The sequence below is a fragment of the Meles meles genome, chromosome 11, assembly GCF_922984935.1.
Source record: "Meles meles chromosome 11, mMelMel3.1 paternal haplotype, whole genome shotgun sequence".
NCBI classification, from domain to species: domain Eukaryota; kingdom Metazoa; phylum Chordata; class Mammalia; order Carnivora; family Mustelidae; genus Meles; species Meles meles.
The window spans coordinates 94918385-95200587 of NC_060076.1; the positions used below are offsets into that span (position 1 = coordinate 94918385).

General features: G+C 51.0%; 5 protein-coding genes across 34 annotated transcripts; 3 read left to right on the forward strand and 2 right to left on the reverse strand.

Moving 5' to 3' along the window:
* Nucleotides 1-16777: 16777 nt before the first annotated feature.
* LOC123953163 (60S ribosomal protein L21-like) lies at nt 16778-17326 on the forward strand. The gene has a single exon (XM_046023164.1). The coding sequence runs from the start codon at nt 16809-16811 to the stop codon at nt 17289-17291; it is 483 nt and encodes a 160-aa protein (XP_045879120.1). The 5' UTR covers nt 16778-16808; the 3' UTR covers nt 17292-17326.
* Nucleotides 17327-46476: 29150 nt separating this feature from the next.
* Nucleotides 46477-56421, reverse strand: LOC123952625 (proteoglycan 4-like). Its single transcript, XM_046021872.1, has 4 exons — nt 56178-56421; nt 55347-56012; nt 54569-54670; nt 46477-47407 (listed from the first exon to the last, which is right to left on the reverse strand). Exons 1-3 carry the CDS (start codon nt 56419-56421, stop codon nt 54573-54575), a joined length of 1008 nt encoding a protein of 335 aa, XP_045877828.1. The 3' UTR covers nt 46477-47407; nt 54569-54572.
* On the forward strand, nt 56011-151912 carry FAM120A (family with sequence similarity 120A). Of its 3 annotated transcripts, none has more exons than XM_046023147.1 (18): nt 56011-57029; nt 73036-73282; nt 76457-76539; nt 92504-92632; nt 93487-93583; nt 105097-105194; nt 105415-105695; nt 114615-114702; nt 116334-116561; nt 118924-119098; nt 127910-128159; nt 134595-134709; nt 139633-139842; nt 141209-141392; nt 141885-142022; nt 144048-144189; nt 144814-144910; nt 151409-151912. In XM_046023147.1, the coding sequence occupies exons 1-18, from the start codon at nt 56556-56558 to the stop codon at nt 151718-151720; spliced, it is 3348 nt and encodes a 1115-aa protein (XP_045879103.1). In that variant the 5' UTR covers nt 56011-56555; the 3' UTR covers nt 151721-151912. The 3 variants fall into 3 exon arrangements, with proteins under 3 accessions (XP_045879103.1, XP_045879104.1, XP_045879105.1); XM_046023148.1 differs by having other exon boundaries at nt 141885-142019; XM_046023149.1 differs by lacking the exon at nt 141885-142022.
* A 1364-nt stretch (nt 151913-153276) lies between these two features.
* On the reverse strand, nt 153277-162355 carry LOC123953162 (collagen alpha-1(I) chain-like). Of its 26 annotated transcripts, none has more exons than XR_006820825.1 (6): nt 161724-162201; nt 160339-160480; nt 159605-159919; nt 158553-158689; nt 156397-156442; nt 154172-156054 (listed from the first exon to the last, which is right to left on the reverse strand). XR_006820825.1 is itself a non-coding variant. In XM_046023162.1 (6 exons), exons 1-6 carry the CDS (start codon nt 162256-162258, stop codon nt 154400-154402), a joined length of 906 nt encoding a protein of 301 aa, XP_045879118.1. In that variant the 5' UTR covers nt 162259-162355; the 3' UTR covers nt 154172-154399. The 26 variants fall into 26 exon arrangements, 8 of the variants coding, with proteins under 8 accessions (XP_045879114.1, XP_045879118.1, XP_045879111.1 ...); XR_006820823.1 differs by lacking the exon at nt 156397-156442 and adding an exon at nt 159107-159252; XR_006820820.1 differs by lacking the exon at nt 156397-156442 and having other exon boundaries at nt 154172-154222; nt 154525-154602; nt 158553-159252.
* Nucleotides 162194-229338, forward strand: PHF2 (PHD finger protein 2). 3 transcript variants are annotated; one of them, XM_046023150.1, is made up of 22 exons: nt 162194-162297; nt 193004-193089; nt 198156-198270; nt 206421-206581; nt 208052-208193; nt 210509-210695; nt 211424-211586; nt 212035-212122; nt 212451-212557; nt 213670-213761; nt 214871-214960; nt 215565-215933; nt 217049-217168; nt 217586-217701; nt 218378-218556; nt 218633-218703; nt 219387-219550; nt 224035-224309; nt 225478-225573; nt 225956-226065; nt 226423-226822; nt 227445-229338. In XM_046023150.1, the coding sequence occupies exons 1-22, from the start codon at nt 162200-162202 to the stop codon at nt 227531-227533; spliced, it is 3318 nt and encodes a 1105-aa protein (XP_045879106.1). In that variant the 5' UTR covers nt 162194-162199; the 3' UTR covers nt 227534-229338. The 3 variants fall into 3 exon arrangements, with proteins under 3 accessions (XP_045879106.1, XP_045879108.1, XP_045879109.1); XM_046023152.1 differs by having other exon boundaries at nt 219390-219550; XM_046023153.1 differs by lacking the exons at nt 225478-225573; nt 225956-226065; nt 226423-226822; nt 227445-229338 and adding an exon at nt 224416-225469.
* The last annotated feature ends 52865 nt before the right edge of the window (nt 229339-282203 follow it).

Here is a 282203-nt window from a genome sequence, read left to right on the forward strand (position 1 = left end):
TGTGCTGTTGGTAGAGATGCAAACTGGTACAGCCACAGTGGAAAACAGGATAAAGGTTCCTCAAAAAACTGCAAGTAGAATTGCCCTATGACCCAGCAGGGGTATTTACTACTGGGTATTTACCCAAAGAATATGAAAATACTAATTCAAAAACATAAATGCATCCCTGTGTTTACCACAGCATTATTTACAGGAGACAAATTGTGGAAACATTCCTAATGTCCACTGATAGACAAATGGATAAAGAAGATGTGGTATATACACAAAATGGAATATCACTCAGCCTAAAAATGAATGAAATCTTGCCTTTTGCAACAACATGGGATCTAGAATTTTTTTTTTTTAAAGATTTTATTTCTTTATTGGATCTAAAGAGTATAATGCTAAGTGAAACAAGTCAGAGAAGAACTGATACCATATGACTTCAGTTCACGGTATTTAAAAAACAAAGCAAAGGAAAAAAGAGCAACAAACCAAAAAACAGACTCTTAACTATGAAGAACTGATGTTGCCAGAGTGGAGATGGTTGGGGGCAGGGGAAATGGGTGAAACAGGTAAAGGCAATAAAGAGTATACTTATCATTATAAGTCCTGCATAATATAAAGAATTACTGAATCACTATACTGTATTGCTGAAAACAGTAACACTATATGTTAACTATACTTGAATTAAAAAAAAAACACAAAAAACCCTAATCCAGTCCTCCTTCGATGCTCTCTCAATCTATTTTGGACCTGAAAGCCTCATTATGTGAGTAACAAGCTTTTCATCTTCTCCTAATGTGTAGATTGTGTATGTCTGTGTGGGTGTGCACACGCTTGTGCACACAGGCACGTATGCATCATCTGTTTCAACACCTGAACCAAATTTGGGGTGGAGGTGCCTCCTGTTTCTGCAGAGTGACCGTAATAATCAGCAAAAACATCGAAGACATGAACACCCTTCGCAACCACTTGGTCTGACGGACATTCCTAAAACACTCCACCCACAGGAGAACACACACATTTTTCTTATGCATACACAATCTATGTTATGAAGATGGGCCATATGCTATGCAATAAAAATAAGTGACAATAAATCCTAAAGTATTCAAGTCATACAAATGATGTTCTCTAACTACAACTGAATTAAAATTAGAAATCAAGAACATATCTCTGGAAAATACCCACATATTAGGAAATGAGAGAACATACTTCTAAATAACCCATGGATAGATGAAGCAATCAGAAAGAAAGTCAGAAAAAAAATTTTACTTCATGAAAATGAAAATACAACATAACAAAATTGGTGGGATTCTGCTAAACCAGGACTTGGAAGGAAACTGAGAGCATAAGCCTTTATTAGGAAAAAAAAAAAGACAAGATCAAGTGATTTATCTTCTACCTAACAGAAGAAAAAATTTAATCAAAAGTAAGCATAAGACTGTAATAAAAATCAATAAAATAGAAAACAGGGAAACAATAAAGAATATCAAAGTAACTAAAGCCTGATACGTGAGAAACACTGAAAAACCACTAGCTAGTCTGATCAGGAAAAAAGACATAAATTACCACTATCAGAAATGGAAGGTGACAACAAGACTAGTTATAGATATTAAAAGCATTATAAAAGACTATTATAAATACCTTTATGCCAATAAATTTGACAATTTAGATGAAATGGACAAATTACTTGAAAGACACATATCACCAAAGCTTACTTAAGAAGAAATAGATAGGGGCGCCTGGGTGGCTCAGTGGATTAAGCCGCTGCCTTCGGCTCAGGTCATGATCTCAGGGTCCTGGGATCGAGCCCCGCATCAGGCTCTCTGCTCCGCAGGGAGCCTGCCTCCTCCTCTCTCTCTGCCTGCCTCTCTGCCTACTTGTGATCTCTCTCTCTGTCAAATAAATAAATAAAATCTTTAAAAAAAAAAAAAAAGAAGAAATAGATAACCTGAATAGTCCTATATCTGTGAAACAAATCCACTTCATGGTTGAAAACCTTCCCATAAACAAAAAAACAATAAGCACCACCAATTCTGGGCACAGATGGCATCCCTGGTGAACTCTCCTAGATAATAATGCTAATTCTACACAAATTCTTCCCGATAATTCTGCTGCTCACATTCTATGACAAAGGCATATTAAAACTGTACAAAAACCTAGAGTGAATATCCCTCCTGAACAAAGACATATCTAAATAAGATATTATTAATCTAAATAAGATATTAGCAAAGTGAATGCAGCACTATATGACTAAGTAGAATTTGTCCCAGTAATTCATGGACAGTTCAACTTTCAAAAATTAACCAGTATTAAATTACCAGTAATAATAACACCAAAAACTATGAAATATTTAGGGATAAATCTGACAAAAGATGTGAAAGCCCTATATAACTAACATTAAGTTGAAAGATAAAGCCACAACAAAAACTCTAATGAGAAACATCCTGAGTTCATAGTTGGAAGACTCAATGTTGTTAAAATGCTAATTCTTTCCAAATTGATCTACGAATTCTATGCAATTCCAATCAAATTCCCATTAGGCTTTTATGTAGAAATTAAAAAGCTGATTCTAAAATTCATGTAGGAATGTGCAAAGGACCTACAACAGCCAGAGCAACTCTGAAGCAGAGCAAAGCTGGAGGATTAACACTACTGGATTTTAAAACATATCATGAATCTACAACACTAATGGCAGCAAGAGAATAAACCAATGGAGCAAAGCAAGGAATTCAGAAACAGACCTGCACATGGATGACATAAATCACAAAGGCAATTCAGTGAAGAAAGGATAATTTTTCAATAAACAGTACTGGATTAGTTGGATACCCACATGTAAAAAAATAAAACTTTGATCCATACTTGACCAATTATAAAAATCAAGTCAGAATGGATCAGTTCCAAATATAAAATCTGAAAGTGTCAGACTTTAAAAGAAATGAGAAGCCAGGCAAAGATCTATTAAATACGGCAAATTAAAAAAAAAACAACTGATGAACTGGAACTTATCAAAGTTAAACATTTCAAAGACATTTCAAAGTAAAAGACTGAAAGACAAGACACAGACTGACATGTGAATTCTAAAAATGCAACAAGTAGAACATAAACCAACTTATTTATTTATTTATTAAATTTATTTTTATTAGAGAGACAGAGATCACAAGTAGGCAGAGAGGCAGGCAGAGAGAGAGGGAGATAAGCAGGCTCCCTGCTGAGCTGGGGCTCGATCCCAGGACCCTGAGATCATGACCTGAGCGGAAGGCAGAGGCTTAACCCACTGAGCCACCCAGGCGCCCCATAAACCAACTTTTTTAAATGAGAAAAGAATTTAAAGTGATACTTCACCAAAGATACAAATGGCAAACAAGCACAGAAAAATGTTTCTCAATCAATACTCATCACGGAAATGCACATAAAAACCCGGTAAGATACCACCGCACACCACTGCAATGGCTTAAAAGCAGAACACTGGCCACACCAAGTTTGGAAGCACGTAAAGGAGGTGGGGCTCTCACACCCCAGGTGGCAGAGCAGAGCCGAGCAGCTAGGAAATGATCTGCCGCTAATGAAAGAGCTATTTACCGTATGACCCACCCAGTCAATGCCTGAGCAGTCCCCCTAGGAGAAATGCAAACATCAATCTGCATGGCGACGTGATTACCACTGTTCACACCAGCTTTCTCTCGGTTAGGCAGAACCGGGAAGACCGAGAGCCACCCGCAGGTGAGGTCACAGACGCAGGGCACCAACCCAGCAGCCGGGCCGAATCACCCAACTGTTGTGCCCAGCACCATGGACACATCTCAGGGTGTGCGGAGTGGAGCCGCTGGATGGCAGAGCAGCTGCTGGTGCTTCCCTGCATCCAGGACTCAGGCAAACACCAACCGACGGTGATGGGGAGCCCAGCAGCAGCTGCCTACGGTGGGAGCAATGGCAGGGGGGCAAGAAGGTACTGCTGGTGGTGAGGGAGGAGTCCCTCCCTCTCTTAGTAGTGCGGCTGCCCATGTGTGTCTCTTGAACACACCACCTGCGCACTCTTAATGTGGATGGTGGGAGGCGTGTCATTTCTACCCGGATCCCCTCTAGGGCCCACCTTCCCCTCTCAGGGAAGCCCAGGCCCTCGGTCTGGCATGAGCCACAACGAGCCCCACAGAATAGTGGAACCCTTTAAAAACACCACAGGCAAGAAAAAAAATATCACAAAGTTTGTGATGTGCTTCAGAAACACCCTCAAGGGCACGGGTGACAGCAGAGACCATGTCAGTCAGCTTGGGCTGTCAAAACAAAACTACAGATGGGGCATTTTAAAAAGTGGACATGTATTTCTCATAGTTCTAGAATCCAGAAGCCTAAGATCCAGGGGTAAACAGGGCTGGTATCCCCTGAAGCCTCTCTCCTGGCCTTACAGACAGTTGTCCTCTCCCTGTGTCCTCACCTGGTCATCCCTCTGTGAGTATCTGTGTCCTCATCTCTTCTTACAAGGACACCAGTCACACTGCATTAGAGCCCACACGTATGGCCTCATGTTACCTTAATCACCTCAGTAAAAGCCCCATCTCCACAGAAAGTCTTCAGCAAACGGATTTTGAGAGAATGCAGGTCGGCCTGTAGCAGGTGGTAAAACAGGCCATTAGCTGGTCATTGTGGAGCTGATCATGAGTCCGTGGGGCTCATCATTATACTGTACTCTCCCCTTTACAGATATCTGAACATTTCCCCCAAACAAACCAAGACTTTGTTCCAGACTGTTTGCAGATTGTCTGTAGGCTGGCCTGGGCCCCAAGCTTCACCCTCTGACCTCAGCAACAAGGCTGTCATGTTCACTGTGGAAGCCAGTCAGGTCTGTACCCTGCCAAACCTTCTGATGAGAAATCTGAGGGTCCTCTTGCTTGCTTCCCTTGGCCTGGGAAAGAGATATCACTCACCCATATGGAAAACTAAAAAAATCTTTGTTCCCTGTGTGTGACATGAAGGCCAACCCATCATAACCAGCAGACAAATGCCCCGTGCCTGCCCAGCTTAGAGGGGCCAGGACTGTAGGCAGTAGAAGGCCATGCTCCTGATTCCCTTGAGGGCTGGGGAGCCTTTGTGGGGAGGGTGAGCCCTGTTTTTAATGGGTGTCACTTAGAACTGTAACAAATATATCCTCTGGTTCTGAGGTCTTTTCTTTCCAAAAGTGTCTGGCAAACTCTGAAAATAACTTCAGAGTGTATTTTGAAAACTTCTTAGATGCTGAGCTCAAAAGAAGGAATGGGCCTCCAACTGTCCTGTTCTCACAGGCTCTGTTCGTTCTGTGCAATTATGTGGTCATCAGAAGAAAATCACATGCTTCTGTGTATACCACAATGGAGCCCTTATCCACATCTCAATGTGAAGTCTTAGGAAAATCAGAGATGGGACCTGGGATGGGCTTTTAAGCACCCAGAACCTCAGCTGATCCTCGGACCCTATAAGGACAGCACTCACAGCACACCTGTTTCATTTTACCACAGGGGAAACTGAGTCAGAGATCCCCCCACTAACCAGGTTCCACTGTGCGATAGAACATTCCTGTAGACAGCTTCTTTCCTATTTGCTTTTTATACGCAGTGGGAGCCATCAGTGCTGAGCGGAAGTGCTGCCACTGGTGGACAAGAAGTGGGTGCAGGCTCTCTCTGGCCCTGAGGGTGCAAAGTGTTCCCAGACTCTCAGCAACAACCCCAGGAGGTACACCGGGAATGTCCCAAGATGAGCTCATGCAAATCAAAACTAAGGCTCCTGACATCAAGTCCTCAGGCCTTTGGTTTGAGTGGGCAAGAGGGCACCTGTTGAGTCCCCAGCACACACATCCCTCCCTTCCTCCCCTCAGGACACCACATCCCCCTCTCCCTTCGGGACACACTCATCCCCCCTCCTTCCCTCAGGACACACTCATCACTGACCCTCGCTCTGCTCAGGACATAGACAGGCCTCTTCCACCAAAACTTCTCTGTTTCCTTTGCGCAGGGAGGCATAATCGATGTACCAGCACTAGCCCCAGGTTATTTCTTCCTTGGTTCCTATTTCTGCTCAATGATATTCTCACTAGCCTATGGGATGCACGATGGTGGGGCCACTCTGGAAAGTAGTTATGAGCTTCCTCTAAACACTCGAAGAGCCGCTACCGTACAACCCAGCCATGGAGTCCCTGAATTTTTCTCACAGCAGGGAAGACGTGTTCACCCAGAAGCCTGTACACCAAAGTCTGTAGCAGGTTTGCTTTTATCAGCCAGCGGGACTCAGACCGTGCCACACCCGAGGCACGGAGCACTGTGCAGACACTAGGAGGAGCACACTGGGGTTCACACACAGCTTGGGCCAATCGCCACAGAATTACACAGTGAAACAAGCCAATCCAAAAGATCACTCAGCGTAGGATTTCACTTATCCGACATTCCTCAAAGGACAAAGTTAGACAAATGGAGTACAGTGGCTTTCAGGAGTGTGGGACAGGTTGGGGACAGGGTAAGTGGTGTAGCTCTGAAAGATCCTGACGGATCCTTATAAGGCTGGAAATGGATCCTGGCTATGGGGATGCCCTTCTCCTGGTTGTGCTGTTGTAGTACAGTTTCGGAGGTGTGACTGGAGTCGAGTTTACACGGGACCTCAGTAAATAACACATTCTTTTTTTTTTTAATAAATATTTTTATTTATTTGACAGACAGAGATCACAAGCAGGCATAGAGGCAGGCAGAGAGAGAGAGGAGGAAGCAGGCTCCCCGTGGAGCAGAGAGCCCAATGCAGGGCTTGATCCTAGGACCCTGAGATCATGACCTGAGCCAAAGGCAGAGGCATAACCCACTGAGCCACCCAGGTGCCCCAGTAAATAACACATTCTTAACGCTGCATGTGAATCTACAGTTTATCTCGGAATCAAGACACTCATTAAAAATTTCTATGTTCTCATTGGATCTGTTGGCAGTGGCTGGGAACAATAAAGCCAGTAGCAAGGAGCATAGCTACTGCCCTCACTGAGGACACTAAGTAGCACTTCCCTCCAAAAGAAACCAGACATCCTTCAGTAAGAAGTGGCCATGCTCTGTTGGGGGAAAGAAGTGTGCGTCATGATCCTGGAGCATCTTCCTATAACCAGAAGCAAGGAAGCGACAGGGACTAGTTGTGGGCGCACGTGGGAAGGACCCAGGGGCCAATGAGGTGGTGCTTCCACTTACCAGATATGGGATCACTGGAACAACGATAACTGCAATGGTCTGAAACACCTTCGATATCTGAAAGATGAGTATTTTGAAATATTAACCCAAAACCCATTAGTTGCTTTTGGAGGATGCTGGGTGTTACAGACTGACTGTCCCCCCTCCAAAATCCTATGATGAAACCTAGCCCCCAGTATGGTCTTGTTAGGAGGTAAGACCTTTGGGGGGTCATCAGGGTCACGAGCATGAAGCCCTCATGAAACAGATGAGTGCCTTCAAGAAAGGGACCCCAGGAAAATTCTCTCCCTCTCTCCCGGTCACGAGATGCAAGGAGAAGGCACCACCTGCAGCCTGGGAAGGGGGCCTCCCCCGAAGCCGACCGTGCTGGCTCCACGATCTGGGACTTCCAGCCTCCAGAACTAGAAGTAATTGCTGTTGTCGAAGCAGCCCTTCTCTGATGCTGTTACAGCAGCGGGAATGAACTCAGACACTAGGGACCCGACTGACGGCTGCACGACTGGTGGACAAAGGGAAGGAGTCAGGCACAAGCCACACCTCAAGAGATGCCAGTGAAGGGAACGTTCTCTGTAGAATGGTTGCATCTGACGTGAACAACCTGTTTTGTCCCCTCAGTCTACAACCAGCCCCTCAGACCGATCCTGTGAAAGGTCGGATCACTCCTCAAAGGAGGAGTTGGAGCTGCCATTCCAGAACTAGAACCCTCCCTGTTTGGAATATGTCTCCACTTCAGGTCCATGATTTCGTCTCCACTTCTCTTTCTTCAGGGCCGACTTGGTATTTTGGAATACTGTCATCTCCTCTGCCCATCTCTGATCCTCTTCAAGGATGAAGCAGTTGCATTTGGACAGTCAGGCTCTACTACCCTGAAGGGGGAGGGTGACGTCCCTGCTGACCCCACCCCACAGTCTCGTCCATGGGGGACTTGAGAGAGTCAGAGGACTCTGCAGTCACCTTCTCTAGAGTGAGGTCTCGGAGAGGTCAGGGGTCGGGTTCAGCCCTGCTGCATGCCCTCTGGGTCAGCTGTAATGGTCCAGTCCAGGGGTCAGAGACCCAAAGTTTGGGTGACGGGGGTCAGAGAACATGGTATGAGGAGGAGCCAGGAATGGGGACAAGAGGCTTTTTTCCACTCCCAGGAAAAGACAGTGCTGGGTGTTGCCATGATGTCCCTGAGGGCAAGCCTTGCCCAGGACAGGGACTGAACTAGAACATGTCACTTAAGGGTTTGCCACTAACTTTACACACTGAGTTGCTCCTCTGGGTCACAAAGTTTACTCTGGTGGCAGCAGTGGGTTCCAGTGAAGTGTTCAGAAGGACTGTGAATGCACATCACTGCAGTCTCCTGGAAACCGCACATACAATGTGCAGCCTCGGAGGGAGCGCACAAAGTAGGACCTCGGGGTGGAAAGGCCTCTGAGACTTTCCCGCGGGTGCTCCCTGGAATATGGGTTTGCAAATAGAACTCCCTGTCCAAAAGGACCTGCCAGTCGCTGCGGAACATGTCTCTGGGCATGCCGGCCAGACCCATCGGCAGGTTTTAGCCCTGGCGAGGACCAAGGGAGACTCAGGAGCAGAAGTGCCCAGGAGGACAAGGCATGCTGGGGTCTCCTGCTCTCTGACTGCGTCTGCGGTGAACATCCTCAGAGGGAAGGCAAGATAATAAAGGCAGCCTGACTCCTCACCGGGAAAATGTGAATCTCATGGTGACATCTGTTTGCCTCCGCGCCTCTATCCCTAACCCTGCCCGCCTTACAGGCACTGAGACTCTGAGACAAGGCTCACTAAAAGTCAAGGCAAGCAGTTCAAAGAGAGAACAAGCATCAGAAACAGATTTGTATACGACAAAGATTTTGGAATTCTGATTGGGAACTTAAACAATATTGTAAACCTGCTACAGGCTCTAGTGAATCAATCATGCAGAAGCTACGAGAAGGGATGGACGATGATGGGGGAGATGTGGAAACTCCACAGGGGTGTCACAGGGAAATGCAGGAAAGAGAAACACAGTCTGTGTGTGTGTTTTCAGGTTGGTGTTTGAGGTTAACATATGTGCCTGATATCCTGCAGTTCAGAGACTTTTCCAGAGGGTTATTGTTAGGGTTAGGGATTAGTGGTTAAAGTATGTATTTGATATCCTGCAAATCAATGAATATGTAACATCACATCAAATTAGAAAAGGCCTAAAAACCATATGATTGCTTCAATAGATGCAGAAAAAGCATTGACAAAGTATAACATGCATTCATGGTAAAAAAAAAAAAAGCCTCAGCAAAGTAGGTCTAGAGGGAATAAACCTCAAGATAATTTAGGGTGTATATGAAAAACTCACATCTAGCATAATCAATGAAGAAAAGCTAAGAGCTTTTCTACTAAAGTTAGGAACAAAATGAAGATATCCACTCTCATCATTTGGCTCAACATTGTACTGGAAGTCAATAACCACAGCAATCAAATAACAAAATAAATACAAAGCATCCAAATTGGTAAGGAAGAGGTAAAACTTCTACTATTTGCATATGACATGGTACTATATAAAGAACACCCTAAAAACTCCACAAAAAATACCAAAACTGATAAATGAATTCAGTAAAATCACAGGATATAAAATCAATGTGCTGAAATCTGTTGCATTTCTATGCACTAATAATGTATCAGGAGAAAGGGAAATTAAGAATATCCCATTTAAAATTGCACACACACACACACACACAAAATCCCACCTAGAAATAAACTGAACCAAAGTAGTGAAAGACCTATGCTCTGAAAACAATGAAACACTGGTGAACAAAATTGAAGATGACACAAAAAAGGAATGACATTCCATGCTCATGGATTGGTAGAACAAATATTGTTAAATGTTAAAATGTCTATGCTGCCCAAAGCAATCTACATATTTAATGCAATTCCTATCAAAATACGTACAACATTTTTCAAAGAAATAGAATAAATAGGCTTAAGTTTGTATGGAACCACAAAAGGCCCTACATACTCAAAGCATCTTGAAATAGAAAAACAAAGGTAGAGTTATCATAATTCCAGACTTCAAGTTATATTATAAAACAGTAAAAATCAAAACAGTACGTTAACTGGCACTAAGTAGACACATAGATCAATGAAACAGAATAGAAATCCCAGAAATAAACCCACAATTATATGGTCAATTAATTTCAACAAAAGAGGAAAGAATTTGCAATGGGAAAAATGCAGTCTCTTCAGCACATGCTATTTTGAAAACTGTACAGTTACATGGAAAAGAATGAATCTAGATGACTTTCTTACATCATATACAAAAATAATCTCAAAAGGAATTAAAGACCTAAATGTGAAACCTGAAAACATAAAAATCCTATAGGGGAGCACAAACAGTAATGTCCTTGACACCAGCAGTAGCAACATTTTTCTAGATCTGTCTCCTGAGGCAAGGGAAATAAAAGCAAAAATAAACTATTAGGACTACATCAAAATAACAAGCTTCTGCACAGTGAAGGAAACCATCAAAACAACAAACAAAAATAAGAGGCTACCTCAATGGGAGAAGATATTTGCAAATGATATATCTGATAAGGGGTTAGTATCCAAACAGTATAAAGAACTGATACAAGTTCTGTACATGTTCTGTACATGTACATGTACAACTAATACACACACACACTCCAATTATAAAATGGGCAGAAGACATGAACAGACATTTCTCCAAAGAAGACAACTAGATGGCCAAGAGATACATGAAAAGATGCTCAATATCTCTCATCATCAGGGAAATGCTAATCAAAACTATAATGAGATGCCATCTCATGCCTGTCTGAATGACTAAAATAAAAATCACAAGAAAAAAGTGTTGGCAAGAATGTGGAGAAAAAGGAATCTCAGTGCACTGTTGGTGGGAATGCAAGCTGTTGCACCCACTGTGGAAAACAGTATGGAATTTCCCCAAAAAATTAAAAATAGAACTACGTTTTGATCCAGTAATTAAGCTACAGGGTATTTATCCCCAAATACAAAAAACAAATAAACAAAAAACCTGGGCCCCCTGAATGGTTCAGTTGGTTGGGTGTTTGGCTCTTGGTTTTGACTCAGGTGATGATCTCAACATCAAGAGATTGAGTCCTGTGTCATGCTCCACTCTCACTGGGAGTCTGCTTGAGATTTTCTCTCCCCTCCCCCCACTACCACGCTGCCTGTGCTCTCTCTCTGAAATACATAAAAAAATCTTTTAAAAAAATACAAAAACACTCATTCAAAAAGATACATGCACTCCTATGTTTATATAGCAACATTATTTACAATAGCTAAATTTTGGAAACAATTCAAGTGTCCAATGATAGAAGAATGGATAAAGACCAAGTGATATATCTGAGCTGCAATATATATATATATTAATAGAAACTTTACAACTCACAAGCAAACAGAAACAAAAATGAAAAATATGGAAGAGAATACCTAAGTGTCAAGTTAATACCAGACAGAGAAGAATGAGAAAAGGCAACAAAAGATAAATTTAAAGAAATAATGACTGATATTTGTCTCAAATTGATGTCAGATGTTAAACCACAGATCTAGGAGAATCAGAGTATACCAAAAAGGATAAATTAAAAAAAAAAAGAAATAATTGAGCAAAAAAAATTATTTTAAAGATGTATTTATTTTAGAGGGGGGAGAGAAAGTGAGAGGGGTGAGGGGGAAAGGGAGAGAGAGAGAGGGACAGGATTTCAGGCAGACTCCCCACTGAGCATGGAGCCTGACACAGGGCTTGATCCCACCACCCTGAGGTCCTGACCTGAGCTGACATGAAGAGTTGGACACTTAACCAACTGAGCCACTCAAGCACCCCTGAAATAATTTTTTTTTCCAAAAAATTGAACAGTGCCAGCAGTATCTGGGACACAATCAAGTGGGCAAATATACCCATGTGGGAGTTCCAGAAGAAGAAAAGATAGAAAAGGAGGCAGTGAGATTATTTGAAAAATTAATGGCCAATTATTTCCCAAATTTAATGGATGATATGAATTTATAAACCCATGACAATAAGTGAACTATAAGAATAAACTCCAAGATATCTACACCAAGATACATTATAGTCAAATTATCAATAGGCAAAAACAAAGAAAGAATCTTGAAAGCAGCAGAACAGAAGGGATTCATTACATATGAGAAATCCACAGTAAGACTATAAGCAGAATTCTCCTCAGAAATCTTGGAGGCCAGAGGACAGTAGGTTGATATACCCAAAATGCTGAAAGAAAAAAGGCTCAGCCAAGAATTCTTTATCCAGGGGCGCCTGGGTGGCTCAGTGGGTTAAAGCCTCTGCCTTCGGCTCAGGTCATGATCCCAGGGTCCCGGGATGGAGTCCCGCATCAGGCTCTCCGCTCTGCAGGGAGCCTGCTTCCTCCTCTCTCTCTGCCTGCCTCTCTGCCTACTTGAGATCTCTGTCTGTCAAATAAATAAATAAAATCTTAAAAAAAAAAAAGAATCAGGCAGGGAGCCTGCTTCCTCCTCTCTCTCTGCCTGCCTCTCTGCCTACTTGAGATCTCTGTCTGTCAAATAAATAAATAAAATCTTAAAAAAAAAAAAGAATTCTTTATCCAGCAAAACCTATTAAAAATGAGTGATAGGGGCGCCTGGGTGGCTCAGTGGGTTAAAGCCTCTGCCTTTGGCTCCAGCCATGATCCCAGGATCCTGGGATTGAACCCTGCACTGGGCTCTCTGCTCAGCAGGGAGCCTGCTTCCCTCTCTCTCTCTCTACCTGCCTCTCTGCCTACTTGTGATCTCTGTCTGTCAAATAAATAAATAAAATCTTTTTTAAAAATGAGTGATAAGACGTTTTCAGATTAAAAACCAATAAATTAAAACAGAGATCATGCAAAGAGTCTTCTCCAATCACAGGAAAATGTACTTAGAAATCAATAACAGAAGGAAAATGGGAAACCCAACAAATTTGTGGAAAATAAACAACACATTCTTAAATAAGCAATGGGTCAAAGAAGAAATCATGAGGAAATTAGAGGGTATTTCAAATAAATGAAAATGAACCTCTGATACACAGTGAAAGCAATGCAAGGGGCAGTGGAATTTATAGCTATAAGTGTCTACATTTTTAAAATGAATCATCTCAAGTCAACCTATCTTTATAATTTCAGGAACTGCTAGGAAAAGAAGAAAGAGGCATCTGAATGGCTCAGTGGGTTAATCATCTGCCCTTAGCTCAAGTCATGATCCCAGGGTCCTGGGACAGAGCCCTACATCAGGCTCCCTGCTCAGTGGAGAGCCTGCTTCTCCCTCTCCTTCTGCTTTTCCCCTGACTCATGCTTTCTCACTCTCTATCTCAATAATTAAAATCTTTCAAAAAAAGAGAAATGGTAAATGTGTTGATAAATATATAAAATTTTTTAAAAGGAAGATAAACTAAATTAAATATAGCAGAAGAAAGGAAATAATACAAGGCAGAGCAGGAACAAATAAAATAGAGACTAGAAAAAGTAATAGATAAAATCAACAAACCAAAATTTGTTGATTTGAAAAGATCCACAAAAATTGCAAATGATAGCCAAGACTGACAAAGAAAACAAGAAGACTCAAATTTCTAAAATAAAAAGAGTGGTGACATTGCTAATGATTCTACAAAAATGAAAATTACTATCACTACAATAAAAATTATGTACCTAAAAATTGAAATCTATATGAAATGGACCAATTCTTAGAAACACAAAATGTACCAAGACTGAATCATGAAAAAAATGGAAGAACTGAAAACACCTATACCAAGTAAGGAGATTGAATCAGTATAAACAACAACAACAAAACAAGAAAAAAACTCAGAAAAAAGCTAAAGACTGGATGATTTCACTGATGGAATTCTACCAAAAAGAAGAACTAACACAAATCCTTATGAAATCCTTCTAGAAAATTGGAGAGAAAAGAACACTTCTTAACTTATGCCATCATTAGCCTGATACCAAAGCCAGGCAAAGATATTATAAGAAAAGAAAACTATGCAACAAGATCTCTTTATGAAAAGTAATGCAGAGGGGCGCCTGGGTGGCTCAGTGGGTTAAGCCGCTGCCTTCGGCTCAGGTCATGATCTCGGGGTCCTGGGATCGAGTCCTGCGTCGGGCTCTCTGCTCGGCAGGGAGCCTGCTTCCCTCTCTCTCTCTCTGCCTGCCTCTCTATCTACTTGTGATCTCTCTCTATCAAATAAATAAATAATCTTTAAAAAAAAAAAAAAAGAAAAGTAATGCAGAAATTCTCCACATAATACTAGGAAAAGAAATTCAGTAATGTATTAGAAAGATTATACACTATGACCAAAGGGAGTTTATTCTTGGAATGCAGGGATGGTTTAACATAGGAAAAGTGACCAATATACCACAATAACAGAATAAAAGAAAAAGACCCATGCAATCATCTCAGTTGATGCAGAGAAGACATTTGACACAATTCAACACCCATTTATAATAATTTTAAAAAACCAACATTCAACAAACTAGGAATAGAAGGAAAGTACCTGAACATATTAAAGGCTATATGTGAAAAACTCATAGCTAACATTATCCTCATTCTTAGGGACAGAAAGTAAAGCAAAGGTTACAGGAATGTAGGGTAGGAAATAATGGGGAGTTATGCCATTTGGGGTGAGGGAAAAGTTCTGGAGATGGATAGCAGTAATGTTTGCACAACAGTGCAGTAGTATGAATGTACTTAATGTCATTTACCTGTACACTTGTGATTAAATTTTTACGTTATGATAATTACAAGTTTTATATTATATATATATATCTTGCCACACTTTAAAAATTCTGTGACACAGATAATCATTTTAAAAATATGTTTGGTTTTTCTCTAACACATTTCTTTAGATATGATCTTCTAATCAGCAGAGACACCTGTTAAAGGATAATTTTCAAAACAAGTTAAAAATCAAAAGTTAAAACAAGTTAAAATCATGATTCTCATACAGACTTAAAATGGACACATGTGGTGTCCCTGGGTGCCTCAGTTGGTTAAGCACCTGCCTTTGGCCCAGGTCATGATCCCCGGGTCCTGGGATTGATTGAGCCCTGTGTTAGGCTCCCTGCTCAGCTTCTCCCTCTTCCTCTGCCACTCCCTCCTGTTCTTTCTCTCTCCGTCTGTCAAATAAGTAAAATATTTAAAGAAAAACATATAACAAGCACATTTGCAAGATAATAAATAGCAGAATGAAGAACTTCAGCCTTGAGCAGCGAGAGGTGAATTCAATAGTGGATCTGTAGCATATTTGGGCTCGAAATGACCCTCGGAAGCAGGACTTGGAAGGATGTCTAACTGTCCTAAAGTCACCTGATAGGGGACCTGGAGGCAAACCCAGAGTTAAAAACCCAACCACGGGCTGAGTCTCCAGGTCAAACTTTAGTTGGCATCATCTTCCCAGGGCCAAGGAGAAGTGAAGCACTTCTTTCCTGCATCATGAGTCTCTGGGAGATTCAGACCACATTCTGTTGCTCTCCTCAGGCTCTGTGCATACCTGAGGTGTTCCTCCCCAAGGAGGTTTTTTACAACTTAAGGCCCAATATGTGGTGACAGACTGAGGTAGGTCACCATTGACACTTTTTGTGGCACTGTTGACAAAGGGAAACCTAATGAGGGCTGTGGTCATAAACAGGCCTATTGAAGTTGTTCGCTGGAATCTGCACAGTCCATAGACATCTTCTCTTATCTAGCAGGTTCACTCCCCAGTGACCCTTTACACTTACAGCTGCAGCTGTGGTTGCTCCTCTGAGCTCCAGACATGGCTCCCAGCCAGTCCTTACCCCAACACCCCCATGCCCACTTCAGAGCCACCACCCGTTGTATCTTTCATTCTTCAGAACTCTTCCTGAGGTGCCCTCACTACTTATGTGACCCCCCACTCAGAGAGGCCTTCCCTGACGTCACAGAGTCTCCTGACCCACCCCCATCATTCCCCACCCGTCCGTTTTTTTTCTACTCCAGAACCCACATTATCAGTTGACATGTCATCTCTGCTATTTAATTTCCTTAACATCTGCAATTCCTCTGAAGCTGCCAGCTCCAGGAGGTCATAGGCCTCTTCACTGCTCTTTCTCTAGGCCCAAGCAGGGACTTCTTTACCAATTGTGAGAAGAGACCATCCAGCTTCTCACAATGCTGCCCCTGTCACATGCTTCCTGTGACTTCCCAGCCGCCAGTCATAAATTGTCTCTAGTTACTCCTCTTCCACCATAATAGCTGTTAGTTTGTGCTCATCTCTTGGTGAGGGGACATCATCTGTAATGAGAACTATTAGTTGTGGGGACCCCACCTTAATTATGTGGGAGAGAAGGCCCTAAAATATCTCTCAGCTTTCCACTGAGGAGGGTGACCTCATGTAGTGATGTAGAGCTTCCCAAAATTGCCCCCAAGGAATTCCTTTTTGGTCAGAAAACTCACTGAAATATTCCTGTAGGGAAAGAAAACCATTGTGCAATTTGTCAATGTTGTCTTATTTTAATATTTAGCCATTATCATATTAAAATATAAATATTAAATAATATAAATTTCTTTTTAAGCATACCATTTAACTACCTCCCCAAAGACATCTTTATCTTTTTTAAAAAGATTTTTCTACTTTCGGCCGGAACCGCCATCTTCCAGTAATTTGCCAAAATGACCAACACAAAGGGAAGGAGGAGGGGTACCCGTTACATGTTCTCTAGGCCTTTCAGAAAACATGGAGTTGTTCCTTTGGCCACGTACATGCGAATCTACAAGAAAGGTGATATTGTGGACATCAAGGGAATGGGCACTGTTCAAAAGGGAATGCCCCACAAATGTTACCATGGCAAAACTGGAAGAGTCTACAATGTTACTCAGCATGCTGTTGGCATTGTTGTCAACAAACAAGTTAAGGGCAAGATTCTTGCCAAGAGAATTAATGTACGCATTGAGCATATTAAACATTCAAAGAGCCGAGATAGCTTCCTGAAGCGTGTAAAGGAAAATGATCAGAAAAAGAAGGAAGCCAAAGAGAAAGGTACTTGGGTTCAACTGAAGCGTCAGCCTGCTCCACCCAGAGAAGCACATTTTGTGAGAAGCAATGGAAAGGAGCCCGAACTGCTGGAACCCATTCCCTATGAATTCATGGCATGATAAATATAAAGAAAATAAAAGACCTCAAGACTGTAAAAAAAAAAAAAAAAAAAGATTTTTCTATTTATTTGACAGAGAGTTAGAGAGAACCAAAGAGCACAAGCAGTGTGGGGGTGGGTGGATGGCAGAGGCAGAAGGAGAAACAGCTTCCCTGCTCCCTGCTGATCAGGGACTCATTCCAGAACCCTGCGATCATGACCTGAGCAGAAGGCAGACACTTAATCGACTGATCCACCCAGGTGCCCCTATTATCATTTTTTAAAAAGATTTTACTTATTTATTTGAGAGAGAGCATAAACAAGGGGAGCAGCAGAGGGAGAGGGAGAAGCAGGCTCCCTGCTGAGCAGGGAACATGATGCAGGACTCCATGCCAGGACCCTGGGATCACGACCTGAACTGAAGGCAGATGCTTAACCAACTGAACCACCCAGTTGCCCCAAGTCACTTATTATCTTTAAAAAATTATAGCAGGGTTTCCAGGGTGGCTCAGTCAGTTTAAGCATCTGTCTTTGGCTCAGGTCATGATCTCAGGGTTCTGGGATCCAGTCCTGCATCAGGCTCTCTGCTCAGTGGAGAGTATGCCTCTCCCTCTCCCTCTGTACTCTCTCCCTCTGTGTTCTCTCTCTCACTCTCTCTCAGATAAATAAATAAAATATTTTTAAAAATACATAAAAACAAATGAAAATGAAAACACAATGGTCCAAAACCTTGGGATGCAGCAAAAGCAGTTCTAAGAGGGAAGTTTACAGCAATACAAACTTACCTCAAGAAACAAGAAAAAACTCAAATACACAACCTAACCTTACACCTAAAGGATCTAGAAAAAGAACAACAAATGATACTAAAGCCAGGAGAAGAAGGGAAATAGTAAAGATTATAGCAGAAATAAATGATAGGAAAACAAACAAACAAGAAAACCCCAGTAGAACAGATCCATGAAACCACGAGCTTGTTCTTTGAAAAAATTAATAAAATTGATAACCTCTTAGCCAAACTTATAAGAAAAAAGGGAAGAGACCCAAATAAATAAAATCATGAATGAGAGAGGAGAGATCAGAGCCAACACCATGGATATATAAAAAATCATAAGAGAATATTAAAAAAAACTATAAGCAAACAAATCGGGCAATCTGGAAGAAATGGATAAATTCCTAGAAACCCACAAACTTCCAAACTGAAACAGAAAGTGGAAAATTTGAATAGACTGTAACCAGCAAAGAAATTGAATGAGTAATAAAATAGCTCCCAACAAATGAAAGTCCAGGACCAGATGGCTTCCCAGGGGAATTCTACCAAAGATTTAAAGAGGAGTTGATGCTTATTCTTCTCAAACTGCTCCCCAAAAATTGAAATGTAAAGAAAACTTCCAAATTCATTCTACAAGGCCAGCATTACCCTAAACCAAAACCAACAAAGACTCCACTAAAAAAAGAGAACAATAGGCCAATATCTCTGATGAACATGGATGCAAAAATTCTCAACAGAACACTAACAAATCAAATCCAATGGTACATCAAATCATTTACCATGATCATGTGGGATTTACTTCTGGGTTGCCAGTGTGGTCCAATATTTGCAATTCAATCAATGTGATGATACACCACATTAAAAAAAGAAAGGATAAGAACCATATGATCCTAAACAAAAACAACAAAACCATATGATCCTCTCAATTGATGCAGAAAAAAGCATTTGACAAAGTACACCATCTATTCTTTATAAACCCTCAACAAAGTAGGTTTAGAAGGAACATACCTTAATATAACAAAAGCCATATATGAAAGACCTATGGCTAATTTCAACCTCAGTGAAGAAGAACTGAGAGCTTTCCCTCTATGGTCAGGAACAACACAATGATGTCCACTCTTACTGGTGTAATTGTTTTACTATTTGCAAATGACATGATACCCTATATAGACAACCCAAAAGACTCTACCAAAAATTACTAGAACTGATATATGTATTCAGTAAAGTCACAGGGTACAAAATCAACAAACAGAAATCTGTCACATTTCTATATACCAATAATGAAATAACAGGAAGAGAACTCAAGGAATTGATCACATTTACAATTGCACCAAAAACCACAAGATACCTAGGAATAAATGGCATTTATTATGTTAAGATATGTTCCCTCTAAATTTGCATTGTTGACAGTTTTTGTCATGAACAAATGTTGAATTTTGTGAAATGCTTTTTCTGCATTTACTGAGGAGATGAAATTGTTTTTATCCTTCATTTTGTTAATGTGGTGTACCACATTGATTGATTTGTGGATATTGAACAAATTTTGCATCCCTGGAATAAATGCCACTTGATCATGGTGAATGAGCCTTTTAATCATATTAGTAAATTTGGTTTGCTAATATTTTATTGAGGATTTTACATTTATGTTCATTAGGGATATTGGCCTTTTACTTTCTTTTTTTGTGAAGTCTTTATCTGGTTTTGGTAGCAAGGTAATGCTAACCTAATAGGATGAATTTGGAAGATTTTCTTCCTATTCTATTTTTGGGACTTATTTGAGAAAAATAAGGATTAATTCTTCTTTAAATGTTTGGTAGAATTCTCTTGTGAAGCCATCTGATCCTGACTTTTTGTTGGGAGTTTTTGATTAATGATTAATTTTGTTACTAGTAATTAGTTCAAATTTTCTATTTCTCTGTTTTTTATTTTTTTATTTTTAAAGATGGAATCATGACCTGAGCTGAAGGCAGAGGCTTTAACCCACTGAGCCACCCAGGCACCCCATCTATTTCTCTGTTTTTTTAAAGATTTTATTTATTTATTTGAGAGAAAGAAAGAGAGAGAGCATGAGTTGGGGGAAGGGCAGAGAGAGGGAGAAGCAGACTCCTTGCTGAACATGGAACCCAATGCAGGGCTTGATCCCAGGACCCTGGGATCATGACCTGAGCCAAAGGCAGACTCTTAACTGACTGAGCCACCCACATGGCCCACACTTTTTTTTTCTATTTCTTTTTAATTTATTCTTACAAGATTGGGGCACCTGGGTGGCTCAGTGGGTTAAGCCTCAGCCTTCGGCTCGGGTCGTGATCCCAGGGTCCTGGAATCGAGCCCCACATCGGGCTCTCTGCTTGGCAGGGAGCCTGCTTCCTCCTCTCTCTCTCTGCCTACCTGTAATCTCTCTCTCTCTCTGTCAAATAAATTTGAAAAAAAAAAAAAAAAAAGATTGTATGCTTCTGGGAATTTATCTGTTTCTTCTAGGTTGTCCAATTTGTTAGCATTCAATTTTTCATAGCAATCTTCGGTTTTTGTGGTGTCAGTTCTTACTATTTCCTTTCTAATTTTATTTATTTATGTCATCTTTTTTTTTCTTGATGAGTCTGTTTATTTTTTTTAAAGAATTTATTTATTTATTTGACAGACAGAGATCACAAGTAGGCAGAGAGGCAGGCAGAGGGAGAGATGGGGAAGCAGGCTCCCTGCTGAGCAGAGAGCCTGATGTGGGCCTTGATTCCAGGATCCTGGAATCATGACCTGAACTGAAAGCAGAGGCTTTAACACACTGAGCCAACCAGGTGCCCCTTGATGAGTCTGTTTAAAGGTTTGTCACTGTTGTCGATCTTTTCAAAGAACCAATTCTTGGTTTCACTGATCTTTCTAATTTTTTTTTAAGATTTTATTTATTTATTTGACACAGAGAGAGATCACAAGTAGGCAGAGAGGCAGGCAGAGAGAGAGGAGGAAGCAGGCTCCCTGCTGAGCAGAGAGCCCGATGTGGGGCTCGATCCCAGGACCCTGAGATCATGACCTGAGCCGAAGGCAGCGGCTTAACCCACTGAGCCACCCAGGTGCCCCTCTTTCTAATTTTTTAATCCCTATTTCATTCATTTTCCCTTTGACTTTTATAATTTCTTCCCTTCTACTAGCTTTGGGTTTTGTTTGTTCTTCTTTTTGTTCTTCTTGTTTGTTCCTTTGGGTGTAGATTGTTTATTTGAGGTTTTTCTTGTTTCTTGAGATAAGCCTGTATTGCTATAACCTTCCCTCTTAAAAATACTATTGCTATGTCTCAAATATATTTAACTATTTCATTTTCATTTTTCACCGGGTGTTTTTTTTTTAATTTTTTTTTTTATTTATTTGACAGAGAGAAATCATAACTAGGCAGAGAGGCAGGCAGAGAGAGAGGAGGAAGCAGGCTCCCTGCGGAGCAGAGAGCCCGATGCGGGGCTCGATCCCAGGACCCTGAGATCATGACCTGAGCCGAAGGCAGAGGCTTTAACCCACTGAGCCACCCAGGCGCCCCCCCGGGGTGTTTTTTTTTAATTTCCTCTATTAATTTCTTCTTGATCCATTATTAGGTTAGTAGCATATTATATAACCTCCATGTACTTTTTTAAAGATTTTATTTACTTATTTGACACAGAGAGAAAGATCACAAGCAGACAGAGAGGCAGCCACGGAGAGAGGGGGAAGCAGGTTCCCTGCTGAGCAGAGAGCCCGATGTGGGGCTCAATCCCAGGACCCTGAGATCATGACCCAAGCCAAAGGCAGATGCTTAACCCACTGAGCCACCCAGGTGCCCCAACCTCCATGTATTTTGACTGGAGCATTTAGTTCATACATATTTAAAGTAATTGTTGATAGGCATGTACATATTGTCATTTTGTTACTTGCTTTATGGTTGCTTTTTGTAGTTCTTCTCTTGCTCTCTTCCCTTGTGGTTTGAGGGATTTTTCTTGTGATATGTTTGGATTCCTTTCTCTTCATATTTTGTATGTCTACTACAGGTTTTTGATTTGTGGTCCATTTGGTTCATATATAATACTGTATGCATATACCAGTCTATATTAAGTTGATGGTTAAGTTTGAACCCATTCTAAAAGCACTACATTTTTACTGTTCCCCCATCCACATTTTATGTATATGATGTCATACTTTAGATCCTTTGATTTTGTGAGTCATTTGTCTGATTTTTATAAATATAATTGATTCTACTGCTCTTACGCTTTAACCTCTGTACTAGTTTTATGAGTGATTAATCTAGTACACTTATTATGTTTGTAGCTATTTGTGATTTTTTTCCTTACATAATTTTCTTTACTCCTGATTACTCCTGATTATGGCCTTTCTTTGCACCCAAATAATTATTATTTTTTTTTTTAGATTTTATTTATTTGACAGATAGAGATCATAAGTAGGGAGAGAGGCAGGCAAAGAGAGAGAGAGGAGGAAGCAGGCTCCCTGCCAAGCAGAGTTCCCGACGCGGGGCTAGATCCTAGGACCCTGGGATCATGACCCGAGCGAAAGGCAGAGGCTTTAACCCACTGAGCCACCCAGGCGCCCCCCAAATAATTCTTTTTAATGTTTCTCATAAAGTTGGTGGTGAGGAACTCCTTTAACTTTTGTTTGGGCAATTCTTTACCTCTCCTTCTACTCTGAATGATCACCTTGCTAGACAGAGTATTCTTGGTTGCACTTTGAATATATTATGCCACTCTCTTCTGGCCTGCAAATTTTCTGCTGAAAATCAGATGATAGCCTTATGGATTTCCCTTGTATGTAACTGCCTTCTTTTCTCTTGCTGCTTTAAAAAGTCTCTCTTTATAACATCCATCAAATAACTAGGAAAAAACCTAACCAAAAAAGTAAAAGATCTGTACTCTGAAAACTATAAAATACTAATGAAAGAAATGAAGAGGACACAAAGAAATACAAAGACAATCTGTGTTCATTGATTGAAAGAACAAATATTATTAAAATGTCTATACTACTCAAAGCAATCTACATATGTAATGCAATCCCTATCAAAATACCAAGAGCATTTTGCACAGAACTAGAACAAACAATTCTAAAATTTGTATGGAACCACAAAAGACCCTGAATATCCAAAGCAATCTTGAAAAAGAAAAGCAAACCTGGAGAGCCATCACAATTCTGGATTTCAAGCTATATTACAAAGCTGTAGTGATCCAGATAGTATGGTACTGGCACAAAACAGACACATAGGTCAATGGAAGAGAATAGAAAACCCAGAAAAGAATCCACAACTATATGGTCAATTAATATTTGACAAAGCAAGAACAAAAATCCAAAGGGAAAAAGTCACTCTTTTCAACAAATGATGTTTGGAAAACTGGACAGCAATGTGCAAAGGAATAAAGCTGGACCACTTCCTTGCACCATAAAAGAAATAAATTCAAAATGGATTAAAGACCTAAATGTGAAACAGGAAACCATCAGAATCTTAGAGGAGAACACAGGCAGTAACTTCTTTGACATGGGCCATAGCAGCTTCTTACTAGATTTGTCTCTTGAGGGAAGGGAATCAAAAGAAAAAATAAACTATTGGGACTTCATCAAAATAAAAAGCACAGTGAAGGAAATAATCAACAAAAGTAAAAGGTAACCTAGTAAATGGGAGAAGATATTTGCAAATGACTTATCTGATAAAGGGTTAGTATCCAAAATCTATAAAGAAATTATCAAACTCAATATTTAAAAAATAAATAATCCAGTTAAGAAATGGCAGAAGGCATGAATAGACATTTTTCCAAAGAAGACATCCAGATGGCTAACAGACACAGGATGCTCGTCACTTATCTTCAGGGAAATACAAATCAAAACTACATGAGGTATCACCTCACACTTGTCAGAAACAACAGGTGTTGGTGAGGATGTGGAGAAAAGGAAAATCTCTTGCACTGTTGGCAGGAATGCAAACTGATGCATTCACTGAGGAAAACAATATGGAGGTTCCTCAAAAAGTTAAAAATGAAACTATGCTAAAATCCAACAATTGAATTACTAGGTATTTACCCAAAGGATAATATAAAAATATTGATTCAAATGGATACATGCACCACAAATCAGTCCATTGACTGATAAATTGATAAAGAAGATGTGGGAGATCATATATATGTATATGTATATACATATATATATAAAATACCCACAAAACATGTATAAATGCACACCCCACATCATATATGTGTATATATACATATATATGTGCACACCCTATGTATACACACACACATATATGTACATACAGAATGTATGGAGCATATTTATATTATATATATATATATCTGCCATATATATACCATATATATATATATATATGCCACATATATACCATATATATATATATGCCATATATATACCATTTATATGCACACACACACACATGCATATATAATGGAATATTCCTCAGACATGAAAAAGAGTGAAATCTTGCCATTTGCAATGATATGGCTGGAGCTAAGGAGTATTATGCTAAATGAAATAAGTCAGTCAGAGAAAGACAAATACCATATGATTTCACTCATATGCTGAATTTCGGATACAAAACAAATGAATATGGGGAAAAAGAGGGGCAAACCAAGAGACAGATTTTTAACTAATAGAGAACAAACTGATGGTTACTGGAGGAAAGTTGGACAGGCAGATGGATGGGCAATGGGTATTAGGGAGGGCACTTGCTGTGATGAGCACTAGGTATTGTATATAAGTGATGAATCACTAAGTTCTACACCTAAGACTAATATTGCATTGTATGTTAACTAGCTGGGATTTAAATAAAAAACTTGGAAAAAAAAGAAAAGTAATTATTGTAGTATTCATTATTAAATCCACATCTATACATTCCAATATAATTTGCAAAATAGTCTGTAATTATATTTAGTACAGTATACAAAAACCAATACAATATGAAATTTTTCAGCATAGTTATTTAATGGAGAGATAATTGATGAGTATTTTTCTTTGAAAGACAGATATAACCAATATCAAAAAAACTAATAGAACTGATTAATTTCCCCTCATAATTGATAATGTAATTTGATTGGTTCATTGCACTTTCTGGGATTTTTTTCCTACATTTAAAAAAATATAAATGAAAAATTTTAGCTTTCTCTTATGAAAAATTAAATAACATGTTATTTTATTTATATAATTTATTTACTATTTTATTTTTATGTAATAATTAAATACTTTTTATATTCTTGCCAATCTTCATTAAACAGAGGGTATACTCTTCTAGGATTTAGAAGAGAATTTCAGGGCTTATTTAGTGAGGTGTGGTGAGTGCTACATGAAAAAATGAAAAAAGGATGTTGAGGGACTCAGGGACTAATAAGAGTAGGAAGCTGTTACCAAACCAAGCTCAAAAGGACAAGGGTGGAAAATGATGTTATTGGCCAGTGAGTGCTAGAGCTATTGGGGAGAGTTACTATCTGAGTGGGATTCAGTCCCTGATAGATAGGGAAGGAGGGGAAACTGACCCTGCCATCTCTTTCCACTTTCCCTATGACTTTTTTTTTTTTTTAACAAAATCCAACCAAAGCAAAGAAGTAAAGCCATGCAATGCAGTCCACAAAGGTCAGCTCTAGATGCACCGAGTAAAGTAGAGAAGGATAGATGATGAATGGAGCAGGGAGAGACAAAAGGATTATAGTAAGCTGTGTTACAATACATAGTTATTTCTGTGGGCTTGATATGAGAGATTTTGAAAATTATTAGGTGGATATTACCAAGATGGTGTCCTAGGCAGCTCCTAATTATTCCTCCTCCCTTGAAGCACCAAATACACACAAAGAAATTCCCTTTAGGAGAAATTCAGAAACTAGCTGACTGACTCCTACATATCAAGTGATTGAGAAAATACCCACATTGAAATGGGTAGGAAAAGATGAGACACACTCTTGCCATGAACCCTACTCCTAACACAGTGCCTTATAGTCCGGATGGAACCCACAACTCCCAGCATCTACCTGAGGAGTGAAGAATTTGGATCACACTTTAAGCACCCAACTTTAAAGGTTACCACCTAGGATATGGGCTGTCAAATCACCTAGCTCTGATACCCAACAGGGCTTGCATTCATGAATCCCACAGGACCATAGAAAACAAAGAAGTTTGTTGCTGTTGTTGAGCTCTACCTGACATATAAGATCATATCAGTTTCAGGTATAAATAAAAGCTTTTATTTATTTTTTAGATTTTTAAAAAAAACATTTTATCTATTTATTTATTTGACACAGAGAGAGACACAGAGAGGGAACACAAGCAGGGTGAGTGGGAGAGGGAGAAGCAGGCTTCCTGCAGAGCAGGGAGCCCAATGCAGGGTGTGGTGATGTGAGCTGAAGGCAGATGCTTAACAACTGAGCCACCAGGCACTCCAAGAAGTAGTTTTTAAATGGGCATGGGAGTACTCCCTGCACCTATAACCGTGGGCTCAGTGCAGAGGGAACTGACAAAAATGTTCATCTCCCTATTTCTCCCTGGAAGGGAATTGACTGCATACTTTTTAAGCTGCCAACTGAGGATCAGGCTTCTGATCTGTCTGTGTGTGGAGCTCCCTCAGATCACTTAGGAAACTGAGAGAACTGGTGGTCAACCTCATCTTCTCCTGGCTCATCCCAACAGTAAAACCAAACCTCCAGTTCTCCCTAGAAAAAGCTTGTCCATGCATCTAGCACCCAACATGTTATGGCTGCTATCTAAATGAAGAAACAAAATGGGGTGCCTGGGTGGCTCAGTTGGTTGAGCACCTGCATTCGGCTCAGGTCATGATCCTGGAGTCCTGGGATCGAGTCCCGCATCAGGCTCCCTGCTCCAGGGGGAGTCTGCTTCTCCCTCTGACCTTCTCCCCTCTCATGCTTTCTAACTTTCTCTCTCTCAGATAAATAAATAAAATCTTTAAAAAAAAGAAACAAAATGAATATGTTATAAATAATAGAGTAAGAAAATATCTAAAAACTGACCTTAATGAAATGGAAATAAATAGTCTACCTAACAGAGTTTAAGTCAACAGTCATAAAGATGCTCATCAAGGTAAGGAGAGCAATGCCTAAAGAAAGTGAGAATTTAAACAAAGAGATAGAAATATTAAAAAGTACCAACAGAAACTATAGAACTAAAGGATAAAAACTACATTGAAAAATTCAATAGAGGGGTGCCTGGGTGGCTCAGTGGGTTAAGCCTCTGCCTTTGGCTCAGGTCAGGATCTCAGGGTCCTGGGGTCAAGCCCTGTGTCAGGCTCTGTGCTCAGCAGGGAGCTTGCTTCCCCCTCTCTCTCTGCCTGCCTCTCTGCCTACTTGTGACCTCTCTCTCTCTCTGTGTCAAATAAATAAATAAATAAAATCTTAAAAAAAAATCCAGTAGATGTTCAACAGCAGATTAGATCAAGTTGAAGAAAGGGTTAGTGAACTCAAAGATAAACCGATGGCAATCACTCATCAAGGAGGGGAGGAAAAAGAAAGAAAAAAAATCAAGAAGGTAGCTTAAGGGACTTATGGAACACTGTGAAATGGACCAGTACATGCATGATATGTGTCCCAGAAGAAGATGAAGAGAAAGAAGCAGAGAGCTTATTTAAAGAAATAATGGCTAAAAACTTTCTAAATCAAGGGGAAAAAATAGACATTTAGATTTAAGAAGCCCAAAGACAGTAAAATTAATATCAATTCTTCTCAAACTCTTCCAAAAACTTGAGGAGGGAGCACTGCTGATGTCATTTTATGAGGTCAGCATTACCCTGATACCAAACTAGACAAGGACACTACAGAAAGAAAATCATAGATCAATATCGCTGTTGAACATAGTTGCAAAAAAAAATCTTCAACAGTATACTAAGAAACAAAATCCAACAATACATTTAGAGAATTATAAACCATGATCAGGTGGGATTTAACCTTGGGATGCAAGGATGGTTCAACGTATGCAAATCAATAGAAGTAACAAAATAAGGAATAAAAATCAGATGATTGTCTCAATAGATGCAGAAAAGGCATTTGACAAAATGCAACATTCCTTAATGATAAAACTCAGTACATTAGGTAGATGAAATGTATTGCAAGATAATAAAGGTCATATATGAGAAGCCTACAGCTTGGTGAAAAGCTAAAGACATTTCTTCTAAGACCAGGAACAAGACAAGGACACCCCCTCTTACTACTTCTATTCAACATAGTACTGGAAGTTTTAGCCAGAGTAGTTAGGGAAGAAAAATAAAAGGCATCCAAATCTAAAAGGAAGAAGTAAAATTGTCTCTGATTGTATAAGACATGATTTTGTATATAGAAAACTCTAAAGACTCCTCCAAAAACCTGTTAGAACTAATAAACTCCATAATGTTGCAAGATAGAAGTTCAATATACAAAAATCAGTTGTGTTTCTATACACTAACAACAAACTATTAGAGAGAGAAATTAAAATAATCCCACTTACAGTGGTATCAAAAGCAATATAATACTTAAACTAAGGAGGGGCGCCTGGGTGGCTCAGTGGATTAAGCTGCTGCCTTCGGCTCGGGTCATGATCTCAGGGTCCTGGGATCGAGCCCCGCATCGGGCTCTCTGCTCCGCGGGGAGCCTGCTTCCTCCTCTCTCTCTGCCTGCCTCTCTGCCTACTTGTGATCTCTCTCTCTGTCAAATAAATAAAAAATAAAAAAATAAAAAAAAATCTAAAAAAAAAATAAAATACTTAAACTAAGGAGGTGAAAGATCTATATACTGAAACTATAAAATGCCAATGAAAGAAATTGAAGGAGACACAAAGAAATGGAATGATATTCTGTATTTGTGGATTGGAAGAATTAATACTGTTAAAATATCCATACCATTCAAAGCAATCTACAATCCCTAACAAAAGAAAGAAATTCCCATTCTTATCAAAGAAATCCTTAACAAAATTCCAATGGCATTTTCTATAGAAATGAAAAAAAATCTAAAATTCATATGAAACCAGGAAAGACCCCAAACATTTGAAGTAATCTTGAGAAGAAGAGCAGAACTGAAGTGCCACTCTTTCTGCTTCAAGGTATATTGCAAAGCTACAGTAATCAAAACAGTTTTGTATTTGCATAAAAACAGATGCAAAAATCAATGAAACACAATAGAGAGCCCAGAAGTAAACTCATAAATATAGGGTCAATTAATTTTCAAAAAAGGCATTAAGAATACACATAGGCAAAGAATAGCTTCTTCAGTAAAAGGTGTTGGGAAAACTGGATATCCATATGCAAAACAATAGCACTGAATCCCTATCTTATAAAAAGTCAAGTCAAAAATGGATTAAAAACTTGAATGTAAGAATTGAAACCATGAAAATCTTATGTTTATAGGGGATAAGATTTTGACATTGGTCTTGGCAATGAGTTTCTGGATTTGACACCAAAACCACAAGCAACAAAAGCAAAAATAAACAACTGAACTACATCAAACTAAATGGCTTCTGTACAACAAAAGAAGCAACAAAATAAAAAGGCAACCCATGGAATGGGGGAAAATATTTGCAAACCTCATACTAATATGGAGTTAATATCCAAAATATAAAAATAACTCACACCACTCAATAGTAATCACTATCATCATCATCATCATCATCATCATCATCATCATCCAATTAAAACAGGCAAAGAACCTAAACAGACACTTCTCCAAGGAAGACATACACATGGCCAATGGGTACATGAAAATGTGCTCAACTGCACTAATCAGTGAAATGCAAATCAAAAGGAGATATCAATTCACATTTGTTAGGTGGTCTATCAGCAAAAAGACAAGAGATCAATTCTGGTGAGGATGCAGAGAACAGGAAACCCTTGTACACTGTTGGTAGGAATGTCAACCAATACAGTTGCCAAAGAAAACAGTATGGAGGGGATGCCTGGGTGGCTCAGTTGGTGGAGTTTCCAAGTCATGATTTCAGCTCTGGTCATGATCTCATGGTTCATGAGATTGAGCCCAACATTGGGCTCTGTGCTCAGTGGGAAGTCTGCTTGAGATTCTCTCTCTCCCTCTGCCCCTCCCCTCACTCATGCTCTCTCTTGCTCTCTGTCTCTCAAATAAATAATAAATAAAATCTTTTTTTTTAAAAGAAAACAGTATGGTGTTTCCTCAAGAAAATAAAAATAAAACTACCGTATTTTCCAGGATTCCCACTTTGGGATATATATCCAAGGGAAACAAAATTAATACCTTAAAGAGATATCAGTACTTCCTATCCACTACAGCATTATTATAATAGTCAAGGTATAGAAACAAGTGTTCATCAAGAATTGAAATGGACGGGTGCCTGGGTGGCTCAGTGGATGAAAGCCTCTGCCTTCAGCTCCAGTCATGATCTGAGGGTCCTGGAATCAGCCCTGCATCGGGCTCTCCGCTTTCGTTTATTTATTTGACAGAAATCACAAGTTGGCAGAGAGGCAGGCAGAGAGAGAGGAGGAAGCAGGCTCCCCGCTGAGCGGAGAGCTCAACTCGGGGCTCAATCCCATGACCCTGGGATCATGACCCGAGCCGAAGGCAGAGGCTTTAACCCACTGAGCCACCCAAGAGCCCCTAAACAAAATCTTAAAAAAAAAAAAAAAAGAATTGAAATGGACAAAGGAAATGTGAGATGTTATACAGCCAAGGATGAAACTAGAGGGCATTATGTTAGGTGAAATGAGCCAGACAGAGAAAGAAAAATACTGTATGGCATCACCTATATATGAAATCTTAAAAAAGTTGAACTCAAAGAAACAGAATAAAATGGTGATTGTCAAGGACTAAGAGGTAGGGAAGTTGGAGAAGTTGGTAAAGGATATAAATATTGGTTAGGAGATGAGTAAATCCTGAGGATTTAGTGTCTAGCATGATGACTATAGCTAATGATACTGTATTATATATGTGAAATTTGCTCAGAAGATAGACCTTAAGCATTGTCTCACGCACACAAAAAGGGAGCTATGTGAGGTGATGGATATGATTGTGGGAATCCTTTGACAATGTATATGTATATCAAACCATCTCATTGAATATTTTAAACATATTACAATTTTGGGGCACCTGGGTGGCTCAGTGGTTTGGGCCTCTGCCTTCGGCTCGGGTCATGATCTCAGGGTCCTGGGATCCGGCCCCGCGTCGGGCTCTCTGCTCAGTGGGGAGCCTGTTTCTCCCTCTCTCTCTGCCTGCCTCTCTGCCTACTTGTGACTTCTCTCTCTGACAACTAAATAAATAAAATATTAAAAAAAATAAACATATTACAATTTTATGTGTCAATTTTTCCTCAATAATGTTAGAAAAAAATACTTAAAATAAAACCACAAAACTAAATAAAAGAAAAGAAAATTCCTTGGTTGCCACTGGACTTGGGATAATGGTGTTTCCCATTCCAACCATTCTTTTGGTTTTTAATTCAATATTTTCTTTAAGTTTAGAAAAGCTATGGGCCAAAGCTATGTGGTCGTTCTACCTATAAAGAATCTATATTTACATCTATATTTAATATTTCCTAAAAAGAGCTAGAACTTTTTTTTAAGATTTTATTTATGTATTTGACAGAGAGAGATCACAAGTAGGCAGAGAGGCAGGCAGAGAGAGAGGAGGAAGCAGGCTCCCTGCTGAGCAGAGAGCCCGATGCGGGGCCCGATACCAGGACCCTGAGACCATGACCTGAGCCAAAGGCAGAGGCTTTAACCCACCGAACCACCCAGATGCCCCAAGAGCTAGAACATTTAATGAACTTTTAATCTCTTCACAACTGAGATAAAACAGGCTTATTTTTCTTTAAACACTTTTCTCTATAGCAATTTAAAGAAAAGTCTAATTCTTTAAATCTATAAGAATACTAACCTTACCGTTCAATTTTGCTGAATCCTTTGTGCTACATATCTGAAACTTCATCATCTATTAGTAAAATTATAGTGTTATTTTTTTTTACTACGTATGAAAGGTGGCATTTTTAGCAAAATGCCTTAGATATGTTAATAAAAAATTGTCTTCATTATTATTTTTTACTTTGAGTTCATTGAACTATGTGGAAGTTAATCTTTTGGCCCTTCCACATGCAGAACTCCATAGGGTTCAGTGTGTGTTTTGTGCATGGAAGAACTAGAGAATTGGGCTTTTGGTTTATTTCTTCAATATTCACTTGAATTGCCTTTGCTTAGTTTTCAAAAAGTGGTTTCCTGGATCTCTATTCACTTGTATACTCACCCTCTCTTTCTCTTTGTGAAATTGGACAATTCATACCCCTACCCTGTCTTTGGTTTCCACAAGTTCTGGTCTAGGAAGCATTGTTGCTTAGCAACAGGTGAACGAGCTCCTCTTTTCTATGCCACACTACAAAAGAGTTGATCAGAACCTCCACACACTTACTCATCAAACGACCACAGATATCGTTTCTTATGCTGTATTACTGATGGATTGTATAATATTGTCTATCTTTTAACTGCAGCAAGATAGAAAATGTATGTTTTAAAATCAAATGTTTCCTTTTATGTAACTTGTTCGACTCAAGTTTAAAACAGTCTGTGCTTTAAAAGATTCCTTTTCATTGAAATAAGCTAAATCTTTTCTCTCCACGTCTAAACCCAAGAAAGCAGACATGATTTTAGGCTGATTACAAAAACTCTTCCAGGATACCTTTTCTTACGCAAGTTTGCTTCGTATAAACAGCATTTCGAATAAACAGAGTAGCGACAAATTACTCCTCGTATGTCTTACTTCGAATTTAAATATACAGCAGAAGCCGGTTAGGGACTTGGAAATGCAGTACACGATACTTCGTACTTTTCAAAAACTTTTCAGAAGCATCTTTAGGAAATGCTAAGCTCAACTGAACTGGGGAGCAAAGGAAGCAAAGGGAAAGTTTGGTATTCTCTCATTTAGTAATAAAATATAACAACATTGAGGATTCACTTGCCAGACAAAGTGTTCTAAAAATCCCTGTTGTGAGGGAAGGACATAAAAAAGAATGCTGAAGCCACTTGGAAAAAATACTTGATTATCTAAAAAATAATTAATAAACTAAAGCTTAAATTTTGTAAGAGCTAAAGAGTTTTGCAACTTCTTGTGCTGGCCAAGATAGTGTAAGCCCAATACAGTGCATTTCTCCCACTCATTAGAATTAATTTCTGGACAAAATTCAACTGCCAGTGGACACTGAGAAGTAAATAATGACAGGAAAATTGGGCAGTGTGAATCAAAAATCAAGAAGAAACATCCTGTACAGGAATGAGTTTCCCAATATTGTTAACTCCTCTAGCTTTGAAATGAAAGTGGCTCCAGTAACAGAACTACCCCCAGTTGACATGTGTTGCAAGAATTCCAATAAAATCCCCTATCTTTCTGGCTGGAGGACCAGGAAACTGGTTTTTCTGTGGGCCAGAGATTTCGGGGGGAAATCTCCGAGTGTTCTCTCTCCCCCTACCTCTCTCCCTTCAATAGGTAGGTAGGTAGACACATAGATAGATGGGCATACAGGTAGATATAGGTATAGATTAGATTTGAGATGGAGATAAAGGTAGAGATTAGATAGCTTGCTCTTGTTTCTCTCAGCCCTGTTTGAGGGAGCCCTCAGTCCTGGAACTATGAAAAGACATGGTAGGCACCAAAAACTCCAAAAAGTTCCTGTGATTCAAACAGTGTATGTTGGGGAATTGGGGAAGAAAGCTAGAGAAGAGGAGCCCTGAATGCTGCACATGAACTGGTGCAAGTCCTGGGCTCAGACATAAGCTGGGCATGCATGGACAGACCCAAAGACATAAGTGAAGGCTTTGAAACCAGAGCTACCGTTGGAGCTACCATCCAGGGAAGGAGAGGCATAATTTTCAGCCTGTATCTACCTGGGTTAATTGCCTGCTTAAAATCAATATTCTCTAGAGGATTATAACAGGTTATAGAGTCTTACAACATAGTATTCAAAATGTCCAAGATATAATACAAAACTCCTGGACACACAAGGAACCAGGCATAGATCACTTATTCATAAGGGAAAAGACAATACATATCAAGTCAAAAACAATCCAGATGATGGATTATCAGATAAAAACTTGAAAGCAGCTATTATAATTACAGTATTATAAGTTCTTAAGGTAAATTGGAAGAATTCTTGGCAGAGACATAGATATTACAAGTGGAAATTTTAGAACTGAAAAATGTAATTTCTGAAATTTAAAAAATGTAATAGATGGGTTTCATAGCAGAATGGATGTAACACAAGAGAGAGTCATGAATTCAAGAAAGATCAATACAAATTAACCAATCTGATTGATTGATAAAAAAAGATAAGACAAAATGAACAGAGCTTCAGGATCTGTGAGAATTATCAAAAGCCTAGTGTTTAAGAAACAAAAGAGATGAACATGGGGAAGGGAAGGAAAAATGAAATAATTTAAAGACAGAGAAGAAGACAAGCCATAAAAGACTCTTAACTCTAGGGAACAAACTGAGGATTCCCAGAGGAGGGTGGGTGGGGGCATGGGGTAACTGGGTAACAAGCATTAAGGAGGACACTCAATGTAGTGAGCACTGGGTGTTTTATGCAACTGTTAAATCGCTAAATTCTACCCCTGAAACTAATACTCTGTGTGAACTAACTTCAATTTAAATAAAATCTTGAAGAAAACATTCTAATATTGTTGTCATTTGAGTCTCAGAAAGAGATGGTGCAGAAAAAAAATATTTTTTAAAAGATTTTATTTATTTATTTGACAGACAGAGGTCACAAGTAGGCAGAGAGGCAGGCAGAGAGAGAGAGGGGGAAGGAGACTCCCCGCTGAGCAGAGAGCCTGATGCGGGGCTCGATCCCAGAACTCTGAGACCATGACCTAGCCGAAGGCAGAGGCTTTAACCCACTGAGCCACCCAGGCACCCCAGAAAAAGTATTTTGAAGAGGGAGCACCTGGGTGGCTCACTCAGTTGGGTGTTTGCCTTTGGCGCAGGTCATGATCCCAGGGTGCTGGGATCAAGCCCCACATCGGGCTCCCTGCTCAGCAGGAAGCATGCTTCTCCCTCTCCCTCTGTGCTTTCTTTCTCTCTCTCTCAATAAATAAAATCTTTTAAAAAATATTTTGAAGAAATAATTGCTGAAAAGTTAAAATCTGGTGAACAAAATAAATATACAGTTTCAAGAGACTCAGCAAAATCCAGCAAAATGCCCAATACGTCATAATCTAATTGATAAAAAAACAAAGATAAAAAAATCCTGAATATAACCAGAAAAACAAAAGAGCATATTAAATATAGGGATATTTAATTTAAAAATCAGGTAGGATAAAACACAATGAAACAGTATCTTTAGAGTATTAGTAGAAAAAACATCAACCCAGAATTTTACATGCCGTGAAAATATATTTTAGGAATACGGTGGTTCTAAAAATACATCCACAGGTCCCTTACCTTGCAGCCTAATTCCCACCCCCTTGGGAGAAATCCAGTACTAGTGATTCATATCTCATGAGTATTATATGGTAGAAGTGACACTTTGTGAAGTGTTAGTTACCACCCTTTAGCTGGCAGTAGTACCTCAAGTTCATGGTTCAAGTTTCAGTTACCACCAAGTATTAACTGAGTAACTACATAAAATGCAAGCTTGCTGCAAGCTGCTCTAGCTCCTCATGAAACCACTTAAAAGCATGAAGTTAAACAAAAACCAAAATAGCTGCACTAAAGCTTCAGTGAAGCTTGATTTCAAACTAAGCAACCTTCTCCCTCTCTTCTGCAACCCTCCCCATCTCCCTTCGTAGACTTTTGTTGCAGGAACCACCCTGGAGACAGGATGAATGAGGCTGTCAGCAGGTACACAATTCCTGTCAAAAACAGCTAGACTGTATTTCCCAGTAAAACCCTGTAGCCCCTTCCTCCAGGCAGGCTTCCAGTTTTGAAGGCCTGAAACTGCCTATAGCCTGCTTTGCCGGCAAAGCAATAATGCTATTGTTTCTCTTCATCTTAAACTCTGTCTTTGAGTTATATTTGGGCTCTAAAGAACAGAGGTCAGTTTTTGACAATATTCAGTCCACCAGTCACCGTATAAATAATAGATGGCATCATGCTCAGTGACCAGTGATGTCACTCCTTGCAGAGTCTGTTGGTTGCTGGTCACTTCACAGCTCAGTTCATGCACAGACAGCAAAATATGTAGCTGTGTTGCCTCCTTGTCTCCAGCGGTTAATCCACATGACAGTTTACAAAGTGGACCGGTGAAAGCAGGACTTGCGATCCAACATAAATGGGGTCATTGAACATACTGCAACATGTTGGCATGCTGTATTGCAGACTCTCAGATGTGCAGTCAGAAGCATCCAGTCAAGGTGGGTTTATCAAGTGTGCTGTGATGACAAGGGTGAAGATGTCCCAGAGGAAAGGGAACAAGCAAAACCACAGTCAAGGCATTTGGAAATCTTTCATGACATTAAAAACACAAAGAAGAAAATGTTGAAAGCTGATCCAGACTTAGAAAGTTTTATGACAAGTTGTCAAATAAGCCCTACAACTTATGAAAAAGGCAAATACTGCTCAAAAGACTTTTTTTTTTCAAGACACTTGATATACTTTTTACAAAGATGAAAAGCACTTTAATTCTCTATGTAGCTAATATTTACAATTGTGGGGTACAAGGTAAATATTAATCTTATTTTTTGTTCATTTCCTTATACATTTGTAACTGAGTATATGTTCTTAAGGTTTTGATGAAAATTTCTAGAAATCATAGAAAGTCGTACTTTTACTCATTGATAAAAGATTGTATGACACAGTTTTAGCATAATTGCCTGGTCATTTTTATAGTTTCATACTGCTGTGCAAAGCAAAAATTGTCTGCGTCACGTTGGGAGACTCTATGTGCTAGAAGTCTAAACAATTCTCTGGAGGGTGTGGCTATTTTCATTTTAGCAGGCAATCACAAGGTTAGCCTCACACCATACAAACCTGTCTTGCCCTCTCTTGGTGGTGGCTGCAGTGTCACTTAATGTTCAATGTGCTGCTCCTCTGCCTCACACGTGCAGCTCTGGGCTGAGCGTGGACATGTGTCTGCTCATTCACAGAATTGGAGACCCCCTCTTCCAGCTCTGTCCTCTCCAGGATGTCACCCAGACTCTCTGGCTCCCAGGGACTGTTTTCCTCGTGCTCTGGCTAGAAAGATGGGTTTCTCTCTGATTATTACTGCCAACATGCCCCACGATTTTGCCAAAAGGAACAGCTCTCAGACAAAAATAAGAGAAAAGAGAAAAAAATAAGCATACATTCCCTCCACATTCTTCAGACCACAAGGTCATTTTTTTCCTGCTTCCAGGCTAAAGAGACAGGGTTTTTCTCAGAGTTGACCTTACTGCTATCTCTTTGGTCTCTGCCGTGTTTCTCCATGACTAGGGTAAAGTTCAGGTCAGGACTGAGAGAGAAAAAAAATTAGGAAAAATAAAACAGGGATTACTGACACACTCTCTAACTTATAGGGGCCTCATTGCCAGACTTTTTAAAGAAAGTTCCAGACTATTTTCCTATCAACAGTGTGAGAGTCCCTGTTCCTCCACACCCTCATCAGTACTTGGGAATAAGCACTCTTAATTTTAGCCATTCTAATAGGTGTGTGTGGTAGGATCTCCTTGTGGTTTTTATTTATTTATTTTTAAAGATTTTATTTATTCATTTGACAGAGATCACAAGCAGGCAGAGAGGCAGGCAGAGAGAGGGGGAAGCAGGCTCCTCGCTGAGCAGAGAGACTGATGCGGGGCCTGATCCCAGGACCCTGAGATCATGACCTGAGCCAAAGGCAGAGGCTTTAACCTACTGAGCCACCCAGGCACCCTTCTCCTTGTGGTTTTTAAAAGGTTTTATTGAACATAATTCACATATGACTCATCCACTTACAGCTTGAAATATAATGGTTTTGGTACATTACAACATGACTTTTTAAAATTGTGGTATGGTGGGGCACCTGGGTGGCTCAATTGGTTAAGCAACTGCCTTCAGCTCAGGTCATGATCCTGGAGTCCAAGGATCGAGTCCCACATCGGGCTCCCTGCTTGGCAGGGAGTCTGCTTCTCCTGCTGACCTCTCTCCTCTCATGTTCTCTCTCTCTCAAATAAATGGATAAAACTTAAAAAAAAAATAAAATTGTGATATGGTAAAATACATATCATATACCATTTTTCACTCAACCATTTTTAAGTGTACAGTTGGCTAGCTTTAATTACATTCATGGTACCTGCAGCCATCACCATTGTCTTCTTCTAAGACTTTCATCACCCCGAAAAGAAACTGTACTATTAAGCAATAACATCCAATTCCTCCATTTCCCAGCTCCTGGTAACCTCTGATTTAATATCTATATATGATCATTCTTTATACTTCATATAAGAGGAATTTAAACTATCCGTTTATGTTTCCCTACTTTCACTTAGCATAATGTTTTCTTTTTCTTTTTTTTTTAAGATTTTTATTTATTCGACACAGAGAGAGAGAGATCACAAGTAGGCAGAGAGGCAGGCAGAGAGAGAGGAGGAAGCAGGCTCCCCGCTGAGCAGAGAACCCGATACAGGACTCGATCCCAGGACCCTGAGATCATGACCCGAGCTGAAGGCAGAGGCTTAACCCACTGAGCCACCCAGGCGTCCCAGCATAATGCTTTCTAGGTTTATCTCTATTGTAGTGCATTTCCATACTTCATTCCTTTTTATAGCAGAATAATATTCCATTGTATTTATTTACCATATTTTATCAATCCTTTCACTTGTTGATGGACACTTGTATTGTTTCCACCTTTTATCTCTTGTGAATGATGCTATTGTGAACATTGGCATATCTGTTTGAGTTCATGCTTTGAATTCTTTTGGGTAAATACATAGAAGTGGAATGCTGAGTCATATGGTAATTCTATTTTTACCTTTTTAAGGAACGAACAACTGTTTTCCATTGTGGCTGCAACATTTAGATTCCCACTAGGTATATATGAGAGTTCTGATTTCCCTACATTCACATCAACATGTAATATTTTCCATTCTTGAAAATTGTAACCATTCTAGTGTGGTTATCTCAATATGGTTTTGGATTGCATTTCCATAATGACAAGTGACATGGAATTTTTTCATGCTTATTTTTCATTTGTACATCGTCTTTGGAGAAAATCTAGTCAAATCATTTTTCACTTTTGAATTGTGTTTGGGTGTTTTGTTGTTGAGTTATAGGAGGTTTTTGGTTTTTGGTTTTTTTGTTTTTTTTTTTATTTTTTATTTACGTTCCAGTTAGTTCACATACAGTGTAATATTAGTTTTGGATTTACGACATAGTGATTCAACACTTCCATACATCACCTGATGCTCATCACCAGTGCACTCTTTTTTTTTTTTAATATTTTATTTATTTGACAGAGAGAAATCACAAGCAGACAGAGAGGCAGGCAGAGAGAGAGGAGGAAGCAGGCTCCCTGCGGAACAGAGAGCCCGATGCGGGGCTCGATCCCAGGACCCCGAGATCATGACCTGAGCCAAAGGCAGAGGCTTTAACCCACTGAGTCACCCAGGCGCCCCACCAGTGCACTCTTTAATCCCATTTGATCCCCTATTTTCCCCACTCCCCCACCACCTCTCCTCTGGCAATCAGTTAAGTGTCTGTTTCTTGGTTTGTCTCTCTCTCTCTCTTTTTCCTTTGCTTTTTGTTTTGTTCCTTAAATTCCACATATGAGTGAAATCCTATGGTATTTGTCTTTCTCTGACTGACTTATTTCACTTGAATAATACTCTCTTGCTCCATCTGTGTCATTGCAAATGGCAAGATTTCATTCTTATTTTTAATATTTTTTTAAGATTTTGTTTATTTATTTGAAGGATTTCATTCTTTTTGATGGCATAATCAAATCACACAAAATTTGATCACAAACACACACATATCTCACATCTTCTTTATCCATTCACCAGTTGATGAACACTTGGGCTGTTTCCATAGTTTGAGTATTGAAGATAATGCTGCTATAAATATCAGGGTACATGGTATTTTTATAACCTTTGGGTAAATACCTAGTAGTGCAATGGCTGGATTATAGGGTAGTTCCATTTTTAACTTAAAAAAAAAAAGATTTTATTTATTTACTTGACAGAGAGAGATCACAAGTAGGCAGAGAGGCAGGCAGAGAGAGAGAGAGGGAAGCAGGCTGCCCACTAAGCAGAGAGCCCGATATGCGGCTTGATCCCAGGACCCTGAGATCATGACCTGAGCCAAAGGCAGAGGCTTAATTCACCGAGCCACCCAGGCGCCCCCATTTTTAACTTTTTGAGGAAACTCCATACTGTTTTCCAGAGTGGCTGCTCCAGTTTGCATTCCCTCCAACAGTACATGAGGGTTCCCCTTTCTCCATATCCTCAACTATACTTATTGTTTCTTGTGTTTTTGATTCTAGTCATTCTGAGAGGTGTGAGGCGGTATCTCCTAGTGGTTTTGATTTGTATTTCCCTGATGATCAGTGATATTGAGCATCTTTTCATGTGTCTCTTGGTCATATATATGTCTTCTTTGGAAAAATGTTTATTTGTGTCTTCTGCCCATTTCTTTTTTTTTTTTTAAGATTTTGTTTATTTATTTGATAGAGATCACAAGTAGGCAGAGAGGCAGGCAGAGAGGGCGGGGGAAACAGGCTCCCTGCTGAGCAGGGACTCAATTCCAGGACCCCAGGATCATGACCTGAGCTGAAGGCAGTCGCTTAACCAACTGAGCCACCCAGGTGCCCCTCTTCTGCCATTTCTTAACTGGATTATTTATTTTTGGGGTGTTGAGTTTGATAAGTTCTTTATAGATTTTGGACACTAACCCTTTATCAGATATGTCATTTGCAAATATTTTCTCCCATTTACCAGGTTGACTTTTAGTTCTGTTCGTTGTTTCTTTCATTGTGGGGAAGCTTTTTATTTGATGTAGTCCCAATAGTTTATTTTTGCTTTTGTTTCCCTTCCTTCAAGAGACATATTTAGTAAGAAGTTGCTACGGCTAATGTCGAAGAAGTTACTGCCTGTGTCCTCTTCTAGGATATTTGTGGTTTCATGTCTCACATTTAGGTCTTTAATCCATTTTGAGTTTATTTTTGTATATGGTGTAAGAAAGTGGTCCAGTTTCATTCTTTTGCATGTGGCTGTCCAGTTTTTGCAGCACCATTTGTTGAGGAGGCTGTCTTTTTCCCACTGGATTTTCTTTCTTTCTTCATCAAAGATTAATTGACCATATAGCTGTGGGTTTATTTTTGGGTTTTCTATTCTCTTCCATTGTTTCATGCGTCTGTTTTTGTGCCAGTACCATACTATCTTGATCACTACAGCTTTGTAATATAACTGTTCTACCAGAACTGAGGCCCTGCAGAACTGTTTGGTTGAAGGAGAGATGTGGGCAGGGGTTTGTGCTGGTTTTCGGGGGGAGGAGTCTGCCACACTGGGACTGAGGCAAGCTTGACCAAGAAGGGCAGTCCTGCCAGAGCACAGGTGGGTGGGACTTGATGTAAGCCAGTTAGGCAGCCAGTGTTGGCACCGAAGTGCTTCCCACTGGTGGTTCTGTGTTTATGCTGAGAGGTGGGGGAGGAAAATGGTGCCAGTCCTCCCCGTTGTTCACGGAGAGACATCTCTGTGTAAGCTAACTCTCAGGGAAACACTCCAAGAAGAGTGAATAATCTCCCCAGTGTGTGCCCCAGGTGCTTTTCAGATCGCTGTTTCCATTGTCTGCTCCTGGGTTGGTTGTTTGCCTTCCTTCCAGGAGCAGTCCATTGCCCTCAGGGATCTATCTCATCCAAGCTCACTGAACTTTAAAACTCCAGGCTTTTAAGCCCCACTGGTTCCAAGAACACATGAAATCCAGACCCTCTCATTTTCCAAGTTAATGGTTTTGGGGAAATGCTCCCTTGTGCATTCCCCTCTGTGCTCCTCTCTCCCTTGCCCTTCTTTCCATGACCACAGCTCCCTCCTCTCCTCTCTGGAGCAACTACTATCTGTTTCTCCCTTAAACCACATCTACATGCTTCTTACCTTCTGTGATGTGGCCTCTTCTCTCCCTTTAGTTGTGGAGTTTGTTCTTTCAGGGTTCAGCTGGATTTCTGGGGTACTTAGGATGATTTGACAGTTATCTGGTTATGTTTGTGGGAGGACGCAAGCCTAGGGTCATCCTACTACATCACCATCTTCCTCTGCTGAGACTACTCTTGATTTTCTTAATTTTATAATTCATTTCTTTCTTTCTTTCTTTTTATTTTATTTTATTTTTTTTTAAAGATTTTATTTATTTATTTGTTAGAGAGAGAGAGATCACAAGTAGGCAGAGAGGCAGGCAGAGACAGAGGGAGAAGCAGGCTCCCTGCTGAGCAAGGAGCCCGATATGGGACTCGATCCCAGGACACTGGGATCATGACCTGAGCCGAAGGCAGCCGCCCAACCAACCGAGCCACCCAGGCGCCCCCTTTCTTTCTTTTTAAAGTAGACTCCATACCCACTGAAGAGCCCAATGCAGGGTTTAAATTCATGAGTGTGAGATCAAGACCTTAGATGAGATCAAGAGCTGGACCCTTAGCCATTTGAGCAACCCAGGTGCCCCTATATTTTCTAATTCCTTAATACCGTTTTTTTGTGTCCCATAAGTATCAGTGTGTTGTGTTTTCATTTATATTACTCTCTAAACATCTCTTAATTTCCCTTGTGACTTCTTTGATCCATTGTTTGCTGACGAGTGTGTAGTTATGTTTATATAGTCCAGATTTTGTGCATTTTCCAATTTTCCTTATACTATTGATTTCTATCTCTAACCTGTTGTGGTTGGAGAAGATACTTTGCATGATATTTATCTTCTAAAATCTACTGAGACTTAATTTATGGCCTAATATATCGTCTGTCCTGGAAAATGTCTCCAGTGTGTTTGAGAAGAATGTGTATATTCTTCTTGTTGGGTGGAGTATTCTGTGTTTGTTAGATCTATTTAATACATTGTATTAAGTCTTCTGTTTTCTTACTTACCTTCTGTCTGGTTATTCTGTTATTCTCATTAGCATAGAATTCTCTATTTCTCCTTTCATTTCTCTGAATTTTTCTTCATAGATATTGATGATCTGTTATTAGGTACATAAGTATTATATCTTCTTGTTATATTGAACCTTTTATTAGCATGTGATCTTTCTTTCTTTCATCTTTCATTTAAATTTTACTTAGTCAACATACATTCCAAAGCTAGCTTCTGGAGTAGAATTCAGTGATTCATCACTTACATGCAACACCCAGTACTCATCAGAACAAGTGGCCTCCTTAATACCCTTCACCCATCTAACCCATCCTCCCTTCCATCAACCCTCAGTTTATTCTCTATTGTTAAAAGCCTCTTATGGTTTATTTCCTTCTGTCATTCCCTTTACCCTTTCCATATGTTCATCTGTTTTCTTTCTTAAATTCCACATATGAGCAAGATCATATGGTATTTGTCTTTCTCTGACTTATTTCACTTAACATAATAGTCTCTAGCTCCATCCATGTCATTGCAAATGGCAAGATTTCATTCTTTTTTATGGCTGAAATAATACTCCTTTGTGTATATATGTCCCACCTTTTTAACCCATTCATCACTTGATGGGCATTTTGTCTCATTCCATAATTTGGCTATTGTTGATAATGTTTTTTTAAACATGGGGGTGCATGTGTCTCTCGGAATCAGTATTTTTGTATCCTTTGGTTAAAGACCTAGTAGTGCAATTGGTGGGTAATTCTATTTTTAACTTTTTGAGGAACCTCCATACTGTTCTCCAGAGTGGCTGCACCACTTTGCATTCCCACGAACAGTGTAATAAAGTTCTCTTTCTCTACATCCTCACCAACACCTGTTGTTTCTTGTGCTGTTACTACCAGCCATTCTGGGGGCACATGGGTGGCTGAGTTGGTTGAGTGCTTTCAGCTCAGGTCATGGTTTTCAGGTCCTGAGATTGAGCCCCGCATCAGCCTCCCTGCTCAGCAGAGAGTCAGCTTCTCCCTTGCTCCTCCATGGTGCTCGTTGTCTCTTTCTCTCAAATAAATAAATAAATCTTTGAAAAATTTTTTTAGCCATTCTAACAGGTGTAGGTTGTTTTGATTTGTATTTCCCTGAAGGTAAGTGATATTGGGCAACTTTTCTTTTCTTTCTTTTTTTTTTTTAAAGATCTTATTTTTTTGACAGACAGAGATCACAAGTAGGCAGAGAGGTAGGCAGAGAGAGAGGAGGAAGCAGGCTCCCTGTGGAGCAGAGAGCCCAATGCGGGGCTCAATCCCAGGACCCTGAGATCATGACCTGAGCTGAAGGCGGAGGCTTTAACCCACTGAGCCACCCAGGCGCCCCTTGGGCATCTTTTCATGTGTCTGTTAGCCATCTGGATGTCTTCTTTGGAAAAGCGTCTATTCATGTCTTCTGCCCATTTCTTAACAGAATTATTTATTTTTTGGATGTTGAGTCTGAGTTCTTTATAGATTTTGGATACTAACTCTTTAACTGATATGTCATTTGCAAATACCTTCTCCTATTCCATAGGCTACCTTTAAATTTTGTTAATTGTTTACTTCACTGTGCAGAAGATTTTAACTTGATGAAGTCCCAGTAGTTCAAAGTTCATTTTTGCTTTTGTATCTCTTGCCTCTGATGATGTGTCTAGTAAGAAGTTGCTATTGCCGAGGTCCAAAGGTTTCTGCCTGTATTCTCCTCTAGGATTTTGATGGTTTCCTGTCTCACATTTAGATCTTTGATCCATTTTGAGTTTATTTTTGTGTGTGGTATAAGATTGTGGTCCAGTTTCATTTTGTTTCATGTTGCTGTCTAGTTTGCTCAACACCATTTGGTCTTTTTCTTTTTTTTTTTTTTTTTTTTAGATTTTATTTATTTGAGAAAGAGAGAGCACAAGTTGCAGGGGCTGAACAAAGAGATGGGGAGAAGGAGACTCCCCACTGAACAGAGAGGCCAATGTGGGGCTCAATCCCAGGACCCTGAACCTGAGTTGAAGGCAGATGCTTAACTGCCTGAGCCACACAGGTGCCCTAAGCCCAACACCATTTGTTGAAGAGACTGTCTTTTTTTATACACCAATAATGAAGCAGCAGAAAAAGAAATCAAGGAATTTATCCCATTTGCAATTGCACCAAAATCAATAAGATGTCTAGGAATAAATCTAACTAAAGAGGTAAAAGATCTGTATTCTGAAAACTAAAGAACACTTATGAAAGAAATTGAAGAGAATAAGAGATGGAGAAGCATTCCGTGCATTCTGAAAACTACAGAACACTTATGAAAGAAACTGAAGAGGGTAAGAAATGGAGAAGCATTCCATGCTCATGGATTGGAGGAATAAACATCATTAAAATGTCTATACTACCCAAAGCAATACACACATTTAATGCAATCCCTATCAGAAAAACACCAGCATTTTTCACAGAGCTACAACAAACCATCCTAAAATTTGTATGGAACTACAAAAGATCCCAAATAGCCAATGTAATCCTGAAAAAGAAAAACAAAACTGGAGGCATGACGAGTCCAGATTTCAAGCCATATTACAAAGCCATAGTCATCAAGACGTATGATAGTGGCACAAAAATAGACACAAATCAATGGAAGAGTAGAGAACCCAGAACTGGACCCACAACTATATGGTCAACTAATCTTCAACAGAGCAGGAAAGTATACCTTTTGATTAAAAGTCTATTTTGTCTGCTATTTGTATAGCCACCGCTGCTCTCTTTTCATTACTGTTTTGCATGTACTATCTTTTCCACTTTTTCACTTCCAAGCTGTGTCTTTGGATCTCAAGTGAGGCTCTTGTAGAAGCATATAGTTAGAACATGTGTTTTTATCATTCTTCTAATCTCTGGTGTATGGAGACTTTAATCCATTTACATTTAAAGTAATTATTGGTAGAGAGGCACTTAACTTCTTTCATTATGGTACCTGTTTTCTATATGCTCTATAGGGTTGGACTTTTATTTTGTCATTTTCTGCATTTCTTCCTTCTTCTGTGTTTTGGATTTTTGTTGTTGTAAAATTCTTGAATTCTGTACTTCTTTTTGTGCAGTTACCATGGAGATTACATTCCCCATCCTAAAGTCGTGACTTTCTAATTGTAGTTTATAACAGTTTAACTCCAATAAAAATCTCTGCTCTTTTAAAACTTCAGTCTCATTTAGTTGTTGATGTCACAAAATTACATCTTCATACATTGCCTGCCCCAAAACATAATTCTTTTAAATGCATTACTTTCCTCAATCATATAGAAAAGATTATGTGGAGTTGCAAATAAATGGAACAGTAGTACTAGCTTTTACATTAAAAACTTTTTTATTTTAATGCATCAGTTTCTTAGCTAATGTAGGAAACAAAAATTACAGTTACAAACCATTCTGACAATAGCACTACTTTTTTTTTTTAAAGATTTTATTTATTTATTCATGAAAGACAGAGAGAAAGAGAGGGAGAGGGAGAAGCAGGCTCCCCACTGAACAGTGAGCTAGATGCAGGACTTGATCCCAGGACCCCAGGATCGTATCCTGAGCTGAAGGCAGACACTGAACCATCTGAGCCACCCAGGAGCCCAATAACACTACCTTTTAAAGATGCCGTTGTATTTACTTTTATTGAGATCTTTATTTCTCCATATGGCTTTGAGTTACAATCTAATATCATTTTGTTTCATTTTGCAGGATACCTTTGAGCAGTACTTGAAGGGCAGGTCTAGTGCTCTTGAACACCCCTCAGCTTTTGCTTATCTCAGAATGTCTTGATTTCTCCCTCAGTTTTAAAGAACAGTTTTGCTGAATATAGGATTCTTGGTTGATATTATTTTTCTTTGAGTACTTTGAATATGTTGGCCCACTGTCCGATGGCCTCTATGGTTTCTGGTAAGAAATCTGAGGATCTTATTGAGGATCCCTTGTATGTGATGATTTGCTTCTCTCTTGCTGCTTTTATTTATTATTTAAATTCAATTGTCCAACGTATAGTACAACATTAGTTTCAGATGTAGTGCTCAATAATTCATCAGTTGTGTGTAGCCCAGTGCTCATCACATCTTGCTGCTTTCAATATTTGTTGCCTTTGCCCTTTGAAAGTTTGAATGTCTCAGCATGGGTCTGTGACTTCATCTTACCTAGAGTTTGTTGAGCTTCTTGGATGTTTATATTCATGTCTTTCATCAAATTTGAGAAGTTTTCAGCCACTATTCAAACGTTCTCTCTGCTTCTTTCTCTTCCGCTTCTGGGACTCCCATGATGAGTATGTGGGTACATTTTGTGTTGTCCCATATTTCCCTGAGGTTCCATTCCTCTCCTTCAGTCTTTTTTCTTTCTACAGCCTGGATAATTTCCATTGTTCTTTCTTCAAGTTCACTGATTATTTCTTTTGCCTGCTGAAATCGGCTTTTGAGTATCTCTAGTGAATTTTAAAATTTTAGTTATTGTATTTTTCAGCTTCAGAATTTGTCTCTTCCTTAGGTTTTCTTTTTATTGATACTCCTATTTGGTTCATACCTTGTTTTCTTGACTTTCCCTACATCTTCCTCTAGTTCTCTGGACACATTAAGACAGTTGTTTTAAAGTATTTCTTTCATATGTCTTTTATTAAGTTTATTTCAGGGGACAATTCTGTTGAATGGTTTTACCTTTGAATTGGCCATACTTCTCCAATTCTTTCTGTGCTTTGTGTGGTTTTTGGTTGAACACTGGAATTTTAAATCTAATAATGTGGTAAGTCTGGCAATCAGGTTCTCCCCACCCCCAAGGTTTTTTGGGTTTCTTTTTGTTGTTGTTATTGTATTTGTTTTGTTTGTTTGAGGTTTTCTCAAATAACCAGAGATCAGACCAAGGTGTAAACATAATGTCTTCTTAGGTCTTTTCTGAGACTTTCCTTGGGAAAGTGCAGTCACTTTTAAATTTTCTCTGTACATGCAGCTGTTTTTGAATACCTAGCCTTTAATGGCTCGCTTTTGAAAGGGGAAAGGTGAAAAATGAAGGGGTGAGAAAAAGACACTTCCTTATACATTTCCTGGAAGTCAGATCAGTGGGGGTGGGGGTAAGGAGGGGTTTGCAATGGGGGAAGTTTCAACAATAATGGCTACCCATGTCTTTGCACCTCTGTGATCGGAAGCAGCAATCAGCAGTGAGAGCACAGATCACCAATATTTGGCAGACAGTGTCCTTTTTTCCTAGCCTTGCTCCTGGAGACTTTATGTAAACAGCTCAAGGATCATGTGTACAGCTACCTTCCATGGTGCTGGGAGTGGGGACGGGTAGCTGCTGCTGTGTTAAGAGCTGACCAAAATTAACAACAATTTACCATCCAAGCCTTCCTCTGGAAGTGGCAATGCTTCAACACATTCCAAAGTTCCAAAATAGTTACATCATACAGATTCTGCCAGTGCCATTTTTGTCTAAATGGGAGACAGATTCCTGGTGCTTCCTACTCCACCATCTTCCCAGAATCCTTGTCTAGGTTAATTTTATCTAACTATTGAGGGAAGACCTTTTTTAGTACTCTAGCTGATGACTTTTTGAATGATGTGATTTTCCAATCTGTTGGAAATGGGCACTGTACCATCTCATCCTTTCCAAACGTTTTTTCCTCTGCCTTGGGTAGCTTGCTCACATGCATGCACTAATCAGTTCTCAGGTGAATATTTCAGGAGGATCATCTGCAGATCTCTCTTTACAGAATTCCTCTCTCCAGTACTCTGCCCTACAAATCCTAGCCACTTTGTCCAACTCAGATTCCCAATTCCATTCCCTCGACTTAAGGAGGCTACCAGGCCTTCCTCACATCATGGCCCTGAAACTTCTACCAGGCAGTGAGCTGGGTCAGTTGTAAGGTTCACTCCCTTTGTTTCCCATCTTTGAAAAATCTCTGTTAATCATTGACTGATCTTCAATGTTTAAGAAACATTATCTCATTTAATTAATTAGTTTATTTTTTAGAGTGCTAGGGTGAGAAGGAGAAGGGGCAGATGGGGAGAGAGAGAGAGAGAATCTTAAGCAGGCTCCACAACCAGTGTGGAGCCCAACACAGTACTCAGTCTCAGGTTGTCTCACTTATTTTGTCTCTTTGTTGTTGTTGTTTCAAGCGGGAGGGTGGTCAGTCCCTGTCAGTATATCTTGGCTGACAGTGAGGCTGAAGCTCCACTTTAAAATTAGTGTCTTTCTCACATGAATGTACTAATGGTACTAATTGGTACTAATCAGTATCTTTCTTGGTAATACAAGTTATCTTTATCTTTTCTTAGTAGACTAGGAGAGGAAGATATAAATCTGAGTACCAAAAGGTACTTGACAAAATTAAAAATATGAGTGCTTAATAAGTTCTCATGGATTAAAATATTAAAAGTTAACCTTATTTATCATAGGATTGCTAGAGTTATAGGTAATGGAAATGTCATGGAAATATAGCATATGTTGATAGCTGTAAGGAGTTCCATGATGTTTCTTAGGAGAACTTTTGTGATAAAATACAGGTCTTAGTTTCTTAGTTAATTAAGTGAATTTGTGGTGAGTTAAATAAATTTTAAAAAAAGACAGATGGATCAAATTAGAACTGGCCAGTTCTTCAGACATGTGGCTCAGTGGTGATTCAGTATATAATCACTGGCTTAAGATTTAGAAGGCATGATTTTATAGTACCTGTGTCCTTTAAGGACAGTGTATAGGAAGGGTCTTATCATGTATATCATGGGCATATATCTATTTTGGACATTCAGCATTCCTTTTCCCTTCCTAAAGGCACACAGATATCTTTCTCAAAAGTTGTATATGGTTTTGGTGAGGTGATCAATCCAGGTACATGTTGCTTCATAATAAAACTGAAGGAGCCATATTCTTTTCATTGTGAGACTGGAGACATTTTACGTAAGCTTAGTCTATTCTACACTTTTTTTTCTATAACTTTGAATTTTAAGCAAGTGACCACAGGACAAGGGAATATTGCTATTCCTTATGTCATCTTCAGCACCCCAGAGGTATTTTTAAATGTACTAGTGCCTGGCCTCCCTCATTTCTTCCCACTTCTAATCCTGGTTCCTCAACTTTTGTTGATTTATGAGTTCCCAACATCCTTATAATATATGCCATTTTGCTTATATAAGAGAGAGTTGTTTCTTCTGCTTGTGACATAAGAGCCAAAACCCATACAGTGTAACATGCTATCTGGCCTGTCAGGGCTAGGGTTTTAGACAGTCTTTTCAGTTGACTGGGCTGTGCAATTGGTTATAAGTCAATGTGAACAAGGTGAGAGAGAGGTCTGCTACAATGGTTAACACAGGCTTGGACTGCACTCACAGACCTACTCAGACCTCAGGAAGCTGGTCTTGATGTATACTGTGCTGATCAGGCAATAACTTGGGTATGGCATCTGGTGTGAACAAAGTATTCCTAAGACTACACACTGGAAAGGCATCTCTTGTATATGTCCAAGGTGGTAAGAACTCTACAAATTCTGTGATAGAATTTGTGTGTGCTGGGAAATTAAAACTGCAGGGTAGGACCCTTATCTTATAATTTCTATATTTCTGCAAGTAGCTAGCTATCCATCAGAGCTGAAGAGAGTTTTTAAAAATTTTATTTATTTGACACAGAGAGAGACAGCAAGAGAGAGAACACAAGCAGGGGTGTGGGGGAGGGAGAAGCAGGTTTCCCACTAGAGAGCTCAATGCAGGGCTTGATCCCAGGATCCTGGGATCATGACCTGAGCCGAAGGCAGACACTTAACTGACTGAGCCACCCAGCCACTCCTGAAAAGACTTTTTTGAGAAGGCCATTTATAAACTCTAAAGCACTGAACAAATGTGATGTTAAGTTGAAGTGTTATGAAGTAATCTACTGAATAAATTTCATTAAATGTAAGCCAATATGATGCAAGGCTGATGCAATTGCTCAGCTCTTTAGGAATTAAGATCTTTTGATATAGTAGCCACTAGCCACATGCAGGTATTTAAGAAAAACTAAATGAAATAAAAAATTTAGCTCCTCAATTGTATACATTAAGTGCTCAATAGGTACATATAGCTAGCAGCTACCATAGTGGATGGCACAGCTTAGTTTTCCTCCATCACAGAAAGTTCTACTGAACAGTACATCTCAAGAAAAGTAAATGCTAGGATAAGATTACTGAGTCTGGGGCACCTGGGTAGCTTAGTTGGTTAAAGTGCCCAACTCTTGATTTCAGCTCAGGTCATGATCTCGGGATTGTGAAATCAAGCCCTATGTTGGGTTCTTCACTAAGCATGGAGTCTGCTTAAGAATCTCTCTTTCTCTCCCTCTGACCCTCCCCTCCTTCCTGCTGTGCATGCTTGCTCTCTCTCTCTTTTAAAATAAAAAATAAAAGACTACTGAGTCTATAATCTTTTCTATTTTTTTAAAAAGATCTTATTTATTTATTTGACAGACAGAGAGAGAGATCACAAGTAGGCAGAGAGGCAGGCAGAGAGAGAAGGAGAAGCAGGCTCCCTGCCTAGCAGAGAGCCCCATGTGGGGCTCGATCCCAGGACCCTGAGATCATGACCTGAGCCGAAGGCAGAGGCTTAACCCACTGAGCCACCCAGGCGCCCCTAATCTTTTCTATTTTTAAAAAGATTTTATTTATTGGTCATAGAGAAAGAGAGAGAGAGTGCAGAAGTGGGGGGAACAGCAGGCAGAGAAAGAAGCAGGCTTCTGGCTGAGCAGGGAGTCCAATGCGGGACTCCATTAGATCATGACCAGAGCTGAGGGCACATGCTTAACTGAATGAGCCACCCAGGTATCCCTAATCTTTTATTTTGTTTATTTAATTTCTGTTTATTTTGATATATGGGGTTTCCTAGTTTAACAAAACAAATCTGTGCTGAAATCCTTACTCCCAGTTGCACTGACGTGGAGACGGATGCACTAGCCCCTCAGTTAGGGCTGGTGCTGTCTGCACCCCCATCTAGGACCTGCTGCAGGGAGGGATGGGAGCAGGCAGAGGTGAGCAGAGAAAGCGCAGCTGTTTTTTGCTTCTAGCTCTTTCCCAAGCTCAGACTATTGCTCCACCCTGAGGACATCTGCATTTAAGGCAGAACTTTCTCCCTGCCTTCCCAAGGCACTTGTGCTCCTATAGCTAGCTCCTCAGGCAACTCTGATCTCTTCCCTAGACAGCAGAGTCCATGTGGGGAACCTCAAATCACTTGCCGAAGAATGACTGTGTTTCTGTGTTTGAGGCTACAGCGTCCCTGGAGGAGGTGAGGTTCATGTGTGCTAGACTGGTCAAGCCTGGGTGCTCTTCCTATGCTGGTATGAGAGAAGTGTTCCTTCCAGAAACATTTTTTATGGTTTGCACAAATGTAACAGACCATTTAATGATAACTAGACTCTAAATAATTATATCTTAAAAAGGTTTTGTACGTGAATGGGAATTGGATTCATATCATATTGAGAAATAAAATTTAATTTACCAAAAAAAAAAAAAGAATTTTGAAGATTCCATCAGGCAGTATTTAAGGGATGACTATGAAGGTGTTTTATTCAAATAAGAGACTATATGCCGACTGAGTATTGTCTTCCAAAGCATCCTTTGGATGTTTGTCTCCTCCTCCTCAGCAGCTCCCAATGGTGAGGTGGGAGTGAAAACAGAGTGTGATGCTTGAGTGTCTTACGTTAGTAAGTGCAAGTGTTGGGAGAAAGAGGCCTTAGATGCCCAGGAAGTGTGAGGAAGGTGGCCACGCATTTCCACAATGGTGGGGAGGGGACACAAGCAGTCAGTCCTTTGCAGACTTCAGGAAGAAGACACTAACAACTGTTGTAGACAGGGAAGGGAAAAGTATGGTGATAAAGAGTGCAGTAGCCATTCAGCGGAGATGGTCATTAGCTATTTAAAGTGTCACCATGCATGTGGGAACTCCTGCTGAACTTGAAGACTGCCAGAAATGTGAATTTATAGAAATCCGCTTATACTTTCCCAGTGAGTTATGATTTAAAACTATACCTGTATACCTGTTCATAAAAGTTATGGTTGAAAGAGAAAATAAATCCACAGCTGTGAAGAAAAAGGACTTTTAATCCACATGACTAAAGACGAAAGCACTTTCTAATTCCAGAATAACACAATAGCAGCAACAAAATCTTCAAGACTGCAGAGATATCTGTGTGCTCTCCCAGGTTATTTAAGTTGACAATTAATCAGACTAGAGCCTGAGTGCAAGGTAAACATTATAGGTTCAAATCCCAAGCAGGGATTAATCTATTATTCTCTTCTCAGGTCACAGATGCCATGCTTAGCTGTACCAGCCGACTGTTCTCCCAATATATGGTAGTGATAACAGGGGTGGGAACCCAGCTCCCTTTTACCTTCCTTGAAGCAGAAGCCTCAACTAAGTAGAATATTAATTAAAGTTGTTATTCTACTATAAAGCACTTTACTTTGGAAGGGTCATGTAAATTAGACAATATTTTCCTACTTTGAGTTATAGATGAATTGATCAATAACAGATTGGTTGAAATGTAAAAGAGCTGAAAATAGTATTTCTGTGATTGGTTTTCCACCTATTGATAATTTTTGCACACCATGGGCTGGTTCTCTTTGTGTATTAATCACAACATTTTCCCTGAAATTTCATTTTGTAATTTTTGTGAAGCATAGGACCATGTCCTTTTTAGCATTTTTAAAAATTTTTTCCTCACTTGTGTGGCAATCTCTTGGTGAAATTAAAAGTTTTATCATACATTCTAAGTGAATTGTCCAAGGTTAAAGTCGCTGGAAATGAAAGTCCCCAATCAGTTGTCATGTGCTGTGAACCCAAGAATATATTTATAACTTTTTACTGAATTTTAAATACAGATATTTACTGTAAAAGTAATATTTTTATTTTTTATTTTTATTTTATTTGTTTATTTGACAGAGAGAGATCACAAGTATGCAGAGAGGCAGGCAGAGAGAGAGGGGGAAGTAGGCTCCCTGCTGAGCAGAGATCCAGACGCGGGACTCGATCCCAGGACCCTGAGACCATGACCTGAGCCAAAGGCAGCGGCTTAACCCACTGAGCCACCCAGGTGTCCCAAAAGTAATGATATTTTTAAAAATTTTAACTTCAACTGAATTTGAGCTGAGGAAGCATAAAATATTGGTCAGCCAAATATCTTGACAGCCATTATTAATAATATTAGTACATTAGTCAACAGTACATGGTGAATATATTCACCATTCAATAAATATATTGAATGCAATGCTATAAATGAAAATACAATGAGTGATTAAAACTTTTCTTTTTCTTTTTCTTAATCTTGTGAGCCTGCAGTGGGTTACAGAGGAAATGTGGATATTTCTGGAGTGTCAGCATTTAATGTGGCCTGAAATGGCTAATTGCATTTCTATATGTGCTGCCGAAGTGAGCACGGCTAATTGCATTTCTAAGTAACACAAAATCCTGGCTTCTTTACTCATTTTGTGCATGGGTAAGTGGCTTAACTTGCGACAGTCTGTTTTTAAAAAATTAAACATACTTATCAAAATACCAAGAACATTTTACTTATATATGTATCCCACTGGCTTGTATTTGAGGTGAAGTTATAAGAAAAGACATGGAAAAATTCAACTTGCCTTTTCAGGGACAGAGAGTCTGGGGGCTTCTTGGAGCCGGCTTGGGCGCAGGCTCCATCTGCTCTGCACCTGCTGTCTGGGCCCGCTCCTCCATGGAGGTTTCTTCCGAAAAAGAACAGATGGGAGGGCTGGAGGTAAGTAAAAACGCCACTTTCAAACTCTTAAGAGTTCTGCGTTTCTAAATGCTTCATTCTGCAACACATTAATCTGTTTTTAAAAAATGTCTTGTTGAAGCATAATATACGTACAGGATTAACCTCATTTTGAAAGCAAATGCGGCAAAGCCACCAAAGCAGATGCCACCAAAGCAGCAAGGCTGGACTGGCTGGACTGGCTGTCCTGGGAGGGGCTGCCCGGCCCCGGGAAAGCCGGACAGGGCGGCTCACGGTCGGAGCTAACTGGAATGGGTGCCGCGAGGGGCCCGTGGTCCTTCCAGGGTGCACAGCGGCCCCCTGACAGGATGGCCAGGGCGGCCGGCGGGTCTGCGTGGAAGCAGGCTCGGCGTGGGGTGGGCTGCGTGGCGGTGCCTGTGGGGAAGCCTTGGGCCGCACGTTGCTCTCCCGAGGCCCGGGGGCCTGGGATCGGGCCAGGCGACCCCCATCCGCTGCCCACACCTAGGACCCCAGTCCTGGGACGACCGGAGTCTGGAGGGGCTGTGTCCCCTGCTAAGAGAAGTGCCAGCACTCTGGTCGCCACCCCTGATGACACGCGCCCTCCCAGACGCACCCCCACTTCCGAGATCCTGACCAGCCTGCCCCCTTTCCCCCTGCCGGCTGACCGGCTTCGGGGTCCGGACGCGCCGCCTTTTCCGGATAGTGGGACCCCAGGGACGTGGGCTCCTCGGGGTGACGCGAACCACGGAGGGGGGGGATGAGGACGGATCTCCTCAGCTTGACAGGCTCCCGCGGGCGGGGTCTCTTCGGGGTGACGGGACCCGCGGATGGGGGACAGGTCTTCTCGGGTTGACAGGACCCGGGGACGGGGACGGGTCTCCTCGGGGTGATGAGACCCGTGGACGGGTCAGGGTCGCCTCGGGGTGACTGGACCCGGGAACCGGGGACGGGGTCTCCCAGGGATGACGGGACCCGGGGATGAGGACGGATCTCCTCAGCCTGATCGGCTCCCGGAAACAGGGTCTCCCTGTGGTGACGGGACCCGCGGACGGGGACGGTGTCTCCTCGGGATGACGGGAACCACCGCTGGAGGATGAGGACGGATCTCCTCAGCCTGACAGACTCCCGCGGACGAGAACGCGGTCTCCCCGCGGTGACGCGACCCGCGGAAGAGGACGAGGTCTCCCGGCGGTGACGGGATCCGCGGACCCGACGGGGTCTTTCGGGGTGATAGGACCCACGGATGGGGCGGGGTGTCCTCGGGGTGACGGGACCCGCGGAAGGGACGGGGTCTCCACAGGTAACGGGACCCGCGGACGGGACCGGGTCTCCTCAGGTGACCGGACCCGCGGACGTGGACGAGGACGGATCTCCTCAGTCTGACCGCGTCCCGGGGACGGGGTCTCCCCGCGGTGACGGGATCCGCAGCCGCACCGCGAGCCCCCCACCCTCACCACCCGGCGCCCCCTCCCTCGGGCCGGCCGCGCTGCCTCTACCGGCGGGTGGGTTCCCCTGCCGGGGCCGGGATCCCGGCTGGGTGAGGGCCCGGCAGGCCGCGGCGCCGCCTCTTCCGCCCTCCGCCGGCCCGCGTGCGTCAGCCTGCGCCGCCCCGCCCCGCCGCCGCCGCCGCCGCCCGCGCGAGGCCGCCTCAGCCTGGCCCGGGCCTCGAGCGGCGCACGGCGCAGGTCCCTCCCGCCATGGCCCTGGGAGGCGGCAGCACATGGCGGCCGCAGCGGCCATGAGCGCGCCCGCGGCCCGCCCCGGCCCCCCCTAGAGCCCGCCGCCGCCCCGGCCGCGCCACGGCCCCGCCGCCCCCGGCCCCGCCGCCCCCGGCCCCGCCGCCCCGCCGCCCCGCGCCCGCCGCCGCCGCCGCCATGGGCGTGCAGGGCTTCCAGGACTACATCGAGAAGCACTGCCCGAGCGCCGTGGTGCCGGTGGAGCTGCAGAAGCTGGCCCGGGGCAGCCTGGTGGGCGGCGGGCGGCAGCGGCCCCCGCACACGCCGCTGCGACTGCTGGTGGACGCCGACAACTGCCTGCACCGCCTCTACGGCGGCTTCTACACCGACTGGGTGAGCGGCGGCCAGTGGAACCACATGCTCGGCTACCTGGCCGCGCTGGCCAAGGCCTGCTTCGGCGGCAACATCGAGCTCTTCGTCTTCTTCAACGGCGCGCTCGAGAAGGCGCGGCTGCACGAGTGGGTCAAGCGGCAGGGCAACGAGCGCCAGACGGCGCAGCAGATCGTCAGCCATGTCCAGAACAAGGGCACCCCGCCGCCCAAGGTCTGGTTCCTGCCGCCCGTCTGCATGGCGCACTGCATCCGCCTGGCGCTCATCCGCTTCCACGTCAAGGTGCGGTCGGCGGGGGCCGGGGTGGGGGGTAGGGGTGGGCGCGGGCTGGGCCCGGCCCCGTCGGATCCGGGAGCCGGGGGTCAGAGGGCGCGGGGGGCGCGGGGGCGGGGGCCACAAGATGGACGCGCGGCCTGGGGCCCCCGCAGGCCTGGAGCCCCGGGAGCGCACCGGGCCGGCCCGGGGCGTGCAGGGCGCGGCGCCCCCGCCCCGGCATCGCGCGGGTGCCCTCCCCCTCCGAGGCGGGCAGGTCGCCGGCCTGAACTTGCACCGGATACTCCCTGCCCCTGTGGCAGTGCTCGCACAGCAACAGGTTTTCCGTGCGCGCGAGTGGGCTGCATAGCGACGGGCAGGGGTCCCGAGCGGGGGTGACGGCAACTGTGCGCTGCTGTCACCACGTCCCAGCCGGGGGACCAGCTGCCCAAGGCCTGCCGAGGTGGCCCGCCTTTTGAGAACACAGGGCTGTGTCCAGGTTCCCTCTAAGATGACAGTGTTTAGAGAAATTGCCCGATTTTTGTGTGAGTTAGAATTTCCAGAATTGCAAGATTTGCCGTGACGGAATTTTGTTAGTTCTGTGACTTCAAGTCTGGGTTTTGTGTCTGCTGTGAAAGGTGTAGCTCAGAGTCAGGGCAAAGGGGAAAGTGAATCCGAGTTTTCGGGATTGATGTCTCTGCACAGGGAGGACCTGCCTCTTCAGGCCGTGCATCCAGGTAATCAGAGCTTTTGCTGCCGGCCGGTCGGCTGTCCGCTTGGCAGAGGGCTCCTCGCTGAGCTGGGGCCAAGGACAGCTTCAGGACCCAGCAGCCACTGCAGAGATAACATGCAAATCAATGACCCTCGACTTAAGTTTTGATTGCTTCTTTTTTCACTGTTTTTTCGTTAAAAATTTAGGGGGCTGTTTTGGTTTTCTGGCTCTTGCCACTGTGACTTCCAGCTTGTTTGCCCTTCCTTTATTTCTGCTTGAAAGTGCTTGAGCCCAAAGTTTGTGAAATTCACTCTTCCTGCCTGCCTGAGCTGAGATGGTGGTGGGTAAGCCTAATGTGATAGCGGAAGTCCCACCCCAATCCTCTTGTAATTGGTGACAGGCCTTCCAAGTCTGCCGGTCGTGGTGGCTGGGAGAGCGGGGATTGGTCTGTGGGCCTGGCACAGGCACAGCAAGCGTCCCCTGGGAGTTTGTGTGAGAGCCTGGAGCGGCTGGCATTTTCTGCCCCGGAGCCCGGGCTCTCTGGGAAGTGAGGCAGTGTCGGTTCCCAGCGCCTGTCCACCTCCAGAATATTTTGAAAAGGTAGTCAGGGGTGGAGACTAGCACTGACAAGACAGGATGAGCTTTCTGGTCAAATGACTTTCAAAGAACACTAAATATTTTGAAGGATTAGATTCAGTGTGTACACAGTCTTTGTATCTTTTGAGAGAACTGCTGAGTTCTTTTCTGACTATAAAGAAGTGTCTTTATGTGCATCTCTGCACCTCTCTGAATGTGTGACTTAGGTACTAGGTGCTCAGGATTTTGACCAGCGTGTGAGTGTTTGGATTTAAGATGATTTCTGCCACTTAGGTTTCCAGACACAAGATGATTTTTCGTAGGGCTGTTTTGCTTTAGGTAGGCCTTAACCCCTGTTGTAGAGGCATAGCATAGGGCTAGCTGCAGAGATTAATACAGTAATGGCTCAGTTACCTAGTGCTCACTTAACCTGGCATCCTCACCTTTTTGGAAAACATATAAGAAATTTAGCTACTGGAAGTTTCTCAGGAGCCAAACGAGAGGTCAGGAAGTTTTGGTACAGTGACCTGAGAAGAAAAAAAACAAAAGCTTTCTTTTTCCTCACTGGAGAATCAAATCCGCTCCTTCTCAGATTTGGTTCTGAGAAGCTTGGTAATGCATTTCTAAACTCAGCGTGAGAAAAGGGTGCAGGGGATAGTCGGCCAGAGGCAGAAGCGCCATTAATAGCAAGAAGCGACAAGAAGCGACACTTTGTAAGGGAGAAGATAAAAAAAACCAAAAACAAACAAACTGTAAAAACCAGACATAATTCTGGGGCCTATCAGGAAGAATCAGGAAGACAATTTTATGTATTTGAGTAGCCCCTGAGGGTGGCACCGTGTTTATTGTACAAGATGATTTTGCGTCAGGGATTTATGGTCAGCGCTCCCTAAGGGAATGCGGCAGCGTGGACCGTTTTTAAAAGATGTTCATTAAAATGGTAAAGTAAGTTAAAACCGTGGTAATATATCACTGTATACCTGTTAGAATGGCTAAAACAAGCACTACGAGCAATGCTAAGTGCTGGCAAGAATGCTGAGCAGCCGGAAGCGGGCCACGTGGCTGGTGGGAATGCAGGCTGGCGCATGGCGTTAAGTGTGCATTTTCCATGGGCTCTGGCAGTGCTGCTCCTGGGTAATTACCTAATGAGACTTTTGTTCACACAAAGACTGTACTTCAGTGCGCACAGCAGTTGTGTTCATAACAGCTAGAACTGGAAACAGCTGAAATATCCTTTAGGAGGTGACTAAACAAACGGGTTTGTCCCTACCCTGTCGTCCTACCTCTTAGTATCAGGGAGGAAGTACTTGTCCAGGCAACTAGGGGGATGAATCTCTAAGGTTTTATGTTGAGTGAAAGAAGCCAGGCTCAAAGGTGTGATTCTCTTTCTGTGACATTCTCGTGACCAGGTTGCCAGAGGGCAGGGGTCTGGGGAGGGCCTGGGGATGGAGCTTTTTGGGCTGGTGGAACTGTTATGTACTCTGATGGCCATGGTGGGAATGCAATTTTAGAACCTTAGAACTGCACATCAGAAGTAAATAAAAGTTAATTTTACTGTATGATAATCAGTAGTTTTTTTTCCTACAGTATTACATAAAATTGACAAAGGAATTGACAAAATGGACGTGAAATGTCACTATATGTTATGTTGGGTCCATGAGGCATGTGCCTTATAAAAATCTGCCATCTTGTTGACCTTCTCTAGGCTTCTGTAAACTGGCAGAAAGTCTTACTTTCGGGTGAGCTTGGGTTGGAGAAATCTTTTTTGACTTAGAAGAATGTGTCTTTGGTAGAGTGATAATTGTAATTTTTTTTTGCTACAGTTATATTTCTTTAACCATTAGAAGTTGGCCGATGAATCGGCTAATTTTGTTCGGGTCACTGAACTGCCTGGCCTGAGCTTGGCCTCTGCCTGTTACTGGGAGTGTTTCCTCTTGTGTGCTTTGAGTCATCACAACCTTTGAAACTTCAGGGAGGGACTGATATTTATTTAAAAATCTTCGTGGCATTAAATCCCTGGAGCTTTCCTAAATGTTCCTGCCACAAGAGTTGAGTCGGTGTGTGGGTTTGTAATGAAGACCTTCAGATTTTTTTTTTTTTAAGATTTTATTTATTTTTATTTGAGAGGGAGAGTGAGAAGGCATGAGAGGGTAGGTCAGAGGGACAAGTAGACTCCCCATGGAGCTGGGAGCCCGATGTGGGACTTGATCCTGGGACTCAGGGATCATGACCTGAGCCGAAGGCAGCTGCTTAATCAACTGAACCACCCAGGTGCCCCAAGACCTTGAGATCTTACCCTCAGTTGGTGCTCTGGCATATTTGCTTAGGTCTGACATAGTAAAGCCGTTGTCCTGCTTTATGTCAGTGGAAGTCTGTGAGATTTGGCTGTGGCTTTATATTTTGGGATGATGATGTGTGCCCGATGGGGCAGGGACTGACTTATGGGGTGCCTGCCCTCGCTGGGTCCTTTCACAGCTTTGTCTCATTTGGCTGGCACGGGGTTTTGTTACCCAATTTGTATGGGACAAGACAGGATTGCTGAGTGGGCGACATCTGGGGACAAGTAACCAGTAACCTTCTCAAGAGGGAAGTGGCAAGCTGAAGGCAAAGTTCAGTTGCTTTGTGTAAGAATGCCTCAGGGGTGTGCCTACCTGCACTTCACTCCCAGGTCAGATCCGGGTAGCACAGTGCCTCTGCTGTGTTTTCCAGCTACAGTGGGAGTGGCAGGGTTTCTGTCCAGGAGAGGCCGAAGACTAGTAGTTACACCTTGTCCTTTAAGACCTGGAATTGACCAGGGAATACTTAGGTTCAAAATTGACCACATTAAAACCAAAACCAGCCATCCATTTAAAATACTTATTTTAAAATATTTATTTTCTTGCAGTGTACCAATTTTTGACTGGCTTTCTCAGCCTGATGTCTTCAAGGTTCATCCATGTTGTGACATTGTGTCAGGTTCCCTCCTTTTTTAAGGCTGCATAATATTCCACAGACCACATTTAGTTTATCCCTCCATCTGTCCATGGATGCTTGGGTTGCTTCCCCTTCTCTCTCTTGTGAATAATGAATCATGCTGCTGTGAACTTGGATGTGCTCTGTTCGAGCCCGAGTTATAGTTCTTTTGGAGATGTTTGGAAGTGGAATTGGTGAATCATATCGTAATTCCGTGGTTAATTTCTCGAGGAATTGCCATGCTGTTTTCCGTAGCAGCTGCCTACGTTTGTTTTATATGATACATTACAGAATATATTATATATTATCACAATATGGTTTTAATTTTTAACATTGTGATCACACAATGCATTATTCAGCAATTTGCTTTTTTAAGTAAGGATGTAAAAAATCTTTTTGTGTTTATATAATTGTAATTCTTTTTAATGCCTGCATAGTGTTCCATAGTTTATCCAACTCCCTGCTAATGGTGCACACACAAACTTGGTAGATCCAAGAGTGTGCATGTTTTAAAAACCTTACAGGACTGCAGAGCCATCATTACCAGTCTTCACGTTTTTCAAGAAAGCCAGAAATCCAGATTTTTATTTGAAATTATCCCATTGAAAAGATGCTATTTAAGCCAAACAAAATAAATTGTGGGTTGGATTCCATTCTAGAGCCTCCAGTTTGTGATTTCCACACTGATTTCTGTAACACTCATCACCTTATCTAAATCTCTTCTTCCCTTTTCTTGAAGTTAGACTGATCAAAGCCAGCCTTTTTCCTTCATCTGCCTTGTTGAACCCTTTTCCATGATCAGAGTGCTTCATTTCCTGGAGCTACTGAAATAAGACTTCCCATCATTGCCACTGTTCTCCACAATGCGTTCTTCCTTCTTACAATCCCAGGATCACCTCTTCGAAGTTCCTGCCGTCCACGTGTGCACACAGCTTCTGACCAGCCCCACAGCCTGCCTGCAGAAGCTTGACTGGCTGCTGGTGTTCCGTGCCCGACACCATGTCTGCTGACCCCTTATTTAGCACACAGCGGACCACTCAGCACTGTCCTGCCACCTCCTGTCCCTCACACCGAGTGGCCATTGTGTTTGTGCTTCATCACCCCAGAGCAGGACCCTGTAATTAGCGGGAAACTTCACTGTTAAGACTTTCAAATGTCTCCCCTCTATAGCCCAACCCCTTCTGAGCTGGTCTTCATTCTCTGTTTCCCTTCCCTCCTCTGTGCACTTGGGCTGCTCTGATTTTGCCTGTAACCCTCACTGGTTTGAGCCTTGTCATCTACTTCAGGGTTATACTTCCTGGCCCCATAGTGTCGTGTTGCCCCCCTCCCCAGTCCATCACCCAGCCTGCCGGTCCCTCTGCAAGGTCCTTGTGCAAGCCCGGTCTCCCATGTGCCCTTCCTTACTCTAGTACCCCTGCCATGTTAACTCACCAAAGTGGAGCCAATAGGCCTAACAAGTGATTGTGCAAAGCCGTTGGTGGTTGTGAAACCAAATTATTGGGTATTTACCAGCATTTAGCAAAAATGGTATAGAATAATAAACTAGAGCGAGAAGTACACTGCTAGACTTAACCAAGGGTACCATTTTGTTCACCAGTGCCTGAGTGTGGGCCGCCGCCAGAATTGTTTCTGCATCTGCCTGCGCCGCACGCCTGCTACCTCACTGGTGGAACTTTCTTGCGCACCTTGTCCGTGCAGCCTGCGGGCTCCTCGGTTACTCATTCCTGCCAGCAGCTCAAACAAAACCATGAATCCATGCTCTGTGTGGGGCTCAGACCCCCCTGATGTGCGCTCCCTCTGCCCGGCTGCGTGGCGCACAGTTCTGCTGTACCTGCTCAGCGCTTCAGCCCTTTCACTCCCTGCTCCCCCACTCTGTGTTGCTCCTTCTTGAACTATCACTTCTGCTGGTCAGAATTTTGCTCACACTTTAAAGTCCATCTCAGGCGCCAGCTTCCTCCATGGAGCTCTTTTATTATTTTTTTAAATTTTAATGATTTATTTGAGAGAGAGCAAACGAGCGGGGGTGGGGGCAGAGGAAGAAGGAGCAGCAGGCTCCCCGCTGAGCAGGGAGCCCAATGTGGGGCTTGATCCCCGGACCCTGAGATCATGACCTGAGCCAAAGGCAGATGCTCCACTGGCTGAGCCAGTCAGGCAGCCCATATGGAGCCTCTTCTGACGATCCCACTGGTGGACCAGGGTCCACACCGTGCGCTTGTGCCTCAGTGTTTCCTGTGTTCCACTTCGTTCTAGCTGCCGGGGTGTGCACCCCCAGCTAACTGGAAGCTGCTGGAGGCCGGGGATTCAGTTTACTCCTCCTGCACGTGTGTCGTATAGGTGCTGAACTTTCTAGTCAGATACTGCTTTGTTCTGTTTATATAGACAGACACATTTAATTATTTTCTTTCAACACCTGGATCAGTGGCCATTATGTAAGATTTATTTTGTCACCTTAAATTCCTGATGCTGTCTTTTCTGACTGGTTCCCAGCAATGACTTTAGCAAAAGTTGAGTACAGGTTACTGGCCAGGCATGGAGGAGTGAATGTAACAGGAAAGCGTGGAATCCTCCAAGGAACTCAGTCTAGTGAGGACAGGGGGCTTGTTCCCTGAAGACTTGGCAGGTGTCGCCATCTTGAAATACATTAGATCAATCTGAGATTCAACTTCATAAATTCTGAAACTTAAATTTTGATGTATTGTGTTTTATAATTAGATTTCTAACAAGGGCTGCATTGCTCAGAATTAGCGAAGTACGAGGAGAGTAATATAGTAGGCTAACTAGACACTGAGGACAAATAGTGCTGGTTTTTCCTTCTCTCCTTTTGTCGTTTCTTTAATTTTTCAAGTTAATAAAGTTTAATTTGCATTTTGTTATGTCATCCACTCATTTATTTTTTATTTTCAAAGATGATTTTATTTGTTTTAGGGAGAGAGGGAGAGAGAAAGCGTGCATGTGGGGAGGTGCCAAGAGAGGAGAGAATCTCAAGCAGACTCCCTGCTGAGGGTCTGAAACCAAGAGTTGGACACCCAAACTGCACCACCCAGGCTCCCCTCTCATTTGTTTTTTGAGTGGAGAAAGAAAATTGTTTTATTATTGAATAAGCAATGGCATTAAGGCAATCTGTTAAAGAGATTGCAAAGAAAAAAGAAATCTCAGCCTGTTACATAGCCTGGTAGCCACAGTCTGTGCTGATGATGTGCACTAATGTCATCATCTGAGGGACAAAGTAAAACCTCTGTCTTTTGACAAGTAGGAAGTTACCTCTTAGAGCCAAGCTCTTAGGCTTCCTAAGAAGACAGGGAGATGGGGCGCAACCTTCTTTTTATTATTAGATAGTCTTAATTTTATTTTTTAAGTTGTGGTAAACTATAACACAAATTTTACTGTTTTAGCCATTGTTAAGTGTACAGTGCAGTGGCATTAAGTACATTCACACTGTTGTGCAGCCGTCCCCACCATCTGTTTCCAGAACTTTCTCACCTTCCCCAACTGAAACTATCTCCACTAAACTCTAACCCGTGCCCCATCCCAGCCACTGGTGCCCACTACCTACTCTGTCTCAGAATTTCACTGCTGTAGGGACTTTATGTAAGTGGAATCGTACAGTATTTGTCCTTTTGTGACCACCTTATTTCACTTAGTATGGTGTCCTCAAGGTTCATGTTGTATAACAGGATTATATTCTTTTTCAAGGCTGAGTAATATTCTGATGTGTCTATACATATTTTCTTTTTTTTTTTAAAGATTTTATTTATTTGACAGAGATCACAAGTAGGCAGAGAGGCAGGCAGAGAGAGAGAGGAAGGGAGGCACGCTCCCCGCTGAGCAGAGAGCCCGATGCGGGGCTCGATCCCAGGACCCTGAGATCATGACCTGAGCCGAAGGCAGAGGCTTTAACCCACTGAGCCACCCAGGTGCCCCGATACATATTTTCTTTATCCGTTCATTTGTCGATGGTTGCTTCCACCTTTTGGCTGCTTTGAATAATATTACTATGAAAATGGGTGTACCAATATCTATTTGAGTTTCTTCTTTCAGTTCTTTTGGTATATATCTGGAAGTCGAATTGCTAGATCACAGGAAGTTCTCTGGGTAATTTTTTGAGGAATGGTCGTACTGTTTGCCATAGCAGCTACACCCTTTTACATTCCTGCCACCAATGTATGAGGCTCCAATTTCTTCACATCCTTGCCAACACCTGCTTATTGATGTTTATTTATTATTTTTTTTATAGTAGCCATCCATGGAGGGGGGTCTTGAATGTTATCTCATTGTGGTTTTGATTTGCATTTCCTTTATGATTAATGAAGTTGAGAATCTCCCTTAATTAATTATTTTAAAATATTTTTATTTATTTGACAGAGAGGGAACACAAGCAGGGGGAGTGGGAGAGGGAGAAACAGGCTCTCTGCCCAGCAGGGAGCCTGGTGTGGGGCTCAATCCTGGGACCCTGGGATCATTACCTGAGCCGAAGGCAGACGCCCACAAGTGAGCCATCCAGGCGCCCCATCTACTCCTTTATTATTATTATTTTTTTAAAGATTTTATTCATTTACTTCACAGGGAGAGAGAGAGATCACAAGTAGAGAGGCAGGCAGAGAGAGAGGGGGAAGCAGGCTCCCTGCTGAGCAGAAAGCCGCATTCGGGACTGGATCCCAGGACTCTGAGATCATGACCTGAGCTGAAGGTAGAGGCTTAACCCACTGAGCCACCCAGGTGCTCCTCCACTCCCTTATTTTAAAATAAATTATTTTTCCTTGCTTTTAAGACCACAGTAACCAATTTTTAAAGACTAGGCAAGAGATGTGTAAGGTAAGAAGCTATTTAGCTCTGGGGCGCCTGGGTGGCTCAGTGGTTTAAGCCTCTGCCTTCGGCTCAGGTCATGATCCCAAGGTCCTGGGATCGAGTCCTGCATCGGGCTCTCTGCTCGGCAGGGAGCCTGCTTCCTCCTCTCTCTCTCTGCCTGCCTCTCTGCCTACTTGTGATCTCTCTCTATCAACTAAATAAATAAAATCTTTAAAAAAAAACAAAAAAACAAAAGAAGCTATTTAGCTCTGATTCCAGATTTCCTGAGGGGGAGAGGCTTAGTTTTTAGAGACTTAGCTAAAATGTCATAACTTTAAATTGCCCTTTTAAAGTCAACAACAACAAGAAAAATCTTCCACCAGATTGGAGTTGACTTTTATGTCCTCATTCCTCTGTTGGACTAGAGCAGGAGTGAGTAGCCTGCCTAATCTCACTCACCTAGGACCTGGCAACTAGAATTCAAGATCAAGGTGTCCCTTAAAAAAAAAAAAAAAAAAAAAAAGTTCAGGTTGACTCCTGTCCTCTTTTGTTCAGGTTAACTTACATCTTTTAAATCTCATGGCTGGCTGGCGGGCGTGTCATATCATTCCCTGAGCTGGTGTAAAGCCGTTCTAAAGAAAAACCTCACACAATATTTTTTTCTTGATGTTGGAAGATCTATTTATGACAACTCATAGTGTTTCAGGTCCCATATGTTTGAAAAGTATGAAGAAGCAGATCCTTTCTCATGCAGCTTTCTTAAAGACAAATGGTGGCCGACTTTTCATCAGCATTTATTACTGATGGACTAAACTGTTGACATGCAGCAGCTCACGAAGCGTCGCAGCCGCCCTGTGAGGTAGGGATGGCGTTATTTCTGCAGGTGAAGTGGAAGTGCAGAAAGTGTTGAAGTGGGCAGTAGGGTTCACCCATCCGGCACCAGAGACAGAAACCTTCCTGTGCTAGTGCCTTGGCCCTAGAGATTGGGGTAACAGTATGGCCTTGTCATCCGACAGGACTGTCCCCATAACAGTTGTCAGCATTAATAAGTGGCCATACTTGCACAGTAAGCTTAGGGAATTTTTGGTCACTATTCCTCGTGAAAATACTGCCTAAAATTTTCAGCGACACTCACGCATGTGTGAGCTGAGAAGATTCAGCAGGGGTCTGGAGCGGCACGCAGTAGCAGACAGTCACCGAGGCTCCCTACGGTGTCCCCGCTGCTGAGGCCTTTCCATGCCGGCGGCCTGTGTTTCTGGGACCAGGTGGGTATGGAGGCAGGCGAGGTGTTTCCTGCTGTGTGGTGTGGTCATGGGTCCTGCAGCCAGGAGCCAGAGGTGGCTCTCGGGCTGTGTGTGTGGGGGCGCTCGGGCGCACCCCTGCATCTGCTGAGCAATGGTAGCCGCGGGGAGACCGCGAAGGCCCAGCGCCTCTGTGGTGGCCGTGGTCTCTGGGATCCAGCCTGCGGTTCTCCTTACTGAGGCCGTGCAGAATTGTAGGTTTGGCTCTCTGGGGGAGGGAGGCTTTACCCCTCTACTACTGCTGGTAGGAAGGTAGGTCTCAGGGCTTCACGTTTTTAGCTTGAAATAATTATCCCAGTATCATATGTCATAGTTTTTCCTCACTTCTAAAATTAGAATTAAGAACCAGGGGTACCGATTTTGTTGTGCTGTGCCTAGTTTGCACCTGGAGCTGGAGGCCAGGGAATCGGAGAAGCAGGGTGCTGTCCGTGGGCAGGTTAGGTAGGAGACGAGCCCTGGAGCAGAGGGCTTACTGTCCCGGAGAGAAGATGCTCAAAAGAGAAGGACAGCCAGCGCCTGTCAGACCCTCCTTCCCTGGAGCTTAACTCTGACATTTAATTTTTATCTTTAATTAAATAGTTGCTTTTCACGTCCTGTTTTGAGGCAGCCTAGACCCTTCTCCTGTCCCCTAGCTGGACCTTGTGCCGACCCAGTCCCAGCACCTGCTCTTTGAGCATGCTCTGTGGTGCTCGTCTTGAGGCTTTGTTCCTGGGCCCTCTGGCAAGCGGAACTGGTTCATTTATTCACAGGTCTGTAGGGACCCATCTCACCTGCGGTGGGCTCTCCTATTTCCCGAAGCCCCACGATCCGCGGAGAGATGTGTTTTCATAGAATAGGATCTTAGACTGTGCTGTTCATGCCCATTAATGCTATGTTCACCTGGTGAAGTAGCTTAAAATAGTCTTCCAGCTGGTGTCTTGTAGACTGTTGACTTTTTTCTTTTTAAAATAAACTTCTTACTGTGGAATAATTTTAGGTTTATAGAAAAGTTGTCAAGATGGTACAGAGGGTTCCCGAATATCCTTCACTCCGCTTCCGTGCATGGTGACAGCTTGTGAGCGAGCACAGTTATCAAAACTAAGAAGCTCGCACTGGTGCAGTGTCGTGAGCCTCACTGTGTTCTTCAGTTCTCATCCCTCCTTCCACTGGCGTTCTTTTCGGCTCCCGGCCCGATCTCCGGGCCCTGTGGCTTCAGGTGTCTCATCTCCTCAGGCCCCTCTGGTCCAGGACAGCTCCTCAGCCTCTGCTTCTTTGGTGACCTTGGCACTTTGGATTACTGAGCAGGTATTTTGTAGACCGGCCTCCAGTTTGGGCTGCCTGATGGTTTCTTGTGTTCTGGCTGCAGTGCCCTTTGCCATACCGTACGGTGTTGGAGTCTGCTGGTGTCTGCTCTGTGGCACGACTTCATCCTGTTGCTGGTTTCCTTCTTCGGAAGTGGTCCTTTAGGCTTGCGCCCGTTGTGGGGGACTGTGGTGGTGGGGTGCCGCTCCTGGGAGGGATTTCACATTATTGTTGGAATTCTTGTGTAGGGCAGACTGTGTTTATGTAATCATTTGTTTAGACTAATATAGGCTCAGGTATGTGTTTTATACTTTGGGTGATACCCTGATATGTTCTTTATTTTGTTGCATAAGTTGTTCCAGCTTTGTCCATTGGGAGTCTCTCAAGGGGTTCCTGTGTCCTGACACACACCTCCTTCATTTTGTGGGCACCTCCTTCCTTTCTGGCGCTACAGAGACATGCTCAAGGGCTGTCTTGGATTTCCCTGCCTTGGCATCACCCATTTTTCTCAAGGGCCCTGGTTCCATTGGTGGAGAACGGAATTTAGAGACCACATTGGGGTGCAGGTGTTCTTGCTTCTGGGGTGTCGCTGCTTTTCAGCTGTCTGTTGACAGCGGGGAGGTGTGTGTGTGCACGTCACCTCTGATGATTTCTGTGCCTGTGTTGTCACCGACACGTCAGCTCATAGGATGTCTCCATGGCTAAGCTGGCACCAGAAGGTCGTGCTAGCCTCGTCCCTTTGCCCATGTGTACCCCTGTTCTCTGACAGTGAGACACCAGCTTGTCCACCATTCACGAAGTGGTCTCCGTGCCGTCACCTGCTCCCCTGCACCCTCAGGATACACATTACCAGGAGAGGTCAGCATCCGTGTGGTGCCTGACCTCAGGAGTCCGAGCTGCCACTCAAAACATTGTTCTCCAGAGTTACCTAAGGCAGCGGACCCCGCCCCACTCAGAGGTCATTTCAGACTTTTCTAGTCCCGTTCTGTACCTTAGCCAGGCTGCATTCATTCCTGCCCCCCCCCGGTGTCCTGGCTGATTTGTTTTTAATTTGCATGCATTAAAGTTCATTCTCCGCGTGAGACATGCAGTTGTGTGAGTTTGGACAGTGTGCAGAGTCATGTGTGTCCACCACCTAGACCCCCCCACCCCCGAACTCTGGCCTCAGGGTTTTGTGGTATTACCCCACCCCACTTCCATTACCTGCCGGCCGGGGGAGGGTCATGTCTCTGCTACCTTATGGTTTTAAGGCCATGTTGCCTTTCCTCTGGTAAAGGCGGGAGAGAATACTAGAAATTTGGAAGTTGAAGGAAACTTAAAGACCCATGAATTGTACAGTCCTGGCTGGGCAGGTGGGCGTCAAGCCAGAATGGGGACTTCGGTGTTCTGGTTCTGTCCCCTTTGCCGGCACTGAGGTGGGAAAGATGAGCAGGACAGGGGCGCGGGTCAGCCCACCTTGCCTCTAGGCTTGAAGTCCATGCTCACAGGGCTTGGTTCCTCCATCTTTTGTTTTCAGACGTTCATTCTAGGGGGCAGCTATTTTTTTAATGCTGGGTGTGCTTTGAGGGAGGATTAAGGTATTGTTAATCATTTGCAAATTAGTGTTTTAGTGGATTAATAAAAGCTCATTCACTTTGTTTTTTAATGCCAACTGAAACCAGATGTTCTGAAAGAACAGGGAACTGTGATTTGGGATGGCGGAAGGAGGCGATGGTGGAGAGCCCCACGTCTGCCCTCTGTGAGGCCGTCTGCCTGCCGGCTTCTGGGGATAGAGTGGATCTCACCTGTCTGTGCGGGTAGCTTAAAGACTCCTGGGGCCCTGTAATGGGGCCCCCAGTGTTCTTCTCTCTGTTGGAGTTTACCATGTGCCAGATGCCAGGCTAGACCCTTGGTTGGCAGGTGGGTAAGTGTGTGCCTTGTCATCCTTGGGGAAGGAAGAGCATCTGTCCCCACTGTGGTGACACTGAGGGGCCAGTGTGGGTGTGGCTTATCCTAGTGCTGCTTCAGCTTTTTTATTCATTTTTTTTCTCTTCAGGAAGTCTTCGTTAAGCATAATTGCACCATCCTGACACAACCCTTGGCGTTTGCTTTGTCCCTTTCAGTGTTTCCCCACAGATGCAGCTTTGCGAGGCTCTGCGTACAGGGGATTGATTCGGAGCAGTTTGCTTCGTGTTATGTTGAAAGCTTTCCCCTTGTTTCTGCACATCACTGCGGGCTGCTCTGTTTACCCAGCTCCTGGATGTTAGCTTACGTTCTCCCCCGGGAGCCTGCTCTGACCCTTCTGATGCCCCAGCATTTGTTACCGGTGCCCTGGTTTCTTAGGCTTCATTTCCTGGAGCGAGATCACCCGGTCAAAGAGCACGAACGTTTTACAGTTCTGGAAGAACAGTGCTGATTGTTGAAGGACGCCAGCACCTTCCTTGAGAACTGCCAGATGAGACCCCGTCCTTGCTTCCTCTGAGTCTACCACGGCACCTCTCCTCCGAGCCCTTGTGGGCGATGGTGCAGGGCTGGCCCAGCTCCCCTTTCTGGGGGGCTGGGAGGCGTGCAGCCCAGTGACTGGCACGGGGGCACTCAGGGAGGATGACAGCATTGGCCTCAGTGTCCTCGGAGAGTGGTTTAATAAACTCTCACAAAATACACAGATTGAGTGTACAGTGTGCAGCTCCTACACTTAATCCTGCCCCATCTCCACAGGACGCCTGGCTCTGGAGCAAGTGGCCACGCTGCCTTTTCTGGAACTCCTTGGAGGTGTGGGGGCTGAGGGGTGGTTACTCACGGCCTCCTCTCATTTCGGGGCTTTTGGGGAGATTTTGCAGATTTATGATTAAGGATGTCTGGATGACAGCCAGGGGTTGTTGGTGATTTAGAAATGCTTTAAGATGTTGCTACCATTATGAAGTTCAGTGTTCTGAAGTGGTGGGAGGCTGGGGACTTGGGCTGGGAGAAATGGAGCTGGCCTCATTTTAGAATTTTCTTAAACTATACTTTTCTATTTTAGTGAAGGGTACAGTGTTTTTAGACTAAGGGATGAAAGTGCATTCTTCTATTCTAAGAAATAGAAATAAATTGACTAAACGTTTATATTTTTCTTATGAAGTAGAATGTTTTTATAAAAATATCAAGAGAATGCAGGAAGTTACTTTCCCTTTAAATATGCATCTTCCAAGGGATTGCCTTGTTTCTACTTGAGCTTTCATTATAACTAACTTTCCAGCAAAATATGGTGTCCACGTGGCCTGTGAAATTCTGCAGGAAATGGGAGCAACTCCACAGTGTGCCCCACCGGTGACCCCTGAACACTCGTACTTACTGTTGGGATGTGATTTAGTTTTTATTTCAATTCAACAGAGCCGCACATTGTGCAGTATAGTTCTAGACACTTACGTTTAAGGGCACGTGTTTTTCAACTTCAGGGCTCTTCGGGGACTTAACTTTCCACCGTTAGCTGAGTCACCTGACTTAGTTTTAAAATTCTGTTTGCTCAAATACCTATTACCTATTGTAGAAACAGAAAATCTGCCAGATTTCAGTTGGTTGAATGAGTTTGGGAAACAGGAGAAGGATTGATTGTCTCTGACTTTATATATTTTAGGAAAGTGTTTTCACATGCCTCTTGGTGTGCTTTTGGAAGTAGATTCCCAGAGCCTTTTACCTCTTGGCGGGTATTGCCCACTGCCTGCCCTTAGGTCGCCACAGTCCCTGAGATCCCTGGGTCTCTGGGGTACCTGCAGCGGTCCACTCATGCTGGGAGAGCCGGGACAAGGAAGAAAGCTGCGGCTTGTCGTCTTCATCACTAAGCAGGCACTGAGGTTGGGCCTGGTCCCTGCGGTGGTCCTGAGCCTGGGGCTGCACCGCCATGGCTGGTCCTTTGCGCAGGATAACCATATGACAGTGATGTTTGGGGTAAATGTTCGCCCTTATTACTGTCCCCATATGCTCAGTGCTTAGGAGATCTGTGGGTGAAGGGTAACGCTTGGCCTTTGTGTAAAAAAAAATCCTTTTGATTATTTTACCTATTTGACATATTTCTACTTGCAAGAAATGATCTGGTTTTACCTGCGTGGCTGGCTTCTGTCTCCTGCTTTGACACCTGTTTCTTTTCCTCTTCTGTCCCCGTTTCCTCTCCTTCTTTTCCCTCAGAACACTGTTTCGGGGATCAGCTGACATTGTGTATTTTTAGGCAGGGCAATCTTTGAATTTGACCAGAAACGGGCTGTTAATTTGTAGTCTGGATGGGATTATCGTCACTGCCCTGGAGATGGCTCCCACAGAGCTTGCTCACGTGAGCGGTGTGGCACACCCATTTTATGGTTCTTTGATTCTTTGGCTCTTTTGGATGTTTCTTTATCTGGGATTTGCGGGGTCCTCACAGAGGCGTCTGCATGGGTGCCGTGGCTCTGACCACATGCTCCTCTCGCTTGCACAGGTGGCGCAGAGCATTGAGGACCATCATCAGGAGGTGATCGGTTTCTGCAGAGAGAACGGCTTCCATGGCTTGGTCGCCTACGACTCCGACTACGCGCTGTGCAACATCCCTTACTACTTCAGTGCCCACGCCCTCAAATTGAGCCGGAACGGGAAAAGTCTCACCACGAGTCAGTATCTGATGCATGAGGTCGCCAAGCAGCTGGACCTGAACCCAAACCGCTTCCCTATCTTTGCTGCTCTGTTAGGTAGGTGGGCAGTGTGAAAACTGCTTGGTTTGATAGGGTTCCACGCTGGGAACACACTGGTATTTTTAAATGTCAGTGCTGGAGTGTTGTGAGTGTGCCCCTCCTCGGCGGTGTTCCTTACCCAGTGTTAGTTTTTGGTGTGGCTGGTAATGTGCTTCTTTTATTCGTAAGGACTCATTTATGTGGTGTTCCGTCCCGGGCGGAAAACCGATTCTGTGAATAAATTCACTAATACTGTGGGGGAAATTATATTTTAAAATCACAAATGTTAATCACATCCTTACTATGAAAATTAGACAGTTAATCCTTTGTCATAAATCGTGTTCGTTAGAGAAGAAAATGTGCTGTGAACTTGGCTCTGTCATAGGTTCTTGCATGTTGGGGACACTCACTGCTGGGAAAGAAAAACGACAAACAGCTCACCACCAGCCCCTGCATTTTAAATGTCTTTAGAAACTCCCGTCGAGGAATTCCTCATGCTGGATTCCTAGAAAAGATGAAATCTTGTTTTGATGGAAGTTTTATATTTTAATTCATTTCATGTAAAAATGGCTTTCCAATAGTTATATATTCATCTATCACTTTAATATGCATTTTGCAGTTTTTTCTTTCTTTTCTGTCCGTTCCTGGTCTTGTGCTATAGCGTGCACATTGAAAGCTGCTGAGACGCCATGCTGTAGTGGCTGGTTTTGTAAGAATTGTGCCCACAGCGTGAATGGGCATCCAAGCCGAGCCCTCTTGGGATCACAGCTTAGTGGCCGCAGTGACAGGTGGGAGGCTGCTAGGGACACGCAGGCCGTTTGAATGCTCCGTGGTCTCCAGATAGTGAGTGAGATCTTACCATGGTCTCCATTTGTCTTCTCTGGAGTGTGTAGGATGGCAGTCATATTGTGGGCTGTGTTTAGAAGTTTCTACTTACCAGATTTTATAAGCATTCCAAAAAGTTTTACACAGAAATTACACCGAGGGAGTCACAATTTTTTTGTGTTGTATTTGGTGATAGCATTTCACACCATGTAACCACCAGTCAGTCAACAGTTCTCATTTTGCAAAATTATCCTTGTTTGAATCACATCTCAACTCTGTGTTATTCAGCATGTGGCTGTTTTCTGTCCATTTTCTCAGGGAACTCTTATGACTTGGGATTTGGAGAATTAAAACCAATTTTCTAAATATACTTTCATATTTTCAAATATTAAAAAATGTACTTTCTCTGAGGTGATTATGTAAGTTGGGGATATTGTGAAAAGTTTGCTATTGACTTTAAAACATTACACAAAATGGCTTTGGCATATTAATTGACCTTAGACGAACTGGAAAATTGTATGCTTTCAGAATATTGGCATTCCCCAGCTAATCTGAGATATGGAAGATATTTGTTTATTGTGTTTAAGAAATATTGAATCTATTTCTTAGGAGATAGTGTAAACTCTGTACTCTTGTAGTTAAATTACCCTGTGAAGTCTTAAAATGAGTGAAAAACAATTGTAACGAATTTAGGGCTTAGAACTTCTTTAAGAAGTCTTAATTGGGTGGACATTTTTATTTTAGATTTAGTGTAAAAGTTTCAGTGTCCTCAAATGAGAAAGATTATTTTTCTTTTCCTTTTCCTTTTTGTAATGGGACTATAGCTATATGAGTTATTTTGTTTTAGAGAGGTTGGGTAGAATATTCAATTAAGTATGTGACCCAGATTTTAACAGACTATTATTGATGTTGGAATTGGCTTCATATTTTTTCAGATAGAAGCTTCAAAAAAAATCTAAGGTGCATCACACCTCACAGTAAAGTTCTGTGCAGTCTGTGAACTCAGGAAGGCAGCGCAAAGCTCAGTAAGACCGTGAGGACATAACTTTGCTCCTCTGGATGTCAAGGCAATTCATTGTTCACATGTTGAGTACTTGGATGTTTAGAATATTAAGATTAATCAATTAGTTACTAAGAACTCACTTTTTTTTTAAGATTTTATTTTATTTTATTTTTAAGATTTTATTTCTTTATTTGACAGACAGAGAGAGAGATCACAAGTAGGCAGAGAGGCAGGCAGAGAGAGAGGAGGAAGCAGGCTCCCCGCTGAGCAGAGAGCCCAATGCAGGGCTCGATCCCAGGACCCTGAGATCATGACCTGAGCCGAAGGTAGAGGCTTAACCCACTGAGCCAGCCAGGCACCCTAAGATTTTATTTATTTGAGAGAGAGCACATCTACAAGCAGGGGAGAGGGACAGAGGGGAGAGGAGGAAGCAGACTGTCTGCTGAGCAGGGAGCCCGACGTGGGGCTCGATCCCAGGACCCCGAGATCATGACCCAAACCGAAGGCAGACGCTTAACCAACTGGGCCACCTAGGCGCCCCGAACTCACTTTGTTTTGCATTCTCTTAGTAGCTAATTAATGAACCTGCCTTTTCACTATGGAGGGGACTAAATCATGATATAAAAATCAGAGAATTCTTCAGGAAGTTGACATTTTAAATTTGCATCGAGAGAACTGACACACTGAAGATGTTGGTATGTTGGCATCCAAGCGCTGCAGCAAAGGGAGAGTGTTCCCCAAAACACAGTTTCTCAGCCGAGTACAGTTCTTACTGTTGATGCAGCCCTGGTGACAGGGCGTCCAGCCAAGTGGCATTCCTGGTGCAGGTGTGACCTGTGCTTCGTCATCTGTGGGTGACGTGGAAGTGACGGGAGAGGTGTGACCCATGTCACAAGTCATGTAACCTTGCTTAGAGAGATCCTGGAAGTGCGCGGTCTGGTCTGCCTCTGCTGTGGAACCTAGTTGACAGGGTGCAGTTTGAAGCCTAGGGTCTCGTGAGCAAAAGAAAGCTTGTGTCCCGATACCCCAGCATTGTCAGACCGACCTGAACACTGCCCAGTGATGTCACTTGTCTCATGCAGATGGTTCAGTTGGAATGCTGTTGGAACTGTCCAGGAAATGCATGTCGTACTGAGGCAGCGGCAAGAGGTCTGCCTGCTCTGTGTGGCTTTATATGAAAAGATGAAGAGGTATTTTCAGTTTTTGTGTGGAAGTTCTATGTGGTGTGTGAAAGGAGGCGGTCCTGAGTTACAGAGAGTCTCAAACGAAGCCCCTCGGGAGCCCGCGGATGAGGACGTGCGGTGTTGTCAGCGCGCCCGTGTCACTGACGCGATGTTTCTCACCCTGCCGTGTCTGTGTTACAGGGAATCACATTCTGCCCGACGAAGACCTGGCTTCCTTCCACTGGAGCTTACTTGGTCCAGAGCATCCACTAGCCTCACTGAAGGTACAAGTTCGTTTCATCTCCAACGCTGGTGACCATCAGCTGTCGAGTTTGCTGTTTCTTTAATAATGTGAATGATGTTCTGTTGTTGTAGAAGGAAATAGGCCGCAGAGTTGGGGGCACCGTGCTTCCCCTGGCTTCAGGATCAGCACTGCCTTGAAAAACCCACAGACCTGCCTTGTCTTGTTCCCCACACTTATGCTTTAGGGAGACACATGGACGCCCTTGAAAGTTTCCTTAGAGTAATTCAGGCTGTGTTCCTAGGTAGGTGGAAGTCTTTGAGCTAAAGGTTTTTTATATCGTTTTACAAATGTATTTTCAGGAGGTAATACAGTCAGCTGTTGCTTGGATCATGACTTAGCATACTTTGATAAATTTCATAATGTATAATTTTCTAAAATTATTGAAGTCTAATTAATAATTAAGGTTTTAGTGTTGGGGTGATGGAGCGGACCCGACCAAGTTCATTAGAGAAATGTTCCCTTTGTACTGGTTTATTAACACTTGATATTTTTTATCTTTCTTGCCTTCCTGTTGTGAAAGTGAGGAGTGTCAGAAACATGCACGGTTTTCTAAAGTGGGAGGGCTGTGGGGACGCCTGGTGTGTACTGGCCAGCAGCCTTCTGGGACTTCGAGTCCCCTTTGCTGTGAGTCACCCTTGTCGGGGGCAGGTGGGAAGCTGGCCGGGCAGCCTGGGCCTCAGTTCCTGTAGTGAAGGGGCAGTTCCGAATGGTTCCCAGAGGCATTTCTGTGAAATTCTGTCTCCTGTCAGATTGACCCTCCCGCTGTAAACCATCTTCTGTGGTGGTTAGTTTCAGAGTGGATTTTGTGTGTAACTCTGAGTGAACTTCGGAGAAACCGGATCATTCAAGCACATCTCTTTCCTGCTTCTTTCCTCCGGCTCCTTGCCACCCCTCCCTCCCAGCGTGCTGGCTGGCGGGAAGCTTTCCTGGTTGTTCTAACAGTTCTTGGGCCTGGGGTTTTCAGCTTCTCCTCTCATTAGGAACTACTTGTTTTCTTCACATTTTTCATCCTTGAAGGAGAGCAGCTTTCTTCCTGCTGTTGGCCTTGGTGTCATTCCTGTGTCCTCGCAGCTGAAGTGCTGCAGTTGATGGTCCTGTGGTGCCCTGCGGATGTGCAGCCTGGAGGCAGGTGCACTTGGATGAGGGCTTGTGCTCATCAGGGTTGCCTGGCAGTGAGCTTCTGTAGGTGGAGACGAAGGGAAGGCTGGCTTCTTACAAGGTTCAGGCAATTTTGGATAGCAGTGGAGAGGCTCCTGGGACCCCAGATCACACCTGCACTTCAGCCCAGCTAGCCTTGGTCAGTGTGAGACGTTAGACAGCAGCACTGTTTGTGGGCTTAGTGGGAGCCAGCTCAATCTGGCAGGTCACTAACGTCATTAGCATGTGTATTTCCTAACTTGGTTTGTTTATTTATTTATTTATTTATTTTTTATTTTTAAAGATTTTATTTATTTGACAGAGACACAGCGAGAGAGGGAACACAAGCATGGGGAGTGGGAGAGGGAGAAGCAGGTTCCCCGCTGAGCAGGGAACCCAGTGCAGGGCTCGATCCTAGGACCCTGGAATCATGACCCGAGCCAAAGGCAGATGCTTAAAGACTGTGCCACCCAGGTGCCCCCTGACTTGGTTTTAAGAAAAATATTAAGTACGTGAAACGTACTTAACAATGGCCATCCAGGTATCTGCTTGATTCTACAGTTGACATTTTGCCATAAGGTATATTTACATCTACTTTTTTTTTTTTATAAGATTTTTATTTATTGGACAGAGAGCACAAACGGGGAGTGGCAGATAGAGAGAGAGGGAGAAGCAGGCTCCCTACTGAGCGGGGAGCCCAGTGTGGGGTTCAGTCCCAGGACCCTGGGATCATGACCTGAGCCAAAGGCAGGTGCTTAATGATTGAGCCACCTAGGCACCCCATCTTTGTTTTCTAACTCCACTATTTGGAAGTAAGTTGCAGATATCCTAACACTTCACCTGTGAAAACTTCAGTTTATATCCCAATTCCCTAAGAGTAGGGCTGATTTCTTTCTTACTGATCCTACTATTAGCGTACCAACTACGTCAGCAGTAGTTCCTAACGTTCTGTAAGGTCAAGTTCATATTCACATTTTTCACTTGTTCCTGCAAGTCATTTATGCTGTGTTTTTTTTTGTTTTTGTTTTTTAAGTCAGGATCCCGTCAGGTTTTTTGTATTATCATCATGTGTATTGTAAAATCAGCTGAGGGTTTTTGTAGTATGATGGAGAAGCAATCTGCAATAATTTTTCAATTACTTGGTAAGTTCTAGATGTTTCAAAGTCACGTTCTAAAGAGCAGGCACATCTGGCTTTGAGTTCAGATGTGGCACAGTGTTTATGTTTTGGCCTTTTGTGCACATGTCCTGTGTGCAGTGACATTTCAGTATCGTGGCAGATATGGGGAAGTTGGGCGTGATGGGGTCCTTTCTCATAAACATCCCTGCTGTCTTGCACTGTTCTTTTTTTTTTTTTTTTTTTTTTAACCCTCTGAGCACCCAGGTGCCCCCCTTGCACTGTTCTTAACCCTGTTTGCTTCACCCCGCTCATAAAAGTAACCACATATTTTAAAAATTTGTTTAGTAGTTGTGTTTGACACTTTCTTATGATTTTTGACAGTCTATAGTATACACAGCTTTCACGCATCCGATTCATGTCCCCAAGTGCAGATGTTTTTCTTTGTCCTACTGTGTTGCGTTTTTCCAAAGTCCTTTTCTTGTCCTTTTCTTTGTCCTACTGTGTTGGGTTTTTCCAAAGTCGTTCCCAGTGGATTGCTGTTTCCAGAAGGTGGGTATTCTGTGAACTCCTAACCTGATGAGCCCAGAGTACACTTTGCTGTGGAGCACCATGTCTTCACCTCCGCGGCGACCTCCTTGTCCACAGCTCTGTGTGTGCTAGGAGAGTGCATCCGGGCTGGGCCTGTGGGTGCAGAACTGTGCAGGCCGCCATATCGGGGGGTGATACCTGCAGACAGCGGGCTGGGAGGGGAACAGACTCGATGTGCCACATTGTTCCTCAGGGTTGTGCCCACTGGGGTGGGAGGGCAGTGCTGGACACACTTAGAACCTAGAATCTCACAAGGGTGGCAGAAAAGAGGAGGGGAGGTAGCCAGGGAGGTGTTGAGCTTTTTAGTTCTTCAGTTTCCATGCAAAGAGGTGCTGGTAAAGTGGCATCAAATGTCTTAGGTTTGATTTGGAAGTAAAAAATACTTCGTATGTGCTCAGGACAGCATGTTATGTGACAGAAAATTCTAGTACTAGGGGCAGGGCCTTCGGAACATAGGGTGGTCCGCCACGGTGGGAGCACCTCCTGGCCATAAGCACATGCTGAGTGCGTTCCCTTTTTTTGGATTTTTACTGTTGTATGATTTTGAGTCCTAGTAAATGGTGGAATTTTTATTTTGGATAAGCATTTAGTTGTTGTTTTTTTTGTTTTGTTTTTTAAGATTTATTTATTTGACAGACAGAGACCACAAGTAGGCAGAGAGAGAGAGAGGAAGGGAAACAGGCTCCCTGCTGAGCAGAGAGCTCAATGCAGGGCTAGATCCCAGGACCCTGAGATCATGACCTGAGCTGAAGGCAGAGGCTTTAACCCACTGAGCCACTCAGGCGCCCCGAGTTTTAATTTCAAAAAATGTTTTTAAGTTGGACCATTACTTAGAGGTCTTTGGTATTCGTTTTAATGTTTTTTGTGTTTAGTTTCATGCATTTGGAGTTTTTATCCCCATTAGGTGTTGTGACCACCAAGCGTCTCCTGCCACAGAGTCCCTTGTCCGCCTCTTGCTTGGGTGTGCCCCCTTCCAAGTCTCTACCGGCCTTTCCTGTCCCAGACCTCCTGCACGCATTGATCTCCCACATGACTGGTGGGTCTCTGTTCTGTGCTCCGTGCGGTGCCCCTGTTGTGAGCAGGCAGAGTGCCAGTGTTCCCCGACCCCCACTCCCTGGGTGGCTGTTGGCACACCCCCAGAGCTCCTCGCTTCTTCCTCTTCTCAGAGCTCCCTCCAGGTTAGCCTGTGCACACCTCCCTTTCTGATTCACATTTCCTTGTGTTTGTAACCTTTATCACCTACCTTTAATCAGCAGTACCTGTCACTGAGGCGGCTGGACACCAGGATGAGGCGTCAGGTCACACCCAGTTTTAAAATATACCTAGAATTTTCCTCAAAGTTATCTGTAACTTAATATTTTTTATGTGTCATTGTCTGCCGCCAAAAGTCACCAAGTAATCCTTTGTACAGGGGTCTTTAAGGAGAGGGTGAAGCAGTCGACCGCAGGGAGGTAGGAGTCTGGTTCTGAACAAGTGGCAGGGAAAGGTCCCCCGGATCATGGGGTGGACGGAGGGGCCGTCTGTGTCTCACCATGCAGTACACACGACTGCAGCGCTATCGAGGCTGGGGCACAGCGGGGCTCATGGCAGGCCCCTTGGGATGAAGTGTGGCTCCCCAGTTCTCCCCATCCTGGCTTCCTTGCTAAAGCACTGGGATGCCAGGTGTCTGGCCAGCCTGGGCCCTCTCAGTGCGGTGTCCTGCCCCGTGTGGGTTTCACGCCGGGTGTGGAGCATCAGCGTTTCAGGCCCAGTGAGGTTTTATGATGCAGCTAACATACTGTGCAACCTTATTGGAACAAGGTTGGCAATCAGGTCCTTTCTGAGATCATTTTTAAAGTAGGTTGGGTATAAATTCTACATAAATAGAAGGTGGGGCTTGTTTACTCTGAATTCCACCTTGAGAGGCATTGACGAGTTGGGCTGTTTGGGCGTGGTGGGCCTTTCAGAGAAGGAGTTCCTGTTTGCACCTTCACAGTAACTTAAGTTAACTTACGAAGAAGTCATCCTACGGTGCTGAGAAGCACTCATTGGCTCTGGAGAAAAACCACATCAGGCACCTGAAGTTTGAAAGCATCACCCATCGTGTGGCATGGAGGGGGGAGCAGCTTGCAGCCCTGTTCCAGGGGGATGGCCCCTCTTGGCAGGCTGGTACTAGGTCTTCCAAGATTTACAGGTGTATCCGCTCACATCATGGTCATCTGCATGGGAGCAGCATGGGTGCAGCTGTCCATGCGTGCTGGGCGCCCTGCTTGTAGGTCATCAAACCTGCCGTGGCCAGAAGTTCTCTTCTTTGCTCAATTTCAGTCTGTGTGGAATCCTTACAGGGAAAATGCAGAGTCGAACTTGGAAGGTATGTGCTTGTTTATATCTTCATGTCAGAACCCATGAGCACAGGCGTGTGCGTGCACACACAACCCTGCCACCCACACATGTGCACACACACCCTGTGACCTACGTGTGCGCACACACACCCGCACACCCTGTGCCCCACCGGCGACCTCTGCACGGCCAGCGCTATAAGCAGCTCAACCAGAGACCTCTCCCTTCCTGAGACCAGCTGAGTGCGGGACCAGAGAGATGGTGATGAAGCCGGGATTTGCCTGCAGGTACTCCACGAGTGCCACTTGCTTAGAAAGCTCGTTTTTCTTTTTGTAACAGTTTTGAGTTAAAATTCATATGTCATAAAATCTGTGTTTTCAGAGTATACAGTTAGTGATTTTAGCTTTCACGGAGTTGTGCAGCTGTCTAATTTTGGAATGTTTTCATCACCCCAAAAGAAACCCAGTGCTCAGGGGTGCCTGAGTGGCTCAGTGGGTTAAGCCTCTGCCTTCGGCTCAGGTCATGATCTTGGGGTCCTGGGATCGAGCCCCACATCGGGCTCTCTGCTCAGCAGGGAGCCTGCTTCCCCTTCTCTCTGCCTACTTGTGATCTCTCTCTCTGTCAAATCAATAAATAAAAAATCTTAAAAGGAAAAAAAAAAAAAAGAAACCCAGTGCTCGTTGGCAGTCACTGCCTGCTTTTCCACTTCCTGTCCATGGCAACCACTGATCTACATCTGTCTCTGGACGTACCTCTTCTAGACATTTGATACAAATAGACGTACATATCCTTTTGTTTCTGGCTTCTCTCACTGAGCATAACTCTGCGCGGTTCATTCATGGGGGACCAGCTGTTGGCGCTCGCTTCTCTTCCTGGCAGGAGGACGCTGTTTCCCTGGGGGTGGACATTCAGTATACGTGCTGCCGAAACAAGCACCTGGTGGACATTCAGGTTGTGCCTACTGTTCAGTTGCCGTGAGCATCTGCGCCCATGTCTGTGCGGACATACTTTCCTTGCTCTCCGACGGGTGCCTAGGGCCAGAGTTGCTGCTCCTGCTCTCCTTGAGGAGCGACCAGAAGGCTTCCTGCGGTGGCTGCACTGTTCACACTCCCAGCAGCAAAGGGGGTGAGGGTTCTCATTTCCTCACGTCCTCGCCAGCACTTGCTGTTGTCTGTTGGATTTTCAGCCATCCCAGTGGGTGTGAGGTGCTTTGGATTTGCGTTTCTCTGATGAGTGATGGTGTTGAGCGTCTTTTCCTGTACTCGCTGACCACTCGTTTAGCTTCTTTGGAGAGATGTTTGTTCAGGTTCTTCGTCCATTTTTAAGTTGGGTGATTTGTCTTTTTATTATTGAGTTGTAAGGGCTTTTCTTGGTTTTTGTGTTTTTGTTCTGTATTCCAGATTCCGTCTCTTAGCAGACACACGATCTGCAAATACTTTCCCCCATTCTGTGGGCTGTGCTTTTCTTTCCTCATCTGGCTCTTTGGTAACTCTTTGAAGAGTCAAGCCATCGAAATACCACCTCTTACTGCTCCTAGTGGCTGTACTCAGTTAGTTTTGGTCACTTGGGAAAGCCTTGAGGACCTTGCCAGTCTTCCCCTTTACCTTCCAGAGCCCTCATGAGCTCAGTGCACTGGGGCTACTGGACAGCTTGGCTGCACGTCCTTCACCTCCCGTCAGGTGTGCGGCTGGCCCAGCTGGACCACGGCCTCCTGGGCCCAGAGGCCTGCCCTGGGTGTCCTCCCAGAAGAGCTCCATCTCTGCTTGTAAACTTTAAACTTCACTAGCCCTCACCCTCTGTCCCCACCATCTTCTGCCGGTGCTAGTTCTCAGTGTGGACACTTGCTGCTGGGCCTCCAGGGGCTCTCTGTTGCCCTCCTCTCAGTATCTCCCTTCCGGGGTGCCGTCTCAAGCTGGTTATACCAGCACCATCTGCCTTAGGCTTCATGTCCACCCCCTGTCTAGCAAACCCTCCCCCCTCGATGGTGCCACGCCATCTCTTCTGCCCACCTGGGAACTGCCCACCTGAGCAGGCGATGAGTTTACAGTTGTGGTCAAAGAAGGACCTAAACAGATGGAAAGAAGCACTGCGTTCGTGGATTAAAAGACTTAGATTTTATTACCTGCCTATCAGAACACTAGCAAGCTTTTTTTTTTTTCAAGTAATTGAAAACTTTTAAAATTCATGTAGAACTGTAAAGGACCTAGAATAATAATAAGAATGTGGAGAAGAAAGAACAGAGTTGGAGGGCTTTCGTGTTAGAAGCCCCAATAAAATGGGGGAAGGGATAGTTTTTACAGTAATTGGATATCCATGAGCAAAAACAAAAAGAATATTAAAATCAAGTCTAGAAGAAACATAAGAAATCTTTATGACCTTGGTTGAGGCAAAGATTTCTTAGTGAAAAGAATGAAAAGCAAGTGGCCGAGGGAATGGGTCAGAGTGTATTTCTGGTAACAGACCCGTGTCCAGAATTTATAAAGGAAGGCACAGTAAGAAAATAGGACCCAGCAAAAAAGGGATGGGGACAGTTTGAACAGGCATTTTCCGGACTGTTTAGTAGGTGCGCAGAAGCCCTCCACAGCCTTAGGGAATGCCAGCCATAGCCAGGGGAGGCGGCAGGAGGGCACAGCCTGTCGCTCTCCAGGTGGCTTCCACGGGAGTGTGCCCGAGTGGCTACCTGGACAGCAGCCCTGCAGCTTCTCACAACACTGAACATACAACTCCCTCGTGAGCCGCATTCCCACTTGGCGGCACTCGCCCCAAATGAAGCTGTGTGTTCGCACACAGTTAGGCCCCAGTGTCCCTGTGGCTTTATGTGAGGCCTCAGAACCACCCCTTGGCCGGCAGGTGAATGATGGGTGGAATAGAGTCACACAGGAAGGCCTGGGAGTGGGGAGGGAACAAACTTCTCTTTAGTGAGATCTCAGACACAAAGGAAATCTCTGAGCCCGCCTCTGGGTAGATCCCAGGGAGGGTAGAACTGGAGAGAGGGTGCTGTGTGCAGCTGCTGCCTGGGCTGGCTGGGAAGGGGCGCTGGGGACCGGGGGCCTCTTGGGCTCTGTTCCCCATGGCAGTGCTGGCTTTGCTAAGGAGTGCCTTCCTCAGAACTCAGTGGATTGCGTGCCTGAGGTCGACCGGTTTCACTGCGGATAAAGTGCTTCCGTAAAGCAGATTTAAGCATTAGGGTCCCCATCACGAACCGGGCTGCCCGTGCCCGCAGGTAAAATCCCTCCTCCTGAAGGTGTCATGAACATTCATCTCTGTCTTCTGGGCTCTTCGGGTCTCACACTTCTCCCACTTACCCTTCATCTCACTGCTGGGGCTCCTGTCCCCGCGGCCCCCTCCCCACTGCCTCTTCTCCCTGGCCAGGCCCATTGCCACTGCCTTCTCTGGTCTGAGACTGGTCTGTGCTGTGTTCTTGAACCGAGCTGTTGTCATCAGACGCATCTGGGGCCCTGCACACCTGGCCCTGTCACCCCTGTGCTCTCATAGCCCTCAGTTTGTAAATGTGCTTCCGTCTTTCCCACATTGCCCCCACCCCACTGCTCCTCTGTAGATCTCCGGAGGGTGGCCTCTAGTAACGTGCCCAGCGGCTTAACTCTGCGGTGAGTTTGGGCCACCACAGTGGGTGTGTGTTCCCTGTGGTCTGTTCACATCTTGCTGCGGGCTCGGGCTTTCCAACACATCTCATCTGCTCTTAGGGTTTCAGCTGCCATTGCTGTGTTGAGCTCTGTCCGGTGTAGTTCAACCATGAGACCCCTTCCCTGACTGCAGGGTGTAGCCCACCATCTGCCAAGGCATCTCCATCGGGGCGCTCCACCTTCACACTGGATAAGGTGTTCCTACTTGTCTAAGTGGGTTTACCGCCCTGTATTCTCATTCTCAGAAACAGCCGTCCCTGCTGACATCTCCACCCTAGGAGCGGTGTCACTTGGAAGGTGGGAGTATGGTCTGCCTTGGGGCGGTGGGCGCGCTGCTCACCTGGGTGGTCCTGCAAGTGAGCACCTTAGTAGGGCCCTCTGTCCCCTCGGCATGTCCAGAGTGGACCACACGGTGGTGGCGTGAGGGTAAAACGCAGCGATGCTCTTCTACACGGCCCTCCAGGGGGTCCTCCTGGGTTAGCAGTTTGTCTCCAACAAGAATGCGAGCCTCTGACGTCTCGTGTTCATGCGCGAATGGATGAGTGTTGGCGAAGTGGCTTTCTGGTTTCCTTCCCTGTCACTGCCAGAATTCAGACTTGCTGCCGTCACATCTTATGGCTTTCCTAATGGTGATGGAGGGGTCAGGTTCTGCTTCAGCAGAGCCGTTGTGTGGGACTTGTGTTTTGCTCACCCGTGTTCCAGTGAGCGGCTGGGAGGCCGTGTGGGAGCAGCAGCACCAAGCACCAGAATCCTGGTTTTGTGGTGTGTTCGTTCAGTTAGCGGCGAGTCCTGTAGAGAGCCATGTGGGTCTCAGAGCTCAAGCCAGATGTGCTGACGACTGGCCTGAGGGGGACTGAGTGGCCATGCCAGTTGCGCTGTCCCAGTCATTGACGTGAGAGTGATGCGCGTTCCAGCTTGCTCATAGCCTCGCGCTGAGCAGTTCATTAGACGACAGGATAAAGAGTGGAAGAGCCCTGCGCTCGCAGAAATGTCCACGATGGGTGGATAGCATTTATGCAAAGTTTGGATACGAGCTGGAAGAGATCATAAGGGTTTTTTGTTCTTATCTTTTCTCACTTAGTCAAAATTTATTTCAGACTAACCAAAATAGTAGCACTGTAATCTCCTATGTAAAAACTTCATATAAAACGTTTTGAAAATGTTGATATTAATTATTTAATCCCTAAGAGTGTACTATAAGATTTTTAAAAGCAAAATAAGATACCAGTGAACTTTGATGTACTTAAGATGACATAATTATCAGCAGAATTAAAATACAACTGCAGTGGTTTTCAGACAAAACCAATGTGAATCTGTTACACTTTGCATCTTATTTTTAACTTTGCTTCATTTTAAAGCATTTGGATTTCTAACATTTCTGTTTCCGAAGTATCTTTATAAAGAAAAACTTGAAGTCACAAACTGTACTGTTTACCACAAACTGATGTGCTGCGAAGTCAGACATGGTGGCTCTGTGACCCGTCCTCCCTGCCGGTGTCAGCTTTATAAATGTTGTCCCTGAAGTCAGGCGTGCAGCCCCTTCATGCGGGTGGGGGTGTGGTGGACGGCGGTCCCCTGTGTCCCCACACAGTTGCTGCTGCAGGGGCCCCATTTACGTCTTCCCGAGGATCTGAGGATTTCAGATTCCTGTCAGCAGGAAGAAAAAGACTTAAGTGGCCCCAGATGATCTATTCTGTATGAAGAAAATGCACAGGAGAAAGATCATTTAACGGCAGGTGAAACTTCACTGCGGGCTTCCCTTCCCCAGGCTTGGAGCCCCGCCTGGCCAACGTCCCTTTGCGTGTACGCGCACGTCTAAATGCAGTTTACCCGGCTTTTGACTGGCTGGTTCCCTGGGTGTGTGCGGGGGCTGAATTTTCGTGTTAAGGAACTGGTGTATGTAAATATGTTCAGCTAAATTGTGTGTCAGTATCTTGATGCTCTTTTCCTAAAGATGCAGCATGTAAGATCTTTATTAAAAAGTTGGGAGGGCCCTGGGTGGCCACCTGGCTCAGTCGGTGAAGCATCTGCCTTTGGCTCAGGTTGTGATCCCGGGGTCCTGGGATCGAGTCCTACATCGGGCTCCCTACTTGGGGGGAGCCTGCTTCTCCCTCTGCCCCTTCCTCTGCCCGTGATCTCTCTCTCTGAAATAAATAAAATCTTAAGGAAAAAGAAAAAGTCAACGCAGATGCACTTGCTGGGTGCTGTTCATGGGGCGGCAGGCATGAAACGCTGTGGACATGTTCTGGTTGTTGTCAGTGCCCCAGCCTGAGGCTTAAAGAGGAGGGTACTGAAGTGAAGACAAATTCTCAGTGAGAATATCTGTTCTTTAAAAAGGAGGTAAAAAGTTATATAACATAAAAATGTGATCTATTGATTTGGAGAACACCCATTTTTTTGTCTTAAAAAGCCAACAAAAATGTTGAGAGTGGAATTGACACCACGTAGAGCTGAAACAGACCCGTTCGGAAGTGGAACATGCGCCAGTGCTTTGGCCCCATGGAAGAGATGGCTTCCATGTGCACAGCCGGCTTCCCCTGGCTTCCGTGGCTGTGCCGCTGTGTCCACGTGGGACGCCCGGGTCTGTGAGGCCACCGCTTCCCTGCCTTTGTGGCTCACAGGAAGCTCCCCGGCCAGGGCGTCATTGCCTCGGGAAGGGAGTTGCTGTTTCTGTAGAAACATTTTATTCCATCATGTGAACATTAAGACCCTGTCAAATTATCCTTTTTTGTGGCACATTTTAGAAAGCTTTAGAAGGGCCTTTGATGTAGTCTCCATACTATCTGGGAGAGAATCTTGGATCTTAGTGGCATCCTTTGCTGCTGTGGCATCATGGGTTTAACAGTTAAAATGTCATGTGGTAACTGCATTGTGCCATTTAAATTAATTTGTGGACAAGTCTTTGATTTTTGAAATGGAGCCAAGGTAAGGTGAGAGAATCTCGGAGGTAGTGGAATACTGGAACCTGGCAGCCACAGTTGATTCTGTGGCAGGACCCTCCTTATTTCACCTTTAGGGGTGGGAAGAGATTGTTTCCTTGGGGAGACAGACGTGAACTTGTGTTGTGGCCCTTGAATTGCTAGGTATGGATGGAAATGGGGCCCTAAAGAGTGGGAGCCTGTTGCTGCTTGTGGCGGCTGGTGCTGGCTGTGCTGGGGCTTTTGTGGACCTGGTCGCATCCCTGCGGAGTAGGTTTGTCCTGTGCTCACACCACCGAGTTCATGACAGCTCCAGCACTGGGCCAGGGTGCAGAAGAAAATACAAGGTAAAGGGTGTCAGGAGAGGCACATGGAACGGGATTATCAAGCTGGCAAAATGTGGGGGGGACCTGCTGGTTGAGGGTCTGAGGGGTCCCAGAGGGGAAGCCGGAGGGTACAGGAAAGGCCATCATGGGGGCCACGTGGCTGAGTGCCTTTCGCACCCGCCACCTGCCCATGACCCACAGGAGACAGCAGCACATGGTCTTCAATAGGAAGTGAGACCTTGTGGCAGGATGGGGTTCCGTGCTGATGGCCTCGTCTGAGGCTGTGCCTGCCAGCTCCCGCCAGCCTGTGTCTGTCTGCCTGCCGCCAGTTGTCCTGTCTGCACACCGGGATGCTGCACACACTGGAAGGTCCTCTCCACTTACAGATTTTGTCTTTTTGCTTGCAAAGTGTGCAAATAACAATTACTGCAATTGCTACAAAGTGCTCCAGAAAGGCAGATGATCGCAAACATTTGGTTTTTAATTAAACGGAATTTACTTTCTATCCTTGGAGACAAAGAGTACATTTTTCCAACTTTAACATAGATATATTGCAATTTAAGTTTTGGTTTTTTTCTCCTAATGTTAAGCTTTGGGCTAAAATAAAAGTACCACTGCTCAAAGAAAAGAAAAAAAGGAGAAGTAGGACTTCTGGAAAAATACCTTGAAGCCTCTCACCAAGGAGTGAGTTTGAGTTGGGGTTTGAGTGTGATTTTGTTTTTTTGAGTGGACCGGGAGGGATTGCTTTAAGTTCCCTGCAGTCACTTCTGTGGCTGGTGCGGGGGGTCCTCGTGCTCCTCCAGCATCTTTGGGAGGATTTAGCGCTTTTTGAGGGACAGCAAGTCATCATTTTGTACCAGCCGAGAGTCGGCAGAGAAACTCCTTCGTGTGGTGTGTGTGGAGGAGAGCCAGGGCGGTGTTCGAGGTGGCTGGGATCTTCAGGGATTGTTGGCTCTCTCTGCCAGATTGGCGCTCTCAGCTGTTTCCCAGACCGTGGGAATATGCGATTCCTCCCCAGTGCGGCGCGCGGCGAAGTTTTAAAGAAAGTACAAATTAAAAGTTGTCAGGAACGTCAGAAGTTTAATAAATTGGTTGTTTGCAGATACAAGCATATTTGAACGTACCAGGAATCTTTCTCATGAAAGGAATACTGTGGTAAATCGTTTTGAAATGTGTATAATCGTTTGCCAAATGTTTCGAGGTTTTAACAGTGCCCTCTGAGTTGTAGAAATTACTTTGTGTACTCTTTCTTCCTGAGTTAAAGCCTCTTGTGTGCACTGAGGCCCTCGGGATGTGCCCCGAGCTATGAGTGCCCTTAGGCTGTCCCTGGTTTCTCACCTAGGTGGTTTGGGAGGCTTGATTCTGAATGAAGCTGCAGGGCCAGGGACGGCTGGTGTGAGGAGGTCAGGGCCCTGGGGACTTCTGTGCCATTTGGGGCTGGGGGGTGGCGCTCAGGAGCCTTCACTGGTAGCGTCTGTTTCCTTCAAGGCTTGTTCAGCATAGCAGTCCGGGTGGGAGTGAAGCAGGGATGTCCACGGGAAGTGACAGGTGATCGTTTTCACTTGAGGCAGGACAGACCCTGAGTGATTACCCATCATCGGCAGAGTCCCAGTGGCAGCGTGCGTACCCCAGGAGAGGTGCTCCCCCTGTTAGCTCCCCGCCGCAGGGGATAGCCCTTTTCAAACTTGGCCATTTTATATCCTATAGGTTCTGTTCTCACCATGTTATCATCGCTCTGTTCTGTATCTAAACTCCTCGTACAACAGCCAGCGTTGCCAGTATGGCGTGAAACCTCGAGGGCCTCGTAAGTCTCAGGGAGCCAGGGACACATCTGGTCAGCCAGGCCCACACTGCTGAGGCCGGGAGTCGAGGCCCTGGACCCCCAGGCACGGCTGTCCCTGGCCCCGTCCCTGTTCCATGAGGACAGCGCAGGGTTTTTATTCTGACTCTTCCCTCCTGGGCTGCCACCAGCTGGCCCTGCTCCTGCCCGGCCATGGGACCAGACACCCCAGAAGGGGGAGCACAGATGGGACTTGAGTTCCTCCCAGACTGACTGGCACATGCTGTTTGCCAGGCTTCGTCCCCATGGAACGTGTGCCCCCGTGGGCTTTTGTCTTCATGAGGGAGTTGGGTTTCTGGGCCTGAGCTTGGGATGTGTGCGCACAGACGTGTGTGGCTCTCTAGAGGCCTTGTGATGGGGTGTCCTTTCATGAGCACCAATGACCAGCACCAGGGGCTGAGAACCATGACTTGGACATGAGGAATGGTGTTTCAAGAAAATCTGTTCCCGGGGTGCCTGGGTGGCTTAGTGGGTTAATAAGCCTCTGCCTTCGGTTCAGGTCATGATCTCAGGGTCCTGGAATCGAGCTCCGCATCGGGCTCTCTGCTCAGCGGGGAGCCTGCTTCCACTTTCTCTCTGCCTGCCTCTCTGCCTACTCGTGATCTCTCTCTGTCAAATAAATAAATAAAATCTTAAAAAAAAGAAAAAGAAAATCTGTTACTTCTGTGAAAAGAGAGAATGTAGTCTGCACATCTGAAAATCTTCTTGATGGTGACTTAAAAGTATCAGTGTCTGTTTTCTGGTGGGTCTTCTAAGTCATATGCTCAGGCTCAGGTTTTCTGTTGTTTTTTTTTTCTTTGTTTTTCTCTGTCTTAGTGTGTGTGTGTGCATGTCTTAAAACAACACAGATTATGGGGCGCCTGGGTGGCTCAGTGGGTTGGGCCTCTGCCTTCGGCTCAGGTCATGATCTTGGGGTCCTGGGATCGAGTCCCGCATCAGGCTCTCTGCTCAGCGGAGGGCCTGCTTCCCCCTCTCTGTCTGCCTGCCTCTCTGCCTACTTGTGATCCTTCTTTCTCTGTCAAATAAATAAAAATCTTAAAAAAAAAAACACAAAAACCCCAACTCAGATTTATCATCGTAACATTCTAAAAGCCACAGTCCTTCTGGAAGCTCTGGAAGGGTGTTTCCTGCCTCTTCCAGATTCGGGGGCCACTGCAGTCTGTGGCTTGTGACCCTTCCTCACTCCTTGTCTGTGAAGCCAGCTCCCCTGCTCCCCGTCCACCCCGGAGGACCCTGAGGTGACACGGGGCCCACCTGGACAGTCACAGGGTGGCAGGCAGGAGCAGACAGCTCTGGAGGCAGAGGGCTTTTTGGGGTCTGTGCCTTGTTTTCTTTGTGACCTTTGTGGCTAGGTGAGAAATAAAGATTATTTTTTGCTATCATTTGACTTTTTTTAATTGCTGAAAACAAACTTAGTGCCTGATTCATTGTTGTTTCTAAGAGAAGAACAAACTCTAGTTACGGCAGAAATTACATCTTTTTTTCCATAGTGTTTTAGTTTTTATTAAAGAGCATAAAACCTTTTTTAAAAAAAAGTCAGTTTACTTACCTTTTCGTGGAATCAGCTATTCTGGGACAATGAAACATTCCGGCACTTACTCCATGTATCTTTCACCAGCCACGACCATCAGCATACGCAGTCAGGGACCCATCTTTTCTTTCTGTTGAGAGCTGACTTGGCTTTCTTGGCACTCCGCTGCCTGGGCTGCGTCCACCTGTCCTGGCCTTCTGTTGGCTGGCGTAGGAAGAGTGGACGTGTCTGCAGCCCATGGCATCTTGTGCCGTGTTCGCTGCTGTGGGGCCTGGGGTGTGCAGTCCAGGACTGACGGTGAGCAGGCTGCGGACGTGTCAGAAGTGACGCAGGACTGCCAGGCGCTCCATGACCTAGGTCAGTAGAAGTGGCTGAGCTATACTTAATACCCATGGGGAGCCAGGGCTTGAGCCCCTGCCCCAGAGTCTTGGGGCCAGGACCTATAGAGGGGTCACGATGGGGCATGCAGCTTCTGAGCCCTGCCCTTGGGACTCACCTACTGACCTGTGCACTTCTTTCTCAGGTCCGGGCCCACCAGCTAGTCCTGCCGCCATGTGATGTGGTGATCAAGGCTGTGGCCGACTACGTCCGCAACATCCAGGACCCCTCGGACTTGGATGCCGTAGCTAAAGATGTGTTCCAGCATTCTCAGGTACAGCGCAGGCTTACAGCACTCGGCACAGTGGGGGTGGGGGTGGCAGGGGCCCGGCACCTGGCTCCCAGCCTCACCTGTGGCTGCACCGGGAGGGCTCGAGGTAGATGCCTGGGTGGTCTGCGCTCCTCTGCTCTCCATCATGATCGATAACGTTTCTCCTGAGAAGACAGACCTATCACGGGCCAAGTGGAATTGTGAACATGACTTATTCATCCCGTCAGGTGATGGTCAGGGATTTCTTCTTCCTTTTTTTTTTGTAAAGTAGGGAATGTGAGCAGGTCGGGGTTAATAGAGGACATGAGGTTGATGTGACCTCCCATGTCTCTCTGGAAAGCTGAAACCACTGTCCTGCTTGCTGGAGACAGGACAGAAAACTTCCCCAGGCAGCACCAGGGATGTGGCCCAGAGAAGGCTGGGATTCCTCATGGGTGCCAGTCTGTGTTACCCACATCACTCTGAGAGGATTAGTGTCTGATGTGGTGGTTTTCCTGGAAGATAATTTTTTAAAATAAAGCTTGTCTATTTATTTATTAAAGATTTTATTCATTTATTTGAGAGAGAGAGAGAGAGCACGAGGAGGGGGAGGGTCAGAGGGAGAAGCAGGCTGTCCATTGAGCAGGGAGCCTGAAGCAGGGTTTGATCCCGGTTCTCTGGGATCATGACCTGAGCCGAAGGCGATCACCCAACCAACTGAGCCACCCAGACACCATTCCTGGAAGATTTTAGTGTCACTTTAAACTCTTCTCTAACTTGAAAAGCTATAGATGATACATGTGCTGAATTGTGAAAGTATGTTCATGCACACGACCAGTGGCATGCAATTTACAAAGGTTTTCCTACGTTTATTTCAGTCTAGAACAGATGACAAAGTTATTCGATTTAAGAGAGCAATTGGATATTACTCAGCGACTAGTAAGCCTATGGCATTTCACCCAGCACATTACTTAGGTAAGTAAATCCAAGCCTCTGTGATGGACGCTGACCATGCAGTCACCAGAGAGATGAAGACGTGGGCCCAGTGGTCATGTAGTTTTATTCATCTGAAGTCAGGTCTCTGCAGCCGGCACGAGCGTGTGGAGCCGTGCCTCCTGGGCAGACTCGCAGTAGCCCCTGAAAGGGTTGAGGAGAAGGACAAACCGACCTTCTGGGAGTTGGGGGCGGGCCAGGGGATGTTCACGGGATGCTCTACGGGGAGGCCTCTGGACCTGTAGACCCCTTTGTAAATCCACCTCAGAAAAGTGAATAGGTGTCTTCTCCTTTGCTACTTTTTTTTTTTTTTTTTGTATTTCGTTTGCAAAAGACCAAATTTAACTCAGAGATTTGAAATTGGGGAATAAAAGTAATTATAAACTCTTTGCTTGAAGCCTGTCTGGTGGTGTTCTCTCCGGAGGCTGTGAAGTCCTGAGCCTACGTGCCAGACTTCTCCCTGAGCCCGATCGCCTCTCTGGGTCCAGAGCCATGGAGCTCAGAGATCATGCTGCCCACTGTTGTTTCTGTTGTTTGCTTCCTTTTTCCTGGTGTGGTTAGAGAGTGCCACTTTGTACTGGTTTCAGAAGGTTAGTCCCAGGTTTGAAATGTCCCAGAGAGTTGTCCATCACGTGGTATGCTCATCAGCTCACTCAAACATACAGCTGCAGTGTGTGGGGGGGGCCCACAGGTCACAGAGGAGTGCTGGCTGCTGGTGGTATCTCTGCGGGTGCCCAGTGCCCAAGGAGGGCCGGGCTGCAGGCATGGTGGCTTCACTGGCCTGTCCACTGGGACCCACAGTCAGGGCTTCTGCCAGGTTGGGGCTCACAGCTGGTACTCTGGCCCCCCACAGCCATGGTGCTGTTGAAAACTACTTGGCATGTACAGTCTGTTCATGCTTGGGACAAACTCTGAGCTGTGCCCCTGCTTTCCCCACTGCTTGGTCCTGCAGCTTCGGCCCTGTGTTGTCCAGGCCCTGCTGACTTCCACCCGGGATGTGCCCAGCTAGCTCCTGTCTTAGGGCCTCAGAACCCTGCAGCCAAGAGTGATTTCTGACCTCCTGTGCCTGGGACACTCCAGTTCCTGAGGTCCTGGCTTTGCTGTCACCTCTCTGAGGCCATAAGCCACCGGCCATCGTGTCTCAGCACCTGGCCGAGATTAATTCTCTGTACACTGGCCCCACCTGCCACCTTCACCCTTGTGCCCCTCTGGGAAAGTATTTGACTAAGTGACTTGATCCAGGAAAAGCTATTAAACTGAGACCATGAGAAGATCGTGATTTGGGGTCACTGTGCCGGACAGAGGGACATGTGGCAGGGCAGGTCATGTGTGTTGCATTATTTCTGTGGCAAGGGCACCCCGTGGACACTGTCGAGACAGGTGACAAGCAAGGTCTGACACTAGGGGTGGACATCCTGACCCTATGGCTCCGGCCTCAGGCTTCCTGGTTATGGAGATGGGTGTATGTGACATGCTCTATGACCACTTGTCACAGGGCAGACACTGTGTTTGTTCTCAGAGGGAAATTGGCTGGGAAAGGCAAGGAACAGCCTGTAGCCGCAGAGCCTGGTGGGAGCTCCCAGAAGGGCATCTTTGCCCCTCGTGTGCCTGAGGTGACACCTGGTCCTTGTATGACATGGTAGTTGAAATAGTCACTGTAGGGCACTGGGGACTAGAACTTTTACTCAGGAGGAGGCAAGCAGGAAGGTCAGGGTGGAAAAAAGCATGAGGCTGTGTTTGGCACTGGTCTGAGCTGCTGACAGGGTTGGTAATGTGTTGAAGAGATGAGATGAGATGGGCTTTAAATGCATTTTTAAATTTGAGCTGCTGCTGCCTTTTTTTTTTTTTGAAGATTTTTGGGGGTGGGGGAGAGAGAACACATAAGCAGGGGGAGGGGCAGAGGGAGAAGTGGATTCCCTGCTGAGCAGGAGCCCAGTGGGAAGCTCGATCCCAGGATCCTGAGATCATGACCTGAGGAGCCAAGGGCAGACACTCAACCGACTTAACCACCCAGGCGCCCCTAAATTTGAGCTTCTTAAAACCTTGTAATGTTGTACAAAGTGCCCTTGTGTTCTTACATTGTCAAACAACATGTGAGGGAAGTATTTTATGGATGAAGGTGGTACTCCTGGAATTTAGTTTCACTTCCCGTCTATGGGTTTTGGGGAACGGTGGTGGGTTGGGGAAGAATTTGTGGTGTTTGGGGCAGTATTTTTTTTTTTTTAATTTTTTTTAAGATTTTATTTATTTGACAGAGAGAAATCACAAGCAGGCAGAGAGGCAAGCAGAGAGAGAGGAAGGGAAGCAGGCTCCCCGCTGAGCAGAGAACCCGATGCGGGGCTCGATCCCAGGACCCTGAGATCATGACCTGAGCCGAAGGCAGAGGCTTAACCCACTGAGCCACCCAGGCGCCCCTGGGGCAGTATTTTTAAGCAGATCCATATGGGCGATAACTACCGTGTGTTGCATTAAAGCCTTTTCTGCAGGGTCTCTTGGTGCTGCTGACTGTGGTGGAGACCTGAGCCATTGGGCACAGAGTTTGGGGCGGCTGGAAGTGCAGGCCACCAGTGGTGTGGCCTGGAATATGGGGTGACTTGGGTCAGAGTTTGGGTCAAGACTGGGAAGAGGTGTATTTCAAGTTACAGATGCACAATTTGGAGCCAGCAGACAGAGATTCATGTAAAATCGCTTTCGTTATTCTCCTGACAAGTATAAAGAAACAGAGGAATGTGGAGATGGTGGCCATCCCTCTTGCCTGTGTGTGCTGTTCCGCTCCCACCATGGCGCTGAGAGGGGAATGGAGAGCCCAGAAGGAGCAAAGTGGAATTGGGGAGAGGCTTTCTTGGCATCCCGTGTGAGAACCTGAGACACATTTCCCGTAAAAATGTTTTTTGAGCAGTAGGTAGGTCCTAAGTGGTCTTTTCTGACTTTGGTCCGTTATGTTGCCTTCTGGGAAGATGCATTCAGCATTTGACAGCCAGGGTTGGAACATACTTTCTCGTTCATTAGAATTTGTCTTATGAATCGTTTTAGAAACTGAAGTATGTGTAGTTTTAAAGGCATTTAAAGCATCGTATTAGCCCCTTGGAGCCTTTTGGGAGTAAAAATGGGGAGTTGACTCTAACCCGGGGTTTCTACCTGAGTGGAGCGGAGGTTCTAGGCAGAACTGTTTCCTCAGGGTCTTCCCTGGGCCTCAGGGATCTGTGTCTTCCAGAGGAGCGCCTTCCTGGCCTGGTCTGGGACTGGCCCTGGCGGGGCTGCTCTGTGGATGCGTCTTCTGAGCCCCTGGGCTTCTGTGGCTCCAAGGGAGCCTCTGTTCCCCGCACTGATGTGGAGGGTGAGGAAGTGACCTGCACACCTGTCTGCCCTGTTGCTCCATGGCGCTGGGAGGCCTGGTCTGCACGGTGCATGGTCTTATTCAGGGTGAAGAATGGGTGCCAGTCCCTCCTGTCTTTGCACAGTGGACCCCCGGAAGTGACCTGTTTTGGGTCGGGTTTTTAAAATCAGCTGCAGGTGAGACTAGTGTTCCCCGGGAAAGCATTTACTGCGTCAGGAGCACCATGTTGGGACCGGGACCCAGAGACAGTCGGAATTCTGTGCTTTCTGTCCCAGCACACGATGCCTCCCACATCCACAGAGTCCCAGTCTGAAGGGAGGCACACATAAGAAGGGGCAGAATGGAAAATTGTCAGCTGTGTGTGGCTCCCAGGTGCCAGAGGCCCACCTCAGGCCCATGAATGGAGACAGCAGGCTTGAGCTCACCCTGGTGTACTTGTAACAAGCTGCCCAGGTGAAACCAAGGCCCAGGGACTATGCTGTCTTCTTGGCCTCTTCAGTGAGAAGTAGCCCAGCTCCCACAGCAGGCTTGTCAGAATGGCCAGCATCCGGAATGCCGACACCACCGCTGGCTGCTGGCGAGGACCAGAGCAGCGGGGGCATGTGGTCTCGGCTGTGGGGAGCGCAGACCGGCGCCGTCGCTGCAGGAGACAGTGTGATGGTGTCTCAGAAAACACAACACGCTCTTTCCATGTGCTCCAGCAGCCACGCTCCTCCGTGTTTACCCCGAGGAATTAAAAACTTACATCCACACAGAACTCTGCACGGGATGCTTATAGCAGCTTTATTCATCATTGCCAAAATGTGGAAGCGTCCAAGACATGCTTCAGTGGGTGATGGACAAGGAAACTGCGGTCCATCCAGGCAATGACATATTATTCAATGCTAAAAAAAAAAAAGGGTTATCAATTTATGAAGACCTCGAATACATTCAGTGAGAGAAGCCACTCTGCCAGGCTCCATGCTCTGTGATTCAAACTGCATGATATTCTGGAAAAAGCGCAGCCATGGGGCCAGCGGAAAGTCAGCGGAGAGATGAATATAAGGCAGAGCATAGAGGATTTTTAGGGCCATGAAACTATTTTGTGTGACACTATAGTGGTGGATATGTGTCCTTATAAATTCGTCCAAACCCACAGAATGAGCACCTAGAGGAATCCTGTTGGGAACTGTGGGCTCTCGTTCATAATCGTCATGTCGCAGAATTAGGCCATTGGTTTAACATGTATCCTGTGAATGCAAGGGGTGTGCTTTCTGCGTAGGTTTTCTACAGACTTAAAACTGTCCAGAAAACAACATCTATTAGTTAAAAAGCCCAAAAACCCAATGTGTCCGGCCCATGCCAGCACCTGCCAGATTCTGGACGGTGTGGCAGAGCAGACGTGTCGTCCTGGGCCTTGCACATGACTGAGACGTGGACTCGTACAGCTCGTGAGGGCAGATCCAGGAAGACCTGGACACTGAGCTGGTACTGATTAAATCAGGACTTGATTCTGCCTGACTGAATTAATGTTTGAGCTGAGGCCTGAGGGTAGAGCAGGAGTTGAGTGAGGTGACGATGGGGAGGAAGTCTGTTCCACACGGAGGAGACCCCGAGGTGGCCACTCTGGCCGTGGAAGGGAGTGGCTGGAGACCAGGATGCAGGGGAGGGCAGGGGTGCTGGTGCGGCTGCGGGCAGTGGCCATCCGAACACAGTCTGAGGCTTCGGATTTACTCTAGGGGCTCTGGAGGCTCATTGAAGGATTTATAGTGTTAGAAGTTGTTACTTGGTAACTTTTGCACACCCAGGGCATGGGGAACATGACCAGTAGCCTGTGTACAATTAATGAAGCCAGCCTCAGTGGAACATGACCAGTAGCCCTCTCCACATCTCCCCCTCAGGTTTCCCTGCCCACCAGCTCCCTGAATTCTGTGTCAGTTGTCCCTTTTGCTTTATCGTGTCTGTACCCCTGGTGCTACGAGGAGATGTAGAAGTAGGCGGTCTTCCCTCGTGGCTCCGTCGGAGAGGAGGTGGAGGCAGGAGCGAGGTCAGTGTGGAGACAGGAGCAGGGTGGCAGGAACGTCTGTCATCCAAAGTGAGGAGGGGACGTGTGAGGCTCCTGTGGCTGCATGGTCCTCAGCGAGGTGCAGGGAATCCGAGGAGAGACAGTTTTTAGCGCTGCAACTGCTGCCGCCCCTACGGGCACAGAACGGGGGGGACGGGGGTTGGTGGCAGCCTACTTCCGTGGCTTTCGTGAAGGGCTTAAAGCAGGAGGGATTGACTGGGCTTGCACTGCCAGAAATAGGGGTCTGGAGGTGCCTGGCACACATGTGAGGACTTTGGCAAGGCACTGAGAGAGCTGGAAGGGTTTCAGAACACACCGGGCCCCAGAGCGTGTAGGCTGGAGAGGAGCCCGCAGGAACAGGCCAGTGCACAGGTTGCCTGGGGATGGGAGCTGCTCCCAGGAAGCCAAGACCAGACCGACAGTGACCATAGGAAGGGGCCCCTGGGTGCCTGCATCCTCACTGGTCCCCTTCTACCAGACCGGGTCACAGGAGAGCATACTGGATTGCTGTCTCATCTGGAAGGAGGACCCTGTCACTGGCCACCTGGACCCAGCTGTCAGGGCCAGGGCTCAGGAGGGTGTAGGTGTAAACGCGAGGAGGGACAAGGGTTGGTCCGTGTTCCCTGGTTCTGGGCTGTGGGCTGTGCTGGCAGGCGTCCCTTTCTGGTGACTAAAGGGGAGCCTGTGGCCACACAGCCTGTGTCACTCTTGTCACCAGACTGTCCTATCAGTTGTCGCTGGGGTTTCTAGGTTAACAGGCTCTTTGGAAAACAGCTCTGCCTCCCCACAGGGTGCCTCCAAGGCTGTCAGGGCATATCATCAGGTGTCACCCCGGAAATGGAGACGCAGCCTGCGAGGAAGGACGCAGCTCCTGCGAAGCTGCTTCGGCTGATGGGGCAGGGCCATCTCCAGGAGAGCAGGGTTGCCAGGTGGGACCCCGCGGGTGCAGTGGTCACACAGCCTGCCCGGAGCAGAGGGTGATGGCAGGTTCGTGGACGCCAGGCAGGCGAGCTCAAGTGAGGGCCAGCGCTGCCTGTACTGCTCCGTCCTGCTCTCACCGTGCTGGCTCCGCGGAAGCATGGCAGGACGGCCGCGCACGCTGCCGATAGCCTGCCTGCCACGGCTCGGCTGCTCGCGCCCGAGGCCCATCACCATCCTCGACCTATCGGGTTTGCCCCGGGCCGCAGCGTAGGTGCTGCGTCATCCTGGCTGCTGCCTGTGCTCGGCGTCTGCGGTGTTCCGCTGTTCGGCCGTTAGAATGATAGCGTTTGACGTTTTTGGTCCAGATACTCCACATTGTACTGCTGCTGCGTGTTATTAGTAGGTTTTTGAAATTTGGCATTAAAGTGTACATGGTGTTCGGCCTTACAGTTCCGCTTACTAAAGCCACCATTTCCATGGTGTCTGTTGAAGCTTTCTTACTGGAAAAACGCAGTATAACCGTCAGCGTGGGGAGCAGTGCCACAAGCAGCGGTGTGCCCGCGGAACAGGCTCGGCCGACGGCAGTGTTTGTTTCACAGCTTTCTTCGTTTAAAGAAAGACATTAGACTTTTCTGAGGTCCCATTTGTCCCCTCAAATAGGTCTTTGTGTTTTTTTTACCTCATATGTGTGCAGTAATCAGTGGTGGTGTTTTCTTTTTTTTTTAAGATTTCATTTTATTTATTTGAGAGAGAGAGATCACAAGTAGGCAGAGAGAGGAGGAAGCGGCTCCCTGCAGGGAGCCCGATACGGGGCTTGATCCCAGGACCCTGAGATCATGACCTGAGCTGAAGGTAGAGGCTTAACCCACTGAGCCACCCAGGCGCCCCAGTGGTGTTTTCATTGTTCATGAGAGGCTGTGTTATACACGTCATTCTGCCCTTGCTGGTTTTGGAGATGTGTCTGTCCGTCTGTCCCCATTTTTATCTCAAGCTGGTGCACATGGTAGTGATGTCAGGCCCCCCGGGAGAGGCCACGGCGCTCTCACTTGGAGCCTCATCTCCCTTCCTTCCGATTCCTGAGCGTCATCCTCAGGCTCGACATCTGTTCCCATGACCTTTCATTCAGATTTTTGTGAGTTTATTTTAGTCCTTGTACTATGAAGTGATGCAGGCTGTCTGGTCTCATGGCTTTTTGAAAGGTCATTTTCTAAAAAAAAACGTGAGCAGTCATTTTGGGGTAACTCGGCAGCCATTTGACAAGGTGTGTCTTTGCAAGATGACCAGCTCATGGTAATCTGTTGGCGGTTTCTCAGGGTGTGGGGACAGAAGGGCACGGCCACTTCAGTTGGCGGGGACTGTCCCTGCAGGTTGTGCATTTCTGAAATCCACAGCGGACAGAGACTGGTTTGTTGTGTTGGGCTCCCGAAGCCATGTGGGCAGCCCGGTGAGGCACTGGTGCTCCTTACTGCCCCCCATCTCTGCCAGCCCGTGTGCGCAGCAGCCTTTGCTGTGGGACCCCACCATTCTAGCTTGGAGTGGGTGAGCGGGGAGTTGGACAGATTTGCATACAACTTGGGACACACCTGTCACTTACCAGACTCCTGCTCTTGAAGCCTCAGGCGCTTTGTGGGCTTGAGTGATGCCATACCGTGAGGTGCACATGCACTGCCCAGACCCCGGGGGCAGCAGAGGGGCTGGGGAGCAGCCCGCTGGCTCCCGGCCACGCAGTGCTGTGCGCCCACAGTCCCACGATCAGGAAGGCTGTCTTCGTCACGGTGAACTGCCCCAGTTTCCGGAGTTCTTACTCCTGCTGGCGTGAGTGTGCTTCCTGGGGGTCTGTGGTTCGTTCATGTACCTACTTGCTTGATTCTCCGTCCTGCCTTTTGCCTGCCCATGCTTCTCTGTCCAGACGGTGGCTCCTGGCTCCTCTCAGGGGGCCTGACTGTGTTTCCCAGCTCTGGGAGCCCCTGGGAGCTGGTGCTCTTGGAAAGCGACTGGGTTCAGTCCCTCAGAGCTGGCCAACTTCCACTCATCCTGCCTCTGCCCTCACGGTCCTTGGCCTGTGGCCTGCCTTTCGGAAGCTACTCATCTGGAAGACGATGGAAGCAAGTGACATAAAATTCTCCATGTGGCTTTCTGTCTTAACCTCTGTGGAATATCAGTGCTGAATAAATACATCTGTTTCAGTCCAGTTAATGTCATTGGAAAATTTGATCCTTTTTGTAGGTATTCAAGATTAGTATTGGTGGTAGGAAACATACTGATTTATTTTCGAATCTGAATTATCAGAGCTGTTTTTTGGCATTAGAGAATTTTAAGAGTCGGTGACTTTGCCGTTTCTTTGGTTGGCCTAATGTCTCTACAGCGCCTTGTCTGGTGGTCCATGCGTCTGTGCTGGGCGGGCTGGGCTGCAGGTAGGCTGACTGGCTCTAAGCGGGGCTTCTTGGTCAACACCATCCTTCATTGACATGTGTCTTCTCTTGCTTCAGGGAGCAGCTAAACAGCTCCGCGGGGGCACAGGGGTGCCGGTGCGGCTCGCCCGCAGCCTTGCTCACTTAGTGTAGCTGTCAGGCTGTTTTGTGCGTGTGCCTTTCTCCTCATGCACAAAGAAGTCTTTGAAAAATTTTTTAAATGTGGAAATATTTTTCATACAGTATTTAAACACTGTTTCCACTTGTCTGTCTCCGTCTGCGTAGTCGGCTGACAGCCCTTCTTTCTTAGTAGAGTGTCTGCGAAAGAAGAGTGACAGGCTGGCGGTGTTAACCTCCACAGGCGAGCTGGGGTCGGTCCCGAGAAAGGCGGCCTTGTCGTGGGGCACACTGTGCTCTGCGTATTGGCTCGGGGACACTGTCGACCAGAATTCCTGCACAGGGACGCAGGCCACATCCTGAGGTAGGCCTGGCTCATCGGGCCGTCCTTCAGCCTTCCCAGAAGTGTAGACAGATTAATTCACTTACTGGACCAGGTTCTGATAGATTAGCAAGTAGCTTTGTAGGTTCTTAAAGGTTTGTTTGAGGTCAGTGATTATAATGTGATTTTAGAAATTGTCTTTACTTTGGGAATCTTTGCTTTTAAGTTATAGTTTATTTTTGTTTTTAAGGAAAGTTTGTGCTTTTCAGGAAGTTGGTAGCACGTAATGGCCAAAAATAGAGACAAAAGGATCCCCTTCCCAGGAATGCCGGGAATTGGCATAGCCGACTTTCTGTGCAGTTACTCAGAAGTTACGTGGGTCGGGTCAGCCACAAGAGGTTGTAAACTGTGCTTCTCACGGTGATTAAATTGTAGCGTTAGAGCTTGAATGGAGTTCATGGTGTTCTGGCCATGATTGAGAATCTCCTGAGAAGGCACACAACCAGTGTCTTGTGTCTCACACTCAGAGGTTCCAATCCCCTGGTCAGAACTGCTTGATCAGGAATGTTTCCTTATGCGTGTGCATGTGCATACGTGTGTGTGGGGTGTGTTTATGTGTGCGTGTGGTAAATGTGTGCAGGTATATTTGGGGTGAATGCACACGTGTGTGCAGTAGACACGTGCACAGGCATGGGTGAGTGCACGTTTGCGGTGAACATCCATGTGCGACTGTGTGTACTGTGTGTGGAGTGTGTGCACGCGTGCGTGGTGAGCATGTGTGTCTGTGGGCCGAGTATGGCGCGTGTAGGGATCACGTGTGACGCACATGTATGTGGCCAGTGTGCGTGTTTGTGCGTGTTTGTGCGTGCTGAGCGTGTGAGTGCATGTGCACACGTGCCAGCGTCGTCCTTCCCAGCTGCTTGCCCCACAGTTGTGGAAGTCGTGCCCCCAGTTTCTCGGTGCGGGCTGTGTGCCGGGCACTTGGAGATGTGCCTGTGCAGCGGGCTGTGGCTTCCAGGCACACGGGTCCTCTTGGGTGGGGAGAAGTGAGCTGTGGCCCTTCTCTCCCGGCTCCACCAGGACTGGGCGGCTCTCGGGGCTCAGGTTATATACCAGTGGGATTTTCTTTCAGAGAATGAGAGGGAGGGTTTGGGTTTTGGGATGCTTTATTATTATTATTTTTAATTTAAATATGTTTATCTTGGCAAGTTGGTGGGGTGAGAGGTGGTGGTCTGTGGGCTCCTTGTTTGGCTTGGAGTTGCCCAGATTCTGAAGTTGGAGGAACACCCTTCCTGGTAAAGGATGTTGGCGTTCAGTGGTGTCTAGGCTTGGTTTTGTTCACTCTCTGAAAGAAGCCTAAGGAGGAGATCGTGTAGCTTGGTGGCCCCCAGGTCTGCTGTTTGTTCCCACCATTTGGGTTGTGGGAACATTTGGGGCTCAGGTGCCCTAGGCCTGTCCTTGCAGCCTGACCTCACAGGCACCCCGAACCTGACTGTTCAGTGGAGGAGCAAAGCTGCAAAGGGTCTCGTTCCCATTTTTATTGCATTAGTAACTAGTTCATGGTGTTTGGAAATGTTCTGATGTTGAGGCCACAGTCCCCAGCACCACCTGTCAGTCACCACGTGTCATGCCAGGTGACGGCACTGAGGTCTCGGGCATGCAAGTGTGCAGGTCCGTGGGCTGAGCTGATGGCTGTGCATCCCGACTTAGTACCTAGCCCAGCCCTGACGTGTGTTCACAGTCGCTTCTCCACAGCACGCTTCTGTTCTGGCTGCTCTGGCTCCCATCAGCACGAGGCAGCAGAGCGAGCGCAGTGTACGTCAGAGCAGGCTTAGGGAGTCATGTTCTCACAGCACAGAGAGCCGTGTGACTGGCCCCGGAACACGCACTGGTACACGCAGGCCCATCATGGTTTTGCTTAGCAGTGGAAGACCGAAGGGTTCCGGCAGCAACTTCCACACTTCACGTTTCTGTTTAATAGCCAAGGACTGAGTTTTAGCCTTAGTAGGCAGATTCCCTTGCCTCACTTACACGAGGGGAAGTGTCTGTCCCTGCTTTGTCACTACATCGCAGTCTTAGGGCTTTGAGAAGCTGACAGGGGCAGAGGGAGAGGGTGGCCCAGATGCCTGGAAGTTAAAATCCTAGCTCCAGTGTATAAAGTTGATCATTCTAAAATGAGATATTTTTTCATGTGAAACATGAATTTTTGAAGGTAGGGATCAGTGGTGTGTTGTCACCTGAGGGGGGACAGGGCAGATGGGGGCATGTGCTGGCCACTGTGGTGTCCCGGGGCATGTCCCCTGCTAACCACTGTACTGCTTTCTTTCCTTGTCGACGAAACAGCCAGACCAAATCCGTTCGGAATGCCTGGGATTGTGCCACCGTATGTCCCCCCCCAGATGCTCAACATTCCACAGACCCCTCTGCAAGCCAAGCCTGTGGTAAGACCCTCCTCCACCTCCTGCAGCGGGTCTCCCTGCCTGGGTGTGGGGGGTGCTGTGCATGCATCAGATTTTAGCAAAAGCAAAAATAATTTCTTAAGCTGTTGAGCTGATATGGAAAGCAGGTGCCACTGTTCCTTGAGTTAAAACCAGGCAGCGCTGACGGGAGCTGGGCCTCTAGGCCTCAAGTGCGGCGCATAACACCTGCCCTCTGTTTCAGGCCCCACAGGTGCCCAGCCCAGGTGCCGCGGGCCAGGGTCCACACCCGTACAGCCTCGCTGAGCCGGCCCTCACTTTGGAAACGAGTGGAAAGAGTCTGACTGAGCACAGCACCTACAGCAACATTCCTCACGAAGGAAAGCATACCCCGCTGTACGAACGGTCGTCCCCAATCCACCCAGCTCCAGGCGGCAGCCCCAACCACGTGGACTCAGCGTACTTTCCAGGGTCTTCTACGTCGTCGTCTTCGGACAACGATGAGGGCAGTGGAGCAGCTGCAAAGTGAGTAGGGTGCGGTGTCGCTGGCACTTCCTTATTTGTATCGGCGACGTGAGGCCCATCCAGTAGCTCGGTCCCCCGGGAAAGCTGCCTTCTGTCCTCCCGCGGCTGAGGGTTGTGTGCAGAGGTGTCATTTGTTGTAGGAAGGGGACGTCGCTGTGCACAGACTAGGGCTTCTTGGAAATGGAGCAGTGGAAGTTATATGCCTCCTCGGGGCTTCCCCAGGCTGAAAATCTGCACTGATCCAGCTGTGCCCTTGGGCCGCTCCTCTGCTGGGGTGGAGTTTTGGGAAAATTGGTTTATGTGACACTTAGATGTGGTGAAGTTGCCTGGTCAAGTGCTGCCGACCCTTACTGTCCCCTGGGCTGTGAGACCCCAGTCCCACCCTCGGAAAGCATTTTAAGTTAGACGCTGGTGGCTTTCCATCTTGGCTCCTGGATTGAGGGAAACTCTGGATCTCCTCCTCTCCTGAATTGAATCTGGCAAGTCACATCTCAGCTCAGCGGCCTGTGAGGTTCCTGAAATCACGCCGTTCACCTGGCCAGAGCGGAGAAAGCGGCCGTCCGGGCTGGAACTTTCACTGGAGAGCAGCATTTTAAACGTGTGTCCCTGAGTAAATGAATGTTCAAATACGTGATTTGTTGCAATCTGATCAAGAAAGTCTTAAATGCACTGTCTTCCTCCTCCCCTCAAATACCGACCGTTATGTTCTAAGAAGCCTGATTCACAAACGGAAGAAACGGCCTGCCATTCTGCTGCTGTCCTCTTCCTCGTCGCTCTCTGGCTCATGACTGGATGGCCAGGGCCCCTGGGTGCTCGGTCGATGGGGGTGATTTCTCGTCTTCTGGAAATTCTCACTGGGCGTGAAGCCTGAGGCGGGATGTTCCCTCTCTTCATCTGTGGAGTGGGCGCAAGTGTCTGCTGACCTTGGGCAGCAGCTACGGAGGGCTTTGCTGCCGTGCACGGCGTGTGTGCTCCGTGGAGTCGTGGAACATAACTGCGGATGTAAATGCTTATTGCGGTCTTGCAAATCTAAAATCCTGAGGTGAATAGCAAGTTCTGCCTTTACATTTACACTTCCAAGTTTACCTTCTGGAAAGGGAGTAGAGTGAAGATCTGCTGAGTGTGACGAGCCCAGGCTCGTGCGTGTGCAAATGAGAACAGCTGGTCATGTCTTGGAAGCTCTTCCCCTCTGGAATTTGAAGGCACTGAATGTTTTCTGTGGAAAATCGCCTCGCACCAGCACAATGACTATGTCTTTGTGGCACACACTTGGTCTGGCGAGAGATGCTCTTCCTAGAGAGCTGGGAGCAAGGGCCAAAGCAGCAGGGGCTGTACTGTGGGCCTGGGCTCTGAGCTGCCTCTGGGGGCCCCCACCTGGCTTGGCTCTGTGGGGGTGGTAGTTGCTGGAGGGCCCCTTGCTTCCCTTGTGTGCCCTCAGCTCTGCCCTGTTCCCAAAGGTTCAGACCTCATCGCCTGTCTGGCTCTGCCACACCTCGGCGTTTTCGCGGTACTCTCTGGAGGAACTGCTGGAAGGTGGGCTCGCATGTGGGGTGATGGGAAGTGTGGTGAAGAGGGCCGAGCACCCCTAGCCTCGCATCCAGACATCGGGTAGCCTTGTGGGCCTGTCAACACTTTAGTGTTCTTCACTCCCCAGTTATCATGATCAATAGATGTATGAAAACGGGGGAGGGGTAGGGAGAGGCTTTGGGGCTATATGCCAGACAGAGCAGGACCTGGGGCCAGCCCTCGTGACGACTCTGCCCATGTTCCTGGGTTTCCTGGGTGTGGACTCCGGCCTGCCGAGCGTGCTGTGTGCGTGCACTCGCTGTGCCCGGGGGCAGGGTATCACCCTGCTGGCCCAAACACTGGGTTGGAGCAGGAAGCCGTGACCTACTTTACCTGGGTTTGGACTTGAGTCGGGAGCTCTGGACCTGCATCTGCTCTCAGGATGTTCTGAAGGGAAGGCTGTGCATTTAGCCAGGCACCCCCTGAGCCCTTGCCGCGAGCGCAGCAGCCCTCAGCACAGACCAGGCATGGGGTCAGGCTGGCGTGGCCTGTGTTGGTGGCATGTTTTTAAAGGATGGTGCTGATAGGAGACAGAATGAATACTGAATGAAGTGATCTCTACCCTGCCCCAAAGCATCCTACAGATGAAAAAGACAAGTATTTTAAGTATTTTAAGTAACATAAACATGCAGTTCACGAAAGAAACACAGATGGTCAGGAAACATAAAAGGATGTTCACCCTCACTTTAGAAAAAAAGGAATGTTAAGACTTAACATTTTTATGAAACAAAGTTGGGAAACATATATTTTTATTGTTATTTATTTATTTTTTAAGATTTTATTTATTCATTTGAGAGAGACAGCGCAGGCAGGAAGAGGGAGAAGCAAACTCCCCACTGAGCAGGAAGCCCCAGTGCAGGACGCATCCCAGGACCCTGAGATCATGACCTGAGCTGAAGGCAGATGCTTCACCAGCTGAGCCACCCAGGCTCTGTTTAAAGATAAAGTTCAGTAGACGCAAGATTTTGGCTCTCCTAGCACGTTCCCCAGGGTGCGACTCCCTGCCCCGAGGTGGGTGTGAGGTGTGCTCTGTGTCCTGAATGTGGACAGTGGGGAGAGCAGGAGCCCCGCGAGCACACGCTCACAGGAGAGGGTGTCTTGGGAGTCCTGAGGCAGGAACGTGCGTCCTGGTGATGCTCAGCTTCACATGGCGGCACACGCACTGTGCACATGCCTGTGTGTGATGCCAGGCATGCTCGGAGGGCCTGCCCCATCAACCCTGCTTGAGTACTTCAGCGGCCTTTTGGCCCTGGAGCTGGAGTAGGAGTCCGGTACTATTGCTTACCCGGCTCCTCATGACCCCGCCAGTCTGGGTCTCTGCTAGCCCAGGAGTCCTGGGGCCACCGAGGCTGCCGTGCACACTGCGGCACCGGGCATCTCCACTGGGCGTGGCCAGCGCCGTGGCTGTCCTGGCTTTGCTGCCCCCATTCTCTTGGCTGCAGACTCGCAGCTTTGTATGGCTGTGGCCCTGCGTCTGGCCGAGGACGGAGGCCGGTGCCTGTAGCAGTTATTCTAGACCCTGACTATCAAGTGACCAAAGAAAGAAGTGTACTGCTTTCTATCCGCATGCTCTCCCTCCTGCTTTCTGCTTTCTTAGAGTATCATTAGTGTGTCCTTTTGCTGTATTCTTGGTGCAGATCTTTATGAACAGTAATGCATCTGTTTTCCGTCTTTCCTGGCCTTTGTCAGATCTTTGTAATGTTATTTTGGTTGAATTTAGAAATACAGTTGAATCCTTATGGAGTGTTAATCTTACACTATTTTCATAGATTCATCAGCTTTTGCATCCTGAATCTGATCTGAGTTTGCTAGCTAATTTAAAGTTTTTAGTTCTTTGTTGCGTACGTATCTCTAATTTCCATCTCAGTGCAAAGTTAGAGAACTGACACATCAGAAAATACGGTCCAGGGAGCCTGTCGTGAGCCCTCTGGACAGACAGCACCCTACAAAGATGGGCGAAGATGTTCCAGTGTGTGTCCTGACACGGCTCCCTGCTCGCGGGACCTGGTCTCAGGGACAGCGCTCGTCCTTCTTTCTCTCCTTTGTGTACACAGCATGCTTACATGAGGGTGTGTGTGCACCTGTGTGCCTGTGTGCTCCCCCGCATGTCGCCTCAGTGTTTGGCTGTAATCACTGACGTTTTTAAATGGATGCCTGGAAGTCTGTCGGGAGAGAACGAGAATGTAATTTCTGTGCTGTATGGGGTCGTTGGTGGGGGGGATTGCTGTTCCGTGTTCCTGTGCACGTGTTCCTTTGACCCCGCTTACCAGGTCAAAACAGCAACTGTCAGGTGAGCTTGCCGGCCCATTCTGCACCCTGTGGGGCCAGGTCTGGGCTGTTGAAGGTCCCTGTTGGTGCTGAGGGCCTGGGCACCGGGACTCAGGCCCGGACCTCCCATGGCGGGTCTCGCTGGGCCGGGCGTGGATGAGAGGTATCTGGGTTGTTTGTGAACCACATCAGCCGGTGTGTAAGTGCAGTGAATGATAGTGTCCCTGTTGGGGCACTGAGTCCATGTCAGTGAAATGCTGAAGAAACCAGTGGCACATGTCCTTCAGGGCACCTTTGGCCACGAAGCGGTAGCGCTCTTGGGCTATTCGTTGTCGTCTTTTTATTTATTTATTTTTTGGGGGCTGTTCGTCTTCTTCCCTGTGTCTTCTCAGGCTCTTTCCCTAAGACATGGGTGGTTCATAGTCAGACAGGCTAACTATGGCTGCGGTTCTTCCTTCTGGAGTCTTGTGCTCTGTGTTGTGCCTGATAGGGTAGCATTCCTTCTCTCTCCTTGTGGAAACCAATCTGAGGTACTTTTCCACGTCGGTAAGATTTAGTAATCCTCTGTGCCATCAGCGGAGGGGGTCTGCACATGTCCTGGCCGTGCAAAGACCCGGGTAGGCATTCTGTGTGGCGCTCGTCCCTCGTGGGGGAGAGGTGTGAGCAGTCCTGGCAAGTGCGTGAGAGGCGCACACGGATGCCAGCGCCGTCTCACTGCTGCGTAGGAATTGGACCACCACTTCCTCTTTTCCCAGCTTCTTGTGAGAAAACCTGATGTGTGACAGGAGCTTAAATCGGAGCATAAGGAGACTGCGCCTGCGGCAGTGTCTTGGGTCCAACTCGCGGGTCCCCCGTCACAGAGCCCTGCCCTCCATGCTTTGCGGTGGGAGTCCCTGGCCACGGGCTTCCTCAGAGCTCTGCAGGTCCGGATTGGGACAGGTGCGCATCCAGAATCCTTCCACCCGGAACCGGGAAGCCCACAGACGTGAAAATGGACTATGCATCCTTGTTGCGGGCCGGCTACACTTGGGGACCCCATCTGTGACTTCCCGCGCACACTGGGTATTTCTTCGGGGGGTTTGGTCTCTCACCTTTCTCTGTGTTTTGTTGCTTCCCATGTGGTTTCATTTGCCCTTGCTCGCTCTTTCTGTTGACAAGTCAGCTCGTGGTCAGTATCCCATCAGCACAGCCCGTACCCGTGCAGTGGAGGCGTGAGTGAGAAGTCAGTGTGGTGGGCCCACCGCCTTCCCTGCGGTGTGCACGTGCACCCCAGCACCCCCACCCCACCGGCTAGACCTGCGTGTAGGAGGGAGCGCAGTGGGGAGAGCGCTTTGCCGTCTCCCACCAGCTCTGGTGCAGGATAGTGCCAAGTGTCCAGCCGCGGAGTGAGGCCCACAGAGCCCCGGCGCGCGATGCTGGCCTTCGTCCTCGCCACCGTTCTGGGTGCGTCGTTGGCCCGCTGCAGCTCGGCCTGTGTGCAGCACCTGGACCATGCATGGGTCCTTCTCCCTGAGACCGACTCCTGTCAGCAGGATTTGGCATGAGCATGCAGGCGTCCTGTGGCCTGTGTGGGAGCCGACAGGTCTTCGCAGGGCATGGCCTGCGATAGGGTGCCCTTCTGAGCAGTTGGGAGGAGTGAAACCCAACCGCGTGTTCTCAAGGCAAGGCATCTGTCGTATGTCAAGAGTTTGATTTAAGTTGTAAAGCGACATAGTCATCCTAGTGAAGTGTTCGGGACTTTAGAGAAACTGGCTATTGTCAAGATGCTTTTCAGGCAGAATTTCAGGTTTATGGTACGATTATTAGGAGGCCGTGAGGTCGTCTAGATTATGACATTACTATTACTCTGGAAATTATCCATATACAACAAAACCAGTGTTTGTAAATTAGGTTCTGTGCGATCTTCGGTGGGGATGGTCTCCCCGCCACTCTGGCCGGGTGCTCGCTGGCCTGGGACCCAACGTGAGGTTTGCGTGCTTATGGGGCTATATGCCTAACAGGTCCCCGTGTTGAGCTTTATGTCGCATGGAGAAGTCTGGTTTATGCTGTCTTCTCCACATACCTTTAGGCTGCAGTTCTGTGATTCATTCCTTTAGCTGCTGGGCTCCCGCTCGGCGGTGGCTGTGAGCGCTTATCTTCATGGAATGTATTATTGAGTGATGGAGATGGACAGGAATTCGGTGCCAATGTGGCGCATGCCAGGAAGGACACAGCCATGAGAAGAGCAGGGACCGGGTGGCTAGAGAAGCCTGTGCTGTGGTGACGCTGCCACTACGGCCTGCGCGATGAGACGTCACCAACAAGGACCTGTTTATCACGAAGAGAAGGGCTGGAAGTCCACCAGAGTGCGAGACTCCGCTGCCTCACCGAGGACTGGGGTCCACAACGTAGGACTGTCTAGAAGTCTGTAAGAAGAACATTTTGCACCCTGTCTGCCGTGGGAACAAAGTATGTGCGTTATTTGTACAAGCAGCGCTGAGAGAAGACGTCACACATGGAGAAGCGCTCGTCTCCGTTGTCGTCAGGGAAACGCAGACCAGACCGTGTAGGGTCGGCACATTCGGAGAAGGGCTGTGGCGGGCGCCGCAGGAGACCCTGCGTGTCCAGGGCGGGAGCTCCCGGGGTGTTTGGGGACCTGGACTGGAGACCTGACGGTGGCTTGCTGTCCCCAGAATGCGTCCAGCAGGGGGGCTGAACAGCACGGCGGGCAGGAGCGTGACTGAGCCCAAACCGCTGGGCAGTTGCACGGTTCTGTTTCTGTGGCATTTGAGGCCCAGGGAAGGCCATGTTTGCTGTTAGAGGTCTCACAGCCATCGTCCTCGGGGAGGAGGTCTGGAGTGGGGCCAGGAGGGGCCTCCCGGCATGTCAGCCCCGTCTCAGTGGGGCTGCCCGCATGTGCACGCAGAATGTGGACGTCCATTAAGCCATGCACTTATAACTTCGGTGTTTTTTTACAGGTGTGCTGTATTTAATTATTTAAAATAGTAATTAATAGATGTTATATCTCTTTATGAAACTTTTAAGGGTTTAAATAACTTGTTCCGAAGTTTCACTAAACAAAGGTCACTGACTTTTCAGTGAAAAATTACGTCAGCTGCTCTTCTCGTGCTGCGTTCTAGACCACTTGAGTGCTGCCCCCCTTCCCTTCCCAGTGCTTGGAGTGCACGTGCTAGAGTGTGTGCGGAGGGACCGTCCCCTCCGACTCCCACTCAGGTGTCAGGTTTGCGGGCTCACGTCCTGAGCCCCTCGCCGTGGCTGCCTTGGTCTCAAGTTGAAACAGAATGATCGTTATGCTCTTGGACTGCTTGCATGTACCGTGGTGCCGTCTCCTCATCACTGGGGCTCCTTGTGGTTTGGCAGAGCTGTGGTCAGAGAGGGCTCAGGGGAGGAGCAGAACCGGACAGAGCAGCACTTTGAGTCCTCGCAGATGACCAGGAGCCCACGCACTGGGCAGCATCCTGGGGCCCCGTCCCATGCTGGGACTGAGGAGCCGAATGGTCTCTGAGAGGAACAACGTGGGGCATGACTCTTGGCTTACAATGGGCAGCCTGCTCCTTGTCTCTCCTTTTTGCATTGTTTTGTTTTGGTAATGACTAAAATGAGGAAGATAGGAAAATAGTGGGTCCTTTTTTTTTTTTAAAGATTTATTTATTTGCCTAAGAGAGAGATCACGCACACGAGTGGGGTGGAGGGGGGCAGAGGGAGACGCAGGCACCTTGCTAACTGCAGAGCTGATGAGGGGCTCCATCCTAGGACCCTGAGATCATGACTTGAGCCAAAATCAAAAGTTGGACGTTTAACCAACCGAGCCGCCGAGGCGTCCCAGGAGAATTATGGGTCTTGACAACTCTCCATCTGTCCCATGGGTCAGTTAGAAAGGCAAGTCCGGTAAAAGCAGTCTTCCTTGGCAGACCTTACGGCCAGCACTGGCTTTAGAAACTCGTTTTGGTGTGGGGAGGGATGACGGAAAGCCCCTGTCTGCAGGGCTGTGCCTCAGGCACCTCCAGACTCCTAGCTCCCTCCAGGGTAGTGCTTTTTTTTCATGAGGTTGCCCCGGGACCACAGTGAACTTCGGTGCTGTGGTCTATGATAACAAGTGGAAAAATAATGTGAGATAATGCCATGTGTCTCACATTTACTGCATTCTATTCCATTTTAAAATGTTTTAAAAAATGCTGGTTAGGGGTGCCTGGGTGACTCAGTGAAGCGCCTGCCTTTGGCTTAAGTCATGATCCCAGCCAGCGTCCTGAGATTGAGCCCTGCATTGGGCTCCCTGCGCAGCAGGGAACTTGCTTCTCGCTCTGCCTGCCACTCTCCCTGCTTGTGTGCTTGCTCCTTCTCCTGTCTTGCTCTCTCTGACAAATAAATAAAATCTTCTAAAATAGTGCTGGTTAAGCCTGTTGAACTGTTTTACCTGAGCTGTTAACGGGTCACAACCTACAGTGTTTTCCAGCTGCTGATTGATGGGTCTGGCCCGTGAGCCCCTCCTGCTCTTCCCCATCCCTTCCCACACCCTAGTTTCCACTTTGTCACTTGAGGCCATTCCCAGAGAAGTTTGTGCCGTCCATCTGTTCTCTGAACCCACCTCTGCCTTCCCTGATGAGTCACCCTCGCCTGCGCTCCGGCAGCCTCTCCCAGAATAGGCTGAGCGTCCCGTGTACCGTCTCTCGGCACCTTGTAGCTGACACGTCTGTATGAATTATGAGTAACACTTGATCTGCATAACACTGAATCCTCCCCTGCCTGATAGCCGTCAGCTCAGTGGGCTTGTTTTATCCTGTTTCTTCATGACGGCTGAGCCTGCTGCAAGGCAGGGCTGCATCAGTCCCCTCTGTGGCCATCCCTGGCCGTCTTTGGGCCCTGTGCTGGCTTAGTGCTCTATGTTTCTCTTCTGGAGTGTGATGTCACTGCTGGCCTGAGCAGGCAGAATGTGCTCCCAGTGCAGAGCTCTCTCTGGAGGTGGTTTGTTGGGGGCGGCCAGGTCCGGAAAGCTGAGTCTGGGGGCTCAGTGCAGGCCGGCTTGTCAGGGCTGGTGTGGGGGAAAGCAGACGCTAATCTGACCGTGTTTCTTTTGTTTATGTTCAGCCATATCAGTGGGAACAAAATAGGCTGGGAGAAGACGGGAAGCCACTCAGAGCCGCAAGCGCGGGGAGACCCAGGAGACCAAACAAAGGTAGTAGGTCGGCTTTTATTCTCCAGATATTGACTCTTTGAGCATGTGATGTTAGGAATTTGTTCAAAGCAAAGTGCTGTTTTTTTAAAGCATGTTATGAGTAATAGGCATAGGGAGGGTGGGAAGGCAAGGGGGTGTCAAACACTTTGGGAATGGGAGGGGAAGGGGGTCACATATTGGCGGGGGAGGGGTGTTGAGGACGTTGGCGGGGAGACGGGTCCCAGACACTGGTGCATGGGAGGGGGTCCCAGACGCACAGGGAGGGGAAGGAGACAACTCATGTCTTCCCAGGCTGGGCGGAACCTTCTGGAAAGCCTCCCGTCTGCAGGCACAGACTCTGCAGGATTGAATAAGGAATCACTTCAAATGTACACATTAAAAATGAAAATAAAGTACATTCCATTCCCCCTTTTATCTGCCTCTCCCTATTACTGGTGATCCCTCGCAATACCTTTCAGCTGTGGAGCCTGTCCCCCCGCGTGTGGTTCCTTAGGACGCACCACATCTCTAGCTGGGAGAGGGCTTGTCTCTGCGTAAGGGGACGCCATGTCGGAAATTCATTTAAGATTTTGGAATACTCCTTCTGTTGAAGGGTTGTCTCATGAAGAAGTAACAAATGCTTTGTGGTTGCGTATTCTTTGCAAAGTACCTTCCAAAATTTTCAGCTGCTTGTGTCTTCATTCTGTGAATGGAGAGTATAGAAAACACTTGTGGATTATTCTTGAGTTTTTTTTTAAGATCAGTTTTGGTACTTTGTTGTTTTAAAAGGTAAAATTAAGCACTTAAATACATACCACTGTAAAGAACACGTCTTGTTTCAGAACAGAGAAATGTATATTCCCTAGATTGGCATGAAATTAAGTAATGGGGAATTATTATTTCCAGCATTTGTCATGAGAAGGAATAAAACCGTTTATTGTGCAAATAATAATTGATCTCAGTAAACACTTTGGACTTTGCTAAAATTCATAAAGAGGAGGTGAAGGGTAATCCCTTTGCCTTCCCTTTGCCCAGTCTGCTGCCTACAACTTTCCAGCCTTGAGCCCCACGTGGGGACCACTCCTCCTCTGCAGCTCGTACATGTTCTATGTTTTGGTGATTGGTTGTTAGAGGATGGGTATTTTTCACTTAATGCTATTCTATGTACATATTTCTTTGTCATCATATATAGATCTGATCATCAGTTTCAATGGAATTAGCTTGTTTTTTGCTTTAATTTTTAGTAAGCAGTTCTCTGTGTGTACTTAATTTGGGGCTTTTTGATGATGAGAGAGAATGCCTGAGTTTGGGTCTCTGTTCTCCAAATGCCAGCAGTGGTGGTGAGGAGGGGTGTGAGCCTGTGCGCTGCGAGTTCCTGGGCAGTGACACAGCCTCTCCGAGCATCCCTTCCCATTTCCACACAGAGAGCAGAGGGCACACGGTGGCTTCCTGGGGGCCAGCAAGCATCGAATGCCATTCCTGCCCACAGGGGCCGCTGGGAGTAGTCGTGGTGGGGCCCACCCTCACGCAGGCTCAGGGGGCCACTGCCACTCCCTGTCTTTGGGGAGGGTCCTCTGCACGGGACACACAGCGAAAGGACTATGTGGAAACGTGACCTGACCCGTTCTCCCCTCTCGCCCGTGGCTCTGCAGACTGAAGGCTCGTCCACTGCCTCCTCAGGCAGCCAGCTTGCTGAAGGAAAGGGAAGCCAGCTGGGCACTGTGCAGCCAATCCCTTGCCTCCTGTCCATGCCCACCCGCAACCACATGGACATCACCACACCGCCCTTGCCCCCGGTGGCACCTGAGGTACTGAGAGTGGCGGAGCACCGGCACAAGAAGGGGCTGATGTACCCCTATATCTTCCACGTCCTGACGAAGGTACGGGTGGCCGTTTTCTGTCTGACCAGGCACCTGAAATGGAGTGCATTTCCGCCTTCGTAAACGTTGAGAGAAAAGGCGAAAATGCGTACCTATAAATGTAGTAAGAGAAGAATATGGGAAAGTCTTATTTTCCCCTTCAGTTTGATAGAAAATAGTTTGAGATTTCTAGTTAATGGCACATCATGTTAATTTTCTGACTTGTGATTTTATTTTATTTTATTTTTTTCTAATTTTAAAATTTCTCGTACCATGTTTATGCCATACTGTCAGGTTTAGTGAGCTGTCACGTGCCCTGCCTGTCTTCTCTGTACTTTGTCCTAGAGTGCCCCTGCGGAGTGGCAGACAGTGCTCGGCATCCTTGGACTTGTCGAGTGCGGCTCTTAGAGCCCTTCAGCAGAAAATCGAACACAGGACTGTGTGACATGCTAACAGTCAGAAAATGCGATTTTGTGTTTACGTAGTGTCAGGATTTCACTTTATCAGTGTCTTACCAAACGGATGCTTCAGTGGACAGCCAGTGTGGCATTGTTTTTGAATCTTGGTGTCTTGAATGGATCTATGTGTCCATTTAAACTTCCTCAGTGACTTGTAGTCTTTCTGTTGATGTTTATGGACCTACACCCAAGATTTAAGATATAACTTCGGTGACCAGATTTCTCATGTGGATGGGTTTCTTGCCATCATGTATTTTTAACATGTTTTCATCAGTGTCTGCACCACCACAGATAATCAGACATTTTTCTCTCTGCTTCTGCAATCCATCTGTGGTTTGTACGGTGGGGTCAGTAAGTACACAAGCCCCATGCCCCACAGAACCCCGTGCCGGACAGCGACCGTTAGCTGGCTAACCCGAGCATCGCTCCCTCGTGTCAGTCCAAGGGCACCACGAGTTTTATGTTTAAACCGCAGTCGCCTCCAGGTGTCACGCACTATGTGATCTGGGTCTACACGTATGGTATCACTTTTCAGATTACGGTTGTGAGGTAAACATTTTATTTTTCAGCGGCATCGCATGTTATAAGTAAGGGTAAGTGGAAAGTTCCTCTCACAAGAGAAGGATTTGCTGAGTTTAAAGGGACCCAGGTTTGGGGGAGATTGCATCTTTTCCCTGTGGGGTTGTGTGGGCTGCGAGGTCCTAGACCCCTGTGCTTCTGCCCTTCCCACTGTGGTCTGCTCGGTGGTGAGCTGAGCGACAGATGGCCTGTCCTCCTCCACCACTCCCTCATCTCAAGGGCAAATATTGGTAAAGTGACTGTGGTTGAGAAAAGTAAATGATTATCTCTTCAATTTTAAAATGCTTCTACTATTTTTCTGTACGCTAGGGAAAGCTTAGAGTGTCAGGCATGCTGTTTGCTGTGAGCTACGTGGCTCTGGTGTTAAATTGTCAGGCCGACACGCCTGTGGTGAGGCAAGGCTTCACACTCACGCAGGCAGCCGGCCGAGCCAGGGACGGGGAGAGAGTTCCCACTGCACTCTCTCTCACATAGATCTATGAAGAAAGAGCAAATGCCATGGAGTTATTGAAAGAGTAAGTAGTGATAAATTTAACAGATATTGAAGGTCATATGTATACTCTTATGTCATGAACATCCCTAAATAAAGTTCCATGCAGAATCTCTTGAGATGCACCTTGATGCCATAGAATGTCTGAGACAGGGCCGCAGAGGTCTTGCCACCGCCTCAGGTGCAGACGCGCAGCCCCTTGTCTTGTGCCGTGTTGGCCGTGGAATGTGAGCAGAGTGGGGCTTCCTTCGAGGGCCACCCCAGAGGCTGTGTGTGCCCCTTATTCAAGAGGCACGCCCCCCCGAGTCCTGGCACGTGCCGAAACCGTGCAGAATGAGGGGCACTGCAGGGCGTGCTCTGCGGGAGACCATGTATGCACGTGATCATGTTTTATGGAAGAGCTTGGTAAAGACAATTTGACCATTTTGTTTTCAGGACACTCATTTCTTGGATTTCACATAGGTCATTCAAATTTATGAATTTCATTGCATATGACCATCTTGACTCTTAAGTAAAATTTGCAAGTTCTCAGCATTTTCTAGTCTATTTGTTGTCTGCTGTTACCTGTCCAGATTGTTTCAAAGACTTCGGGGTCGTCTATGTGGTTTCCTTATGCTCTTGGTTCCAATTTAAAGATGAAACCATGTAGATTTTATTTTGACTCTTTGAGCATATGTTTTGACAGCCCACTAAATAAATTCGCCCTGACACCCCACTGCACGCAAGTGGTTAAGCAATTGATTTGGAATAGAATTGCAATGTCATTAACTGGAGATAATGCAGTATATTTCTGTGAGTTTTTTGTAAATTCAACATGAAAAATGTGCAATATTATTCTGCTTTCTTCCATGCAAAGGGTGAAATCAAAATTGCTGTTTCTATTGAAGATGAAGCCAGCAAAGACCTGCCTCCCGCCGCCCTGCTCTATAGGCCAGTTCGCCAGTATGTTTACGGAGTGCTGTTTAGCTTGGCAGAAAGCAGAAAGAAAACTGAGAGACTTGCTTTTAGAAAGAACAGACTTCCACCAGAATGTATGTACTGTGAAATCCATTGTTTGTTTTCCTCAGTACCTCGTAACCTCTTGTGCATTTTCCAAAGCCTTAGAGGATCATGACTGAATCTGACCCGAGTGTCCCCACGCGAGACGGTGGGCTTCACGGGGCCCTTAGGACAGGAGGACCAGCCATGGGCTGTTTTCCTCAGTAACATTCCAGTCATGCTGTGTATTTGGTAAAACGTGTGCACTTTAAACTGGATGTGGATCTGGAAATGGTCCGGACGGGCACCCTCTCCTGTGGCAAGCGCATCCCAGGCAGGGCGACAGCGGCGTCTGCTCCGGTGTCTGCGAGTGCATCTGCGCTGCAAAGTCTGTGTTCCTGGGGAGGCCCTCCCTGCGTGTGGCTGCGTCTGTGCGGGTGGCGTGTGCGTGCACACGGCCTGCGGCAGACAGGGCCCTGGTCACCGTCCCCCTCGAGGACTCCAGCCGATCGACCCTGGGGTGGAGGGAAAGTGGAAAGACAGAAGGTGCTGTTTGACATGTCGGCAAAAGCTGAGGTCAGAGCATACATTTCCATCTTCCAATGGCCAACATCATATTTGGGAAGAACTGTGTCTTTTCGTTTTAGGTTATTTTATCTACTAATGTGGGAAATGTAAAAGTCACTGTATATCTATTAGGAAATACAGAAAAGTTTCCCAAAACATATAGTTTAAAATAAGAATATCCTGAACCGTGGATGTCGTAGACCAGATCATCCCCTCACCTAAGACTGTTTAGGGACAGATCCCCTGCATGTGCAGTGGCTTGGTGCAGGCATGGTGGCTCATGGACACATATGACAGTAGGTCTTATCTTTGGACTCTGAACTAGGGAGATTCTAGCAATTCTAAAAGCTTGTCATAGGTTCTGATATTTTCTGTTTCTGATTATGTGGTTCGGTAAGCTTTAGAATGAAGTGCCTGCCAGTGCCCTGGCTTGAGGGTGGCCACTGAACTCTGAGGCTGCCTCTAGCTGATCGTCGGCCGCCTTGTCTGGGGCTGGAGGCTCCGTGGAAACACTCAGTGTTGTCGGTGGACGCTGCAAGGCCTGGACGTTCCTGGTGGACACATCCTCTTTCTCACTTTACACAGGATCAGCCAGTCTTCGGCACTGGCTAGCCCGGGCCTGCAGCTGTGACCTCTTTTCCAGGGCCATGGCCCCTTGCTTCTGCCTTGGCCTAGACTGCCAGGTGCCACAGAGCTCTGGGCAGCCCCACTTTCTGCCGTGTCCTCGGCTGTGGAGCACCATTTTGGCTTTTGCGCTGAAGGCTGTTCTTTTTCTCATTTGGTTATATTCCAGAAACAGTTATCTTTACTTAGCACGCTCCTGGGAGTTTTCCAGAATGGGTCCCGTCTGCAGCATCCACAGCTTTGTAGAGCCGTCCGGGTGGGCTGTGCTCCGTGCGCACCCCCAGTGGTGGGCAGTGTGCGCTCCTCTCATCTAGGGAGTTCTGCGTCACGGGTGAGCTGCGGGTGTCAGGGACAACAGGAAGTAAGTGTTGGTCTCTGCCCTGCTGCAGGTGTGCGGTGCCCCCGCGGCGCATGGCATGCTCACCCTCTCGGTGCTTGTTCCATACCTGGGCGGTGCAGATGTCCGGCTGGCCCCTGAGCAGGCAGTAGGAGATGCAGGGGGCATGGGATGGCACTCACTGCACAAACCAGCACCCTCGGGGCAGAAACAAGAGAGCAGTGCACTGCGGTGCAGGGCTGGATGTGCGCACGTGCTACGCTGTGGGGCTTGGCACTTGCAGAGAGGACAGGTGGGGTAGCGTAGGGACAAGATGGGGAAGAGGAAGAGAGGAGTGGCACAGACAGACTCCAAGCTTTTCTAAAGCTCTTGTACGTGGGAGCATGTGGACTGGTTGGGTTTCTTTTATATATATTACATATGTAATATATATATATTCTTTTTTAAAAAGGTTTATTTATTTGTTTTGAGAGAGAGGGAGCTGGGGAGGTGGGGCAGGAGGAGAGAGAGAATCTTGAGTAGGCTGTGCACTAAGCACAGAGCCCAATGCGGGGCTCGATCTTGCAACCCTGAGATCATGTCCTGAGCCGAAACCAAGAGTCGAACACTTAACTGAATGCGCCACCCAGGTGCCCCCTGCTGAGTTTCTGGGGGAGGATGGTGCTGTGCGTTGGTCTTTTTGCTCAGGTGCTGGAAGAAAGTGGGTTCTGACTTCTCTGTCCGTCCCGGGGGAGCCACTGAAGGGTGGGACATTCTGTTCAGGGGAGTGGTTTGGGTAGGGACAGGCAGCTGAACTGAGACAGAGGGAAAGGAGCTGTGAACCAGCCCTGGGACATCAATGGCATCTAGAGAAGTGTGTGATTCACATGCATTACAGGTAACGGTGAACCTGTAGGAGGAAAGATGTGTCCCTTTGACCTCTGAGTCCACGGGTTAAGAGACTGTGGTTAGCTCTGTAATGAGTGGCTTTAGAATCCAGGTCTGTTTGGTCTTCTTGGGGACCTGATACGCTTGAATTTGTTTCATGCATTGGTTGTCTTAATGAGGGGAAAACAGCGTTAGAAAAGGTTTTTAGGTCAGTAATGCCTGCCCTTAGTTGCTGACTATCATGGTAACCAAGGGCCCACTCCCCACGGGGCGGAGTTATGTCCTTAGGTGCTCTTGGGAGCCTTGACCTGGAATACCGGCAGCTTTCCTAGGGCAAACCTTGTGTGAGGGGGGGAACGTCCACCCTGGTGACCTTACACCTCTCCCGAACAGTGCATTCCTGTGGTTCCCCACCGACTGCTCGCTGAGGCCACTCTTAGATCCCAGCTGACTCTCGGTGCTAATGTGAGATACCCCTGCCATAGGTTTCCCTCCTGAACCAGGTCGTAGGTGATCGTGCATTTCAGTGCTCTCAGAGCTTCACCTTCTGGACTTAGGGAGGAAGCCCTTGGGGCTGTGGAGGAGGTGAGGATGGCGGCGGTCGGTGGTCGTGCTGGCAGCAGTTGCTCCAGAGTTCCCGGTCGGCAGGGTTTGAGAGTTGAGTCTGCTGAAACCTTGATTTAACCCTGGCCACTCTTAGACCATCTGTGGATGGAATGAAGTCAGCGGCACTTTGCACGAGAGTCATAAAGCACTGACTGTGCACCATGAGGTCTCTGGGGCAGGTTTGTTTCTCAGATGCCCGCTGGCCCCGCGGTCTGCACCGTGGTCCCAGCTGAGCCAGCCGTCTGAAGCAGGTGAGGAGGCTTCAGGCCCAGCACGGTGTCAGCATGCTAGGTGTACAGGCGCAGGTTTGACGCGCTCAGTGTGACGGCTGGGGGCTCCCTGGGAGGGCTTTGTTGTCGGAGAGAAAACAGAGGGCACATGGAAGTCTAAGGGGTTGTTTAAAAATATTGAACTCTCACCACATTGAAGACGTATCCATTTGGAAATGTAGTGTCTCTCTCTCTCTTTTTTTAAGGAGGCTGCAGGCCCAGTGTGGAGTCCAATGCAGGGCCTGAACTCATGACCCTGAGATCAAGACCTAAGCCAGGATCAAGAGTCAGAGACACTTAACTGACTGAGCCACCCAGCCACCCCGGAAGTTTGGTCTCTTGATCAAGACACGGGATGAAACGTTTCATAGTCTGCAATGAGTGCTCTTGTGCTTGTGTGATTTAGCGGGGATTTGTTTTCAAAGTCCTACGGTTAAAGCGGGATAGCCACCCTCAGATCCTTGAAAACTGACCTGTGAAAGTCCTGCTGAATTATGTGCTGGCAGACTTTTCCGTGCGTCCGTCCCTGGAGTCCATTGTTTGCTGTTAGGAGATCCATCAGAAGCTTGTTTTATAGGACAGTAAGATGCTCAAAGTCACCAACGGGGGGCCCCTGCGGAAGACTGCAGACCTGCACGAGCGATTAAACCCGGGTTCTGAATGGGGACAGTGGCAGTTGCTTTGGGGTGAGGTGGGTGCAGAGATCTGTCTTTGTCATTGCTGGCACTTGGGCGGGGCCCAGGGACAGTCGCCAGGCCGGAGGTTTGGAGCATGAAGCTCCCACCCTGCTGGTGGCTCCAGCCTTGCTGCCCCCCCGGGGGTGCCTTCAGGTGCCCTTCAACCCCCCCAGGGCCAGCAGGAGGGGCGGGAAGAAAGGCAGCCTGGTTCCAAAAGGACTGCAGGGTAACAAGGCTCCTCGGCCACTGTAGAAGAGGAGAAGTCCAGGAGGTAAAGCTCAGTGATGGGTGCATTTTCTAATTATTGTTCCCTTATGAAAACTGGCCTCTGTTTTCTTTGACAAGACTCCCCAGGACCTCAAAATTAGGTAAGAGAAACAGGCTTATACACAGTGAAGGGACATAAGGTATAGACAAAAGATGAAAATCTCCACTTGGTAAATAGTCAAGAAAAGCCAAGAGAATATAGATTTTTTCATAGTCCAGTTTGCTTTTTGCTTTAGAAATTTTGTTTGCACCAAGTAATTGGTTCTGCTAATTAGAAGGGAGTAAAATTAAATTGTTTCACTATGGATTATATTACAAAAACAGAATAACATGACCCATATTAGTGCGTTGTTTTAATATGTGTGAAATTTGGTTATCATACACATTTCCCCTGTGATTTTGTGAAGGCTGTTTATATTTATCTGAATTTCCTTACTCTACAAAGCTTTCCAGGAGTAGCCTTGGCTACCGCCTTTTCCTCACCGGCCTGCAAGCGGCTGAGCCCGAGGGGCAGCTGCATGGGCGGACAGCTCCATGCGGCAGTCTGTGGGCCTCCTCCATGTCCATTGTAGGTCCTTGCCCTCCTGGGTTCTGATGTGTTGGGAGCACCAGGCTCTGGGACCTGCGGGGAGGGCACCCACACATGCATTCACACGGGAGTGGAGAGCCGGCTGGACCCCGCCGCCTCATGCGTCGGCTTCCTGTGGGAAGGAAGGCCCAGCTGCCGTTGTGCCCAATGTTCTGTTTCTGGATAGATACTGAAGAACCAGATTTTGTTTTCACTTGTGTGGTTGCGTTGTTTTTCTCTACTGTGAGGCTCAGCAAGTGTGGCATTCCTCCTCCCGACATGCGCACACGCACACGTCTGCTCACAGTCCGCAGGCCCAGTGGGCCATGTCGTGGGAGCGGCTTGTGTCCCTCTTCTCCCTCAGCCGTACCCGTGATGTGTGCGTGCCCCCCTCGCACACTCAGCCTGTTGCGGGCGTGGCTGGTGCTCACGGTGCACCGACCCTGGGTTTAGGTGTTCTTCATCACGCGGCTCTGTCGGCAGCCACCTCCGGTTGGTTGGAATTGGCTTACGAAATGAACCATTTTCATTTTTCCTGGTCAGGGACGAATCCCAGTCAGTTACAACAGATTTGCAAGGTAGCTGGCCGCCCTGTGTTTCCATGTGACCCCAAAGACGATGACTCCCATTTGAGGGAAGTGCTGGGTTCTCACCGGCAGCTTACGGGTAAACGTGTAGTGGGTCCCAGGCTATGTTTTGAAGGGGCACTTTGGTAAAGAAGGTGCACCATAAACGTAGCCTCTAGCAGTACAGAAAACCAACACCCTGGAGTTGTTTTTGTCGATGTAAATGTTGCTTTAACGTGAGAGAAGGAAGATAGTCTCCTGTTCAGTGTTTTCGGGTCTGCCTGAAAGGGCGAGTTTTTCTGTTGGTGGAAAAGCTGAGTTGAGGGTTTGCTGATGGCACAGCTGGGTCTGCTGACCTCTGGGCATGAGGTCATGTCTTACAACATGGACTTGTCATGGCCACGCTCTTGTCTGAGTTCTACATGTGTGTGTTCAAGGGGTGTGTAATACCCCAGCATCCCCATGGGTGACCCCCATGTAACCAGTGCTTTTCGCAAACACAGGAGCCCGGCGGATGTGCTGTTAGCTCCTCTGCCTCTGTTTGTCCCCGCGAGTGGAGTCCCAGAGCCTGAGCCCTCTCTCCTCCCGGGCAGGGGCGTGTACGTGTATGTGCACATGGGCTGTCGCATGTCACCCTGGAAACTGACATCCCTGGGGTCCTTTATCAACGAGTTCACTGTGGTCGACCTCACATGCTTGCAGCCTGTAGCCATGTAACAGGCAGGAGGTGCCTATGTTTCCTTCCCAAGATTGCGTTCCAGTGAGTCCTCGGCCCCTTTCCGTGGTGCCTGGTCCCAGGGCTGGGCCTCAGGGTTTAAGGATACCCTGGGTGTGACATGGTATGTGGGGATTGGGCCCTGAGCCTCCCCAGCTCCCCACCCCTGCCTGGTACAGAGAAGGTGCTCAATAAATACATCTGAGGTGATTGGCCGTAGGTTCCACCACTATTGAGTGGTGTGCAGAAAGATTTCCAGAACCAGAGACACACATGTTAAAGATAAAACAAGTTGGGAGCTGCTTTTCTCTCGGAACAAAGTTTTGTGTTCCTACACTTGCATTTCCTAAATCAGATTTGAGCGGTTCATGAGTAGTAGAGATGGGCAACAAAAATAGGTAGAACGACAAGAGGAAGTGAATACACAGGACCCCTTTTACAGAGGGAGCACAGCCCCTCCCCCCTCACTCCTCGTGAGTGCAGAGTGTGTCCCCGGCGGTGTCTCCAGGCAGTTCCTGGCAGCCGCTGCCAGCGGGAAGGATGTGCGCACAGCAGCTCTCCTGGAGGTTGGGACACATGTGGGGACCCTCTGAGCCGGCTGTGCGCACTGCTGTCTCGGAGCCTGGGGGATGAGGTGGGGACAGGTGGGCGTGAGAGGCTGGCTCCATGTTCCCCACCCGCCTTCCATGTGGGGCCTGGGCCTCAAGAACAAGAGTGTGCTACCCAAACCTATTTCCAGATGAAAGCAGGACACGATAAAGTAAAATGACCTTGGTAGGTGTTAGCGAGCGGCGGGGTCAGAAGTGGAGATGGACTTAGCGGGGACGCCTCCCCGAGTGGACTCAGGTCAGAGACCTGGCGCCGGGCAGCCACCTTGTGTGAGCATGCGTGCATGTGTGTAGGTGTGCATGTGTGGTGGGGAGAAAGTGAAAGAACCTAGATGAGCTAATCCTACAACCAAAGATGAAATCTAACCAGTACCTTTAATACTTTGCCGCCAAAATGAACATGTTACAAAATACGTTCGTGCGTTTTTGCTTTTTTGGCATGGAAATGTATTTGTGGATTAACCAGTAGACAGGCACAGCAGCCTGTCCGTTAAGGGCTTGTTTTGTGACCAGCCTTGGCCTGCTTATCTGGGGCTGACGACTGCCAGCCTCTGATACTAGTTGGGCTGAGGGCACCTTGTGTGACGCTGCCCGGTGTGCGTGCTGCATGTGCCGAGACTTGGCAGGCGTGGAGCTAGATTGTGAGTCCAAGGACAGGGACCGCGTGGGTGCGTGTCTGGCGTCTCAAAACATGGATGACTACAAAGATGCATGTGTTTATATATATGTGTGTATCTGTTTGCACTTGATGGACTTTAAGTATTTTACGCGTCTTAGATTTTTTTAGTACTTAAATGTTAAGATCCTCAAATGTGAATGAAAGGGATTTCCCCAGTGACAAAACAGTAACTTTTTTGGAAGAAGAAAGTTCTGGGGAGCTATCTCGACCTGTACCCTGCTCCAGCAGCCTACTCCTGGGGGTGGGGTCTCAGGGCTCTGCAGCAGCACACCTGTCCCTGCCTTGTCTGCGGCTGGGTGTGCGGAGCTGGCTGTTGTGTTGCTGACGTCCTATGTGTCCGGGTGTCTGGCTGCCCACATTCTCCAGGACCTTGTGCAGGTGGGACGGGGTGGAGCTGCAGGTGGTCCTTTGTTCATTCCACCAGTTAGAATGTGGGCCTTCAGTCTCCTGTCTGCCTTGGGAGGAGGCACTTTCGGGAAATTGAGCCCATCTGGGCTGCTGTCATTTGGGTAGAAGGAGCCTGTGGAAGAGGACAGTGGAGTCTCAGTGCCATCTTGGTTCTGGTTGGGCCCCACTTGTACTCCGGTGCTCTTGGCCCAAGTGAGCTGGCGTTGCCTGGGAAATGCACACCCCGAGCCCAGCATTGGCCTGTCCCGTCAGTGCCTCGCGGAGACACTGGAACACAGCCCCTGTGGTGGTGTGCCGTGTCTTCTCTGCAACTCCCCCGCCGTGCTTTATCTTACTGGATTCAAACTTACATGGGAAGAAGTGCTTGTTGGTGCTTTAGGAATTAACAGACTCGAATAGTGGTAACACAGCTAAGGAGAAGAGGCCGTTGTTTTGTATTAGATTAGCATAGACCTTGCCTTTTTGGAGGTGAAATGGGGAATTTTATTCTTTGTCTTCAGTTTTCCTGAATAGAATTATCGTGTGCTGATATCACCTGAGATTTCAAAACACTGAATCTTGCCTCAGTTTGCTGCCTTACTGGGCTTTTGGGGTCTCACTGCAGGAAGCTTGTTCTTGCTCATCTCAAAACACGGTTTAACAGGGGCGCCTGAGGGTGCTCTCACCAGACTGGCTCCAAGTGCAGGTTATTTCTCAAATCTGATTAGTGAAGATATCTGTGTAGAAAAGATTAGCTATCTAATTTGGATTTCCATGATAATCACACACTTCTGTGAATTTTAGCAGTTATTATTAAAACTTAACAGACTTCATGTTTTCCGGTATCCTTGATTTATACATATTGGTTATATGGGGAAATTGAATCATGATTTGACTGAGGAGAAACTTACCGGTGGCCTGAATGGAAATCTGATTGAACCATGAAAGTGCATAGGGGACAGAACGTTCTAGACCTGAGGAGTGGTGGCCAGTGGCTTGCTGATGAGAGAGTGTGTGGTGTGAGCGGTGGCATCTTCAGACTGTAATTATTGGAGGGTCGGGTTTGTTTCGGCTTCTGGTGGCTGAGCTGGTCGTAAATGGTTCTCCTCTGCTCTTCCCTCCTCCAGTTCCACCTGTGATCATTAAAGAGTGGGCAGCTTACAAAGGGAAGTCTCCGCAGACTCCGGAACTGGTGGAAGCGCTTGCCTTCAGGGAGTGGACCTGCCCCAACCTGAAGAGGCTGTGGCTGGGGAAGGCCGTGGAGGACAAGAACCGCAGGATGAGGGCCTTCCTGGCCTGCATGAGGTCAGACACGCCAGCCATGCTCAACCCGGCCAGCGTGCCCACCCACCTCACGGTGCTGTGCTGCGTCCTACGGTAGGTATGGCCGGGCGCCCCCAGATGCCTTCCGTGTGGAACACGCACGGCCGTGTCCGATGAGTTGTCCTTGTCCCGAAGTCATGTCTGCGATGGAAATGCACTGTGCATTTGGGTTGATTCTGCATGGTATATTTACGGAATGGGTGCATTTGGTGAATGTCTTGTGTGTAAATATCTTACTGATTTTAAACATGCTCTGTCCTTTAAATATTAGTGATTTTGAAGGCCGTACATGTTACGTTATGTGTTATTTGGAGTTCCGTAGGGAGAATGTACCTCTTTTAATCATGTGCAGATCGGTATGGACTTGTGTTACTGGTTTTATTCCTGACGTGTCCTTGTTTATTTGGTGGCTCAGATTGTTCCAGCTCAGGCCTCGGGGGCTCATTCAGTGGGCCCTTGTGTCCCTTCTCCCCCAGCACACTCTTGCTTTCTAGCACCACAAGAGCTGGGGCTCATCCTGTATCTTACCTGTTTTGCCCTGGATCCTGTCCTCTCCAGGAGGCTGGCTCCTGCCCTTGGAGAGGGATCGAAAACCCGGGTCTGGGCGCTGTGTGCTGCCATGTCCTCAGCCGACAGGCCCTATCCGGGCACCGTTGGTGCTGGGAGTGAAGTTGTGTTGGCATTACCTCAATTAGCTCCATTACTTTTTTGAGGGGTTGTTTTTGAACCAGTTTCCAACTTGGGAAAAAGTTGCAAGTACTGTATAAAGAGCTTTTTTTGTTTAAGAGTTTAATTTTTTTTAAAGATTTTATTTATTTGACAGAGAGAGAGATCACAAGTAGGCAGAGAGGCAGGCAGAGAGAGGGAAGCAGGCTCCCTGCCGAACAGAGAGCCCGACATGGGGCTTGATCCCAGGACCCTGAGATCATGACCTGAGCTGAAGGCAGAGGCTCAACCCACTGAGACACCCAGGCATCCCAAAAGTTTTAATTGTTTTAAAATTGAATTATATAATATGCATATTAGTTTCAGTTGTACAGCATATTGATACAATAGTCACGTGCATTTCCAGTGCTTACCACACACACAGACTCCCCAGTAGAGTAGAAACTGGTGGTTGCAGAGTGGGAGGGGATGGGGGTTGGGCAAAATAGAGCCTTTTTTTAACCCACATATTGGAGTGTGGTTTTCGAACAAACAAGGACGTTTGCTGATAGAAGCACAATGTAATCACCAGAATCAATCAACATCATGCCTTATTTCTGTCTTAACTTCAGAATCCATTTAAGACCCTCTCTTTGTGTTTGGAGGTAAAGTCCTGTTGGTTTTTCTGCCAAACGCTGGGAGGTCCAGCTGCCCCTCTGTTGCTGTGGTCTCTTGTGGGCTGTGTGCCTGCGCCCCAACCCTGAGGCGGGGTGCGTGTCGGCAGGCCTCTGCGGTGGGGCCTTTGTTTCATGGGAGGCCGTTTGTGTGAACACTCCACCCTTCCTCAGACCTCCGCCGACTCCGAGCTTCTGCCGTCTTCGGTGGCCCCAGGCCACTCCTGCCATCGCCGGCTGGGGCTGTGTTGTCACCGGCTGGGGCTGTGTCAAGCTGGGCTGTGTGTTCTCCTGACGGGTCTCCATCATCCTGGGAGCACCTTCTTCTTCTCTTTCTCCAGGCAGCCCTGTGGGTACAGACGGTCAGGTCTCCCAGGCCCTCCCACACCGCAGGGTGGCCTCTCAGCCTGCCGGCCCAGCCCTGTGTGTCCCTCCTGCCTGGCCCCCGACTCCTCTGTTTCTCCCCCTGGGCTGAGCGCGGGACAGAGCTTCAGTCGAGTGTCCGGTTCCCGGCATTTCTTACATTCATCATAGGCTTTAAGGGCAGTGACTCACGTAGAAGCCTCACTTCACCAGACTGAGGTTGGCTGACACAAATGTATTGAGGATTGCTTTGCTGGAGAGACCAGATCTTTGTTTCAAATCTCCTTTTTTCCTCGAATGGAAAATTCATTTATGGACTTCTTTTTATCAGTGATGATTTTGGATGTTCTGAGATCAGATTAGCAAGAATAAATTTAGTTGATTGTGTTTCTCTCTTCCAAGTTTAAATCGGTGTGTGGCCTTTTACCCCAGCGGACAGCTGACTGTCCGCCATCCTGGAGAGAGGCTCTCTTGCTGCCTGCTGCACCCGAGGCCACCCTCCTCACCTGGTCTCCGTCCTTGTCCCCATGGCCTGTCCTTGGCCGTCACTCTTAGGCCTTTGTAAAGTCTTCCAGATTTCAGGATTGTCCTGGTCCCCGTTTTTAAGACAGCCTTTATGGTTGATTTTTTTTTTTTTTTTTTTTTTGGTGATTGTTTATAGAAAATATACTCATTTTAGAACTTGGGAAGATTATTAAATGTGACTGTCATGAGGGGCTCTAGCACTCTGGTGGGAGGCAGGTGACCTACTTGGCTGTGGAGATGGGCGGACACCTGAGGTTTCTGGTGCGGAGAGCCTCTCACAGCTTCAGGTCCTGAGGAGGTGGAGCTGGTTGAGGAGACAGGGAGAGGTGAGGGACTGTGGTTCACAGGGCAAGTACCCGCGGGCATGGGGGCCAGGACACCAGTAAACAGGCTGGTCCACTCCCACTATGAGAGTGTGTTCTACCTTCTGCATTTTAGGCTTGGGGACAGGCAGGTGATAGGCACACTGCACAGCCGCCTTTGGCTCCATGGCATGACCTCAGGTCTTGGGGGTAGGCTGAGTCAGAGGCCTCAAATTTTGGAGGGGGTGGTGCATGGAAGGGCCAAGAGGAGGGGCCAGGGTTGATGTGTGCCTCTGAGGCCCTGGGGTCGGGCTTAGGTCCCAGGAGGGGAGGCAGTGAGGCCCTGTGGGTGCCCAGTGGATGACTGTTGCGGGATAGAATCAGTTCCGACCTCAGGTTTGGCAGCTCACCTCTTGAAAATCAACACTCGAAAGACAGGTGAGGGTGGGAAGTGAGAGGTTGCTTTATTCAGGAAGCCTGCCACTGGGGAAGAGGGTTGACTAATGTCTGGAAGGCCACCACCCCTGTCCAGGCCTAGCAGGAGGGTCTTGGAGGCGGAGGTGCGGGAAATGGGGAGGAGGCTGCGAGTGGGGGACGCGGTGCCCAGGCAGTTGGCTCTGTGTCCATGGGACCCTTACGGACTTGCTGGCCTCTGTGGCAGGTGTTTTCAAATGTGGTCAGGCCTTATCTCCAGGGAGTCTGGTCCTTCACTCTCAAGGCCAATGGTCTGCAAATCCAAGGAGAGAGGGTTAGTTTGCCCTGGGTAGGGACATAGGGCAGTGAGCAGGAGCTGGTAGGCGTGAGGCCAGCTCACTGCCAAGGCCACGGGAGCGCGGCTGCTGACCCCTGGTTGTGGTGGCTGCGCAGGGCAGGGCTGGTGGTCAGCCACGGCGTTTCCCTTTCGTTAGTTTTCTTTTTTCTTTGTCTTTACTTTTTGGATTTTGTTTGTTTTGCATAACTTCAGACTTGAACAGATTGTGAGAGGAGTTCGAGGACTCTGTGGCAGTCCTTCACCCAGACTCCCGACGTGCTCGTTTGATTGCAGCGGTTTTTTCTTGTTCTGTCCGTGTGTCCTGGCCCTGGAGTGGAAGTTGTGGGCCTCTACCCCTGAGCTCTTGGGTGTGTGTTTCTAAAAACAAAGACATTGTCAAAATCAGAAAACTCCTCTTAGTACAGCTCATGTATATGTTTTTCTGAGATTTTGCCAGTTGTCCCAGGGATGTCCTGCATCAGCAACAGGCGACCTCAACTCATGCCGGCATTCAGCTGCCAAGTCTCTCCCAGTCCTCGAAGCTTCCAGGCTTCCTCTGGGTTGATGTGTAGTGAAGACTGGCTTGTCTGCAGTAGTCCATCTTGTAGATGGCACATGACGTAACAGGCAGCAGCTCCAGGAAGCTGTCCATACAGACGGGCTCCCAGACCCTTGTCTGCCACTGACTGGACTGTTTCTCGGTCCGTGTGTACCAGTGTCTCTTTGCAGTGAGGTCTGTTCTGCCTCTGGGCAGGTGCTCTGACAGTGTGGTGGTGGTTGTGGTCTTGATGCCTGTGTTCCTTCTGGGCAGTCAACACTGTGACAGCAGCGGGGAGTGGGAGGATAGCAGCCAGATCTCTAGAACCATCCTTGCAAGGGGGGTAGGGTGGAGGTGGGATGCAGACCTGAGCCGAGGTTCAGTGTGGGGGTGGAACGGGTGTCCAGAATAGGGTGGTAGGCGGCCTTCCCAGTCTACAGCTGAGACGGACGGCCCTCTTCCCAGAGAGCTCATATTCTGAGCTCCGGGCTGGGTTTAGTCCTGGTGGGACTCAGGTCAGTAGGTAGATAAGGGGATGGAGGGCTTAAGCCCTGGAGTGAGACGCAGGCAGTTGGTGGTACCTGTGCCCGCACCCTGGGGAGCACAGCCTTCCCCAGGGGGGTCGCACCGGGACCTGGCCCTGCCTGGACTCGCAGATAACCTCCTACTGTCTGCTTGGGTGGAGCAGTGTGGCAGGTAGGGGGGCAGGCCAGGCCACTGCCCATCCCCTTCACTTTTGATCATGATGCCGTGGGGATGGCCTGTGTGGTGTGGTTTAGTCGGACCTTTCCACTCATGCGTCGCACCCTTGTGCATCCAGAAAGAGGAACGGTGGTTTTGTGTATAGGGGACTAGAAAGCCAAATGGAGGAGATACGGGTATTCTAACCAAAAACACTATTGTTCAGCTAAACTGACTCCTAGGAGTCTTTGCTGCCAACAAAACCAGCCTGCCCCCGGGACAGCATTTTTTTCTCATTCATCATTTTAAAAGGAACATGGGAGGGTGTGCCGGGGAGGCATTCATGTCTTGTGGGCGTGCAGGGTGACACCGGGAGGCTGCACAGCACCAAGCACATCCTGAGCCGGTGCTGTCCACGCGCATGTGTCTGAGACAGCAGCTCTCGTGCTCTGCGTGTTTCCTCACCATCCAGGTGCAGCCCGGTGTGCAGGAAGAGGCCGTACACAGACCCCAGTGTTGCCCACAGACACTGTTGTTGGACTGGGGGCCTTGCTCACACTTGCTGTGTCTCCCATCAAGCCCTGACTCAGACTGTTGTCCCTACAGCTGTATGGGTGTATGATGTGGTCATCGACAGTTCCGTGAAGTGATACTTACATGTCCATTAAAGACACCCCGCTAACCTGAGTTCCCACAGAGGTAGCGTCTACCACTCATTTGCCTGGACATTACCCGTACTTCCTCCTCGCACCACGTCTTGTTCCTGAGAACGTGGAATCTCTGCCGTGGGTCCCCATCTCTGAGGTGGGGCAGGGTGGCCCCTGGCCTGGGGTTGCCGGGGCCGTGGGGCTGGGAGGTGGGATGTACCCATGTAGACCGGTGCCGGGCACCCGCCGAGAACTTACGGTGTTGTCTTAAGGTTTTCCTTGAAAATACTTCTCCTGATCTACTGGACAGAAACTCCTGCTTTGCCTGTTCACGCACATTTCCGTGGACGAATATTGATTAGTACTGACCCAGGGCTCCACCCCAACTTGCTCCTGCTTTAACTGACTTAGATTTTTAGCTTGGAGAGAACTTCCTCAGCAGACAGGCCTGGGAAGAGCTTTGTGCATGTCGTTGCTCTCGAGGCTGCTTTAACTGCCCGTCAGAGGTCACAGAGGGGTCTGTCACCCCAGGTTATTTTTAGCGACCAGCAGCAACCTGACTGAGTCATCCTTCAGGTTTGCCAGGTGCAGGGCTGGGGCCTTGGGCTCTCGGGGAGACTTGGACTGGGGCCATGGCAGCCATTCCTTGGCTCGGTGGCCTGGGGTTGTCACGGAGGCAGGGCATGTGGCGAGGCGAGTAAGGAGGAAGACCGTGGATGCTGGTGGATCCCAGGCAGACGGCACGGATGGATGTTTCAGATTTGAAAGTCAGTTTCACCCCAGCTGCTCACACCAGGGCTGCCCCCCAGAGGCCAGGGTGTCCAAGGGTTGTGGGCTCTGGTGGTGGAGGCCGTGACATCAGTTCTGGTCACTTGGGACCCTGCCCGTCCCTTCCTCTGGTGCCCACATGCCAGGGCCCGAGCCTCTTTTGTGCCCGTGTCTCACATACACTCGCTCCCCACCGGGAGCTGTGTCTTTTTTATTTGTACCTAGAGTCTGCCTCCCAGGTGTCTGGTCTTGAATTGAAATAAATAAATCGTGTAAATTAGTGCTGGAAACGTATTTTCAGGGTTTGAATACCGAAGAGAAGCCGAGTCAGAAACCCCCGAGCATGGCTTTGCGGCACGTGCAGGTGTGCTGTGCTGTTTTAATCTCTCTGAAAGCAAACATTGTGTCGAGCCCAGGTGCCTTACACTCGTTTGTAGCTGGTGTCCTGCAGTGCTCATAGACGCTGGGGCAGAACTCTTGGTGGTACCCTCCACAGCGTGCGTCATCGGAGAGTCCTTAGAACCTGGACGCCAGGTTGTGCGTGTGACCAGTGACTGCTCCATCCTGACACCAGACCCTCTCTGTCCACCTGTAGGTATATGGTGCAGTGGCCTGGAGCACGGATCCTGCGTCGCCAGGAGCTGGACGCCTTCCTGGCTCAGGCGCTGTCCCCCAAACTCTATGAGCCTGACCAGCTGCAGGAGCTCAAGGTAATGGACAAGCCTCATTCCTTGTGTTGGGAAGTGTTACTTTGGAGTTCCGTGGTGAGGGCTGACCTCACCGGGCAGAGCCACTCAGAGCGCTAGACTAGAAATCCTAGCCGCGGACTTGGGAGCCTTCCGGGCAAAGGCAGTATCCTTCCCGGTGATGGAAACGGTCAAGTCTACTTTTGTCCAATAGAGGTTTTCCCTCGTCACCAGGGGGCGTTTACTCTTATTTTCACATCAGGAAGTGAACTTGCTTGTTTCAGGTGGGGGCCCTGAACCCTGGGGAGGGCTTGGTCTTCAGGATTGTCTCACATCTGGCCAGGATTCTTTTCTCATTTCGTTCTGTTGTTCCTAATGACAGCATTCATTTTCTCTAAAGAGTAGTCTTGGCCCTCCTCAAGTGTAAACCCCTTTGAAAGCCACTTGAAGAACAGTGTTACACCATCATCCCTGCACCCCTTTTACTTAGCGTTTAACATCGTATTCCTTTTAATTTTTCCTTCCAGTAACTCCTTTTGTTCCTTATTGTTTTGGCAACATTAATTTTCTCCAAGTGGTCCCCTGATTTTTCGGGGTGCTTATCTTTTCAGTGCACTTGGGTTAGTTGCTGTGTTCGCACAGCTGTACTTGCTTTCTGTAATGTCTGGGCTAAACTTTAGAAAGTTTAAGACTTTCCAGAGTAAGCTAAATCAGTGGATCTGCCGTTATTTTTAATGTACAGGGTTTGTTTTGCCTTTGACATAGTTTTTGTTTTGTTTTGTTTTTTGTTTTTGTTTTTTTAATATTTGATTTGTAATCCGATAATCTCTTTTGACAAATTGCCTTCACTTTTAGATCTTTTTGCCATTCTTTATGAAGGCATTCTTTCCCTGGAGGGGTGTTCGAGGCTCACTGTATAGATTTTCAGTATTCCACAGTTGGGGCCCAATCAATGTCTGATTCCCCTGAATTGTTGAGTTAAATTCAGTAATTTGGTGTTGAGTAGCCCTCGACCATGCGGAGCCCAGGTCCCATGTGGTCGCTCTGAGCTTCTGATGACTTCGGCACAAGCTAAATGAGACAACAAAACTTAGAACCCACCCCAAATTATATTCTTTACTTTGCAGATCAAGCATTCCTGTTTGTTAGACAGAAATTATTTTCATTTGTAATGTTTTTGAATTTAAGTTTTCGTTCTAGAGTATTTGGCTGGGTGTCCCTGAAAGGCTGGCCCTCAGCGCAGGCTCTCGCTCCCGTGCCCCCGGCTGGTGGTGCCATCAGCTCTGTCTTCGTCCCCAGCCTGTGCTCAGGGGTGTTGTGAATACTTTGACTAGCGTGTGCTGCCATCCCTCTACCTCTACTTCCTGTTTCTCTTATTTAGATTATTACATCAGTATTGACATCCCAGTTCTGAAAATCAGACCGCCAGGTATCAGGTATGCCCACCAAGCCTTACTCACCATCAAGTTGCTTTTCCTCAAAGTTCATCTTCTCTCCCATATCCTTTTCATTTTGGATCAACACACAGGGTGTAACTTTTGAAAGACAGCCACACTCTAAGCTTTCATTTTGGTTCTTTTGAGATCTTAGTGCTTTCATGGTTTTCTCCTGATCCTTCCTCTGAAGCCAGGTGTTTCGAGAGCTGTGTTTAGAAAGACCGATTTTATGTGCAGTGACTTGAGGCCCACCACTGTCCCTTTGGCTCTTGCTGGTCTGGAGGTTCGCCTTCCCTTCGAGGATGGCCTGCACCTCCGGTAGTTCATTCACAAGCAGCCCAGATTCTGGAGAGCTAGAAGGGGGAAACGGCATTCACGGTGGGGGGCTAGGTAGGTTTTTATTTTATTCTATTTTATTTTTAAGATTGAGGATTCTCTCAGCTATCAGAATGAGAACTGGTAGGAATAGTCATTATTTAAATGCTACAGAAATCCTTAGGCAGAGCTGAGAGTCCCAAAATGCAGTGATAGAAAAGTAAATTTTAAACTGCTTTTTCATTTAACATTAAATTTTTTTTTATATATCAAAAGCAAGGATGATGCTTTTCCATGAAATGCCATTTCACTGTTTGGGATATAGTCAACTCTTGATTTTGGTGGTTGTCTTAGGGGCCTTTGTCCAGTTTGTGGATTGCCCAGACCCTGTTTTTCCTTCTCTCATTTTTATCCATTCTGTGCTTTTTAGAATAAAGAGGAGGGGAAAAGAGCATGACCCAATTCTGACTTTGGCTTCTCGTTGGGTTTTCTGATGGGAGGTGTGTTGGGGAAAGGTGTTGAAAGCGTTAATTCAGAATGACTTGGAGGAGTGCATCTTGTCTGTGTGCGCTCCATCTGCCCGCCGTGACCATGAGCAGCTGCGTGTCCGGTGTGGCTCATCGCAAACATGACAGGGATCCACGGCCCTTGTTTTCCCTGCTGTATTTTTTAGGTGCTTCTCCTGGGCTACCTGCATGAAGGTCGTGGTGAAGGTTGATCAGCACCGACCCTGTGTCTGGAGGAAAGCAAGGAAAGGGTGGGGAGAAGAAGGACGTTTGTATAGGCTCAGTATTTGTCCAGTTCCTCTCTCTCCTGCTCTTGACGTCCCTATAATTGCTTTAAACTCTTGTAACAGTTTCACCTACTCAGTGAACAATATAAAAGATGGAGGAGGAGGAGCTCTAAGACCTTATCAGGGCCCCGTGGCTCCTGAAAGTGTCAGGGTGTGTGCAGGTGAGCGTGGTCAGTCAGAGGAGGGGTCAGCGGCCCAGCAGAGAGTTGCTGGGCGGGCAGCCTCCCCGGCATTTGGCTCTTGAGCTAATTGGTCAGAGAGTGAATTCCATATTTGTATTTCCTAGAAAGTCAGAGAACCGTGTCACTTTCTCTAGTTGAGCGACTTTGGATACTGCGGATGATTTTTCTCTTCCTGGGTCAGAGAGTGAGGCTGGGATACGAGTATCACAGCCACACCCGCGAACGGGCTCAGACTCCGGTGCTGCTGGTGACCGGTGTTAAGACCCTGAGCGCTCCGTGACTGCGTGTCCCCCTCTATGAAGTGGAGTGCTAGGAGCAGTGTGTGTGTCGCACAGTGGTCGAGATGTAAACGAGGTAATGCACGTGAAAGTGCACGCAGCGGCACGCAGTACACGTGTGTCGCGGTCCCTGTGGGTGTTGCGTAGCGTTGTTTGTGTAATTAGCGTATAGGGAAAGAAATAGAAAACACTGTGAGGTAGTTTAGAAATTGTTTGGATGAGGCAAGATCTACACGCCAGTTGAGATTTTATTTATGTTATTTGAACAGCTTTTATTTGGGGAATTTTTTCTGTGAAGTTATGGTAGTTGTCATTAGTAAAACTAAATGACGCGGTAATCATTTCTGAAACCCATACAAATGGTTCCTTCACTGATGTTGAGTCCGTTTAGAACAGGTGGATGTGTGTGTGGGTGAGGCCGACTTCCCTACGCCTCCCGTCAGCTCCCTGGGAGAGCGCTCCACGTCTGCCCACCTGCGCGGGCGCCTCCGTCTTCGTGTGAGGGCTGGCGTGGGAAACCAGGCGCTGGCAGCAGCTTCCCCCGAAGGCGCTGCCGGGCTGCAGGATGGCACTGGCTGACGGAGCAGCCTCCGCGCCACCCCTGGCTTCTCCTTGGCTTGCTCCATGCGAGGCCACGTTCCCAGGGTCAGCTTTCTAGGAGAAGGCATGTGAGATTCTCAGAGAAGAAGGGACTTTTCACTTCAAGTGAATTCTTTCTCCATTTTTTCCCTCTGTTTCCCTGTTTTCTTCTCATAAGGAAATGCTCCTGGTCCCATCCCGCAGCCCCGCCTGCCCTCAGCCCAGCACAGTATCCGTCCCAGTGAGGCCGAAGGCTCAGAGAAGCGGCGCCCAAGGCACGGACTGGCAGGACTGGGCTGCGAGCGGGGACAGGCTTTTCCAGGTTTGGAAAAATCCAAAAAACAGAGGTTGGAAAACAGTGTTAGCCGATTGTGGGATGTTGGCACCGAGCGCAAAATAGCAGATGCTCATACATTCATCAGTGTCTGGCAAGGGAATGACCTTTTCCCTTTTTCATGCAAAGCCAGGGCACCTGCCACATTTAGGCATTGCTTAGATGGGTGCCCCGTGAAGACTGAATTCTTGGGACACCATCACCTTCAAAAGTACATGTGCAGGGCAGGAAGACAGAAGCCAGGCAGTGAGAACTCGGTTCCGGATAATCCACAAACCAGGTCCTTCGTAGACAGATAATCAAGAGTTGACTGTATCTGTCAGTGTTCCTTGCCCAGCGCACCAGGTGCGAGCAGAGAGGGCTGTGCACGGGTTGGGGAGGGCGGCAGCGCCAGAGGGGGGAGCCAGGAGAGATAGTCTGCATGGTCCAGACACAGTGTTTTCGTTGTTGTGTTCTCCATTTATAAGCTATCCATTTCTCCCGAAACATTCGACGGTCTCATTAATGAGTTGCTATCTAAAACATTAACGTATAAAATGATGTAAACATGAAGTATAGGTTTTAGAATGAAATTTTAAGGAGTGCTTTTTAGTATAACGACTTGGAAAATGCAGAATCTTACTAGAATTGCTCCTTGTTATGATCTTTCTGTTCCTCCGTGACCAGCTTGTAGAATCTGCAGTGTGACTTGTTTTCATGCGTGAGTTGTGGCCTTCCTGAGCGCTAAGGAGACTCCTAGGAATCTGTTACTGGGTCGTGTGAGCTGCAGCGTGGTGTCTCTGCGCTTGTACGCTCTACAGATTCCACGTTGAGATAGGCAGTTTCTTAAATGCTCATCTGTTAAGGGACATAAAACGTCTGTGTTCAGATAGCCCAGCGCTAGGGTCACTATGAGGTAGTAACAGGGGTGCTTAGGGCGCGTTTGGTGGAGGGGTGGCCACGTGAACTGTGGAGAGCTGTAGTCAGATGTTGTGAGAAGCAGGTACTGTGGTGCTCTTACTCCATGGAAATCACTCTTTTCCATTTTAAGATCGAGAACCTCGACCCCCGAGGCATTCAGCTGTCAGCTCTCTTCATGAGTGGTGTGGACATGGCCCTGTTTGCGAACGACGCGTGTGGCCAACCGGTGCCCTGGGAACACTGCTGCCCTTGGATGTATTTTGACGGGAAGCTCTTCCAGTCCAAACTCCTCAAAGCAAGCCGGGAAAAGACCCCACTCATCGACCTCTGTGATGGTCAGGTCAGTGCGGAGCGGGATGCGGGAACGTGTGCTGGCTAGTGAGCCTGGGCCTGGCCCCACGTGTGCACAAGTGTCCGTGCCGGCTGCGGGCGCCGAGCTGCACTCACCCGAGCGCTAAGCCACCGCACTCTGAAACTTGCTCCTGGGGAACATATGGGGCTGGGTTCCTCCCGGCGTCTGGCCACACCTTTCTCAGCAGCTCAGTACCCCGCCTTGTTTTGTGTGTTTCTGGCACGACATCTCGATGGACATACATTATTCACTTACTCACATTGTCCTCGCGGCCAGCAGCACGGTAGCAGCCCGAACGTGCACGTGGCACACTAGCTTTCTCCACAAGGCGCAGCCCACAGCCTGGCACTTAGGGACACGAGCCAGCACCCGGCACGATGCTCAGGCCCATTTCCAACAGCAGAATCACCCACAGAAACATGAAAACGTGGCACTAAGAAGATGGAGAACAAGACACTTGTTTAGTGTAAAGTCTGAAACAGGACGGCAGAGCCTCGCGGGGACTCCCGTCTCACCCCACTCTGCACGGGTCTGCGGAGCGCCGCGAGAAGGCCATGAGCACTTACATGGGGTTACAGGATACATTTCAGCAATAGGTGACTCCACAAACGTGCAGCTCCTGAACGTGGAGGGACCATGCGTGTTGGAGAGCCTGATGAAGTCAGCCATCAGGTGATCTTGTCCCGTTGGGTGAAGGAGCCTCCATTTGCTTCGGGCTTCTGACGACATGTTCTCCCCGAGAGCTGTGGCTCCCAAGTCAGCCTCAGTCTAAAGACGGATTCATGGGATACATGGGTTTTCAGATTCTCGGATTAAGAATTAGCGTTGTTTTATGTCTTTTCGTAGTTATTAACAAAAGGCAGTCCAGGTGAACGTTGTAGGTGTTTCTCCCAGTGGATTTGATGCGCGCGGGCGGTGCGGTGTGCGTCTGCGCGGTAGCTGTCGCCTTCTGGTCGCGTGCAGCACACGCCGGGCCAAGCGCTCGGTCCACGGGCATCATTTGCGCTGGTTGGACTCAACCACTGGTTTCCAGGACCAAAACTACACTTTCAGTTAAGGACTCCTATAGGAAATGGTTCTAATCTGGAGATGAGCCACAAAGCTGGGGTGTAAGTTTTTAAGTTGATGTTGGTCTGGGGTTGAGGTCATGGGAGTGAGGGGGATCTATTCGTTGTTTGCGTTTTCCATCTCGCTTGCCTCTGTACCATGCGTGGCTCCGCAGACCAGGCCTGTGACTTGGGAGAAAGTGTGGAGACGCATCCTGGCCGTCGGTGTGTCTCGCTTTGTCCTGTCCATTCCAACTCGAGCAAAGCCTCGTGAACCACGTTTTCACATGCTGGCACTTGACTTGCAGGCCGAGCAAGCTGCCAAGGTGGAGAAGATGCGGCAGAGCATCCTGGAAGGGCTGAACCTCTCCCGGCAGAGCCACCCACTTCCCTTTCCACCACCCACGGCGCTGCCCTTCTACCCTGCCTCCGTGTACCCCCGGCACTTCGGGCCCGTCCCCCCAGCTCAGGGCCGAGGGCGGGGCTTTGCAGGTGAGTGTGCAGGCACTGTCGGGAGGGACTGGCGGTGTGAGGGGACAGGCACACGTGCCCCGGGCACCCCGTGTAGCCCTGGTCCACATCTTGCTGCACTAGGACCTTGTAATTAATCACCAGGCTTATGATGACGTTTGCAGCATTAGCTGTTCAGGATAGACAGGGTGTGCAGACTCAACTCCCGAAGCCGTGATGGGGAAGGGAGAGACTAGGTGTTAATTGTTGGTCGGCTCAAGTCTGGGGGCCAGAGGAGTCCTCTCCGCCAAGGCCGCCCCCACCACCCCGCAGGCCGGTGGCTGAGCCCCCATGGTTGACACTTCAGAGTTGTTCATTGCTGGCAAGAGGGCCTGGGAGACCCCTCCCTGGCAGCTGATGGTATCGAAGCAGCAGCTGAAGGAGACAGGGTCACTCTGCCCAGAGGCCCACCGGTGGCTCCCTCCGAACCTGCTCCTCATGGCTTCTCCGTCTCTCTCCACCTGGGTCCCACAGGAGTCTGTGGCTTTGGAGGCCCCTATGGGGAGACTGTAGCGACAGGCGCTTACCGTGCCTTCCGAGTGGCAACGGCAGCGGGACACTGCGGAGCCTTCTCCGGCGGTGACAGCAGCAGGACTAGCAAGTCGCAGGGTGGTAATTATGCCGTGCCTTCTCCTAGAGCTTCGCTGTCCCACCTGGTCCCCCTCTGCTGTCCTGGCCCAACACTGCATCCTTTCTGCTAGGCCCGCTCCCAGCCCCGTCTGCCCCCAGGTCTCGGCCTGGCCGTGGGGCCATCGGGTGTCCACGCGGCCATGTGTGCCCGGCCCCAGTGTCCTCTCCTGTGCGGGGACAGGCTGCCTCGTGGTGCCCGTTGGTGGGCTACTCCCCTGACGAGAGGGGATGAGCTGGCATAAAAGGTTCTGAGGCCGTAGCAGAACCCCTGGCACAAAAACTTTCCACAGACTGATCCGTAGAAAACGTTTTTAAAGAAAGTTCTAATAACCACATACATAGATACATTTATTTTAAATTCCCTTTGCTTCTCTTCTTGTATGTGTTAGCCTTACAAGAGAGAAAAAAGTCTTAACATTTAGTTTTGAAATAACGTCTTGTGCTTTTGCCGTAATTAGAGCCTGTGACTTGTAGCTGTGTCACATGTCCTGTATTTTGGGACTGCAGAGCTAAGCCCGGCCATCCCATCCACGTCACAGGGCCCTTCAGATACATTTTCAAGTAACTTCAGGATAGGCAAGTCTTCCTCTCCCGCCCAGGAATGTTTTTCCAGCTCAGCTCCTTGGGGCTGGAGGGAGACCTCTTCTGGAGCAGGAAAGACTTGCAGGCCAGCGCAGACCCGCGCAGACCCCACCGCCCAACCCCCAGAGGGGCTCTGGGGCCATTTCTCCCCCTCACCAACCCTGCATGCCCCTCTCCTGCCTCCCACTGGCGCTTTTCTTCCTGCCCACGCCATGCAACGTGCAGTGACGCGCGCTCGGTGCTTCGCCACTGGCTTCGGCTCCTTGCACCCCTTGTCTGGACACTCACATCAGTGTGCAGTTGGGATACAGCTCTGGGTGGGGTGGTGGCTGTGGACACTGTGGGGTCAGAAGTAGTTTCTTGGGCCGAAATGGCAAGAGGAACCTGTTTCCTAACTACTCCCAAATTGTGTCTGGAGCTCAGCTCTGCACTGTCCAGCGGAGTGACCGGCAGCCACCGTGCTCTTGAGCGCTTGACCTGTGCTTGTCCAATCTGAGCTGGGCCCGAAACACAAAATACACATCTGGTTTTAGACCTCATGTGGGAAAAGGAATACAAGATAGCTAATTAATAGTTTTTATATTGGTTACATGTTGAAATAATAGTGTTTTGATATATTGGGTCAAATAAAACATATTAATCAAAACTTATTTCATCTGTTATTGTATTTTTTCAGTGTGGCTATTAGGAACACGAGGCTTGTCATAGATGTGCTTGCTGGGCAGTGCTGGCTGGCAGCTAATTGTCGTGTTGAAAACCTGGATCATAGAGAGTGTATTAGGGTCCATTCCATCTGCCAGGAAATAAGAAGCTTGAGGTTCTGTTTGGTTTTTATCAGAAGTTTTGCTCTCAGTTAACTGAGAATTTTCTTAGTTTAGTCAGAAAACTTTAGAAAATGCAGAATAGAATGCAGAGTAGAAGTTAGTGAATACAGTGGATGTTTGTGACCCCACATGAGGGAATTCTGATTTAACAGTACAGTGAGAAATAAAGCCACATTTCCTGGTTAGCTTCCGTAATGTTTGGTGAAGGCAGGAAGCCTGGAAGCGGTTACTCGGAGAGAAAACAGTCTGAGTTTGCAGGTGTCCACCTCCGCGGTGGAGGCAGCGTGCGGGGACCGCCCGGCAGCAGCAGTTTACTGAACCTGTTTCAGTCTAAAAGCCTCGCACAGTTTGCATCTGTAACTCGTTTCAGTTGTTCTGTGTAGCCGGCACGTTTGCTTACACTCAGGTGTATTTTTAACAGCTAAAACCATTAAAATCAAATGTTGTGCGCATTGATACTTTTATGTCATAAATAAGTCTTCCCAAAGCAAAGGAAGGGGCCTTTCTATGAAATATAAGCCACAGTTGAAAAGAAAGTGCTTGTTCCTTTTCGCGATTTTTAATTATGTGATTGTCAAGATTTGTTCTGTTTTTTATGCAGGACTGCAGCCTATACCTTCTCAGGGAGGGAAGCTAGAAATAGCCGGCACCGTGGTCGGCCACTGGGCTGGGAGCAGACGGGGCCGCGGGGGCCGCGGGCCTTTCCCCCTGCAGGTGGTTTCTGTTGGAGGACCAGCACGGGGGTAAGTTCTGAAAGTGTATTTGTATTAATAGAAAACAGCCTCTTTCTTCTTTCTTTTTTTTTTTTTTTTTACGATTTTATTTATTCACTTGACAGAGAGGAATCACAAGTAGGCAGAGAGGGGGAAGCAGGCTCCCTGCTGAGCAGAGAGCCCGATGCGGGGCTCGATCCCAGGACCCTGAGATCATGACCTGAGCCGAAGGCAGAGACTCAATCACTGAGCCACCCAGGCTCCCCTAGCCTCTTCTTTCAATTAGGACTTTCCTAGGAACATTTTTATATCATTAGATACATCTTCGATAATGTCACTGTTGGTGGGTACATAGGATTCCATTATATATGGTATTAGGTAGTTTTTTCAACCATTATTAAGTAATTATCCACACATTATTTAATTAGTCATTTTTCAGTATTTAAAAAGTAGCATTTTTGAAGTGTATTGTTTTTCAAATTGAATGCACTGGATATGGACCCAAACAATGCATTTCTTGGAATGTTAGAATTAGTCTGTGGCAGGACCGTGATTTACTGGACAGCGCTACTGCAGGAGAGCGGCATCCTTTTACGCGTGTCACCTGTCTTCAGCAGACTCAAGCCTGCGTGCTTCTGTCTTCTCTCTGTTCAGGCGTCCAAGGGGAGTGATTTCCACCCCGGTGATCAGAACGTTTGGAAGAGGTGGACGGTACTACGGCAGAGGCTATAAAAACCAGGGTGTGATTCAGGTAATCCGAAACGCGGGTTGGTGGCGCACTCTGAGGGCCCGGGCTTCCGGGCTAGTCCTTCGGAGCCTGTGTCCACACGGGGGGTGCCGGTCGGGGGTTCTGCAGCTGTAGAGCGCGTGAGGTGCCTGCCGGCTGTGACTCTTCAGCCCAGTTGGGCTGGCGGCGGCCCCGGTGCTGAAGAGTATGGTCTCCTGGTTACAGCTGCATGGGGCATGTTCCCAGGGTGTTAGCGGCATTTATGTTATAAAACGTTGCTTAGGTAACTAGCAGCTAGGTTTTAAAAAGAAAACTGGTTATCTTTTTCTTCTCTTGGACTGTCTTGACTAGCTCTTCCCTGAGAGGCTCAGCCTGTGAGGGGACAGGGTCATGAACATGTCTCCAGGAAAGAGCCGGGGTTTCTTCCTGCTTTGGATACTACCACTTTAGAACCTAGATCCTGGTGAATTTCCTCTTGAGAAGGATCTTTTAGAAATGCCGGTCGGCCTACTTCTCGAGTTACGACATTTCATCAAAGTGTGCTTTTCTGTGCATGCTATGCATGCAAACCTCAGGACTCTCCAGTGACTCATGTACCAATAACCACACGTGGAAATTTAATTGGCCAAGAGAAACTAAAATGCCTGCCTTTACTGGCTGACCTCAGCATCGTAAAAACTTTTGTTTTTTCTAAGATTCATTTTATTTTGGCGGGGAGGGGCAGAGAGAGAATCTCAAGACTCCCTGCCGAGCACAGAGCCCGACACGGGGCTTGATCTTGAGACGCTGAGATCATGACCTGAGCTGAAACCAAGATGCTCAACCAACTGCACCAACAGGAATTTCTGTTTTGATGAAATACATCTAGCAAGTCAGATACAAAGGCGGCCCCTCCCTCGAAGCAGGGTCCAGGCAGCCCATCTGCAGTGCAGTATCCCCCGGGGTGGGGAGTGTGCTCCACTCACTTTGGCCCCCCCAGGTCCCCCCCAACCTTCCTCTGTCTTCAGAGACGCCCTTCTGAGCGGAAAGCACTCAGTCTCCGGACAGGTTTACGACAGGGAGGGAACCCGGCCTTGCTGTGCTCCAACCCAGAGCCTGTCCTATGCAGAGAACCCTCATGGGGCCTTCAGCCCTACTGGTTATGGGGCCTTTGATATAAAACACAGACACCAAAGCCACACAAGACAGCTGTGTGGCATAGCCTCTTCCTTGTCTCCATGGTGTGCTGAATCCACCGGCTTCCCTCCCTCCTTGCCTATTTCCTTCACTTTTTGAAGGACGGACGATGCAGCATGTCACCCACAGGCGCTGCGTCTGGCCAGGTGTACTCCCAGGGGCTGGCTCCCCATGACCCGACCTCCTCTTCTTGCATCCTGGTAGTGGGTCTTGTGCTGTGCCAGTCGTGGGTCTCTGTCCCTGTGACAAGACTGCGGTGGACCCATGCGCTTCTGTCAGGCCCACACGTCTGTGTGTTAGGACCTGTTGTACTGATGCGCCGATCCATTCATTCACTGGAAATTGCAAAAGGAAGATGTTCTCACTCCATCATTTCTTTTTTCATTGTTTATTGGGGAATTTGTATAAAGAGATGCTTCTTCCCCTTGCCTCCTATTTGGTACCTGAGTATGACAGTCCTGGACAGACACATTGCCTGCCTTGGCCATGGGCCTTTGGTGTGGCATCTGGTCTGTGGTGTCTTCCTTTGAGGGCATCACCTGGCCCAGCACCACATTTCTCTTAGTTACTTGGGCTCTTCAGTGGGAAATGGCATTTCAGGACCACAGTCTGGGTGCCCATGGACCGTGATGCCATGGCTCGGTCACTGTTCCTCATGCTCTGTGTGCACTCACCTGGACACATCGTCCTGTTTGTTCGTGCAGAAACACACAAGTGACATGCTTGCTTTTTATTGTTGTTTTTTTTTTTTTTTCTTTTTTGAGATACAGTCCTTCTGAATTCACACTGTTTCTTATTTATTTATTTATTTATTTATTTATTTATTTATTTATTTATTTAAGATTTTATCTATTTGACAGAGATCACAAGTAGGCAGAGAGGCAGGCAGAGAGAGGAGGAAGCAGGCTCCCTGCCGAGCAGAGAGCCCGGTGCGGGGCTCAATCCCAGGACCCTGAGATCATGACCTGAGCCGAAGGCAGAGGCTTAACCCACTGAGCCACCCAGGCGCCCCACACCGTTTCTAATATAAACCGAGGGCATTTGCTTACAGGACTTGTCTTGAATCTCTCGTGTTACATCTGCATGTAGATCTCTGTCTTTCGTCACGCCAAGTCCCTGTTTCTGGGCTTTCCCTGTGAACAGAGCTAGAAGAAGGACGTGTGCTCACATGTCTTGTGCCCACAGACATGCACTTGTCTATGCTGTTGTTTTTCTTCAGTAAAATACTTCCAGGCTTTATATGGACTCTTTGATTCAAATTTAAAACCTTGGGAATTTGACCTGAACTTTACTGTTGGTATTGGTATGTCTCTTCTTCCGCCCCGAGAACCCACGGTTGATAAGTTAGATGGCCTTGGACTTGTCACTGGTTTTGTCCCGGCTGCGTGCACAGTGGCTCAGTCCCCCAGCTCTCGCGTTTCTGATGGTAGCTGGGCTGTTACCGACCAGGTCATCCCAGCACACGGCCTTGACCTGCCATCCCACCTGTGCCGCATTTGCCCAGCTTCTGTGGAAGCGTGTCTTCTGCCTGCCAGCGTTGTCCCTCGAGGCTCTCCTCAGCAGACCACAGAGGGGACCCCATGGAGATGGGGGGACATTTGAAAGCACTTTGCTTTCCTAGCAATTGAAAGCAGTGGTTCTTACCTCCCACTCAGCTGTCTCCTGGACGTTTTCTCATTTTCTTCTTTCATAAAGCTTTGCGTTGAAGACTGACAGTAAAAGAATCGTCTTTCCCTTGTGAGTTGTTCGCGGTTTTGGCGCAAAGGCCCAAACTGTTTTTGTTTCTCTGCCGAGGTTTAGTGAGGAAGCCCCATTGCTGGTCGTTCTGGGTTGGTGTGCTCGGCATAAACCATGCTCTTTTCCAAACGTGGTTTCAGATCATGTCTTACATCAGAAAGTTTTCTTGGATTCCTGTTTTTTCATTTCTGTTGTTTCTCCGTGCTTGGTTTTCATCTCTGGCTCTCCTGCTGAGCTTGTCCTGGGTCCGTCGTCAGCGTTTGTGTCCTCCACTCCCTTTGAGGTCTTCTTTTGGGACAGAACTCACCTGCTTCACGTGGACAGTGCAATCTGTTCCTACTGCCGTGCAGCAACATTGCTGATTCCAGAACATTCACCACCCAAGAAGAAACCCCTTACAAAGGAGCAGCCACCTCCCAGCCCCTGACGGCCACGGATCTTGTTTCCATGGCTGTGGCCTTGCTCTGTGTGCGTGTTACAGTGTGCACCAGCTCGTCTCTCCCTTCTGTCGCTTCCCGATGCTCCACCGTGGGGACGGGGCACATTTTGTGTGTCTGTTTACCAGCTGATGGACATGGAGGCTGTTACCCAGCTTTACTGAGATGTAATCAGTGTGTAGCATTGTATCAGTCACAGGCAGACAGAGTGCGATTTGATACTTGTATGTACTGCACAGTGGTCACCACAGTAAGTCTAGGTAACCTGCATTACCTCAGATCGTTACAAAATGGATTTTCTTGTGATGAGAACTTTTGAGATCTCTCTTAGCAGCTTTCAGATACACAGCAGTATTATTCATAACCTTGCCTTCCTTCCTTGCCTTGCTTCACGTGTTTGTGCGGATACACATTTCATTCCTCTGGGAGTGAATTCCTGGGTCCCGTGGTCGTTCTACATACATGCCCTTGAGGAACAGCCAGACTCCATAGTGGCTGCCCGGTTTTCCCCTCCCGCCGCGGTGCGTGAGGCTGTGGATTTCCCCGCACCCTCGCCAGCTCCTCTTGTTGTCTGTCTTTGAAGTTAGCTATCTGGCTGGGTATCTCAGTGTGGTTTGATCCACGTTTCCTTATCTTCGTTTCTTTCTGATTTTTTTTTTTAAACTATTTATTTATTTGACAGATCACAAGTAGGCAGAGAGGCAGGCAGAGAGAGAGGGGGAAGCAGGCTCCCTGCTGAGCAGAGAGCCCGATGGGGGGCTCGATCCCAGGACCCTGAGAACATGACCCGAGCTGAAGGCAGAGGCCTAACCCTCTGAGCCACCCAGGCGCCCCTTCTTTCTGATTTTAAGCTTTTCTTTCTCTTCACCACCTTCATGTATTACGATGTCCGCGTGCTACTGTGTCTGTCTAGTCGGTCCCCGTTTCTGGAGCAGCCTTTGCTTCTGTTTTGGATCCTCTGCCTGTTTCCCACCTCACCTCCGCGCTTTTCTTGGTCTGCTCTGTGCTGGAGCCAGAGGACAGGTCTTGGTCTTCTGGGGACATGCCCTTGGCACCTTCTGCTGCCCACAGGGGTGTGGTTCCTTCCGTGATCTTCTTACATTGCGCTCCGTGTGTTTCTACCTCGTGCTTCCTGTTGCTCGTTTTTAGGTGCCATCGGTGTTCTTGCACCGTGAGAGGCCCGGATAGTGAAGGGCAGCCAGCCTCCGGAGCGTTTCTGGCCCATCTCTCTCGTTTGTGTCGCTGCTGCCCGGAAGGGTCGAGTGTCAGTGAGGCAGGGGAGGCAGTGCCGCCCTGTGCTCGGGGTGCCCTTCGTGGCGGCGTGGGTGGGCGGGGCTCGTAGTGGCCAGGGCTTTTGGGAAGAATTGGCTGTGTAGAGAGCAGATGTCTGTTTCTGAACAGGTACAGTCTGCTTTCATGTTCCCTCGCCGGCATCCTCTGTTCCTGCCCCCACGGTCTCCAGAGAGGGACTGTGGTGGCTTCCCCACCACGCAGACCCCGCTGGGGCCCCTGCCATGGGGTGGCGCCTCCACCAGCCCCAGCGCCACTGCTGGAGGTGTTTGCTTAGTGGCACGTGGACGTTTCCCTCAGAGAGTGAGCCCTGGGAGGTTTGAAGGCGCGTACTTGGAAATCTTTGATGTTACCTTTTTCCCCGCTTCCCCCTCTCACATTTTTGTATTATTTTTCTCAAGGTTCTAACAAAATGACAGTGGTTTTGAGTTGTTGTAAAGCTCACGTTTGTATTTCTGAACTCTGGGACTGAATGCCAAAGTGAGATTTGAGCCCATGGGATTTGAGCCCAGAGGGGAACCAACACTGGAAGCACGGGTGGGGGCGAGGGCGACGGGCACCTCCAGCCCTGCTTGGCTTGAGGGGGGCTTCTTTTCAACCAGGCAGACACGGTTTTCAAAGTGGGGAAGACTGGAGACCAGACACACTGCCATCTGGGGATGAAGGGGACGGAATGCAGAGCTGGAAGTTCTGTAGGCGGCTTTCTGGTTCTGGGTCTCCTGTTCTTCACTGAAAAATGACCGTTCAAAGGCAAAGACCATTGAGGTTTTCGTCATCAATGAGTCTGCCTCTGACAGTGGCTCTCGGTCCTGATGATGTGCCCCCCGCCCCCAGCTTGGTTTGCAAGTGCTTCTGGCTTCTGATGGTCAGAGGCCAGCGATGCCCACCACTCTGCGGCACACAAGACAGCCTGTGACAGTACGATCAGGTCCAAAATGTCATGGTGCCAGGCTGAGGAACCTGCGGTCTGAGATGTAAGCACCTGGAAGATCTCAGCTGTCTTCCTTGTCTCTGACCAAGAGGTCTTGTCTTTTTCAGGACATGAGCTGAATCACTCTAAAAGTACATATTTTTCCAGAATTACTTTTAAATCTGTTAAGAGGAGCAGAGAGGCCCGTTCAGAAGAGACAAGTCACAAACCTTTGTGGCGATTATCAGCTTAGACTCCCTTCTTGTGGGCTTGTCCTTGAGAGGACTTGGGTTTGCCTCCATTTCCCGGTAGAAGCGGGCCTCTGCCAGACTGTGACAGGTGGACGTGTGAGTTGGTAAACATGGAGGGAGTCGTAGTCTGAAACTTCAGCCGGATTTATAGGGGTGGTGTTAAGGTGCAGCTGGTACTATCCACTATCCAGAAGGAATGGGAAGAGCTCCTCCGGCGGGGGTCTCCTGCAGGTCAGGATATTACCTACAGAGATGTGGAGGGAAGTGGCCCAGGATGAACCTGCCGAGACAAGCGTTTCCCAGCAGCAGGTCAGGCAGAAGCAAGACAGAGTGTATTAGAGTGTGGACTGTAGAGGCCACAGACTCGAGAGAGTATGGAGTGTAGACGGTGCAGACTCTAGAGTATGGAATGTGCATGACTAGAGTGTACACGGGGAGCCTGCAGCCGTCGTGCGGTACAGGCCGGAGTACGCAGGTGAGAGCAGATCCTCCGGACAGGCTGTGGAGAGCACTGGGGCGGACGGAGGGAGGAGTAGAGCGAGCGCGGACTGTGCAGCCCGCAGAGCGCCCTAGAGCAGAGCGGACACGTGGTGAGGAGCGCGCCCGTGCGGGGTGTGTGGCGCTGATCTGAAGCTGGCGCTGTCTTGGGCTGTGGGCGTTCCTCCCCTCCCGCTGTTGATCAAAGCTGCTCTCTTGCTTGTCGTCCTTGATTTTTGACCAGGGCAAGCCTCCCTATGCTGCTTCAGCAGAGGAAGTGGCTAAAGAACTGAAGTCAAGATCCGGGGAATCCAAGTCGTCCGCCGTGTCTTCAGACGGGTCCCTGGCTGAAAACGGAGCGGTGGCTGAGGAGAAGCCTGCTCCCCAGATGAACGGGAGCGCGGGCGACGCCAGGGCCCCCAGCCACTCGGAAAGTGCCTTGAACAATGACTCTAAGACGTGCAATACAAATCCTCACTTAAATGCACTAAGTACAGACAGTGCTTGCCGCAGGGCTGATGCTCTGGACGCTGCTGTCTTAAAGAAAGAAGAGTAAACTTATTTTTATAGAGGGTGAAGGATGCTGGAAGGGTAGGATTCAGGAATATCTGGAGAGAAAGAGAGCCTACAGTTATGTACATTTTTTCCTTTCCGTAAGAGAAAAATGAGGACTTTGGAAATTCGGATCCCTCTTTGATATCAGAGATTTAAACAACACATTTTTAGTTTTAACCAGTTGTAGTCAAAATGCTACAATAAAACAAAAAGAGAGAAAGAAAATGAAGAGCATTTGACTCCCACACTTAAAATGAAGTACACACAAAGTTTAAACTGGTTATGACAAAAGCCTATAGTTGTGTTTCTTGAACTATAAAGAAAACAAATTTTGGCAGTCTTTAAGTATATAGCTTAAAATATCATTTTTAGCATTTGGCACCATATGTATGCCATTATCTTTGATTTTGCATTACTGTTCACAAGAAAGCTTTGTCTAAGGCTTTGATTTTATGATTATGAAAGAAATAAGGCACACCACGGTTTTTCTTTCTTACTTAAATCTCATCACTGTTGATGTGGTTCTTTTGTGTTAAAAAAAAAAGTGCAACTATCAAAACTAAAAATTATAGAGTAATATTGCCGTTCTGCTGATTTTAAATACGCAGTACATCATACTTACTTTACACGCAAGTTAAATGGAGATAAAGTTGAAATCATAGAAGATGCAAATGACCTTTCAAAATCAACACAATGTGTTCTGAAACTTTTCGTGACTTAATACCATGCATCTGTGATCAATGAACTATGTGGTTTTGATCGGACGTAGACCATTAGTGCTACTACTTGAGCTAACCTTCTGCATGGTTCATAATTTTTAAAGTGTGTAGTTAATATTATGCATGTTATTGTCCTTCCATTCTTACCAGTATGTGCCCATTTGCAAAACAAAATGCTAATAATCAGTAATAGTCCTATAAAAGATGTTAACTCTGTTTAGTCATTGACTGATCTTGCTCTAACCTTAAAATTTTGTGATTATTGATCTCTGTTGCATTTATTCTAAAAACTCCCCAAAAATTATCTAGCTGTTTCAAATATCAACATTACCCTGGTGTATTCACTGCTGTATGCATTATTGTTCTTTGTTGCTGTTTTATGCCTTCATATTAGCAAAATATGAAATTCTGTGAAAAACAAAAAAAAAAAATCCCTTTGATCTTTAAAAAAAAAACAAAAAAAAACAACCCCCCTTTCTGTAGCAGGAAACAAATTGCTTGTTCTTGAGAACTTTCCCATCAAGAATTTAGTAGAAGCAGGTATACTTATATCATTTTGATGTTTTTGTTACTGTTTCCAAACAATGTACTTTGAAATCAGAATCACTTCTTATTCGTTTTCATATAATTCTCCTGATGCTCTTCATCACACATTAGTGATCAGAAATGAGATGTAATTCCCCAATCCCTGCCCGCGAGACCTGAGTAGGATCTTACTGTAAGTTGAAGGGAGTTCTGCCCTAACTCATGGATTGTGCAAGAATGAACTGCTGTTGGGTCTGACTGATTGTAGGTGGGTTGTGGCGTGCTGTACCGAAGGCTATTGAATGCAACTTACAATGCTTAATAAAAATCTTTATTCTTTTAGTATAAACGCAGCGTGGCTTCCAGATTCAGCCGGGGGCCGGGGTGGGGTGTCCGAGCCCGACGGACAACACACAAACCCGGGCTGGTCGTTGGACCGCAGGCTCGCGAGCACCGGGGATTCGGGGCGGGTGGGGATCCGAGCCCCGCGGACACCACAGACACGCGGGCGGATCGTCGGAACGCAGGCTCGAGATCAAAGCGCACTGGGTGCTGCTGCTGCTGTCCACGTCAGCAATCATCGGGGCTCCCCCGCGGCTCTGCCGATCCGCCGCTGTAGCCTCTCCAGGGTCGCTCAGCTGGCAGCGCTGAGGACAAGCCTAAATCGGAGCTTGGGGAAACGCCGGCCACACCACTGCCTACTGGCAGAGGGACGACCTGTTCGCTTCCGGCCTGCACGCGGGGGCGGGGCGGGGCCTCAGCTGCTTCCGGCCTGTACTTGGGGCCGCGAGCACTTCCGGTCTATGGTCTGGACGCCGCAGGGCGGAGCCAGGAGCACTTCCGGCCTGTGCTCGAGGCGGGGCGGCGAGCACTTCCGGCCTGTGCTCGGGACGGCGCGGGGCCGCGAGCTCTTCCGGCCTGTGCTCGGAGCGGGGCGGGGCCGTGAGCGCTTCCGGTCTGTGCGCGGGACGGGGCGGGGTCGTGAGCGCTTCCGGCCTGTTCCTGGGGCGGAGCGGGCCCCGCCCCACTCGCGCGGGCGCTGCGCGCGCACGGTCCCCGCCCCGCGGCCGGCTGAGCGCCACCGTGGGCACGGGCGCCGGTGTGGGTGAGGACGGCCTGAGAGGGCGCAGAGCCCCGCGATCTAGCCGCTGCTCTGGGGCAGGTCAAACACTTGTTTTTCTTTGTAAAAAGAGGTTTTGTTGATCGTGTTTGCTTGTCTCAAAAGTAACACGTTTATTGTAGTAACTTCGAGAGTGCAGCTAGACAGAAAGGAACAGAAATCACTCGCGATGCTCGCCTCCCGGCCACCTGCATCTGTCCCTTCCGCAGCCCACAGACGTCTGTGGGAACTTTACAGCGGACTCCAGCCCCCAAGCACGCTTGGTGAGGGGTCTGCGTGCGGGGCACTGCGCCCAGCACCATTACGCCCAGGACCACTACCTGGCATTGCACCTAGCACCACCAAGCCCAGCACCACCCCAGTGTCTTCCTGCCACTACGTTCTGCTGTGACGCAGGCCCCACACAGTGGTTGTACCAGTGTTCGGACTTAGACTTAGTACCAGACTTAGAGGGTGGCAGGGGCCAGCTCTTCATGGCACTTTCGGTCCAGGGTGGAGTCCAGGGGGGTGTACATGAGGCTGTATCAGGTAAGACCACAAGGAACATACAGGGTGAGGGCCTGTGGCAGGGAGGGCTGCTGGGGTTGGGGACGAATGTTGTCTGCAGAGCAAGGTTGGGCTCAGGTCCAGGGCAGGCATAGTGGAGAGAGAACCCACAGGTGAGGGGAGAAGCCACTTGGGTGCTGCTGGCACCTGGGAGATGGGGAGCAGTCTCCAGGTGGGCACACACACCCCGTGGGGGATTAGCCTCTCACTGGAAGGAAAGCCAAGGGGAGCGAAGGGTGTGTTGGTCCTCAGCGCTGACCAGCCCCGCTCTTGGCCAGTGGGACGGGAAAGTGGGTTTCTGGTTTTCACCTGCATTGCCTCAGCTGTCCGTGAGGGTGACGTTTCCATTTGTACATTAATGTGCGCTCAGTCTGTCCACGCTCCAGTCAACAGATTAACATCCTGGCTTTTTTGATTCTAAAAACCCAGGCCAGGGCACACATCCCTCTCAGCACCCTCTGTGGGTGGGCATGAGGACGCCAGCTCTCTCCTGATGTGGTCCCCTGGGGACCGGCTCTCTCCTCCTGCCATCTTATTCTGCCGTGAATTCTTTGGACAATGCCTGATTCACTGCTCTTTCCCCTTTGCTCCTTATTCCCCACTTGGTGGAGTGAGCCTTGCAGAGGTTGCTTTGCCCTCCCCACGGGGGGCCTCTGGCTGCTGCGGACTGGGCCTCTACTCCTCTCCTCAGGACTGTGCAGGTGATGTCTCGCGGACCCCAGGAGGGACAACCTGGGGGCTGGGTGGAAATGACCCAGGATGGCCTCGGCCCATTGTGCCCAGCAGGCCCCAGCATCTCACGAAGCAAGCCACTGGTGGTACCGCAGCAGACCGACCCAGGTCTCATCCCACTGCGGCCAGTCCTGGCATTTGTGCAGATCCAGCTCCTCAGACCTGACTGATCCAGGTGTGGGTTTTGTAAGTATCACCTGGGGCTGGCTCGCCCAGAGGAGCCCGTTTGCCCTGTGTTGGTGTTTTATGAACAGCCCTCCTCTGGATGGGAAATTAGATAGTCACTGGGCTGAGAAGCTCTTATATACAAGCTCACTGCTTCCAAACATCACAGGGCCATCCTAGAGAGGCTCAGCAAGAAGGGCACTCGCATACAGTATCAGGAAAACCCAGAAGGTTTCCAAAGTGCCCATGGGTCACTGTTCATTTCACTGGATTCTGGAGCAGATCAGTTTGGTCCAGGTCTCCCCAGGGCCTGCTCTTAGAACTCTCTTGGCATTCCTAGATGGCTTCCTGTGTCGTGAGAGCACACATCCAACCCCGGACTAGTACCTCCTTCCCGACTTCTCTCACCCTCCAGACTGTTCTCGTCTGTCATCTGTTTGGGCACACGAACTCCTCAGCGGTGGGATGTGTCTGCCTGGTTCCTGGCCATAAGACCTGCGCTGGTTGCGCACTGACAAGCTGGACAGTCTGGGTGGAAAGGGCAAACTCCTTGACACACACAACCCACAAAGCTGAATTATAAAGAAACAGGACATCTCACAGACTTGCAGCTATCACCGCGACTGAACCGATAACCAAAAGCCTCCCAATAAAGAAAAGCTTCGCCGGTGAATTCTACCATGGATTTAGAGAAATGAATACCAATCCTTAAATTCTTCCCCATTGTTGAGGAGGGAGCAGTGCTGAAGCCAGCACTGCCCTGATACCAGAGCCAGACAAAGACTCTACAAGAAAAGTGAACTATGGAAACAAGAACCCTCAAGACCCCGATGTGACTTTCTCAGCAAAATAGTGGGAAACTGCACGCACCTGTGAGTTAGAAAGATGGTACACCAGGACCGAGGGGGATTAGTTCCTGGAATGCAAGGATGGTTCTATCTCAAGATCAAGCCCTGTGAGATGCCGCCCTAACAGAATGAAGGGTGGAAAACCCACAGGATCATCTTAACTGATACGGAGAAAGAACCTCACAAAATTGAACACACTTTCATGATAAAAATAACAAGGAATAGAAAGACACTTTTTCAGCATAGTAAGGCCACATATAAAAAGTCCAAAGCAAACATCATACTCAATGGTGAAAAAGTTAAAAAGAAAGCAAAACAAGATCAGAAACGAGAAAGATTCCACTTTTGCCACTTCTACTCAACACGGTATTGGAAGTTCTAGCCAGAGAAATTGGTGCATAAAAAACAAACAGCATCTAAATTAGAAAGAAGTAAAGTTATCTGTTCACCAATGGCATGCTTTTATGTACAATCTCAAGACTTACACACTCTCAAGATTCCACAAAATACTGTTAAAAGTAATAAATTCAGCAACATTGCAGAATACTCAATCAACATACAGAAATCAGTTTTGTTTCCACACACTAAGAAAAAACAATCCCAAAAGGAAATCAGGAACACGATTCCATTTCCAATAACATGAAAAAAAAAAGTACTTAGGAATACACTTCGGCGAGGGGACAAAAGACTGGTGAGCTGAAAACTGAAACATCGCTGAAGGCAACGAGACACAAACAAGTGGAAACACCTCCCCGTGTTCGTGGATCACTGCTAAGATGGCAGTAGTACCGAAATGACCTACACATTCGACGCAATCCTGTCGGAATGATCTTAGCCCTTTTTGCAGAAATGGAGAAGCCAATTATCAAATTCACATAGAGTTGTAAGGGGCCTAGAAGAACTGAGATGATCCTGAAAAAAGCAGAGCTGGAGGCCTCACATTTCCTGATTCTGAAATTTACTACAAAGCTACAGAAATCAACACAGTGTGGCATAAACCTAGACACACGGACCAATGAAAGAAATAAAAAGCCCGGAAACTTGGCCAAATGATTTCAACAAGGGTTCCATGACCATTTACTGGGGGAAAGAACTGTGCTCTCAACACGTGGCACTGGGAAAACTGCATGTCCACATGCGAAAGCAGGACCCCGAGCCTTACTAACACCAAATACAAAAATTAACTCAAAATGGATCAAAAGCCCAAACCTAAAACACAGGGTGAAATCTTCATGATACTGGATTCGGTAATGACTTCTTGGATATGACATCAAAATGCACAGGCAACAAAAGAAGAAAGAAAGAGTTGAACTGGACTTCCTCAAAATTAACAATGTTCGTGTGTCAAAGGACACAACTGATCAACACAGTGCAAAGACAACTGCTAGAACGCAAGGAAACATTTGCAAATCGCCTCTTTGATTAGGGATTAATATCCAGAATATATAAGGACCACCTACAAGTCAACAACAAAAAAACCCAGCCCAAATAAAAAATGAGGAAAGTCCTCAAATGGACATTGCTCTGCAGAAAACATACAGATGGCCCAACATTTAAAATGCAAATCAGGGGCGCCTGGGTGGCTCAGTGGTTTAAGCCTCTGCCTTCAACTCAGGTCATGATCTCAGGGTCCTGGGATCGAGCCCCACGTTGGGCTCTCTGCTCAGTGGGGAGCCTGTTTCTCCCTCTCTCTGCCTGCCTCTCTGCCTACTTGTGACCTCTCTCTGTCAAATAAATAAATAAATAAAATATTTTAAAAAAAATAAATAAAATGCAAATCAAACCCATAATGATCAGGGAGTGGCACTGAAAACAAGTTTTTGCCATCAAAAGCTAGCATTATATTGAATCCAAATAAAAATCTTTACTTCAAAATTAAAAAAAAAACCCCACAACCCACAGTGATTTCCACATTAGGACAGCTACAGTGAACACACACATACACAACCAGAAAACAACAAGGTTGGTGAGGATATGGCAACACGGGAGCCCTCGTGCACTGCTGGTGGGAAACCAAAGCGGTGCAGCCACCCTGGAAAACAGTGTGGAGGGTCTCAAAATGTTAGAAATACAGCTACCCTATGGCTCACCGATCCCACTTCTGTGTATACACATAGACGTAAAAGCAGGGGCACGAACAGATATTTGCACACCCACATTCATAGCAGCATTACTCACAATAGCCGAAAGGTGGGAACAACTCAAGAGTCCTCTGGCAATGAATGGACAGATCAGACGTGGGTTATACACGGAATGGAACAGTGCTGAGTCTTTCAAAGCAAGGAATCCTGACACCTGTCACAGCACGGCTGGACCTGGAGGACACCGTGCCAGGTGAAGTAAGCCAGTCACAGAGGGGCCAACCCCGCAGGAGTCCACCGACACACGGGTCCCTACGACAGTCCAGCTCGCGAAGACAGGAAGTAGAATGGTGGGCACCAGGAGCTGGGGGAGGGGCGAGGGGGGCCTCGCGTCTACTGGGGCCAGGATTGCAGAGGCGCACCATGATGACTGCACAACAGCGTGAACGTACTTAATGCCACAGAGCTGTGCTCATAGAGTTGGGCAAAATGGTAAAGGTTATCTTGCGTATGTTGCTACCATTAAAAGAAAGTCTGTGCTAGCCTTCAGTGTACTTTGTGGAGAGGGAGGGAATCGGCGTGACCTGAAACATGCTGTGTGTCCACTGGGCAACAAGCAGAATAAAACAAGGCAAATAAAACAGGTCCCACCCTTGAGGCTGGCTGCGGGGTGGGTGCTGCTGGGAGGCCCCCTCCTGGCCCTGCCACAGGCCCGGCCGCGCAGGCAGGTGGGGAGCTCTTGACGCGTACATGGACTGCGCCCCCAGGAATGGCGTGGACTTGGTGGGCATTGAGACCTAGGGCAGACGGCATGGAAGGGGCAGCCAGAAGGGACACCGGCATCTTAAGGCCACTGCCCCCTGCTTCCTGGGTCCTTGAGTCTGGCCCTGTGCACTTCCCCTCTCTGCATGGCCTCTGAGCCCAGGTCGCTTTAAAGGGCCCTTGTTCCCACCCACCCCCACCTGCTGCCCCATCTCCCCAGGGCACTGTGGGGCGTGTGTCACTATCCCCCTTACAGCAAGAGGAGCTGCGACAGAGCACACAGCAGGTGCTCAGCGCACACCTAAGGGAATGAAGGAGAGGGAGGAGGAAAAGTGGGCTTTCTGGAGGGTGACCGCAGGGAGCATTTGGGACCCACAGGATGCTTACTTTAGTCTGTAGTCGGTCCGCAGCCTCGGAAGAGCTTCGGGTAACAGGAAAGCGTGTCTGCGGACACTTCCAGGTGCAGTGGACACGTGCAGAAGGGGCAGGCAGAGCAGGCGGAATGGCCTCAGGTCCCCGGAAGTCTGAGCTCCAGGCCTGCTCCTCGGGAGGGACCGAGCGGCTTCCGCCTCAGTGTTCCGGAGAATGGCACCCATCTGGGTACCTGTCTGTGGAGCAGGGGGCCGCCGGCCGTCCAGGGCGGATGCTGAGTGCTTCCCAGGCAGCATGGGGCGGCGGGGTGCAGGAGGGTGCTGCTGGGGCCTGTGAGGAACTAAGCCAGCCCCTGGTGAGCTAAATGCTGGGGTGCTGTCCTTGTTTGGAGGGCTGCGGCACAGGGCCGGCCTCGCTGGACCGCAAGGGGGTGGAGGTGGGCAGTGAGCCCCATGGCACGGCACTGCTGTCGGGGGGGGGGGGGGCGTCACTCAGCAGTGCCAGGCCGGCACCCTGGGCCCCACTGCAGACCCAGCACCATTCATCTTCACTAATTCACACTAGGGTGTTAATGGTGGACGGTGCTTCCCTGAGCCTTCCTCACCAGGTCTGGGAAGGAGGACTCCAGAGGGGCGGGTGACAGCTGCAGTTCAGGTAGGCAGGCACTGAGCAGCTGCACAGGGGCTGGGGGGATGGGAGCGTATCCCTCCTCCCCCTCCCCCATTGCCCAGGGTCTTTCCCACTCTCACTCCTCATGCTGGAGTCTTCCAGCTAAGGCCCTGCCACCGGCACCGCTGAGCTGTGGTCCAGGGGTCATCCGCTGGGGAAGGGCGGCTGGCCGCGCTGGGCCGGGTTTTGGCTCAAGAAGGGGGAGCACCTCCACTGAGAGGCCTGCAGGCGGGAAAGGTGGCCTTGAGAGGCTGCAGGCCTCAGGTGAGTACCTGCCTGTCAGGGCGGCTGCTGCCAGGCAGCCTGGACCAGGCTTTCTGTCCAGGCTGGAATTCTGGGCTTCGGGCGGCCAGCCTCCCCCAGGAGGAGGGGGCAGAGCACGGGAACACATGCAGGCTCCCTACTGCACTTCAGGAGCCCCTCTGCTCCAGCACCCCCAGAGGAGCGTGCAGGCTGCATGCTGGGAGGGAGCAGGGGACAGGTGGGTGGAAGGAGCCCTCAGAGGCCCCCACCCCCCAGACCCTGAGCACCCAGCAGAGGCTGCAGGGCTCAGAGCAAGGCAGCAGCACCTCCTGCCCACCCCTCTAGCTCCGGCTGCCCTATAGCCACATTCCTGACATGGACTGAGGCCTGAGGCTCTGACCCGGGATGGGGGCGGGGCTCCAACGCCACATAATCACTCTGTCTTTATGAGCTGACCTGTGCCAGCGCACTCCTGGCTCCCCTGAATTCTGTCCTCCTCTGGGGGCTGAGCGTCAGGAGAGTCAAGGATCCTGTACTGGACGACTGGCTGTACCCAGCCCAAAAAGGAGAAGGAAGAAAAAGCAAGAGAAAACCCCAGCTGCCCCCTGTCCCTCTGCTGGGTAAGAAGAGAGTTGGAGCCAAGTAGTTGTTCCTTGGCCGTCTGAACAGGAAGGACATCCTGAGGGTCTCATCCCATGCCCGGGGGGTCTCCAGGGCCTGCCTACCCTATATCCTCAGATCACTTTCTTTCGTGGTGCCCCCCCTTCCCTTGCATTTCCCCCCTTCCCTGAACCACCTTGTGCTGGCTCGGTTCCTCATCCATCCTCCCCCACAGGGGGTCTCCCTGGCCCACTTACTCCTGGCAGAGGTCCTGGTCGCCTTCTCCCGGGCGGGTCCCCTAGCCCACGTTCTCCCCCAAGGAATCCCTCTGCCCACCTTCTCCCTGGCAGGTCCCCCCCCCCCACTACCTCTTCCTCCAGAGGGGTGTCCCAGCCCATCTCCCCCACGGGGGACCCCCTGTCCTCCTCCCTGGCCCACATTCCCCAAGAGGGATCCCCCGGATCGCCTTCTCCCCCATTGGGGTCCCCTGGCCCTCCCCGACAGGCGCCCCCAGCCTTCCTTCTCCCCCCGGGGGTCCCCCGGCCCTCCTTCTCCCCGGTCCAGCTTCTCCCAGGCAGGCCCCCCAGCCCACCTTCTCCCCCAGAGGGGTCCCCCGGCCCACCTTCTCCCCGGCAGGTCCCCCGGCCCGCCTTCTCCCCGCGGTCCCCGGCCCGCCTTCTCCCCGCGGTCCCCGGCCCGCCTTCCCTCGGCGGGAGCGGCGGCCCAGGCCGGCGGGCGGAGGCGGCGCCACCCGGGGCGCTGACGTAGAGGCCGCTCGGCGGCCGGGGGTCCCTTCGGTGGGGCCGCGGCTCCCCGCCCGCCGCCCCCGCGCGTCCATTCCCTTTTGTGTCCCGCGCGCGGCCCGGCCCCGCGCACACTCGCGCCCTGCGCCCCGGGGCCGGCGGGCGGCTCCCGGCGCGGCCCTGCTCCGCGCGCCCCGCTTTGTGTGGACGCGCCGGCCGGGTGCGCGCGGGCTGTCGTGCGCCCCCGGCCCCGTCCCGGCCCCGGCCCGGCGCGGCCCCCCGCCCGGCCCGCCCGGCCCGCCCGGCCCGACCCGGAGCGCAGCGCGGGCCGAGGGCGGGCGGGCGGCGCGCGAACATGGCGACGGTGCCCGTGTATTGCGTGTGCCGGCTCCCCTACGACGTTACCCGCTTCATGATCGAGTGCGACGCCTGCAAGGACTGGTTCCACGGCAGGTGAGCGCGCGGCCCGCCGGCCCCGGCCCCGGCCCCCGGCCGCCCCCCGGCCGCCCGGCGGCTCCCTCCCCCCGCCAGCCCTGCCCCGGCCCTGGCCCCGGTGCGCGCCCGCCGCAGGCCCCCGCCGCCGCCGCCGCCGCCTGCCGCCCGCCGGCCGCGCGCCCTTTTGTGCCCGGGGCGGGGGCCGGGGCCGGGGCGGGCGCCCCTCGCGCGGCGCACAAAGCGGGCCCGGGGGCCGCGCGGGGAAGTTGGGGCGCCGCGGGCCGGGCGGCTGACAGCGGGGGCCGCGGGGAGGCCGGCTCCAGGCCCAGGCCCGGCCCGCCGCCTCCCCCGCGAAGTTGCAGGAACTTTCCCCGCGCGGGCCCCGGAGAGGCGCGAGCGGCGGCCCGGACGCCGGCGGGCCCGGCCAGGGGGGCGACCGGCGTGTCCACCCTTCGTCGCGGCCCCCGAGCCCCGGGACGCGGTCAGGGCCGGGTGGGGTGGGGGGACCCCGGCCGGTTCCCCCCCACCCCGAACCTCCCCTCCCCTCTCTCTCCGCCCCGCGGGGGTGGGTGACAGAACGGCGTCGGTGGGGGTGGGGGTGTTGGGGCTCCGCCGCCTCCTCCCCGGCCGGCACGGTGCCCTGTTCCCCCCTTCTCTGCTCCCGACAGGGACGCCCCGGGTTTGACTTGACCTTATGCTCTCTGGGGGCCGTGGGGTGGGGGGAGGTAGAGTTGGGCTTTGGCCCGTGGCCGTGACCTGGCCCTGTGCCTAGTTTTAAAAGCGAGGCCCCTTCCCACCCAGAAGTAAACCGGGAGGAGGAAGAGGAGGTGCCCGCGGTGCCCAAACTGCTCCAACAGGTTCTCACGTGTTTGGGCCTGGACAGGACGGTCTGGGGGCTGGCCAGGGGCTGGCCAGGGCTGTGTGCCCTCCGTGGCTGCCCCCTTGGACCCAAAGCCAGAGGGGCTGGGGGCTGAAGGGCCGTGTGTGCTGATGGGTGGTCCCCGAGTCCCCAGAGGAGAACCTCCTACTTGTTTAAAGGGTAGGTGGGCCGGTGGCCCTGCCAGTTTCCATGTTGGGGACCCAGGCAGCCAGATGTGACAGGAGCTGCTCAGCTAGGTCAGCGCCAGGCCTGGGTCCCAGCTCAGTGCCTATGACAGGGACCAGGTGAGGAGGAGTTGGGACTGTTCCCAGCAGGGACAACTCCTGAAATCCCCTGGGCCTAACGGGTTGCCTTCCTGCCTGTGGATGCCCAGGGCTGCAGAGCCCTGGGGCCTGAACATGGGACTCTCCCGAACTGTGCTGCTCTGCCTCCCACCAGCTGGTATCCACTCGAAGTTCATGGCCGGACCAGGGTGAAAGCGGCCATCTGATCCTTCAGGGCTGCTCTGTTCCAGAGATGCTGGGAAGCTGACCCTGAACGCCTTGCATGTGGCAGGGGGGGGGGGGGGGGATCCTCCCTCTCTTCCCCCACCTCACCTGGAGCCTGCTGAGCTCCCTACCTGCCCAGGCCTGGGGAGGGCCTGGGAGGACCTTGGGCTGCCCAGGGGCCCACTCCACTGGGTTGGGAAGGCAGGCGAGGGCTGAGCTAGACTTTGAGATTGGGTGTGGGGGGGAACCCCTTAGTGAAGAGCAGGCAGGGGAGAGGGGCTGAGGGCTGGTGCCTGGTGGGTGGCATTTGCCGGACAGGCTAGGACAGAGTTGGGGAGGCCTTACTCCTTATTTCTCAGTTCTCGGTGGAGGTCTTTGATTTGATCCAACTTAGGCGCAGGACATTTCATTAGCTCAGATTCATTTCCATCCACGTGGGGTGGGCCCTGGGGTCTGCAAGGGGCTGTGTTTTTCCCCCCTCCCGTGGGCATGTTTCTTGTGCATCTAATCAAGGGCCCCTTGCAGGAGGGACCCCTGAGGTGGTAGCTTTCCCAGGTAGCTCAGGGCAGGTGCCCAGATGGGACACGCGGGGTCAGGGTCGGGCCTGAGCCATGCGTGGCCCTCACGCCCTGGGCACGCTCCCTCCCCGTCCCTGCATGGACCCTTCTTCCGTCACAGGAGGGTGTGCGGTGTGGTGATCCCTGTGCTGTCCCACGTGCGGGTAGTCCTGGCTGCCCCAGACTTTTTAGATCCACGTCCCACCTTGTGGGGGACTTTGTGTTCAACAGCTTGGCTATTTTGTTTTGTTTTATTTTATATATCTTACGTTATTTTTTTGAGAGAGGGAGGGGGTGGGGGGAATCCTAAGCAGTCTCCATGCCCAGGGTGGAGCCCGACACAGGGCTTGAACTCATGACTTGAGCAGAAATCAAGACTCAGACAATTAGCCGACTGAGCCACCCAGACGCCCCTGGACTCTTTTTTTTTTTTAAGTTTAAATACTTTATAACTTTTTATTTTAGAGAATTTTGGACTTATAGAGTTACAGAAATGGTTCAGTGTCCCTAGACATGTCACGCTGCCTCCTCTGAAGGCAGACCCTCCTCGGACCACGCTACAAACAGGGCAACTGAGGCAGAAACAGGCGTGGGGCTGTTAAGCAAACCGCAGGCCCTAGCAGGTTATTGGGGCAGGTTTTCCCTGTGCTGTCCTTTTCCTGTTCCAGGACCCCAAGGTGCATTTCAGTCTCCTGAATATTTCTTTTAGAAGGAAACTTCGTATCATTCCCTGAAATAGCACATTAGTGGAACTCGCCATAGACAGTACCTGTAAAAGTAAACATAACTGTTAAAATAACAGGCTCGGTCTTGTCCCACCTGTGATCCGTCGCATCTCTCCGGGGCACCTTATTTTGGGAGGACTGGGAAGGGTCTCTTTGGTTACCCGCACTCCCAGTGGCCCAGTCTTTGCTGCGAGGCGTCCAGCACGTGCCCAGACCAGGGCATGGTTGGGGCGGCCCCATTCTAGAGGCAGAGCCTGCTCCCGGAGTGCATTTGCCGCTGCAGGAGTCCCGGGGCACCCTGAGGTGCCATCCTGCTCTTCCCTAGGGAGGCCTCTCTGCTGGGCTGGGCTGGGCTGGGCTGGGCTGGGCTGGAAACACGGTCAGCCAGGAAGGCAGGAGCCGGGGTGGCACCCCATCCCCTGGGGCTGGAGCACCTTGTCAGCCCCGCCGTCTGCACCTGCACTGACTGGCGTTGCCTGGGAAGCTGGCTTGGACTAGGGAGGGATGGAGTTGTGGCCAGCCACCTTCTGAACTGTCTCGTCTGTGTGTCTGATGGGCAGGTGTGGCACCCATGGGCACTGGGGACTGTCCTTCTCCTGGGTGGGGCAGGCACTGGGTGGCCTGTGTCTTCCACCAGACCCCATGTGTCCTCCACCCCGGCCTGCAGCGAGGCGTGTGGCTGCCGGCGCTGTTCGCTGTAGTGACCAGCATCTCCCCTTGTCACCACCTGGGTGCAGAGAGTCCCTGTCTCTAGGCGACAGGAATGATTCTGTTGAAGTATCAGGCATCCCAAAGCTTTCTGGTCCTCTTTCAGTCACCTGTTCTGTCGATTCCAAGGGGCTTCGGAGGCGGTCAGTAAAACTGATTTTAAGGAGCTCGGAGGCTGGAGGTGCAGTGCAAGCCCCTTGGCGACAGAAGTTTCACGGGGTTTCTTGGTAAGTGTGTCCGGGTGTGCGTTCTTTGTGGCTTGGAGAGGTTCCTGGGCTCGCAAGGCAGATCTGTCTCCTCTTGGGGTTCCTTCGACCAGAGCCAGACTTGCACATGACGAGCTCTGTGGCAGCCTGGGGGGCCCTGTCCGATCCTGAGGAAGCCCCGTGGGGGCAAGAGCCGGCCTGGGGCAAGGAGGCCGCGTCAGGGATGGCCTCCGGTATATCCGGAAGGGGGAGCCCGTTGAGTCTCTGAGCCCAGGAGTGGTGGCTGAATTTGATAGGGCTCCTCTGTCTGTCATGGAGACACAGGGTGGGGGAGGGGGTGTTGGGGGGTAGGGAGACAAGGAGGGGGGACAACGGCGGAGGGGCCAGGAGCCAGTCCCCAGGTGGGAGATGGTGGGCACAGTTCTGGTGTGGATTCCGTCTGTCCGGGCTCCTCCTCACAGGAGGGCCCTGTCTCTGGGCTCCCCTTCCCAGGATTGGTTGGCTTTTGTGGGGTCTTGCTGTGCCCCCCATCCCACCCAGCCATAAGCTTCTTGGGGCAGAGCCGCGTCGGGGTCCTTGGCCCCCATGGGTGCCAGGTGACACTGAGCAGAGCTCCAGGCCGGCCCTCTTGGCCCATGGAGTATGTGTCCTTGGAGGGAAAGGAAGGCCCACGAGGGCCAATGCACAACCGGAGGGGGCTGCTAAGTCCTTGAACCAGATTCCTGAATGTGGGAGGAGGTGGAACCGAGGTGGTTTGGTGGGTTTGTGGGGAAGACGATGGGTCAGAACAAGAACTTCTCTGTGCTTGAGTTTAAGAGGTGCTGAGCAGGTTGGGGAGACCTCCTGCGTCTAGAGGGCAGAGAGGAAGCCCCTGTCCCTTGGTCCTTAGGCTTGGATTTGGGTTCGCTGAGATGCCCAGAATGTTTGTTTTTAACTGGAAGCAGTAGCCAGAAGTGTGCTGGGTGTGAGCCTCGGTCCCGCGGCTGGCACCGGTCGGGGTCGCGCGGGCTCGGGTCTGGCTGCAGACGGCACCTCGGCACCCTGTCCTCTGGGGCCATCCCCTCGCCTCTGCACTCACGGCGCCTGGCCATGTGGCAGGGCTGTATCCCAGAGGAAGGAGGGGACTGAGCGTCAGTGTGGGCCAGGAAATGGGGGTGTGCTGGGAGAATCCCGCTCCTAAAACACCTGGTGTGGGAAGAGCAAAGCCCCCAGTTGGCTTCTAACTGGCCGATGTGGCTGCAGGGCCCCCCTTGGGCTGCTCTCTGGCATGGGGCTTCTTTCTCCTCATTGGTTCCCGCGGTGGCCTGGCTGGTCGTGGGGCCGGCCACCTCGTCCTCACTTCAAGCAGAGACGGGGACTTGGCTCCTCTTGACCAGCAGGTGCATACATTCAGTTTGGGTTCCTCTGGCTCAAGGGCCGGAACAACCACCAGGAAACCGTGTCCACGGTTTCACAGACCCGCACGGAAGGAAACGCCTTTGCGGCCGGGACTCACTCGTGGCACCGGGTGGGCAAGCTGGACTCTTCCTGGCAGCCCCCCCACCCCAACAAGTCCCAGGTGTGCCGGGCGCCCCACCGCCCTGCTCAGAGTCTCCGCCTCTGCCCCTCTCCCTCTCGCTCCATCTTCTTTCCTGTCCGCCGTGGTCCTCAGCTCCTTGGCCCGGTGTGGAGACCCTCACCGTGCTGTAGAGTCTGTCTGCTTCCCCCCAGCGCGCGTGGTCATCTGCGAGCAAACACGGGATTGCAGCCAGTGGCTGGCTCGGATCGCAGAACATAAGGACTGAAGGTCCTTGTGGTGTTCGTCCAGGCGAGTGGAGAACTAGGCCTTTTATCTTCTTTTCTTTTAAATTGGGAGTGAAAGTCACACGTCGTGACCATGAGTATTTTAAAGTGCATGGGTTATGGTACCTAGTGTTGCTTCGGTCTGGTTCCCAAACATTTTCATCACCCGGAAGAAAACTCCGAACCCTTTAATCAGCTCCGCGCCCCCCGCACGCCTCCGCAGCCCTGGACAGCCGTCCGCTGCGGCTCTGCCCTGGCGGATTTCACTGTTCTGGACGTTTCCGACAAATGGCCCTACCGTGTGGAACCTGTGTGTGTGGCTTCTAACACGCAGTGTGGTTTTTAGGGCCCTCCGCGTTGTGGCGGGTGTCCAGACTTCACGGATGTCGCTGTCAGGACTCCCTGGGCAGGCGGACCGCGTTTCCATACCCACGCGCCTGGCGATGGACTCGGGGCTTTTCCTGTGGCCATTGTCAGCGGCGCTGCCGCGAGCACTCGTGTACGGATATTTGTTTGAAGACCTCTTTTTGTCTCTTTGGGGAATTACTGTGTCCTGTGGTTATTCTGTGTTTAACTGTTGACGTGCCCACGGCTGGCTGCCACAGCGGCTGCCCTGTTCCGCGAGCCGCCGCCGACGTGGGAGCCGTCCGATTCGGCTTCATCCTTGCTAACACCTGTTTTTTCCCACTCTTTAAGTCACAGGCCTCCGCGTGGCTGTGAAGTTGAATCTCATTATCATTTTGATACACATTTTCCTAATGGGTGACGATGGCGAGCGTGGGTTCATGTACTCGTCGTCCCTTTGTCTGCTTTCGTGGGAGAAAGGTCTGTTGAGACACTTCGCCCATATTTAAATTCGGTTATTTGTCTTTTTATTGTTGAATTGCAAGAGTGTTTTGTATGTTTTGGACACTTGTCAGATACATGATTTGCCTGTATTTTCCCATTCCAGGCGGTGTCTTTCCACGTCTGTGTTTGTGTCCGTGGATCCACCAAAGTTTTAATCTCGGTGACATCCAACTTACCCTTTTTCTTCTGTTGCCTGCGCTGTTGGCCTCGTATCTAAGAATCCAGTGTCAAATCCAAGGTCACAAAGATTAGCCCCTTTGGTTTCTTCTAAGAGTTTAAGAATTTTAGCTCTCCTGCTTGGTTTCTGATTTAGTTCGTTTCTGTGTGATCTGGGGCAGGGATCACCTGCGTTTGTTTGCAAGTGGACGTCCAGGCACCCCCGCACCTCTTGCTTAGAAACCGTTCTTTCCCTGTTGAACGTCGGTAGCCTTATTGAAAAGCATTTGACCTCGCACGCGGGTATTTCTTTCTGGACCCTATTCCGTTCCGTGGTCCGTGTGTCTTTCCTTAACGTCAGAGCCGTGCTGTGTTGGGGACGGCAGCTTTGGGGTGGGTTTTGAAACCAGGAGGTGTGAGACCTCCAGCGTTGTTCGTTTTAAAATACCGTTTCAGCCTCTCAGGACGCCTTGCTATTCCATAGGGATTTAAGCATCGGCCCCTGTTTCTTGGGAAGGGGCTGGTGGGGTTTTGACGGGGATTGCCCTGAATCTGTAGATCCCTGCTGTACGTAGCGCTGACATCAGAGCGACGCTGCGTGTTCTGATCCCTGAGCTTGGAGTGTCTTTCCGTTTACTTAGAGTCAGGTCTTTGATCTCTCCGGCGCTGTTTTGTAAACCTTCATCCCTTCGTTAAGCTTATTGCTACGTATTTTATTCCTCTGGGTGCCGTGGTAAGTGGGACCACTTCTGGAACTTACTTTTTGGATCATTCATTGCTGGTACTTTTACACCCTCTTTAAAGAAATCACCTTTTAGCGGCTGAATGTTCAGAATGAGGCGTGTGCAGGGCGCAGGTGTTCGTGGGTGTGCTGGGGCACGCACACACGTAGCGGCGCGCCGGTGGACGTCTTGTGCCCATGTGTCCATGCACACGGGGTGGGATGCTGTCCTTTGTAACTGTGTTTGTTGGACCTTGCCTCTGTCACATCCTGCATTTTCCATACACTTGTTGCGGGGGGGGAGGGAGGGGCGCACGCGCAGGTCTCTACCTCCTTTGGCCTCCCCTTTGAGGAAACCGTGGTGGGGCAGGCGAGGCCTGCTGCTGGGTCCGTGTCGCACGCGGCCTTGCTGACCTTCCGAGTGCCCCCAGAGTGGTGGTGATGGGCAGTGGGGACTGGGAGGGAAGCCAACCGAGGTGTGAAAGACCTGCTCACTGAGGCTGATGCCGCAATGTGATGGGTAGGACAGCAGTGCTGTGCCCCCAGAGACGGGGGTGCTGCCCAGGACCTCAGAAGGCAGGCAGGCCCATGCCTGCAGCGTGGCTCCGCTCTGCTCCCTGGGTGGAGTGGGGCACGAGGACAGTGAGGGAGCCCCTGGGACAGTAGCCTGGGCTGTTGACTGAACCATGAGTTTGTGCTGGGGTGTCCAGCATCCCCAGGAAGCTGTGGCCATGGTCTCTGGCCCGTGCTCTAGGACTGGGTCCTCCGAGTGGGGTACCGTTTTCTGCTTCACACGGAGATACAAGGTGGCCCTCATTCCTTCTTGTGCCTAACATAGTGTGGACAAGTGAGAGTCTCCACATGGTGCCTGGAGAGTGCCCTGGGGCTAGTCTGCGGCTTGGAGACCCTCCACCCCCACTGTGGCCAGCAGTCCCAGACCACAGTGCACCTAGCCTGATGACAGGAACTCCGATACTTGGGAGCTCTTCTTGTCACTTGCCTGCTTTGGCCCTCATTTTGCTTCCCCTTGGACACCCTGTCAAGACCTAGTCTGGGTTTGGATATCGGGAAGCTGAGCAGGGGGTCTCAAGAGAGTGTTTCCAGGGAATGGTAGCACATCCCTGGAGACACAGGGCCTTTCCTGTCCGGGCCCCACTCACCATCTTCCTGGGCTGACCTGCCACCCGCTGGAGAGAGGACACGGGTTCAGGGGCTCAGGTCCCGTCTCCCTGCAGGAGTGACTAAGCCTGGGGTCCTGCAGCATGACACTTGACATCCTGGAACAATCCAGAAACTGTAGCCTGATGTAGTCTGCCTCCTGGATGAACAGGCCTGGGGAGGGCGCGGTGGGGCTCCCTGAGAGCTCCCAGACCTTTGGGGAGGGGCATGCTACATGGGGCCACGTTGGAACCTTCTGTTGGAGTCTGGAAGCTCCAGGGTTGGTTTCTATTGTCGTTTGTGGAGTGTCTTTCCCAATCATCTGGCACCCTGTGCCAATCTCCCCAGCTGTTTTGAAGAGGCTTGTGACAACCGGGACACCTGGAGGTGAGGGCGTTTCCTGCCACTGGTTTGCACCCAGCCCTGGGCACTTCCTGACTGTGGTCCCTTGTTCTCCCAGCGACTCCCAGCGACTCCTGAGGACCCGGGTCTGCTTAGGAGAATCTGGCTGGGAGAGGGCCCGCGGCCACGGGTCATCCAGCCCCTTCTCCGCTCCAGCCAGTGAAAGCCATGCTCGTTTTGTGCTGCAGGCAGCGAGGATTCCCCAGATTTCAGACACTGGAGGCGATGGGCGTTGGGGTAGCTCCTCGCCTGCCAAGTGAGGCAGCTGTCAGGTCAAAAGTGGGCACCTCAGGCCCCGGGCTCGTTCTAGGCCCTGCAGGCAGTGCTGGGCACCCTTGTGCTGGGGCAGCCTGCTTCTGGTCAGAGGCCACCCAGAGTACCCTGTCTGGGAGGGGATATGGGTGGGGAGGCGCCCTGGGATGTGGGCCAGGGATGGGAGTTCCCATTTTATTCTCAACTCAGTGGGATCAGGACAGAGCGGGATGTTCTCTAGTGTCCATCTAGTTAACCAGATCCTGTCCTAGTGCTGCAGGCTGTGGATGGAGGGGCAAGACGGGAGAGATCAGAGAAGAGCTGCAGGGCTGGGGGAAACACTGGTGGGGAGGGAGAGTGTGGAGGGGGGAGCCCTGGGGGGAGGAAGTGGGGAGTTGGGGGGTGAGGTCCTGGGGGAAGATGGGGGTCCTGGGTGGGAGGGAAGGGGGCTCTGGGGGAAGAATGGGGGAGGGGCGGTGACCGTTGGATCGCAGTCTGGATGCTCCTGGAATGCGCCCCAGCTTGCTGCGGGTGCATGCGCGAGCTCTTCCAGCGCCCGCAGCGGCTGGGGTCCCGCTGTCTGTGCTGTGTGCAGCCGGGGCCGGGATCAGGTGTGTGTGTTGTGGGCCCAGGATGTGGAGGTGGATGTGTGAGTGACCCGCTCGGGGCCCTGGGGTGCGTGAGGCAGAGGCATGACCGCGCGCCTATAGGCCGTGCCATATCTCAGCAGCTGGGTGAGGAACTAGGGTTCGGAGGGCCCCCTCACCTGCCCCCCCCCCTCAAAGGACGGCTGCTTTGTGCCTGACCTCGGCCAGCAGCCAGCAGCCAGCGGGCGAGCGCTGTGTCCCCGCCTGTCTCCTCCTACCTCATTGTAAAATTTCTGGGGGGCCCTGAGGGCAATGCCAGCAGTGGCTGGCGGGGTTCACTTCAGGGGTCCCTCTGGCCGGTAGTCTGGAGTGGGGTGCGGCCCGGAGCATGGGACTGCCCTGCCCACCTGCCTGGCCCACCCCGTGTGCCCCCCCCACCCCCGTGCATTTTCCCTCCTCCATGGCCACCTCGAGCTCCTCCAGAATGGTTGGTGGGAGTTGGTGGGACGGGAGGGCGCCCTGTGGTCCCCGCCTCGACTGTTGGCTGAAGGTTTGGGGCAGGAGGCAGCCAGAGCTGGGGTCAGGCTGAGGAAAGACCCTAAATACTTGAGACTGACCCGAGACGGGACACCTCGGGAGAAACCGTGTGCGCCGGGGCAGGGCTGGCTGGCCGTGCTCTGAGGGGGGCAGGGTGGGAGTCGGGGGCTCGGGGCGCCCTGCGCGGAGCCGCACTCCGGCCTCTGCCTCCATCCTGGGGTGCCCGCCTCGAGCTGTGGGGACACGCTGGGGTGACAGGCCCGAAGGGGCTCCGCCAGCTGACCTTCATCAGGTGGGAGACAGATTTCTGACTTGTGTTTATGTACCGTGATGAGGAATAACTGGCTTTATTCCTTCAGAACGGGTTGAGGGGGTGGATTTGCAGGTGCGGCGCTGGCGCGTGGTGTCTCGAGGCGGAGGGTGTGTCCTGAAAAGCTTGCCTTCTCCCTGGAACCAGCCTGGTTCCAGCTTCTTGAGAACGTGAGAGAGACTCCTGTTTGTGCAGGACGGACGGCCACCACCCGCCCCTCAGTGCATAGGCACCTGGGGACGCTGCTGTCCCGGGACACTGCTTGTCGCACTCCGGCTGAATGGGCTCATCCTGCCCCTCGGGGCTTCGGGCCGCCTGGGTCCCGTCTGCAGGCCTCCTGGTTGACATTCAGCTGGCTTCTCACCCTGAGCTCCCCCAGCTTCGCTCAGGGACTGTCCTGGGGTCTACGGTCACCTGCCCGGGAGCAGCTGTGTATGGCGGACAAGTTCGGTGACGGACGTGCGTGAGCCGGAGCGTGCAGGTGGGGCTGCAGGTTGCGAAACAGGCAGGTGGATTGTGCTGGTCCCCCTGCTTGCTGGGCCGCCGTTTCCTGAGCCTTTTTGTCGTGGTCGGTTTGGTCTGGAAGGCCGTGCGCCCCGCTCCAGTGTGGAGGGTGGGGTTGTCGTGTTTGTGGGGTGTGTTCTCCCACTGTCCCCTCGGTGTGCCGCTGCCCGTTCTGGAGCCCGTGGCCCCAGAGCCTTTCCTGCCTGCCACGGTGGGGTTCCCGACGAAGTCGAGAGAGCAGGACCTGAGAAGTGAAGTGACAGGCAGCCTTCCCCAGATGGCTGGGGCGTCCTGACCCTCCCCCTGCCCCGCGGCCCTGAGCCCCCCAGACCTCCAGGGCTGGCAGCGGTTGAAAGCACGCCTGTTTACTCAATAGCCCCTCTTCCTGCCTTTTGAGGACTGTTGTGAGGTCAGGCCTCATTTGCTTTTTTTTCCCCTGTAAACTTTCTTCATTTAGACTTGTTTTAGGTTTACAGAAAAACTGCAGACATGATAGAGTTTGCGCGTACCCCTGGCTCCGTTTCCCTGACTGTCACCACCACGTGTCACCACCGTGCCCTGGTCACAGCTCCCTCAGCAGCCACTCTCTGGCCTGGTCCTCCCCACCCGCCCACCATCCAGCCTCCTCAGCCTCCTGGTCCCAAGCTGGCTTCTCAGACCGACCCCTTTGTGCTGTGATCCTGACACCAGAGACACTTCGTGGTTTGTGCCCTCGCCCAGACACGGGCAGCCTGATGGTGGCGGTTCCTGGGGCACGGTTGTGGGCACACTGCACCTGGCCCTCATTACACAGGCTACCGCAGACGGTCGTGGTGCTTTTTCTTCAAGGATTCTTCCAGATCCCAAACTCATGTTGTTTATTAGATTTCAGTCTGCTGTTTGGAAAAGAAGGATGTAATTAGACTGGTCTTTGGAACGTCCTCAGAAATGCCAACAAGAGAGCAGCCCGGGCCCGAGGCTCTGCCTCGGAGCAGGTGCACTGCCCTAGAGTGGGGTGTGTGAGCGGTCCCCGGGGAGCACCAGCCCGAAGGCCCCTCTTTCCTACGGGAGAGGGAGGCTGCGCAGCTGTCTGCCCCTCTCTTAGCCAGCGCTGTTTCCGGACCTTGGGGCGCCCTCACAGAAGGGCTGGAACCCCCGTGGTTGGTGCTGACCTTGGAGAAAGGCCCCTGAGTCCCAAGCAGCACATGTCTAAGTGCGGGCAGCCCCGAGCCCCACTTGGGACACCCCCGTGTGGCGGATGTCTGTCCGCAGCGGGCCACTGTGGCGGCTGGGCAGGAGGACGCAGTCGGATGGCTGTCCGGGTTATCTGCCCGGGCCCTCTCCATGGGCCCTCTCAATGACCCAGGGACCTGACCGGCCCCCGAGGCCAGTATTGCCAGCCTCTCCGGGAGCTGGCGGCCTCCAAAGCCCCGAGGGGGCGGGGAGGCAGCGCCTGGCAGCTTGTCCCCTTGCCTGGGCTTCCCTCTTGGCACTCTGGGTTTCGGGATTTGGGTTCATTTCTCAGGTCCTGTGGGATACCTGTTGTGCAAGAGGGTCCCGTCCCCGGGGAGTGTGCAGCCGCCACCTGCACCAGAGCACTGCTAGTTAGAGGAGGAGGAGCCTCCTACGGACGGGCCCCACGGCACGTGGCACCTGCCCTTAACATGGCTTGGAGAGAGCCCTTCAGGGCTGGATGCATGCTGTGCGCTGGGAGGCATGGGCATGCGCGCGCGCGTCTACTTCTGTGCTTGCTGGTGTCCCTCAGTGTGAGTTCCGCGGGTCCAGCACGCTCTACGTGGTGACGGCTGTGGTCCGTGTGTGTCTCTTCTCATTCTCGGGGCCACTCTGTGAGTCAGGCAGGGTCCCCGAGTTACAGAGGGACACGGATGCTCAGTGTTCCAAACACAGTGCTGGGCTGGTGGTGGCTGAGTGCGGCGCGTGTCCTTCCCTGAGCTCATGGCCGCCGGCCACACCGGCCACCAGCCACTCCGGCCGCTGCTGAGATATCTCAGCGCGTCTGCTCCACGCCCCACACCCACAGTTGTAGCCGCTGGGGGTTCACGGTGGGGGGGGTAAAGCCCTCCAGGTTGCCATATCCCATACATATGTCACGTATGGTAAAAAATGAATGGCAAAGAACAGATCCTAGAATGTTCCAGCGGGACAGGACCTCCAGGTGCACCTGTGTCTCCTACAGGCCCAGCTGCCCTGAGGACCAAGCCGCCTGTCACTTGAGGGCTGCTCCCTGCAGTCAAGCACAGAGCTGGCCACTGGGGCTGCCCCACACACCCTCCAGGCTGATGCCCCCGGTGGTGCCCTGGGAACTGAGGACCGGGCCTGACCTCCCTTGCTCTGGAGTCCTATTTCTGTTAATATGTCCTCGACGGCTTTTGCTGTCAACCTTATCTTCCCAGCCCCCTTGTGGGTCTCCGAGGGCTTTAGGGGACAGAGGGCTGCAATTCCGGGAGCTCCCGACAGAGGTGTCTGCTCTGCATCCACCGGAGGCTGGTTTCCCTAGAAACGGCTGGAGTAGACTCTCCAAAACCTGCTTCCGATTCTTAAAGGGACCGCGTGCCCTTTATCTGGACCATCTGTTAAAAACCCACTGGAGCAGGTTTCAGAAACATAGATGTTTTGAATGTTGATGTAACACATGAAGGAGCCCAGGCCGTCCTGCGAGCGGGTCGGGGGATGGTGAAGCGGACCGCAGTGACACGCAGGAAGCGTGTTCAGGGGAAAGGGTTTCCACTGTGACATTCGAGGGAAGGAAAGTGCAAGTCAGAGCTGGTGTGCACTAGTGACAACAAAACACACCTGAAGGAAACCTGCAGCGCGTGGACACGGCTGAGAGGAGGTGGGTGTCCTCTAGCTGTCCTGCACAGGGCCCCCCTCGAGGCTGGCTCGTGCTCGGCCACCGCGTGGCTTGTCTGGTGCTCGGGTGTCAGGCTTGTCTCACCGTCCCCATGCTGGCCCGGATGGCCTCCCAGGACCTCGCTGCAGGTGCGATCTGTGGGTGTTTGGGCCACTCGGCCACCTGGAGCCCAGGGGAGGGCCCAGGGCCATGGTCCTGTTCAGGGGCTTTAGGGTCACCTCCAGGTGATGCAGGAGGGAATCTCCCTGGGAATCTGTATCCCGTGCCATCCTGTTGGCCTCGCCCTGCCCTCAAAGCACTGGGGGTTCCACACGAGCCCCCCACGTTTCCTGTGTGTTCGCACCCGTGCCCTTGGAAACTGGCTTTACTCTGTGTTCTTGGTGCGTGTTGTTGTGTGGCCCGTTCGCCCCCAGCATAGGCCTCAGTGAACCCACCCGCTGGACACCCTCCAGCGCCTTCACCTCCAGGTGCCAGGGATGGGCAGTGGTCAGACGGCGCTGGCCTGGCCATAGTGGCCATGTGTCCCCAGAGCAGGTCCCTCCTAGCAGTGTACCCTGTGGGACCCAGTCGGTCCAGACTAACTGCAAGTGACCAAGCTGTGATGGGGCGGGGGGAGTGGTTCTGGGGGCTGGCAGCGGTGCGGTCCACAGCCCAGCAAGGGGAGCTCTGGGCTCCTGGTTTGAGGGCAGCCGATGGTCAGCCCAGGCTCGCCTCTCACCTTGCTTGCGCTGCACCACTGCGAGCAGCGCTGCAGGCGGGGTAGGGGGTGCTGCCCGTCACCCCTCACTGCTCCCGCACACAGAGGGTCTGGTGTTTCTTTCAGGTGTTGATGTAGTAAAGGAGAAAGTAGCCAGTTAGGGATGGACAAAGTCAGTGTTTGGGATCACTTGGCACTAGGGAGGGGTAGCTGTGTGCTGGCAGGAGGGCCTGCCTGGTCCCCCAGAGGACCCAGAGGGCGGGGCCGTGCCCAGGGAGGACATGAGCAAGGCCTGTGCGCTGCTTCTTGGGGAGGAGGGTGCGGGGTGGGGGAGTGGGGGCCTTGAGAATTGTGGTCCTGGCCCTGCAGGCACTGGGCTCTCGGTGGTGGGAGATGCACCCAGCGTCTCTGGCTACCTGGGGTGTCCTGCCCAGCCTGCACCTCCGGGAGCGAGCTGGAGCGAGCTGGCCTCGGCGAGTGCTTTACGTTGTGCCGAGAGTGCGTTCCTGAAGACCCGTCCACCCCGTCTGAAGGGCAGTATTAAACCAATGTGTCTAATTTGTTGCCTAAAGTGTTTGTGGAGTTTTAGATTTTCGTGTCGTAGTTCATTTCCAGACGTTCTCGTGTTAGCAAGTTTGTCTGGTCATTTCTTCCGCCGAGCTGAGTGTGAGTGCCCCCCCTCGCCCCCGCAGGCATTTAAAAGGACTTTGTGTTCCCTATGAGGTGGCTCTGTGACACGCTGAGGGCTTAGTCCTGCTTTCCCTCAGGGTGGGTCGTCTACTCAGTTTGGAAATTTGAGCTGGGGAGTGCGGTCTGTGGCACACCTGCCCCTCAGTGTCACTTCCCGGGGGCGGGGCACCTCTGGGATGGTCCCCCAGGGCTCCCCCACTCCTCTGCTGGCCTGGCTCCTCCCCTGTGCCTGCCGGAGGAGGTCTTCTAGGGGACTGGCCGTTGGCTGCGGGGGCGAAGGGGACTGTGAGGCTTCCATCAGCCTCTGCCAGTCCCAGTGGAGCCCAGCCGCCTGCCAGCAGGCAGTGTTGTGGGGAAGAGGCCCCGTAGGACCGCTTGGACCCGGCCTGCAGGACGCAGCCAAAAACGGATCCCCAGGCTGCGATCATTTCCTGTTTCCCCCTGGTCTCCGATTACCAGGGATTACCAGGACATGCTCCTTGGTGGCAGCACCCCTCCGGCCTCCCGTGTGGGACAGTGGGGACCTAGAAGCACTGGGAAACATCGTCCTACGTTCTTGGGAGCTTGTGCTTGGGGCAGAGTCAGCAGAGAGGGTTTGGGTCCCGGGCTCGTTGTGCAGTTCCCCTCCCGTGGTGTGGCTCAGGGGCGGCTGTAGTGCTGGGATAGATTGCTGGGACCCCGGGGAGACAGAGCCATCTAGATGCCCCGGAGCCTGGGCTTCTTCATCAGGGAGGGGACCCCTGTGTTGCCTGGACTGGTGGGGAGCACAGATGTGGGAAGGGAGCAAGGAGTGGATACGGGTGTCCAGGCCTGCCGCTGGCACTGCTGCCCGGGGTCACACGGCAGGGGGAGGCGGGGCACAGCCCAGCTCTGCGCACCGCCCCCCCCACAAGCCAGTGACCGGCAGGGACACTTGGCTCCTGGCTGGGGCGGGCATTTCCAGCCGCAGAACACAGGGCATTCGGAGGCAGGGAACACGGCCTGTCCTGTAGCTGTTTTTGAGGGGCCATGACCCCCCTCCCCCCCACCGAATGCTGCTGATGCTGGATTCTTCCTGTCCACACGGCTGAGGTCATGGATGGTCAGTTCAGCTTCCCCAGGCCAGCAGTCACTTGAGCTTCTGGTGACAATGCTGGCTTGCAGGGCCCTCCTCGGGGGGCTGGGATGCCCCGTAATCTGCAGACTCAAGTGGAAAGCCGCAGCCCGAGTTGGGGCGTATGGGGTCCTCCCTAAGTCCTTGCTGGCCCGTCCTGGGCCAGGCCCCCACTCTTTTGTCCAGCCTGCCCGACCTGCACACTGCGCGGAGCAGGAAGCCTTCCCTGCCCTCAGGCTGGCCTTCTCGGGGAGCCTGGCCTGGTCCTGCAGGAAGGCCTCTCAGGCGGCCTCCCCGGGGGGTTTGCTTGGATCCGGCACACGCACCCACTTTGAGCCCAGCTCCAGTCACCTCGTTAGTCAGCACCAGCAGGCCGCAGGCTGGCCACCTGTGGGTCCCCAGCCCTCAGCTGCTTGTGGTCCTGACGGGCCCCAGCAACACGTGGCCGGGTCCAGGGTGGGCCAGCCGCATGCGCGGGACTCCCAGGACCCTGCCTGGCTCTTCATGGTCCATCTGAACACCTGCTGGCCAGGGGGACATTTCTGCTGACGGGGAAGACCCCCCAGCCCTCATCTGGGGAGCAGATGCCAGGGCATGGGAGCCCTGAGGGGAAGATACCGAGATGAGGAGAGCCCTCTGAGGTGGGAGAAGGCAGGTGGTGCCCCGGGGATCAGACCAGCAGGTGGATGGTGGGTGGCGGTGGGCAGCTGAGGGCCTGAGGCCCTGAGGCCACCCCTGGTGTCTGGGAATCCTGGGGCAGGCCGGGCTTGTGGGGGGCAGGAGGCCTTACCTGCCGAGTGCCGGCGTTTTCCTGCGTCCGCGAGCTTCTGAAGTGCAGTGGCCCGGAGCCTCCCGACCCCGTCATCGGGTCTCTCATGCCTGCCCCTCCGTGGGCCCCTCGTGTGCTTGCTTCGCCTGGTCTCTGTGACAGATGTTGTTGCCACAGGCTTTCTTCGTGTTCCCATCACACGGCTTTCCCGCTGTGGCCGCTTTTCTCCAGCACAAGAACCCTCACGATTCTCAAAGACGTGTGCAACTTTTCCTTTCTGATTAAAAGAAAATGGACTTTATTTTTAGAGTGGCTTTAGATTACAGGAAGATGGAGAGGAACGTGCAGAGGGTCCCCACGTAGCCCTTTAGTGCCCACAAGCCTCGCTGGGGGTGATACGTCGGCTACAAGTGATGCACCGGGCTGGACGCGCTGTCCTTTCTGCCAAGTCCACGGTCGGCTTCGGGCTTCACCCTCGCTGTGTGTGTCCTGTGGGTTTTGAAAGTGTGCTGTGGTATCTCACAGCGTACTTTCACCCCCAGAAACCCTCTGTGCTGTGCCTCCTCACCCCTCCCCGTCCCCCAGTCGTCTTTCCCAGCATGTCGTACGTACGGCTGGAATCATGCAGCCTTTTTCAGACTGGCTTTTCCCCCTTAGTGATGAGCATTTAAATTCCTTCCACAACCTCTCGTGACTTCATAGCACGTTTGTTTTAGTGCTGAGTAATATTTCCTCGTCCGGATGGACCCCGGTTCATTTGTCCGCCACCCACTGAAGGACGCCTTGGACGCTTCCAAGTTTTGGCGATGATGAATGGAGCTGCCGTAAGCACCCGTGGGCAGGATTTGGTGCGGTTAAGTTTTCTGCTCATTTGGGTCAATACCTAGGGTTTGCCTGGTGGATCGACTGGTACGAGTGTTTCGTTTTTTTTCTTTTTAAAGATTTTATTTATTTATTGAGAGCATGAGAGAGAATGTGTGAGCTGGGGGAGCGGCAGGCAGAGGGAGAGGGAGCAGGCTCGATGGGGACTCGATCCCGGGACCCCAGGATCATGACCGGAGCCACGCTTCACCAGCCGGGCCACGCAGGCGCCCCGAGTGTGTCTGGTTTCGTGAGGCGCTGCCAAGCTGTCCTGTGACACCGCAGCGCGGTCCTCGTCCCTGCAGCTGTCACTGGGCTCCTGCCGCTCGGCAGCCTCGCCAGCACTCGGTCGCGTCAGGGCCCGGAGTTCGGCCGTTCTAGTAGGTGTGCCGCGGGCTCTCGTCTGAACTTGCACTGCCCCGATGACGCGTGATGTGGAGCGTCTCATGCACTTCTCTGCCGTCCGTGTGTCTTCTCTGGGGAGGTGTCTGTAGATCCTTTGCCCATTGTAAAACTGGGTTGTTCGCTTTCTTATTACGGTGTGTTGAAGAGTTGTATATTTTAGATACTAGTCGTTACCAGGTATATGTTTTGCCAAGATTTTCACTTAGTCTGTGGCTTATCTTTTCATTCCCTTAAGAGTGTCTTTCACGGAGAAGTTCAAAAAAATTTCAATCAAGTTCAGGTTATCAGTTTTTTTCCTTCATGGATCATGTCTTTAGTGTTTGTACCTAAAAAGGCACCAGCACCCTCCGATTTTCTCCTGTGTCATCTTCTAGATTTATCATTCTGCATTTTACATTTAGGTCTAGGATTCATTTTGAGTTAATTTTTGTAAGCTGTTAGATCTATGTTTTCATTCTTTGTGTGTGTATGCACAAGTGTGTGTGGATGTCCGGTTGTTCCAGTTTTGGTGTATGAGTGTGCATTTGTGTGTACATGTGGATATGTGTGCTCATGTGCACGTGTGTGGATGTCTGGTTGTTTCAGTGTGTGTGTGCATGTGTGGATGTCCGGCTGTTCCAGCACCATCTTCCTCCGGGGCACTGCCTCCGCTCCTTCGTCAGAGGTCGGTTGGTTGCATCTGTGGGGGCCTATTTCTGCACTCTCCATTCTTTCCCATTGATCTCTTTCTCTGTTGTCTCATCCAAACCCCACTGTCTTCATTACTGTACCTTTCTTCTTTTAAGATTTTATTTATTTTTTTGACAGACACAGCGAGAGAGGGAGAGCACAAGCAGGGGGAGTGGGAGAGAGAGAGAGAAGCAGGCTTCCCACTGAGCAGAGAGCCCGATGCAGGGCTCCATCCCAGGACCCCGGGATCACGACCTAAGCCAAAAACAGACGCTTAAGCACTGAGCCACCCAGGTGCCCTGCTGTAGCTTTCTAGTAAGTCTTGAAGTTGGGTAGTGTCAGTCCTCTAGCTTTGTTCTTTTCCTTCAACATTGTGTTGGCTGTTCTGGGTCTTTATCTCTCCATATAAATTTCAGAACCAATTCGTTGATATCCATGAAAGAACTTGATTGGAATTTTATTTTATTTTTTAACAGATTTTATTTTATTATTTGACAGAGAGAGAGAGAGAAAGGGAGAGTGCACCCAAGCAGGGGGAGCAGGAAGAGGCAGAGGGAGAAGCAGGCTCCCCACTGAGCAGGGAGCCAGATGCGGGGCTCGATCCCAGGACCCTGAGATCATGACCTGAGCCGAAGGCAGAGGCTTAACCCACTGAGCCACCCAGGTGCCCCGTATTTCCTCTACTTTTAATTTCTGGAAGAAATTATAGAAAATTGGTAATATCTTTCTTTTTTTTTTAAGATTTTATTTATTTATTTGACAGACAGAGATCACAAGTAGGCAGAGAGGCAGGCAGAGAGAGAGAAAGGGAAGCAGGCTCCCTGCTGAGCAGAGAGCCCGATGCGGGACTCGATCCCAGGAACCTGGGATCATGACCTGAGCCGAAGGCAGAAGCTTTAACCCACTGAGCCACCCAGGCGCCCCAGTAATATCTTTCTTCAGGGTTTGGTAAAATTAATCGGTGAACCCATTGGGCCTGGTATTTTCTGTTTTGGAAAGTTATTAATTATTGGTTCAGTTTCTTTTATAGATGCGGACTAGATTATTTATTTTTCCTTGTGTGAGTTTTTAGTAGATTGAATCCTTCAAGGAATAGATTTTTTTCACCTAGGTAATTAGATTTGTGGGCATAGAGTTCATAATATTCCTTTACTGTGCTTTTAATGTTTGTGGGGTCTGTAGTGGTGGCTTCTCTCTCTCATTTCTGATATTAGTAATTTATATTTTCATCTTTTTCTGTTAACTCGGACAGAGGCATATCACTGTACTGACTTTTTCAAAGAATTATCTTTTGCTTTCCTTGACTTTTCTCTATTTATTTGCTGTCTTCAATTTCATTGATTTCTGCTCTCATCTTCATCATGTCTTCTGCTTACTTTGGATTTTCTTTTCTTTTTCTAGTTTCCTCAGGTGGAAGTGGAGATGATTAGTTTTTGATGTTGTTTTGTAACGTAGGCATTCAGTGCTGTAAATCGTGCTCCAAGCACAGCTTTCAGCGAGTCCAACAAATCTGGATAAGTATTTCATTTCCATTTTAGTTGGAAATATTTAAAAATTTCACCTCAAACTTCTTCCACTGTATGTTATTTAGAAGTGTATTATTTAAGCTCCAGGTGTTTTAGAGTTTTCCAGATATCTTTTTGTCATTGATTTCTAGTGTAATTCCATTGTGGTGTGACTGTATCTTTTGCACAATTTCTTTTTAATTTATTAAGGTAGAGTTTGGGCTCAGAATGTGATCTTTCTTGGGCAAATGTTCTCTGTGAACTTGAGAGGAACGTTTATTCTGCTTTTGTTGGATGAAGTATTCTATAAATATCAATTAGATCTAGTTGATTGATGGTGTTGTTCAGTTCAACTATGTCCTTACTGATTTTTATCTACTGAATCTGTTAATTATTAATAAAGCGTGTGGAAATTGCCGTTAGTAATGTCTTTGTCTATTTCTCTTTGAGGTTCTATTAGTTTTTGCCTTATGAAGTTTGATGCTCTGTTATTAGGTGCATACGCATTAAGGATTTTAATGTCTTCTTGGAAAATCAACTCCTTTATCATTATGTAATTCCCCTCTTTATCCCAGTTATTTTTCTTGCCTCAAAGTTTACTTGCTCTGAAATTAATATGGTTACTTGGCTTTCTTTTGATTAGGGTAAGCATGATTTAACTTTCTTCATCACTTTTCCCCCCCCAGATAAAAACTTTTTATTTCTATTTATTTTTTTAAACAGACCTTTTTTTTTTTTTTTTAAACAGTTTTAGGTTCATAGCAGAATTGTGTAGAAAGTGCAGTGTAGAAAGAATTTCCCTTCCCCTTCCCCCACACTATGCCTTTATTTTTAGTCTGGTTATTTTTTTATATTTAAAGCAGGTTTTTTATAGACAGTGTATGCTAGGGTCTTGCTTTTTTTCTCTATCTTAGAGTCTCTGTCTTTTAATTTGTATTTGAGACCACTGGTGTTTAAGGCCATCACTGATATGCTGGGTGAATGTCTACCATATTTGTCTCTGTTTTTTCTTTGCTGCTCCTGTTCTTTGTTTCGGTTTTTGTCTTCTGCAATTTTTCTTCCTTCTCTGGTTTTAATCGAGCATTTTGCATGATTTCATTTTTCTCTCCTCTTCTAGTATATCAATAACACCGCTTTTAAACTTTTTATTTATTTATTTATTTGTTTATTTATTTTTAACAGTTGCCCTTGCATTTGCAATATACATACTTATGGCTAAGCCAGACCCACTTGCAAGTACACTTTTGAGGACCGTGCAAGCTCCTCACAGCACTCCCAGGTCCTTCCTCTGTCCCTTATACACGTGCTGCCATTCATGTCATTTATTCCGGAGCTATAATCAAGTACATTGTTGCTATTTTGTTTTGCACAAACTATTATCTGTTATATCAGTAAAAATAAAAATATTTCATGTTTTCTTAATTTAATTTCTCTAACAGTCTTCTTTTCTTTATGAAAATCCAAATTTGTGACCTATGTGCTTTCCTTCTCCCTGCAGGTATTTCTTTAACATTTCTTCCAAGGCTGTCCTACTGGTGACAGATTCCCTCGGCTGTTTGTCTGAGAAAGTCTTTGTTTCTTTTTTACTTCCAAAGGATAATTTTTTAGGACACAAAATTCTAGTTTTTTTTTCTTTCAAAATTGTAAATGTTTCACTCCATTCTTCCTGTTTGCGTGGCATCTAAGAAGTTTGGTTCTCCCACAGATGAGCTACAGACAAGGGTACGCAGACTTTCTGCGTCAGCAGCTCCCACCTTAGAGGCTGTGCCAGTGTGTTTGGCTGAGGACACATGAGGATGCTTGTGTGTGCATCAGGCTAAGTCCCCTCCAGCCCCTAGGCTGTATGACCGATGGGTGGAAATCTTTTTTTTTCTTAAGATTTTGTTTATTTATTTGACAGAGAGAGAGATCACAAGTAGGCAGAGAGGTGGGGGAGGGTGTGGGGGTGGGGAAGCAGGCTCCCTGCTGAGCAGAGAGCCCAATTCCGATTCGGGCCTCAGTCCCAGGACCCCGAGACCATGACCTGAGCTGAAGGCAGAGGCTTAACCCACTGAGCCACCCAGGCACCTGGGTGGAAACCTTCTTAAAGCTGGGTTTTGTGTCTTACTGCAAGTGCTTCTTCTCCTTCCATGTTTAAAAGCCAGTTTTGTTTTGTCTGTGGTGTCTACTGACAGTCATGACTTAAATCACTGGTCAAGTAGACATAGTTTTGTGTTTTTTTCCCCCAACCACCACCCCCCTCCCGAGTCTTCTTACGGTGTACTATATCCTTGACATGCAGTCCACACGTGGACTGAGGGTTCCCTGGGGCGCATAAGGACGCCGCAGAAAGCAGTCATTGGTTTGGTACTTGGTATTTTTCACTCCTGGGGCTGCTCTTCATTGTTTGGAATTATTTGGATCCTTGCACCCATGAGGCTGGTGGCAGAGCACCCTCGGAGAGCCGTGGGGAGGTGTTCCACTGGCTGTATCTCTGCAGGGTGTGAGAAGGGCCAGGTGCCCTTGGGGCCCAGAGGCAGCCCCGAGGAGACCTTGGTTCATTAGAACCATGAGCCTGTGTGGCCTGCTTGCTTCTCGCCACCAAACACCTAGCTAAACTAGACCGGCGGGAGTGGTTTTGTGCTTTTAAATGCTGTAGGAGTAAGGGTTTAAGAAGGCAACCCTTAGGAGGTCGTTTCAGTTAAGTTCACATGAGGGACTTGGGTCCTTGGGCGATGATGATGACGGTTTGGATGGCGATGGCGATGATGGTGTTGGTGACGATGGTGATAATGATGGTGGCAATGGCAATGATGACGATGGTGACGATGATGGCGATGGCGATGATGGCGATGATGGCGATGGTGACGATGGTGGCGATGAGAATGGTGAAGATGAGGGTGGTTATGATGATGGTGATGGTGACGGCGGTGATGGTGACAATGATGGTGATGGTGGTGATGGTGACGAGGATGGTGTTGATGGTGGTGCTGGTGGTGGTGACAGGGATGATGACAGTGATGAGGTGACAAGGATGGTGACGGCGGTGACGGCGACAATGATGGTGATGGTGGTGATGAAGACGAGGATGGTGACGAGGATAGTGGCTATGACAGGCAGGAAGCTGTCCTCATAAGACCATCCTGTGTGCCCGACACGGTGCTGTGGTTAGGCTCGCAGCCCCTCTGGAACTCACCTGCCCCGCCAGAAGGGCTGGGAGAACAGTTGCTCTTGTTTCAGAGCCTGTTGTCATCTCTTCTGAGCATGCAGTTCCTCCTTGGAATCCTGTTATCTGTGGGTGTGTAACAGTCACCCCAAAGCCTAGTGGCTTCTGACAATAATCACATTTTTTCCTATGAATCTGTGTGTTGGACTCAGCAGACAGACTTTACGTGGGTCCCCAGAGGCCCATCATTGCTCTGTGGCCAGATCCTCGCAAGAGCCAGGTGGGAACTACACAGTCAGCGTGACCCCTGGGGGTCCCAGGGCACCGGCTCCCCAGACTGGCAACCCTCCAGGAGGGAGTGAGGCCCGGGCCATGGCCAGTGTCCCATCACCCCGTGCACATGTGCAGGGGACAGACTCTCCCGGCTGGGTCAGGCCCGCCGTTCCCCCCGTTTTCTTTCCAGTCCTCTTTGTGACTCATTCTCTGGGAGCCCAGGTGCATCGGGGGTCTGGTCCTCTCTGTACCCCACCCCGTCATTGTGCCTCCTCTGCCCCCCTGCACGGTGGGTGGCAGCCGCAGAGGCTCCGGGGCCTGGTGTGCCCATCCCCACCCACTTCCTGTGGGGTCCTGGCAAGCTCTCTGGTCCTCTCTGGGCCTCCGTCTCCCTTGCATTGGGGCCTGAGGCTCTCAGGGTGGAGTCCGCAATCTGGACGGACAGTGGCTCACCAGTGGAATCCTGAGTGGGCCACATTGTCACCTGTCCCTGTGTGGGACCTGGGGCATATTACTTCCAACACTGTGGCTTTTCCCGTCGCACGGAGAAGCTCATGTGGTGCCTGGGCCAGTGGCTGGTACTCCGGGATTTAGCTGTTGTTGGCATAGTTAGGGTCTCAGGGACCTTCTTGAGTCTGACACGTGTCTAGTGACTGCGTTGAAGCTGAGTGATGACCATGCTGTCCCCATGTGTCCCCAAGGCTGCTCCATGTGAAGTGTCTCAACCACTGGTGTCTGGGCGTCCTCCAGAGACCAGCAGGACAGGAAAGCGGGGAGTGGGGCAGCCCGAAGGCAGGGGTGAGGTTGGCGAGGAAGAGGGCAGAAAGAGGGAGGGAATCACTGTGGCCAGTGATTGGCGAGGCGGGCACCCCCACTGTTCCTTCTGTGCTCCCTGCCACTTAGACTAGCTTCTGCCTGCCCCTGCCACTCCGTTGCCAGCCCGGCCTCTCCCTGCAGCAGGCTCCCCGCAGGATGGACAGCTCAGGCCGCCTTCTCCATGGGGGTACCAGGACCTGGGAAAGATCGGAGAAGGTGAGCTAAGGAGGGGCACTTGGAAGCCACCCTGACCTTCCGAAGAAAGCGGGACTTGGGGAAGACTCGCTGGTTTCCGGTGGCTTAGTAAGGCACAGAGGAGAGGAGAGAGAAAACTCACGTGGGGCGCTGCCCGGGCTGTGGCTCGTGTGTGGGGGCCTTAGCGTCAAGTCTCAAACACGCGTACCCCCCGGGGTTCGTGGCAGCAGGACGTTCCGCTGTGGGAGAGCTGCAGGGCCGGGGTGTCCCACGTCCTGGTGGGAGGGGTCGCTTCTCTTGAGTTTTGCTCTCTCGAGTCATCAGGGGTGGCCCCTGTGCACATTGGGCGTGTGAGCGCTCCTACACTCGGCCGGACGGCAGGTGTGCAGCCGGCGCGGGACTCCTGCCCCGAGAACAGCCTGGGGCACTTGCGCAGCAGTCCGGAGGTGGCGGCCCACGGGTCCTGCCGCTGTGACAGACTGGCTGTCGCCACTGAACTCCTGCGACCTCGGAGGGCAGGCGGTGCCCGTCCCTCCCCTCTGCAAGGGGTCACTTCCTTTTTCATTTTTTTCTAAGGTTCCTCCTAGAACTTCAAACACAAGTAAATGTCAGAACAGGGTTATAGAAGTTGTAGTTTATGTTAAATCAATACCCTTGACAATAATAAAAGGAAAAGCCGAGCTGCCATTTAATTGCGGATTCAGGACATACTTCCCAATGCGAACAGTGAGGTGTGGGGTGTCCAGGCCGGGTGGGAGCCTGGGCCCTGGGGAGCTCTGAGGGCAGGGTCCTACCCCTGGGGTTCCGGAAAGCCCTGCCTGGCTGGAGGGCAGAGCAGGGATTCCCACGGGATGACCTTGGAGGAGCCGCTTCCTCCGTGTGCCCCCAGGCCTTGTTGCCAGGGGCCTTGCAGCTCCAAGGGTGGATGTGGCTTCTGCCCAAGGGGCCGGGAGCCCGGGCCTCCCCTGCCAGATACGCTGTGGTGGCCCCTGTGACTCGGTGCATGCTGCCTCTGGAGTGTCAGCGGTCTCCCTGCTTCTCGGTTCGTGTTAAGGTTCCTGCTCCGCTCCCCCCTAACCCCCCCGTCCCTCATGCTGCAGTCCCCCCCTTCAGGTCCCTCATGCTGTGGTCCCCCACCCCACCCCTATCCCTTCAGGTCCCTCCTGCTTGGCCAGCTTCTGTGGTGTTTTGTCCCTCCCCACTCCACCTGCTGTCCTTCTACTTGCTGGGCTCCTGGCACTTACATCAGCTGTAACGTTTGTGGGGTTGGCTCAGTGCTGGATGCCAGGTCACTGCGGGCTCAGACCAGCCCAGCCCCCAGTCCCACTGGCCGTGCGCTCCTGAAAACATGACCTCTCCCCACAGGTGTCCCCTTCCAAGCCAGTGGCCGAAGGAGATCAGACAGGAGCACAGGCACACACACTCATGCACGCACACACTCGTGCACGCACACACTCACGCTCACGCACACACACTCATGCTCACGCACGCAGGCGTGCACACGCGGGTACATGCGCAGTACACAGCGCAGTGTTGTTGCGGGTTGTCTGCCAGGAGGCCCAGCGCCCGCCTTGATCTCTGCTGCGTGTTTCACACTCAGGATCCCTGTCTGCACTTCATTCTCCTCCCTCCTCACCTCCCTCCTCTCCCCTTCCCCTCCTTCCTCTCCTCCCTCTTCCTCTCCTCCCTCTCCCTCCCCTTCCCCTCTGTCTTTCCCCCTCCCTCCCCTTTCCCTTTCTCCCCCCCCACCCCGCCCTCCCCTCTCTATCCCTCTCTGTCCTCCTCCTGCTCCCCAGGGCACCACAGCTCCTCTCACTTGGTTCCCAGCCCTTGGGGTCCCAGTCTCTGCCTGGCCCATCTCCTGGTCTCCGTCTCTGTGGTGACCGTCTTATGCAGATGTGGTGATACAGGGACAGGATAGGCAGTAGGGTTGGGAGGTCGGTCCTGGCTTTTAGCCTGTCAGCGACCTTTGTCCTGGATCTGTCCCTGGACCTCAGCCGGTGACTCTGAAGCCCTGCTTGGGCTTGGAGTGTGGGTCGGCTCTGGGTCCTGCTCCCCACGCCTGCCTGTGATGGAGAAGGCCGAGCCGGGTGTTCCCCTGGGCATGGGTGCCTTTAGGGTTGTCTCTGGTCACCTGCCGGTCCCGTTTGTGAGAGCACTGAGCTCGCTTTGTCTGCGATGCTGGGTGCTCTGGCTGGTGGAACAGTTGGGGCCTCAGTGGAGGACGGGCGTGCTCAGGGGGTGGGCCCCGCACGTCTTCAGATGAAGGCACTTTGCTCCTGGCTTTAAGGCAGGCGGAATGTTTCTGACTTTCCCGTGACTGTTGTTCTCGTAGTCTTTTGGGTGATTTCCCAAGTAATTTCTCAGGAGGCACTGGGAAAGCCTTAACTTGGGGGCAGTAACGTAAATAGGGAGCGGTTTCAGTAAGAGGCCCTCCCCCGTGTGGGCGGACCGGCTGCTGTGGCTGAGGGCCCTCCGCCCAAAAGGTCACACCGAACTGCGGGGTCCTTAGACCCTGGGACACGGGGAGTCAGGAGGTCTGTCCTCGCACATTGCACAGCCGGGGGCTGCTGCTGGAACCTTAGTTTCCATATGTCCGGTGGCCCTTGTCAGAGTGGTGGCCCAGGCAGTCAGGGCCCATGGTGACACACGCCGGTCGTGGGGGAGCGGATGGCATCAGGCCCTGGGTGGCCTTCCCAGGTGAGGGGTGGCCCTGAGGTGTCCTGGGCAGAATGAGGGACCCATACCCCACCGCTCTCTGTCCCTTTTAGACAGGCCTCCCTGCACAAAACGGGTCTCTGGTGAGACCTGCATGCCCCAGGGCTGGCGTACCGAAGGGGCACCCGGAGCTGGGGAGGGGTGTTGGCATGCGCGCCTTGTGACCTGGGCCTCAGCTTCCCCACCTGTCGTGCATGTGGGACCAGCAGGGGTGTTTGGACGGGGGCTGGTTCAGGCACGCTGATTTTCCTCCTTCACCTGGCCTAGGACTTAGCCGCCGTTCCCTCTGCGTGCCGCCCCACGCCTGCCCCCGACCTGTTGAAGGGGCCCCAGTCTGTGGGGCTGAGTTTGACATTCGGTCCTCAGACATCCCGTGTGCTGGGTTGGCTCCTTGTGTGTCCCTGGGATCCCCGTGGCTGGGCCAGGCAGGAATATGTGCGGACGCGGGGTGTGGACAAGGGTGGATGTGGGGTGTGGATGCTGGATGTGGAACTGGGGTGTAGACCTAGGGTGTAGAAGAGAAGTGTGGACCTGGAGTGTGAACACAGGGTGTGGATTCTGGGTCCAATTACTGTCCCAGTGGGTCCTGAATGCACGCAGAGCTCTGCCTCTCACCCACAGTGCGCAACTCGGGGTGGGTGTGGGCGATGGGGCTTCCCCCGGTGTGCTCTCTGATGGATGGACATGCCGAGGCCAGCTGGCGCAGGGCCCAGGGCGCAAAGCAGGCCCTGGGGCAGGGCCCTTTCTGTGGCAGGCAGGGGTATAGGGGGCTGGGAGGGAGGGAGCGGAGGAGTCAGGCGGGTGCACCAGCCCAGGGGGAAGGTGCTGGGGAAGTGGCTACTCCTCCTTGTGGGTGGGAGGAGCTGGGGGCTGCGGTTTGAGGATGTGCTGCTCTCCTGGGGCAGGGGGTGCTGTGGAGGGGGCACAGGGGGGCTCCGGTGTTTGCTGTCCTCACTGTGCCTCCCACCTGCCGCAGTAACAGCTCAGCGGGCCTGGTTTGGTGACTTTGTGGGGTGACTGATGCAGTAATGAGAGTCTAGCTCCCCTTTCTGGGCGGTTCGTGGGGGGGGGGGCGTCTTTCTCCATGGGCCTGGGCAGCAGGGAGCTCCCCTACCTGCTGTCGGAGGGAGCCCTGTTTCTGTCTGTCAGGGTTCTCTCTGATGTCCTTTGCTTGTTCAGAAGGTGACTTTGCATGGCGAGAGCAGACCAGTAGACCCTCGCATCTGCTTCTGGTGGCTTTGTGTCTCACACCTGCCTCTTCAGGCGGCTTGCACTTCGGTTCGGGGCTTGTTCCGAGAAGAAGAGTGAGCTTCGTGTTTCCAAAGACACGTGCCGGAGGCTCTGTGGGCTCTAGCGCTGCTCCTGGGACCGTGGCGTGTGGCAGCCGTGGCAGGCGGTATTCCATCGAGGGGCCCGGAGCGGCGGTGGCTGACCCTGGCCAGGGGACGAGGGAACACAGTGAGGGGACGCCTGGGGTCCAGGCACTCGTCTGCCCTCCATGGCAGGCAAGTGGTGACCCTCCTGTGACGGCAGGGCTGCTGCAGGTCCACGTAGGGTCTGCGCTGCAGCCGCAGGCAGGGCGGGCTCTCGGCCAGCCTTACCGAGGATGGGCTCAGTGGCAGTGGGGACGGGGGCTGCTGTCACAGGACATGTTCCTTGTCTTTCGATTGGGGTAAAATTCACATAACGTAAAACTAACCATCTTAAAGTGAGCCTTCTTTGGCCTTTAGTACCTTCACACTGTTGTGCAAGCGTGGCCTCCACCGGGGTGCGAAAGGAGACTCCAGGCCCCCTGCGCAGTCACTGCCCATCCCCCCCCCAGCCCCTGGCTCCAGCGGCGGGTCCTCTGGGTGTGCATTCAGTGGCAATGCAGCCCTGCGTATGTGGCCTCGGGGGGCCGGGGACCGTCGTGCCGTAGCGGTTGTCCGCACCGCCCCCCTTCAGGCTGGGGGCCGCTCCGTTGTGTGGACAGGTGGCTTGGCTGCCCGTCAGCCGGTGCGTGCTGGCCGGTTTCCATCTCTCGGTCGTCGCGGTGATGTTGCCGTGAACACCGGTGTGCGGGGTTTGTCCGCGGCCCTGCTCTGCCTTCTCCGGGGCACGTGCCTGGGAGTGGGATTGCCGGCTCAAGGGTAAGTCTCTGCTTACCTTTCTGAGGCGCCGTCAGACCGTTCCCAGAGAAACCGTCACTTTTACACTCAGCAGCGACGGAGCAGCGCTCTCGTTCCCCACATCCCGGCCAGCACTTGCAAGTCTCCGGTGTTTTTTCTCATAAATACTGTAGCCGTCCTGGCAGCTGTGGGGTGGTGTCTCGTTGGTTTGGATGTGCGTTCCAGGGACATCCACACGGCTAAGCATGTAGAGCATCTGTCGAGAGCCTCTTGGCTGTTTTGCGTCATCCTGGGAGAAGAGTCTGTTCGCGTCCTTTGCACGTTGAGATGCTATTGTGTGTGTCTCCATCATCGAGCTGAGAACGTCCGTATGCGCGTCGGGCGCTAGGCCTTCATCAGAAACGTGATCCGCAAACGCTCTCCCATTCTCCGTGTTGTCTTTTCACTTTCTTCCGAGTGTCATTTACTGCACAAACGTTTTACATTCCCTGATACACAGTTTAATTTTTCTTTTGTTGCTTGTGTTTTCGGTGTCCTATCTGGGAATCCATGGCCAAGTCCAGGGTCATGAAGATTTACTCCTGTGTCCTCTTCTTAGTGTCTTATAACATTAGGCCTTGTATTTCAGTGGTTAATCCATTTTTAGTTCGTTTTTGTATATGGTGTGAGGTAGGGATTCAACTTCGTTCTTTCGATATCCGGTTGTCCTGGTACCGTGGTCCCGCCCCCTGGTTCAGCAGTCCCTCAAGGGGTCAGGAGAGCCCCGACCCGTAGCTCTAAGCTGCCTCAGGTGACATGGTGGGGGCAGCCCCTCTCCGAGACTCCTTGCCCTCCCCGACTCTGTGGTGACAGGACAGCAGAGGGCTGGATGGCCCGGCCTTCTGCCTAGCCTGGTCCTGCACAGCAAGGCCTTCCTTGCCTCTCCCTCCCTCCCTCCTCCTCATGCCCCCTCCTGTCCCTGTGGGCTGCTGTCCTGGCTCAGGTTCTGCTTCACCCGCACGCGTGGTGCCCCCTCCTGAGAGGTGGACAGCAGCTGTCTGGGTTCCGCAGGGGAGGTCCCCGAGCAGTTGCTGACTGCCGGCTACATCTGTGCTTCCTCCATTTCAGCTGTGTGGGAGTGGAAGAGGAGGAGGCCCCAGACATCGACATATACCACTGCCCGAACTGCGAGAAAACCCACGGGAAGTCTACCTGTAAGTACAGGGCCTGGCCTGGCTGGCTGGGGGCGGTGCGTGGGTACTTGCACCCTGGTGCCTGGGGACCGCCGCTGGCCTTGCTTACTGTCCCTGTGGACTCATCACTGCAGCCCCTCCTGCGGGGCTCCTGTCCAGGGCTGTGGCTAAGGCCACTTGGCCTGTGCAGAGACCCCACGGACTTTCACAGGCCTGGGCAGGGGCCTCACATTCCAGCACCTGCAGGGACCAGACCCATCCAAGATGGGGACACTGTGCTGCGGCTGTCTGGGAGGCTGCCCGGCCCTGCCCACTGCCTGCTGCCCATGCCATGTTGGGGATCTGCTGTCCCTTCCTTGGTACCACCTGCAGGGAGAGTCCCCATCTCAAACTGCCTGCTGGTCCCCTGAGGGTGCGGTGCACCCTGAGGGGGCTCCTTGGGAACAGGCTTATCCAGTGTGGCTTCAATGGGGACTCATATCCCTTCTAGGAGCCGAGTTCCAAGGCTGAGCCCACGTAGGGGGTGTGCCCTGGTCTGCAGGTACCTTGGCGGGGGCCCTGGCCTGGGGCAAGACAGATGGCGTGGGGGTGTTAATGTGGCCTCTGGTTTCTGACCTGGGTTGGGGGGCCTGGGTGCTCATAAAACATGCAGTCTGGACGCTGACCCCGGAGTGTGTGGGGGAGGGTTGGGGGGGGAACCAGAGCTGTCCCCAGGCCACCAGAAGTCCTGTCACCCTCCTTCAAGGGGAGCCTCCCTCCTGCTGTCTATTCACAGGACAGAGGCTGGACTGCCACAGCTCCTGTGGGGCGAGTCCTGTGGGTCCAGTGGGGGTTGAGGGAGGGTGCCTGCACCCCTGGTTGGTGGACTGAGGCTGGCCATGATCCCACCACCCGGGAAGCTGCGTGAGGCCAGTGGGCTGTCGCCGCTCCTTCTCGCCGAGCTTTCTGTGTGCCGCCATCACTAGATGATCCGGCGGCCGCCCTGGTTCGCTGTCATCCTCCAGACCGCGGCACGGCATCAGCACGCAGTAAAGCATCGCCAAATTCCTGAGACCGGCCGGAAGCTTTGTGGGCTCCTTCCTTCCCTCGTGCCCCCAGGGGCCGGCAGTGCTTGTGCTCAGGGCGGGTCTGCTGTGATTACCCGGAGACCACTGTGGTCCTTGCCCGGCGGCGGGCTCACGCCCATGACAGCTGCCGTAACCCCTTCTGAGCCACGGGAAAGCTCAGGGCCAGCGGGGTTGAGCAGGTGGGGCTGGCGTCCCACTGTGCGGGCCCTAGGGCAGGGCCAGGGCCAGGGACAGGCTGGGGCTGGAGCCAGGAGACCTGGCCTGTCCCCACAACAGCCCCGAGTGCCCTGATGGAGGGCGGGGCTGTGCTCTGGGGCTCTGGTAGGGCTGCAGGGGCTGCTGAGGTGGGCGCTGGTGGTCATACACCGTGTGACTTCTCCAACATCTCTGCACGTCCTGGAAGCACCTTTCCCTGACCGTGAGCTTGTCCACTGTTCCCCAACTTAGTCTGCTGACCGAGACTCCGCCCCTGTGCTGGGGGTCCCTGCTGCCTGTACTGCTGCTCAAAGCCAAGCACAGGCGACCCTTCCTGGTACTTATGGCCAGACACCCCCAGGACATGTGGGGACTGCAGCCTGGTGGGGGCCGGCAGCCCCTCCCTGGCTGGGTGTGTTTGTGTACGTGTGTGTGCACAGATGCTCATGTGTGCATTTACGTGCATAGACAGGAGTGTGTGCAAGCGTGGGCACGTGTGTGTGAGTGTATAGACAGGTGCGTGTGTGCAAGTGTGGACACGTGTGTAGACAGGTGCGTGTGCACTAGCGTTGGCACGTGTGTGAGCGCATAGACGAGTGTGTGCAAGTGTGGACACGTGTGTGTAGACAGGTGCATGTGCACAAGCATGGACACGTGTGTGAGTGTATAGACAGGTGTGTGTGCGCAAGCGTGGACACGTGTGTGAGTGTATAGACCGGTGTGTGTGCAAGTGTGGACACGTGTGTGTAGACACGTGCGTGTGCAGAAGCATGGACGCTTGTGCGTGAGTGTCGCACGTGCACGGGTTGATGCTTATATGTGTACGTGTGTGTGGCTGTGCGCACAAGCTTCATAACTCCTGTGGATCGGGGCTCCCTGCCGTTACTGGGGGCTGCATGGCCATTGGGGTCAGAGGCATTTCCTGCCAGGATGCACGCCCACAAGTGTGTGTCACTCCGCCTTGGAGTGGGTCTGTGTCACGGTGACACACTGGTTCGTTTGGGGGTTCTTTGCAGTCAGATGCTCCACGGTGAGGACCAGCATGGTGTCACGTCCCCAGGGGACCCCTAAGCCCGTAGTCTGCTTGGGGCCCCGCGTGGGTCTGTGGTGGTCACGTTGAGATGAGGACGGGGGCCCACAGAGTCACAGTTTACACAGAGTTGGGGCTTGGGGGTCCCCAGGGAACTCAGCAAGGTGTCCCCACTGATGGGAAGGCTCGGGCAGCAGGGCCCCAAGAGCAGTTCTGACCCCAGCAGGCCTGCTTCAGAGGCCACTTCCCGACCGGCCACATCCCTCCTCCCCGAGGCCTTTGTAGCTGTGATGGCCCAAGGGCAGCTGCTATGGGGGGGGCCTGTCACCCCCACGCCCCGGCCTCCTGCTGGGCTGAGGTCTCTAGGCTGCCTCATCAGGGGACACACAGGCAGGAGGACATTCGGCCTCGGGGCTCAGCGTGTTCTGGGCCCTGGGGAGGGAAGGAGCGCACCAGCCAGGGCTACACGGGGAGCCCCGTGATGCTCGGCCTGCCTCTCTTGTGGATCTGTGTCGCCCCGTGTGTTAGCCGTAGTGTCCTCGGGGTGCTCGCGGTGCCCCGTCCAAGTGAGGGCCCGGGAAGGCCGCCAGCCGCAGGCAGCAACTGCTTCTCAGGCCCAGTTCCTGGCGGGTGTGGGTGCTGCTGCTTTCCCACACTGCGTCCCCATCCCCCAGCCGCCCTCCAGGACTCCGTTTCCCCGTGTGGCCAGGCATCTGCATCCTTGGGGCTCTGCAGGCCTTCCATGTGGAGATCTTGGGAAGTGCAGTGAGGGGCGATGCGGGGGCCAGTGTTGGAGGACCGTGGGGGACCCACGTGAGGACCTCTGCGGCCCCCCAGACTGCATGGGGATGCCCTGTCTCTCCACTGGTCTCCCCTCCGTGCGGTGTGGCTCAGGGCTGCCAGCATGCGGCCTGGCTTCCCCCTCCTCTTCCTCAAGGCCCTGGATACTCCGGACCCCTGGTAAGTGGGCTCCCCAGGAGTCTGGCTCGCCTCCCATGGGGGCAGGCAGGGAAGCCCCGCCAGGTGTCGGCCGCCGATTGCCAAGGCCCACGACGCTCCCGTGGCCGTGCAGTGGGGAGCTCCGTGTGGACTCCAGAGCCCCTTGCGTGTGGGGTCGGGCTCGTGTCCTGAGGCAGCTGCAGGCCTAGGAGAAGACTGAGGACACGGAGACTGGTTTCAGAGTCAGGATGACTTGGGCCGTCATCAGGGTGGTGCCCCCCGACCCCCGTCTGAGCCTGCTGGGCTCTTTGGGGAGCAGGGACGACTCCCAGGCCACCTACAGCTTTGGCGACCCCCATGCAGAGTTGGACTGCTCAGTGGGCACTGAGGGGCCCGTGCACCGCCCAGGAGACCCACCATTCACAAATGTCCCTCCCTCCGCCCTGTGCCCACTGGTGCTGGGCCGGGCCAGGTGCAGCGGGTGCAGCTGGGGGAGCTTGGAGGTCTGGAGCAGGACTGAGCCCTGTGAACAAGGGCCTGGAGCCCAAGCATCCGTGCCAAGAGGAGGGGCCGTGCTTGCACAGTGTGCCCCCCAAGAGCTCCTGGGCAGGTGGGGTGCCGCATGTCGTTTGCCTCCTGTGGCTCACAAGGAGTCCGGGAGGCTGGGACTAGCTCCTCTCTGTTAAAGATTCAGCACAGAGATGCCCAGTGACTTGCGCAAGGTCACACAGTGACAGGATGGTGGGGCAGGAAAGATTTGGTCAGGCGCCTGGGCCCTTCTGAGCTCCCGTGTGTGCCCGATGCCACCAGAAGCCTCAGCTCGGAGGCCTCCCTTGGCAGGGTCTTGCCAGATTTCAGTAACGCCCGCTCAGACCCTGGCCATGGCAAGCCAAGCATGACAGAGATGTTGTGTCGTCGTTGGAGACAGTCTCAGGGGTCTGTGACTGCATGGGGGATGGGGAACTTGTCCGTGAAGGACGGGCATCCGGAGGGCCGGGCGGCAATCCCTCGCAGCCAGTCTGACCCAGGCTGTTCCAGACCCTGCCCCGGAGCCTCCAGGGACGGGTGTGTGCGTCAGTGCAGTTCTCTCTCCCCGCCACCCGTGGCTGTCCTGAGCGGGGGCTGCGGGCCACAAGGAAATGACTTCCCTCCCCTCCTGGGCTTGCCGTCCAGAGTGCGTGTGTGTGCGTGTGTGTACGTGTGTGCATGTGTGCGTGTGTGCACACGCAGCTGTGCTTGTGCCTGCAAACATGTCACGGTCCAGTAGGGGCACGTGTACACACTTGTCTCCCGAAAGTCCAGTGCGGGGTGCCCAGTGTCCTGGGCGCACGCGCGAGACGGGAGTCGGAGGGAGCAGGCGGGGTGGTGGTACGCAGGGGTGGACACACCGGGGAGGGTGAGGGGCGCACAGCTCCGGTGTGAGGAGGGTGGGAGCTCCCTGTGCCTCTCTGTGCCTCTGCCCCAGCTGCATGCTATCGGGACAGCAGAGTCCCAGCAGGGAAGTGGCAGGGTTTGTGATATTCGTGGTCAGAGGGGAGGGGTCCCAAAGGCCGACCTTGGTGGGACTTCGCGGTAGGTGCCTCTGACGTGACACGCCCTCAGCAGACGGGCCCTGGCAGACAAGGTCCGGGGCAACCCTAGCTCTGGGTGCGCTCACTGAGGCAGGGGCTTGGCAGGTGCAGGGCGGGGTGGGTGGAGAGATCCTGGTGCTCGGGTCGGGCAGGGAGGGAGGCGGGTGGGCCAGACCCCCGCGGGACCATGAGGGCTCTGCCTGTGTTAGCCTTGAGTGTTGGGCTGTGGACGGCTCCTCGGCTGCCCTCCCGGCTGGGTCCCTGAGCTGCCCTGTCTCCCCACAGTGAAGAAGAAGAGGGCCTGGCACAAACACGGTCCAGGGCAGACGCCTGACGTGAAGCCCGTGCAGAATGGCAGCCAACTCTTCATCAAGGAGCTGCGGAGTCGGACCTTCCCCAGGTGGGCGGCAGCGGCCCCACCCTCTGGGCGTCAGGGGCGTGGCCTTCCCTCAGGGGACTGGTGTAGCCCCTGAAACCCTAGGCAGCCCTGGCTCTGGGGCCCGGCCTCTCCCTTCACAGCACCTCCACACATAGGTGCTGGGGACCCTCTCCCTCTGGGCACATCCGGTTCCCCCACCTGCTGTGGCCCTTTGCACGGAGCCGTCCTGAGGGAGAGGCTGCTGTCCTCAGGTTATGTCCAGTCAAGCAGTGGGGCCTGGGGTCCTGCTTAAGACCCCCCTCTGGACATGGCAGTTCCCAGCCCCCACGGGCCTGGGCTTTCCTCTGTGCCCCTGGGCCTGGCAGGCTGTCCCCAGGCCCCCGTCTCAGGGCACTCTCTGCTAGCACCTGTGTCCAACGCAAGGGTGGAGGGCAGGGTCGGGGTCAGAGCTCTGGGTCCCCTCGGCCCCTCGCACCTGGAAGACTTTTTTGTTTGTCTGAGAATATCTTTTTTCCCTCAACTTTTGAAGAGTAATTCACTGGACACAGAATCCTACATGGTGGGGTTTTTCCTTTTAACAGTTCAAATATTTCACTCCCCTGTCTTCTTGCACGTGCGATTTCTGTTCTAGTGTGACTCTTACTTGTGACCGTGTGTGGAGAAGGTCCTTCCCCTCCTCTGGCTTCCTTCTCCCCCCCCCCTTTTCCCATACCGTGTGGCCCCCCCGATTCAGTGGTCTCTAGTGTATTCATAGATGTGGGCGCCGCCACCAGCCGATTGTAGGCCGTTTTCATCAGCCTGAAGCTTTTGTTTAATATTCTGTTGTGTGGCCGGACCACATTTTGTTTATCCATTCACCAGCAGACACATTTGGGTTATTTCTGATTTTTGGCTACTGTGAATATTTCCACTGTAAACATTCTTGTACAAGATCTTGTTGGACATATGTTTTCATGTTTTTAGGAGTAGCTCTGCATTCCGTTGTCTGAGGAATGAACTGCAAGACTGTTTTCCAAAGTGGTTACACCACTTTCCGATCCCACCAGCAGGGGGTGCTGGCGCTTTGATTCTAACCGTCCTTCCAGGTGTGAAGTGTTGGCTCACTCTGCTCTGATGGCCATTCCCCTAATGATGAGTGACTTCGAGCATCTTCTCATGTGCGTACTGGTCATTCGTAGGTCTTCCTTGGAGAAATGTCAGTTCAAACCCTTTGCCCATTTTTACTTTTTTGTGCTTTTTATTATTGAGTCATTAGAATTCTTTCCATATTTTAGAAGTCTCTTAACAGATAGGATTTGTGAATACTCTGTTTTGTAGACTTTTCACTTTCTCAGTTGTGTTCTTGGAAGCACAGACATTTGTCATTTTGATGGAGTCCAGTTTATCCATTTTTTAATTTTGTTTTTAGTGCTTTTGTTGTCATAGCTGAGGCTCATTTGCCAGGTCTAAACCCAAGGTCGTGAAGATTTATCCCTATGTTTTCTTCTAAGAGTTTTATAGTTTCTAGGTCTTACAATTTGGTCTTTGATACATTTTGAGTTAATTTCTTCATATGTGTGTGGTAAGGATCTAATTTTTTTTTTTTTTTTTTTTGCATGTGGCTCTCCATTTTTCCCTGCACCATTTATAAGAAAACAGTTCTTTTTTATTAAATTGTCTTGGCCCTTAGCTGTAAGTGTATCCATTTATTTCTGGACACTCAGTTCTGCTCCGCTAATCTCTGTTTACCCTTAGGCCAGTCTCCACACTGTCTGGATTACTGTGCTTTGCATTATGTTTTGAAATGAAGAAGTGTTGAGTCCTCCAACTTTTTCTTTTTTTCAAGATCGTTTTGGCCACTCTGGGTCTGTTGCAGTTCCATGCAGATTTTAGTTTTAGCTTGTCAAATGTACAGAGAAGTCCGCTGATAAGGACTCTGGTGAATCTGTAAAGCAGTAGAATCAGAGTATTGCCATCTGAAAAATGCTCAGTCTTCTGACCCTTGGACATAGACATTTTCCCACTTATTGAGATCTTTTAAATTTCCATCAAAAGTTTTATACCTCTTTTGTTAAATTTATTCCTAAATAATTTGTTCTTCTTGATGTCTTTTAAGTGGAACTGTATTCTTAATTTTATGTCAGTGCTACTGTTCTGAAATCCAGTTGATTTTTGTATATTGGCCTTGTATCCTGCAACCTTGATGAGCTAGTTTATGATTTCGAGTAACTTTTTAGTAGGTTCCTTACAACTTTCTATATATAGGATCATGTCATCTGTGAATAGATCGTTGCTTTCTTCCCTTCCAATCTGTGTTACTTTTTTTTCTTGCCTAATTGCTCTGGCTAGGACTTCTAGTAGAATGTTGAATAGAAGAGGCTGGGCAAGGGGGACCAGGGCCCCAGTAGTCTCAGGGTGCCACATTCAGGGTATGGTCTCAGTACCTGTGGGCCAGGTGAAAGCAGGGAGCCCCCATGTCTTGGCTGTCCTCCCCCCACACTTAGAATCAGCAATAGACAACCAAGGCAGGATGAGAAAGACTGCCATGCTGTTCCACCAGGAGGAAAGCACTCTGCCTGGAAGCTGGGGAGCCCTCCCATCCAGCATTCATGTGTCCTTGGCTGTAGTCTTCCCAGAGAGTAGTTTCCTTGCCAAGCCAGGGACGTGAAGGGAGAAGTGGTTATATGCTCTTGCCTTTCATACCAAGTTTTTGTAGATTTTCTTGAGTAGATGTTTCTTCATTTGATGTTTGCTCTTAGAACCATTTCCAGAGGTCTTGAATGTTTTTCCAAATAATTTTTACCAGTTTTGCTGGATTGTGGGTCAGAACTCTTCACACTGTCATGGCAGAAGTGGATCTTTCTCCTGTGGCCTTTTTCAAGATACTGTCTTTCATTTTTTGTAGTTTGATTATGACATGCCTAGGAATAGTTTGGGGTACTTATCCTGCTTGATGTTGTCTGAGTTTTCAGCATCTGTGGTTTCACGTCTGTCATTATTTTTAGAAAATTCTCAACCATTAGTACTTCAAACATTTCTTCTGCTCCTCTCTCTGTTTTTATTTCTGGGATTCCCATCATACACTCTTTCTGCAAGTTCTCCACTTCTTGGATATTCTGTTCCCTGCCTTTTTCATTCTTTTCCTCTTGGCATTGTAGGTTGGGCAGATTTCATTGACTTAACTTCTACCTCACTGATTCTTTTCTTAGTCATGTCCACTCTACTGATGAGCCCATAAAAGGCATTCTTCATTTCTGTTACAATTTTTAACTTATTTCTGTTATTTTTTTTTAATTCTCAGAGTGTCCACTTCTCTACTTATATTGCCCTTCCATTCTCTGCATGTTGTCCACTTTTTCCACTAGCACTCCTAACATATTAATCATAATTTTTTGAAGTTTTATTTTTTAAAGATTTTTAAAAAATTTATTTGAGAGAGAGCACCCATGTATGCACAAGCAGTGGGGAGGGACAGAGGGAGAGGGAGAAGCAGACTCCCCACTGAGTCAGGAGCCCCATTTGGGGCTTAATCCCAGAACCCTGAGATCATGACCTGAGCTGAAACCAAAAATTGGGTGCTTAATGGACTAAGCTTTCCAGGTGCCCCAGAGATTCAACAATTCTATACATCACTTCAGTGCTTATCAGGATGTGAACTCTTGATCCCCATCCCCTGTTTCCCCCATTCCCCCCCCCATCTCGTGACCGTCAGTATGTTCTCTATAGTGAAGAGTCTGTTTCTTGATTTGTCTCACTTCCTTTTCCTCCCTGTGTTCATTTGTTTTTTAAAGTTTACATATGAGTGAAATCGTACAGTATTTGTCTTTCTCTGACTTATTTTGCTTAGCACAGTGCTCTCTAGCTTCATCTGTGTCGTTGCAAATGGCAAGATTTCATTCTTTTTTATGGCTGAGTAATATTCCAACATGTATATAGACCACTCGTGAATGGGTGGACACTTGGGCTGCTTCCATCTCTTGGCTCTTATAAATAGTGGTGTTATAAACCTAGGGGTGCATCTTTTTGAATTAGTGTTTTCATTGTCTTTTAGTAAATACCCATTAGTAAGATTACTGGACCATGTGGTATCCCTATTTCTTATTTTTTAAGGAGCCTCCATACAGACTCCCCCAGTGGCTACACCAGTTTGCATCCCACCAACAGTGCATGAGGGCTCCCCTTTCTCCACATCCTCGCCAACACCTGTTATTTCTTGTCTTTTTGATTTTAGCCTTTCTGACTGGTGGGGGTGCTTTGTTTTGTCTCTTCATGCTATGGGTTTCTTGCTTTCAGCGTGCCTTATGGGTTTTCTTGTGGAAAGCTGGACATGATGTGTTGAGTCAAATGAGCTGAGGTGCTCATGCATTTAGAGTGAGGTTTCATGTTGACCTGAGTAGGGACTGGGCTATGTCCACTGCAACTGTAGGTGCCAGACACATCACTTTCTTGTAGTTTCCTTGTTTTTCCCTCCTCTCCTGTTTTCTCTGGGCTTCCCTAACAACTCCTTCTTAAATGGAACTAGTCTCTCAGTTACGCTCAACTGTTCTGCTGTCATATGGCGGTCCGGGTTTGGGCAGGGGAAGTGTTCTGTAATTGAATAGTAAACCTCAGTGCTTCAGTGGACCCTGAGGCTCTGGGCTGTTACCTTTGGAAACATTTCTCTGCTTTCCTGAGACAGGAAGCTAGTAGGGGCTGGTGGAGGCCATTGGCCCTTCCCCTCATCAGATGAGGACCTGGTTAAGTCAGTTCTCCCGGAAGGTAGACTTTTGTTCTAGAGGAAAAACATAGTCACTTCCCCACAACCCTTCCTGAAGTGGGAGCAGATCTTCACCAGAACATCCTGAGGTAAAACCCATGAAAGTGTGGGTCTCCTTTGAGATGGAGCCCCCATGAGTTCTTAACTGAAGCAAGTTCACATTCAACCTATGCACTTTATCAAAAATTACCATTTAAGTATTCCTCCCACTAACTGCCTCCAGCAGCTTCTGCTTCAGGTAAAGTTTATCTCGGTTGAGATTTTTTGTATTTGCCTATCGCCGCAGATTTCGGGGGTGGCTGTTTGCCCTATAACCCTAATTCTCTGTGAATCTAAGAAAATTCATTGATTTTCAGTTTGTTCAGCCTTTCTCTTGTTGTGAGGACAGGAATGACCATGTCCAAGCTCTTAGTAGATTCCAGAAGTCAACTCCGAGTTACTCTAACCCTGTCTAATTTAATTGGTTGTCTTTTTCTTGTTGAGTTGTAATAGTTCTGGATATTCATCATTTATCAGATGTTTTCTCCCATTCTGTGGGCTGCCTTTCCATTTTCTTGATGGTGTCCTTTGAAGCACAAAAGTTTATCATTTTGATGGGGTCTAATTTATTTGTTTTGTTGTTGTTGCTCATGGTTTTGGCTTCTGAAAAACCATTGCCAAATTCAGGGTCATGAAGATCTATGCCTGTGTTTTCTTCTGAACGTTTTGTGGTTCTAACTTTTGTATTTAGGTCTTCAACTCGCTTTGAGTTAATTTGTGTATATGATGTGAGGTAGGGATCGCACTTCATTCTTTTGCATGTGGACCTCCAGTTTTCCCACGTGCCGTTTATTGAGATGACTTTTTCCCCATTGAGTTGTCTCGGCGTTCCTGATGCAAAGCAGTTGACCATAGATGTTTGGGTTTATTTTTGGACACTTGATTCTGCTCCACTGATCCATATGTCTCTTCTCTCTTCTCATGCCAGCACTACACAGTCTTGATTACTGTAGCTTTGGAGTGAATTTTGAAATTGGTAAGTGTCCTCAACTTTGTTCTTCTTTTAAAAGACTGTTTTGGTCATCTGGGTGCCTTGCATTTCCATTCAGCATTCCAAGTTCAGCTTGTCAGTTTTTGCAGAGAAGTCTATGGGTATTTCGATAGGGGTTGTAAGAAATCCGTGGTACAATTTTCCATTATTTCTTGAGTCCCATTTCTTTCTTCTAGATTTGATTTCCCTCTTGTTGAATTATTGTCCTTTAGTGGCTCAGTAAAGGCTTATAGACATAGTCTCCATTTTTAAAATGTTTTCATTTCATCCTTACTCTTAAATGATCCTGATTTTTCTAAACTGGATCTAAAATTCAAGAGTAGAAGTTACTTTCCTTGCAATCTTTGAAGGTACTATTCTATTGTCTTTTGGCATCTCTTGTTGCTCATGAGATGTCTGTTGTCAGTCTAGTGGTTGGTGTTTCGTTTGTTTGGGTTGCGTTGGTAAATAATCTGTTTTTTTTCTCTGAAAACATTAAGATTGTCCCTTTGTGCTTGATGTACCACAGATATGCTACAGTGCTCCCAGATGTGCATTTGGTTTTTATTAATTCTACTCAGGACTCAGTAAGTTCTTTAAATTTGAAGAATTATATCTTACCTCAGTTCCAAAAAATGTTCTGTTTTCTTTTTTAATGGCGCGTCTACCCAATTCTCTATCTTATTTTTCAGATATTTCATCAAATTCACCATTTTTTTCTAGGCAGCTACCATTGAATGCATTGTTTTTTAAAATTTTTCAAAAATGTTTTTTGTGTCTAGAATTTCTGCTCACACATTGTCCATGCTGCCTGCTCTGTTTCTCCTCCCTCCCTGCTCTCTGCCCCATCCTTCCATTACCCTGTGAACGTGTTCAGTGTGTTTGTCTGAAACCCTCTTTCCCAGTTGTCTGTTGTCCTCAGTGCATGGACCCGCGTGCTGGTAGATGGGTCTGCTGCTGCGCCCTGGTCCACCTCCGTCTGTGGGGCGGGGCCTTCAGAGCGCATGGTTTCCCACGGCAGCCAGTCCCCACAGGACGGTTCTGTCTGCCTGGTGCGTGGGGTTGTGTGACACAAGGGGATTCGGGTTTGTCCGGCGCCTCCCACCGCTGACTGTGCCCTCTTCTCGTGCTCTTGGAGCTGCTCCCTGCTGCTCACCACATTCCTCCTCCTCACTCACGTGCCACTCGCGCCTGGTCCATGCCTAATGGCCTGTCACCACGTGCTCCAACCCCGGGGGTCTCCTCGATCCTTATCTTCACTGGCCCCTTGGTGGGACATGGCCCTGGGGCCCCTTCTCAAGCCCCATTCTCCTTGGAGCTGTGATACCGCCGTCTGCCCGGCCTCCTCTCCTGCTGACTGCTCTCTCTTGGAGTCTGGTCCCTGCTGTCTCTCTGCCCTCAGAGTTCACGTCCATTCCCTTGGCCTCCCAGACTGCCCCTTGGACAGCGGCTTCAGCCTCCCTCTCCAGACTCTAGTCCTCTGAACTCCTGCCCCATCTCTCTGATGGGCGCTTCTGTGGCAAACCTGTCACTTGCCTCAGCCCACGTCTGAGTCAGCTCAGCTCTGGGCTGCCGCCTGCACATTCCCACTGCTGGACTCACCGCCACCTGTGGTTGCCCTGCTTAAGCTGTGCCGTGGCTCCCCGGTGCTCTTGGTATGAGGCCGAAGCCCTCCACCAGGGCAGACAGGCCTCCAGCCACCGGGCTCCTCGTCCCTGCTCACCCGGGCCACATTCTGCCCACTCCAGGGCCTGTGCTGCTCCCTGCGGGCCCTCCAGGCCTGGATGGGCCGCTCTGACCCGGACTCCTGCCACCATCCCCCCACCCCAGCCCGCCCCAGCTCTGTCTGCTCTCAGCTGTGGGCTTATGGCCTCACATGCCCCTCTAGGGTCTCTAGGTTCACCACTGGTGCTGTTCCAGCTGGGTCCCGAAGGTCCCTGGTCCCCCGGGCAGTGCCCCGTACACAGCTTCCCCTCGGTTCTGTGCTTGGCTTGTCTTGGGGGGTGGGCTCTCCCTGAAGAGGGGTTTGTCTCCATCTACCGTGTCCTCAGGCCTGACCCTAGCCCTATGCAGGGTGTGACATGGAGCACTAGGGAGGAGTCGCGGGGACTGGAGGGTGGGCAGGTAGAGCAGGAGAGGAGAGGGAGAGACCTCGCTCAAAACTTCTGCCTTTCTCTGCCACGGCGGGAGTTCTGGTTTCAGCATTTCCCCATCCTGGGCCTCCTGGACCTTGAGGGCCCTGTCTGAGCGCCGTGGCTGCCCCTGGAGCCCTGGGTGTGGGGCTGCAGGCAAGGCCTCCTCCCAACATGCGGGAGGCAGGAGCTGGGGCTTCGTGTTCCCCGCCCGGAGGCCACAACCACGCCTGTCTTGGAGCTGCGGGGCGGGGGCGCTGGCCGGCATGACCCCCGACGCCCACTTTTCCCACAGCGCGGAAGACGTGGTGGTCCGCGTGCCAGGCAGCCAGCTCACTCTGGGCTACATGGAGGAGCACGGCTTCGCTGAGCCCATCCTCGTCCCCAAGAAAGACGGGTTGGGCCTGGCGGTCCCAGCCCCCACCTTCTATGTCAGCGACGTCGAGAACTACGTGGGTGAGTGGCCTGCTTGCTGAAGGCCCCAGCGGGTCCCTGGGCCACGTGCTCCCTTTGTCCCGCTAAATGGAGTGCGACCCTGGCTGTGCCCCCTCAGTTATTCTGGCTGCAAAATGGGGGCTGTGAGGGGCCCTTTCAATGTGGACGCCCTTGTTGGGGCAGCTGTGGGTGGAGGACAGTGCCTGTGTGTGCTCGGCCCTGGTCTGTGAGGCCGTCTCCCCCCGAGCAGCGGTGCCCGTGTGACTGTGGCCCGCATGGCTAGGCTGAGGCCGTCATGGTGGCTGGGGCTCGGGGTGTTCACGGGGATGGCAGGGTGGCCAGGGCAAGAGGAGGGAAGACCCTGAGAATGCCTGCACCCCAACCCCCCTCCGGTGGCAGGGAGGGAGAAATGCCCCAGTGCCTAGGTGAGGCCACACCCCTGGAGTAACGGCTAGGGTCTAGGGCCTGCCTCCCTGGCGCCGAGCACTCCCTGAGCTCTCCCCGCCTGTGAGCCGGTATCATCCTGCCCACAGCCGTGTTGCCCCCTGCCTCTCACAGACGGCGTGAGAACGGTGTCAGGGCCCCGGGCCCGCACTCCGTGGCGCTGATGGCTCTGATGACTCATACCAGAGCCCTGCCTCAGTTTCCCCCGGGGCCCAGGGCATGCCTTCTGGGCGGGCAGTGGGAACCGCACCCCGCATTTGGTGATTATGCCCCTCGGCCCCTCTCTGTTCCCGAGGTTGCTGGAGGATCACATTGTTGGTCTAGAACGTCGCACAACCTGCCCGTGGGGCTCCTGTGTCCCCAGTGGTTCCCGCCCCGCCGGGGCAGATGCTCGGGTTTGCCTTCAGGTGGACAGCGGGACTTCTTTGGGGGCTCGGGAGGTGCTTGAGCAGTGACGGGCCCAGCTCCTCTGTGCCCGCAGCTGGGGTCCACGCGGCCCCGGCGGACTGTCGGGAAGGCGGAGGCCGTGAGTTCTGTGCGTCTTTGTCCCACAAGAACTTAGGAGTCAGACGGGACGTGCTCACCCTCGTCAGGTCCTGGGCTGTCTGGAGCCTCCTGTCACCGGCGATTCTTAACCCGATCTTTACCTCATCAACTACAGGAAATGCAGGAAAAATGTTTTTCCTTTTACTTACCCATTTTCAGGATAAGTTGGTGCCCTAGAAACATAGTTTTTGGATTTTTAAAATTTTTAAAACATAAGCACGTTCCCGGCGTTATTTGGTGTGCTCAGACTAACAACATATTTGTCATTCGCTTGTCTGAAGTCCACGGGTGCCTCACGTCCTGTGTTTTTACTTGCTATTGTGGCCACCCTCACTGGGGCCCGCGTGTCAGCGGCCTCCTGCGCCCCGGGGCTCTCCGCGGCTGAAGGGCAGGGGCAGCCGGCGCAGGCGGACGTCGGCACCCGAGCCTCAGGCCCAGCCCTTCTCGGCAGCCTCCCCGGCACGTCCTGCCCCGCTCACCATCCCCCTGCCCTGCCCGCAGGCCCGGAGCGGAGCGTGGACGTGACGGATGTCGCCAAGCAGAAGGACTGCAAGATGAAGCTGAAGGAGTTCGTGGACTACTACTACAGCACCAACCGCAAACGGGTGCTCAACCTCACCAGCCTCGAGTTCTCCGACACCAGGTGCGCGCCCGCCAGCTCCGGGCCGCCTGCGGCGGGCTCTCTTCTCAGGCACTGTGACAAATTCAAACAGAAAATGAGCAGCCAGGGGCTGAATCCTCCTCCGGCTGCCCATCCCCCTCCCCGGAAAGAGCTGTGGGTCAACAGCGTGGTGTCGATTCTTCCGAATGCGCACACTCACGCTCACGCACTTGGGCAGACAGCCACACGCGTCCCCACATGCGCACACGTATGTACCCACTGGCCCATGGGCCCGCACACATCCACGGACGCAGCCTCAAATTCACACCTGCAGCCCTGCGGGGTCGTGCTGTGCCCCTCTGGCCATCTCAGCCCGAGCTGCACCGGCTGGGCCCGCCCAGTTCACAGCTCTTCTCAGGGCGGAGGGTCCGACATGAGGCTCCGTGGCTGACTGGGGCCCACCGAGGTCCAGGTTTCTGGGTCATGGAGGCAGGCCGGCGTGGCATGGCCCCACCTTTCCTGCCTCTCAGCCAAATCCCTGCTGCTGTCCAGCTGGGCCCTTTGTGCACCGCAGGGCCCGACTTGGTGACAGTGGTTTCGTTCACATGTGATTTCACTTTTGGGTCCTTCCTGTCTTGCCGACTTCTGGAAAGCTCAGGGCATAGCCAGGTAGCTCATGTACAGAAGGGCAGGTAGGAGAGTTTCTGGAAGCCTCACGGAGACAGAGAATACAGAGCTGTGCCACGAGCCCCGACAGGATGTTGCAACCGGCCGCTGGGTTCTGCTTGAGCTTCCTGACAGCAAAGGCATAAAGGGAAATAGGATGGCTTATGGGATCAGGACAAAGCCACCACCTGAGAGTTCACAGGAAGGATTTCCTCGCACGCTGAGTTGTGATGGGCATGTTGCTTTGCTCCCAGAGAGCACACTCGGGAACGTCGCTGTCGGCTTGGGCTGTGAGCAGCCTGAGTCTTCATAGAGAGCTGCAGGGTGCAGAGCTGGGGACTGGATGCTTTGGCTTGGGGTTTTCCCTGGGGCCTCTAGGGGCCACCCCTTTGCTGGCAGAGACCGTGTGGTGCCTCCAGGGTCCTCAGGCCTGACCAGAGGACCACGGGGGTCATGCACACTTCCCACCCGGCTGTTGAGCAGCTGGGACTCTGGTCTACACCACCAGAGAGGGAGAGGGTGGCTTCCACTTAATCAGTGCGGTCTGTCCCTGGGGACGTCAGCTGGGGCTGCAAGGGCTGGGCCTGATTGCACGGACCATCTGTGGCGGTCTCAGGGTCTGCGGCCTTGGGGGTCCTGCCGTGACTCCCATGTCCCCTGACCCCAGAGGCAACTGCTGTGACAGATGGAGAGTGATGTGCCTGCTGTCAGAGATGCGAACATGCATGGTTACCGCTGCACAGCACCCACGGTGGCCTTGGGTGTCTGGAGGCCTTGGGACACCCACCCTCGGCCCTGGGAGACTGCAGGGAGCCGCTAGCCTTGGCGGCAGGAGAACGGGCTAGCTTGGCACCCGAGGAGCCACAAAGCAGGGAGAGGACATTCGTGGCTGTTTTGGGAAGCCCTGATGGTGGTGTTCAGAGGACCAAGAGGGCCCCAGGGCAGCAGGGGCCTGGACTGGTTAAGAAGGGCGCTGGGGAGCAGGGAGGGGGATGGTACCTGGGGACCTGGTGGAAAGTTAAAGGAAGGGGCTCTGCTGACGAGGCTGTTGAGGTCGGGGTCGCTGGACCAGGCCCGCAGTTCAGGACCGTCTTGTCCTGCAGGCATGGCCTTCAGTGCTGGGCTGTGCAGTTCCGTCCCGCCTGGGGCAGCGAGGACACTGGGCACTCATTGCCAGGGACCGCGGGCTGTGCACTGGTGATGCGGCACTGTGTGTTTTAATCAGGATGGTGACATTTCACTGGAAAGGCCACCTTTGCCTTCCCGTGTTCTCCTTGGAAAGGAGTCTGCTGGCTTGACAGTGATCCCCAGCCCCTTGGCCCGTTCTGGAGAGCAGCCACTTTTCTCCGAGCGAGTGATGCCCGGGAGCGCCTGGGCTGTGTGCGAGACGTGCCATTTGCCGTCTGCCCCCCGCCCCCCGTCCCCGGACAGTCACCTCCAGCTCTCCAGGTCTGTCCCCGGTCTCTGGTCCCCCGTGGGAGACCCGTGTTAGATCCTGCCATGGCCACACCCGGCAGCTGGGCTCCCTCTGCCCCCCGGGAACCTTAGTTTGCTTGTCTATAGAGCAAGAGTGATGCCACGTGGCCTGGGATGGAGAAGTAGGTGAGGGACATGACCCCGGAGCCCCTTCCACGCCAGGTGGCCCGGCGGACGTCCCGTCACTGGTGCCCCTCCTCCTGCGTCTGCCCCAGGATGTCCAGTTTCGTGGAGCCGCCTGACATTGTCAAGAAGCTGTCGTGGGTGGAGAACTGCTGGCCCGATGATGCGCTGCTGGCGAAGCCCAAGGTGACCAAGTACTGTCTTATCTGCGTGAAGGACAGCTACACCGACTTCCACATCGACTCGGGAGGCGCCTCCGCCTGGTACCATGTGCTCAAGGTAGGCTCACGCGGCTCCACGCGCAGGGCCACCCACGGTCCCCACGAGCCCAGCTGGGCCAGCGCTCGGCTTCTCCAGGAGGGACGTGGAGTCTGGCTCTTGGGTGGCAGAGGGCTGGGGTCACATGTTGCATGTTTCTGCGGAAGGGGGGTTCATGAAGCATTTGGAGGCAGCCCACTGGAGTGCAGCCCAGGGCTCTGAGGTGTGCACACCGAAGGGGGAGAACGTGGTGCTGGGAGGACTTCCTGGAAGAGGGGCCCACGCGAGTGTGGGGGCAGGGCTGGAGGCTCCTGCCGGGGAAGAAGGGAAACCTGAAGACAAACGAACAAGCGGACCCTAAGGCTTGGGCTCAACCACCCACTGGGGTCTCCCCACACCTGCCCGAGCCCGACATGGGGTGGGCGGCTCGGCTCATTGTTCTGGCCCTGGGTTCTGCAGGGCAGAGCAGCCCTGACCCCAGGGCTCTCAGGAGCAGAGCTTTCTTGAAATTCATCAGACCGCTGGTCCCACCTGCTGCCCCGTGGCACACGTGACAGTCCCGGGGTCGCACGAGCACGGCGTGCGGCCGCTGGGGCTCCTGTGCCGCATCATCCCTGCTCACAAACTGCACCGCGAAGCCCGTGCGGCCGCACCTTCCAGGGAGGGCGGTGCTCACGCCCGGACGCACCGCGGGGACCCCCAGTGTCTTTGCATTGCGTCGGGCTCTGCCAGTGGCCTCTTGTTGGCAGGGCGAGAAGATCTTCTATCTCATCAAGCCGGCTTCAGCCAACATCTCCCTGTACGAGCGCTGGCAGTCGGCGGCGAACCACAGCGAGATGTTCTTTGCCGACCAGGTGGACAGATGTTACAAGTGCACCCTCAAGCAGGGCCAGACACTCTTCATCCCCTCGGGTGAGTGCCCTGTCCCGCGCCCCGTCCACTCCGCCAGGCTCCCCGCCTTTGCCCTGGCCTTGGGCCTCCCGCTCAGCCGTCACCTGCGGTACTGGAGAAGGGGGATGCTCCTGGCCGAGGCTTGTGTGCGGGGATGGTCTAGGGGCGAGCCCATTCCCCTGGGCTGTGGCCACCCTGCCCCGTCTCCTAGCCCTGTGTGTGGGGGTCGGGGCTGCTGGGCAGCTGACCTGGGGCAGGCAGGGCGGGTTTCTTCAGTTCCTGGGTCAGTGCCAGGCAGGAAAGCCAGCGTGGATGCAGGCTCCCCATCACAGGGCAGGAAGGGGGTGTGGGGGCAGCCAACCAGGGTGGACAGGGGCCCCAGGGCAGGCGGGATGACCTAAGCCCAAGCTGCAGCCGGGAGCCCGCCCTGAGGGCGAGGTCAAGGGCTAACCACGCCCCTGCTTTCCAGGCTGGATTTATGCCACGCTCACTCCCGTGGACTGCCTGGCCTTCGCGGGACATTTCCTGCACAGCCTGAGCGTGGAGATGCAGATGAGGTAGGGCCATGCCTGCTGGGGTCCCTGTTGCCAGGCTGGCGTGGTGGCATCCCCCCGAGTTTGCCCTTGGGTGACCTGGTCCCCGGGCAGCCTCTGTGGCCCTTAGAGGGTGACGGGTGAGTTGAAAGGCCTCTCCCTGGGCACTGGCCCACAGGCTCACCCTCACACAGGGCGCTCATTCCCACGTGGTCCCCTGTTCCACCCTGCCGCAGAGGGGAGCCCCGAGTGGCGTAGCCTTGGTGTGGCCTTGTGGCCGTGACGGGGGTTCACCCTCAGTTCACCTGCTCAGAGCCGAATGCCCTGGACAATTCTTTGCTATGGTTTCCAGAGCATATGAGGTGGAAAGGAGGTTGAAACTGGGCAGCCTGACTCAGTTTCCCAACTTTGAAACTGCCTGCTGGTACATGGGGAAGCACCTGCTGGAGGCGTTCAAAGGTACGGGTGTGCAGGTTGGCATCTCTGACGGTGGCTCCGGGTGGCTGCTTGGCATGCGGAGCTCGGGGGCGTGGGGGTGGGTGATGGCTGGGCCTTCATGTGGCCAGACCCGGTCCGGGTTGAGCCCTGCAGCGCAGCGTGAGGCTGGATGGCGCCCGCGGGGCTATTGGTGTTTTGTTAAGAATGCTGGCTGGGGCGTGTGTGCCCCGGCCTGGCGTGTGTCGCCTCACAAGGTGGCTGGTGGGGCTCCCTGGGGAAGTCGAGAGGCCCTGGCTGCAAGCTGAGGGACCCCTGTGGCATGCCCGCCCTCCTCCCCCGCCTTCAGGGTGGGTGCCTGGCTCCCAGCGGCCGGGCTGCGTCCCCCCTGCAGGCTGAAGCCCCCTGGTCCGGAGCCCTTTGTACACTGGCTCCCGCCTGAGTTGGGAAAGCTAAAGAGGTGGACCTTGATCTTGTCTTGTCCGTCCCCATCTCGAGATCCCTGGGCTTCACCCTGGCAGAGGGCGTGCCTAGGAGGGAGCCTGCGGGGGCCACACTGGGGCTCATGGCAGGGAGGTGGGACAGGAGCAGTGACGGCGGAGCCACACCCCGGGATGGTCCGACAGGGCGACCGCTGACCCGCTGGGCCCGCCCCTCTGCCAGGGGCCCCGAGAAGCAGCCGGCGACCTGGTGGCTGAGAGGTCTGGCGGCTCTGCCTGCAGCATCCTGGCCAGAAGGGGGGGGCACCTTGTCCCTTTTCTGTGGGGCTCGCCCAGCCCCCAAGGGTGTCTCAGGGGCGAGGCTTGTCCCGGTGGCCACAGGGGAGTCCCAGCCACCACAGCTGTGCAGGAGCACATGAGGAGTGGGTACACCGTGGCCCCTCACTCCGGTGGGCCAGGGGACAGGCAGGGGCGAGCTGGGCTGCCTGCCTGGGGGCCCCGGCGAATGGACAGTGGGAGGGCTGTCCTGCCCTGCACAGGGCGTCTCGGACAGGGCCCCGAGGTTCCAAGAGGGACCGTTGGCAGTTGGGCGGGTGGCAGTGGGTGGAGGTCCCGCCCTGACCCTGCCCCCTCCCGGCCCTGTGAGGTCGCCCCTAGGCGGCCACCCTCCCCTGACCCAGCCCCTTTACCCACCAGGTTCTCACAAGTCTGGGAAGCAGCTGCCCCCTCATTTAGTCCAAGGAGCTAAAATTCTCAATGGTGCTTTTAGATCATGGACGAAAAAGCAGGTAGGGATGTGGGCCAAGTGTGTCCCCAACTGGAGGGGAGCGTGGCTGGTGGGGTGCCCTCCCCAGTGCTGGTCCTTCCTTTGCTGGGTGTCCCCTGCCCACCCGTAGCAGCGGCAGGGGAGCTGGGAAGCAGAGCAGGACCTGAGGGATGGAGGTCAGGGGCCTGGAGAGTCCGTGGGAGGAGGGTGCGGGGTGGAGAGGGCGCTGAGTGCACGCGCGGGGTGGGGCAGGGTTAGGTTCAGGGCGGGACAGGGAAGAGCCTCTTGGCTTCCGTGGCTAGCTTAGGCATCGGCTCAGAAGTGGGCTTTACTCTCGGATGTGGGCCTTCCTTTGTACTGAGTCTCCCCATTGTGGCCCCCGTAGTATATGGCATTTTCCCCGCCAAGTTACCCCTGATGGTATGCCCAGTGCCCCCCCAGCCCCCCCCAGCAGCACTGCCCTGTCCCCCCCAGGTCCCCCCCAGCAGCACCGTCCTGTCCCCCCCAGGCCACCCCCAGCAGCACTGCCCTGTCCCCCCCCAGGGTCCCCAGCAGCATTACCCTGTCCCCATGGTCCTCCCGGCAGCACTGCCCTGTCCCCATCATGGCCTCCCAGCAGTGCTGTCTGGTGACCTCCCAGGGCTGTCCTACAGCCACATATCTGGCCTCAAGGCCTGGAACCGTATCTGGTGTCCCTCCTCCCTCACCTCAGCCATGTGGCCAATGGAACAGCCTTGTGCGCAGCAAGAGAGGATGGCCCGTATCACTGCCCAGCTGGTGGTGGCCTCGGCACCTCATCCTCTCGGGGACCCTGTTACTCCCCTGTGCAGAGGGCTGGTGGCAGGGCCCTCTTACGGGCTGATGTCCAGCTAGCGGCTGACTGGTGCAGGACCCATGCAGCCAGTCTCGGCCTGCGGCAGCCCTTCTCACGTGCCCGTCTGGGCGGCGGGCGTCTGGGTTGTTAGGCAGGAGAGGACCTGGAGGGACAGTGTGGGTGAATCAGGATCTCGGCTGTCGAGCCTGCTCGGGGACCCTGTGAGTGGCAAGGGGCTGGGGCAGCACGGCCTGCGGAGGGTGGACGTCGGCTCCGGACTGGGCGGCTGACTGCCGGCCCCACGTGCTGCCCTTCAGGCTTTGGCAGAGCATGAGGACGAGCTCCCGGAGCACTTCAAACCTTCCCAGCTCATCAAAGACCTCGCCAAAGAGATCCGCCTTAGCGAGGTAGGACTGACCCAGGGGGACTGCCAGCCCCGGCCGGGGGACCCTCTGCCTGCCTGCCAGGGACAGCCATGTCTGAGATGGCTCCTCCCGCGGCCCTCTGGGGCAGCGTCACTGGTGTGATGGGGACTCCGAGGCACCTGTGGCTGCCCGTGGCCTCCCAGCCAGAGCTCCCCAGGCGGGTGGGGAGGGGTCTGGAGGCAGGACAAGTTCCAGCCGCTGGAGACCCCGCCTGCGTGAGCCTGACTGCTCCCAGCCTCTCCGTGCCGTGGGGCGGAATGGTGGGCTCCACCAAGGAGGTAGGGGGTGGCTGATGGTGTAGACAGATGGCACCTTGTCACACGGGTAATGTAGATGAATGTGTCACACGATGGTGTAACAGGTGTGAGTGTAGATAGGTGTGAGCGTGTCACACAGCGGTATGGACAGGTGTGAGCGTGTCACACGATGCTGTAGGATAGATGTGAGCATGTCCAGTGGGCGGCGTAGACAGATGTGTTGTATGACAGTGTGGCGGAGGTCCTTTCTGTTGGAGCGTCTGCCACAGCCCGGGCTGAGGCCCTGCTGGAGGGAGGCGGCGGGCCAGCTCCTCTTCTCCTTTCCCTAGAACGCCTCCAAGGCCGCCCGACCCGAAGTGACCCCCGCCATCTCCTCAGATGAAGTCTGTTTCGGGGATCGGGAGAAAGAGGAGCCCCCATCCCCTATTGAGGCCAGCCCTCCTCGGTCCTTCCTGGAGAAAGTGTCCAAAAAAAAGACTCCCCAAACCGTGAAGATGCCCAAGCCGTCCAAAGTTCCCAAGCCCCCCAAACCCCCCAAACCCCCGAAGCCCCCCAAGCCACTGAAGCTCAAGGATGGGGGCAAGAAGAAAGGGAAGAAGTGCAGGGGCGCGACCTCACCCACCATCCCCAACCTGGACCTGCTGGAGGCCCACACCAAGGAGGCGCTGACCAAGATTGAGCCTCCCAAGAAAGGCAAGGTAGGGAGCCCTGCCCTGCCGCCTGTGGGCGGAGCCGGAGCTCCACAGGTGTCTCCTCTGCCGGGTGGAGCTGGGGCTGTGGAGTCCTTGTGCTGGAGGCTTGGGGTGGGTGGGCTGTGCCCCAGGGAGCTTGGCGCAGCGGGGAGAGAGCCTCAGAGGGAAGGCAATGGGGTCTGCGCTGGGATGAGGTGGGGGCACCACACAGGGTTGCTTGGGGGGACGAGCTGGCTGTATCGTCTCTGGGGCCCACGCACTGGCTGTCATCTGAAGGTGGGCCAGTGCCCAGTGGAGGGTAGTAGGGAGGCGGAAAGGGGACTGATGATGTGGGCAGTTACTGGAGGGGCCTGAGCCCCTACAGGCAGTGAGGGAGGCGGACCTGGCCCTGGGGACCTACCAGTATGACCAGAGGCCCTAAAGTGTGGGCTTCGGGGCCACGAGCCCAAGACCAAGCCTCACTGAGTGACTTCCTGCTAGTGGGAGGTTGTTACTCACTTCTTAGCTGGGGGTGGGGGCGGGTCAGTGGTGGCCCCGGCTTACCAAGCTCACTAGGGCCAGCATCACAGGGCTGCACTGGGGCACATCAATTTTCTCATCCTCAAGGCAAAGAGAATGGATGAACGAACAAATGAACAAATGGATGGATGGATGGCAGGAAAGGGGGAGAGAGGAAGGAAGGAAAGAAGGGGGAGAGTGCATGAATGGTTGGGTGGGTGGTTGGGTGGAAGGGATGGGTGGGTGGATGGATGGATGAGTGGGATGGTGGATAGGTGGATGGGTAGATGGATGGGTGGATGGATGGATGAGTAAATGGATGAGTGGATGGATGGATGACTGGATGGGTGAGTGAATGGATGGGATGGAAGGATGGACAAGTGTGGATGGGATGGTAGGTGGATGGGTGTATGGAAGGATGGATGAGTGGGATGGTGGATGGGGGGATGGGTAGGCGGATGGACGGATGGATGATGGACGGATGCATGGCTGGATGGGCCGCTGCATGTGAGGCTGCGGGCGGCAGGGGCTCTGTGCTGTGTGGCTCTTGCTTTGCCCTGTAGCCTCGGGGATCCTCGACACCCTCCCACGTCCACTGCTGGGTCATGACTGCTGTTTCCTAGGCCACAAAGAGTGTCCTGAGTGTGCCCAACAAGGAGGCAATCAGCTCGCAGAATGACATGGAGAGGCTAGAAATCCGAGAGCAAACTAAGAGCAAGTCAGAAGCCAAGTGGAAGTACAAGGTGAGGCGTGTGCATGCGCACAGGTGTGTGCAGGTGTGTGGACCTGCCCTCTGGGGGGCTGTGTTCTGCGAGAAGGGGGTGTATGGGGGTGTGCATGGGCTTGGTGGTATGAGTGGAGGCGTGTTTCCTTCTGTCCCCAGGGCAGGCAGTGAAGGCGTGGGTGTAAGTGTGCCTTCTGTGGGGCCATCGTCTGTAGGGTCGGGTGTCTTCTGGCCGAAGGGGCCAAGTGCCTCACTGTCTGAGTTGATGGATAGCCTGCCTTGAACTCACACTCCCTGGAGCTGAACCGTGCAGGGACTGCAGAGAAGGGGGTTGCCAGGATGATATGGTCAGAGGGAGGAGGCTGGCCCGTCCCAGCACCTCTGCCCACTGGTTGCCTGTGTGGGACTCAAGGATGGTCCTGGGTTTGCTTTTCAGAACAGCAAACCTGACTCCCTACTGAAGATGGAGGAAGAGCAGAGGCTGGAGAAGTGCCCTTTGTCAGGGGGCAAGGACCCCAAGTTCTCATTCTCCTTCAACAAGAGACTGCTGGGGTATGTGCATCCTCGTGCACACGTGCCCCTCCCCCGTCACACGTGCACCCCCCCCCCACACACACACATGCCCTCATGGAGGGCTTCCCAGGTGAGGCACCTCCTGAGCAGGCGGACCCCTTCCCTGCCTCCCGGACTGATGGCTCTGATGGGTGGGGGTGGGGGGGGGCGCAGAGGGGAAGAGTGTGACTCCGCGGCTGTTACCCCAGTTGCTGTCCTGGGCTGGGTAGGGCGGGTCAGGGTCCTGGCCTTGGGCCCAGAGATCAGTGTGAACCCGGTGTTCTCAAATGTACCTAGAATTATGGCTGAGATGGGGGCTATGGAGGGAAAATCTCTGGGGCCTGAGAAATCAGGAGGGCTTCCTGGAGGAGGGGGCACTGAGCTGTGAGGTGGAGCACCCAGCCTGGAGGGGCGTGTGTGTGTGAGAGTGGGCACGTCTGTGTTCTAGACTGTGAATGGGAGTGTGTCTGCCGACCAGCTTGGCAAGCCAGCCACCCCTTCTAACAGCCCAAGACAGGGCCGGGCATGCACCCTGGAGCCACGCGCCGTCCTCGCTGGGGCCACAGTGGCTGGGAGGAGGCTGCGGGATGGGGACGTGTGTGGCCAGCGGCTGGTCCTCTGAGGCCCAGGATGGAGTGCAGGGGGAGCACCGAATCACTCACTCGTGCCTCCCCAGCTCCAAGGCCCTCAAGCCGCAGCCCAGCCCAGGCATGTTTGGGGCCGTGCAGAGCTTCAAGGAGGACAAGCCCCAGCCAGTGCGGGACGAGTACGAGTACGTGTCGGACGACGGGGAGCTCAAGATCGACGAGTTTCCCATCAGGAGGAAGAGGAGCGCCCCCAGGAGAGATCTGTCTTGTGAGTGAGGGAGTGAGGGTGGGGAGCGGGCCATCCTCCCGAGGCCTCTGCCAGACGCACGTGTGCTGTGTTTCAGTCTTGCTGGACGGGAAGGAGCCGCTGCCCACGCCCGCCACGAAGCCAAAGCTGGACTCAGCACTCTACAAGGTAAGGACGTGGGTGCCGGGCCCCAGGAGGCCGAGCCGGGGGTCCTTCCCTTTCTCGGGCCGTGCTGCCAGGCGGTGGGACAGGGCTCATGGCTTTGCATGGGGGCTGCGAAAGGGGTCATCTTCTGCCTTGTCTCAGGCGTTTTCATGGGGAGGGTGGCCCAGGTTCTGGCCAGGGGCCCCACAGAGGAGGGATGAAGACGGAGCACACGGAAGTCTGTGGGTCTCAGTGAGTGGCCGCCCCGCTCTCGAAGATAACAAATGGGGAGATGCGGGGCCAGGCCTTGCTCTGCCCTGTGGGGGCTGAAGTCAGGCCACCTCCAACCCAGGACACGGAGGCTCTTTCCAAGGAGGCCAGGGTCCCCACAGTGCCAGCAGCCAGGGCCTGACTGGGGTCCCCGAGCGCGGGCATGAGCTCCTATCTGCTTCCCGCCCAGCCACACGGCTCCTCTGGCACCTGTGGTCAGAACTGGGGCTCGTGGGGCCACAGGGCAGGGCGTGAAGATCGCTGTGCCCTTTGGGGCAGGCTGGCAGTCCCAGCAGAAAGCCCTGACTCCAGCCCTGCCCGCGGTGCTCTTTGCAAGGGCTCGTTCCTCACAGACTTGGAGAAACGTCTTTTTATGGCCAAAGGGAAACAGTAGCTCTCCCCCAAACTGCCTCTGACCTGTGGCTTCATCCCCGCAGCAGAGTGACGACTCCTCTGACGAGGGCTCGCTGCACATCGACACGGACACCAAGCCCGCCCGCAACGCCAAAGTGAAGAAGGAGGGCGTGGGCTCGGCGGCGGGCATCCTGGACCTGCTGCAGGCCAGCGAGGAGGTCGGAGCGCTTGAGTACAACCCCAACAGGTGTGCAGAGGGCCCGGGCCATGTGCAAGGTGGGGCGTGGTGGTTGTGGCAGTGGGCATGAGGGGGCACCCTGGGCCCTCGTCCAGAGTCAGGGCAGCCAGGACAGGACTCCGCCCCAGCTGGGATGGTACCGGACCGCCAGGGCGATGAGTGGGGGCCGTCTGCTGGCCCCCAGGGTCTGTGGAGCTCCTGGACGCGTAGATGGGGGAGACTGAGAGACGTCCCTAGGGGCTGCCCTCCCTGGGGGTCTGTGGAGGAGCCTGGCTGGGCTCTGGTCAAGGGCACTTGGTGTCTCTGGGACCCAAGGCGGCAGAGACCTCACCCTGCAGGGAGGGAGATGGTCGCCTCCGAGCTTGGGGACAGAAGAGCCGAGAGGTGGGGCTGGATCTGCTGGGTTCCCAGGTGACCACCCCCAAGCCAGATGGCCCCCGAGCCACGGGTATGTCCAGGGAGCCCCCTCACTGCAGCCGGGGAGGCCCGGGTGGCAAGGTCCCTCTGGCCGAGTCCTGCCCAGCCCAGGCCCCTGATGGGAGAGAAATGGACGGACCCCTCCACGCATGGTTGGATGACGGGCCCCCGCTCGTTTCTCTGGTGATGGTCCCGGTTGAGGTCTCTCCATCCAGTTACACTTGGTTTTTAAGCTTTGTGGTCGGTTTTTCTTACAGGGGATTTTCACAAGTACCACAGATGTAACTGAGGGGTCAGGCCGTCCCCAGCAGGGGACCTCTACTGCCCTGCTCGTCCTTGGGACAGCAGCAGACTCCCACGCAGGACAGCTGGGTCAAGGGCACGCTGCCAGGAGGTGGCCCAGGCAGGACCAGAATCCCCCGCCTGCCTGATGACGGACCCCGGGGGTGGGGACTCCAGAAGGCCCCCCGTGCTGGGCAGTGACGTCAGGCAGGGGTGACCTGCCTGAGGAAGGTGGGGCTCGCACGGCCTCCGGGGTGCTCGGCCCCCTCGACCTCCAAACCTGTGTCCAGAATCGAGGTCCCAGAGCGGCACGAGCTGGCGAGGAGGCCACACCCCCGGCCGGTGTCAGACACACTGGAGCCCAGGGAGGCGGATTAGGCCGTGTTGGGAAGGGCTTCTGCTGGTGAAACGGCTGGCCTTCTTTCGGGAATGTCTGTGGCGTGCGCTGGGCTGGGTTCCCAGACAGCCAGAGACACCTTCTCCCTGGGGGCGCAACAGGGGGCTGGGGGTGTTGGCAGCCCTCCTGGTAGCCCTCCGGGTGTGCGCTCCCGCTCAGGGCCCAGGGGTTTCTGTCCATGTGCAGTCCCCTCTCGGGCAGACGTGCTATGGCAGGACCCTGGCCTGAGGCCCCTGTGCTGGGGACAGTCGGCCTGTGACCCCCCTTCCAGGAGAGGCCCTGTGGCATGGGCTCAGCCTCAGGGAGGAGGGTGGCCAGCGTGTGGGCGTGCTGCTCACGGCTTTGCAGACACACACATGTGCCCTCACGCCAGCCCGTGTGTGTGCACACGTGCCTGCCAGGCCCACCCCCTGCTGCCCGCCGCGGGCGGTTCCTCTTCCCAGTCTCCCGTTCGGAGAGCCGGTCAGTTTTTGATGGTCCGTTTGCTCTGTTTTAAGATTTCGCTGTTGTGAAAAAAACAGCTGAAAAAAAAATAGAGGGAAATATGTTAATTTCTTGTGGATGGTTGTGGAGTGTTTACTGCTGGGGGTGAGGGGAGAGGATTTTGGTATGATAATTGGAGGATTAAGAGATTATTTTCCATGTGTGTTGCTTCGACTTTGCTCCTTGATTCGCCGGCCCCGTGTGGATAGACCGGCGGCCTGTGCCACGTGCGGCCCTGGGCTCCACTGGCCTCCTCTCGGGGGGTAGCGGAGCTGGGCTGGGACCACGCCGGCTCCGGGGGGACACTCGCGGTGGGTGTCCTGGCCCCCTGCCAGCCCGTCCTTGTGGGAAGCCTGGTGTCTTCCCAGCCTTGGTGGGGCCACATCCACGCCCGCGAGCCGAGCGTCATGGATGCTGGCCCGCTGGGGGCTCCTGCTGTGTCCGTGCAGGCCGGCGGTCTGGTGCAGCAATGAGACGCCGTGTGCTCCTTGTCGGACCTGGACAGTCCTTTGGCCACGCAGCTTGGACGGGGCAGGCTGCGTCACGGGGGTGGGGCGGAGGGGCCAGGAGCTCCCGACTCTGCAGGGGGTCTGCCCAGACTCATTTTCCCGCTCTTCTGGTTTTGGAACTGCCGTCTTATTTGGTTCCAGTAGAAACCAGAACACTGTGGTCCAGTGTGTCTGGGGTGGGGCCCGGGGAGGTGGTGTTTGTGGAGGGCTGCCTGTGGGAGGAGGCCAGAGTCCTTGGCCTGGACCCCAGGTATGACCGGCAGGACAGCTTCTGTCCCAGCTTGTTTCACGGGGCCCCCAGGACCTGGGGGGATGCTCTGTGTTTGTGCTCCCTGGGGGCCAACTCGGTCTCCCCCAGCCCTCCAGCCCTAGGCCTGGGAAGCTCTCATTTCTGAGTGGGAACACATGGCCCCTTTCACTTTAACGGTCTTACTAAACGTGCATCCAGCACTTGGTGGCGGGGGTCGGGGGGCGTGGCGTGAGAGCCGATGAGGTGTACATGCTGCAGAACCCCCAGGAGGGTCTGTGTGCACTGACACTTTGGGTATTGCTTTGGGGTCACAGTAGCCCTGCAAGTTGGTTGATCCCCTGGGGGGCACATGGGGCAGACAGGGTGGGGGTTGCTGGAGGTCAGACATAGGATGGGGCCCTGCAGTTGCTCCCTGGGCCTTTTGGGTCTGTGCTGGGGAGGAGGCCGAAGCGGGCCTATGGGTCCCCCACCCCATATCTGGCTCCTGCTCCTGTCTCCTGGGGGTCCAGAGAGTGGAAGGAGGGTCTGCTGAGGAGCGCCGATGCAGCGGTTTGGCTGGGGGCCCTGCAGGCCAGGGTGGGCTGTCCTAGTCCCAGTGGCCCACAGCCTGGGATGATGGGCAAGGACAAGGGCCAGAAACGGCCCCCGAGGGGAGCTGCCTGCTGGGCCAGGGCCACTGGGAGCTTCCTGGGATGAGCTGAGGAGGTCCCCCGAGGAGGCCCAGCAGGATCCCATGGGAGGGTCTGCTGGGATGAGAAGGAGAGTGAAGCTTCCGGAGGAGCCCGGGCCTGGGCTTGGAGAGCTCTTTCCATCTAGCCATATCCAGGACCCTGCTGTGCACGGGGGTGGGGAGGGCCTGCCTCCCCTTCCCAGAGCCCAGGCCAGCAGAGAGTACGGGGCCACGTGGTGGCACAGCCTCACTGGATCCCGGAGGGAGGGGAGCTGGTATAGCTGGGGGAGGGGGGGGGGGCGGGCAAAGAGGGTGTGGCAGGGCCCTGGGGGCAGTGGGTGCTGGTGTCAGGTCAGCACGAGGTGGCATTGGGAAAGGATCTGAGCTATTGTGTGGCCATCAGGTGAAGAACAGGGGGGAGAGAATAGTTGTGATCAGAGACGGGAGTGGACATCCCTCTCTCTCGGCCCCCTTCCTCTCCCTCACGTCTCCTTACGTCCCCTGTGCACACCCTTCTCTGTCCCTGAAGAGTGTGGGGGCAGAGATCTGGCCTTTGCTAAGTGGTAGTCATTAGCTACCACTATGTTGTACCCCAAGCTCTCTTCTGGCCACTTGGTGGGAGGGTGCGTGGGCTGTGGGCCTGGATGGAGTGCTGTGGGCTGTGAGCTGAGTGCTGTGGGCCATGGACTGCGTGCTATGGGTCGTGGGTTTGTGGGCAGAGTATGTGTGCCATGGACTGAGAGCCATGAGCTGTGGGCTGAGTGCCTTGGGCTATATGCGGTGAATGCCGTGGGCTCTGGGCTGAGTGTCGTGGGCTCTGGGCTGTGGGCTAAGTGGCATGGGTTGTTGGCTATAGGCTGAGTGCTGTGGGGCATGGGCTTTGGGGCATGGGCTATGGGCTGAGTACCGTGGGCCAAGTGCTGTGGGCTATGGGCTGTGGACTGAGTGCCATGGGCTGTGGGCTGAGTGCTATGGGCCACGGGCTGTGGGCTGAATGCTGTGGGCCATGAGCTGTGGGCTGAGCCATGGGGTATGGGCTGTGGACCGAGTGCCGTGGGCCATGTCCTGAGTGCCATGGGCCATGACCTGAGTGCCATGGGCTGTGGGCTGAGTGCCATGGGCTGTGGGCTATGGGCTGAATGCCGTGGGCCATGGGAGATGTGGGCTGGGCCATGGGGTATGGGCCATGGGCCGTGGGCTGAGTGCTGTGGGCTGTGGGCCGAGTGCCGTGGGCCATGGGCTGTGGGCTGAATGCCGTGGGCCATGGGAGATGTGGGCTGGGCCATGGGAGATGTGGGCTGGGCCATGGGGTATGGGCCATGGGCCGTGGGCTGAGTGCTGTGGGCTGTGGGCTGAGTGCCATGAGCTGTGGGCTGAGTGCCGTGGACTGTGGGCCGAGTTCCGTGGGCTGTGGGCTGAGTGCCGTGGGCCGGGGGCCGAGTGCCGTGGGCCGTGGGCTGAGTGCCTGTCTCTCTGTGCCTCCAGCCAGCCCCCAGCCTCCCCCAGCACGCAGGAAGCCATTCAGGGAATGCTGTCCATGGCCAACCTGCAGGCCTCTGACTCCTGCCTGCAGACCACGTGGGGCGCCGGCCAGGCCAAGGGCAGCTCACTGGTGGCCCACGGTGCCCGGAAGAACGGGGGTGGTGGCAAGAGTGTGGGCAAGCGGCTGCTGAAGCGGGCAGCCAAGAACAGCGTGGCCCTGGACGATTATGAAGAGGAGCAGGACCACCTAGACGCCTGCTTCAAGGACTCAGACTACGGTGAGCCCCGTGGGGGTGCGGGCGGGCTCTGGCCTGCCCCCTGGGAGGGGCCTCTCCACGGTCCCGCTGGGGCTTGTCCTTGTGCCAACCCCTGGCCGTTCTTTAGGACACGGAGAAGTCGGCCCGAGGAAGCATGTAACTCGGTGGAGGGCGTGCGGTAGTCACCACCCAGAAGGAAATCCGCCCTGGCCCGGCCCCGGGTCTCCCCGTCGGCGTGCATCGGGTCCCGGGTGCAGGCGGTCCTTCACGGGCCCTTCACGGCCCCACACGTGCCCATGTCCGCTGCCGGTAGACCTCGGTGGCTTCCTCCCCTTGGCCACTGTGGACACTGCTGCTGTGAATGCGGGTGCAGGGGGCATTGTGTGCCCATGGCCGTGGTGCCCCTGGGCAGGGACCTGGGAGGGGGCGTGCTGGGTTGAGGGGCCATTCCCATGCTGCCTTCTGAGGACCCGCCCAGCCACCCCCCACGTGACCCTCTATGCACAGACACGTTGAGACCCCTTCTGCCCTGCGTGTCTCTGTGGATGACAACACCGAGGCCCAGAGTGGCCCACATCTGAGGGGGGCATGACCCCTCACGCCCCACCCCAGCCCTCCAGGCCCTGCATGCAGGGCTCAGGAATGCGCACCTGCCCGCGTGTTCGGCCTGCCCCTCGGGGATGTGTAGGGTGCCACAGCGGCATGCCGGCCCCGGGGGTGCAGGGTCTGCCTTTCGTGTGGTCCTGATGCCTGCGCCCACACTCCTGCCCCTGGAGCGCCCTCCTGGGGAGGCTGGCCCGGCCCCAGCTGGGGGACAGATGGACTGAAGCAAGGAGCCCCTTTTCTGGCCTCCTGTCGGGGGTGGGCAGGCCCTGGGTGCGAGGACACAGCTGTAGGGGAGGCCCCTGGGAGTCGCCCAGGGCTCCCGGATGGGGCCCCGTCATCAGAGACTCGCGGGGACAGCGGCCTCCGGTGGACTTGGGATGTGTTCTTCGCTGACAGCGGCAGAAGGAAGCACAGTGGACACTGCAGCCAGGCTGGGGCGGGACCTGTGGGGGCTGCCAGGGCCTCTTGTCTGAGCGATCCCTGCCCTCCCTGGGGCTGCCTGGGCCTGTGCGTGGGGCCTACCTGAAGCCCCCATCCCCCCGTGGCACCGCCGGCTCAGGCCTTTCTCCCCCTGCCCCCCTAGTTTACCCCTCCCTGGAGTCTGACGAGGACAGTCCGGTCTTCAAGTCCCGGTCCAAGCGGAGGAAAGGCTCTGACGATGCTCCCTACAGTCCCACAGGTAGTGCCGGGGGCTGGGCAGCGCATCCCCTGCCCGTCCCTCTGGCTCGAGAGCTCTGGGCCCCCTGGCACTGTGAGGGGCGCTGGTGGGCCTGGCTGCCTGCGGGAGCCTGACTGGGCTCTGAGGAGGCCAGCCCTTCACCTCGTTCATCCCGTCTTTGCAGCTGGCTGGGTCGTGGCAGCCTGTGGGGTGGAGGTCTGGTCCACTGCCCGTGTGACCCCCTGCCTGCTCTCCCGTCTTGCTGGCGTGGGGGCCCTTCCCACTGGGGCTCATGTTGACCCTCCCCGTGGCTCGGGGACAGACTGAGGCAGGGTCAAGGAGGCTGGGGGGTGTTTCAGGGGATGGGTGGCCGCTCGAGGCAGGGTGGTGTTCTCTCCCACAGCGAGGGTCGGCCCGTCAGTGCCAAGGCAGGACAGGCCTGTGCGTGAGGGCACCAGAGTAGCCTCCATCGAGACCGGGCTGGCAGCTGCCGCCGCCAAGCTGTCCCAGCAGGTGAGGAGGGACCCTGCCTGGGCTCAGGCTCCCAGATGCCTCTGCTCCTTCCGGCCCTATGGCCAGCCCGCCCAGGCTGGGAGCTGTCACATGGTTGGGGACGTCTGAGTACTGCTGAGCCCTGGCAGTGGGCAGCTGGGGAGGTGGGAGCTGGCAGTGGGTCCCCCGGCAGCTCTGAGTCGGTTGGGGAGGTGAGGGGTGTGAGGGGGCAGAGGACCCGTCCCCTCGTGCAGGGGGCATGCTGGTCTGCGTGCAGGCCCCGGCGCTTCTCTGGGGATTGTGGTGAATGGGCGTGGGGCTGTCCCTTTTTGCCACTGGGGACCAGCTCTTAAGTTGGCTCCTGTGCTTCCTTCAAAGGAGGAGCAGAAGAGCCGAAAGAAAAAGAACACCAAAAGGAAGCCGGCTCCCAACACCCCCTCCCCCTCGGCCTCGGCCTCCACCACGTCGGCCTCCGCCACGTCGGCCTCCGCCACGTCGGCCTCCGCCACGTCCGCCTCTGCCACGTCGGCCTCCACCACCCCGGCCTCCACCACCCCGGCCTCCACCAGCACGGCCAGCAGCCAGGCCTCACAGGAGGGCAGCTCGCCCGAGCCCCCGGCGGAGGCGCACAGCAGCAGCTTGGCGGATCACGAGTACACCGCAGCCGGAGCCTTCTCAGGGGCCCAGGCTGGCCGTGCCTCCCAGCCCATGGCCCCTGGGGTCTTCCTCACGCAGAGGCGGCCCTCTGCGTCATCCCCCAACAACACCGCTGCCAAAGGTACCGTGCCTGCGTGCCCTGAGCAGCCCTGCTCCCCGTCAGCTCTGCAGGGACCGCGGGCCTGCTCTGTCCCACCGTGGCCCCGTGTCTATAGCCACGTGCTTGGCCTGTGTGGGGAAGAAACGGTCCCTCTCAAGACCAAAAGCTATGGTCCCTCATGGGGCAGAGGCTGGGCTGGTGGCCTCGGCGCTGGAGCCTGGCTTGGAGTTGGGGTGCGATTAGCTGTTTGCTGAGAGTTCTCTGGGTGGGGCGTGAGGGGATCCAGGCTCCCCTGTGTGATTTGGCGGTGGGACTGCCGACTAGGTCCCTTGGATCCTCACTCTCCCCAGGCCCCTGATCTGCCTGCATCCTGGCCGTAAGGCCCAGCTGGCCATGGACACAAGGAGCGTGGCTCCTGCTGCCAGGTGGTAGGATGGGCCTCACTCTGGAGTGATGCTGTTCCCTGTTGCATCAGTGCAGCCTCAGGCAGGGCACTCTGCTGGCCACTGGTAGTTCTGCAGGGTCTGGAGTGGCCGGGGCTCAGGTCTCGGAGGTCCATCTTCCGGAGACAGTGGGGGTCCAGTAGGGGCTCCTCTGGTCTCTCGCTCACCTGGCATTTTCCCGTCTCCTTCCCTACCTGCAGGAAAACGTACAAAGAAGGGCATGGCCACCGCCAAGCAGAGGCTTGGGAAAATTTTGAAAATTCATCGGAACGGAAAACTGCTCCTTTAAAGTTTGGAAAGCCAGGATCCTTCCGCTCCGCTCAGGACCCCCGGAGCCCCGCTAGAACATCAGCCCCCAGGAGGGTGGCCACGCTGCCTCACCCCGGGGAGGGCCTGGCCCCCTCCCGGCCACCACTCCCTCCATACGAGCATCTGTTGCTTCAGCAGGCGGAGCTCACCGATGTGGACAGACATCCTTTCTCAAGTTGCTTAGAGTGACCAGTTCCCGAAACTCAGCCCTGCCGTCTGAGGACCATTCCAGTTTCAGGAGAGCCTCCGGGCACCCCTGAGTGTGGGTGTGATTGCAGGGCTTCTGCAGCTCTGCTGGGAGCACGAGTCCTTTGGGGAAGGAGGAGTGAGCCAAAGCTCACCAGGCCCAGAGTCTGAGCTGGCCACAGGCTGGTAGCCTCCAGAGGCTTAAAAAAGGCAAAGAACACTAGAGAGGAAGAGGAGGAGAAAGTGGGGTCTTATGTGCCCCCCTACTCTTCCCAAGTGATTCTCAGACAGTCCAGAGAGCATGCAGCCCGGCCAGGAGAGGGGCCTCTATGCTTTCCGGCCGGTGGCCGGCGGGCCGGATGGTGGGTGTCATGCCCCGAACGGCCAGGGCCTTTCTTGGGATGCTGGGGCCGGCAGCAGGGTCAGTGTGTTAGTAGGTGGGGGCGCCGTGCTGGGTTCCCCCTGGAAGGGTCAGGCCCAGCCACGACGTGGGCCCTAGGAGCCCGGGCTAAGCCATGAGGGTGGGCCCCCGCTGCCCCACTGGCTACACTCCGAGAAGCACTTCTCAGCTGAGACACCCCGGCTGGCGGGGCGGATGGCGGCGGGGTGGCCCGAGGACGCGGGGCCCGGCACGTCTGTCTGTCATCTGTCCGTGTTTGGTGTCGAGTCCCTGGGTGGACCCTGGACCGAATGTCCACCCGTCGACACAGAGGGGCTGGAGTTGTTTCTCAGGCAATCCTGTATTTTAATTTTAGATCTATCTCCTGAAGCATATTTTTCATAGAATGTAGCGTGTAAATAGCTTTTTCAATAACTTCTTTTTTATAAGAGTAAAAGTATCTTTAGGAATTTCTTTCTAGAGAGTCCGTCATTAACATTTATACGAGTTTTTTGCCGAGTATGATGAACACTTGGTTTTTGCCTTCCTTCTTTCTGTTTACTGTTCCTGTTGGTGTTACTTTTTTCTTTTAGGAACTAAGGTATTGCCTGAAAAACAAGTGGGTGTGTGTGGAGCCTTCTGTCTGTCTTTGCAGCAGCAGCCGTGCACGAGACCCGCTCCGGACGCGACGGGAGAGGGCTCTTCGGCTCGGACACCAGCTCTTTCTTTCCTTCTCGTTGGCGAAGGGGGTGGGGATGCAGTTATTTTACTTAGCACCTTGTGAAGTGTTTCTGTGTTTTGTGATGCTGTAATTTATTAATGTTTGTAGCTTTTTATATTTGTACATTTCTTATGAGCTTTGTTTATACGCCTGTCCCCGGGGGCCGTGTCCGCGAGGCCTGGCCCCAAGGCTGGCTGGCGAGCTTGCCGGGCGCCGGCCGCGCTCACCGTGCCGTTCTGGCGTCCGCGAGGCTTCCTTTCCCGTCCTTGTTGAACATTTATATAATCTAACCCGGCCATCCAGCTGTTCTCTCTCTTTTATTTTTTAAAGTTTATTATTATTATTATTTGGCAACATGTACATTTCTAACAAAGTTTACCGTGGCTATTAAAGTGTTTTATTTCCCAATTCATATTACTCTTGTATCGAGTCCCTAAGGTCTAAGGCAACTTAGATCAAAGTTTTAAAAGAGTAAAAATATTTCAGGTTTTGTACAGAACCCTGTCTGTGTCATTCCTGCTCATCGGCCAGCGGCGGCTCCCGTGGGGGGTGGGGTGGCGGGAGGGAGCCTCGGGCTGGGGGCACAGGCCCAGGCCCGGGACGCGGGGGGCCAGCCATCCCCTCGGAAAGCATGCTCTGCCCAGCACCCCAAAGCTGCAGCGTCTGGCAGCAGCCTGCAGGAGCCGCCAGAAGAGCCCATGGGGACAGGCAGCCTTTAGAAGCCTGGCATCTATCCATTGGGAGCCTCCAGAGGCACAGCTGAGAGCATGGGGGCAGGGGTGGGGGTGGGTGCAGAATTCATTAAGTGCCATGTGTTATGAAGTACAGAACTGTAGCACCTGGTGCCCTCCTCGCCCCTCCTGTCTGAGCTTTGGTTCCCTCCATCCTGCTGGGTGTCCAGGCAGACATCCGCCATCCCGCACTGCGGCTGAGCACCTCCAGGACCTCAAGGGAACTCAGGGTGGGTCAGGGTTGGACTCCAGGCACCCATCCTCTTGCCTGGAAGGGGCTACCCCTCTGTTGGACATCTCAGGCATCTCTGGGCCCTTGGACCTGGCATTCTCCCCAAGTACCTGACCCCGCAGTTCCTCTGCTGGATCCCACACGAAGTGGTGGCCTCCGCACCCCCCCCCCCCCCCCCCCCCCCCGCCACTCATCCTGCTTGCAGCTGCCTCATCCCGGCCCATTTGTGCGGCTGTTGGGACTGTACCTTCAAAAGTTGTCTGGGATCTGGGCTCTGAGGCCCAGGGCCCAGGGAGAAGCTCCCAGGGGCCACCCAGCATCCTCTGTGCCCCAGGCCCCATCCCGGGCTGCCCTTGGGGAACCCTGTTACTGGGTGCCTGGGCCTTGCCCTCTGCCCTCACCAGGGCTCCGGCTGCCTGTGTGAGTCCCCACAAGGTCCCTGGCTGGGTCTGAGCACAGACCCCGGGCCTGCATCTCTGGGTGTGCCTGTGCGGGGACGGCGGGGGCTGGGTGCTGCTCCGGCCTCCCTTCTCCGTAGGTGGCCGATAGCCCCAGACAGTAAAGTGGGAGGGGGGTGCCGAGCGAGCTCCCAGCACAGCCTGCAGACCTGTTCCTCACCCAGCAGCCGACCCTCCTAGCAGGGCAGGCTGGGGGGCCTGGCCAGCCCGTCCACGGGGCCCCCAGGGACCCCGCTTAGTCCATTCGTACAGAGGGCCTGGCTCTCTGGCCACCAGGCTTCCTTCCAGATTTCACCACCTGCTTCCGGGGCTTAGGCCACACGGGCCGGAGGTCAGAGGCCCCACCCCGGAGCCGTGGCTCGGACGTGGCAGGTGCGTGCGTGCGCGGGCAGGTGCGTGCGCGGGCAGGTGCGTGCGTGCGGATCACCGCGAGGCTGGGCGGGCCCTCTCGCTCCTCTAGAGCCTCGCATGCGGCCGCGCGCACCAAGGTTCTGGCGCGAGGCCCCGGCCCGCCATTTCCCCGCGGCCTGGGGGGAGCGCGGCCAGCATAAGCGGAACACGGGCCCGGGGAGCCCCCCGCCCCAAGCAGGACCGTCCTGGACCGAGCCGCCTGACTGCCATGGACGTCGCCAAGAGCAAACACGAAGTTGCACTCCAGCCGTCCGAGCCGGCGGAGCTGTTTGTTGCTGCAGTGGGCCCGGTCCGTCTGGCGGCACAGGGGCCAGGTCGCGCGCCGCGTGCCTCCTGTAAATACGCACGCTGCTCCCCAGCTCGGCTTTCAGAGTTCAGCTGCACTCCGTGGGCGCAAACGCCTGCTGCGTACCCGGCGCTGTGCCGAGGACCTTCTGGAGCCAACATCGAGGCCCACAAGAAGCCCATTTTACTGAGGAGGTCACCGCGAGCTCAGAGGAGGAGCCCGCTGCCCCGCCTGGAGGAGAGCACAGGTGTTGTCAGCGCCCGGACCCGCTCACCCACCAGGTAAGAAAGGGCTTCGGAGAGGTTTCCTGGAGCGCCTGCGGCGGAGGGTGGGGTACGAAAATGTGGTTAGCAACAGGAGCAAAGGCCCCAAGGCAGGAGACGTTCCCGTGGGACTCCCGCCCTCCGCCCCCCCCAGGGCTCCTCTCCCCTGGGAGTCGTGTCCATGCAGGTGGGACCTCAGCACTGGGGGCAAGCTGGTCCGCTTTGCACCACTGCCTCCCTGGGTGCCTGGAGCCTGGGGAGGAGCCAGTCCCAAAATGAGCAGGAAAGAAGGGTCCCCCTTGGTGCCTCGGGGAAATACCGAGAGTGACCACGAGGGGGCAGGGGAGGGCTGGGAACCAGCCTCCGCGGGTGATGGACGCGGGAGCTCAGTTAGCTCTGGCGTGCGAGGGGCAGGGGGTGGCGTTGGCGCTGGGGCTCCTGCCTAGGGGACAGCCCCCGCTCCAGAGAAGTGAGTGGTCAGCGCGCTGCAGTGCAGGCAAGGGGGGAAGCATGGTCCCGTCGGCGTCGTCCTAAACTGCGTAAGCGGCTGGTGTGCCAGGACCTGTGCCAGCACCAGCCATGTATTGGTGGGCTCACACTTGCAACTGTCCTCTGCGGAAGTCCTGGCACTGTCTTTGTCTTTCGGTGGGGAAACTGAGGCACGCAGTCTCGCAGCTGGTGGAGCTGGGATTCAGGTCCAGGCAGGACAGTTCCTGGGTCCTGGGGGAGGAGCTGTGCCAGGGCAGAGAGAAGGGGGCTGCTGTGCAAAGGCCCTGAAGTTGGGGCGAGGTGGGGTGCCATCTGATGACGGCTGGAGCAGGGGGCCTCAAAGTTGGGCAAAGCAGCACGGCTAGGCCATGCTGTGGCACCTGGAGCTTGGAAAGGGCACTGGTGCCATCCCCTCCACCATGAGGGTCTCTAGTTCTGAAGGCTACACAATGGTCTTCAAGCCTGCCCCTCCCCCCCCGCCCGTCCCACTCTGCACAGCCCTGACCAAAGAGCCCTCTTTGCAGATAGGGAGACTGAGGTGGATCCTTTGCAGGGGATCTCTGCCCTCCTTAGGTGTACGAAGGAGGATCAAGAGGGCAACCTGTCCAGGGTTTAAAAAAAGATGCTACTGGCATAAAAATCCAGGCAGGTTCCCAGTCTGGTGAAAGCAAGTCTGCGTGACGATAATTCCCAGTGATAACAGTGCTGTAAGATTCCTATCAAATACCGTACTGCCAGTGTGGCTGCCTTTCCTGAGCACCTACTGTGTGCTGGGCAGGGTGCTTCAAGCTTTCCCACTGCTAATCGCTTACCACTGTGCCTCTGCCTCAGTGTATTGATGGGAGGCTTGGACTGTGGGGCTGAGAGATGGCCTTTGAGTGGAGGACCTGAGGTGCATGTTGGTTTTGCAGGAAGAGCTTGTGCGAAGACCCTGGGGCAGGAGTGATCTTCCTAAAGGATAGTGGGGCACAGTGTACGTAGGAAGCTTGGCAGGACCAGGGTTCCTGCAGGGTCTCATCCCTTCCAGAACTTGGCCCAAAATGCTTGCCTTGACGAGTGGCAATATCACTGGCTTGAGGAGCCGTCAGGGGGCACCCTGTGCCTGGCTGTGGGACCTCAGGGAGGGCCTCAGCTCCCTCTCCACACAGAGGGGCCACTGGCCTGCCCACCCCAAGGGCCTGTTGGCCATGTGATCTTGGCCAGTCACTTCCTGTCTCTGTGCCTCTTCCTTTGGCTGACAGCGAGCAGAGGGACAGAGGAGGGGCGGCAGCTGGAGCCGAATGGGAGTGTGTCCCCACCGGCCCGCCCTCCGTCCTCGCTGCCACAGTCTGCAGCAGAGTGCCCGCATTGGGGTCCAGTTCCAGCGGGATGCAGGTGGCCTTACATGGCCTTGCATGGCCCAGGGGCCTGTGTTTGCTGTGTCGATGCCCAGTTAGACTCGCATCCACCCCGCAGTCTCCTCCTTCTCTGAGTGGATCCTTACTTTTCATATCCCCAGAGCCTGGTGGACAGAGGGACCTGGGTGGGGTGGCCGGGCTGTCGGGCAGCCTGACAAATGGCCTCCCTCCTGGGCCGCTGGCCTGCCTTTCCCAGGCCGAGTCCCGCCGGCCGCCTCATCCAAACATCCCTGGGGATGCCACCTCGGCAGAAAAATGATGCTGTTCCATTAACATCTGACACGGATTTGCAGGCCCCAAACAGACGAGCATGCACGTAAACACCCGGCTCAGAGAGGGATCCTCGTAATTAATCGTCTGCCTGAGCGCCCGCCGGCCTCCCCCCAGCTCCAGCCAGGGTTATTTCAAGATTGCAGTCCCTCCTGGCCCCCCGCAAACTGCATTTCCCAAATAGCGGATGTGCCTGCTTGTAGGAAGGAGAGGGAGGATCCTGGTTCTGTGGGCCTCGACTTCCTCCCTGTGAAATGGACCCTCCTCCAGGGCGGCCACATCCACGCAGCTGCTCCAAGCCTCTGCTCCTTGTCCTTTGGATCCTGGGGGTCCTTCTCAGCTGTTCTTCTCCCTGCACTCCTGGACTGGGTCAGTTCTGGCTCTGTCAGACCACAGCACCTGCCGGCTCCCTCAGCTGTCCCAGAAGTCCCCACATCGGCCCCCCCTTAACCCTCCCTGGGACCCCCTACACCAGCCACCCTCAGCTTTCCCCAGGAACCCCCCCACACCAGCCCTGGCTCCCTGGAACCCCCCCCCACTGCCTGCCCTCGAGCCCCCCCAGGAACCCTCCCCCCACACCAGACCTACCTCCCTGGGACCCCCCCTACCAGCAGCCCTCAGGCCTCCCAGGACCCTCCCCCCACATTGGCCCTGCCTTGTCTCTGTCTCTGATTTCCTTTCTTCTGATTTCCACATTCAGCCTCATACATTGTCTTCTCTGGTTGCTGTCCAGCTCAGTCACCTTCTGTGGCTCCCCACTAAGTGCCTGTAGGGTTCCTCACATCTCTCCATCCTCTCAGGGCATCTGCTGGGTGATCAAAGTGGTCCTGTGCCAGCCCATGTCCCTCCTGAGGACAGTTTCCAACTCCACCCTCTGCTGGGTGCTGGGGCTCAGTGGCTGCCAGGCTTTGGGAGTGCCAGGTGGGCTGAAAAACCAGGTACCTCGTAGGAGGGAGAGATGGGAAAGTGGGGAGGGGGGTTGTGAGCAAGGGGGCCCTAGGTAGATGGATGTGTGGTGCTGGGGACGGGGCTGGGCTGTGCAGACAGGCCAGTGGCAGGAGTGGAGGGGGCTGTGTTGAGCCCTCCCCTAAAGGGTGGATTAGGACAGAACAGAGAGTGGCCCTTCTGGGACCTTGGGTTATCGCTGTTTCCTCCTGTGAGGCCGCTGTGATTCATGGCTGGGGGGCTGAAGGGCAGGCTGTCAGGGGCATGGCTAGGTCGGCAGGGAGAGGTGCCAGTCACTCCTTCTGTAATGAGTTGGGCTGACCGTCCAGGCAGGCTTACGGCCCCTGGAAGCCCAGATGGAAAAGTACAAGACTCTAGGTCCTAATGTCTTAGTCCCTGAGCCCATTCCAGACCAGTATCCTCAATCCTTTATACTCCTGAAGCTCATGCCCTCTTGGATGCTCTGTCTCACGCCCTAAACTCAGCTGCTCTCAAATAGCAGGGACCTGTTTTCCTGGGTGGCTGTGGGGAGCCTGAGCTCTGGGGCTTAGGACATGGACCAGGCCTAAGAGAAGTGAGCAAGCACCTCTGGGGCTGGTAGCATTGTCCCTCTTTCCGTCTGCCTACAGACTAGTAGATGACTGAGATGTGACACCAGTGACTCAGTGGCCTATCTAAACCGTCATGCAGGCTTATAGGGGAGAGACATCCTGCCCCACTGGGAAGTTCTTTGGGATTCCAGGCAATTGAAGTATTGCCCTTTGAGCAGGTTGGTGCAGGGATAGATGTCTGTGTTGGAAGCTCCTTCTGGAAGCAGAGGTGGAGAACAGACAGTTAGGGCTGGGAGGAAGCAAAGGGACAAGGATAAAGGGAGATGGCCATAAGGCCTGAGTTGAGGCCAAGGTTATGTTCATCAGGAGAACAGGATTGGTTAGAGGACTACTTGGCCTGCCCATGAAGCTTTCAGAAATGTCTTGCTAAGAGAGATGGAACCAGTTGAGGAATAGACCTCCCACCCCTGAGAACAGAGCTGTCCAGTGAAATCATTTGCAAAGATAGAAATATTTATATAATGCAATTGAGCACTTGAAATGTGACTAGTGTGACTGAGTTCTGAATTTTTTTAAAGATTTTTATTTGAGAGAGTGAGAGAAAGTAGGGGAGGGGCAGAGGGAGAGAATCTCAAGCGGGTTTCCTGCTGAGTGCAGAGCCTGATGTGGGACCCAAACCCATGACCCTGGGATCATGACCTGAGCCAAAATCACTAGTTGGACACTTAGCCAACTGAGCCACCCAGGTGACCCAAGTTTTCTAAAGTCTTAACTTTATTTCAATGGACTGCTTTAAGCTTTACCTTATATAGTCACATGAAAAAAAGCAATGAAGTTGAATGAAATTAGAGGGTATAATGCTAAGTGAAATAAGTCAGAGAAAGACAATTATATGATCTCACTGATATGTGGAATTTAAGAAACAAAACAGAGGATTATAGGGGGAGAGAGGAAAATAAACAAGATGAAACCAGAGTGAGAAAAATCATGAGAGACTCTTAATCATAAGAAACAAACCAAGGATTTCTGGAAGAGAGGGAAGCAGGGGGATGGGGTAACTGAGTGATAGACATTAAGGAAGGCACGTGATATAATGAGCACTGGGTATTATATAAGACCGATGAATCACTGACCTCTACCTTTGAAATCAATAATACATCATATGTTAATGAATTGAATTTAAACAAAAAATGGGGAAAAAAGCAGTGAGGTAGAAAGTAGACAAATAATAGAGAACATTAGTGAAACCAGATATTGGTTCTTTGAAAGGGTCAAAAACATTGATATACATCTAGCTAGACAGCCTAAGAAAAAACATGGAGAAGATACCAAGTCCTAAAATTATAGATGGAAAAGTGGTCATTACTACAGACCCTACAGACATGGAAAGAATGAAAGAATATTATGATCAACTTTATGAAATAAGTTCTACATCTAACATGGACAAGTTCCTTGAAGGATATAAATAACCAGAGCTGCACAAGATAAGAAATCAGATTAGTCCTCTGAGTATAAAAACTCTGAATTCGTAATTAAAAAGCCTTTCCCCACAAAAAATTTCCAGGCCCCAGTGGCTTTACTGGTGAATTCTAGAGACATTTCAAAAAGATTTTCAAACTCTTTCAAAAAATACAAGATGAGGGGTGCCTGGGTGGCTCAGTGGATTAAGCCGCTGCCTTCGGCTCAGGTCATGATCTCAGGGTCCTGGGATCGAGCCCCGCATCGGGCTCTCTGCTCTGCAGGGAGCCTGCTTCCTCCTCTCTCTCTGCCTGCCTCTCTGCCTACTTGTGATCTCTCTCTCTGTCAAATAAATAAATAAAATCTTAAAAAAAAAAAAAAATACAAGATGAGGCAATGCTTCTTATCTCATTTTTGGGGGCCAGCATTGCCTGGATGTCAAAATTAGAGACATTACAAAGAAATTTTAAAGAAAACTATAAACTCTATATCCTTTATGAATACAGACATAAGATTCTCTATAAAGTATTAGCAACCAAATACAAAGCAATATGTATTAAAAAAATCATTGTTTAAGTGGGGTTTATCTCAGGAAGGTGAAGTTGGTCTAATATTCTCAAATCAATCAATGTAATTCACCATATTAAAAGAATAAAGAAGAGGGGCGCCTGGGTGACTCAGTGGGTTAAAGCCTCTGCCTTAGGCTCAGGTCACGATCCCAGATTGAACTCCTCATCGGGCTCTCTGCTCAGCGGGGAGCCTGCTTCCACCTCTCTCTCTCTGCCTGCCTCTCCACCTACTTGTGATCTCTGTCTGTCAAATAAATAAATAAAAAATCTTTAAAAAAAAAAGAATAAAGCAGAAAACTATATGCTATATGATTATCTCAGTAGACTAAAAGAAAAGGAAAAATTGAGTACCCATTGAGGACAAAAAATTTTCAGGAAACTGGAAATGGAAGGTAATGTCTTCAATGGATGTCCTGATAAAGGACATCTATTTATAGAGAGAAGAAAGGGTATTTCCCCCCAAAACAGAATGGAACCCCCTTACCACTTTCATTCAGGAGTATACTTAGCAAGTGTAATAAGGCAAGAGAGAGAATAAAAGGTCTACAGACCAGAGAACATTCACAGATCATGTACCTTAATAATCCCTCAGGAATCTATAAGAGAGCTACTGGAACTCATTTGAGTGAAGACCCATAGCATAAATCAGTTTCCTGTATAATGCCCAACAAAAGAAAGAGGAAAAAATGATGAGTGGACAGTTTGGCAAAGGTGACAAGATGCAAGGTCAGTGTTTGGAAATCAACTATATTTTTTATGTGCTGGCAATAACTACCAGAGAGTGAATTTTTTTTTAAGATTTTATTTATTTATTTGACAGAGATCACAAGTAGGCAGAGAGGCAGGCAGAGAGAGAGGAGGAAGCAGGCTCCCCACCGAGCAGAGAACCCGACACTGGGCTCGACCCCAGGACCCCGGGACCACGACCTGAGCAGAAGGCAGAGGCTTTAACCCACCGAGCCACCCAGGCCCCCCCAGAGAGTGAATTTATAAAACAGTACTTGCCTCAGTAGTGTAAAAACATAAAATACTGGGGAATAAATTGAACAAGAATATTTGCAAGACCTATATACTGGAAACTACAGAAACTGCTGAGAGAAATCAAAGACTTGAATGAACAAACAAAATTAGACTTAACACTGGTTGATTTCAAAACTTGACATAAAGTTATAAAGCCTTATTTTACAGATAAGTAAACAAAACAATGCAGCAGATACAGAAAAATGGAACTGGATGAAATGTCTATAAGTGAATTCACATGTATATATATGTCCAACTGATTTTCCACAAAATTGCCATGGCAATTCAACATGGAAAAGAGTCTTTTCAAGAAATGTTACTGGAAAACTAGATATCTGAACCCTGGGCCTTACCTCATTCATAAAAATTAAGGCCAAAGGGGTCAGAGACTTAACTTAGAAGCTAAAACTACATATCTTCTAGAAGAAAGCCTAGGAGTTCTTCACATAGTTATACAGGCAAAGAGTTCTTAAACACAAAAGGAACAAAACATAACAGTAAAAAGTGACAAATTGATCATCAAAATAAAAATATTTTGCTATGGGGGCGCCTGGGTGGCTCAGTGGGTTAAGCCTCTGCCTTTGGCTCAGGTCATGATCTCAGGGTCCTGGGATCGAGCCCCGCATCGGGCTCCCTGCCTAGCAGGGAGCCTGCATTCTCCTCTCTCTCTGCCTGCCTCTCTGCCTACTTGTGATCTCTCTGTCAAATAAATAAATAAAATCTTTAAAATATATATATATATTTTGCTATGTGTAAGTTTCTGACAAGATCATGCAAACGCGAGCCACATGAAAGACATAAACCTGTAGATCCAAGAGCCCGAGCAAAGGCTAAGCAAGAGAAAACCAAAGAAACTGACACCGACCAGGATACACTGGAACTAAACTTGTGAAAATACAGACAAAGAATAGGTCTTTTTCAGAAGTCAGAGAGAAATCGCGTGTTGCCTGCCAGGAAAAGCCACCTCAGGCAACAGCAGTGTTTCCGACTGACAGTGGAGCTCATGGAGAAAAGGACCGTCCACCTCACATCCTCACCGCAGCGAAACTTTCCTTCAGGGAAAGAAAGGCTCTTTCTCGGAGGGCTAGAGACAGAGACGGTTTGTTGTTGGCGCACCTGTGAGGGAGCTCTCCCACAGAAGGAGGCCCAGACCTTCAGAAAGGAAGGAGGAACGACGGAATAGGCAAAAATACAAGTAAACAAGAAGTAATCACTTCACTTCAAGGGTTTCATTCATCAGGCGCCCTTGGATGTGGTGCTCCATGTGTAGAGAGGAAACAGTTCGGAAAATCACATTTTAAAATTTGGGAGAGGAGAGGAAATCTGATCAGAAATAAGGTTTCTGCACTTCACCCAAACTGGCAAAATATCTCCACCACTGGCCTGTGATGACTAATGTCCGTGTGTGGTAGCACCCAGAGCAACCATTAATGAAACTACAGAGACTCAAAATTACCATAAAACATCACAGTGGAGCCCTCAAAAATGTTCAAGTAACCCACAGAAAAACAAGAAAGAGAAAAAGCAGAGGAACAGACACCAAAGGAACAAATGGAAAATAATAATACAGTGACAAACTTAAGCCGTGATATAGAAATAATTGCTTTACATGAAAATGACCTCAATATGTCAATTAAAAGACACAGATTGGCAGAATGGATAAAAATTATTCCAGTTTCCAGCTGTTCTCCAGAAACTCACATGAAACATAATGACACAGATAGGCGGAAAATAAAAGGATGGGAAAAGATAGATGTGTTCCAAGCATTAATTCACAAAATTAATGCCACATAAAGTAGCATGCAGAGCAGGAAAATTTTCCAGGGACAAAGAGAGACATTACATAATGAGAGAAGCACCAATGCACCAAGAAAAATACAGCAATCCTAAACGTTTATGCAGCAAACAGCCCATCTCCCAAGTACATGGAGCGAAACCCAGAAGAGCCGAAGGAGAAAGAGACTCAGCAAGACACAGAGCTGTCATTCAATATGGTGGAATACACATCCTTTTCACACAGCTGTGGGCATTTACCAGGAGAAGCCATAACACAAACCTCAACACGTCTGAAAGAATGGAAATCACATAGAGCATATTCTTTGACCATAGTTGATTGATTTGGGAAATCTATAAGGTGAAGACAAAAGTAACTTGTCCAAACACTTGGGAAGTAATCAGTACATTTCTAGGTAACCCATGCCCCAAAAAGGAAGTCTCAAAGAAAATAACAAAAGTGAGAAGAACTAGGTGAAAAATAAAAAGGTGACATGCCAAAGTTTGCAGGATACAGCGAAGGCCATGCAGACAGGGAAATCTGTAACACAAAATGCTTACATTAGGAATGAGAAAAGTCCTCAGGGAAATAGTCTACGTTTGTACTCCCAGAAATGACAAAAAGAATGAAATATATCCAAGGCAATCTAGAGAAAGGAAAGTGTTAAGAGTAGGAATCTGTGAGACTGCAAAGAGGAAAGTAATCAGAAAATTAATGAGATATTCATTAAAGTTGATGCTCCTCTAGCAAGACTGACTAAGCCACACACAGAGAAGACCCAAATCGCTGACAAAGAATGAAGCAGGGCATCACAAAAGGTCCTGGAGCCACTGAAACATAACAGAGAAATACTGAATAAAACTTATAATCATGAATTTGACAACTTAGAATAAATGCACCAATTCCTCAACACCACAAATGACTGAAGTCCAACCAAGATGAACGAGACAAGCTGACTAGTCCCATAACCATTGAGTAAGTTGGGTAATTTAAAAGCTCCTGAAAAAGAAATCTTTAGGCCAAAATGATTTCACTGGAAAATTCTAACAAACATTTAATGAAGAATTAACACCATTCGCACATAATCTCTTTTAGACAAGAGGAGGGAACACTTCCCAGCACAGTTCACCAGGCCAGGAGCTTCCTGGCAGCCAAACAGAAAGTGTACCAGAAGACAACTAAATACTAATCTCTCTCATGATTTTAGAAGCAAAAACAATCCACAAAATATGACGAAATCAAATCCAGCAATGTGAAACAAAAATCATACACTCATAGCAGGATAATTCAGGGAATGCATGGCTGGTTCCATATTTTAAAATCAGTCAGTACAATCCACATCAACTGGTTAAAGAAGAAAAATCATATGATGATACCAATTCAGGCAGGAAAAGCATTTGACAAAATTTAACACAAATTCATGGTTAAAAACAAAAACTTCAGCAAACTAAGAATTAGAGGGGGTGATCTCCCTCAACTGTCTCTACAACTGGAGGGGAAAAAATTGAACTGTCCCTGTTTGCAGATGACGTGATTGTCTACATCGAAAATTGAAAGGAGTCTACAGAAAGCAAACCAGCCCTTCTGAGTAAAAAGTGAGTTCAGCAAGGTCAGAGGATAAAAGTCAAAATACAGAAGTCAACTGTATATCTTTACAGTAATGATGAACATTTGAAAATGGAAGTTGCCATGATACCATTTATACTCACTCCAAAGAGAATAAAATACTTAGGTATAAGTTTGGTGAATGAGCACAGGATCTGAAATGCTGGTAATGGTAACATGTGGATAAAAGAAACCAAAGATGATCTCCATGAATGGAGAAGGCGACACCACGCTCAGGGATCGGAGACCCAGCATGGTACAGTCTTTCCCAGACCTCTCTGTAGATATGGTGCGATTCCTATCAAAGCCTTAAGATGGTTTCTGGGAAACAGAGACAAGCCCATTCTCAAACTCACATGGGAAGGCACACACCTTGAAGAAGTGTTAGGGGTTGGATAGTTTCCCCTCAGACTCATGTGTTGACACCCTCACCCCCTCCCCGTACCTCAGGGTGTGCCCTTATTCGGAGATCAGGTCTTTAGAGAGGTGAAAGCCAAGTGAAATAGAGGGGATTACAGTGGCCCTAATTCTCAGCAGCTGGTGTATAGGGAAACTTGGGAGACAGACATAGGATGAGGACGCCACCCCCACACCAAGGGGAGAGAAGAGCCCCCTTCTTAGCTGCATAAGGAAGCTCCCCATGACACCCTGATCTGGGGCTTCCAGCCTCCAGAACCCAGACAGAATAAATTCTTGTTTAAGCCTCCAGTCTGTGGCACTTTGTGGGGCACGGCCACCCCCAGGAATGAACACCGGCGGTTATACAGCGGGACCAGGAGGGACCACGCCTCTGTCGCCACAGCAGAGGGCATAGGGGGGGTCCTGGTGGGACAGACCCAGGGATCAACCGGACACAATAGAACCCAGCAGGAACCCCATCAAGGACAGGGGTGACTGCCAGAGGAGCAAAGAGGGGGAAAACAGCCTTTCCATGAACAATGTTGGGGTGATGAGACGTCCCTAGGCAGCCAAGGAGTCCAACCTAGACCGCATGCCCGTCACGGACACCAGCTCAAAATGGACCATAGGTTTAAATGTAAAATATAAATCAGGGAACTTCAAGAAAAAAATAGGAGAAAATCTTTGGCACCTAGAGTAGTCAAAGCCTTTGTTCTTAGGCTTCATATCAAAAGAATGATCCAAAAAAAAAAAAATGATCTGTAAAAGGGAAATTGATCAAAAATAGAAACTTTGGCTCCTCCATTGAAAAACACTCTACGACCAGGAAGAACAGGTGTCTCCAGATGGGGAGAAATGCCTGCAAGCTGCGTAGATGACAAAAGACCAGTGTCCGCGGCATAGAAAGGCGTCTCAGTGCCCCAGAGTGAACACGAACCATCCATTAGGAGACGGGCGCACGCTCGGGCAGAAATCGACAAAAGACTACACAGAGGGCAAGTGAGCCTTGTCAGCAAAGGCTCGACATCAGCGTCCACCAGCAAATGTGATCTTCTTACGCCTCTCAGGACAGCTAGGACAAAGTCCGGTGACAGCACCGCGAGCAGCGAGGAGGCTGGGAAACGGGGGCGTCCCGCGTTCCTGGCGGGAGTGTGGAACCCTGCGGCCGCCCTGCGCAGGACGCAGGCAGTTCCTGTTAAACCTATTAGTGGAATTACTAGAAGACCCGGCAATTACACTTTTGGGCATTTCTCCCAGAAAATGGAAATTTATTTTCACACAGAAATTTGCACAGGAATGTTCATATCAACTTCATCTCTCATAGTTAGAATCTGGAAACAGCCCAGAGGCCTTCCACTTGTGGATATGGAGAGGCGGGTGCGTCCTGGCCTTGGCGGGCCACTCTGCCGGAAGACGGGATGCCCCCTGCTTCTGGAAGGTGTTCCTGTCACGCCGCGTGCTGGCGCTGGGGGAGGCTGGGTGAAGGGTGTACCGTACCTCCTCCTCATACAGTTTTTTTTTGCAACCCGTTTTGAATCTATGATTATTTTATAGTAAAAAGTTAAAAAGAAAAGACAAGCAAAGCTCAGAGGGGGAAGAAATCTAAACAGGACTTCTATATCCGAAACATAGAAAGAAGTCTTAAACTCAATAAGACAGACACAGCAAAAGGGGCAAAAGATCTGGAAATCCTTTCTCAGAGGAAGGTGTTCTGAGGGTGCAGCCGCACATGGGGCGGTGCTAGCCGGGAGGTGTGAGTCACAGCCGTCACAGGACACTCACCGAGGGTTGAAAGGAACGGGGAGCACCTGGACTCGCGTCTGGCAGGTGGTCTGCGTTCTGGTAGTTTCTCACGAAGGCGAACCCACAGCGACCCCAGGACCCAAGCCAGCTTCCTAGTCCTCAGACACACGCCCACAAGCGTGGTCACAGCCACTGCGGGTGTGCCTCGCTCCAACTGGAAACAGCCCAGGTATCAGATGAGTGCGTCTGGACCGCATCACGAGGAGTGAAGCCCTCGAAAGCCCCGGGCACTCCGGGGTGTGGCAGACTTTGCGTGCAGGTCTCTTGCAGGCACCTGGGGCTGGGACAGGGCACTTCTCAGGACGGCAGGAGTGCTGTGGCCTCACTGTGGTGGGTCAATGTCGTGAGTTCTGTGCACGTGGTAGGTGGCTGAGAATACCTGGCGCATCTCCCCCTCCTTGGAGGCCGACGTCCTGCCCTGCTAATGGTGGCTGCCCTGCCTAGCTCTCCAGAATGAAACCTTCCACGCCAAGCACATCTCCTCTTGTCTCCTTTGGGCTACCATGCCCGACACACGGACCTGCCGCAGGCCCGTGTCCAATCCTCTCTCAGGGCCCTCTCCCCACCAAGGCCTTCCCTCACCCCTGGTCTGTCCACTCCTGCTTTCCCTTCCAGTCTGTGGCTCAGGCACTTCCTCCTGCGGGAAGCTCTCCCTGATTCCTCAGGCCAAGTGAGCCCCCCCGTACCCCCCCACAACTCCCCCCCACCAGGTTTCCTCTAGGGGGGACCTCCTCTCCAGCTAGCACTGTGGCTGCGGTGCACAGGCCTGTCCTGAAGGGCGCCGGGGACTTGTGCTCCCCACGAGGGCGGAAACCTGCATCCAATCTCCTGGGCAGCCATACCTATGTTTGGAAACGTAAGTCTGACAGGTGGGCTGGGCCCGGCGTGCGGGTTCAGGGCTGATTCGTTAAAAGGTTTTATGAAAGCATGCTAAATAGACCGTGCAATTGCAAGAGTGAGTCCTTCTCTGGTGGAAATTACTCACCCATTTGGTTTTTATTTTTGCAAACGTGGTTCGGCCCTTTTGAACACTCACTTGATACGCCTTTGCTGCCAGAGCAACAGGAAGGTATGCTTTGAGTTCTCTGTAAAACCCCCGTGTAAACACCAGGCTTACGGGTAATTGCAACACAGCGCCGGCTCCGCGGGCCTTCCCGTGGCCCTCCCTCTGACTACTGCCCGGCCCCAGGCCCATACCCGCCCCACAGCGCCCACCCCAAAGCCCGCAGGGTCAGTGAGCCCGTCAGGTCCCCACACTGGGGGGACCGAGGAGAGGTGAGGCTTCCGGAAGGGGAAAGGGAGCACGCAGCTGCCGTGGGTCTCTGGCCTTTGGACACCCCATCCCTCCCAGTTAGCTCTTACTCATGTTGGGTCCTGGGCCCTCAGGGAAGCGCCTGCCTGGGCTCCATGGGCAGCTCACCCAGGCCCCACAGCCAGGCCTGCCCTTTGCTGCCTCCCTGCTGGCCCTGCACTGCAGGACACCCCAGCCGGCCTTACCCGGGATGTGCCATTTGCATCTCCAGAGCCCCGGGGGGGTCTTCTGAGGCCGGCGCTGACAGTGTGTGCCTTTGCCCTCACGGGACTGGGATGGAGCCTGTGCCGCGTGGGGAGCCTTGGCCGGGCGCAGGGCATTCAGATGGACATTTTAACCAAAGCCTCAGGTACTGCAGGTGGGCCATTCTGAAGGCAGAATCGGAATTCCCACAACGTGGCCCAGCAAGCCCCAGGGAGAGGGGTCAGGGCTCCCATGGGAATTGAGGGGCTGATCTCTGCCCCTGGGAGCCTGAAGGAACGAGGTGGCAGGGGTCACAGGAATGGACTGGCATGAGGACCCCACTTGGCTTCCCGGAGCCCACACCCTGCTCTGGGCAGCCTTGGCTGCTGGCCCCGGATGCAACGTCAGTTTCCAAATAGAAATAGGAGGGACCATAGGATGCCTTGCCCCCCTTGGGGCCCTGGGGAAGCATGAACAGGCCGGGGTCCATCCCAGGCAGGCACAGGGGTTCCCTGCGGACATGGAAAGGGACAGATGTGGGTGGCCTCCCGAGACCCAGAGGAGGGGTGTGCAGCCATGTGTACAAACCTGCCCGGCATCCCCAAACCTGCCCGGCGTCCCCGTCTTGCTCCCTCAGTCCCTTCCCCACGGATCCTTCCTTCCCTCCTTCCCTCACCCCTCCCTAATGGTCATCCCCCTCCACAGCTGCTGGCCCTTGGAATCCCTGCCATCACCGCTCCAACCTAGCCAGGCTGGTGAGCACCCCCCATGCCCAGTGTACCTGACCACGGGCTGCTGTGAGCCAAGCCCCTGGGCCAGCCTGGGGAAGGGGCTGGTCAAGTGGGGGACATCGGGACAGGTGATGACTCTGCTTCCAGTGGGGCAGTCCCAGGGTGTGGGTGTGGCCATGGTAAGGGCGGGGTTGTGTGTGACCCTGGCAGGGGCCCCTGAGCTGTCCTGTCTCCCAGGGGCCAGAGAGCTGGAAGGTCCCCTTGTCCAGCCTCCACCCAACACCGGAAGCTTCTGTCCCAGCCAGGCACTACCTCCCTTGCTTGCATGCCTGTCCACCTCCACGCACAGCTCTTGGCTTGGCCCAGAGGGCATGTCCCAACATCCCAAGTGGGGTCTGACTTGGAAGACTTGAATACTTGGGGCCTTCCAGAACCTTCTGGAAGTTCTCTATCACAAGCCCAGCAGCACATTCAAGGGGAGATCTCCTTTTCTGAGGGAACACCAGAGGATTTGCAGTCATGCTGAGTCCCGCCATCTGCTGTGCTGTGCCTGTCCCTGCCCAGTGGCCCGCGAGGCAACAGGCAGGTGGTATACGCAGGACTGAATCCGGGTTTTCCTCCCTGGTCCCAGAGCTCCCACCCCTTTGGTAAACCACTGTACCCCATTATTGCATGACGAGTGCCAGCCATGGCGATCGGGCTCACATGTCCCTTGTCCCCTGGAGCTTGTGGACATGTCTCAAGAGGCAAGACCCCGGGCAGGACAGGCCAGTCTCGCAGGGAGGGATCCTATGATGGGGAGTCAGGGAGGGCTGCTCTGAGAGCATGACTTTTCACCTGGGCCAGGCCTAGACAGAAGGCCTGGGGCGAGCACAGACCCAGCCAGGGGCTGTCATGGCATCCGGAGCAGCTCTGGCAAAAGCCTTTGGGGCCTCTGGGCTGTGGGGGTCTGAGAGCCAAGGAGCGACCCCAGAGGAGAGGTGGCCTGGACGGTCTTGACGAGATGTCGGTCATGGGAGAAGAATAACCGGGTGTCCCACAGGCCACTTCCAGCACAGCTGTCTCCCCCCACCCCCACCCCGCGCCCTGGCCACACATGAGGTCTGCAGGGCCTGGCCCCACGGGGACCTGGGCGACAATGCCAAGGCTGCTCCCACCCCCTGCTCCCGGAGCCCCGTGGGAGCTGTGGGCGGGCGGAGAGGATCAGAAGCCCCCAGCCCGGCCTCACCCATCAGGGAAACATCACGCTGCTCTGGAATGAGGTGGTTTCGAGCAGCCAGTGCGAGGAAATGGGTATTTATGTAACGGTGGGCATGGTTTTTATTTTCCCTAATTTTCAGATTACTTTCGATTAGGCGTCTTCAGAGTAGAAAAGGCTTGCAGTGAAATAGATCCTGCCTAAATCATTACTGCCCCCGCCCCAGGCCGCCTCTGCAGACAATTACCCCGACCCCGGGGTTAGGGGCGGACTGCAGGCCGGGCACGGCGGGCCGGGAGCGCCCCGGGCCTGGCCACACCAGCCTTTTGTGCTCCTGTGGACACACAGTGGCCATTGATTCCAACGTCCCTCTGGCCAGAGGGGCTGGGGGAGGGAGAGGAGGGAGTCATTCTCACCAACATCTGGACTCTATCTCTTCTCCCCGCCCCCAACTTGGGACAAGGCGGGGGAGGAGGAGAGGGAAAAAGGAAAAAATGCCCAGGCCGAATTCGAATGCTTTCATAAATTTTGCACCAGAAATGTTTTGACGTGAATATTTTTGTCAGTCCCCGGCGTGTGCCAAAAGAAACTCAACTCCACACGACAGCTCGAATATATTCTCTGGATGACTCTGCAGCGGCTGGGCCCCAGCACCTGCAAGGCACGCGGGGCCTGGTGCCTGGCCGGTGGGCAGTCGCGCGCGGGGAGGGCAAGACGGGAGCGGAGCCAGACGGATGGGGTGGATGCGTGTTCACACCTCCAGAGGGGGCCCCGCACATGGTAGTAGTGGTTTTCTTCTGTGAAGCTGAAAAAAACCAGTCATTTTTGGTGTTATTTTTTTCTTGACTATGTTTTTCCCACCTTCCTATATTCAATATGAATTACTAGAAAACCATATAAGAACATGCTTCTCTTCCTCAACAAACTGGGGATGGAATTGTTTTATGATGCACTAACCCCATTTCTGGGTGTACCCCCAAGGGAACTGAGGGCAGGCGTTTGCACATGCACGTTTGTGGTGTCACTGCTCTTCATGGCTACGATGTGGACGAACAGACAAGCTGTGGCATGCACGTGTGTGTGTGCATCCGTGGACGCGTGGACAAACCGTGGCAGGCATGTGTGCGTATGTGTCTGTGGACGATCGGACAAGCTGTGGTGTGTGCATGTGTGCGTGCATCCGTGGACAGACAAGCCACGGCGTGCACGTGTGTGTGTGCGTCCATGAACGAACAGACAAGCCATGGTGTACGTGTATGTGTGTATCTGTGGACGAAAGGACAGGCCGTGGTGTGCACGTGTGTATGTATATCTGTGGACGAGTAGACAAGCCACGGTGTGCGTGTGCTGTGGAGGACCACACAGCCGTAAGCAGGAGGATCGTGCTGTCTGCTGTGGTGTGGAGGAACCTCGAGGACACTGCGGTTCCTGAAGGAAGCCGGCCACAAAATTACGTATTGCAGGGCATGTCTAAAGTTAGACTGTAGAGGCAGAAAGTCAGCTAGGCACTGGGGGCCAGGGGAAGCAGAGGGGGATGTAGGTGCTTACTAGGGACACAGTTTTGCAGGATGAAAATGTCGTTTTTATCATTGCTGTGCAATCCCAAGGCTGTGCTTGATGACCTCGACTTAAAAATGTTTAAAACAGGACATTCGTGTTCTGTGTCTCTTAACACACACACGATTCAACGGATGATGTTTCGTCCTCACCAAATCCATTACCCCTTGGGTGCAGGGGCCCCGGCAAGAGGCTTCACCTAGGGGCTACAGTCTGGAGGTCTGGCTGGAGCACGGCTTCCGCCCGCTGGCGGTCTCAGATGGCCGGTCGGTGAGGTGGGCGCCACTCTCCTCGGCACCGGGCGATGAGGACGGTGAGGGCGGCCCTCAGCCAGTATCAGGGGGCTGCAAGGGGCCGGGATGACTCCCAGGAGCCAAGGTCCCCTGCAGATGCCCAGGGGCACCCAGTCAGGGCCGTTCCCAGGGAGCGAGGGAGACACAAGCGGGGCGGTCCCCGAGCCCCAGGTGGGAGGGCATGACGCCCGAGTCATGGCACAGTGGGCTGCAGGCATTGGCAGTCGTGCCCCGCCTTGTTCCAGGACCCATGGTGGCTGAGGGCAAGCTCCTAATTCCTCTGTGACTCGGTTTCCCCATCTGTAGACTGGGGTGGTGATGCCAGCGTGCCGACCTCGGGGCTGCCCCGAGGATGGAGTGGGGCTGTTCTGGCCATGGGGCAGTGCCAGGCCTGGCGGGGGGATCAGCCAGTGCTTGCTGCAGAACTCGCCTTGTGCAAGTGGGTAATCATGCCATCTGAAGTCATTTGTACCTGAAAAACGGGGATCCCGTGAATTCATTCCTTGTTTCTTCCAAAGTACAGAGTCCCAGGTGCCTGGGTGGCCCAGTGGGTTAGAGCCTCTGCCTTCAGCTCGGGTCATGATCCCAGGGTTCTGGGATCGAGCCCCGCATCGGGCTCTCTGCTCAGCAGGGAGCCTGCTTCTCAGTCTCTCTCCGCCTGCCTCTCTGCCTACTTGTGATCTCTGTCAAATAAATAAAATCTTAAAACACACACACACACAAAATACGGAGTCCCTGCTCGGTGGGTGAAAGGGATAGGGCAGGAGGTGCTGAGGAAGGTGTTGGACAGCAGGTGTAGAGCCCACGGGGCAGGTTTCTCTGGAAGAGGCGCAGCCCTGGGAAGGCGGAGAGGGCGTGGGCGCCAGGAGCCGGTCCTTGCATGCGCCCATGTGCGCCCAGCTTTGCGGCTGGCTGGCAGTCAGAGCTGGCTCACGGTCCCAGGACACAGCCCCCCTGCAGGCGCTCTGTCTGGCCTGCACACTGAGCAGAGCACTTTAACGGGGTGGCTCGCTGTGTGCCTGCAGGGACTTCCTCCCTCCAAGCGCCACCCTTAGCTCCACAGTCAGCCCAGCGGGGAGCACAGGAGACGTGTCTCTTATGGGACTGGGCCTCTGGCTGGGCTGGCCCTCTGTCCTCGGTGTGGAGACACCTGGGACAAGGAGGCTCCTCCAGCAGCGTCCATGGGCCCATCCCCCACACGTCCCCCCATGAATGTCACAGGACCTGAGTCACAGGAGGTGATGCCGGTGACCAAGGGGCGTCCCACACTGCGCAGAGTATGGCTGAGCGAGAAGACAGTCTTTTCCTTCCCGTCTGCTGAGGCCTGGGACTGCTTGTTACAGCCATAGAGCCGAGATGGTCTTGACGGGTGCACACACATCATGGAAGTATCTAGATCGCTGGAGTTTCTAGGAAAAAACAGGAGCTCTGGTCACATGGTCCCAGGCTCCCGCAAGGCAGCCATGGGCGGACTGAGCGGCAGCTTCATGTGGGGGCAAGGCCTTGCCACTCTGCCTCTCTGTACCCAGTGCGTTCTGTCATGCTACCACCCTGCGTCGGTGTTTGCTTCCCCAGAGGCCTCTCGGGGTGCCTGTCTCTGTCTCCCCAGGACTGTGAACTCCTTCTCCACAGGCAGCCTTAGCTTCAGGGGCCCTGACATGTGGGGCTGTTGCCCTCCTGGGACGTGTGCATCCACTGCCTGGCGGCTTGGGGTTGGGGGGTGTTCAAGGCACATCTGCTGTCTAACCCCCCCCCCCCCCCGCACTCCAGGAACGACATCGTCTCTGGGGAGGAGCCCCCCCCCCCCCCCGCCCCGGCCAGCGCTAGGAAGCCTGGCCACACCCCTGGCTGTCTCCTCCAGTTCTGTGGAAGATTTTGTTGGCAGAGCTCAGAAGGAGGTGCTAGGCGTCTGGGTAAGGGGCTCAGACGGGGGGCGGGGGGAACCCCAGTCAGTTCCCAGCCTTGAGAAGTCAAAGCCAGGGCCCACCTTTACGCTTGGGGTTTCCTTGTGCGGCTCCCCCGTGGGAACTCCAAGCTCCCCTGATTCTCCACCTGCTTTCCTCAGAGGTCATTAGGCTTCCAAAGATTTTTCAAGAATTCTCAGTCTTACTCATTTCCGGAAGAGAAGTCACCCCTGTATGCTGCCACCAAGTGGCTGTTTGTCCAGTTACAAGTCCCTCGCCTTCCCTCCTGGGTGTTCACTCCCACTGGGGCGCCTACTTCATTACATTTCGGGAAGGAAAATGTATCAGACCAAGAGAATGTGACTTTCCCAGGGTGCTCACCTCAAGCACACGGAAGGACTCAGACCAGCACCGTAAATCTCCCCTGAATGAGTCATTCAGGCTGGAATCACAGTGACTCAATCACCAGCCCCTGAAAGGCCGACATTCACATCCTCCTGCTGATGAGGGAAACAGGGCCCAGAGAGATGGAGGGACTGGACCGAAGATGTGCAGTGCGCTGGGACCAAAGCCTGAGGCTGTTGGGGCCAAAGCCTGAGGCTGAACCTACCTCTTCTCTATCCAGCATTTTTCTGCCTCGGGCCAGTGACGCCTCCCTCCTGATTCAGGCAGACATGGAGTCTGTTCCTGACTCTCCCATGTGTCGTACCTATGAGACCTGGGCCAGTCCCAGTGCCTCACCAAGCCTGCGGTTCTTCGTCCGCAGTGCAGGGCAAGCACCCCGTTCATGATGGGGGAGAAGAGTCCCGGCCGTGTGAGCCTCATGCACACTTAGTCGCAGCTGCTTGCTCCCTACCTGCCTTTCTAGAGCGGCTCTAGAAGGGTACACCTGTCCGGGTGAAAGGCTAGGAGTCCCATCTGGGAATAGGATGAGCATTTCCCCTGCTCCTGAAGAAGGGGAGAGATTTGCTCCTCCTTCACCTTCCTTCTGTGCAGATTAAAGCCTCCTTCTGGTTACTCTGGACATGAGCACCCCAGCCCGAGAGACCCACTCGAATGCAGGCTGGATCAGGAAGAAGGAAGTCCAGTCGCCTGGCATGGTCAGGCTGGGGAGCAGCCGGGCTGGCCAGGATGCTGAGCCTCCTTTCCTTTTCTATTTTCATCGTGGCCAAACATATATAACATAAAATTTACGGTTTCAACCATCTTTAAGTGACAATTCAGTGATGGTATTAAGTACACTCACAGTGTTGCATAACTGTGGCCACTACACGCCTCCAGAACTCTCTCACTGTCCCAAACGGAAACTGGGACCACCAAGCATAACTTGCTGTTCCCCGCACCAGCCCTTGCGGACTGCGTTCCCCCCTCTGTAGGAGCTTCTCAGAAGTAGAATCAGGGTATGTGCCCTTCTGTGGCTGGCTTACTCCACCCAGCCTGACACTGGCGAGGTTCTTTGTGCTGTCGTTTGGGTCAGAGCCACGCAACAAAATGTTTAACATTTTTGTATGTGCTTGTTGGCCATGTGCACATCTTTGAAAAATCTGTCAATCCTTTGCCCATTTTGTAAGTGGGTTGTTTGATTTTTGTTGTTGAGTGGTAGGAGTTCTTTATGTTTTTGATATGCATTCCTAATGAGATGTATAATTTGCAAATACTTTTTCCCATTCTGTGGATTGTCTTTTCACTCCTGATTTTGCCTTCTGATGCACCAAAGTTTTTAATTTTGACAGATCCAACTTACTTTTTTTGTTGTTGCCTGTGCTTTTAGCAACATACCCAAGGTCATGAAGATTCCTCTGTATGTTTCCTACTAAGACTCATAGTTTTCAACTCTTATGTTTATGTCTTGATCTGTTTTGAGTTAATATTTGAACATGGAGTAAAGGAGGGTTCAACTTCATTCCTTTGTATGTGGATATGCAGTTTTCCAGCACTGTTGAAAAAACTGTCTTTTTCCTATTGAATAGTCTTGGCTCCCTTCTTGGAAATCATTTGACCATATGTGGGAGGGTCTCTTTATGGCTCTGCATTCTATCCCATTGTTCTGTAAGTCCGTCTTTATGCCAGATCACACTGTTTTGATTGCTATAGTTTTTCAGTAAGATTTGAAATAATGAAGTTTAAGTCCTCCAACTTGGCTCTTCTTTTTTAGATTCTTTGGCTATTTGGGCTTACTTGAGAATCCATGTGAATTTTGCGCTGGGTTTTTCTATTTCTGAAAAAAAAACTGCATTGATCTGTAGATTCTTTTGGTAGTATTGTTGTCACCTTAACAATATTAAGTTTACTGATCCATGAACATGGGATGTCATAACATGGATGTCTGCTCTCATTTCTTTCAGCCAGGTTTTATAGTTCTCTGTGTACAAGTCTTTTTATACTTAGACAAATTTGTTCATATATTATTCTTTTTGATGCTCTTATAAACAGAATTATTTTTATCATTTCCTTTTTGTTGTTAGTATACAAAAATGCAACTGATTTTGGCCTGTTGGTTTGGTATACTGCAAATTTGCTGGATTCACTTATTACCTCTGATAGCATTGTTTCTGTATGGATTCTTTAGTGTTTGTACCTAGTACATCATGTCATGTTAGAACAGAAATAATTTCACTTCTTCTTTCCCAATTTGGATAACTTGTATTTCTTGTTCTTGCCTTTTTTAGGTTCAGTAAAGTGGTAAGAGTGGGTAATTTTTTCTGATTCCCAATGTTAGAGGAAATGCTTTCAGTCTTTTACTATTGAGTATTATGTAAGCTGTGGGTTTTTTTCATATATGATACTTCATGTTGAGGAACTTCCATTTATTTCTAATTTATTGAGTGTTTTTAATCACAAAGGAGTATTGGATTTTTCTACATTGATTGAAATGATCATGTGGTTTTTCCCTTCATTCTGTTAAGGTGGTGTATTACATTGATTGGTTTTTGTATGTTGAACTTCCCTTGCCTTCCTGGGTTAAATCCCACTTACTTGGTCATACTAATAATTATTTTCATATGCTGCTGAATTTTGCATGCTAGTATTTTGTTGAAGATTTTTGCATCTGTATTCATAAGGGATATTGTTCTGTGCTTTTCTTTTTTTCTTTCTGGTTTTTTTTTTTTTTTTTTTTTTTTTTTTTTTTTTTTTTTGGTAGTGTATTGTCTAGCTTTGGCATCAGGGTTAATGCTGGCCTCCTCAAATACATTAGGAAGTATTTCCTCCTCTTAAATTTTTGAAAGAGTTTGAGAAAGATTGGTATAATTCCTCTTTCAATATCTGTTAGAATTCACCAGGGAAGCCATTCGGTCCTGGATATTTCTTTGTTGGGAGATTTTAAATTACTGATTCAGTTTCTTTACTGGTTACAGTCCTATTTAGATTTTCTATTTCTTCATGAGTGAGTTTTGGTACATTGTTTGTTTCTAGGAATTTGTCCATTCTTCTAGGTTTCTTCCAATATGTTGATGTATAATTGTTCACAGTATTTTATTTATTTTTTTTAGATTTTATTTACTTATTCATGAGAGACAGAGAGAGAGAAACGCAGAGGCAGAGGGAGAAGCAGGGTCCCCATGGAGTAGGGATCCCAATGCAGGACTTGATCCCAAGACCCTGGGATCATGACCTGAGCCAAAGGCAGACACCCAACCAACTGAACCACCCAGGTGTTCCACAGTATTCTTTTAAATCCTAATGCTTATAATCCTTTTTGTTGTAAAATCAGTAGTAACTTCACTTTCATTTCTGAATTTGGAAGTTGTATCTTCACTCTTAGTCATTTTAGCTAAAGGTCTGTCAATTTTGTTGATCTTTTCAAAGAACCAACTTCTGGTTTCATTGATTTTTTTCCCTCTGTTGTGTTTCTATTCTATAGTTTATTTATATCTGCCTTAATCTTTATTGTTTCCTTTTTCTCACATTGTGTGTTTCTTTTTCTAGTTTTTTTTTAAGTGTACAGTTGAGTTGATTTGACATCTTTTCAGAATATATGTTTGTTGCTATAAATTTTCCTTTCAGTCCTGCTTTCTGTATCCCATAAATTTTGATATGTTATTTCTTTTATTCATCTCAAGGTATTTTCCCTTTTTTTTTTTTTGATCATTGGTTATTTAGGAGTGTGTTAATTTTCATGTTATTTGTGAATGTTCCAGTTTTCCTTTCGCTAATTGATTTCTAGTTTCATTCTTTGTGATGAGTAAAGATACTTGGTATGATTTGATTTTAAAAAATGTATCAGGATTTGCTTTTTGGCCTAACGTGTGTTCTGTCATGGAGAATGTTCCATGTCTACTTGAGAAGGCCGCATTCTGTTGTTGTTGTGTGGGGTGTTCTGTTCATATCTTTTACCACTAGTTGATTTATGGTTGTTCAAATTCTGCATTTCCTATTGATATTCTGTCTGGTTGTTCTGACCACTATGGAAAGTTGAGCATTGAAGTCTCTAACTGTTATTGTTGAGCTATCTGTTTCCCTTTAATTTGTCACTGCTTGCTTCATGTATTAGGAGCCTCTGTTATTTGGTGCATATATATTTGTAATTATTTTACATTACTGGTGAATTGACTTTTTCATCAATATAATGTAATGTCCTTGTCTCTTGTAACAGTGTTTGACCCAAAAATCCATCTGTGGTATTATAATAGCTACCCTAGCCTGTTTTGTTTACTATTTGCATCGAAGATCTCTTCATTCTATGACTTTTGATCTCTTTGTATCTTTAGATCTAGAGTGAATTTTTTTGTAGGCAGTGTATAGTTAGATCACTTTTCTATTCTGTTAATTTGCCTTTGAAGAATTTAATCCATTTATATTTAAAATAGTAACTAATAAGGGAAGACTTGCTTCTGTCATTCTGATGTTTGTTTTCTGTATGTCTTATAGCTTTTTGTGTCTTATACCCTCATTACTAACTTTTTTGGGTTTAGTTGATTTTTTTGAAGTGAAACATTTTTATTCTCTTTTCATTGTCCTTCATGTATATTTTCTCTATATATTTTCTTTGTGGTTACCATGGAGTTTACATTTAACGTTCTAAAGTTACAATAATATAATTTGAACTGATACAAACTTAATTTCCATTGTATACAAATACCTGCTTTTGTATGTTTTCCCCCCTTTTATGTTATTGATATCACAAATTCATCTTTATATACTATACACCCAATAGCATAGATTTATAATTTTTATGCATTTGTCTTTTAAATCCTTTGGAAAATTAATAGTGGAGTTGCAAACTAAAATTGAAATGATGCTGGCATTTTTATATAACTCCATGTATTTGCCTTTATCAGGAACCTTTATTTCTTTGTACAGCTTCAGGCTAATGTTTTGTAGCTGAAGAACTTCCTTTAGCATTTCTTGTAAGGCAGGTCTAATAGAGGCAAATTCCTTCAGCTTTTGGTTAGCTAGGAATGTCTTAATTTCTTGCTCATTTGGAAAGAATTTTGCTGAATATTAAATCTTGATTGACAGTTTTTTCATTCAGCACTTTGAGTATATCATCCCACTTTCTTCTGGCCTCCAAGATTTTTGGTGAGGAATCAGTTGATAATTTTATTGTAGATCCCTTGTATGTGACAAGTTGTTTCTTTTTTGATGCATTCAGTATTTTCTTTTGGTCTTAAGCTTTTGACAGACTAATTATAATGTGTCTAGGTATGGTTGTTTTTAAGTTTTGCTACAAAATATTGGAATTCACACAGTGCATATGATGATCTATTTGATGGCATCTTACAGGTCCTTTATGCTCTGTTCATTTTTTTTTTTTTTTTTTTGCTGTTGATTTTTCTTTCTGTTTTTTGGTCACAATAATTTCAATTGTCCTAACTTCAGGTCCACTTATTCTTTGTTCTGCATGCTCAAATCCACTGTTGAATCCTCCTAGTAAATTTTTCAAGGTTCAGGATCCTCTCTAATCAACTATCGAGAGAGATGTTTGGTATGTGGAATTGGCTCATGTGATTATGGAGGCTGAGAAGTCCCATGATCTTCTGCCTGCAAGCTGGAGACTCAGGACAGCTGGAGATGTAACTCATTTCAAGTCTGAAGGCCTGAGAAGCATGGGAGCCAGTAGTGTAATCCCAGTCCGAGAACTGCAGAAGATGACATGAATGTCCCAGGTCCACAATGAGGCAGAAAGGGACCCTTTGAGCAGCACCCGTGTTCCACAGAGTTCACCATGGAAACTCTGGGAGTGGGTGTCTTGATGCCTGATTGACTGTGAGTCCAAGTCAAGAGGGCTACTTGAGTAGACTGCCAATGAGTGTGGGAGCAGTGCTGTGCTTGATTATCAATGTCTGCCTTTGAAAGGGACAGAGAGGGTGCAGGGTCTTACATGTGTCATCATGTTCTATGACCAATTTAGATCCTTTTTCCTCTGGGGAAATGGAACTCAGAGATTTCCACTGCTGGTCCATAACAAATTAGGGCTTTGGACCCAGAACCCAGTGTTCCATGATCCTATATTCTAATGACCTATTGCTGCATAGCAAACTACCCCAAACTTTGGGATTTAAAATAATGGTTTTATTATGCCCACAGATTCTATGGGCCAGAAATTCAAACAGGACACAGTGGTGGGGACAGCTTCTCTCTGTTCTGTAGTGTCTAGTGCTTCAGCTGGGAAGATTCAAAGGGCTTTATGTGACTAAAACAGGCTGGAAGAGTGGGGCCGGGTGGTCCATTTGCAGACAGCATGCTGCTGTCAGCAGTGCTGAGATGACTGGGGTATTGGCCCCATGGGGAAGGTCAACTGCAATGGCTCTCGTTGTGGCTTAGGCTTCCTCTCAGCATGGTGACCTCAGGGTGATGAGACTTTTTCCATGGCAGACCAGAATTCCAAGGTGGGTGTCCCAGTGAGCAAGGTGGAAGTTGCATGGCTTCCTATTACTTGGCCTCTGAAGCCATCGTGTCACTTCCCCTGTCCTTGTTCAAAGCAGCCACAGCCCACCTGGTTCCAAGGAGGGGGCAGAGACCGCCACTCCATGTAGGAGTGTAAGAGGGTTTGCAGCCAGATTTTACAATGGAAGTTTCATTCTTTGAGCTGGTACCAGCTTTCAAGAGGGGCTCTTCAGCAGCCAAAGAGGAGCGTGTGCTTTGGGCACACCGGGTGTTGGGGCAGTGACAGGTGCTGTTCTGTCCTGTGCGGGCAGCACCATCCTAATAGACAGTCACAGAGCTAGTGACCCTGAGATAGGGCTGTAAGGTTCTGAGGGAAAGAAGGAGATGGAACCTTGGTTACTGAGCACTTACTATGTGCCAAACACCTTACAGGCAATGCTGTAGGAGAGCATGGGATGGTGTAATGTGAGTGGGGTAGTGTTGAGATACGTGAGTGCTCAAGGGTGTTACCATTCTTGCTTCACATTTCCCAGGGAGGGCTCTATGGATCCCTGTCCCTCTGTATGTGCTCTGAAGACAGAACGCAAATGTTGTGGTTCATGAACTTCAGGGAACTCCACATTCCTGAGACCCCACTGCATGTGACCACAGTATGGCCACTGTACCCCTTCTCAAAGGCTGGTTGCTATGATGACCAGCTCTGGTTTTCTCCAGCTCCTCTCTGGGCTTCAGTTTCCTTGGCTACTAGCCCTCAGGTTGGCCCTACAAGTTCTAACCACTGCTGACCCAGCTGCCTCCAGAGCTCTTAACAGTCTTTTACAGAGCAAACAATTTTAATTTGATAGGGTTCAGTTTAGAAATGTAGTAGTGTCCAGACTAAGAGCTCACTGGTCCTAGATCCTAAGACTTTCCCTTGAGTTTTTTTTTCCTTGAAATTTTATAATTTACATTTTATGTTTAAATCTATAATCCATTTTGAACTGGTATCTGTATCAGGTGTGCAGTTTGCCTTGTTTGCCTAGGGATGCCCTATTGCCCCAATGCCATTCATGGAAAGGCTGTTTTTCCTCTCTTTGCACCTTTGGTAACCACCCCTGTCCTGGATAGGGCTCATGCTGGGCCCCTATTTTATCCTGCTGATCCCTGGGTCTGTTCCCCCAGCACCACATCACGCCCTTTGCTGTGGTGAGCGAGAGAGAGTGGCTCCTCCTGCATGGTCCTTCCTGGTCACAGCTGCCTAGCTGCCCTGGAGCCTGTGCTCACCACATACATCCTGGAATGAGCTTGTTTACATGGACCAAAAACCCACTTGGGGTTCTGATAGGAACTGCATCAATACTATAGGTCAGTTGAGACTGACTTCTTTACCGTGCTTAGTCTTCCAATCCATGAACATGGTATGGCTCTCCAATTTATTTAGGTCTTTTTGGATTTTTTCAATGAACATTTTTAAATTGTCAGATCCTGTGCATATTTGTTACACTTTATACCTTTTTGGAGGCATGCAAATGATGTATTTTTTCTATGCTTATATACTTCTTGCTAGTATATAGCAGTGCAGTTGATTTTTGTGTGTTGGTCTTGTGTCCTTTGGCCCTGCTGAGCTCAGTTTGTTGTAGGAAATTTTTCTGTAGCCTCCTTTGGGTTTTCCACATGTGCAGTCAGATCATCTGCAAATAGGGATGGTTTAAATTCTTCCTTTCCAGTCTGTGTGCCTTTCTCCCTTGCCTTAATGCAGTGGTCGGAACTTCCAGGACTGTGTGAAATGACAGTGGTGATTGTCCCCAAATTTAGGGTGAAAGAACCCAACCCTTCACTTCGAGTGTGATGTTAGCTGTAAGATTTTTATAGTAGGTGTTCTTGGGCAAGCTGAGGGAGTTCCTCCCTCTGTTCCTGGTTCCTTAAGATTTTATCATGAGTAGGTCTTGGTTTTTATCAAATATTGTTTTCTGTATTGATTGGTGTGATCATTTGACTTTTCTCCCTAATCTTTGGATGGGGTATATTATACTGATTATAGACTATTGAACCAGCTTTGCATTCCTGGAATAAATCTCACTTGGTCATGGTATATAATGCTTTTGTGTTACATTGATGGATTCACTGGGCTCATATTTTGTGGAGAATCTTTGCATCTGAATTTTCATGAGAGATATTGGTCTGTTGTTTCCCTTCTCTCCTTTCTCAAGGAGTCCTTGTCTGGGTTTGGTGTCAGGCCATGACGGGACTTCTAATAGAAGCTGGGAAGTTATCCCGGCTCTGTTTTCTGAGTCTTACTGAGTAGAAATGGTTTCCATTCTTCTTTAAGTGTTTGTTAGAATTATCTAGCAGGGGCGCCTGAGTGGCTCAGTGGGTTAAGCCTCTGTCTTCGGCTCAGGTCATGATCTCGGGGTCCTGGGATCGAGCCCCGCATGGAGCTCTCTGCTCAGCAGGGAGCCTTCCTCCTGTCTCTCTACCTGCCTCTCTGCCTACTTTGTGATCTCTCTGTCAAATAAATAAATTTAAAAAAAAAGAATTATCTAGCAAAAAATCTGGGCCTGGAAACTTTTATCTCAGGAGCTTACAGTTTACCAACTCAATTTATTAAAGGTTATAGGATTATATAGTTTGTCTCATTTGACTGAGTTTTCATAGTTTGTGCAGTTTGAGAAATTACTCTTGTTCTTTCTCTCCATTTCTTCTTAGTTGTTGAGGCTAGAATTGTTTGTAGAATCCCCATCACCATGTAAGTGGTTTTAGTAAGTGGAGTGGTAGTATCTTTTCCATTCCTGATGTTGGTCATTTGTGTCTACTCCGTGAGTATTTTTAGTCTTGCTAGAGGATTATCTCTTTTATTGTTTACTCAAAGAACCAGCTTTTCTCCCCCATTAAATTTCTATATTGTTTTCCTGTTTCATCAATTTCTACTCTGTATTTTTATTTATTTATTAAAGATTTTATTTATTTGACAGACTCAACAAGAGAGGGAACATAAGCAGGGGGAGTGGGAGAGGGAGAAGCAGGGAACCCAATGGGGGGCTCGATCCCAGGACTCTGGGATCATGACCCAAGCTGAGGGCAGATGCTCAACAACTATGCCACCCAGGCTCCCCTCTACTCTGTATTTTTGAATTAAAAAAAATTAAATTGAAGTATAACTGAGGTATGATAGTAAATTAGTTTCAGGTGTACAATATAGCGATTCAACTATTATGTATGTTATGAAATGCTCTCCACAATAAGTGTATGACAGTATTATTGGCTATAGTCTCTATGCTGTGCTTTTCATCTCATGACTTACCTATTTTATAAGTGGATGTCTATATAGCTTAATCCCCTTCACCTGTTTTTCTCCCCACCCCCACCATGGGCAACTGCCAGTTTGTTCTCTAGGAATCAACTTTTCAGTTGTTGTTTATTTGTTTGTTGTTTATTTGTTCATTCATTTGTTTTGTTGTTTCAATTCCACATGTAAATGAAATCATATCTATTTGTCTTTCTCTTTCTGACTTTTTCAACTAGCATATTTCTGGATCCATCCATGTTCTCACAAATGGCAACATTATATCTGACAAGGGGTTTCTATTCAAAATGTATAATACACTCAACACAAAAACCCCTAGATAACCCTATTAAAAATGGACTGAAGTCATGAACAGATGTTTCTCCAAAGACGTACAAATGGCCAACAGACACATGAAAAGATGCTTAACGTCACTCATCATCAGGGAAATACAAATCAAAATCATAATGAGATGTCATCTCACACTGGTCAGAATGACTAAAATAAAAAACATAAGAAACAACAAGAGCTGGGGAGGATATGGAAAAAAAGGAACCCATGGGCACTGTTGGAGGGAATGTAAACTGGTGCAGCCACTCTGGAGAACAGTATGAAGGTTCCTCAAAAAGTTAAAAATAGAAGTACCATATGATCATTTAACATCATTCTGTAGATTATTTCAACATCTTTTAGTATTCTCTTAATGTATGTGCAACATTTTTGAATATCTTGTGGCGTGTAGAAAACTTAATTCCCTTTAGATTCATTACCTTTCCCATCTGAAGAACAGCTCTGAAGTATTTTTTCTCCATATGCTCAGAACCATATCAGATTATAATTTTTACTTCAATCATCAAATATGACTTAAAAACTAATGAGAAGGTAGTTAATTGCATTTGCTTCTATTTTGAGTCATTCCAATGTTGCTCTTTCCTTTTTGACATTCTGAAATTTGTTGTTTCCGTTGCTAAGTTTGGGATCATTTGTCTCACAGCGATAGCTTACTGGTACAGCTGAGGACAGGGAGGAGTGCTCCAGGCATGGGGAAGAGCCTGAGCCAAGGCCTGGTGATGGGGCGGGCCCGAGACGCCCATGGGAATGTGTGAGGGATGAGGCTGGAGCATCTGGTGCGGCTTCCTGACCAGGCTGGCCCCAGAAACCCTCCATAAACAGAGCTGTTGGGGACGTTTCTCGGAGGAAGTGCAGATGGTGCCCCCCCCACTTCCTGCACATAGCGGGGAAGTGTCTGCCCTGAGCACAGAACGGGGGCGTCCAGCTGGCCCTCCCCAAACGGGCTCTTGTTTATGTTGTGTTTTGTTTCTTCTGGGTTCCTCATTTACAGTCACCAGATGTTGGCTGCTTTCAGACACGCAGGCGGGCGCTCCTGGGGTTCTGCCGGAGAGAGACGCTGCCCAGCGATGCCGAGAGTTATAAATGAGTCCATTAAGGGAGGTGGATTTGCTAAAAGGTTGTCTTCATTCCACCTGGTCCGAAGCAGCCCTCACGTGATGGATGGTTTCAGAGCCTCCGACACGTCTTAAACCTTGGTGCGGTATTAATGCCTCAAAAGTTTCCAATTAAAGTGAAATGGCTCTTGGCAAAGTCCAAGGCATTTTCACTAACTAAAATAAATACCTGGGCAGGCTCCACGGTTTATGCCTTCTTCACGCGGTTGAGGATAAACAGCCAGGAGGCCGGGGTTAGAGGCACGTCAGGGACTGGAGGCCCAGCCAGCCCGCGGAAGTCCCCGAGAGCTCCACGCGCCTGTGGCTGGGAAGGGGGTTGTTTCCATGGGCTCTGGGCTTGGGGATCCCGTCACCCCCGTCAGAGGCAGGCGCGAGGGTGAGGGCCATGCTGAGCGAGGTGGTGGGGCCTGAGGAGGGTGCCTGCTGTCGGCCCTTGCTCTGGCTCCCTCCTGCCGCCGCAGGAGCCCCCCAGGACCAGCAGGTGGACAGGTGTGTGCAGCCGCCGGAAGGTGCCCACGCAGGGAGCCTGGGGGCACACCGGTTGACATCACCGCCCCCTTTGCTGCCTGCCAGTGTAGGCGGGCCTGACCATTAGGACACATCCGCCCCTCCGCCTCCTCTCCCTGCTCTGGGGCCTCCCGGCCACCCCATGGCCCCTGGGCACACGCAGGGTCATTTCCACAGCAACTGGGTTCCTGGTGCTGCTGTGCGATAGGACTAAATCCAGGCTTTCTGCTCAAGGAGAAGCTGCTCTGGAGCGAGTCCCATTCTGGGGGGAAGAGTGACTCGCCTTGGAGGGGTTAATAGGAACACCTGGGAAGACTCACCTGACACCTCCACCGGGGGGTCGCCCCCTGCCCTCGCTCCTGGCTCCAGAGGTGCTCCCTGCTGCTTCCTCTATGAGGCTCCACCTGCCCACTGACATGAAGAAGGCCATCCCTCAAGGGACCATGCCCTGACCCAAAGAGCTGAGACCTCTGGGGCCCGAAGGGGTAACGCAGTGTCCACGTGCATCCAGGAGCGTTCCACCAGGGGGCTGGCCGGGAAGAAGAGGGACCCCCAGGTCTGGAAGGCCATACAGTGCTGCAGCTTGGAGTTCAGACAGCTGAGTGTCCGTGGTCCTGACTATGTGCAGGTCGATGCTCAAGGGACCCTGGGGTGGTGGCATGAGCCCATGGAGGAGCATGGGCAACTGCCTGCCTCCCACTGGGCGTTCCCCCCATCTTTCCTGATCTCCCTGTGCCCTGGGAGGGCAGGCTTTTTGTTCACAAGGCTCTGCCATGGGACCCTCTCTGTATCAGGGTGCCCTGAGAATTTGGGTGACACTTTATAGATCAGCAGGGTGCTCTGAGGGCCTCTGTCTGCTCCTTCCCCCTTTCCTTCCACAGGTGTGGACCCGGTTGGCCTGCTCTCTCCTCCTGACCTCTCAGGAGACCCAGCAGACCCCTCCCTACAGCCCTGCTCTCCCTCTTAAGCCTCCAGATCCCACTCGGGCCCCTGCCTCCCATCTGGAGGGGACTTCCCTCTATGTGTCTCTTCTGGGTCTCTCCACTTGTCCACACAGATGAGATTTCTTATTTTAGGGCTATTTGTAGACCAGGCACTGTGTGTCATGGGAGGGACCTGGATCCTACTGAGGTCACTGAGCCACTCCCAATGGATGTGGACACTGAGGCCAGCCAGGTAGCCAGGTCCCCCTGAGTTGCCCTCAGTCCCTGTGTCCGAGCCAGGTTCAGCACAACCCTCAGGCCCTCGGAGCCACGGCTGCACCAGTGGGTGTCTGAGGGCACTGTTAGGGAGGGGCTCCCCACGGACACCTCCAGATGGTGGCAACTGTAGTTCCTTGGTGCTGAGCAAGGACCGTGGGGAGTACTGACTGAGCCCCTGTCTGTGCTGGCCACTGTTCCCAGTGCTCCTGAGGTCTGGGAACAACACAGTCACGGCCTCATTTAGGGACAAGGACAGGAGCCCTGGTCCAGCCTGCTGACTGGAGCCCTAAGCCTGCCTTCATCCTCCCATGTGGGGGGCCCCAAGGCCTCTGGACTTGCCGTCACATCCCAGCCATGTCCCCAGAAATCAGCTTCCTTGTCGCGGGGTGGGCAGCCTTGCCGGAGCAGGAGGACAGCAGGATGCCAGCAGGACACCCAGGCCCGGGACCCCGGGGGCCTCAAGGGAAAGGCCATGGCTTCTGGTCTTATGGAAAGTACAAGCATGAAAAATATGGTCGTGTTTGCTCACTGTGGAGCCCGGGCCAGTATCAGCCAACGAGGCCATTCCTGTTGCTTTCCTGGTTGTTTTGTGACCTTTGCCAGCGCGACATTGTGACCGTCTTGAAAACCAAGGGAAGTAGAGCGGAGTGTCTGAGCGGGCCAGGGGGCCGAGGGGGCGGCGCAGCACAGGGCCCTGCCCCTCCACACCATGGCACCTGTCACCGGCGTGGCCCGGCTCCTGGCTGCTTGTCTGCACATGGGCACCAGGATCCTGGCGCAAGAGTGTCCTCGGGACTTTTCTTGGGACTGTGACATTGTGGGGCAGCCACATGTCCCCTGGCCAGAGAATGGACAAACCGCCCCTGTTCACGGTGGTGCGGACGAGTTTTTACAGCTGCTCCGTACTTAGCTGTGTCCCGGGAAGGCACCACAGAAATGTTCACAGCAGGTACGTGCACGTGTGCGCGGTGTGGCGGCTTGCCGGATGGCGCTTCCGCACCTGGGGACGCGTGCACAGGTGTCCAGAAGCGGGGAGGTTGCTGTGCCACCCCAGGCAGCGGCCGTCCGGGAGGGACGCAGAGGCTCTGAGGGGTATGCAGCACACGGTCCTTGGTACTCGTCACGCTTCCCACACGTCACAGAGAATCGCTTCTGCGAACGTCATCGGTACAAAGCAGTTTCTGAAGGAGTATCTGCGGAGCCCGGGTCCCGTGCTCCCGTCCGAGCCTCGTACACCTGCACCATCTGCCCGTGCACCAGCGGGCTGGGCTCCACGCCCTCCACCACCCCACTGACCCCGCGCTAGTCGCGGCAGTGCCGGCGTCTGTCCTCCAGACCTCCTGAGACCCAGCGAGGGTCAGGATGAAATATTCTGCTTCAGCATGCCTGTGTGTTGGGGCACCTCAGCCCATCTTGGGGGCCTTGCCCCTCCTTGTCTCTTTCCCTGGAGCTTGCCCAGCAACCCCTAGCCGCCAGGATGCAGTCGTCCTCGTGGCTCAAAGCTGCCCATGTGGACAAGCAGTGCCCGCTGTCAGATCCCCGCCTGGCGCCCTCCACCCTCTTGCCAGGGGCCCAGCCTCCCCTGGTATGGCCAGCTGCTCCCCCTGGGACCCAGGCTCCTTCTTCCCTGCAAAGTGGCGCTGCAGCCGGGACGCTGCCCGGGGGCTTCCCCCAGGCCCAGGTGCAGCCGTGACTCTCCGAAAACAGGAGAGTCAGCCTCCAGGGGGGCAGGCAGGTCTACCTCCCTCCTCCCCACTGCCCAGAGCTACAGGTGGCCGTTTTCTCACCAGTGTGTCCCCACCACAAAGGAACTCTAGGACCTCAGGAGGTGTGGCCTTATGTCGAAGTGGGGTCATTACACGTGCAGTCAGTTAAGATGAGGTCCCGCTGGAGTGGGGTAGCCTAATCATGCAATACTCGTGTCTGTCTGAGAAAAGGAGACGCGGCCACTGGGCCACCGATGCAGAGGAAAGAGGCCATGTGCTGAAGAAGGCAGAGATCAGAGTGAGACCCTCAGCAGCCATGGGGGCCACCGGGAGCAGGAGGGGCTGCAAGGACTCTCCCCCAAGACGTGCAGAGTAGAGGGGGTAAACCGCTGTCCTGGGGGCCACCTGTCTGCTCCCAGCAGCCACAGGAGACGGGCAGAGCTGGTAACACCTCAATACAGGTACAAGCAACTGCAGCCCCGTCGCCCAGAGTCGGGTGCCCATGCACAGCTGCCCAGCTGCCCTGGGGCCTGCTCGCCCCCACCCCCCCAAGGACACAGCATGGAGCCGCACCCGATCTGCAGCCCCATGGCAAATAGCCACACCCTGGGCATGGAAGGAGCATCCTCCCACGAAGCCCCATTGGTGGGTGTTCAGGGTGCTTTCTCCTCCCTCCTCCCTCCTCCCTCCTCCTTGCCCCCTCCTCCCTCTTCCCTACCCCCTCTCTCAAATCTCCCTGACACTGTAAAGAAATGAGAAAACACAGGCCTTTCTGATCACAAATGTTTTAAAATGCCTTCGTATTAATGACTGTGAGTATGCGTGTTGGCGAGCAGAGGGCAATCTTTCTTGTCTTAAATGAGAAAAAGTCATAGGAAAAATGGGCTTTGTGTTGTCAAACATTAGCCTGAGCAGACACTTTCTGAGAGCTGGACCCCGAAGGCTTCCTGAGACCAGTTGCATTTTTCCTGAAGGAGTGTGTTTAACGTCAGCACCCTGAGGAGCTTGGCCGAGAAGAGTCCTGAAGACCAAATATTTATACAGCCGACCCCAAAGCCCACGGAGATGACCTCATGGACATTGTTTTTATTAGTTCACAAGATGTGGTGATGAGCGGGACAACCGCTGGGTCTGACCCTCGTGCTGGCCAGTAGAAGCAGGGGGCTGGGCTCCTGGGGGCAGAGGTGCCGTGCCGGGGGAGGGCCCAGTACAGGTGGACAGGCGTCAGTGCTGACCGCAGCTCCCCCACGGGCCCTGTGGCCTTACGTGAGCCATGACAGCTCTCAGCCCCTCCTGTGGAGCGTAGGCAGGAGTGAGGGCAGACCTCTGTGTGTACGGGTCTCCCAGTGGCAACAGGGCAGGGGTCGGAGCTTTGCTGAGCTGGGCTCCCTCACCTGCTGTTGTGATCTCTGCAAAGAGACGCCACACCCTGGCTACGGTTAAATGATGTGGCAGGAGCTTCTGGGCAAACAGCCAAGCGAATAGGAGGTATGGAGGTGCAAACTTCCACTCCCAAATTTGGAAGTCCCTGGCTCATGACATGCTAAGAGGCGACTGCCCTCTGGTCATCCCCAGCCCCTCTCCCCATCCCTTTGGAACTCCACAGCCTACGTCCAGCTGCCAGCACCTGCACCTCTGCCCGGGGCCGTCTGCCCCAAAGCCACACTCTGCCTGGGTGAGGCAGGCCAGTGATCTCTGAGGGTCAGTGCCCTGCGACCAGCCCTCAAGCCCTTAAGCCTGGCTGGCTCCCTCTCCCCGTCCCCTGGGTTGGGCACCTTGGAGGAGCATATTCCACAAGGGCTCCTCCAGTTCTCAGGCGGGAGTAGGTGCCTGCTGCCTGCAGTGCTAACTCGGACGACACACCTGTGCCCACCTGCCCTCCTCCCCTGCCTGATGTCCCTGTCCCATTCCGTGTGGCCTGGGATCATCTCTTGCCCTGTAATTTCTGTCCATGACTCTGTGTTCTGAGTCAGCCTGAGGAAGGTGCCTTCTCCGAATCAACCAAGCTGTGATTTCTCACAGCCCACGCCAGCTGCCTTCTCGGCAGCCTGCACTCCATCTTCCCAGCTGCTCAAGCTCGGACTCTTGGCAACATCTTTAATGCCTTTCCATCTTGACTCCCCCATCTGATCCATCACCAGTAACCTGCTGGCTCTGACTTCAAAACATATCCAGAGGCTTTATCTGGCATAATCCTATTTCTTAAAAATGATTATAAAGGAAAATCTGAAGAGAAAAAGAAACATCATACAAGAAAACAGAGGACTTCTTGTTAGAACCTGAACAAAGCAGAAAATAATGGAGAAACATCTTAGAGTACTGAAAGAAAAACATTGTCAACCTAGAATTCTACACCCAGCAAAAAATGTATTTGAAAAGGAAGGCAAAGACAATGCCAGATTCTGGAGAGGATGTGGAGCAACAGGAATGCTCCTTCTCTGCTGGTGGGAAGGCAAAATGGCACAGGCACTTGGGAAGACAGTTTGGTTGGATTCTTACAAATTGAACATGATCTCACCATACTGTCCATCAGCCACTCCCCGAGGTACTTAATGAGTTGAAAACTTATGTTTGCACCAAGTCCTGTATATCAGTGTTTATGCCAGCTTTACTTATATGTGCCCGAAACTGGAAACAACCAGGATGTTCTCCAGGAGGTGAATGGATAAACAAACTGGCCCATCCAGGCAAGTGAACATGACTTAGCACTAGAAAGAAAAGGGCCATCAAGCCATGAAAAAACACAGAGGAAGCTCAAGTGCATATTGCTGGGTGAGAAAAGCCAATCTGAAACAGTAATGTACTCTGATGTCAACTCTGTGACATTCTGGTAAAAACAAAACCATGGAGATAGTAGTGAGAGCTCACGGGGCAAATGGCCGCCCTGAAGACGGGAGTGTTGGGCAGACATCCAGAATCACAGATTGCCGTGAGCTGAAGCCACTGCCAGAGCCACTGTCTGGGGGACAGCTGTGGGCAGACAACATGCCGCCATGCACTGAGCATGGGCTAGCACAAGACGTGAAACGTTCATTTTTATGAGTTCCACGTCCTGGAATAGCATGGGACCCTCAGGATGAAGACTGAAAAGAAAGCTCTCGTACTTCCAAGACGGGAAGAGGAAGGGCAACCCAGAGTATTCTGTTCTCCGTCACAATGAAAACACTATTAAACTTCTTTAAGATGATCTAGGAAAAAATCTAGATGACTTTGAGTTTGGTGAAGTTTCTTTAGACACAGTGTCCCAGTGCCTGATCCATGAAAGGAAAACATAGTACGTTGGATTTCATTGAAGTAAAAAACTTCTCATCAGTGCCTGCGTGGCTCAGTGGGCTAAAGCCTCTGCCTTTGGCTCAGGTCATGGTCCTAGGGTTCTGGGATCGAGCTCCACATTGGGCTCTCTGCTCCGCGGGGACCTGTTTCCCCCCCACCTCGCCTGCCTCTCGGCCTACTTGTGATCTGTCAAATAAACAAAATCTTTAAAAAAAAAAAATTCTCATCAGCAGAATACACCACTCAGCTAATGAAAAGACAAGCCACATACTCAGAGAAAACATTTGATTAAAAAAAAATACCCCATTTCATAAAGGGTTTGCGACTAAAACACACAAAGAACTCCTAAAACTCAATGAGGAGAAAACAACCTAATTAAGAAAAAGGAGCAAAATACCTGAGCAGACTGCTCCCCAAAGAAGACATACAGATGGCAAATAAGCATATGAGAAGAGGCTCAACAATTCAGAGTTGCTAATTAAAACAAGGCGACTCCACTACACACCTACCAAAACAGCCAAAATCCAGAGCACTGACACCACCAAGTGCTGGGGGGAATGCTGAGCCGTAGGAGCCCAGTTGCTATGGGAGCCGCTTGGGAAGACAGCTTGGCAGTTTCTTAGAAACCCAAACAGTTTCTGATCCTATAATCCAGCCATCATGCTCCTCGATATTTTTCCCCCAGCTTTACAGAGATATTATTGAAATATAACACATGTAAGTTTAACATGTACAAGGTGATGTTTTATTACATGTACACACAGCAAAATGACTACAATAAGGTTAGTTAAGACCTCCATCCCCTCGCATAATTGGCTTTTTTTTTTTTTGGTGGTGGTGATAACATTTAAGTTCTACTCTTTTAACAACTTTGAAGTATATAATAGTATATAATACAGTGTTCTTAATTATAGTCGTCATGCTGTGTATTAGATCCTGAAACTTACTCATCTTATAACTGAATGTTTGTACCCTCTGAGCAACATCTCCTTCCTCCTCCAGCCTCTGGCAATCGCCGTTCTGACTTATTTCGCCCAGTACAATGTTATTGGGGTCCATCCTTGTTTCAAATGGCAAGATTTTTTTCATTTTTATGGCTGGATAATATTCCATTATATATATACACCATATCTTCTTACTCCATTTATCTATGGATGGACCCTTAGGTGTTCCCGTTATCGTGGCTACTGTGAGAAATGCTGCAAAAAACATGGCGGTACAGATATCTCTTCAAGATCATGAGTTTATTTCCTCCGAATATACACCCAGAAGAGGAATTGCTGGATCACATGGTATTTTTATTCCTATTTTTGGAGGACCCTCCATACTGTTTTCCAGAGCAGCCCCAGTTTGCGTTCCCAGCAACAGTGCAAGACGGTTCCTCCATTTCCACATCCTCACCCTCTCACCCACGCTTTCTGTTTATTGTCTTTTCAATACTGGCTGTTCCGACGGGTGTGAGTAGAGAGCTCATTGTGGTTTTCATTTGCATTTCCCTGATGAGGAGCAAAGTTGAGCATCTTTTTATGCACCAGTTCATCATCTGTATGTCTTCAGAAAAAATATCTCTTTATAGAGAAAGGAAATAGTCCTTTCCCTATCTTTTAATCTGATTTTTTTTTTGCTATTGAATTGACAGAGGTCCTTGTATATTCTGGATATTCATCTCTTATCGAATAGACAGTTTGTAAATATTTTCTCCCATTCTGTAGTTGCCTTTTCATTTTGCTGGTTTTTTGGAATGTAGTTTTTTTTTTTTTTACTTAATGTAGTACCACTTGTTTATTCTTGCTTTCATTGCTTCGGATTGGGTGCCATATCCAAAAAATTTTTGCCAAGGTTAATGTCAGTGAGCTTCCCCCTATATTTTCTTCTAGTTGTTTTGTAGTTTGGGGTCTTATACTTAAGTCTTTAATGCATTTCAAGTTAATTTTTTGTGAGTGGTGTAAGACAGGATTCCCACTGCATTCTGCATGTGGTTGTCCCACTTTCCATCACCTTTTTTTGAAAAGACTATTATTTCCCCCATTGAGTCTTCTTGACTCCCTTGTCAAATATTTGTTGACTGAATATAAATGTTTTGGGGGGGGGCCTCAACTCTTTCCCACTGGTCTATGTGTCTTTTTTAATGCCAATACTATGATTACTATAGTTTTGTAATCAAGTTTAAAATCAGGAATTGTGATTCCTTGCACTTTGTTCTTTCTCTGGATTGCCTTGGCTACTCTGTCTTTTGTTGTTTTATATGAATTTCAGGGTTTTTTCCACTTCTGTGGAAAATGTTGGTATTTTAATAGGGATTTTATTGAATCTATAGATGATTTTGGGTAGTGTGGACATTTTAACAATATTAGTTTTTCTGATCCATGAATATAGGCTATCTTTCCATTTATTTCTGTCTCTTAAAATTTCTTTTATCAGTATCTTGTAATTTTTAGTGTACAGATCATTCACTGTCTTAGTGAAATTTATTTATAATTTTTTGACTCTATTGTAAATGGGATTGTTTCTTTTTTTTTTAAGATTTTTATTTATTTATTGGACAGAGAAAGAGAGAGATCACAAGCAGGCAGAGGCAGAGGCAGGCAGAGAGACAGGCAGAAGCAGTCTCCCTGCTGAGCAGAGAGCCTGATGTAGGGCTCGATACCAGGACCCTGAAATCATGACCTGAGCCTAAGGCAGAGGCTTAACCCACTGAGCCACCCAGACACCCTGTTTCCTTTATTTCTTGTTCAGATAGCTTGTTGTTAGTGTATAGAAATGCGTTGACTTTTTTTTTTTTTTAAAGATTTTATTTATTTATTTGACAGATAGAAATCACAAGTAGAGAGGCAGGCAGAGAGAGAGAGAGGAGGAAGCAGGCTCCCCGCCAAGGAGCCCGATGCGGGGCTCGATCCCGGACCCTGGGATCATGACCTGAGCGAAAGGCAGAGGCTTTAACCCACTGAGCCACCCAGGCGCCCCAGAAATGCGTTGACTTTTATGTGTTGATTTTGTCTCCTGCAACTTCACTGAATTTGTTGATTAGTTGTCATCAGTTTTGGTGGAGGCTGTAGGGTTTTCCGTGTATAAAATCATAACATCTGCAGACAGAGACATTTTTATTTCTTGCTTTCCAGTTTGGTTGTCTTTTATTTCTTTTTCTTACCTAATTGCTCTGGTGAGGACTTTCAATACTATGTTGAATGGGAGTGATGAAAGTGCAAAGTTTTGTCTTATTCCTCATCTTGCCAGGAAAACTTCAATCTTTCACCTTTGAGTATGTTTTCTGTGATATACAATCATATATGTGTGTGTGTGTGTGTGTATATATATATATATATATATATATATATATATATATATGACCTTGTTATGTTAGGGACATTCCAACTATACCCAATTTGTTAAAGGTTCTTTATCATGTTCGGTTTTGTCAAATGCATTTTCTGCATCTATTGAGATAATCATGTGACTTTTATCTTTCATTATATTATTGTGGTGTATCACATTTGTTGATTTGTGTATGTTGAAATATCCTTGCACCTGGGAATAAATCCCATTTAATCAAGGTGTATATCCTTTTATTGTATTGTTGAATTTGGTTTGCTAGTATTTTACTGAGTACTTTTGCATCTATGTTCATTAGGGATATGAGCCTCTAGCCTTCTTTTCTTGTATCATCCTTATCTGGTTTTGGCATCAGAGTGATTTGGTCTCATAAAAGGAGTTTGGGAGTGTTCTTTCCTTTTCAGTCTGGAAGAGTTTGAGAAGGATTGGTGTTAATTCTTTTTTTTTTTTTTTAAGATTTATTTATTTGACAGATAGAGATTACAAGTAGGCAGAGAGGCAGGCAGAGAGAGAGAGAGGAGGAACCAGGCTCCCAGCCAAGCAGAGAGCCCGATTCGGGGCTCGATCCCAGGACCCTGGGATCATGACCTGAGCCGAAGGCAGAGGCTTTAACCCGCTGAGCCACCCAGGCGCCCCGGATTGGTGTTAATTCTTTTACAAATGTCTGGTAGAATTCATCAGTGAAACCATCTGGTCTGGGGCTGTTCTGTGTTGGTTTTTGATTACTGTTTCAATGTCCCCACTCAGTATTGGTCTGTTCAGATGTTCTATTTCTTCATGATTCACCATTTCTTTTATATCTCAATAAAGCTGATTTTAAACATCATATCCCAATCCATCCCCTTACTATCTTCTCCCACCACCCCGGGCTCTCTCAGGACAAGTGCTCTTGTCCCTGCCCTGGAGGTCCCTCCTGTCCCTTCTCCACACACAGCCACAGGGTCCTTTGACACTACAGAGTGCTGGACTGAATCTTTATAAACATATACATCAAAATCTCATAATCTCTTCACTTAAATCCCCATAGCTGCTTCTCGTTAACTTAGGAGAAAACCCATACTCTCCTGTGGCCTTTGGGGTCCCCCTGACCCCTGACCAGTCCTCGGGGATCTCTCCCTTGTTCATTGCCCTCCAGCCATGCTGGCTGAGCTTGCTTCAGGGCATCTGGACAGGCTATCTCCTGCCACCTGACCTTGCCCCTCCCCTCATAACTCAGTCCCACTGGTGCCACTTCCAAAACCCTTCAGGTGTTGTTTCTTCAACTTCACCCATTTGTGAAGTTCCCTCCCGATTTTTGCTACCTAACATCTATCGTCATTTTGTAATATTTTATTTAACATCTATCCCATTTTTGTTTGAATGTGTGTACTTCAAAGAGGGACTAGGGTGTGTAGGGGGAGGAAGGAACTGGGTGGGGCTCTGAAAGGCCCACATGAGGAGTCCTTCTGGAGGAAACACTGTGCAGCTTGACCCGAGCGCTGGCAGCATCCTGGTTGTTATCAGTGGCCAAAACTGGGTGAAGCGCACCCTGGATCGCTCTCCTCTCAAAACAGTGCACGTGAACCTAGCATCATCTCAAAACACAAAGTTTACATAAAAATGTGTAGAACAAACGTGCACAGCAACAATGATACAAGAGGCTGAAGGAAGTCAACGGAGGTTGTGTGTTGCAAGGTCCCTGCGCTGCCTAGCGATTGGTAAAAATACAAATTCAAATTAGATTTTAATAGGGTTACAGGTTGTAATCTCTATGGTTACCATGGAAAGAAAGTAAACAAACGTATAACTAAGAGGCTAATAGAGTAGATAAATGGGAAAATAAAATGCAGAAGAGAGCAGGAGAGCAGAAAAAAAAGAACACAGAGCAGGTGAGACAAATAATAATAAATGGTAAATTCAGACCCAAAATATCAGTAATTACATTAAATTGTGCCAAACGTTAGTGGGCTGAAGATCCTGAGAAATCAACAATATGTGGCTTACAAGAAATATACCTTGGTTATAAGGTTCAACAGTAAAAAGGTATAAAAAGTATATCTTTCAAATGATCAAAAATTAGCCAATACCAGGCAAGAAATACCTTTAGTAATAAATATAGTTAAAAGTGAAGGACAGTATCACATAACATAATTCAGTTTTATTGCTTTAAATTTATGTATGGCTTATTAATAGGGCCTCAATATACTGAATGCTCAGAATCGATGAAATTGAAAGGAAAATGAGATGAGGCCAGGAGGGAGTGGGAGACCCTCCCGTATCTCTCTCTCTGGGTAACGGATGGAGGGACCGTAAACCCATCTGCAAGTGTGGCGAAGGACGAGGGGACAACAGGCGTAAGACAGCACCGCTTGCAAGAGCAAGGAGCCATGGTTTCTCTCCGTTCAGTGAAGCCTCTGACGGAGCTTTCCATGTGAGCCTTCCAGTAAGAGAATAAAACAGTGCGAGTGTACAGCTGGGAGCACCTCGGGAACTGGAACAACTCCGCAGTGTGTGGCGGCAACCAGAGCCGAGAGTTAGGTTCCCATTCAATTTAAATCGTGCATAGCCAATACCGGGGTGATAGCATCAGATTCACAGCTTTTCCGATGGTTGAAACAGAGTCGAGAACTTAATTACGAAGGACCCAAGTCCTGTAGGTGGTTTTGTTAGTGTGAAAGGACTTTTGTGTGTTAAACTTGAGGAATGGCGTATGTATATATACAACATGCCCCTCTGGGTGACTTTCTCCTGCCACCTACATGTGCCTAAGCAGGACACAGAGTTTCCAGCACCCTGGACAGGTCCCCACGCCTCTTCCCGGCAACACCCTGCCCGAGGTGAACCGCTTCCATCCCCATCACGTGGCGGCTGCTCTGCAACGTGACACATACGTGCACCTATCTGTGTGTGCATGTGTGTGCATGAGTGAACGCGTGGCTCTCTACCTGCTGCCTTATGTCCTCTGTCATCTTTCTGTCTCCCTGTCTTGCTCTCTGTCTGTTCAAGGGAAACTAAGTCATGCTCCTGAAACAGCCTCTCTTCCCAGAAACTGAAGTCACCTGTCACAATGAGCCGAGGGGAGCTTGGGTTCCACATGGCCTGCAGCTACTTGGGGGTTGGCTGAGCAAACTGAGATGCTCTCTTGGTCACATGCCTAGCAGGGCATTCGGGAGGACAGAATCCCTGAATGGGGCGTTTCTCCCTGGTGTCAATAGACATGAAAATGTTCTTGCCCTGTGATGCTCTCATTCAGCTCCGCATCCAGGAGCATCTGGGCTGCCCCGGGGGACAGATCCCATCGCTGGCAGTCACAGCTGACGCATTTCTCTGAGTATTCTGGTGAGGGTCTGGGGGCTGAGACCTCTCAGGGGGTACCTCTGCTCCGGGTCTGCCTCAGTCTACACCAGGCCCCTGTGCCTCGGTCTACACTCCTAATGCACATCTGGGTTCCAGGTGGTGGCAAGCTGCACCCCAGCAAGGTGGGTCAGAGCTGCAGAGTCTCCCTCTGGCCCGAACTGTGCCACCGGGGAAGGGGGCCCTGAGCTTTCCAGGACAGTAGGTATGAGCAGTCGTCATGCCTACAGCATAGACCAGAGCTGTGACCTGTCCCAGGGCCCACTCCCTGAGTGTGTGTGGAGGGGGGCATCCGACTCAGGTGTGCCTTTCCACGGTTCCATTTCCAAGGGGTCCACGTTGCCCCACTCTGAGCTTCCCAGGTGGCCTTGCTTTCTGGTGTCCCTGTGACCACAGCAGGGCTCTCCCAGAGCTGGTACTGATGGAGGCTGTGCAACTGGGGAGCCCGCCCTCCTGCTCCACGGACTTGACCTTCTGCAGTGGAGGCTGAGGAGGTGACCTCAGACCTGGCGGGAAGTTCCTGTGCTGAGTCTGGCCCCGTATCCAAGGTTAATGACCACCTGGGGAGGTGAGGCCCGGAGGGCAGGGCTTCAATGGGTGGCTGAGGCCTGAGTGTGAGTGCTGTGCAGACCTACGGATGTGCGTGAGCCGGAAGCCCAGTGTCCTTGTGCGGCTGGCCTCGCCCGGCAGGGTACATGGGTGGCCCCCGGCACCTCCCGGGCTGCCCTCAGCTCCAGGCCAAGGCCTGCACCTGGCTTCTGGGCCTCAGCTGGTTCTGAAAGTCCTCAGCCCATAGCAGGCCCAGAGACCCACCACCTGGGAGTGCCCTCTGTACCCAAGACAGCTCCGGGTGGGGGGTCCTGGTGTCCTGGGGGACGGGACCCCAGGGAGGGGCTGCAGGCTGGGCACTTCGTGCTCCTGAGCGTCCGCGGCTGTCCTTGGGGAGACCGTGAGGCTGCCATGTTCCTCCTTGGCATCAGTATAGGCCAGACCTCACCCCTTCGTTTAGTGTGCTGGGCCTTCTACTGTCCAAGCCGCATGGCTTATGGTGGGAGAGACATACCTGCAAAGAGATGGTGGCCTTAATATTAAAATCTACGACGTCGTTGTCCTGGGGGCCCAGGCTCAAGCTTCCTTACATGACTCAGCACATTTGTCCTTTCCTGGAGGCCAATTGTGGGACATCAACCCCAGCCGTTTACACGTAGCCAGGAGTCGGAGGTCTGAAAATACTCGCGCGGGGGGAGAACCACGGTTTAGAGGGGGAGCGAGCCTCAGGAGGTCCCGGTGCCGCACAGCAGCCAGGAGCACCCCGCGGGAGTGTGGGGTTTCAGCTGAAGACGCTGGTTCAGACAGCATCGGTCCTGCTGTGTGGCCCCACACACAACCCCCACCCACTTGGGGTCTCCAGAGAACAGACGTTATTTTATTCTGGATGGGCTCCTCCCAAGACCTGCCCCACCCCGGCTTCAAGGTCACCTCTTGGGGAGTGCTCCCTGGCAGGGCCTGGTGCTCCTCTGGCCCCAGCAGCGCCTTGCACATCCCACAGCGGGGGCCTGCCTGCCTGCCTGCAGGAGTAGCTTCCCCCAGACCGTGAGCTGGGGGCTTCACGAGCTCCAGAGCCCAGCGAGGTGAGCTCCCAAGCAGGTGTCTTCCATCCTCCAGTTACGAGCCTGAGCTCCTGGGGACTGTGGCTACCTTGTCCCGTGACACCTCTTTGGAGTCAGCAACACCTGGCAGCCAGATCCTGAGCCGCTGCTGGTGTGTGAGCCGGGGTAGTGATGCCCCCATTCTGACCTCAGTCCCCACACCTGCAAAATGGTGTCATCATGGAGTGAAGTAAGGCACCGAGGGTGGAGCCCACGTCAGATCCCCCAGCCTCCTCCCCCGCAGGGCCTGAGGTGGCCCAGGGTCCTGGCGCCTGTAAGCTGCAGGGGGCACCCCACCCCATCCAACCCCCCGTCAGGGCGCAGGCCTGGCAGGCTTGCAGTGAATTAGGAGCTGGCTGGCTGTGCTTCTCTCACTGGACCTGGCAACAGCGTGTTCCTGTGCTCAGAGCACATGCCCATGGCCTCCACGGAGTCAGCCTCCTTCCAGCAAGGGTGACATGGTGCAGTCCACTGGGGGAAAGGAAGGGCAGGAGACCCACTCCAGGGCGGGCCCAGAGACAGCCCCACTCCCTGCTGGGACCAGGCCTCTTGGGTGTGGGCTGTGACGGGAGCTGACCCTGGCTTCGCTGTGGCCTCTGCCCTTGACTGCGTGGCTGCTCTGTGTCCATCTCCCAGACCCACTGGGGTGCACACTAGGGGCAGGCCTGGCAGGGAGCAGGCAGGGAGCCAGCCAGGGTGCCCGCTTTCCCTCCATTCTACAACAGTAGGAATCCCAGTGGCTGTGGGCCGACCTCCAGGCTGCACTTAGAAGCCCGTACCACATGATCTCACAAACCCGACGACGCAGAAGGCATGCGTGTTCCGACTTTCCAATGAGGATTTGGGTGTGGGGGGACACAGGACCTTGTCTGGGGTCCCACAGTTGCACTTTTGAACTCCTAGGGCTGACAAAGCATTGTTCACACCTAGGTCACCCCGCTGGGGACAGATGTGAAGACTGAGACAAAGAGAACAAGGCTCAGAGCGGTCAGCATCCTCCAGCGAGAGGCCAGAGATAGCAGATGGAAATGTCTGCTGGGACCACTCTGCAGCCTGCCCTGGCTGGGGGGGTCTCCTGTGGTCAAGCTCATGGCAGCAGCAGCAGCTGTAATGGTCACAGCAGGTGCTGACTCCATCCATCTTGAAGCTCTCAAAGCCCGCACGGCCTTCAGGTCAAGGTCCTCAGGCCTGGCCTCCTCACACCCTGTGCTGGGTCCTGTCTGGGTCCACGGGATGGGTGTGCTTGCCAGGGAAGTCTGTGACCCCGGGATTCCCAGGCTTCCTCGGCCCCAGAGGCATGTGTTCCTGGGGAGGACGCCCAGCTGGGGAAATAGGTATGGGGTTGGCAGTGCCTTTCTGGGCAGCTGCTCAGGGGACAGTGAGTTTCAGGTCCAGGCTCACACCCAACACCACCACCCGCTGGACGACGTGGCCACCCACCTCATATCTCTGCGCCTCGGTATTCTTCTCTGTAAATGGGGACGACACAGCTCAGGTAGACCTGCCGTGCCGCACCAGGAGCGGATGACTGGTGAGCGCCTGTCAGCCATCGCAGGCCTGATTTCAGAGAGGGCTATGGTGGGCCCACCGACACACAGCAGGCAAGGGCTGACCAGGAATCGCCCCCAGCCGTGTGGGACTTGATGCTCTCATGACCCGCCTTGACCCAGACAGGGCTCACTGTGCTCAAAGTATTTGATATGGGTTCTGTGCGTTAGTCCTTGCAATGGACCGGGTGCCCTGTCCCCACACGTTGCAGCCCCGCCTCCAGACACCCCAGGGTGTCTGGAGGGGGTTTTGGGGAGTGATTAGGGTAAGATGGGGTGGGGCCACGGTGGAGAAGAGACACCAGAGCTTGGTCTCCCCGTCTCCACCGCATGAGGACACGGCGAGGGGCCCTGTCTGCAAGCGGGATGAGCTCCCATGGGGTACCCGCCATGCTGGCCTCCATGACCCTGAGAGTCAGATGCAAATGTGGTGTCTTACATTTCACAGGTGCGGAGACAATCCTTGTAACAGCGCTGAGGTGGGTCATCGTGCCATTTTATAGATGGAAACACTGAGTCACAGAGACTTAGCCGCTGGCCCTGGGTGTCTGGCTTACGACTGTGGCACTGGGGACGTGACCCTGGGCGTCCTTCCTGGCCTGGCATCTGCGAAGCCCACACGCAGAGAACAGAGCTGCTGGCTTCTGTTGCCCGTGGGATTTCTCTGCACACGTGGTCAGTGAATCCGGAAGAGGCGCTAATGTTTGTCGAATCTGTATGAAACGTTGACAATGTCACAGTGTCAATGACATACATGTGTCGAGGGACTTGACATCAGGAATGGATGCTATTTGGAGGGAGAGGCGCCAGGCTGAGCCCCGAGTGAGACTTGTTCACCTGGCTCGTAGGATGAGTGTACGGTGCTGCCCCACAGAAGGGAGGGGCCAGGGCACCAGCTGGTGGGGAGCTCACAGTGTACCCCAAAAGTCGGGACCGGCATTGCCATCCTGGCCCCCTCCTCCTCGGGATGCCCCTGCCTAGCTGCTCACCCAGAGACCTGCAGGCCCCTGTGGTTTGAGGGTGGGGAGACCTGCCCCCTTCTCTTCCTACCAGGGGCCCAGAGCAGCAGCTTGGCCCGGCCCCGCGGCCCAGGGGAACTTGCTGTAGCTAACCTTGGCTCCCATTTCCCCGGCCCTGGAGTCCCGGAGAGCTCCTGGTGCCGGCCAGGACCATCCCACTCCGCCACGTGCTCACCTGGCCCTTCCCGTGCCTACACCACCACCATCCTCCTTGTGGCCCCTTTGCACCCCTGGAGCCCTCACCAGCCCACCTGCTTGTGGCCTGCTGCCTGTGCCGGCCGCCCCCGTCCTCCCTGAGCCCCCGCTACACTCTGGAGGTGTAGATGAAACACCCTTGCCGAGGCCCTGCTGTCTCCGGGCCTGTGAGGGGCCCAGCCACTGTAGCTGAGCTCCCTGCTGTGTCACCCAGGGCGCTGGTGGGCCGCTCTGTGCCTCAGGCCCCTCCTCTGGAGAGTCAGGCCAATGGGAGGTGCCCCCCTCTTGGGGCTGAGGATTAATGACAACTCCTATAAACAGCAGGGACTGCATAAGTGCTCGTTTTATCTGCCAGGTCTTGCTGACTGTGGCTGATGAGCCTTGGGAAGGGGGAAGGTCTGGGGTCACCTTCCTCCCTGCACCACGCCCCCCTCAGGGACTCCCACATGTCACCCCCCAGGGAACCTGTGCCAGGCTCTGTCTGCCAGCAGAGGGGCCTCCTGGGCTGGCCTGGCCCTAGTGACTGTGCCCTGGCATCGGGCTGCCTGCCCCTTGGCAGTGAGCGTGTGTCACCCCTGTGTCCAGCAGTGCCCCTCATTGCCCTCCACCCAGCTCGGGGCCACACCTACCCTGGGACTCAGAGCAGGACACTGCACGCAGCACTTTGGACTCAAACAGACCTGCCCCCTCCCCCGGATTCTGCAGTGACCACCAGTCACCCTGCCCACAGCACCAGCAGTCCCGTGGCAAGGTGACTTTCTAGCTCACACAGTGGACAGGCGCTCAGACTGGACAATCACCAGCAGATGGGCTGTTCCTACCCCTCCCCTGGCCAGTACCCCAGTCCCCCCCACCACATCCACTCCCCACACCCTTGCAAGTCCCCTCTCCCCTCCCCCATGTCCACTCCCCCCAGTCCTCCCCCTCCCCCATGTCCATTCCCCCAGTCCCTTCCCCTACCCCATGGCCACTCCCCCTCCCCAACTCCACTCACCCCACCCTCGCAGGTCCCCTCTCCCCTCCCACATGTCTGCTCCCCCAACCTCATGGGTCCCCTCAGCCCTGGGGAGTGGCTGGTGACTGTGTCTGCGTAATTGGGGCCCCTGTTTAAGGAGAGGAAGCAATAATAGTGACTGTAATTGTCCAAATTACTGCTGCCCCTTTGAGCTTGACATCTGCCTGATGGTGGTGGATGGAAAACTGACCAGGGCAGCGGTGGGGCGTGGCCCCAGGAGTGGGGCGGTCCTGTGCTGGCCCAGGCGGGAGACCGGAGCACCTGGCCGGGACCCCTCATCTGTGGAGAGAGAGGACAGCGCACCTCTCGTGGGCAGGCGGTAAATGGCTACTGGGAGCCTGCTGTGCGCCAGGCAGGGGGCAGGGCAGTGCCTGCGTTTCTGGTCTCTGAGCGCCTGTGGAGGGCAGCGAGGCGGCCTGCACTCTGCTTCCTGCAGCCTAAGTCTCCTCGCCGCCTGCCAAGTGTTACCTGAGCCCGGAGGAGGCTGGGGATGCCTGCACGCACGGAGTCACGCTAACGGACTGGGGTCGGGGGCCCAAAACACCAAGGCTGCGGGTAGGCTGAGAGGCCCTGGGGCGTCGGTGGCAGAGAGCCCATCCGGTCTGCGAGGCTAATCACTGAGTCCCCAGACACGCAGACGGCTTGGGCCTTTGCGGGGGGTCCCCGCCCTGGATGCTCAGGTGCCTGGGCCTTTGGGGGATCCCCACCGTGGATGCTCATGTGCCTGGGGCTTTGTTGGGGGGCTCCCCACTCTCCTCTGAGAAGTGCTTGGAAGTGGCATGGCTGCCCTGAGCCTGGTGTCACAGGGGCGGTGGACACTCCTTCCTCGCACGCTCAGACTCGGGGAGGGGCGCAGGGGGAAGCATCAGTGAGCACCCAAGCCGTGCTGGGCCTGGTGAGGGGCTTCCGCAACCCCACTGCTGCCGACCCTCAAACCACGAGGAGGGCCTGGAGTCGCAGGCAGACCACGACCCTCTGTATTGGGGATGGCGGTGCTGCCGGACCCGGCGGCCTGGGGACAGCCAGTCTGTGCCGGACTTGGAGTCGGCCCACGGCCCTGTGGGAAGGCACGTGCGACCCGCGCGCTCTGCTGGCTCTGACAAGAGCCCCCCCCTGCTCGGCGCGGACAGGCTCGCAGAACTTCTTCTGAGGAGCGGTGTGGCTGACTCAGGTGGGAGGGGGGCCCTGAGCGG

What these genes read in the sequence shown, in the direction of transcription:
- LOC123953163 (XM_046023164.1), top strand. Translation starts at nt 16,809, where the DNA reads ATGACCAACACAAAGGGAAGGAGGAGGGGTACCCGTTACATGTTCTCT.
- LOC123952625 (XM_046021872.1), bottom strand. Translation starts at nt 56,421, where the DNA reads ATGGCCGCTGCGGCCGCCATGTGCTGCCGCCTCCCAGGGCCATGGCGG. An exon ending in GCAGGGGAACCCACCCGCCG is followed by an intron (nt 56,013 to 56,177) that starts GTAGAGGCAGCG and finishes CGGTCACCTGAG; the next exon opens with GAGACCCGGTCCCGTCCGCG. An exon ending in GCGTCCGGACCCCGAAGCCG is followed by an intron (nt 54,671 to 55,346) that starts GTCAGCCGGCAG and finishes CTTTTTCGGAAG; the next exon opens with AAACCTCCATGGAGGAGCGG.
- FAM120A (XM_046023147.1), top strand. Translation starts at nt 56,556, where the DNA reads ATGGGCGTGCAGGGCTTCCAGGACTACATCGAGAAGCACTGCCCGAGC. An exon ending in TCACCCAGCACATTACTTAG is followed by an intron (nt 93,584 to 105,096) that starts GTAAGTAAATCC and finishes TCGACGAAACAG; the next exon opens with CCAGACCAAATCCGTTCGGA. An exon ending in GTGCTGTGCTGCGTCCTACG is followed by an intron (nt 128,160 to 134,594) that starts GTAGGTATGGCC and finishes GTCCACCTGTAG; the next exon opens with GTATATGGTGCAGTGGCCTG.
- PHF2 (XM_046023150.1), top strand. Translation starts at nt 162,200, where the DNA reads ATGGCGACGGTGCCCGTGTATTGCGTGTGCCGGCTCCCCTACGACGTT. An exon ending in CGGAGTCGGACCTTCCCCAG is followed by an intron (nt 198,271 to 206,420) that starts GTGGGCGGCAGC and finishes CTTTTCCCACAG; the next exon opens with CGCGGAAGACGTGGTGGTCC. An exon ending in TGGACTCAGCACTCTACAAG is followed by an intron (nt 218,704 to 219,386) that starts GTAAGGACGTGG and finishes TCATCCCCGCAG; the next exon opens with CAGAGTGACGACTCCTCTGA.
- LOC123953162 (XM_046023154.1), bottom strand. Translation starts at nt 162,201, where the DNA reads ATGTTCGCGCGCCGCCCGCCCGCCCTCGGCCCGCGCTGCGCTCCGGGT. An exon ending in GGGGACCTGCCGGGGAGAAG is followed by an intron (nt 160,481 to 161,723) that starts GTGGGCCGGGGG and finishes TCCCGCCTGCAG; the next exon opens with GCCTCTCAGTGGAGGTGCTC. An exon ending in CCCCGCAGCCAGCCTCAAGG is followed by an intron (nt 154,603 to 159,106) that starts GTGGGACCTGTT and finishes TACCTGATACAG; the next exon opens with CCTCATGTACACCCCCCTGG.